At 50.0% G+C, this 240,036-nt stretch overlaps 14 protein-coding genes across 31 annotated transcripts; 8 read left to right on the forward strand and 6 right to left on the reverse strand.

Annotated features, from left to right (window-relative positions):
- Positions 1–237: 237 nt before the first annotated feature.
- On the forward strand, positions 238–13,655 carry CYP2S1 (cytochrome P450 family 2 subfamily S member 1). Its single transcript, XM_081031831.1, has 9 exons — positions 238–772; positions 1,919–2,084; positions 4,063–4,212; positions 4,741–4,901; positions 5,049–5,228; positions 6,853–6,994; positions 8,126–8,313; positions 10,185–10,326; positions 10,412–13,655. Exons 1-9 carry the CDS (start codon positions 599–601, stop codon positions 10,591–10,593), a joined length of 1,485 nt encoding a protein of 494 aa, XP_080887957.1. The 5' UTR covers positions 238–598; the 3' UTR covers positions 10,594–13,655.
- A 6,062-nt stretch (positions 13,656–19,717) lies between these two features.
- AXL (AXL receptor tyrosine kinase) lies at positions 19,718–45,405 on the forward strand. Of its 2 annotated transcripts, XM_081030585.1 has the most exons (20): positions 20,123–20,298; positions 21,461–21,683; positions 22,010–22,110; positions 22,632–22,808; positions 26,640–26,720; positions 26,858–26,973; positions 29,651–29,861; positions 30,163–30,302; positions 30,952–31,102; positions 31,318–31,344; positions 33,162–33,294; positions 33,586–33,677; positions 35,529–35,624; positions 35,789–35,866; positions 37,352–37,444; positions 37,807–37,928; positions 38,523–38,632; positions 41,208–41,367; positions 41,823–41,959; positions 43,586–45,405. In XM_081030585.1, the coding sequence occupies exons 1-20, from the start codon at positions 20,235–20,237 to the stop codon at positions 43,935–43,937; spliced, it is 2,664 nt and encodes an 887-aa protein (XP_080886711.1). In that variant the 5' UTR covers positions 20,123–20,234; the 3' UTR covers positions 43,938–45,405. The 2 variants fall into 2 exon arrangements, with proteins under 2 accessions (XP_080886710.1, XP_080886711.1); XM_081030584.1 differs by lacking the exon at positions 31,318–31,344 and having other exon boundaries at positions 19,718–20,298.
- A 2,222-nt stretch (positions 45,406–47,627) lies between these two features.
- On the forward strand, positions 47,628–80,323 carry HNRNPUL1 (heterogeneous nuclear ribonucleoprotein U like 1). 4 transcript variants are annotated; one of them, XM_081031985.1, is made up of 15 exons: positions 47,628–48,082; positions 51,468–51,590; positions 53,539–53,695; positions 55,631–55,704; positions 57,690–57,829; positions 59,423–59,522; positions 61,263–61,375; positions 65,724–65,990; positions 67,256–67,378; positions 67,485–67,613; positions 74,938–75,106; positions 75,755–76,039; positions 77,212–77,498; positions 78,605–78,796; positions 79,376–80,323. In XM_081031985.1, the coding sequence occupies exons 1-15, from the start codon at positions 47,788–47,790 to the stop codon at positions 79,490–79,492; spliced, it is 2,571 nt and encodes an 856-aa protein (XP_080888111.1). In that variant the 5' UTR covers positions 47,628–47,787; the 3' UTR covers positions 79,493–80,323. The 4 variants fall into 4 exon arrangements, with proteins under 4 accessions (XP_080888111.1, XP_080888113.1, XP_080888110.1 ...); XM_081031987.1 differs by having other exon boundaries at positions 47,636–47,976; XM_081031984.1 differs by having other exon boundaries at positions 47,669–48,082; positions 53,536–53,695.
- A 2,122-nt stretch (positions 80,324–82,445) lies between these two features.
- CCDC97 (coiled-coil domain containing 97) lies at positions 82,446–98,604 on the forward strand (the record flags this gene model as incomplete). Of its 2 annotated transcripts, XM_081031989.1 has the most annotated exons (6): positions 82,446–83,297; positions 86,161–86,610; positions 88,254–88,532; positions 89,008–89,137; positions 90,900–90,962; positions 98,517–98,604. In XM_081031989.1, exons 1-6 carry the CDS (start codon positions 83,252–83,254, stop codon positions 98,602–98,604), a joined length of 1,056 nt encoding a protein of 351 aa, XP_080888115.1. In that variant the 5' UTR covers positions 82,446–83,251. The 2 variants fall into 2 exon arrangements, with proteins under 2 accessions (XP_080888115.1, XP_080888116.1); XM_081031990.1 differs by lacking the exon at positions 98,517–98,604 and having other exon boundaries at positions 90,900–92,730.
- TGFB1 (transforming growth factor beta 1) lies at positions 96,805–111,174 on the reverse strand. The gene is made up of 7 exons (XM_081031988.1): positions 109,981–111,174; positions 106,781–106,941; positions 105,502–105,619; positions 103,859–103,936; positions 103,537–103,684; positions 98,571–98,724; positions 96,805–98,075 (listed from the first exon to the last, which is right to left on the reverse strand). The coding sequence occupies exons 1-7, from the start codon at positions 110,333–110,335 to the stop codon at positions 97,917–97,919; spliced, it is 1,173 nt and encodes a 390-aa protein (XP_080888114.1). The 5' UTR covers positions 110,336–111,174; the 3' UTR covers positions 96,805–97,916.
- On the forward strand, positions 108,479–130,438 carry TMEM91 (transmembrane protein 91; the record flags this gene model as incomplete). Of its 4 annotated transcripts, none has more annotated exons than XM_081031993.1 (4): positions 108,479–108,555; positions 126,831–127,057; positions 129,614–129,763; positions 130,280–130,438. In XM_081031993.1, the coding sequence occupies exons 1-4, from the start codon at positions 108,528–108,530 to the stop codon at positions 130,436–130,438; spliced, it is 564 nt and encodes a 187-aa protein (XP_080888119.1). In that variant the 5' UTR covers positions 108,479–108,527. The 4 variants fall into 4 exon arrangements, with proteins under 4 accessions (XP_080888119.1, XP_080888121.1, XP_080888118.1 ...); XM_081031995.1 differs by lacking the exon at positions 130,280–130,438 and adding an exon at positions 129,923–130,043; XM_081031992.1 differs by lacking the exon at positions 130,280–130,438 and having other exon boundaries at positions 129,614–129,946.
- B9D2 (B9 domain containing 2) lies at positions 111,814–118,691 on the reverse strand. Its single transcript, XM_081031996.1, has 4 exons — positions 118,550–118,691; positions 117,987–118,078; positions 114,733–114,858; positions 111,814–112,412 (listed from the first exon to the last, which is right to left on the reverse strand). The coding sequence occupies exons 2-4, from the start codon at positions 118,072–118,074 to the stop codon at positions 112,099–112,101; spliced, it is 528 nt and encodes a 175-aa protein (XP_080888122.1). The 5' UTR covers positions 118,075–118,078; positions 118,550–118,691; the 3' UTR covers positions 111,814–112,098.
- Positions 130,439–130,593: 155 nt separating the features above from the next.
- On the reverse strand, positions 130,594–141,110 carry EXOSC5 (exosome component 5). The gene is made up of 6 exons (XM_081031991.1): positions 140,907–141,110; positions 136,823–136,936; positions 136,185–136,306; positions 134,745–134,885; positions 133,511–133,600; positions 130,594–132,759 (listed from the first exon to the last, which is right to left on the reverse strand). The coding sequence occupies exons 1-6, from the start codon at positions 141,040–141,042 to the stop codon at positions 132,667–132,669; spliced, it is 696 nt and encodes a 231-aa protein (XP_080888117.1). The 5' UTR covers positions 141,043–141,110; the 3' UTR covers positions 130,594–132,666.
- A 208-nt stretch (positions 141,111–141,318) lies between these two features.
- On the forward strand, positions 141,319–161,396 carry BCKDHA (branched chain keto acid dehydrogenase E1 subunit alpha). Of its 4 annotated transcripts, none has more exons than XM_081032557.1 (10): positions 141,338–141,440; positions 150,348–150,484; positions 150,944–151,126; positions 151,231–151,317; positions 155,041–155,149; positions 157,333–157,494; positions 159,258–159,464; positions 159,653–159,794; positions 159,949–160,120; positions 160,849–161,396. In XM_081032557.1, the coding sequence occupies exons 3-10, from the start codon at positions 151,082–151,084 to the stop codon at positions 161,017–161,019; spliced, it is 1,095 nt and encodes a 364-aa protein (XP_080888683.1). In that variant the 5' UTR covers positions 141,338–141,440; positions 150,348–150,484; positions 150,944–151,081; the 3' UTR covers positions 161,020–161,396. The 4 variants fall into 4 exon arrangements, with proteins under 4 accessions (XP_080888680.1, XP_080888683.1, XP_080888681.1 ...); XM_081032556.1 differs by lacking the exon at positions 141,338–141,440 and adding an exon at positions 141,537–141,651; XM_081032554.1 differs by lacking the exon at positions 150,348–150,484 and having other exon boundaries at positions 141,319–141,651.
- Positions 159,897–163,720, reverse strand: B3GNT8 (UDP-GlcNAc:betaGal beta-1,3-N-acetylglucosaminyltransferase 8). 2 transcript variants are annotated; one of them, XM_081032558.1, is made up of 2 exons: positions 163,627–163,720; positions 159,897–163,245 (listed from the first exon to the last, which is right to left on the reverse strand). In XM_081032558.1, the coding sequence occupies exon 2, from the start codon at positions 163,211–163,213 to the stop codon at positions 162,014–162,016; it is 1,200 nt and encodes a 399-aa protein (XP_080888684.1). In that variant the 5' UTR covers positions 163,214–163,245; positions 163,627–163,720; the 3' UTR covers positions 159,897–162,013. The 2 variants fall into 2 exon arrangements, with proteins under 2 accessions (XP_080888684.1, XP_080888685.1); XM_081032559.1 differs by having other exon boundaries at positions 161,786–163,266; positions 163,627–163,703.
- Positions 163,721–166,462: 2,742 nt separating this feature from the next.
- On the reverse strand, positions 166,463–172,022 carry DMAC2 (distal membrane arm assembly component 2). Of its 5 annotated transcripts, none has more exons than XM_081032560.1 (6): positions 171,982–172,022; positions 170,446–170,642; positions 169,159–169,239; positions 168,282–168,418; positions 168,023–168,185; positions 166,463–167,619 (listed from the first exon to the last, which is right to left on the reverse strand). In XM_081032560.1, exons 1-6 carry the CDS (start codon positions 171,997–171,999, stop codon positions 167,442–167,444), a joined length of 774 nt encoding a protein of 257 aa, XP_080888686.1. In that variant the 5' UTR covers positions 172,000–172,022; the 3' UTR covers positions 166,463–167,441. The 5 variants fall into 5 exon arrangements, with proteins under 5 accessions (XP_080888686.1, XP_080888687.1, XP_080888689.1 ...); XM_081032561.1 differs by lacking the exon at positions 171,982–172,022 and adding an exon at positions 171,041–171,539; XM_081032563.1 differs by lacking the exon at positions 171,982–172,022 and adding an exon at positions 171,342–171,453.
- Positions 172,023–173,682: 1,660 nt separating this feature from the next.
- On the forward strand, positions 173,683–176,420 carry ERICH4 (glutamate rich 4). The gene is made up of 2 exons (XM_081032565.1): positions 173,683–174,006; positions 175,090–176,420. Exons 1-2 carry the CDS (start codon positions 173,833–173,835, stop codon positions 175,315–175,317), a joined length of 402 nt encoding a protein of 133 aa, XP_080888691.1. The 5' UTR covers positions 173,683–173,832; the 3' UTR covers positions 175,318–176,420.
- Positions 176,421–212,034: 35,614 nt separating this feature from the next.
- On the forward strand, positions 212,035–223,959 carry LOC308490194 (cell adhesion molecule CEACAM8-like). Of its 2 annotated transcripts, XM_081032113.1 has the most exons (9): positions 212,035–212,194; positions 213,054–213,413; positions 216,870–217,148; positions 217,554–217,808; positions 221,475–221,595; positions 222,588–222,640; positions 222,969–223,000; positions 223,323–223,364; positions 223,592–223,959. In XM_081032113.1, the coding sequence occupies exons 1-9, from the start codon at positions 212,131–212,133 to the stop codon at positions 223,655–223,657; spliced, it is 1,272 nt and encodes a 423-aa protein (XP_080888239.1). In that variant the 5' UTR covers positions 212,035–212,130; the 3' UTR covers positions 223,658–223,959. The 2 variants fall into 2 exon arrangements, with proteins under 2 accessions (XP_080888239.1, XP_080888240.1); XM_081032114.1 differs by lacking the exon at positions 222,588–222,640 and having other exon boundaries at positions 212,051–212,194.
- An 11,091-nt stretch (positions 223,960–235,050) lies between these two features.
- LYPD4 (LY6/PLAUR domain containing 4) lies at positions 235,051–236,638 on the reverse strand (the record flags this gene model as incomplete). The annotated part of the gene is made up of 4 exons (XM_081031512.1): positions 235,051–235,253; positions 235,520–235,846; positions 236,264–236,407; positions 236,572–236,638. The coding sequence occupies 4 exons, from the start codon at positions 236,636–236,638 to the stop codon at positions 235,051–235,053; spliced, it is 741 nt and encodes a 246-aa protein (XP_080887638.1).
- Positions 236,639–240,036: the final 3,398 nt, after the last annotated feature.

Consider the following 240,036-nt stretch of genomic DNA (forward strand, 5'->3'; position numbering starts at 1 on the left):
ATCCCAGCTCTGCCGCTTGTTAGCTTTGTGGCCCAGGACCAACAGATTTACCTCTCTGAACTTCAGATTCTTTGTTAAAGGTCAAGTCCCTCCTCTTAGTTCGTGGTGAATTTGTGAGATGCTGGAAGAAATTGTCTCAAAGACACCACACACGCACACACGCACGCACAGTTGAACGCGCACCCTGATTACAACGAAGAGGGAAGTAGGAACAGGGGAGGGCAGTTCGGAGTCAACGCGGGTGTGGGTGTGGCCTCCTGGAGGCTGCCAAAGTCTCGGGCTTCCAGGTTCTTCCAGTTTGCTCACGCCCTACCTGGGGCCGTAGGAGCTGTCTCCGCCCACCCGCACCCTCCGCAACCCCCAACCTGGGTGACTAAGGAAACTACCGTCCGAGAGTGCGTCCCGGACACCTGACCGAGGCTCGTGTCGTCTGGGACAAAGAGGTCCGTCGGCAGGTAGAGAGAATCCTGCCTGTAGGCAGGGGGAGGGACGAACTGCCCGGATTCCCTCCGCCTGATTTCGTTGCGGAGGGAGCCGCCGGGACTGGGCCAGCCGCGTGGAGCGCCGGGGAGCAAGGAGAAGGAGCCAACGTGCGGAGATGGAGGCGGTCAGCACCTGGGCGCTGCTGTTGGTGCTGCTGCTCCTGGTGATACCGCTGCTGCTGTCCTGGACCCGGACCCCAGGCCACCTGCCCCCGGGGCCCACGCCGCTGCCGCTGCTGGGGAACCTCCTGCAGCTCCGGCCCGGGGCGTTGTACTTGAAGCTCTTACGGGTGTGTAGCCGCTGGGACGCCCTGTCTAGGGCGGGGGTCCCCGTTCAGGAGAAGAAGGGGACTCCGGGGAGAGAAACGGGAGTACCCGGGCTGTGAGGCCCTCGGGTATCCTAGGGAGGAGGCAGGCACAGGGTCCCAGGGCAAAGGGGCTATGGGTGTCCTGCGGTGGAGAAGGAGCAGGGGTCCAGGGCTGAGAAGGGGTGGGGGTGCCTGGGGAGAGAGCACCGGGGTGGGGTTCACGGACTAGGAGGGGCAGAGACTTCGCCCAGGGATTCCTGGATGGGGAGTGAGAGCGGGGAAGGAGGATCAGTGGCCAGGGTCCCAGGGCAGAGGGGCCCTCAGAATCCTGGGAAAGTGGTGGGGGCCGGGGAGGAAAGCTGAGAGAGGCTGGAGTCCTCAAGGAGGAAAGAAGCTGATGGTGTGATGGTGGTGGGCTTGTTCCAGGGGAAGAGGTAGCTGGGAGATACAGGTGAGCTCTCCTGAGGAGGGCCAAGAAGAAAGAAGGAAGGGTTCCTGGGGGAAAGTGGAGGCAGAGGCTGGACGGTTCCAGAGGTCTATCTGCAGAGAATAGAGGTGTGGGGGATAGAGCTGGGTTAGGAGGGAGCTGGGAGCTCCTGGAACAGAGAAGGAAAAAGAGCAAGAAAGAAGGCTGAGGCAGTCTCACCCTTTCAGGGGGTGGAGGGAGTGGGAAGAGGCCACAGTTTCCCCATTCAAAAGGAGTCCGGGGGACTTCCAAGACATGATGAGGGGGTGGGGGTCTTGGGGAGAGATGGGGCAAGTGCTCAGCAACTGCTCCAGAATTTGAGCGTTTAGCAGTGATTGAAAGGGTGGCTAGTTTGGGGGTGGGGGACAGCTGAGAAATTATGGGAGACCAAAGCTGCATCTGCAGCCGCCCATTTTTGCTGCCACATGTCTCAGTTGGGAGGATGTAGATGGGTTCTGGGTTATCCCAGGGTCAGAAGTTGGGGCCCTGCAGGAAGCAAGGGGAGGGAGACTAGAGTATTGGGGGAAGGATCTGGGGAGCCTGGGGGGCGGTTACTCATTGGTAGCCCATCCAGTGACAAGGGGCTATGATGGAGACATCTAGACTGGAAGAGGCAGCGGCAGGTCTACAGCACCCGCCCCCTTCTCCCTTCCTGTCCCCAGCTGAGTAAGAAGTATGGACCAGTGTTCACTGTGCACCTGGGCCCTTGGCGGCGCGTGGTGGTCCTGACTGGACACAAGGCTGTGCAGGAGGCCCTGGGAGGTCAGGCTGAGGAATTCAGTGGACGGGGGATGTTGGCAACGCTGGATGGGACCTTTGACCACCATGGTAAGTCATGAGTGGAGCTGGAGGCTGCCACTCCTTCACTCAGAGCCTGCTACCAGTTACTGGTATGTGACCTTCACACGTGGCTTAGTGTCGCTGAGCCTCTGTTTTGTCGTCTATAAAGTGGAATAATGGCAGTGCCTGTACATCGAGTTGTAGCGAGGACTGAATGAGGATTGGACCTTGTACAAAGCAAACACTTGTTAGTCACCAATGTTGTCTCTGGTCCAGGTGAAACCCCCAGGGCTGGCCGGAAGGGGGCCAGCTTTCAAGGCACTGGGAATTAATTGACGTGCAAACACGAAATGTAGAAACTATTCTCTCTGTACTAAAACTGAAAGCAGGAGTCCTGTGCCACCGGTTGCTGCTGGCACTGCCAGGAGCATAGCAGTCACCACACAGCTCTGGTCCTGTTCTCTCAGAGTACCTCGGCTAGTGGGGAGACAGACCTGTCACCAGGCATTGACAGTCAGGAGAGGTCAGGGCCAGGATGGGGGATGACCTGGGACTCCAGGAATAGGAGGAGGTGCCTGACCCAGCCTGTTTGCTGGGCGATGTCCAGGAAGTCTTCTTGAAAGACGGGGTGTCTAGGCTGAGACTCAGAAGATGAATGGGAAGTCTGTTCCAGGCAGAGACCAGCAAGTGCAAAAGCATGAGATGAGAGAAGACACATTCATTCAGTCGTCATTATGCCTGGCCCTGCACTGGGTAATGGGGACACAGGTGACCCAGACAGATGTGGTGTCCTGTCTTACTGTGGGAGAGGTAGGCTTGCAATAAGACAATGGAGGGAGAGAATTGAATTCTAAAATGAGAGGTACAGCCTTGATAGTGGGATACAGGTTCCTGTACCGGCCTGGGGGCAGGGGAGGGGCAGAATGGGAATAACCTGAGAAGGCTTCTCAGAGGAGGTGACGTTTGAGATGAGACCTAAAGGAGGAATGGAGTTAGTTCAGCAAGGATGGAGTGGTGACTGATCCAGGCAAAGCGAAGAGCAGGGGCGAGGCCTAGAGGGGGGACCCCTGACACCTTGGAGGAAGTGACAGAAGACAGTGGGATTATAGCGGGATGAGTAATAAAGCTGGGGAAGTGAGCCAAGCCTGGTCATGCACAGCCTGAGTCACACCAGAGTGTTTAGGCTTTGGGTTTTCCTGTGAGCAGTAGATTTCAAGCAGGGAAAAGATATAGTCAGAGTTACAAAGATTCCCCTGGTTGCTGTGTGGGAGCCCAGGGAGGGGACTGGGCTGGACCCGGACTGGACCCTTGGGCTGGGACCTTGGGTTGTAATGGTGTGTAGTTGGGAGAGGAGTCCAGGGCTTGGGACAAGGCGTGTGGAGTGGGCTGAGACAGGGAGGAGGAGAGATGCTGAGGCTAGTTTGGGACACAGTGGACTGGTGGGAGGGGAGGATGAGGTGTCTAGGAGGCCATACGGGCCATCACTATACCTGCAGAGTGGGAACACTGAGCTCAGAGCAGGTTTCTTGGAAAAAGGAGGAAAACAGCGCTGCTGCATTCTCCTCCCTCCCTGTTCAATATCCAAACGATGTGGGACATGGGACCCAATAGCATTCCATAAATTATGGGGGTGAGTGAGTGGATGGATGGATGGATGGATGGATGGATGGATGAGAGAAAAATGGAGGAAGAGGAAGGAAGACTAAAAGGATGAGTAGGTGAAAAGAGGACTACAAAGAAGAAAGGAAGGAAGGAAGGGAGGAAATCTTCACTCACTCTGCTTAATCACAGAACAGAAGGAGCCTAAAATAATCCCAGTTACCAACTTCCCAGGAGAATGTCATTCTCTGACCCAAGGTTAGGTATTTATTAAGCACCTACTGAGTTCTCATCCCTGGGCTAGGCAGGTGTGGACTAAGGACAGGGCCTGAAGTGCCCCCTCAGGTCCCCTCACTGGGAGAAAGGGGGTCGTCCTAGGGTGTGGGGAGAGGGGCCGGCCCCTCCTTGAATCTAGCTTTCTATGCAGGGGTTTTCTTCTCCAATGGGGAGCGGTGGAAGCAGCTGAGGAAATTCACCACCATGGCTCTGCGGGACCTGGGCATGGGGAAGCAAGAAGGCGAACAGCTGATCCAGGCGGAGGTCCAGTGTCTGCTAGAGGCATTCCAGGGGACAGAAGGTCAGCAGGGCAGCCCAGGGTCCCTGGGGTCCTGTGTGAGTGTGGGGAGGACCTTCCCACGGAGCCTGGAAGTTGCCCCAGGCCGGCCCCAGGAGTGAGAGTGAGGGGAAGTGGTGTCTATGCACCTCCACCTCTATCTCCTCCTCCACCTGTCCCTGTCCTGCTGTCTCCCTGAAAGTCTCTGTTACCCTGATATTGTCACATCACCCTTTCTGCCTCTTTCTCTCGCCACTTCTCTGATTTTCTTTTCTGTAAGTCTGTCTCTGTCTTTTTCTGACTCTATGTCTCTCTCCTTGTCTGTCTGTCTCTCTGTCTATCTCTCTTTCCCAATTTGTCTCTCTGTCTATCTCTTTCCCTATCTGTCTGCCTCTCTCTGTCTCTGTGTCCGTCTCTCTGTCCCTATTTATGTCTGTCCCTGTCTCTCTGTCTCAGTCTCTGTGCCTATCTCTTTCTGGTCACATCTGGCCCCCATGGAGTGGGTCCACTCAGTCTCCATCACACCCCTTCTCCCTGTCCCCACCCCCCCAGGACAGCCATTTGACCCCTCCCTGCTGCTGGCCCAGGCCACCTCCAATGTCGCCTGCTCCCTCACCTTCGGCCTCCGTTTCCCCTATGACGACAAAGAGTTCCAGGCCGTGGTCCGGGCTGCTGGTGGCGTCCTGCTGGGCATTAGCTCCCCATGGGGCCAGGTAAGTGGGTGGGACTGCTCTCTGGCCACCTTTCCGAAAGGTTCCTGCCCACCTCTTCCAGGTAACCCCCAGAGCACCCCGTGTACCTGCCCCTGTGCCCTGATGCAGGGCCAGGTCCCCATGAGAACAGCTGCCTTCTCGCCACAGGCCTACGAGATGTTTTCTTGGCTCCTGTGGCCCCTTCCAGGCCCCCGCACACAGCTCCTCAGCCACGTGAGCACCCTGGCCTCCTTCGCCGTTGAGCAGGTGCAGCGGCACCGGGGGAGTCTGGACACTTCAGGCCCTGCACGTGATGTTGTGGATTCCTTCCTGCTGAAGATGGCAAAGGTTGGAGGTTAGGGGTGGGGGGAGGTGTGCTCCTGAATGGGAGGATGACCTAGCAGCCTCTCACCTGGGTGTGGCTAGGAATCTCTGTCAGGCCTCCCTCTCTCTCTCTGCACATGTCTCTCTCTGCATATCTCTCTCTCTCTCTCTCTCTCTCTCTCTCTCTCTCTCTCTCTCTCTCTCTCTCTCTCCCCCTCTCTCATGTCACTGTGAATTTGTGTCTGTGCATATGTGTGCATTTGTGCATGTCTCTTCTTTTTGGTGCATTGTTCTCTCTGCCTGTTCCCACACCCTACGTCATGCGTATCTGAGTCTCTTGCGTCTCTCCTCTTTCCCCTCCGTCCAACCTCAGCCCCATTAGACCCTATGCCCAGTGACCTGCCACCAGCATTCCCACCCCATCCCACTTCACCCCACCCCCTGCACCCCTACCCACACAGAAGGTTTCCTATAAATCATAATCATTTACTTATGAAACTTTGCAATAACCAATTATACTAATAAAGTCTACTTTATTCATTACATAAAGACAATTTATTATTATATGAGAAAATGAGAATTAAGGTGACTCCTTTGGAAATAACTAGTTTTGGATTGTATAAACTGTGGAATTATGGGAGATATTCAGGGCCACATCTTTTGAATAAATGCAGCCACCCTGTTCATGAAGAGAGAGATTTTTTTTTTCTTATCCTTATGGCCCCATTTCATTTCTCTTTTTCTTTTTTTAAATTAAAAAATAATAATTGCAGTAAAATACACATAACATAAAATTTACCATCTTAACTATATTTTAGTGTATATTTCAATAGTGTTACGTATATTCATATTATTGTACAACCAATCTCCAGAACTCTTTTCAACTTGCAAAGCTGAAATTCTATACTTTCTAAATAATTCCCCACCTTCCCTCCCCCCTGCCCCTGGGAATCGCCATTCTACTTTCTGTCTTTATGCATTTGCTTACTCTAGGACCTCTTATAAGGGGACCTGTACAGTGTTTGTCCTCTAGTAACTAGCTTATTTTACTCAGCATAATATCCTCAAGGTTTATCTATGTTATAGCATGCAACAAGATTTGCTTCCTTTTTAAAGCTGAATCATATTTCATTGTCTGTGTACAATGAAATAGGTATCCATTCATCCTTTCAGGTATCCATTCATCCTTTCCGCCGGTGGATACTTGGATGGCTCCCACCTTTTAGCTACTGTAAATAATACTGCTATGAACATGGGTATACAGCTATCGTTCCGAGACCCTACTTCCAATTCTTTTGGATGTATACCCAGAAGTGGGATTGCTGGATCTTATGATGATTCAATTTAAATTTTTTGAGGAACCGCCATACTGTTTTCACCCATAGTGACAGGGATTCCAATCTCCCCACAGCCTCACCTATACTTATCATTTTGTTTGTCTTTTATGGTGACCATTCACTTTCATTTTTAAGAATATTTCAACCAGAAAGAATTGATATCAAGTGCCCACTTCCCAAGTTTCTCAAACATTTATTTAAACTCCCTGACAAAGCTTGAACTTGCTGTGCTGCACCCCAAACCTGGCTGTACTGGGCATCTCCTCTCTGAAGCCTATGTTCTCTGAGCCCCTCTGTCTGGTTTCTCGCAGGAGGAACAAGACCCAAACACAGAATTCACTGACAAGAACTTGCTGATGACAGTCATTTATCTGCTGTTTGCTGGGACAGTGACAGTCAGTGCCACAGTCCGATATACCCTCCTGCTTCTGCTGAAATACCCTGAGGTCCAAGGTAAGAACCCTTTCCACTAAACAAGCCCTGGGAACAGAAGCAAGGCCTCGAGAGGAAGAATGTTCAGGAGAGTGGACAGCCTTGAGCCAGAGCCTGGAGATGACCATGAACCAGCATCTGGGGTACCTGGGGAATGAGAAGTGGGGGGACTGCTGGTTGTAGCTTGAGGAAGGTATAGTGAGAAATGAGGCAGGAGATATCTCAAGGTCTTGTCACCCAATCCTGAGCAATTGGGAGCCATGGAAGGATGTTGAGTAGAGAAGGGCAGGGTCAAGTTAGCCTTTTAGAAAACTCCTTTGAGCTGCCATAAGAAGATAGATTGTACAGGTGACAGACAATGCCAGGAGCCTAGGGAGAAGGACAGGTAGCAACCTGGGAGGGAGAGGACAGGGCTGGGCCAAGCTGTGGGGAGTGCGGAGGGGGCCGAGCAGGCATGCAGGTGGTAGAAGATGACGGGGAGGGAGGAATCCAGAGTCAGGGCCACGGCTCTGGCTAGGGGACTAGGGAACCGTGGGGCCACCCTGAGATAGGGACAGAAAAGATGAGGGACTGTTTCAGGGGAGACACTGAGGCCAGTTTGGGACACTTAAAGTGTGAGGGTCGTGGGGCCACCTGCGGCGAGGCGTCCAGGAGGGTCAGGACTGGAGATGAAAAACAAATTGGGGTCATCAGAGCACAGGCAGAACTGAATGGGATGGTGAGTGAGGGTGTGTGGGTAAGAGGCAGGGCTGATAACAAGCCCCAAAGAACTCCGGAATCTCAGCGTCAGACAACTGCGGTAAACACTGTCGAGCCAGTGGGGTGGGCTGACCTAGAGGATGGGACTCTTAGGATCTGGTAGCCTTGGTGGAACTGAGTCAGTTGTGACTTCAGCTCTCTGGGCCTCAGTTTCCTCATCTGCGAAATGGGAATAGATACTGGTACCTACCTCACAGGATTGCTGAGGGAGTTAAGAGAGATATAATGCCCATCACACAGGAGGTGGGGGACCCAGGCTCAGCGAGGTCTAGGGGACCCTTCCTTCCCGACCTCCAGCCTCACCCCTAACCACAGTTGCTCAAGAAGATGAGGCTTTGAAGGGGACGGCCCCACCCCACATCTGACTTCCAACCCTCCTCCTCTTGGGGTCAGAGCGTGTGCGGGAGGAGCTGACAAAAGAGCTGGGGGCTGGCCGGGCACCAGGTCTGGGGGACCGAGCCCGCCTCCCGTACACGGACGCGGTTCTGCATGAGGCGCAACGGCTGCTGGCACTGGTGCCCATGGGGATACCCCACGTCCTCACAAGGCCCACCTACTTCCGAGGGTACACCCTGCCCCAGGTGAGTCTGCGGGCCAGCCATGCCCAGTAGTATCTCTGCCTCGGGCCTAAGTCTGTTGCTATCTATCTGACTTTTTCTGGATCTTGGTGTCTCTCTCTCTCTCTCTGCATTTCTCTTACCCTTTGACTCTGTCTCTGGGCCTCAGTTTCTCCATATGTCCAATGGATAGCCTAATTCTACCTTGTTTCAAAATAGTTGGAACATCCACTTGGACCATCAGATGAAGAGACAGGCAGGGAAGCATTCTGAGAAACTGAGGGCTAACTGAGATACACACTCAAACCCCGCCTTTCAGTTCCTGCCCCTTCAATTAGAGCAACTCAGAACCAGTACCACCAGAGGGCGATGTCTCCCCAGAAACCAGAGGTGCCAAGATGCTCCCTCCTGAGTTTCGCTGTAGTAGAATTAAACCTGTGCCAATTAGAATCCAGTCCTGCTGTTTTTTGGTTGGGACCTTGGGCAAATCACTTCCTGTTCTGAACCTTCATCTACCCCTCTTCTAAACTGGGAACGATAATGGTATCAACTTGGGATTGTAGGAATCTACGAGATAAAGCTTGTAAAACACCAGTCTCTGTGATGGGGCGCTGTGTACGAAGCAGCAATGACTATTGCTAATGCAGTGGCTGTGCAATGAGAACTACTGATAGTGACAACAGTAATAACAAACTTCAGTGATTGAGGACCTGCTCTGTGCCAGCTATTTAATCTTCAGGACAATCCTACCCCATTATTGTGCCCATTTACAGATGAGGAAACTGAGGCCCTGAAAGGTTCGAAGACTTGCCAAGCTCACCCAGCCTACAAGCAGTCAGGGCAGGATTTGAACCCAGAGCCTATGCTTTAACCACTGCTATCTGCCTTTCTCTTATTTTAACAACAATAACACGATCCTGTCTTTTCCTGGAGCCCCCTCACTTTTCCAACTCCAAGCCATATTAGCCAGAGTCCCTAGCAATGGAGATCCCTCTCTCTCTCCTCACTCCCCACCTCCGTCACCCTCCACCAAAGCCCTGGGAACATGGTAACTCTGATCTCCGCTGAAGGGGCTGCCACACTCCCTGAACCTAGGCATGGGGAGCCTTCCTGGACAGCTCTCACCTACCCACCCTTGCCTTCACTTCTGGAAGACCAGAGAGGCAAAAAGCTGGACTCTGAGCCAGGTGGCTTAGGACAGAATCACAATGTACCCTTAAAGTTTAAAAACAGAATGTAAAAATAATGAGCTCTGCCAAGTCAAAAGTTGCCTTGGACAAGTTACTTAAGATTTCTGGGGCTCAGTTTTCCCATCTTTAAAAGAGGGAACATTAGTAATCACTTCCTAGGCTTGTTAAAATATTTAGTGAATAGGGCAGCCAGTTGGCTTAGTTGGTTAGTGTGATGCTCTTAACAACAAGGTTGTCGGTTCGATCCCCACATGGGCCACTGTGAGCTGCGCCCTCCACAACTAGATTGAAACAACTACTTGACTTAGAGCTGATGGGTCCTGGAAAAACACACTTAAAATAAACAAATAAACAAATAAAATAAACACATAAACAAAATATATGTATATTTAAACTTTATAAATATATATATTTGTATATTTAAATTTTTATTTACTTTAAGTGTATATATAAATATTTAGTGAATTTATGTGTAGCTGTGTGTGTACATATAGTGTACATATAAGACATGTACCTATTACATATAAGGTAATATGTATAAAATGCTTAATAAGTGCCTGGCCCGTAAGAAGCTTGATACATGTTGATGCTATTACCTTTTGTGAACTGGTTTCTCCAACACTCCAGACTTTTGTGCTCAGCAATTGGGAACAGAACAACTGGGCCGCGAGGGCTATTGTAGTTTTATTATTATTTTTCCCTCAGGGCACTGAGGTGTTCCCTCTCTTGGGTTCTGTCCTTCATGACCCGAAGGTCTTCGAGCAGCCAGAGGAGTTCAACCCAGGTCGATTCCTGGATGCAGAAGGAAGGTTCAAAAAACAGGAAGCGTTCCTGCCCTTCTCCTTAGGTACCTGCTGGGGCCTGTCCCTGCCCACCACTGGTCCTCCCTGAGGGTGAGGATTGGCCCAGCCCCATCTCCCTCTTTCCTCCAGGTAAGCGTGTCTGCCTTGGGGAGGGCCTGGCCCGAGCAGAGCTCTTCCTCCTGGTCACCGCCATTCTGCAGGCCTTCTCCCTGGAGAGTCCATGCCCACCAGGTGCCCTCAGCCTCCAGCCAGCTGTCAGTGGCCTTTTCAACATTCCCCCTGCCTTCCAGCTGCAAGTTCAGCCCCGCTGACCTCCACCCCACCCCACAGTGTGGACCAGATGAAGGAGAGGTCCTTGGGAGGTGGCAGCCTCAACCTTGGACATGGACAAGGCTGTTTCCAGAGCCACAAGTCTACACCTCAGGCAGCTACACTCACACACCTATAGTTGTTTTCTAGAGTTGGTCATACAGGTATTTAGCCTACTTCTTCACAGGGTCACGCTCATTGGTCCACGCAGCTGTCAGACACACAGCCACACACAAGAAGGCCATGAGGCCACACAAGCTTTCTACAGACATCGTCTGTTGGAATTACAACCACATGCTCAGATAACCTATTAACTCACACACAACACAACTCGCCTGGACTCGCAACCCACACGTGGGAGTTCAGCTGCCACCTTCACAAGCCACCAAAACAGCCACTGTGTTCAGAGTCCACACACCTTCTTCAGTCATCAAACTTACCAGTGCCACCATCTCTGGGAGCCTGGTGCATAGAACATGCCCCCTCCTGGGTCATGTCACCTCCCAGAGAGACTATCCCTGTCCTCAGCCCTCAAATGACCACACCCTGTCCAGGCACATGACCATCGCCATCCACACACCCCAAACCACTAAGCCACTCAGCCAGCCCACGAGTGACGTTGTCCTAGCTCCTGACTACCTTCCCACGGAGACACCCCACTCCCACTGAGTCATAGCCCGCTTCTGCACCTTCAGCCCTCAAGGACACCCTTTTCCAAATATCCTAACTCCAAATTCTCCCAAATACAAATATACCCCCAGAGTGCAGTGTGCACACAGGCCTGGGAACCAAGTAAACTTGGACACACAAGGACCCTCAGATCAGAGGAACCCTCCACGCAGTCCAGCTTATATAACCATGTTGAAAGCCTCCCTTGCCCCTTCTGCCCCCGCCCCCAATGCATACAGTGACCCACCAGCCCTACTCAAAGTCCCAATTAGACTCACTGAAAGGGGCTAGACAACCAAGTAGGGGCCAGATTTCAACTCCTTATGTCAGGGAAGAGGCCAGCTCTGCTGTCCTTGGACTGGAAGGTCCCTGTTTTGCAATAAAAGTTTGTTTCTGGCCCCTGGTCCAGCTCCGTGGCAGGGCCGTGTGTGTGTGTGTGTGTGTGTGTGTGTGTGTGTGTGTGTGTGTGTGTGAGAGAGAGAGAGAGAGAGAGAGAGAGAGACAGTGTCCATCATTGTAAGGGGTGGGGATGGAGGGTCCACCCCTCCCTCGAGGCTGGGCGGGAGCTGAAAAACATGGCCCCCGCCCACCCTGGCTGTTGACATCAGTACCAGATGTGAGGTTGGGGGAGGGGGGCCTGTACTGGACTCACTTCCGGTGAGGCAGATGGGGGAGGGCTGGGGGGGCAGGGAGAAGGTAACGGCAGAACTGCATGCCTGTGGGTGGGGGTGCCTCTGCCAGAGAAGCCTGAAAGTGATGTATCCACGCCCTGGGAACTCTCCCAATCTGAAAGCAGATGCTGAAATACAAACCCTAACCCTACGCCCGCCTCTTCCACTATCCTTTTTCTCCTGCCTTCTCGAAGAAAAGAAACCAGAAGCATCTTTTTATTTGTTAATTATCTATTAAGGAAGCTTTTAAACAAAAGTAGAGAGACTAATACAATGAACCCGTGTCCACCGCTGGCCTCATTTGGTAATCATCCCCTCTCTGCTGTTTTTATCTCCTTTTCTGCTAGTTTTATTTCATCCATCACTCTTGTAATTATTTTAAAATCATTGAATATGCATTTCTAATAGTAAAGAACATCCCCCCACAAAGTTTTATTACGTGAATTTTCAACCATGCAGCAAAGTTGGGGGAATTACACGAGGAACCCACCCACTCTTTCGTGTGCCACTGCCTGGATTTGGTTTGCTTTAGCTCATTTCTATCCACCTGTCCGTGCAGCTAACTTTGTTAGGCATTTCAAAGTAAAATGCAGATACCAGTGTATCTGCCCCTGAAGGCTTCATTCAGCAATGCATGTATCATTAAAGTCTTTTTTTCTAGTTTTTCACAATATTATCTCTTTATTTTATTTTATTTATCTATTTATTTATTTTTGGCTTAAGTTCTATAGAGGTAGCCCAGAACAGTGATATAGAGAATTGAAAGATGAGAGTAGGATCAGATCCTAACTTTGCCACTCTAAAGCTGATCACCCCTTGACTTAGAGTATAGCACCTAAAAGACTAAAATGTGAAAACTTCTGGGACTTAATCGGAACAAAATATAAGCTAAGTCCTTGGGTTTGCTATTATTACGGGTTTTTTATGCATCAATGTTGTGGACAAAAGGGCCACATACTAAACCTGACAAGTGTGGTGGGCCTTACAAACTCTGAGACTGAAAGTAACCACACAGGATGGTCTGAATATAAAAATTCCTAACTAAAAGGGACTCATGGCAGGTAGTCCCATCCTAGGCCTGTAGCTTCCTTAATACACGTCAGTCTTTGCCTTAAGAAGCCTGTCTTTTTGCATCTAACATAACATATCTTTGAAATGTCAGAGTAATCTCTTTTTCCAGACCCCTGGGCACAAGCACCAGCACCAGAGCTCGACATCACAGAACCCCTCTTGTTATCTTGTTCTCCACATACCATCTCTGTGTACTACAAATGTTAATTCTTAACTATCCTGTACTCGCCAATGTAAAAGGAGTATGTGTCTCTCCCTTTTACTTTTTATCCAATCCCAGAGATTTCCCTCTTTGCTTTCTCTCGTCCCCTTAATCTACCACCAGTGGATTCCATGTAACCCTCCTTACGTCTCCTTTGATTCTAATGTCTAAAAGAAGCTGCAAAACTCCATTCTCTGGAGTGTTTCTCAGTCCGTTGAGATTTTGCTTCCCAGTGATTGCCAGTTTGGCTCAAACTCTCAAAAGTTCTCTAGGGGTGGCTGGATAGCTCAGTTGATTAGAGCGCAGTGCTCTTAACAAGGGTTGCCGGTTCGATCCCCACATGGGCCACTGTGAGCTGCGCCCTCCACAACTAGATTGAAACAACTACTTGACTTGGAGCTGATGGGTCCTGGAAAGACACACTTAAATAAAGTTTTTTTAAAAAGTTCTCTACAGGTTTGGACATTTCTTAACGGTGACATGAGAAGGAATGAATGAGGTTTAAGGTTTTCTCTTTTTAAACTAAGCAATGACTTACTTTCCTTTTCACTCACAATTCACATTCAGGGAAATTTGGGATCAGAAATACAAGCAAACTCATTTATTTAAGAAAGGATGGATTTTGCACTGCGTCAATATGAAAGGTGACATGAGTTAGGCTGATTTCAGTTGCAAGCAAAACATAAACTCAAAATAGTTTAAGCAATAAAGTGTTATTGGACCCCAAAATAAAAGTATTTAGAATTTGTATAGTTTGTGTGTATGTGTGTGTGTGGTAAATATGCATAACCATAGTTATCATTTTAACCATAAGTGTACAATTCGGTGGCATTAAATACATTCCCTGCGTAACCATCACCACTATCTCTACTCTCAAATTTCATTATCCCCAAAAAAGACTCTTAATTTTTTCTTTTATTATTTTTTTTAGTTTCTTTTTTTCTATGACTCTTAATTTTTTAAAACACTAGCTTGCCCTTTATAAATTGCTTTTTAAAAGTCACAACCATACCCATTTTCACAGCTATCACACTGAGCAGTTCTGCCATCAGTGTTCTCAGATTCCTCACAGTCTCATGAGTGTAATTTATAATTGGGTTTGTTCAAACAAGGACCCAAGGCTCACCACATGTTGCCTTCGTTGAAATCATCTTAGGTCTTTTATATCTGCAACCATTCCCCAACCTTTTGAGTGCCCCTTATTTCTTGAAGAAACTGGCTCCTTTTTCCTGTACAATTTTTTTCACATCCCAGATTTGGCAGGGGACAGATTCTAACTTCCTGTGTTAAGGAAGAGGCATCTTTGCGATGCCACTCAAGCTGTCCTTCCATTCCCAGAAACTCCCGATAACCTGGGAATTAGATATGATTCGGGCTCATCTGGCAAGAGCTCCTCACTGGAGGTGCTGGTCCCTTTCTGGAGCATCACATCCTAATAATCAGTGGTACCGCGTAGTGCAGCTAGGTCCTGATTCCTCTGGTAGAAAGTGTCCTGTTAACTTTCCACTTACTGGCTTTAGCAGAGGGGCCCTTTAAAACCAAATCAAATCAGGTCTGCTCAGAGCCACCCAGTGGGGAAGCCTGGCGCACTGTTGGTGGGGATATAAATTGGTGCAGTCAAAAAAATCAGTGGCCATTTTTTAAAACAGCCATAAGGATAAAACTACCTTTGCTATAGGTGCGTGTGTAACTTTTGACTCCCCAAAAACTTAACTGCTAATAGCCTACTGTTAACTGGAAGCTTTACTGGTAATATAAACAGTTGATTAATGCATATGTTGTATGCTATATGTATTATATACTGCATTCTTACAATACAGTAAACTAGAAAAAATAAAAATGTCAAGAAAGTCATAAGGAAGTGAAACGACATCTATAGTATTTATTGAAAAAATCTGTGGGTGGCCGGATGGCTCAGTTGGTTAGAGCACAAGCTCTTAACAGCAAGGTTGCCAGTTTGATTCCCAGATGGGCCAGTGAACTGTGCCCTCCACAACTATGTCTTTCAACGTAGATTGAAAACAATGACTTGACATCCTGGAAAAATACACTATTCCCAAATATTCCCCAATTAAAAAAAAATCTGCATGTAACTGAGCCTGAACCTGTACAATTCAAACCTGTGTTGTTTGAGGGTCAGCTGAGTGTGTGTGTGTGTGTGTAATGTATAAAATGGAATATTATTCAACCATAAAAAGGAAATCCTACAACTTGTGACAATATGGATGGAACTTGAGGGTACTATGCTAAGTGAAATAAATCAGACAGAAAAACAAATATTAATACTCTATGATCTTAGGGTCTTACTCATACATGTAGAATCTAAAAAAGCTGTACTCATAGAAACAGAGACAGATGTAATGTACAGCATGATGACATAGTTAATAATATTGTACAATACAATAATACTGTATTGTATATTGGAAAGTTGCTAAGAGAGTAGATCCTAAAAGTTTCCATCACCAGAAACAAAACTTTTGTAACTATATATGGTGATGGATGTTAACTTGACTTACTGTGATAATCATTTTGCAGTAGATACGAATATTGAATTTTTATGTATTACACCTGTAACTAATGTAATGTTATGTCAATTATATCTCAATAAAAATTAATTAATTAATTACAAAGAAACAAGGAGCAGAATGGCGATGGCCAGGGGCTGGGGGATGAGGGATATGAGAAGATGTTGGTCAAGGGTACAAACAGCTATAAAAATGAGTAAGTTCAAGAATCTAATATATAATGTGATTACAGTTAATAATACTGTAGTGTATAATTGAAATTTACTAACAGAGTGGATCTGAAATGTTCTCACCACAGTTAATAATACTGTAGTGTATAATTGAAATTTACTAACAGAGTGGATCTGAAATGTTCTCACCACAAAAAAAATGGCAACTATGTGAGGTGATGGATGTGTTAACTAACTTTATTGTGGTAGTCATTTAAAAATATATACATATAGCTTTTCCATTCTGCTGCCATCGCTGAAGAACCAGCAGCCAAAATTCAACATTTTTGTGACTTCTGACCAGAGCAAGAACGGTAAAAGGCATTTCAATGTACCTTCCCATATTCACAGGAAGATTATGTCTTCTCTTTCCAAAAAGCTGAGACAGAAGTAAAATGTTCAATCCATGCCCATCCGAAAGGATGATAAAATTCAAGTTGTACGAGGATATTACAAAGGGCAGCAAATTGGCAAAGTAGTCCAGGGTTACAGAAAGAAATAAGTCATCTACATCGAGCCAGTGCAGTGGAAGAAGGCTAATGGCACAACTGTTCAGGGGGGCATTCACCCCAGCAAGGTGATTATCACTAGACCAAAGCTGGATGAAAACCGTAAAAAGACCCTTAAATGGAAAGCCAAATCTCGCTAAATAGGAAAGGAAAATGGCAAATATAAGGAAGAAACAATTGAGAAGATGCAGGTATAAAGTAATCTTATGTACGTACAGCTTTCATTAAAAACTGTTAAGATGAAAATACGAGTGTGTGTGTGTGTGTGTGTGTATTAAATCATGTTATACACTTTAAGTTTGTTCAATTTTGTTTGTCAATTATATCTCAATAAAGCCAGTGGGTTATGTCATTATTAAAATAGTCAAAGTTCTCACTAGGCCAAGGCCCTCCCTGACCTCACCTCCTCCCTGACTCCCATGCTTTTCAGCCACATGGGTCTCTTCCTTGAATTTCTGCACAGCCTACCTCCAGGCCTTTGCAGTGTCTGTTCTCTCTGCCTGGAATGCCCTTCCCTACGTGACTCACTTGCTAATTTACTTCAGATCTTGATCATAACCTCAGAGAGGCCCTCCTTGACCCCCTTCCCTAAAATGATGCTCCCACACTTTGCTATTCTCTCCCCTGCTTTATTTTTCTTCACAGCCCATGTTGCATTCTGATAAATGCTTATCTGGTTGTTGTCACACTTCCCCTAGGAATGTGAGCTCCATGAGGGCAGAGATTTGTCTTGCTCACTGTGGAATCTCCAGCCCATGGCACAGGGAACATTTCTATCCACCTCATTTTTAAAATGCATTTGACAGTAAATTGCAAAAATGAGGTCTGACCATTAAGTTCTTGAACTCATCCTAGAACTAGTGCTACATACCTCATTGTTGAATATCACTATGGTCACCTTCGAAATACTCCTCTTGGGAAGCTATGCACTGATGCCTGCACGTAGTCCATCCTTCAAAGCAATTTTGGAACTCTGTTTTTGGAATGGCCATCAGAGCTGTTGTTATGTTACCTTTGGTGTCTTCCTTTCAATATTTCCTTTATCTTCGGGTAAAGAAAGAAGTCATCGGGAGCCAGATCAGGTGAGTAGAGAGGGTGTTCCAACACAGTTATTTGTTTACTGGCTAAAACCTCCCTCATAGACAGTGCCGTGTGAGCTGGTGCATTGTCGTGATACAGGAGCCATGAATTGTTGGCCAAAAGTCCAGGTCATCTAACTTTTTCACGCAGTCTTTTCAGCACTTCCAAATAGTAAACTTGGTTAACTGTTTGTCCAGTTGGTACAAATTCACAATGACTAATTTCTCTGATATCAAAAAAGTTTAGCAACATTGTTTTGACTCTTGATTTGGACTGACAGAATGTTTTTGGTCGTGAATTGGCTGACTTCCATCGTGCACTTTGATGCTTTGTTTCAGGGTCGTGTTGGTATACCCATGTTTCATCACCAATGATAACATTGTCCAAAACATCATCTTGCCTCTTCCAAAGATCTTGGCAAACTTCTGCTCTCCTTTGTTTTTGTTCATCAGTGAGCTCCACCAGGACCATTTTTGCAAACACCTTTCTCATGCCAAGATTTTCAGTTAAGATTTTCCTAACTGGGGGTGAATGGGTGCCTCAGTTGGTTAGAGCGTGAGTTCTGGGCAACGGGGCTGCTAGTTCGATTCCCAAATGGGCTAGCGAGCTGCGCCCTCCGCAACTAGAATGAAGTCAATGAGTTGCCTCTCAGCTCCCGGGTGGCCAGATGGCTCAGTTGGTTGGAGCGTGGGCTTTCAACCACAATGTTGCGGATTGGACTCCTCGACTCCTCGACTCCCACAGGGATGGTGGGCTCTGCCTGCAACTAAGATTGAACACAGCACCTTGAGCTGAGCTGCCACTGAGCTCCCGGATGGCTCAGTTGCTTGGAGCGTGTCCTCTCAACCACAAGGGGTTGCCGGTTCGACTCCCACCAGGGATGGTGGGCTGCGCCCCCTGCATCCAACAATGGCAACTGGAGCTGAGCTGCGCCCTCCACAACTAAAATTGAAAGGACATCTTGACTTGGGTGGAGCTGATGAGTCCTGGGAAAAACACACTACTGTTCCCCAGTAAAAAGTCCTGGAAATACACACTGTTCCCCAATAAGGTCCTTTTCCCTTCCCCAATAAAATCTTTAAAAAAAAAAGATTTTCCTAACTATTTCTCTATCGATGTTTACTTGGTCTGCTATGCTTTTCACCATCAGCCGATGATTTTGATGCACAATTCGATGAATTTTTGCAATATTTTGGTCAGTTCTGCTCATTACTGGCTGCCCTGACCTCTCTTCGTCAGTAATGCATTCTCTCCCCTCAGAAAAACGTTTAATCCATTTATACACTGCTGTTTTCTTCATGACGTTATCCCCATAAACTTGGACTAACATGTCCCCGATTTCCCTTGCACTCTTGCCAAGTTTAACAAGACATTTAATGTTTGTTCGTTGCTCTAATTCAAACTCAGACATTCTCGTGACAGCCGAGACTCCCATGTACAAAACACATAGGGGCATGAAAATGGACACATAGCAGAACCAACACTCAGCCACTGGATCTGCAAGGAGCAGGATACACAATCCCACCAGAGGGAGACCCCAATGCAAGTACACAGAGACACACAGATGAGATGCAAAAAAAATCAAGGGCACCTTGTCAGCTGTTGTCACCACAGTCACCACGTGCAACGAACTGAATGTTCACTAACCCAGGACATCTTCCCTCTAGTCTAGTAAGTGGATTCTATTCTCATTCCCATCTTACAGATGGACAAACTGAGGTCCAGGGAGGCCAGTCACTTCCAAGGTCACATGGTTCCTGGTAGGGCTGGGTTCCCAGCCTGGGTCTTTAGGCACCCCCGTGGGTGGCTCCCACAGAACAAGCTGTGGTCCTGTTTCTGCACCCAGGTGTGTCTTTTTTGCGTGAAGCTCTGGTCTCCCAGGAGTACCCTGAGTATACCCCAGGGATGCCCACCTAGCAGGTGTTCTCCTGGTTCTGGTTTCTGAGGTTTCTCCAGGAATGGAGTTCCTGACCCAGCTTGTCTTCTGAATATGTCCTGTGGGCTGGCAGCGTGTCCCTGCGTGTCTTCTCCTGTCCCAGCCTCTGTGCTTCCATGACATCTGAGTGTGTGTGTGTGTGTGTGTGTGTGTGTGTGTGTGTCCTTGTCTGAGGAGGAGCTGTGAGTGCGAGGGGAGTGCCGGGCTGGGGCTGGGCTAGGGGTGGAGGCCCGGGAGGGGGGGCTCACACAGGCTGAGAGGGGAGTGGAGTTCTGGAGGAATGTTTACGGGACACCAAGAGAGCCCAGAGGGACAGCGCCCAGAGCCGGGTGGAGAGACGCACAGCCTCCCAGCCTCGCTGGCCCAGCTGGCCCAGACCTAGGGCGCAGCCACCAGGGCCCCTTCTCTTCCTCAGCCTCCCTTCGGGGCCCCTTTAAGACCGCTGGTCCTCTTCTCTCTAAGTTTAACCCCTCAAAGTCCAGGTGTCCCCTGGGCTCCAGGCCTGGTGGGCGGAGGCAGGGGGAACCGGGGGCGGGGGAGAAAAGGTTTGACGAGATCTGGGAGGGAGAGAAAAGGCCGAGGAGCAGGAAGGCAGCCACCAAGAGGAGCCGAGAGGCGTCCCTGCCTTGCCAGTCGGACAGTGCCAAAGCCGGGGAGCCTGGAGCTGGGGGGAGGGCCGGGGACAGCCCGGCCCTGCCCCCTCCCCCACGGTGTGCCCAACAACTTCTGAGAAAAGTTTGGCAGAGAAGCCAGGAGCGCGGTGCCAGGAGGATGGGCAGGGTCCCGCTGGCCCTGTGGTTGGCGCTGTGCTGCTGGGGGTGCGTGGTCCCCAAGGGTGAGTGATGGGGGCTTGTGGGGGAAGACCACCCGTGGAGGGGCTGAGGCAGAAGGGAGAGGAGGGGGTTGGATGGCAGGTGAGTCCTGCGCTGGCTCAGGGAAATTCCTTGGGACAACAGAGGGAAACAGGGAGACACAGACAAACCCAGAGAGACCAGGGGGACAGAAGGGGTTCCAAGAGAGGAACAGAGGGACAAGAAACAGAAACTAGGAAGGTCAGAGACGGGAAGAGATGGACCCACAGAAAGATAGACACACAGGAGAAGCTGAGGGCAGGGGTGGGAGCTGCACTTGAATGGGGGGCTTTGGGGAAAGAGTCTGAGATGGGGGCTGCGAGGGAAGGAATGTTCCAGAAAGGAGCACTCAGTCAGACAGTGAGGTGAGGAGGGCTTGAGAACCCTAGGGAAAATCCTGGTACAGTCACTCCTCCACTTGTTGCTGCCCCACCACTGTCTCTGTCTGCTCCATCTCTGCAGTGGGGTGCCTGGACCTGGCTCCAGCTCTGCCATCTCTTTCTCTGTCTCCCTGTCTCTGTCTTTATTTCTCCCCATTTTCTAGATGTCTCTATCAGTGTCTCTCTCAGTCTCTGTTTCCCTTTGTGTGTCTCTCTCCCCACTTTTTTCCTCTCTGGGGTGTCTCTCTCTTCAGCTCTCATTCCGCTCTCTCTCCGTGTCTCTCTGTCTCTGATTCCCAGTGGCCCCGACTTTCTCTGTCTCTCTGTCTCTTTGTCTCTCTGTCTCTGTCTCTGTGTCTCTGTCTCTGTCTCTGTCTCTCTCTCTCTCTCTCTCTCCCTTTTCTTCCCGCCATTCACCAGCCTGATTTGTCAAGCCTCTAGAGACCCTAAAAGAGGGCGGGGGGGGGCAAGGGCTGGCCCTGAAGGCAGTCTGGAGCGTGGGAGGCTGCCAGATCCCGGGCCTACTTCCCAACACTGAAGGATGGAGGCTGGACAAGGATGGAGGCCGGACCCCAGTCTCCTGGGAAGGCTCCCATCCTCCCCTCAAAACCTCCTCCCTCCACCCCCCCGTTGAGGTCACTCTACAACTATGTGGGCCTAAAGGCCTAGCAGGGTCCTGGCAGCCTTAGGCAGGCCAGGAGGGCTGGAACTGAGGAGTGGAGGGAAGTGGGGGCTCCTACGCTGACTCTTCCCCATCTCCCTGCAGGCTCACAGGCGGAGGTGGACCCCTTCGTAGGGAGCCCGGGGAACATCACTGGTGCCCGGGGACTCATGGGGGCCCTTCAGTGTGAGCTCCTGGTTCATGAGGATCCCCCTGAGGTGACCTGGCTTCGGGATGAACAGGTCCTAGAGCTGGTGGACAGCACCCAGATCCAAGTGCCCCTGGACGAAGATGGAGAGGATGACTGGAAAGTGATCAGCCAACTCAGGTGACCAATTTCTCCCTGACCAGTCATGCCCTACGTCCCCCCTGACCCCTGTGCCCCCACATCCATCATATGGTGGGTGAAAAGTCACCTGTAGGAGCTCCACCTGATTTAGAACCCGAGCCTGGCTACTCAATAGCTGTGTGGCTTTGAGCATGTGACGTAATGCTGGGTTTCGCTTTCCTCTTCTGTAAAATGAGTTAATTATAGTGCCCACTTCTTAGCTCTCATGAGTTTCCAGTCCAGGTCCCCCTCTTTCCATTCCGATGACCCCCTCCCAGTGTCCAGCTCTAACCTGAACCCTTCTGTCCCTCCTTTGTCCCTGTCAGAATCTCGTCCCTGCAGCTCTCGGACACGGGATGGTACCAGTGTGCGGTGGTCCTGGGAGGAAGGACCTTCGTGTCCCAGCCTGGCTATGTCGGGCTGGAGGGTGAGCCCTGGGCTCAGAGGTCATGGGAGGTCAGGAATCCCGAGAGGTCTGAAGGTGCTGGAGGATTCAGCATGTTCCCTGGGGACATCCAGCCTAGGAATCTCAGAGATCTTGGAGGGGCAGGGGGGCAGGGCTAGGTGGAATTATACGTCCTGGGGAAGAAGACATCTTGGGGGTTGTTGGATGTCCTGGGGTCAGCCATGGTTGGGGTAGGACATTCTAGAATCAGTTAAAGAGTCAGAGGCACGACAACCCTCTCCCTCACCCCCAGGGGCCTCCCTTCCTCGTTGGTAAAATTAGAAGTCAGACATTCTGGAAAAGAGACATGAAGGGATCACATATTTTGGGGATCCCACATTGGTGGGGGGAAGTCAGGTATTGGGATCATGTGTCCTGGGGACAGAGACCTGAGGGGACAGATATAGGGGTTAAAGACCCTACAGCCTCCAATAGCTTAGCAGTGAAACAGACACCCGTAGGGCTCAGAGGGATCCCGGTCTCTACCACCGCCCCCCACCCAGGCTTGCCCTACTTCCTGGAGGAGCCTGAGGACAGGACTGTGGCCGCCAACACCCCCTTTAACCTGAGCTGCCGGGCCCAGGGACCTCCAGAGCCCGTGGACCTACTCTGGCTCCAGGACGCTGTCCCTTTGACGCCGGCCACGGGCCACGGCCTCCAGCACGTACTGCATGTTCCAGGTGAGGCTGCAGATATGGCCAGGTCAGTGTAGAGGCCTGGGAAGGATGGAAGTGGGGAGCAAGGGAGCCCTTCATGCCTGTGTGCGTCTGTCTGTCCCTCTGTGGTTTGTCTCTGTCCCTTTGTGTCTCTTTGTCTCTGAGTCTGCCTCTGCATCTCTGCCCCCGTCTACCTCCTCTCTTCTCTCTGTATGCTTTCTCCATCTCTTTGTGTCTCTGTTCTCCATCTCTCTTGGTTTCTCTGTGTCTCTGCTCTTTTTCCCTCCATTTACCCCAGCCTCTCTCTGAATAGAATTCTTTGTCCTGGGTTTCCTCTGAGCTGTTCCGTGGCCCATACTGTCTGCGGGCCTAATGGTCCTTTGTCAGCCCTTGACCCCAAGCAGGGCACCGGAATCAACCATGCCTTCCTCTCTTCCATCTCCCCCAACCTGCCCACCTCTGTCACTGAAGGGCCCCACTGCTGGGACAGAGCCCGAAGCAAAGGGTGGGGAGAAAGTGGGAGACAGAGAACAACAGTTACAGAGAGAAAGAAAACCAGGGACACAAGAAGGGACAGACCTCAGGGGTAACCCAAGATGGAGAGACAGGACAGGAAGGTCTGCCACTCAGGGTAACCATCCCCAGGCAGGGTCACTCCAGCCTCAGGGTAACCATCTCCTTCCACACCACACAGATGAGGCAGGACCTAGCTTGGGGTCACACAGAGGTCAGAGGCAGTGCTAGGGGACTGAAGTAGCAGGGGTTCCCCCTCACTGAGGCAGGAGAGAGGGACATAGAAGGGTGAGGCTCAGTCAGTCAGAAGGAAATGGCTGGACTCCAAAGGGTATCAGCTTCCATCATCCCCAACCTGCTCTTCTATCTGCTGGGATGGGGAGGGGACTTCTGACCAAGGGTCTCCTGGGGTAGAGGGAGGTGCCCACATTCCCAGCATTCCAGGGGCCCTAAGTGTGCAAGGAAGCGGTGGTGAGCATGTCAACCCCCAGAAAGGTGACTCAGGGCCTTGGCTTTGGGGCCTGAGTCAGCCTGGTAGGATCCTGGAGTGGGGGTGGGGGAGGGGGCTGGTTCCCCCACACCATCCTAGGAAGGAGAACCGGGGGCTGGGGGGGCACCACAGGTACCACTGTGTGGTGGCGCTGTCTTGGTGTGTGTGTGGGGGGCGGGGGGAAGCCGTGTGTGTCCATGTCCCTCTCCGTGTGTCTCAGTGTCTGTTAGCATCAACCTCTTTGCATGAGGGTGTGTCTTAGAGAGGGTAGCTTCTGTGGTTGTTTCTGTGTGTGCACGTGTGTGAGTGTGTGTGTGTGATTAGGTATGTTTCTGTCAGTTTGGGTATCTGTCCCACTGTATCTGTTTTTATAGTATCTATCGTTATTGTATGTCTCTCTAAGTTTTTCAGGGCTGCCAGTGTGTGTGTGTGTGTGTGTGTGTGTGCGCGTGTGTGCGTGTGTGTGTGTGTGTGTGTGTGAGATTCACAGCGTGTAGTAACAGCACCCTTCGCCTTCTGTCTGGCCCTAGTGGCCTCTTGGTGGATGAACATGGGCGCTGAGCAGCCCGTGTGTAGGTGTGTGTCTGTGCCATCTGTGCGCACATGGCGGCATCTTCACACGTGTGTGTCTGCCGTAACCCTACGTGTGTGCTTTTGTATTAGTCGGCATGTCGGTGAATGTGTCTGAAGCACCCTGAGTCTGTCCAGCTGTGGTTTGAAGGCTGGGCTGTGCTGTGTGTCAGCAAACCCACATTAACTTCTTCGGGCCCTGGTGTGCAGCTGTTTGTCCACCTCAGCCTCAAGGTATGATTGTCGCCGGCTGTGTGCATTTCAATATGCGGGGAGGTGTGTTTGTCCGTCCGCAGCGGCCTAGGTGTGTACTATCTTGCGAGGTGTTTGTAGTCAATGTACACACCTTGGATCGTGTGTTTATGTTTGTGTCTCTTCCTGTATATGTGTCGCTGTCAGCCCGGGTGTATACATGTAAGTCACCGAGTGTCTATGTGTCACTATGTGTGAGAGCATCAGCCCTGCATGGAGCTTAGCGAGTGCTGCGTTTTCTGCTTTTGTGCCAATAACAGTCACTCTGTGTTAAGCGTGATTCATTAAGTGTGTGGGGGGGGGCTGTCTCCGGGAATTTCATCCGTTTGTGTGCGTCTGTTCCTCAGTCTGACTCAGTACATGCCCCCTTTCTCCTTCTATCCCTCTCATTCCATCGGAAAAAGCACCGGGTGGGGGGAGCAGCAGGAGCAGAGGGGAGCTGGACAGTGCATCTGGAAAGCGCATCTGCTCCAGTCATGAAGGGAGGGGAGGGGTCCCAGACCCCTTTGTCCCTGCTCTCTCTCTCTCTCTCTCTCTCTCTCTCTCTCTCTCTCTCTCCCTCAAGGTGCTGGGGCCTGGGGAGGGGGATCCTGGGCTGTGCCCCACAAGGCCAGCTGAAAGTGCGCAGGGAAGGGGGGGCTCCTGGTGACTCACTCATGCGGGGGCAGGAATGCTGCGGTTGGAACAGGACTGGGCTCCAGGACCCTCCTCCTGCCCAGGGCTCCTCTAGTGGGCAGAGGAAGCTCCCCTGCAGTGACCCTGCCGGGTCCCCACGTGCCAGGTGCCTGGACAAGACCCAGGCTCCCTGCCCCCGCGGGCTGTCAGCCTGCCCCGGGCTGTCATGTCCCTCCCCCGGGCAGCGGGGGTTGCGGGGGTTGCGGGCGGGCACCTGACCTTGGCTGGGAACTGGCGTCTGGGCAGAGGAGCTGAGGACCTTCCCTGCCCACCCCCTTCCGGCCTCTGCCGACTTTCCCTTCTTCCACTCCCTCTGCTGACTAAGAATAGGAAACTTTGTGTCTGCGGGTAGACGGTGGTGGTGGGAACACAGGCACACACGCGCAGAACAAGCACAAGAGACATACGCAAGCTCCCAATATCCACAGCCACACACAGACTTCAGACACACCGGCACAGAAATACCGACAGGCACAGAACTTCAGTCTCACATACAGACTTAAGACGTGGTCCTCCTTTCATCGGGTCACCCAGACAGCGAGTGTGTGTGTGTGTGTGTGTATGTGTGTGTGTGGCTAGAACTGAGCAGAGTGACCGAGTCGGTGAGGGGTGTGGGGTAGGAGCCGAGCTTATAAATGAATAAATACCTCTACTCTATATTTACACTCACCCCTGAGGGCCTATTTCTTAAGTGTCTGTTCAGTGTATATGCCTCTATGTTTGTCTTTGCGTGTGTGTGTCAATGTGTCTAGCCAGGAGCCTGTTTCTGTATGTGAGTATGTGTTTCTGTGTGTGTCTATGTGTCCAACTGTATATTAGTATATGTGTCCATATCTATGCGTACATGTGTTTCTGTGTGTGTGTGCCTACGTATAATTGTGTATCTGTGTGTGTCTATGTGGATACATATGAGTATGCGTGTCTTGGTGTGTGGGTGTGTTGCTAAGTGTGTGTATGGGTATGTATGAGTATGTAGTACGTGTGTCTCTATCTGTGCATAAGTGTGTATGTACATGTGTGTGTACCTGCGTATGTGTACGAGTATGTGTTTGTGAGTGAATTCATGTCTGTGTGCGCAGGTCTCTATTTGTGCGCGTGTGTGTGCCTGTGTGTGTGTGCATGTATGTGTGTCTATGTGGTGGGGCGTTAGGGCTGAGGCCCAGGCCTGTTGTTGTGTTTGGGATGGAAGCCTGTTCCCAACACATCGTCTCCCCATCCCACACTCTCCCTCCAAGCAGGTACCCCTGTGGGCTGGACCAACCCTTTCAAGCAGGGCATGGGCATGGTAGGGGGTGGCCCAGGAACTGCTCCTTCCCCTCTCTGACACTGAGCCACTCCCTCATATGACTCCCCAGGCCTGAACAAGACGTCTTCTTTCTCTTGTGAAGCCCATAATGCCAAGGGAATCACCACATCCCGCACAGCCACCATCACAGGTGACAGAAAAGGGATCTGGGAAACTGGGTGTCAGAGGGTGTGGCGCTTGGATCAAAGGTCAGAGCTGGGGGGAAGGGCAAGGTGGGGAACTTTGAATAAAGGTTCTCCAAGTCAGTCCCTCTCCTCATCTCCACAGTGCTCCCCCAGCGGCCCCGCGACCTCCACTTGGTTTCCAGCCGGCCCACAGAGCTGGAAGTGGCTTGGACCCCAGGTCTGAGTGGCATCTACCCCCTCACCCACTGCACCCTGCAGGTAAAACTCAGACTTTGCTTACCTCAATCTCAGCCCCCCTTCCAGCCACACCCACAAACTCCCAGCCTCTCTCTGGGAAACCACCCCTGCCCACCCGTTCATGTGTTAAGAGACAGTAGAGCCTTGGTTTAAATCAGATGTCCTGGGTTAAAATCCTGGCTCCACCAGCTGCTAGCTGCATGAGCTTAGGCAGGTGACTTAACCTCTCTGGGCCTCAGTTCTCTCATCTATAAAATGGGCATAATGGTAATACCTACCTGATAGGCTTGTTGTAAGAATTCAATGAATAAATGCAAGTTATAAACTTAAAATAGCATCTGAAACATAGGAAACGTGTAATAAACTATTAGCTGTTTTCATTTTTGTTTTTTAGGTATTAGTGATATCTACTCTAGACAGAATGGGAGCCCTGAGATAGCAGGGCCCAGAGCCATCTCTGTCACCTCTGGATACGCCCAGCCCTGTGCTTCTCCCATCCCAGCCCTGACCACTCTGGGTTGTCATTGTCTGGGGGGACGTCTGTCTCCCCACTGGACTCTGGGAGGGCTGGCCCAGGCTGTCTCAGTCATCAGAGGCTGTCTCAGTCATTGCCTAACTCAGAGCCAGACAGAGAAGGGAATTTTTGCTGAAACTACCTGACAGCTGAAATGGGCCAGACCCAATCTTCTGCACCTAAGTTGCTCCTCCTCTAGAGTGAGAAAAGCAAACACACACAGCTCTCTCAATACGAGGTCCAGTTCTGGCTTCAAGTTCTCTGTAATTTGGAAGTTGGAGTGAGGGTGGAATAGTGCCTATGATGGGAGATGACAATAACAATGGCCAACTTTCATTGACTGTCAACTGTGTGTTAGGCCTTGTGTTACGGCTTCATGCACTCCTCCTCGTGTGTTTGTGAAGTACAATCTATGTTTACACCCATTTTCCAGATGAAGAAATTAAGGCTCAGAGTAGTTAAGCAACTTGACCAAGGTCACAGCCAGGAAGTAGCACAGGCAGGATTCAAACCATTGGCTCTCCAGACCCAAACGGTGCTCCTTACCTTCTTAGAGACTGTTTAGAGCCAGTGCTTGATTAAATAGGAGCTGTCTTTCTTATAATTTCGTGCCCTGAACACAACCTCATTCACCTTAGGAAAGTAACCCTAGGAAGTAGTGGCTATCAATCTTACTATTTTCAAGGTAAGGAACCAAGGTCCAAGGGGGGAAAGTGACAAGCCTTCCTCGGTGACTAAAAAGGATGAAACCAATTCAATCCCAGAGGCTGGGCTGATTTGGGAGACCTCAAATCCCAGGTCAGGCATCAACTGTACCTCCACCCCACACCCATCCAGTGTCCGAGGAAAGCAGAAGTATGCCCTGTTCCCTTTGCAGATCTCACTTCCTGATGTGCATGGCCTGGGGCTGAAAGGTTCGAATTGGAGGGTCACAGGCATCCCAGGAAAAAGAGAAGTGGAAGTGGAAGTGGGCACAGGGAGACTGATTGTCTTCATCCTTGTCCCCTTTGTCCCAGCAGAGGTTCCTCTTCCCATCTGTCATGTGGGTTAGAGAGCAGGCATGGGACAGCCTCTCCCCCGCATCTTGCTACCCACCATCTACCCACCTTCTCCCCAGGCCTCAGGATGGTATCATCTCCACATGTGGGTGCTGTGTAACTTTGGGCAAGCGGCTGAACCTTTCTGGGCCTCAGTTTCCTCATCTGTAAAGTGGGAATGAAAAATGAAATTGGTGGTAAGAAGTCAATGAGTTCACCCAACAATGGGCTTACCAGAATGCTTGGCACATAGTTAGTACTCAAGAAATGTTAGCTGCTGATGTGATGTGCAAACCATTTCACATGCTGCACAGATGTATTCCCCAGCTGTGGCCCTGCCATCCTGATCATGCTGTTCCTGGGGACCAGATGGGTATGCCAGGCTGTGCCATGGTGCAGGATATGTGGAATTGGACACTTGTTGCCAGACAAACACACACACACACACACACACACACACACACACTCACACACACACAGAAAATACTAATAATGACAAACACTCGATATATATATATACAGGCACTCTTCTAAATGCTTAGAAGCATTGGGGGCAGCCAGATGGCTCAGCTGGTTAGAGCACGAGCTCTCAACAAGGTTGCCGGTTCAGTTCCCACATGGGATGGTGGGCTGCGCCCCCTGCAACTAAGATTGAAAACAGCGACTGGACTTGGAGCTGAGCTGCGCCCTCCACAACGAGATTGAAGGACAACGACTTGGAGCTGATGGGCCCTGGAGAAACACACTGGTCCCCAATATTCCCAAATACATACATACATACATACATACATACATATTTGCTTTAAAAATGCTTAGAAGCATCAATTCAGTCAATCCTATGAAGTAGGGAGTTATTGTTGTTACCCCATTTTACAGGTGAGGAAACTGAGGCTCATAAAGGGCCCATCTTGCCAGAGGTGGCTTTTGCAAGTTATGGCAGAGCCACGTCATGCAGCTGGGTGGTCTCCTTACTGCGAATGCAGATGCCCATGTGGCGCTAGCATGAAGCTGCAATGCACACACATGCACACACACACCTCCTTGCAAAGTTGTGCAGTCACACTAGGACCACCACCATGCAGCACTGTGTGACTGCCTCGTGTAATTGCGTTGCCATCCTGTCCTCATGCCCCTTTCCTCTCCCCAGGCTGTACTGTCAGATGACGGGGTGGGCATAAGGCTGGGAGAGCCAGACCCCCCAGAGGAGCCTCTAACCTTGCAAGCGTCTGTTCCCCCTCACCAACTTCGGCTGGGCAGCCTCCGTCCTCACACCCCTTATCACATCCGGGTGGAATGTGCCAGCAGCCAGGGCCCCTCATCGTGGACCCACTGGCTTCCCGTGGAGACGCCGGAGGGAGGTAAGAAGGGGTTGGTGGGGGGGAGACGGTTGCCCTCTGCCCTGCTGAATGTTGCTCACATCAGTGGCACTCCCAACATCTCCTCTCACCCATTTACCCCATGTGGCCTCCACCTGCTTCCCATCCAGTCCCCCACTCCTGGAAGCTCTCCTGAACCTCATCCCTATGCTTCCTCTCTTGGGAGGCCAGCACGAGTTGCCCACGCGCATGCCCTTTGCGCACCGCCCCCCACTTCCTGGGAACAGGGGCGGGGGTCAGGAAGAGGTAGGGGTGCCAGCTTCACCTCTTCCCTGTTCTCCAGTGCCCTTAGGTCCCCCTGCGAATGTTAGCGCGGTGCGGAATGGGAGCCAAGCCCTCGTGCGTTGGCAGGAGCCCATGGCACCCCTGCAGGGCACCCTGTTAGGGTACCGGCTCTCCTATCGAAGCCAGGACACCCCCGAGGTGGGTGTTGCCAGCTGGGGTGGGGACGAGGGAGGTGTGGAGGAGAAGTTGACAGGGCAGACATGGACAGTTGTGCAGATTGGGGAGTCCATGGTTGCACTATGCCTAGGAGAGCACATTGTGGGGAGCTTAAGGGGGTGCAGGGGAGGGTTAGGGAATGGGCTATTTACGAATCAATGAAAAAGTTGTTCCGTAGACATATGTACTTACTATGACGATTTTACAGCAGATAGTTGTATAGCATCTTGAGGAAGGGGTACTTTTGTCTAATTTGCACAAAGGTCCGGAGTGAACAGCCCCCTTGAGAGTGGAGAGATGGGTGGGTAAGAGGGTGGGAATTAGAAGGGGATCGGGAGATGAGGGTGAAAGGATGAGAATTCAGTTCTTCAACAAAAGTACTGAGCACCACACACTGTGCTGGACGTGAGGACACGGCAGTGCATGAGACAAAGTCTTTTCCTAGGGGGCACGGGGTTGGAGCACGGAGATGAAAGGAGGGGGATGTGAATGAAGGGTAGGAAGAGGTAGGGGAGGAGGGTTTGGAGATGAGGAGAGGGCTTTGAGAAAGATGGGGAGTTGAGGTCGGGGGTGAAGGCTTAAGAGTTAGGGGCCTGGGGCTCTACCCTGATGCCACATCTGGACGTCTTAGGTACTAATGGACATAGGGTTAAAGCAAGAGGTGACCCTGGAGCTGCGGGAGGACAGGACTGTGCCCAACCTGACGGTGTGTGTGGCAGCCTACACTGCCTCTGGGGATGGACCCTGGAGCTTCCCTGTGCCCTTGGAGCCCTGGCGCCCAGGTAACCACAAAGCCACGCTCAGCCCCCTTCAACCTCCTCACAAAGACCTTGTCTCTCCCAGAGGCCCCTGACTTGCCCTCTGCAACTGTCAGTGTTACCCCAATCTAGGCTCTGTTCCTTCTCTGGAACCTTACTGAGAGCCTCACTCCTTCACCCGCGTCACACCAGACTTGCTGTCCCTCAGCATGTCCTCCCTCTGTCTCTTCTCCTCACAGGGCAAAGACAGCCAGTGCACCAGCTGGGTAAGGGCTTTCGCAGCCCCTCTCCTCCCTCTCTTCATTCAACACCCAGTGAGGATGCCATCACCACACACATAATCTCTGAACATCTCTTTCCTGTTTCTCAAACTCATCACTCTAATCCTCTACTTCTTGAGTTTGTGTGGTCCTTGATGGAGGTGCCTGTACACTGTAGGTACTCAGCAGACGGTAGATGGGTGGGTGGATGGATGGATGGAAGGAATTGGATGGATGGATGGATGGATGGATGGATGGATGGATGGATGGATGGGTGTGTGGATGGACGGACAGATGGATGGATGGAATTGGATGGATGGATGGATGGATGGATGGATGGATGGATGGATGGAATTAGATGGATGGATGGATGGATGGATGGGTGGGTGGGTGGGTGGGTGGATGTGTGGATGGATGGATGGATGGATGGATGGACGGATGGACGGATGGATGGAATTGGATGGATGGATGGATGGGTGGGTGGATGGATGGATGGATGGATGGACCAACAGATGAGTTATCCCCTTCACTTTCATCCCTCTCAAATATTTCTCAACAATTTTCAAACCTTCCTCCAACACCCATTGTACCCTCCTAACACTATTGCAGCCCATCTCTTGTAACTCATTGTTACCCTTACATATTCCTCACATGCCTTCCTGCATTTCTTTGCATAAAGAAATGTTACCCATTCCACACTAACCCACCCTACTTTCATGGTCATCCCATGATAATCCTTTATTCCTCTCATATGCCTCCCAAACCCAATGCATGCCCAAACTTCTCATTCACAAACTCCACTTTTTACATACTCACCATCCACCCCACATTGCAAGCTCTGAAAACTTTTAGTCCACACTATTCCACACTCTACAACTCTCCTTGTGTACTCACCTGACACTCCTTACATGTTACTCCCTCACCCCTAGCCAATCCTACTCTCTCTGCATGCACCCCCACCCACCTCCTGACACTCAGCACATACCCATTCGCCATTCCTTACACACCCACTCCACCCTTTTTGCAAACCCTTTCCATTCATCCCCTGCTCCTCATCTGCCCTTCCCACATCTTTTACATTCTCATTGCACACTCTTCTCACACCAAAATTAATCCTTACAAATCACTGCTCACTCCTTGTATCTAAAACTCGTATACTCCTCATTCACGTGTCCCCAACTCCTCCCACCCTGCCACTCTGTACACGCTCCTTTTCACACCACACCCCTTTGCACATTTATTTCACTCTATTTCCCTGCTTTATGAAAACACTTCTATAGTCATCGCACACTCCTCAAACATACTCTTTGGTCATTTGTCCCAGGAGCCTCACAGTCCTGCGTATTCATTGTGCATGCCTCATGTACCCATCCTACACTGCATGCATTCTCTCCCCTACTCACTTGGTTTTTGACACCCAAGTTCTCCCTCCTTGTACAATCATCACATATATCGCACACTCCTATACTATTGGAGATTTACCCCCATCCATCCCATGCTCACCCATCCCTCCTTGCATACTCATAACCCATTACACATGAGTCCCTCACTCTCATCCCACACTCATCACACACTCCTCCAGTGTCCATCCATTCTTAACTCCCCTGACCCATCCTATCAGTTTCATGCTCTTACTTTAAATGCTCAGTCATATTCTTTGCATGCCCTGCCCAGCCCAGCCCAGTCTCCCCAGATATGTGAATGCACCTATCACAGGCCTCATCCAATATGTCCACATCTGCCTCCCTCCAACATCACCCCCTTGGGTCCCAAAGAGCTGGACAAGGACCTCAGCCATGACCTGTCCCCTGTGCCCCTGACAGTGAGTGAACCCCCAGCCCCTGCCTTCTCATGGCCCTGGTGGTATGTACTGCTGGGAGCCGTTGTGGCTGCTGCGTGTGTCTTCATCTTGACCCTGTTCCTTGTCCACCGGCGGAAGAAGGAGACTCGCTATGGGTGAGTTGGAACTCCATGGGTAGGGAGGCGAATGTGGACTGGGATGGCGAGGCCAGAGATGGGGAGACCATGAGGAGACTAGTGCAAGAGGAGAACACCAAGTACTGGAGTGAGGGCAAGGGTCTGGGGAATGAATGGGAGGCAGGAGGTTGTCCAAGACATGCTCAACAAACGTTAGAGGAGAGGGCAGACAGGGCTTAGGGTTGGGATGGTGCTTGCTTTCATTGCTAGTGGAAGGAGAGGGTTCCACACGGTTCTGCCCTGCCCTCACCTCCTCCCCATTTCCCTCAGAGAAGTGTTTGAACCAACAGTGGAGAGGGGCGAGCTGGTGGTCAGGTACCGTGTTCGCAAGTCCTACAGTCGCCGGACCACTGAAGCCACCTGTAAGTGAACTGAAAGCCTCCCTGCGCTGATTTTGGAATAATGAGTGTAGAGTTTGAGGCTTCTGTAGATGCATTGACCCAAAGTTTCTGAAGGCCTTGGAATGCTAAGGTGTTAGAACCACAGACCCTAAGAACAACAGAATTGGGGAACCACACAGCACCTTAGACTAATAGAATCTTAGACACAGTAAATCTTAGAAAACCAAACCTCAAAGCCGTAGGATCTTAGAACAATGTGATGGTGAGGATGATGACAATGAAGATTATGATGATGAGATGATTATGATGTTGATAATGACAGCCAATCCGAGTACTTCCATGTGACAGACACTCTTCTAAGCGCTCTACACATGTCACTTCATTTAATCCTCCCAATAACCCAGTAAGTTAGGTTATTCCCCCCACTTCAGAGATGAGGGCACTCTGACATATAGTGGCTAAGAAATTTGTTCAAGACCACACAACTTCTCAGTTGAAGACATGGGATTCGAATCCAGGCAGTTTCTCTTTGAAGTCCATCTTCTTAACTACCTCTTGGAATTATACACTGTTAGAAAGGTAGAATAGATCTTGGTCTAAAAATGTATAGGCTCAGTACTACAGAGATCCTTGGGAACTTGAAAATCATAGAATCTTAGAACTATAGGCTTTCTGTTAGAGGACTGCAGAATTATGGAGGGTCCCAGCCAAGGAGGGACCTCAGAGGCCACCCAGTCAAAGTTCTTCATCTTTTCAGTTGGTAAACTTAAATCCAGCAAAGGGACAGAGTTAGGTCTCTTGCTAACCCATAGTGAGAAGGCTTCCAGGCCCCAGGGAGATATTGGAAGGGACTGGAAAAGACATTTATTTAAGAGGAGAAGGAAGAAGAAACGAGGAGGTCATACTAACTTAATGGAATAGCATGCAGCAGCAATTCTCAAAGTGTGATCCAGTCCCTGGGGATCCCCGAGGCCTTTGCAGGGGGTCCATGAGGTCAAAGCTATTTTCATTAATACCAAGATGCTTTTTGCCCTTTTGCACTCTCATTCTCTCACAAGCATTCCATGGAGTTTTCCAGAAGCTTCCCAATGTATGATGAAGTCATCACTGTTGGTTGATGGAACATGTGCTTGTGTATTCTTGTGTTTTAAAAATCAATTCATTTTAGTTTTGAAAACAGAAAATATCCATATACATAACCCAAATAAATGAAAAGTTTTTGCAGTCCTCCATAATTTTAAGAATGTAAAGGGGTCCTGAGGCCAATAAGTTTGAGAACTGTTTCTATATAGCAATGAAAATGAATAAATTACGACACACAACTACATGACATGTCTCATAGACATCACATCGAGTGAAAGAAGCCAGACACAAAAGAGAACATAATATGTGATTCTATGTTTAAACATCCCCAAACAGAGAAGGCCAATCTGTGCAAAGAGAGGTCAGAAAGGTGGCCACCCCGAGAGGGCAGGTAACGGTCTCTTGTTGGTCTGGGTGGTAATTATACTGGTGTGTTTGGTTTGTGAAAATCCATTGAGCTGCTCACTTATGATTTGTGCAGGTTATATTTCAATAAAAAGTTAAGAAATATTTTTAACGACTGGTATGGCAGGCTGCTGACAAATCAGGATGTTCACTGGTGCAAGATTATGTGCCGATCTCTAACCCTTTAGTTGCTGCTCTGGGAAAAGGTTCAGGGAGTCTAGGGGAGGAGCTAGGGTGAGGGTAGAAGGGTGCCCAGGGCAGTAGCTATTTTTGAATGAGTGTAACAGTGTTTAAATATTTTAACAATGGGTATAATCCTTATGGCAAGTGTCATTTGAATGTCAGCCCAGCTCCATGGTTCTGTTCACCCTTCCCCCCATGCAGTAAACAGCTTGGGCATCAGCGAAGAGCTGAAGGAGAAGCTACGGGACGTGATGGTAGACCGGCATAAGGTGGCCCTGGGGAAGACCCTGGGAGAAGGTGAGTCTCCCCAGCACACACACACACACACACACACACACACACACATACCCTTGAACCATGAAGTCCTTCACTTCCTCACCTCCACCCAACCACAAGAAATGCAGTCCCTTTCCCACATCAGGGCCGCCCTGATGTCCACGTCTCCCTCTGATCCCCCATAGGAGAGTTTGGAGCTGTGGTGGAGGGCCAGCTCAACCAGGATGACTCCATCCTCAAAGTGGCTGTGAAAACAATGAAGAGTGAGTCTATGCACGCATGTGCACGCATATGGGACCCCCATCTCTGTACATACATGTGGAACCCCATCCCCTAGCCCCAGGCCTCTTCCTTATGCTTGTAAGGAAGGAGGCAGAAGAGCAGAAAAGTTACGAGCAAATTAGCCTTACCACAGAACCTCAGTGTTTGCAGCTAGGAAACGGAGTCCATGCCAGGTACTTCAACAGAAGGAATTTAATATGGGAAGATTAATACAAAAGCATAGGAAGAACTAAAGGAACACCTGGGAGAAGTGAGGCAATCTGGAGATTAGCTGGAGCAGTATGTCAGTTCCACCTCTAGGCGTGAAGGCAGAGGGAGGAAGTGGTGTTACCAGAGCCCACAGCCAGGGATATCTGGCAGGATTTAGGAATCACAGAGTTACAGGTAACCTTGTGGGAGCTTGAAACAAAGGAGACACAGCCACTGCCAAGGCAATACTGGAAGCAGAAATGGAGAGGGTGAAATGCCCTGGTTTCTCCCCTCCTCCTGCCCACCTGCCAATCTCCCATCAGTGCTTCCCATTGGCAAACTCCAACAGGAAACCAGTAGGAAGGGGAGCCTGGGAAATGCAGTTTTCAGGGGCCATCCCCCTGTGCTCTATAGCAGAGCAGGAAAGGTCTGGAATGAGATACACCTGCCTTCATCATTTATCAGCTGTGTGATCTCAGGCAAGTTATTATTCCTCTCCGAGCCTCCCATTCCTCATGTGGAAAAAAGGATCATAATGTGCCTGCTTCCTAGGGTGGTGTGAAACAGAGCACTTAATGCTGGGATGTCACATAGTACACGTAGTACATGAAGTTAATGTGAACTGCGACTATATTATTTACATCATCAGAGCATGTGGGAGCCAGTCCAGGGTCACACAACATAGGAAGTCCAGGGCAGGAAGTCCTGTCCACACAGGGAAGAGGCATAGAGGGTCAGACAGACTGGAGGTGAAGGAGGAGTGATCCTTTCTGAATCACAAGGACTAAAGTCTTGGAGTCACTCATTCATTCATTATTGAGCACGTCCTATTTATCAGGTTATGTTCTTGACCTGGGTTTGAATCCCAGCTGCACGGCCTTGAACAGGTCACTTTGCCTCTATGAGACAGTGTTCTGAGCAGTAAAACTGGGATAATCATAGAGCTCCCCAGGGCTGATGGAAATGTGTTGGGACATAGCCCAGCAGTGTACAAGGACCCAGACTGCCTGGTTTTGAAGTCTGCCTATTCCACTTGCAAGTTGTGTGTGCCCTCAGGCGGGGGTCTTCACTGTTTTGTGGTTTGGTTTCCCAATCTTTAAAACATCTTTAGCGCCTAAGAGGATTAAATGAGTTAATGTATGTAAAGTGCTGAGTACAGCACCTGGCACTTACTAATCACTTTTGAAGATGGAGCAAGAGAAGGTGGAGAGGGGGAGTCCTCCCTCCTCTCCTCTCCTCTCTCCCTCCTACTCACCCACCTTCCTCTCGCCCCCAAGTTGCTATCTGTACAAGGTCTGAGCTGGAGGATTTCCTGAGTGAAGCTGTCTGTATGAAGGAATTCGACCACCCCAACGTCATGAGGCTCATCGGTGAGGGAGGGCAGACTTAGGGGGTCTACAGGACTGTGGTGATCCCTCCCTCTGGCACTGGGAAGATCAAACCTCTGGGCTCCCTGTTCCCCCCTCCCTCAGAGTCAGCGAGCTACCCCCTCCTTCTCTCCCTCAGCTTGGAATGTGACCTCTGACCTTTCCCAGAAATAGCTGAGGTCCCCAGGAGGGCTGGGGAAACATCCCTGGGAACAGTGCTAGAAATGGCTTCTCTGAAGCTTGGTCCTTGCCACCCCCACAACAATTTGGAGGCTAGATTTGATGGGGAGGGAGAGACAGAGCAGGGAGAGGGGGTGGCTTCCCTTCTGTCCAAGTGGAGTGATAGGGCTGCCTGGGGGGCTCAGGTGTCTGTTTCCAGGGTTCCGAACGTGAAGGCTTCCCAGCACCTGTGGTCATCTTACCTTTCATGAAACATGGAGACCTACACAGCTTCCTTCTCTATTCCCGGCTCGGGGACCAGCCAGTGGTGAGGAGCATTTAATCGTTTAGTCTACAAATATTAACTGAGCACCTACTAGGTACCCAGCACTGCTCAGATACTGGGAAAACCATGGTGACCAAGAACTTGCTCTCATGGAGCTATCTGCCAGTGGGAGGACTAGGCAATAAACAAGTTAAATAAATAAGATAATTTGAATACTCGTGAGGAAATAGAGTAGGATGAATGATAGGAGGTCAGGCAATGAGTTTGGATGGACAAGGAGGTGACCTTGAATGAAGAGCTCCTTGGCGGGAGGTAGGGAGATCTGGGAGGAAGCAGTCCTGGCAGAGGGAACAACATAGGCAAAGGCTCAGAGGTGGGAACAAGCTTGGTCATTTGAAGATCAGAAAGGAAGCCCCTGGTTGGAGCGCATGTCAAGGGCAAGAACGGTAGGAGATCAAATTGGAGACCAAAGCAGGAGGGATTAAATAGGACCTTGCTGCAAAGGGGTGGGGTTTAATTATTGGACCCATGGAAAAGCGTTGCAGGGCAGAGCTAGGCGCGCACAGGAAAGGGAGGAGGAGGGATGGATCTCTGGGACTCTGCTGACCTCTACTCCCTCCTGCCCTGGCCCCCCAGTTCCTGCCCACTCAGATGCTGGTGAAGTTCATGGCAGACATTGCCAGTGGCATGGAGTATCTGAGTACCAAGAGATTCATACACCGGGACCTGGCTGCCAGGAACTGCATGTGAGTGTCGAGCCTTCCAGGGGACACCCCCCACCCCCCGCCCTTCCTTCAGGGAGTACCTTCCCTCCTTCCCAGGATGGAAGAAGGACCTGGACATACACATACAAACACACACACACACTCACGCCTCAGACAGGTCAGAACTCAGGACTGGGATAGAGAGGTCAGCAAGAGGCATGGGGAAGGTTTCCTGGAGAAGATGGGCCCTGAACTGAGATCCTAAAGCAGTATTTGGATGTGAGAGGTGTCAAGAGGGCAGGCTCAGTGGGCAGCATGAGGTATGCAAAAGGGCAAAGGCAACTGATGAGGGTGTGACATTTAAGTTTTATTTCTGTCTACCTCCATGCTGAGTCTTGCCTGGGGCTGCCCCTGGGGAGGAGCCACGTTAGATAAGGCGATCAAACCACTCTCCAATGGGCAAGCAGAAAATATGCCAGACCTGGGCTATGGTAAAGGGGTGTGTGTGTGTGTGTGTGTGTGTGTAAAAACACAGGTTTAGAATATTAGTCTCATTACAATGTTGGACTTATAGAAATGCGAGCTGGAGAACCAAAGAATCTTCTACACAATGTATAATGTTCACAACCCTTGGGAATGTGGGAATTTATTTATTCCCACAAATTTTTATTTAAAAAAATCCAATCCTACAGAAAAATTGAAAGAACTGTACAACCAAAACCCAAATACTCTCCTTGTTGAGATTTTGCCACATTTTTTCTCCCTTCTGTGTTTCTCTCTCTCCTCTCAACAATTTGAAAGTAAGTTGCCAAGATAGTGACACTTCACCCTTAAATTTTTAGTAGGTAACTCCTAAGAATAAGGAATTATGCCCAAATAATCATAATTCTGTTATCACACCTAAGAAAATGATTAACAGTAATTCTGTAATACAACCTAATATTCAATCCATATTCAAATTTTTCCAATTGCCCTCCAAAATGGTTTTTAGGAGAATTTTTTCCCTGAACCAAAATCTAGTCAAGGTCCCCATATTGCATTTAGTTGTTATACCCCTTTGGTCTCTATTAATCTGGAGTAGTCTCCCCCCAACCACCTTTTTATATTTTTATGGCGTATTCTTTTGGAAGAGACCAGACCAGTAGTCTTGTATATAAGGTGTGTCTCTTTCCTTATGGTGGCATTTGCCTTGTTCCTTTGTTCCCTGTATTTCTGATAATGGGAAAGTAGATCTAAAGGTTTGAATAAACTCAATCGAAATGGAAATTGCTTCACTTCTGTAATTTGGGCTCATCCTAGTCAAGCCCCCAATGTAACAATGACCCTGAAAATCAGAGTGGAAATCAATTGTTATGCGCCCGTTGCTTTCTTGTTAAGATACTGAAATACTTCCTTACCAAGGTGGCAAGTAACTGGCTGCAACTCCAAGACTCCCATGTGCTCCACAGCCACCAGCCTAGATGCATTACCCTTCTCTGCCCCATGCCATGATCCTCTGGGCATCCCCAGGACCCAGCAATTAAAGACTAACTCCTGGCCTATCAGGGGCCTCCAGGGTCTCTCCTGATTAGTCGTTGCCCACACCCATCATCCTGGCTAGAAATCATCAAGTCTTAAAAAATAGAATCCCAGAAACTCAGATGCAAGAATCAGGGAAACTTCTATTTCCGTAAAGCACAAAAACAAGCAAAAGTAATCATGCTTTTAGAAATAAAGATCACGGTTACCCTTGGAGGGCTAGTTACAGGAAGGGAGGGCTGGTGATGTGTTTCTTTTTCATACTTAAAAAAAAAATTGATGTACACAATTGAGTTGTTTGTAATGAATAAAGTTTACTTCTTTAAAAAAAATCGATGTATATTTCACATACACTAAAGTATGCACATCTTATGTGCGTAGCTCAATGAATGTTTACATATGTATAGACACATGTAAACAACCACCACTGGGTCCACAGGAACATTTCCGGGCCCGGGCCGGCTCACTATTGCCCTTCCCAGTTGCTGCCCCCAAGGGACACAAGGGATAACCACTCTCCTGGACTTCTGTCACAACAACTTCTGTCATCTGTTCTTAAATGTCATATAAATGAATCATGTACTTTGTACTCTTTTGTGTTCAGCTGCTTTCGCTCAGCATGACATTTCTTAGATTAGTCTATGTTGTGTGTGCATTGGTAGTTTGTTCTTTTTCTCTGCTGTGTGATATGTCTTGTTGGGTGTCCCACAAAGTTCAAGAAACGTCTTGATCTGGGTGCCGGTTCCAAGGGTGTGCTTCCTTAAGGTTTGTGCATGTTTCTGTATATATCGTCTACTTCAAGAAGTCAGATTTGGTTTTAAATCAGGGAATCAAAGCTAAGGAGCCTAGGAAAGACCTAGAATCTGGCAAAAAGCCAGAGCTGGGAAAGCCCTCAGTCGCCCTCTGTCCCGCCCTCATTATATGGAGGAAACAAGAAGTAACACAGCTCCCTCTGGACCTGGGGCAAGGAATGGAGACAGATCCCTACCCCCAAGCAGGACAGCCAGAGCCTGAAATGGAGATGTGTCTGAAAGTGAGGGCAGGCTTCCTGTGGAGGGGGCCGAAGCCGTGACCCTGTTCCTCTCCCCAATCCGGAAAGGCTGAACGAGAACATGTCCGTATGTGTGGCGGACTTTGGGCTCTCCAAGAAGATCTACAATGGGGACTACTACCGCCAGGGACGCATTGCCAAGATGCCAGTCAAGTGGATCGCCATCGAGAGCCTGGCTGACCGCGTCTACACCAGTAAAAGTGATGTGGTATGTGTGCCCCTCATAGGAGTGGGGAACAGAGGGAGGGTGTAGCCTACTCATCTCACACGGCCCCTGGGCACACAGTGGCCTGTCCACATGCATTCCCCATGTCTAGGGCTGTGGTGGGCAACTGAATGGTGGTGTGGACGTGCTGGGATGTGTACAGGCCCGTGTATGCGCGAAGGCACGTTCTACATGGGACGTGAGGACAGGCTGTAGAGGGTGACACATAAGACCATGTGTAAATGTATGCATGGGCAAGTGTGTCTGTGTGCGTACAAAAATTACCTCGAGTGTGTACCTGTGCCAAAAAGGTTCTGTGAATAGCTGCCATGCACCCACAAAGATAGCTATGTACACATGTGCACATAAGTGTGGGTATACCCATGAACCTGTGTGTTGGGGGTGTCTTTGTGCAGGAGAGACCCTCTAATTCTCTCTCCTCCATCCCCGCCCCACAGTGGTCCTTCGGAGTGACAATGTGGGAGATTGCCACACGGGGCCAAACCCCATATCCGGGGGTGGAGAACAGCGAGATTTACGACTACTTGCGCCAGGGGAACCGCCTGAAGCAGCCTGTGGACTGTCTGGATGGACTGTGAGGGCCCTGAGGACCCCACCCCCGCCCCATCCCAGATCTCACTCCGAAGCCCCGAGTACCCCACAAGGCCCTGACACATCCAGGACCCTCTCAAACCCGCACAGAATCCCTCCGACTGTTAAGGAGCCCACGGGCCGCCTCAACAGCACTCTACAGGACTACCGCTAGCCCATGGGGTGTCAGTTAGCAAAACGCTTCCTTTCCTCCTTTGCCTTCTACACGGACTGCAGGGGGGATCAGGTCCCTCGGCCACGTATCCGTGGCCAGTAAATCACTGCCCAACCTTATCTGGGGACTCTGCCTCGGAGACCCCCACTCCCAAAGAATTCTAATCCATCCCAGACTCCTGAGCACCCACACTTCCCCCTTCAACACCCAGGATCATCTGCAAAACCCTTCAGGTTGTTACATTGAGCTTCTCCAAACTCTCAGGTCTCCTCTGAGATGTTCTCAAGGCTCCTTCAGGACAGTACTTATGAAACTTTGTCATCTCTTGGCACGCAGACGAGCAGAATATTTATCCAGCATTTGGGGGGTAAAGAGAAGATGTTGCTTGGGTCAGGAGGAGGCAGCCAGAGGCTGCAGACTCCCTAGGTCCTCCTAGGGTGGTCCAAGAGCTTTGGGGAGTAAAAATAATAGCTAACGTTTCTACAGAACTTACTAGAAGGAACTGTTTTAGGTGCTTTGCATGTATTAACTCATTTGGTCTTTACCATGGCCATATGAGGTAGTTTGGTACCGTTATTATTCCCATCTGCAGGTGAGGAAACTGAGGCCCACAGAGAGGGTAAATCACTTACCAAAGGCTGCATAGCTGGTGCATTAGTTATCTATACTCCCAAATACAGCAGCTTAAAATAAGCATTTATTCACATAGTTCCTGACTATCAGGAGTCTGGGAACAGCTTAGCAGGGTGATTCTGAATCAGGGTCTCTAATGAGGTTACAGTCAAGATGGGGCTGCAGCCATCTGGAGATTGCGACTAGATTGCTTTCAAGGTAGTTTACTTGCATGGCCGTGGCAGGAGGCCTCAGTTCCTTGCTACGTGGACGCCACCATCGTGCTGCTTGAACCTCCTCACAACATGGAGACTGGCCTTCCGCAGATGAGCATTCCAAGAGAAAGAGCAAGGAGGAAGCCGCAGTGCCGTTTATACAGGCTAGTCTCAGAGGCCACGTCAGTCACAGATGCTGAGTCAGAATTGAGTCACGAAGTCCAGCCATAGTCAAGGGGAGGGAAATTAGACTCCATCTTTTGAAGGGAGAAATGTCAAAGAAGTTGAGCACATATTTTAAACCAATAGCTTGCAAGTCTTTGATACCAGAGTCTTTTTGGGGGGAGCCACCCTGGAAAGCTCTGTTCTAGCAAACCCTCACTAGAACATCACCCTATACCCAGAAAGGTTTCCCAAGACCCTTTCCAGTTCCTGAGTGTCCCAGGAATCCCTCAGAAACTCTTTAGAATCCCCCAATTCCCAGAGATGGCCCCAAATTGCTACAGTGCCCTCCAATCCCATGAAATGCCCCGGGTCCCGTGAGTGTCCTAAATTGCCCCCAAACTCCCAGAATGCTCTCCTTCAAAGCCCCTGCTCAATCCACCCCCTCCTCACTTTGCTGTCCTAGGTATGCCCTGATGTCCCGGTGCTGGGAGCTAAACCCCCAGGACCGACCAAGTTTTGCAGAGCTGCGGGAAGATCTGGAGAACACGCTGAAGGCCCTGCCCCCTGCCCAGGAACCTGATGAAATCCTCTATGTCAACATGGATGAGGGTGGGAGCCACGCTGAACCACTTGGAGCTGCTGGAGGAGCTGACCCCCCAACTCAGCCTGATCCTAAGGATTCCTGCAGCTGCCTCACCGCGGCTGAGGTCCATCCTGCTGGACGCTATGTCCTCTGCCCATCTACAGCCCCCGGCCCCACCCTGCCTGCTGACAGGGGCTCCCCAGCACCCCCAGGGCAGGAGGATGGAGCCTAAGACAACCCTCCCCATGAGACTCCCTCTCAGGACACAAGCTAGGCACTGCCACTAGGGGACTCCTCCTACTTCCCCATTCCAGGCCTTCCCCCCGACTGCAGCCCTCTCTTCCAACCTATTCCACTTCCATCCCACACAGATCCTCTCCCTTTGCTATACCTTAGTGTCCCCATGTGTAAAAGGAAGGGGTTGGACTGCAATCCCTAAGGGTCTTCCTAGGTCTAATATTCCAAGATTCTGGATTCTAAGGTTCAAAGAGTCTGGATTAAAAGAGTCTAGGTTTTAAAGATGCTATGAGTCTTTGGTTCTAAGGACCTGAAATCCCAAAGTCTCTAATTCAAAAGTGCTGAGGTTCTCGACATGGTAGTTCTAAGGCCTATATTCTAAAGCTCTGAGATTCAATGGCTCTAGATTTTTCTGGTTTTAAGATTCTTGATAAAGCCCTCAAGTTTTTAGGTTCCAAAGTTCTAAGATTCTAGGTCTAGGATCTAAGACTCTATGATTCTAGATTTTCTTTTCCTTAGGGTGTAAGATTCTAGATTCTAAAATTCTACACTTCTAAACATGGAGGCTTTAAGGCCTAATATTCTAAAATTCGATATTCTAAGCCTCTTAGAGTATAAATGCTCTGGCTCTAAGACTCTAGATCACAAAGCTTCAAGATTTTATCTTCTCAAGTTCTCAAATTCCAGTAATAGTCAATTATAGATTCTAAGGCATTTGAGCCTCAAAGCTCTTGTTAAGAGATTCTGGATCCTAAATGTCTAAGATTCTAGAATCTGCAATTCAAAACTTCTAAGAATTTACAAGTGGAGGTTCTAAGGTCTAATGTTCTAAGATGTGACTAAGACTTAGTCGAAGAACCTAAATTCTCTGTGTCTGTGCTTCAAGATTCCAGATTATTAAAGTGTCAGATTCCAGTGTTGTTCTGTTCCATGTTCCAAAGCACTCTAGATTCTATTGGTCCAAGATTCTGGATTCTCAGCATCTAAGGTGTAAGACGCTACAGCGGGGTGTGACTAACTATATACCAAAGTTCTAATCATTTCTAATGTTGTACACCTTTAGGTTCTACGCTGTATTCTGACTTTCTAAGACTTTGGTTAAGGGTCCAAGAATCCACAGTTCTAAATTTTAAGATGCTGGGCACTGTAGTTTCAAATGTTAAGATTCTAAAGGCCTAAACGTCTAGAATTCTAAGGTACAATTCCAAGGTTCTAACCTTAGAGTAGTCTTCTTCTGTGTGACCCTCTCCTTCTTAGCCACCTCTGCTTCCTCCTCCCTTCATGTGGGGGTGTGCCCCCTCAAACCTGTGCAATGCATTAGGGATTCCTCCTTTCTGCAGGGGACAATCTTCCTCCTTTTGGGCCATGCTGCCCCCCTGAGCCAGTCCCTCGTGCCCCCTGTACAGAGTGTAGACTCGGGTGCCTCCAGAGGGGCTCAGATCACATTAAACTTTGTAACCATGCTTCTGTCTCTTCTCTTTTTGCCTCCTCTCAGCAGTCATGTGGTCCCTTTCCCTGGCAACTCAGTTTCCCCATCCATAAAAAGAAGGGTTTGGTATGGTCTAGGCGTTCTCCCCTCACTAAAGAGGGTAGAAATGAACATATGCATAGACAACAAACATGCAAACAAAGAAATGCAGACTCTCTGAAACCCTTCGTGAGGAACAGGCACATAGGCACTCAGGGTCACATGGAGACACCCACCCACCAAGCTAACAGACACATGAATTAGTGGAGGTACTCAGGTACACCTGGTCACAAATACAGACACTGAAGTTTGGACACAGTAACAGAGACACATAAAACTACAGATACAAACACAGGTACAGGCAGATACTCACCAGGAAAAGAACAGAAAGAAATTAGAGTAACACAGACACAGAAAAGTGACACTAATACTCAGAGACAGAGAGAGTACTACAGATACTCACAGATCCAAACGTTCTGATTCACATAGAAACACAGGCACATCACACCGCCAATAATCACTGTCCCACAAAGGAACTCCTGCCAAGACAAGCCCTCTGTGTTTTGCACGCGCTGTGGGCACCCATTCCTGGGTGTGCCCCTGGGCAAATGGAAGAGCCCTTGGCAGCGCCCGGACGCCCCCCGGTGGCGGTTCTGGCGAACCGAGAACAGTTCAATCCGGGCCACAAACTTTTAAAGACTGAATCATTGTGAGAAGCTGGGAGGAGAAAGGAAGTCGGACGTGGGCGAGGGGCGGGGTGTCTGGACGGGAACCTCCGCGCCCACGTGAGTGTCTGTCCCGCTTCTGAGTGGGTCCTGCGTGTCTAGGTTGCCGTAGTGTAAGCTTGTGGTGTCACTGCCCTGTGTGTCTTTATCATTTGATGCCGCCTGCCTATGCGGACCTTAGTGGGCGCATCTACACTGAAGTATAGTGTATTGTCCCCTGAATGGATGCATCTGATCTGACCTCACGGTCATTTAGTTATCTGTGTCGTCTGTGCCTTTGTCTAAGTAGGGGTTGTATATAGCTTTTGTGGGCTTAAAGTAAGACTCCGTGGGCAGCCGGCGTTTGCATTGTGTATGTCGATGGTGTGTCTTACAGAAGTTTTGTGTCTTTGGAGGCGACAGGTGGTGCAGCGTTCGATACTGTAGTGAAACTGTAGCGTTTGCATTTATTAGCGTGAGGCTTAACTACGAACCTGTGTGTTTGGGCTCGTCACTACAGACGCCAAACAACAAGATCTATTGAAGAGCAATTTAGAGGATTAGGGATAGAGACCCGCGGACTTCTGGAGGTCTTCCTCAAGGGAAAGGCTCTATGGTGGCGTGCAGAGCGCCCGTTCCACTTGAAATACCAACCATAGAGACAGAAGACGGCCAAGCTACGTTCGTGGAAAGAGGCGCCCTGTGAGATGTACCATCAAGGGGAGAGGTTGCGATTTCCTTTACAACTTTTCTCCCGTTGTTAGTCTAGCCTCTGTTTTCAAACCTTCAGGACTCTCTGAAGTCAATGTGTCCCTTTTCAAAAAGGCAACTGAGTTCCTTCCAGGTCAAGAATAACTTATCTACTTACTCTCTATTTCGCATGCCTCCCTCTCTAGCGAAATTTGTGAGGCAGTCCGCTGAAGAATGGCCAATCTGGTTAGCTTTTCCTAAAGCGATCCAACTGTCATCTCTTTAGTGAGATAAAACAATAACTGCGATTGGTGGGCAGATTGTTTTGAAACCGCCCTAACGGCAAGGGGCGGGCCCTTCGTGAATTCGACTCTTTCCGGTTTCTTAAAGGCAATAGTGGAGGGGGGGGTGTCTGCCGACCATCCATTTAATTGGTTGTAGGGACCAGAGATCTAGACCAATTAGAATATGTGTTACAGAGGCACTAGTTTGATGAAAGGGCTGCACAGGAAAGGCCGTGGAGCGCGCTCATTCTGACATCTCATCGCTCATTGGCCTAAGTCCTTACTCCCTTCCCCTCATTTAACCCTACGGGAGCGAGCGCACGGTCGCTACCCAATCACCGTGCGCTCCGCCTCCCGTCTTTTCCCGCCCTCTGCTCGGGCCGGGGCAGCGACGTAGGCCAACGCTTCCTCCCCAGCAGCTACTGAGCCCTTTCGTTGCCGTTCTTTTGAAAGCCGCTCTCTGATTGGCTCAGACTCCGGGCCCGCGCCGGTTGCCCACACCGTGGCCAATTGGCACCTGTGTTGCATCGCATGAAACTACGGAAGAGGGGGAGGAGGTGGCGGCGGCCATTTTGAGCTGCCGCGGCCATTGGAGTAGCCCCCCCCTTTCCCCCTTCGCCTCCTGACAGGAAAGGTTTAAGGGGGACAGAGGCCTGGGAGGCAGGGCCGGGCTCGGGGGCCGCCCCGGGGGCCCGGGCCATGGATGTGCGCCGTCTGAAGGTGAACGAACTTCGTGAGGAGCTGCAGCGCCGCGGCCTGGACACTCGCGGCCTCAAGGCCGAGCTTGCTGAGCGGCTGCAGGCGGCGCTGGAGGCCGAGGAGCCCGACGACGAGCGGGAGCTCGAGGCCGACGACGAACCGGGTCGACCCGGGCACAACAACGAGGAGGTCGAGACCGAGGGGGGCTCCGAGCTGGAGGGGACCGCGCAGCCACCGCCGCCCGGGCTGCAGCCGCACCCGGAGCCTGGCGGCTACTCGGGGCCGGACGGACATTGTGAGATTGCGCGGGGCGGGGGCCGGGGAGCCCGGAGTCCGGGCCGAGGAAGGGCTGTGGGACGCGGGAGTCCGGCGCCTGAGGTCGGGGAGACAGTCTGAGCGTTGGGGGATCCCGCTGCCCTCCGCTGAGAAGAATCTCAGGAGAAGGGCCTCGGGACGCGCGGAGGGTGGGTCCCGGCCTTCGGCGCAGGGGAGATACCGGGAGGGGGGCATCTCGGCTTCGGAGATGAGAAAAGTCCGGGGGCATTTAGCGGATTCTCAGGCCCGGGGCTCGGAGACCGGAAGCGGTGGCTTCTGGAGCTGAGCGAGTCGGGCACACAGGAGCTTTTCTCTCCAGGAGCCCAGGAGGGCCACGGACAGGACGACCTTAGGGTTTGGCGCCGGGTGGGCTCGGAGGCTGTGTCAGCCCCGCTTGTGGGCCGGGCGTTGGGAGCCGTGTTTTCAGGGCGGGTGTTCCGGGCCGGGAGCGTTTTGGGGATGGAGGGTCCTGGAGTTTGCAGCGTGGTGGGGTAACGGGAAGTTTCACGTTTGCTACTAGGATGGGTCGGTGAGGTGCAAGCGCTGGTGTCTGGCCCGCGAGGGTGTGATGGACCGGGTGCTCTGGTGTCTGGCCGGTGGTCACTTAGGGCTCATGGGGAAGCGCCGTGGGATTGGACTGGGGGCAACCTCTTGTGGCTGAAGATGGCCCCAGGGGCTCCGAAAGCCAGGGCTGAAGGCCACCCCTGAGGCGGGGACATTGGGGCTGGGAAACGGGGGACCTGCTGGGTGACTGCAGAGGAGGTTAGGGAGCTTCGGTGCGGGAGGCTGGCGGGGGAGAGGGCGCTTCACTGCGCGGGGGCCTGACGGTCCAGAGCTGGCAAGGTTCTGGGCACAGGGAGCTGGAGGCCGAGGGGTCTGCGTTGGCGGTGAAGTCAGTGGAGTGTCTGGGGGACGGGACCCTTGTGTCCATGGGAATGTGTAGCTGGCCTAGCACCTATCGGGGAGGGGAGAGTGTGTGGGATGTGGAAGGAAAGAGAAAACCTGTTGACTTGGCTGGGGACCTCAGGGTGGAGTGGGGATAGTGTTTCTGGGGCTGAGAGGTCTCCTTGGCCCCCAAAACAGTTATTTGTGTGCCCAGGGGGTGGCGGGAGGAAACCTCTGCCTCACTCAGGGTGTGACTTAGGACGAGCGTGGTCGGGTCGACCTGTGATTATGTGAAGGAGGGCGACCTGGTACGGGGAGGGAGCGTACCTGGTGTTACAGGAGGGCGGCTTTCTAGCAGGACTGGGGAGTGGGGATCGGAGAGGATGAGGAGTAAGTAGGAAGGCCTCTGGCATCCAGGGCTTGTGGGGCCATGGGGCTAAGGGAATGAGGAGAACAGGGTCAGGAAAGACAAGATTTGGGGTTGGCATTGGGTGCCTACTTGTTCATGGGAGGTGGGACCTCCTAGCGGGGGACAAGTTGAATGTAGATTTGGAGTAGAGGGTGGCCTGGGGACCGTCTAGGACCCAGATGCTGGGAAGAGGACTTCCCATTGGGGACGCTGTGGAGGAAGGAGGAGTGGCCCAGTGTGCAGGTCTAGGGCAGGAGAGACCCTGGCAGGGGTGCTTCACAGAAGGGCCCATGGCCACTGGTGTCTCAGGAAAGCAAGCGAGGGGCTTCAGAGCACAGGCTCTACACTCAGATAGACTTGGTTTCACATGTGGCTGCACGACCGGGGCAAGTCACTTCACCTCTGTGAGCCCTGGTTTCCTTGTGTGTAAAATAAGGGTGATACTAGTGCCCTCCTGGGTTGTTATGAATGAGGTCACATGTGTAAGGGGCTTAGCACTGGAGAAGGACCCCAGAATCACAGGTTCTCTGGGCAAGGCTGCCTCTGTGGACGGAGGAGAGATTCCTGGGAACAGAGAAGTGAGGCTTTGTGGGGAGAGCACTGTGCTTGGAGTCTGGGAGAAACGGTGGTTTGAAAGGACCCCCTGTGTTCCCATTAAGGAGCTACTCCATTTCTTCTCTCTCCCCTACCCCTTACGATGAAATCTTTTGAGTCCCCTTCATGCTTGCCTCCAAGCCTTCCTTCAACTTTAGTAAAGAGACCTGTCCCAAAGCACGTGGTCTATGACTTTCCTCCCTTTGGGCTGCACCTGGTTTGTGCCCAGATGTATTTGTCCTCTGAGAAATACAGTCAGTGAGTGAGTTGCAGAATAGACTCTCCTTCCCTGTGGTTCTGCCTCGCTGGTCCTGGCACCATGGCTGGTAGGGCCCTAGAGGCTCCTAGCAGAGCTTGCCCCTGGGGTGGAGAACCTGCTTGTTGCTCATCCTAGGTTTCCAAACTTCTTTCTGGGTTTGGCTTCCAGATTCCTGAGGGTTTCATGTTTGGTGCTCTGCTTTTAGCCCCACCTTGGAGCTTTCACCATGTGTTAGCCCAACCCCAGGACTGTTTTCTCCATTCTTAGCACTTATCTGGGTCCCTGTCTTAGCTCCTGGTACTTCTTTGTAGCCCTAACACAATCATAATTAGTTTTGTGTGTGTGTTTAATGTAGATCTGTCTCAATAAACTGAATGCTTCAGTGGGGCAAGTTTGTCTCAGGTGTATCCCAGGGTCTGGTACACACTCCACAAGTAGTTAATATTATTATTCTTGCCGCCAGCTAAGCTCCTCCTGGACCCAGAAGACATCTTCCCAAAACCCTTCCCACCTAACTCCAAATATTTCAGGACTTATCCCTAAATGAGTCTGAAGGCCACTATGACCATGATTCCCATTTTCTTAACAATTCCTTTTCTTCCTCCCTCATTTTCCCCTCAGTGAGATGATGACCCCTTATCCTTGCAGCCATTGCAGGGTGGAAGAGAATCTTTAAGGGGGTTGGCTGTGCAGGTGGGAATAATGAATTGGGCTGGGCAGAGGATTGGTTTATGCTCTAAGCAATTTTAAAGGGGATGCCCCTAAGGCAGCTCCCTAAGCATTGTACCTTGTCAGAGAACAACTAGGCTGGCGGTTTTTTAACTGTGCTCCATGAAGTCCCAGGTGTTTATAGAGTTGCTCCCACCCTGGAAAGAGGACTTAGAGGGCGAGGTCATGCTGGACCCCTTGTTTGAGTCTCCTGTCTCCTCACTTCAACCAGAGCAGTGCTGCTTCGGTTGGTTTTATATAGTAGGATTCTCTAGAACCCAGTCACAGATAGATCTCCAACCTTCTGAGGGGCAAGAAGGTATGTCCCCAGGCAGCTGGAGCTGCTGACTGCCCAGATAGGTTTCCATCTGAAGGTGTCGCGGTACCTTTCAGCCTCTAGCAGACTGACTATGGCCGGGGGGATGATATTGTGTGGCCTGAAAAAGCCACCTCTAGTCCCAAGAAGGACCCTTCTGACTGGCCATTTTTCTGTTGTTGTTTTGTTTTAAGATGTCATGGACAATATTACCAGGCAGAACCAATTCTATGAGACCCAGGTCATCAAACAAGAGAACGAGTCAGGCTATGAGAAGAGACCTCTGGAAGTGGAGCAGCAGCAGGCCTATCACCCAGGTAGGAAAGCACATGCGGTACATCTCTTGAGGGAAGTAGAATCTATACGTGGCCCTTACCCTCTACCTAGAGCCTATCTTCTCAGAGAGATTTGGCGTCTTCCTCTTGGGCGGTTCATTTGGGCTTTGTCACTCTGGCAAGATTCTTTTGAAGGAAAGAACTTAGTCCCGCTCCCAGGTGTTGGGAGAGGGGCGTCTTCATAGTGTCTGTTTTCAGATGTTAGTGTCAGCGCCCTGAAGAGTTTGGGCCTGGAAGCCAATACCTGGGTCTTTTTTCGAATTTTAGAATGTGGAAGCCAGAATCTAAATCTAGTCCGGTATTTCCCGTGCTCTGAATATTGTTCTACGAGATGTTGTTAGGGATTTCTCAAAAAAGGGGTCTTTTGCCAGTCACATGGAAAATGCAGCATCTGCTATACCACCTCTGCAAGAGTCACTTTGCTCATTAGAACATTAAAAGCTCTGAGAAGTTCTGAATGGAAAAAATTCTGGGTCATATTGTTTAAACCCGGGATTTCCCAAACTTGTAAACATGTCTTTGCAAAACAAAATTCTTTGTAACTCCAGTTTGGGAAATAACAGATGTCAGCTCTCTCCCCATTTTATTGATTAGGGAGGTGGCTTGTGTGATGGCAGAGCTGGGTTAGAACCCAGGAGACTGGCTCCTGGGACACTGTATTCCTCACCATTTGTGTCCTGTTTGGAAAGCAGGGTCCCACTGTTGAGTCACGACAGAGCCAGGACTAACTCTTAGACTTGCGCTCCTTTCACTGTGTTGTGGCCCAAGTGCCATAGTGAATCCAGTTGATTCTACCTAATTCCATTCTGGTTCATCCAAAGTGAAATCCTCAGACATTTCTTATGGGTGGCTCAGGATTTTAATAAATGTAGGTTAAACGACAGATTTCTGTTAGGCTCTGTGAGACTTGTGGGGTCATGTGGCCCAAGGAGAGTATTTTCTATGCTGTTATCAGCAGACATTTATCAGGGCCTCCTGTGAGCCCCATGATGTGCTGGGGATCGGGAGGCCCTCTGCAGATGGGTGAGCAACATCCCAGTCCTGGAGAAGCAGGCGCCTTCTCAGAGCTGTTTGGTCTGCATGCCAAAGCTGGGAAGTGATCCCAGGTGGTCGTGGGGAGAATGCTGAAATGAGTAGATGTGAGTGATCCGCCGCTCAGGCGTAGGTGCGGGGGGAGAAGTGAGGCTAGGCCGAATCAGGGGTCGCTCTCAGTTAGACACTGACTCTGGGAGTCTGCCTAAGGTCGGGACGTTCCTGTGGTCCACAGGATGTTATCCCCTCCTGACTTCCGACTTGTGATGTGATTCAGTGAGACCCTCACACCTATGGGCTGGCTTACATGTGGACCTTGCCTTCTGGAGTGATTCTGGGCTGTGAGTTTTTAAAGCCAGTGGAATTAGCTGCAGCATCAGTACTCTGTTGAATTAACCTTCTCCTTTTGTCAAGACTGAAGAAGCTCTGTGAGAACTAAGGTGGAGAGAGTCTTTGGGAGGAGAAATTGAAGAATGTAGGCTCATGGAATCTCAGTTTAAAGGGATCTTAGAAGTCCTCTAGGGCTCCCTCCCACTGCGTGCAGTCCAAGGTAGATGCCTTTTGGTAGGCCCTTAGAGAGCTGTCCTTATTTGGTGCTGAAGTCCCCTCTCCCGCCCCGTGAAGGCTGAGAGTTATCTGACTGATATCTGTCACCCCATCACTTGCGAGTGCTGATGTGCCTGGTTGGCTGTCCCCAACCTCCCTTTTTCCTCACCCTGTTCTCCAGTCCAGCCTTGGCTCCCTCAGCAGGCTTCCATTGCACCCAGCAAGCTGCCTGTGCCCAACCTTTCATCACTGTAGTCAGGATCCTGCCAACATGTCCCGAGGTAGAGGGGACCAGAAAAGTGATAGCTGAGGAGTTTCCACGTGTCTTGACCATCTGTATTTGTCCCAGCAGTAGAAGTGAAGACAGAGATGAAGCAGGAAGCACCCACCAGCTTCCTCCCTCCTGAAGCATCTCAACTGAAGCCAGAAAGGCAGCAATTCCAGAGTCGCAAGAGGCCTTATGAAGAAAACCGGGGACGGGGGTACTTCGAGCACCGAGAGGATAGGCGGTGAGTGTGTGAGGCAGTAGTCACGCTTGTTCTAATCGGCATCTATGTCTGTAGTCCAGTGCCTGCTGGGACCTTTGCACTAACCAATAGGGGCAGGACAGAGCTCTCCCTGCCCTCGTCCTTCCTGCATTCACTATCAGATTCAGCTTTGCAAAACTTTTGGTCCTTCCCATTACCTGCAGGGTAAAGTCCACACACCTTAGCCTTTCACGTGTGAGATACCAGCAGTACTGCAGTGTCCTATTCTTAACTGCTGCTCAGTATTCCTCGATTGAAAAAAAGATGTTTCCTGGCCCTTCTCCCAAACACACTCCCTCCGTCCATCTACTCATTCATTCATTGTTAGCATAGTGCTTTCACCAGGTGCCCACCCTTGGGCTGGACACTGGGGACACAGATGATTTGGACAGTGGGTTTTGCTTTCTGTTGTTGCCAGTATAGGGACGGAGACAGACAAATACACAAGTAAGCCAGGGTGCGTGTGAGTGCCGTGCTCACAGGACGGAGTGGCCCCTGCCCTGGTCATTGCGTTTTCCCTTTCCTGACAGGCCCTCTTCCTCCCTTTCTCAGGTCCAGTCCTACCCCTCTTGCTTCCCTCCTTTAGCCCCTATATGAAGCCTTCTCTGGTTCAGAAAGTAGGAATGACCGTTTCTGTATTCATCTAGACTGGTCATCTGACACATTTTATTTCCTGGGGGAGTCCATGTAGTTGTGACTCCTTTAATACGGGGCCTGGGCCTCACAGGTGGATGACTAAGGATATGGAACCCAACTCTTCTGAGTTTCTCCCACCACCTCCACAGAGCAGAGGCCTAGAGCTACTTGCCGACGGAGAGCAGAGGAAGAGCGCTTGCTCCAACCCGGGCTGCAGGGAACACTTCCAGGAGCGATTCACTGTGTGATGAGCTTGTCCTTTGGATCAGGCTCTGTGCTAGCCCTGGACTGGCAGGGCCAGGGGGGCACTCCACCGGAGGGAAGCCTGCTGCCCAGCGTGTGCCAGCAGCCAGATGGGCGCGGGCTGCCTGATTTGGGCACACAGTGAACGAGGGTCATCCAGACTGTCCCGAGGCAGGAACCTGGGCATTAGATCCTACCCTCCTACCACTCCCCTTTATTCCTATATGTTGGAAACCAGCAGTATTTTAATATATTCCCTTTGTAGTAGGAAGTTTTGGTAGGAAGATGAATCTTTTTCATAATTTAGGACACTTTTGAAAGAAAGACTGAAAAAAATGGGTCATTCCCTATCCTTTCAAATGTGGAGTTTTAGGAAGCCTGGTATGTGGACAGGTTATAATTACTGAGGTTTATCTAAGCTTTCACACACTCCTCTTCTGGCCCAGTACCCTTTGGGCTACCACAGCCTCCCGTCAGTAACAGAGTTTAGTATGTCGAGGGTGCGTGGAGAGAAGAGTCATCTTTGAAAAAGTTCTCTAGGGACGGCCGGATAGCTCAGTTGGTTAGAGCACGAGCTCTCAACAACGAGGTTGCTGGTTCGATTCCACATGGGATGGTGGGCTGCGCCCCCTGCAACTAAGATTAAAAATGGCGATTGGACTTGGAGCTGAGCTGTGCCCTCCACAACTAGATTAAAGGACAACAACTTGGAGCTGATGGGCCCTGGAGAAACACACTTGTTCCCCAATAAAAAAAAAAGAAAAAAAGAAATTTAAATTTGTGTATTTAAAAAGAAAAAGTTCGCTAAATGATTCTAATGGCCCTCTTTAGAAGAGCATGCCCTCATCCCTATCCCCACTCTAGGAGTTAACAGTCACTGCTCTCGTTGCAAGGATGTAGGGTTGCAGAGTTCTTCCCTCTCTGGGAACAAATTGAAATCCAGGACGCAGTGTGGAGACCACTTGTAAATTCCAGTAGAACCTTCATTTCCCTTCCTGTGCCCATTCAGTCGTTCTCATGTGACTGTTTCTGACGCAGGGGCCGCTCTCCTCAGCCTCCTGCTGAAGAGGATGAAGATGACTTTGATGACACCCTTGTGGCCATCGACACATGTGAGTCCTTGTGTGCCTATCAGACTCTGCCTTCCCGTCAGTACTGGGACACTGCCTTGACTGCACAGAATCTATGCCTGGCACCAGCCAGGGCCAGTGTTAGTCCAGATAGGGTGCTGGGTTGGAGACAGAAGATCTGCTCCCAGTTCTATTTGTGGGATCCTGGGCAAGTCATTCTACTTCTCTGAGCTTCTCTTCAGGGAAGAGTGATCCTGCTCTAATATCTCAGAGGACTTTCAGTGACACTCAGTGGAGAATGGACACGAGAGCAATTTGGAAAACCCTGAACACCATGTACACACTGGGGGTTGTCATCTAATCAGGAAGGGAACCTGAGTGCTGCTGGGGAAACTTAACTCTTTGATGACCAGTTCCCCAGTTTCCATCAGCTGCTCACGTTCCTGGTGAAACCAATGCCGCTTTGTCCTCTGAGACAAACCATTAACCTGGCTCGCCCTGATCTCTGTCCTCCAGTTCAGTTTTCTTTCTACTGGATAAGTGGCTTTCCCCTTGACCGCACATCTAAACATTTGGAGGAATAATTATCGAGGTCCTGTCCTTGCTCAGACCTCCTAAGACAGGATCTAAGTGGTAGAGCCTGTGAATCAGAATTTTTAAATGCACCCAGAGTCCACTTAGGTCTCAGAACATTGTCCTTGACAACAGAGCAGAAAGTAAACAGCAGTGTATTCATGTATTTCATTACACGGCTGATGTTTATAGAGCAGTAGCTACATGCTTTTGGAAGCGATAAAGCCATCTCATACATAGTCTCTTCTATCACGAGATCTCAAAACACACAGTAAAGCTAAACGTTTTTTAAAATATTTAGAGTATTGGGTGGCAGTGGTCTTTGAAGCAGCATCTGATCAAATGCCAAATGTCCAGACATGGCACTCAGCCCTTAGAGAAAGGAGGCGGCCGACTAGATGAGATGGTCAGGAGAGACTTGGAGGCATGCCTGGCCCCGGAAGAGTGGGAAGAGTCGGCGCTGTAGCAGGAGAGTCCTAGGCCCACAAGAGGCCGAGTGGAGCTTGTGGCAGGTCTAGACCATGGTCAGATGTCTGTGCACCTGTGGCAGCAGGCATCTGGCTCCCAAACTGACTTAGCGAAGGGAGATGGTTGAAGCGAACGGCAGTGGGGATCAGCCCTTTGGTTATTTTTTGTCTAAAATCCTTTGAAACTGTTGAAGCTACGGATCCTCTTCCTAGCAAGTGTACAATCCCCATAAAAGTCATTTGTGTGCAATTTCTACGGTTCCCCCGATGGCCATTTTCAGACCCCAGCCAGGTGAAGAACCCCGGTTTCTATGTGAAATGGCTGCTTTGATTCTGTGCAGGCCAGTTTGCAGTAGTCCAGAGCCTTTCTCCTGAAAGGCAGAATGGCTAGGCAGTGTGGCGGGTTTCTCCTGAACCTGCCACCACGGTGTGTTGGCTTGTGTGCTCCTGGGTAACACTCGTGGGAAACTTACCTTTGTCTATGCTTGTTTTTCTCGTGGGAGCTTTAAAAAGAATCAGTCAGGGCTGGCTTCGTTGCTCAGGCGGTTGGAGCTCGGTGCTCCTAACTCCCAAGGCTGCCTGTTCGATTCCCACATGGGCCAGTGGGCTCCCAACCACAAGGTTGCCAGTTCGATTCCTCTACTCCTGCAAGGGATGGTGGGCTCTGCCCCCTGCATCTAAGATTGAACACGGCACCTTGAGCTGAGGTGCCGCTGAGCTCCCGGATGGCTCAGTTGGTTGGAGCGCGTCCTCTCAACCACAAGGTTGCTGGTTGGACTCCTGCAAGGGATGGTGGGCTGTGCCCCCTACAACTAACAATGGCTGAGCTGCGCCCTCCACAACTAAGACTGAAAGAACAATAACTTGATTTGGAAAAAGGCCTGGAAGTGCACACTGTTCCCCAATAAAGTCCTATTCCCCTTCCCCAATACAATCTTTAAAAAATAATAATAATAATGAGTCAACTCCAGGCTTTTTCCTCCACAGATAACTGCGACCTCCACTTCAAGGTGGCCCGAGACCGGAGTAGTGGCTACCCACTCACGATCGAGGGCTTTGCATACCTGTGGTCAGGAGCCCGTGCCAGCTATGGGGTCAGAAGGGGCCGTGTGTGCTTCGAGATGAAGGTGAGTGGGAACAACAGAGGGGACAGGGACAGAAAGCAGGTCCATCCTTTGGAATAGCCTGTCACCAGCCACCCTGGTCAGAGTCATGATTGCAAAAGAGATTTGATTGGGCATAAACTGTGTGTCCTCGCAAAACAAGTATAATGAACTTAAGAGAATTATACCATTGCTAAATGCTGTTTCAGGAAAGCAGGCCAACCATACATTGCTTCACCAAGCAGATTTTTCCTTGGTGAGATTTGACCCAGGTATTATACAGCCAACCATTCTAGGGGTGACGTGTTTGTAGAACTGGGAAAAGGAGTTCTTTGAAAGAAAAGTTAGCTAGGAAGAATGGTTTTGGGCATCACCAATTGAAGGGAGGCCAGGGGAAGAGCAGGGCAAAACAAGATTCTGCCATCAGGCCACCCTCTACCATCATCTCTCCACAGTTCCGTGTTATGTTTATGAAAATAACACATACTCGTGTTTCACAAAAGTTCAGATGGCGCAGGAGAGTATAAGGTGAAAAAGCAAAAGTTATGCTCACGTCCTCCCAGTCCCCTTCCTGTCCTCCAGGGATAACTTTTTAACAATTTCTTGTGTGTCCTTCTTTGTATAACAAAACATTTATTATAGCCAATATTTGTAGGACACTTTGTATTCACTAGATACGGTGTCAAGCTCTTTGCACAGGTATCTCCATTAATCCTTACAGTGCCATCATGAAATAGGAACTATTATCCCCATTTTTTCGATGTAGAAGCTGAGGCCCAGGGTTATCGTTTTTCACTATAAGATACTGTTGACTGTAAGTTATGCATTGTTTTGTGTGCTACTCATAGAGAAATCCTGCCGATGAAATTGACAGAGTGCTTTCTTATGACATCAATTGTAAGGTATATCTTGATTTTGGAGATGTTAAAATGTGAAAACCGTGCATCTGAAAATAAGTGAAATAGGCTAACTTTCCAGAAGCCACAAACTAATATAAATAGAGATGATTATTAGGCAGTCTAAACTCGAAGGTAACTGAAGGTTAAGTCACAAGGAGCTTTTTATCCTTTCTGCTTCTTTTATGTAATACTGTATCTTAGACATTTTTTCTGTGCCAGTTTATTAGCCCTGCCTCATTCGTTTTAAGTGTTGTATCGTATTCTATGGTGTGGATATGCCATGATGTGACCGCTGCTTTGTATACTGTCTTTTTCTGTATTTTTTTTTCTGGTAATATGAACAACGCCACATTAAATTGCTGGGTTATACAGCATGTGCATTTGCACTTTTAATACGGACTGCTAAATCGCCCTCCAAAACATTGCATCGATTTTATCCTTCTATGTCAAATATGAGGGTCTCTGTTTTCCCTGCAGCAGATGTTAGAACTAAAAAAGAACTTTTAAAATACCTATCTCTGTGGCTCTGCACTCTCCTGAGCCCTTCAGACGCACTGCTTTCAGTGCAACAGGCCCTTCAGAGCAGCTTAGATGCCTTTTCTCCAGCAACAAAAGCCATTGCTGTTTTTAAATGTCTTATGTGCTTCCTTCCTGTATTGTCTTATAACCCACCAGCCTCCAGAGAATCGGTTCTGAGCCCCTTGTTCTCTGTCCCCAGATCAATGAGGAAATCGCTGTGAAGCACCTTCCATCCACGGAGCCAGATCCGCATGTTGTCCGCATTGGCTGGTCCCTGGACTCCTGTAGCACCCAGCTAGGTAAGGAGGGCAGCCAAGCAGGCCAGAGGAGAATGATTGCCTCTATCCCTGCATTCTTGAGCTTCCTAATCTTTTCTTCCCAATGTCAGAGTAGGAATAGAACTAGCCTGGGGTGGAACAAGGATTTAGGTATATGCCACTGCCTAGCTTCAGGCAAACAAGATTCAGCTGGAGGGACCACAGTTATATAACAACTTCTCTACGAAAAATGTATCCATCTTTTAGGAGAGGATCCAAAGTGTTCTTTAGAAAACTGTTACCTTTCTTTAAAAATAATCAATCGTTTCCCATCCTCAAACTATGCCAAAAATAAAAATAAGTTCCTTAAGCCTATTAGTTCTATCTAGGATTTTCTATCCAAAGCCTAACCCAGAGTAAAAGGGGAAGCAGAAACCAGTGAAGGTAGGGCCTGCCCAGTGACAGGTTTTGAATTTTCACAGGACCCAAGCCTCAATGACCTTCTGTCCCCAAGTGACTGATTTCAGTGTCAAATCTCAGACCTGCCTTGGTCATATAAACATTCTGATTATGAAAATAGTGCTCCTTGTAAAAATTCAGGCCTTACAGAGAAGGGAAAAATAAATCTCCTAAAACCTCGAGATAACAACCAGTGTTAACATTTTCATCTACTGTCTTCTAAACAGTTCTTTTGTTCTTTGTATTATCTCAAACTGAGTCACACTACTCATACTATTTTGAAGCCTAATTTCTTTTTTCTACTTAATATATGATGGACATAGTTTAGTAAATAAGCATAGCTTTTTGACCACTGCATAATTTTCCACTTTGTAGTTGTATCAATTATTTATAAATGTTTTGTAGATTATTTAAATTGATGGCAATTGTTTGCTCCTAAACAGTTGAGCTATCCTTGTTTGTAATTGGTCTAACTGTTCACTTAAGGCTGATTTTTAAGAGTAGAAATGCTAGGTCAAGAGGAGTGTACAGTTTTCATTTCGACATATATTAGCATTTTTTATTTTAATAAGATTCGTGTCATCTCATTTTATCTTTGTCTCAGTTTTGAGATGTAAGTGTTGGGTAGTTGACATAGATGCAGATACAAAGCTTAGAATGGTCAAGCAGATGTCCAGGGTCACACAGCTGGTTCATAGAAGAACTGGGCCTGGAATTCATGCTTGTTGGCTCCTGCTTTTCTGGCAGGATGCTCCTTGGGTTCCTGGCCAAGGATCTCTATATAACCCAAGTGCCACGCAGGGCCCTTGGGATCTCAGTCAGATTGCTTCAACCGCCAGTTCTATAACCTGAGGAAATCTAATACCTTTCTTAGGGGTTAGACCTCTTGGTTTCCAGAAGCAAAACCCAGCCCCTTTATTGACTGCTGCCAAAAACCCACTGGCACCAAAAATTGATGCCATTAGTAGATCTGACTGGATATTGAGCGTCATGGGGAAGGATTACATCACTTCCACGGAACTTCCTCTATTCCAGCTCCTCTCTTCCCCTCCTCCCTTTCTTTCTAAATTCTCCCTTTCTATGCAGAGCAGTTTGGCTTCTACTCCAAGCTTAACACCTAAATCCATCAAGCCTTCAGGAGTTCTGCATAATGAAGGGCTTCCTTTTAAGGAACTTCCTCACCTTCCCCCCCACCCCTCCCAAAAGCATCTGATCAGTAAACTAGTAAAGAAAATTACTTTTTTCTTTAAAAGTGTGTGACAGCCATAAAGGCTGTTGTGACCATCGCAGGTTTAACCTGCCTTTGCCTATTTCTTCCATCAGGCGAAGAGCCTTTCTCCTATGGCTATGGAGGCACTGGGAAGAAGTCCACCAGTAGCCGGTTTGAAAACTACGGAGACAAGTTTGCAGAGAATGATGTGATTGGCTGCTTTGCGGTGAGTGCTGGCAGCCTGTGGGAGTTGGCAGAATCAAATGTTGGTCCTCTCAGGACTTCTTTTTCAGAATACCTCCATCCATTGTCTACCCGATGTCCAGCCACTCTCGCCATACCTCTTTGTCTCTTTGACAGACTGGAATGTTTGCTGTCATTTTGTGCAAAAATCTGCCATTCTATCCCCTCTGGTCTTCTGTGCAAAGCTGTCAGATGGCATCCTGAGGAGATCTGGGGTCATCAGGTGTGCACAGCCTTCTTCTGTTCCTAGAGACCAGAGTGACATTTTCTAAAGAAAGCCAAGAATTTCTTAATCTTTCTTTGCTACAGAATAGCCAGTCTGTTCTCAGTGGCAGTGGTGTTGGCTCTTGCCCCACTTTGACATCATCTCATACCTAAACTTCTCTCTTCCTTCACCTCACACTGGTTAAGCCAGGCTTCCTACAGTGCACTGCCTTGTAGGAGGGCGAGGGTGGGTACAACACAGAGCAAGATAGAGAGTGCCTGAGCTGCTGCCGAACGTCAGTCCCGGAGAGCAGTGACAACAGTGCTGTGGACTGTGGCTGTCTGCTCTGGGGCCAGACTCCTTAGACCCAGTCCCTGCTTTTCCATTCACAGCTCTGGGCAACTTACCCGCCCAGTATTTCAGTCTGCTCTGAATGAGAATCTTTGCGCCTACCTCTGAATTTCATGTAAGGTCATTACGTTAATCCATTAGAACTAGGAAGTAGTAAGTAAATCCCTACTTCCTACTGTTACCATTAGGAGTTAGTTATAGGTGTTTGCCAAATGTGCCATGAGGCCCTGCTAAGGAGTGGGCACCCAGGTGGATGCGTCCTCTTGGTCTTGTTCTCTCCCTCCCTCAGATCTGTACTCTTTTTTTTTTTTCCACTTTGAAATAATTGAAAACTTAAAAGCCCAAAGAACTCGCCTAGATCCTTGTTCAGATTCTAACATTTGCTTTACCGTTTTCTCACACACATACATGACTTTATCTGACCTATTTGAGAGTAGGTTGCCTACATCACGTCTTTATTCCGTAATACTTCAGCATGCATTTCTTAAGAATAAAGCTGTTCATCATCTTGACCACAGTCTGCTTATCAAATTTGATATTGGTGTAATGCTGTTATCTACTGCTTCTCATTCCACATTTGAATTTCGTCTGTTGTCTCCACAATATCCTTTGGAGCAGTTTCGTTTCTGGTTCAGGGTCACGTATTACATTCTCTTCTCATGTCTTTTCAGTGTGAAACGGTTTCTCAGTTCCTTTGTCTTTCATGACCTCATTGTCTTTTTAATAAAAAGCATGTTTCTTAAACAAAAATTAACCATGTTTGTACTCTATTCTAAACCTTGAAGTTTTTCCATTTGACAGTAAAGCTTGGCTGTTTCTCCCTGTCTGCACAGATAATAGATCTAACTCAATTAAAAATATTTTTGAATAGTTAATAAATTCACATGGTTACTAAAAACACCAAGAAATATGAAAAGTACACAGTTTAAAGTCTACAGACCTTCCTCCTCCACCCATTGTTCACATATACCTGTCCCCACACGTGGACCCACTGATACTCAGGACTTTTTTATCCAAATGCAAGAAAGATGATTGTTATTCTTCTTCTTGTACACAGAAAGTAGCTTATTATACATGTTATTCTGCATCTTTTTTGCTTAACATGTATCTTAGAGATCTTTTCATATCATCTGCCTAGAGGACTTCCTTTTTCTTTTATATTGTCTGTACTCAGTGTGTAGATCTACCAAGTTTATGTAATCAGCCCTCTGTCAGTGGGCATTTGGTTAGTTTCTACCTTTTTATTTAGTGGCTGCCTAGTATTCTGATGCAGGTGTCAATGTACCCTAGTTTAGCCAGTTTTCTGTTGGTAAACCTGAGAGTTATTTGCTGGAACAGTCAATGCTGTGGTGACAGCTTATCTTTTTCCCACTTACCAGAAATCTTAGAGATCTTTTTGTGTCCCCACACGTGGTCTCCTGTGTGATTTAGTCTCCCCCCCGTCCCCATTGGAGCACATTTAGTAGTGCTGGGGTGAGCAATTTGTACATTTTTACATTGTGGAACTATAGTTGTAGTATTTATTTCTAAAAGCGTTACTTCTTGGTCAGTGGTGAATTTTTGAATTTTCATAGCTACCACCAAGACTGCACTCCAGAGAGGCAGCAATTTAACATCTCATCAGCGTGTGACAGTGTTCCCCAAACTCGGTCCCACCTGAGCGTGAGGCTCTGCGAGTGTGTGACTCCAGGCCTTGACTCTCGTTTCCACCACCTCGTCTCTACTTCTGTTTTAAGATTCCATGCGCAATTTCTTCTGTTCAAAGGGTGCTGACTTTTAAAAAGGCTCAGGGTGAGAGGTTGGAGGAGGTGTGAAAATCGGTGACCTGAGGGAACCTGAAGGGAGGATACTTGTGTCACGGCTCCAGTTCTCAACATTTACAAAACAAAAAGGACAAACCCCTGCCAGATAGAACAGTGAAACTCATTTCAGCGATAATACGCGGAGCCTGGGAGATGAAATGAGAGTGAGGCTACAAAAATGGCCCACTGATGAATGCCAGGCTTAAGGACTTACGGTCGTTAGGCCCTAGACTGGCACCAGGAATTGTAGCAGGAGTGACAGGACTACACTTGCCTCTTGGACAGATGGCCCTGTCAGTGGTAGATTTGTCAGGAGAGGGTGCTGGTTTATGTCCAATGTGGGTAAATTCCTATAATAAAGCTGGTGGGTGGCCGCAAGGAAGGTAACAGCCATGATGTTCATTTCCAGGCTAGAGCAAAGGTGACCTGGACCACTCTCGCTCCCGTGAGAAGACATGGCAGGGCCCCTGGTGCAGAGATTGGGGCAGGATTCAGTCCGGCAGATGTTTGTGTCTGCCCTGTATGGGCTCGAGCTGTGTGGGTACTCAGAGACACAGATAGAAAGGACTGTGCAGAGCTGCATCCTGGGATGACCGAGGAGGGTGGTGAGGAAGCTCCTTGGGGGGAGGGGTTTGCACTGTTTTTTAAAGGGCAAGTCCCAAGGTGGTCTCCCCATTCAAGAGAGGAAGAATACCACACTTTGTACTTTAAATCAGGAACCCGACCTTGTGCTTTGCTTCAGTCTGCCATTTGATCAAATTTTGAGTCTCCCTTAATTGTAAACCTTTACCCTGCAGCCAAAATGATCTTTCTGAAACACAGTTTTGACCAGACCACGCCTTGTTTCAAAACAAGTCAGGGGGCTCTGCTCTGCCATCAGCACAAAGTCCAAACTCCCGAGGTGACAGGAGAGCCCCTCACATGCTGAGGGCAGGGGCCACGTCTCCTCCCCATACTTCAGCCCAACACAGTGTCTGGAGTCTTGAGCGAGAGCCCCCATTCGCTGTGTACTCACTGCAGAGTACGTGCACTAACCCCTCAAAACAACCCTGTGCACTGTACAATTCTGTAAGAAAACTGAAGGTGACATAACTGGCCCAAGGCCACACTGTTAGTAAATGGCAGAGCTGAAGCAGCCTGACTTCCAAAACAGGATCTTAACCGCTAAGCTTCAGCTGCTCAGTAGGAATTCAATAGGAATGGATAGTTGTTGAATGAGTGTATATGATCCCTGCCTGGCTCTCCTGCTGTACCTGAAATACTTCCCCTCATCCTTCATGCTTCAGCCAGTCTGACCCTATGTTCTCTCACTGCCAGAATTATACACAAACAGCACTTCTCTTTAGGGCTATCTCCTCCCACCCCAAACTTGGCTCACTTCCGTTTGTTCAGGACCTGGCTTACGGGTCCATCCGCCCTCCCCACCTCAGAGAATCTTGCTCCTGACTGCATTAGGATAGTGTCCTTGTCTGACTCCTCACCAGGCCCTGAGCTCTGTCGGGCCCAGGTCACCGTAGACATGTGCGCTAGGACAATCAGGAACTCAGGGAACAGGAGTGTTGAACAAACAAGTGACTGCATTTGTGGGGTTGGACTTGACTTAAAAGGCCCTGCTGTGGCTTTCTTTCCATCTGTAACAACCTTCACAGACTGCTCTTGCGGGGGTTGAGGATGGATAGGATTGCCTTTTCCTTCATCTTTGTCTCGGTCTAAGCATAAGACTCAAATACTTTGCCCTTCCTAAAATTACATGCTTGACATCCACCAGCCTTTGAGTCTTAGGCAAGGAGGGCTTTGGACTGCACATCTGGTGCTGCCCATTGTATCTGTATATTGGGGGCGGGGGTGGTTATACATACATCTGAGAAGCTGGCTATATTTCTACTCTTTGCATCTGTTCTCTCCAACTTGTGGTCCCAGTGCCTTCAGCTGAGCTTTGGCTCGAAATTATCTTCCTTTGGCTTTTTCTCTAGGACTTCGAATGTGGAAATGACGTGGAACTTTCCTTCACCAAGAACGGGAAGTGGATGGGTATTGCTTTCCGAATTCAGAAGGAAGCTTTGGGGGGTCAGGCCCTCTACCCTCATGTCCTGGTGAAGAATTGTGCAGTAGAGTTCAACTTTGGGCAGAGGGCAGAGCCCTACTGTTCTGTCCTGCCTGGCTTCACCTTCATCCAGCATCTTCCCCTGAGTGAGCGGATCCGGGGTACTGTCGGACCAAAGACCAAAGCAGAGTGTGAGGTGAGTGAGCCTGGAAGACTGAATTGGTGATGTCTCTCCTGGGCCATCTTACTGCCGAGGTAGAAGAGCAACACTTGGCAGCCACGTGTGGTAAAAGCAGCACCACCTTGCTGCATGAGTAACCTTAGAGAAAGGGCCCTCTTGCTCCTGGCTCCTCAGGGCTGGACTGAGCTGAAAGCTTCTGTGAGACTAAGATGAGAGTTGTGGGTGTGGCTTAGGCCAAAGAAGGAAGGGTTAAGGTGAGAGACCTGAATCTTAGAAAGGTTCCAAAGGAAGTTGCCGCACTTCTCCTTCCTGACTGCTCCTTGGATGAGGTCAGAATCTGGAATAAATAGGAGGCTTTCCTCCCAGCAGAAAAGGATATGAAGGCACATTTCCTTGTCAGTACGTTCTACAAGGAGGTTGTGCAGCTCCACACTCCCACCTAAGGCTGTCTAAGAACAAAAATGACAACTGGCCTTTGGGCTGATTTGGCTGTAGAGGCTGTACTGTGATCTTTGTTCTCAAAGTAATGTTTGGGGTTTTTCCTGGTATACAAGTGATTTTATATTCTAGAAAATACAAAGAAAGTTAGTTTCCTATAATTCCACCATTCACAAATAAGTTTACTTTAAAAGTTTTAGAGTTTCTCCTGTTCTTTTTGCTGTGCTGAGTGCTTGTTTCATGCACACACACACACTTTAATTAAGATTTATGGTATAAGCATTTTGATATCTTCCTATCCTTTTCCCTTAACATTATTTTGTGAGCTTTTTCCCACCACATGAATGCCTCTTTTTACACTCACGTTTAATAGTGTCACAAACTAACCATTCCCCTTATTGGACATTTAGGTTATGCCTAGTGTTCTAAATGTACTGATTAGATACAGTACTTGTCCTTATGCTTACAGCATATCCCCATGTCAGACTCCAGGCAAGTGGTATCACTTCCCGTGCCCAGTCCATCGGCCAGTCCTAGTGAAAGACCCTCCCTGGGTATTTCCCCATCAGAGGCCATTTAATCCTGCTAAACAAAAAGGGAAATGCTCACGATAACAGCACTTGATTTCATGCCCACGCCATGCCAGGCCCTCTGCTGAGGGTCTGACAAGCTTATCTCTGAATCCCAGCAGCAACACTGTGAAGTAGAAGCTGTTGATTCCATTTTCCAGAGGCAGCCGTGAGGTTCAGAGTCACCCTCATGGTCATCGGTGAGGGTGGTGTCAGGCAGCCGTGCCACACCCTGCTGCTGCTTCAGTGCCCCTTCCCGTCCCTTTCTTGTAGATTCTGATGATGGTGGGCCTGCCTGCTGCTGGTAAGACCACGTGGGCTATCAAACATGCAGCCTCCAACCCCTCCAAGAAGTACAATATCCTGGGTACAAATGCCATCATGGATAAGATGCGGGTAAGGACGGCCCCTGATCTCTCCTTAGCCACCTCCCACTCCCAGCCCTCGCTGAGTGCTGCCCTACAACCTGAACCACCCACCCTTCACCACCCCCTGCCCACAGGTGATGGGCCTACGCCGGCAGCGGAATTATGCTGGCCGCTGGGACGTCCTGATCCAGCAGGCCACCCAGTGCCTCAACCGCCTCATCCAGATTGCCGCCCGCAAAAAACGCAACTACATCCTAGACCAGGTACTTACTGGTGCCCCTCATGCCCCAGGAGAGGGAAGGGGACTATTGGGTGCCTGAGTATTCCCTTCTGATCCTTTTATTTCCCCATAATGCTCTGGAACTGCAGTACTGGTCAGGGGCTCAGCCACACATGACGGCACAATCCCAGACTCTTAACACAGCTCTCTGAGCCCCATCTTGCGTGGGGTCTGGGGCCATGGCCCAGGCATAACTCAGGCTCTCAGCAGCCCAAAAGAACATCGTTAGGTGAGAGCTATTTAGTGAAATGGAAAGAGAAGGGAATTGTGAGTCAGACAGACCTGGGCGTCAGTCCTGGCTCCGCCACTTCCTGGCTGCCTACCTGTGAGCAGCTGACTTCATCCTTCAAATTTCATTCTCCTGGTCTGTAAAGTGGAGATCATAATGGTGCCCATGTGCCTAACACAGGGCCTGGCACGTGGTAGTTGGAGATTATTGTTAATTACTCCACAGGAGAGGTATACCCAGGCTTCTCTTAGCATGTTTTTAATGACTGCCAGGTACATATCTAAGTCACATATTTTGTACCTGTATTTAAATTAAGAGGAGGGTTTTTCACGTCAGGCGACCTGAGAACCTTTGAAATTAAACACAATTTTGTATCCAGATGTCGATATATTCTTTTTAAAAAAAACTAGACAGTTTTGAGTTAGGATAGGAAGATCATCCGTGGCTTTCAACATTCTGAAAAGTACGAATGACCCAAACATGATTAAAGATTCCTGTCTCCGAGTAATGAGTTCCTCATGTTTATTGCCTATGAGACGTCATTCTTGACATTTGTCCTGAAGGTTTTCTCAAGTAGCAGATCCTGTGTGTGGGGATCTGTAAGTAAGCATCCGTTCCTCTCAGCCTTGCATTTGTGCTTTCTTAAAAACCTGTGAGTGTGCAAATATGTAAACTGAGTAGCACCCTTGCCCTGGCAGCTGTACTGGAGTGCCTTCCGTCCATGTCACCCCGGATACTTGGTTACCAGAAGTTCAGAGGGCTCCTGCTGAGGGTGGAGCTGGTGAGGGTGGTTGGCTCACCAGAACTGTGGTTGGAAACTCCAGGGAACCAAGTTGCCTGTGCGTGGGAGTGAGCATCTTATGTAAAATAATGGAGCGGGAGCTGCTGGGTTGTGAACACGTGGAACACCGTGCTCAGAGAGCATGGAAGCTCTGTACCCCTTCCCACATACTGTGCCCTGCGCACCTCTTTCATCTGGCTGGTCCTGAGTTATACCCTTTCGCGATAAACTAGTAATCTTGTATTTACAGTTGAAGAAATGACGCCTTGTATCCAACGTTTGAAAAGAGCACATAGTAAGAACTCAGTTCTTAAAGACAAAAAGAAGAAAAGGCTCTTGGCTGGTGATAGTTCTTGGTAGACAAATTAAATGATCTTGCCAAGTAGTTCAGTGTTGAGAGTGGAAATCTGTACTTTGCTGATGGAACAGCCATGCTAGGAAAACTAAAAGATGGCCAAGGCTAGGCCATACCCTGGCCCTCTTCTGTGATGGTGGAGATACGGACCTGCTCTGGGTTCTGCTTTTCTAGATGGTGGATGTGGAAAAGTTCTTTCATCCAGTGACCAATGCTACAACCATGGGGTTGAGCCCTGAAGACTCATACTTGTCAAGAAGACAGGACATGATCCCAGAATACTAAATTTTGATGAAAACAAATAATTGGACTAATGTTTAGAATAAATTTATTTCCGGGGGCGGGTGTGGCCTGTTGAGCACAGGGTAATCCAAGAGCCACCCAGGCTCCCTGCCCAGCGTAGCCCCACCAATATATGCACACAGCCCGCCTTCCTCCCTTTGAAGACTTTGTTTTTTAACCCTGGCCTCGCTTGGCCCCATTGTCTTGTCAGGGCATTTGGAATTGTAGTCCAGCTTGGCCCCAGTGGGGCTCAGTGTCCTGAAAGGGGGAGCAGTGACGATCTTGTCACACTCTGAGGATTCCTTTTCTGGATGCCCCAGCAAGTATCCCCTGCCTGTCATTTTTTTGTCGGTTTGCTGACACATCAGCTCTGAAACCCATTTCAAATCTGTGGCCCAGTGGAGAAGGATTAATCCTAGAGGTAGGTCATCTTAACATCACGTTCCAAAGTGGGCCCTCTCTGGATGTCAGGCCCCAGCACCTTAGCAGACACAGCACAGCTGAGCTCTGAGGATGCGCTGTTGGCCTTCTCAGCATGGGCTGCTTTGTTCAGGGACGGGGCCCAGGGCCGTACAGGTGCACCTGACAGTGTGGTGGGGGATACATGGGGGGTGTCCTCTGGTTAAGCACAGATTAGAGGATTGACTTAGGGCCTGAAGTTACAGGTTACTCAGGCCTGGGAAGAGGTCTACAACTAGTGGTTTAACCTGTTTGGGCTTAAATAAGATTCAGAGCAGCCCCTTCCTTTGCCCCCCCACCAGCTTTGGCAGGGACGCACAGCTGTCTCCTGAGCTAGATGGCAAGCCCAGTGGAGACCAGTACTCCAGGCAAAGTCCTTACAGTCCCAGTCTAAGCCCAGAGCAGTCTTTCCCTTCTCTGGTTCTTCCCGAATGTCTGACCTCCTGGCTCTCCTGGGTCTCCCGTTATGTAGGTTGGCCTCAGAAATGTCCATCCTTGAGAGGGAAGGAGAGCATGCCTACAGAAACCAGGACCGCAGCCCCTACCCCGAGATGTGTCTCGTTGGGCACAAGCTCTTGGGTTTTTGTGGGCTTTGACCTGCATTTTGTGGTGACCTGAGTATCCTCTTCGGGTCATATGGCTGTTACATCTCTGGAACGTCCAAGGAGAAAAAGGAAGGAGATGGACATGGACCACAGGGGAGGCTGAGGCCTCACAGAGCAAAGGAACCTATCCAAAGTTACGCTGTCGATTTACTGGTAGAACATGTCTGCTGACATCCCAGATGGCCACGGCCCCAAATGTTTAGGGCCGTGGTAGGAAGTTGGGAATGCTTTTTGGAGGTGGGGTACCTGGGCCAGGACATGGCGGATGTTGAAAAGAGGAGGTTTTGTCCTGAGGGCAGTAGGAAGCCATGGTCAAGTTTTCATTAGGATGGGATGTAGTTACATTTGCCTGGCTAGTAAAAGGCTGAAGAGAAAGGAGAAAAGGGAAGTAGGCCACATTGCTACAAGTGGCTCTTTGGGGTTCTCTGTTGCCAGTTGGAAAGCCTCTGGGTCGAGTTGCCGCCAGCCTGTCCCTTGCCTACCAAGGAGCCTCAAGACTGGGTGCAGAGCAGGAGCTGGCCCTCGGAGGCCGTAGAGTTGCCCTCCTGAGGCTTATGCGAAAGGCCTCTGCAGGGCCATGTGAGGGCCCCAAACCACCCCAGAACTGAGGGCTGTAGGCTAGGAGCTCCCTCGGGGCTCTAGCAGCCTAGAGCCAGTGATGAGATGCAGGGCTAGATGTGACATCACCAACCTCTTCTCAACCATCAGAATGTGAGGGTCTAGTCCGACTTCACAGCCCTTTTGACAGGTGCCACACCTTTGCCTGAAACAAACCCAGGGCTAGAGTAAGGCCCAACCACCTGTTGTTGGCAGTCATTGGTGAAGGGGATGTTTCTTTCCTTCACCCTCGTCATCCCCAGGGCCTCAGCCAGGTCCATTGTGACACTCCAGCCAATTCTCTCCTACACATGTGGTTCCTTCCACTGGGTTTACCTCACTGTGAGTCCAGAGCAAACTCTCATCACCAGCTTTAAGTTTGCTCCTCTGGGATCCAGCCAGGTTTCTCACTGCCAGCCTGACCCTGCTAAGCTGTGGCCGGGGGGACAAGTGAAAGTGGACATGGGACAGTGGGACTCGCACAGAACTTGGGCTGTGAGCAGCCTGCTATGTTCCTCTCCGCCTCGGGCTGTCACACACCAAAACTACCCACACAGCTTCCCTGAGAAACCCAACTCCTGTCTTTTGGCCTACATTGCTGGGTTTTGGGGGAAGCCAGGGGGCCAGGGAACAGCGACAAGCCTCAGACCTTCTCAGAGTCAGCATCTTCCAGCAGGGTGGGCCTGGGAGAAGCAGGAATTAGGCAGAGGGAGCCACACAGCTGGCAAAGCTGATCTAGCTGTTGTGCTGGTCTCTTAGCAGCAGCCCCCAGTGACCACAGCAGTGCTGGGCCAGCCCTGGGGCTCTGACCTCACTGTGTTTGCTGTGGCAACAGCCACTGGCAGCTAATTCACTTTCCTTCAGGAAGGACAAGTATTTACATTTCTGCTGGTGTGGTGTAGACGCTCCTCTTCCCTTCCCAAGCCAAGGAGTAGGAGTGGGAGGTGCAGTCTTGAAAATAGTCGCCTAGAGGGTTCTCCACACCTCAGTTCCAAAGTGTCTGAGGAGGCCTCCCTCAGAGTCTAGCCACTTCCCAGGACAGGGGCCAGCTCTCTATGAGTTCAGTCTGCTCTGCCCCTTCCTTCCCACCCTAGGATGAAGCTGCAGGGACTAGCCCTCTTGGCAGCGTTGCTTCTCTTCTCTGTGCCCTTCTCAGAACATTGACAGGGCAGGTCTGCCCCCATAGAAACCCTCCAAGAGGTGTTGATCCATGTTGTCGGGGTTCAGAGGAGTCAAAACTTCTTACGGGCAAACCATGGAATAGGTTGTCCGCAAGGCGGCCTGGGCCCACATTCTCCCTGGTACCCACCCACTCTGGCTTTGGTGCCAGGAGCAAACCTCATTATTTAGCTGGAGGAAGCCAAATTCTAGTTTCCTATGACCAGATGCCACCTTCTGCTTTGCTTTTAGGAAGAGTCCAGGAAGAACAGTGGAGAGAGGGACTTGACCTTAATCCGTGGAACCTGATGTGCTTTTTAACCATTTGTGGCCCAAGGCCTCCTTAGGCCAGTCAGTGCTCAAAGCCCAGATCACAGCACGCATGTGCCCATCGCACGCACCTCTCCCTCCTCCGTGAAGATTGGGACACTTACCCTGGGCAACAGTGAAGGCCATCTCTTTGCCTTGTGTGTATGTCAGGGCCCCAGGGTCTGGTTGGTTTAGCGAACAACTGCACCCACAGCCCAATCTCCCATCAGGTGTGCACTAGGTCACTGGCCTCGGGCAGACCCACAACCCAGCTCAATTCTTTGTGTCTTGGGAGAGGATGCCTTGTGCCTCGTCTTGTCCTCAAATTTATCTTTCCTAGGACAGTGTCAGTCCTGTTGGCTGTATTTTTAGATCCACCCTATATGTGTTGACTTCTTTCCCTGCTCCCTCCCTGCCACGTGCCCGACATTTTCACATCTGCAAATCCTCACCAGAGCCAGGGGAAAGACGATGTGATCCCTGTCTTTCAGGTGAAGAAATTTGAGACTCAGACTAATTAGGAAACTTGTCTCCAGCCTCACAAATAGTAGAGGGCACAGCTGGGATTTCATCCCTGAGCTTCTTCGCCAAAACTTGTGTTCTTTCCACCCTGTCTCACTGTACCTGCCTTCCCGATGGGAAGTCACTATAGCCTGACCTTCCCTTGGTCTGGGTTGCTTCAAGTCAACATTACAATAAGAATATCCACCGCAGCCCACCAGTGACAGCCATATCGGCAGTGGCTCCCATTTGTTGAGTGTTGGCTGAGAGCCAGGTACTGGGCTAAGCCAGAGCTTTCACTCACATGAACTTCTTCAGTCTTAATAGTGACCAGGTGACATTCCTACTGTTTTCCCAATCCAGGGCTTGCGACTCAGTAAATACGCAGTAAGTTCATTTACAGACAAGGAGGCCGAGGCTCTGAGAGGAAGTAGTTCACCCAGGGCCACACGGGTGTGATGTGGCCACGTCAACGTAGAGCCAGGGTACGCCGGGCCGTTCCCCCCGACTGCCTGCCCTGCCTTGGTCAAGGTGGCCCCCGCCCTGGAGGCTACTGGATAGGCCCCACTGAAGGAGTGCTCACACCACGTCAGTGCTTGGTGGTGCTCTTCCTGCTCAGTCCTCACCAGCCCAAGACGGACGGTTTTTGTCCCCATTTTATAGGTGAAACAACTATAGGGACTGGCTGGAGTAAGTTTGTGGTCACACCGGGACTTGACCCTGGCCTTTTTTGTTTCTGCCGGATGCGTCTTCAAAATACAACTTTTTTTGCCCATTTGTTAATGCCCCTTTTCTTTCCTCCCTGCGGCTTCCCTCTTGAGGCCCTGTCAGGCCACTAAAAACTATTTAAATGCAGGTATTCCTCATCACTCCGGTTCCGTTGAGTATCTTAGTTTAGAGATGACAGATACCCATATAGATTCCTGGGTACCACCTCCGGGGATTGGGACTCAGGGCGTCTCAGGGGGTGCTGGGCTGCTCGCATTTTCATTCGTGTCCAGGGGATTCAGATGCACGGGCTGAGTCTGGAGCCCTGAGGTTTTGCAGATCTGAGCCCCGGGCCCAAAAGGCCTGGCATACACGAGGTATTCAATAAATGGAAGCTGTTGTTGCTACTGCTCTCAGTCAGATGTGTCCCGGGGCATGGCTCTGCCAGCACCAGCCCAGGACGCACCTGCCCGTCACCTAGAGGAAGGGAGGCAATCATTAGCAAAACTGCACTTACGAAAAGCATGGACTAGTCTCCCTAGTTAGAAGCTTATAGGTAAGGCTTAATGTTTCAGAGGAGGACTGAGGGAATAAAAGAACCACAGTGTTGGTGAAAATTACACTACTGTCAAAAGGGGCTGCTTAATTATGGCACGCTTTCTATAAATAACGTATAGCCATTAAAAGAGAACAGTGGCATAGAAAAATAATGTTAGAGAAATGGTAAGAGAAAAAAGGCTTCAGAAGAGTTTGTAATACTCCATTCTTGTTAAAAATCACAGTGATACTTCTAGAAATACATAAATTCAATACAGGTTATGTCTGGGAAGTAGGACTGGCAGGAGGCAGACGACATTCTTCCTCTGAACTTTATACCTTATACTCAGAATTATTTACCGTACTGGTGTGTAACAGGCATTCCTTGGAGACATTGTGGATTCAGTTTCAGCCACTGCAATAAAGTGAGTCGTGAACTTTTTGCTGCTGGAGGGTCTTCCCTTCAATTTGTAAAAAAAAAAACAGAAAGAAAACAGAACAATACCCGTGAAGCACAATAAAGCGCAGTGCCAAGAAGAGGATTAAAATGCAAAGCCGAGCCATTTGGAGTCCCTTGTCCTGTGCCTGTCAGCAGTCATTTTGCCAAGTCAGTTCATTTTCTGAGGGTGGACTCGAGAATCTTAAAAGTGAAGAAGAGCGGTCTCCTGGGTTTCTCTGCTTAGAACTAGTGCCCTTTTCTCAGTCCCTGGCCTACATAACGTCCCGCAGAGGAGAAAACCATCCTGTAATGTACCATCTTTTGCCTCTTCTGTTACCTACTCCTAGACAAACGTTTATGGGTCAGCGCAGAGACGAAAAATGAGACCATTTGAAGGCTTCCAGCGCAAAGCTATTGTCATTTGTCCCACTGACGAGGACCTAAAAGACCGAACAATAAAGCGAACCGACGAGGAAGGGAAAGACGTCCCAGATCACGCGGTCTTGGAAATGAAAGGTAGGAGATGAGCAATTCCCAGAGGAACATCTCAATGGGGGCCTTAAAAAAACACCAAAAAAAAAGCTCCTTAAACAGTTTTTCCCTCCCTGGCTCTTGTGGTGTTTGTTTTTTTTTTTTTAAATCTCGTTCTTTATTTGCTTCTGCTTTGTCCCTTCCCTGTCTGGTGCAGCTGTGAATGGAAAAGTTGCCCATATCTTTCTTGTGGCAAGATTTTCAGACTAGATAGGGCTGAGGCAGGATGAGAGAGAGGATGTGGAAGTAAATGCTAGAGACCTGCACGGCCACCTGCCTCGGGCACCCGCTGGGTAGGCTGACTGCGCAAGCCTCAGTTTGCTCCTCTAAAAATCAGGTGATTCCCCCTGCCTGGCCTGCTCGCTGGGCTGAGGCTGAACGGAGCATTTATAAACACCGGTGTGGTGGGGCTAAAGCACCTCTTCAGGAAAGGGAGAAGAGGTCTTTGTTAGCCACTGGCTATTGTCAGAGAAGCCAAGGCGGGGATCCTGTCTCATCTCTGGCACTCGCTTCTCCAGTCCCCGCTGCCTTCTCCCATCGGGCAAGCCAGTGTCCCGGAGGTGGAGGGGACCAGACCTCAGAAGGCACTGACTCCTTCTCCTTGTTCCCTCTGCGGCCCTCCCTCCCTCCTAGCCAACTTCACGTTGCCAGACGCTGGGGACTTCCTGGACGAGGTGCTGTTCATTGAGCTGCAGAGGGAGGAAGCAGACAAGCTGGTGAGGCAGTACAACGAGGAAGGCCGCAAGGCTGGGCCACCCCCTGAAAAGCGTTTTGACAACCGAGGCAGCGGTGGCTTCCGGGGCCGTGGGGGTGGTGGCAGTTTCCAACGCTACGACAACCGAGGCCCCCCCGGGGGCAACCGAGGAGGCTTCCAGAACCGAGGGGGAGGCAGCGGTGGAGGAGGCAGCTACCGAGGAGGTGAGTCGTCTCGCACAGTTCTCACTTCTGGTTCCCTGGTCAGCTGTGGGCTTTGTGACTGCTCGTTCAGTCAGCAGGTCAGCAGATGAAGGTTCCCTAGCAGCAGCCCTGGCTGAGCTCTGGGAGAGAACTACGCTGAGGGAGACTCTGGGGCCTCAGGGAAACCATCTCAGCCGCCCTGCTCCCACTGGGCGCTGCTGCTGGAGCCCTTGTCCATTTACATGTCACATTGCTGTCATTTTTGTGAATCTTGTCCCCATCTGACCATAAGCTCCTTGAGAAGAGGGGCCAGACCAAGTTTGCTGCCAGTTCTGGGTCCCAGCTCAGGACCTGGTACAAGGCAAATGTTAGGACTGTTTTGATTTTTGGTTTTAAAACCAATGCAGAAAGGGGCTTAGCGAGGTTCATTTACCCAGCCTTTGCCCAGCGAAATCTAGAGCTAGGATCAAGTGACCCAAAGCGCAAGTTCTTAGTCACCAACTTCTGCTGTGTTGCAGAAAAGTGTATGATGTGATTTAACAAGCATACCCTACTGTGTTTTAGTCTTGTGCTGGATAATTCCTGTAATGACAGTCCAGAAGGATTCTGGGCTTACTGAGAAAGCCCAGGGGTATTATGAACTTGGGTGACACCTGAGCCATCCTGTGGGGGAGGGGAGCCCAGGAAAGTCCTCCTAAGATGCTGATGTCCAAGCCAAGGTCCAGAGGCCAGTAGGAGTTGGAAGGGGGAAGGGTTCTAGGCCCAAGAAACAAGTGCATAAAGGCTCAGGAAAGGCACCAGCCCCAGCCCCACCCCCACCCCCGTTTGACCAAGCCTGAGGGGACCATCCCCGGTGCTTGGCATCCCCTCTTCTAGAACATCTCTTCTGATTTGTGCAGCGGCTAGCGAGGTGCTGTGGACATGGTAGAAAGAAGATCACCCCAAAAGCGAGGTTCCAGGCCTGTAGTCCAGTGGGCAAGACAGACTTGTCAGTAGATGGTGATGACCGAGTGTTAGGCATGGGGGAGTGCGCACAGCCTTCTGGGAAGCTCACAGGAAGTGCGTTGTTGACATGATTGAGCTCCTGCTCTGTGCCTGGTCACGCTGGGGCCACAGCAGTCACCAAGACCACCCAGCTCCTGAGGGTCCCAAGTTGAGAATGATGGGCCTCTTGTCTGGTTTCTCCTATGTAGGTTTCAACCGCAGCGGAGGTGGTGGCTATAACCCGAACCGCTGGGGTAACAACAACCGGGATAACAACTCCAACAACAGAGGCAGCTACAGCCGCGCTCCCCAGCAGCAGCCACCCCCACAGCAGCCGCCACCGCCACAGCCGCCACCGCAGCAACCGCCGCCGCCGCCCAGCTACAGCCCTGCTCGGAACCCACCGGGGGCCGGCAGCTACAGCAAGAACAGCAACATCCCTGGCTCCTGCGCCAGCACCAGCACCCCCGCCGTCAGCAGCTACAGCCCTCCTCAGGTGAGAGGGCGTGGGGCCCGGGCACACCAACACCTGCTTCAGCCGCAGGTCTCCACTCCTACCTCCAGTCCTGCCCCTTTCTCCTGGGCAGTGCTTTTGGCAGGGAAGGACCCTAACCATCCCCAGGTCCCTGCCAGATCCTCAGGGGGCAATCTGTAAGCATTGGTCCCTCCAGCAAGTACATTTCTCTTGGCTGTGTCACTGGCTCACTGAATGCCCAAGGAAGCACTTGACTGAAGTTAACCCCTTGCCCAGGCCAGACCCCTTTGTCTGGGAGCAGCTGCCAGGAGACAGATGAATGGTTTCCAGTCCTGGTCTAACCAGAAAATTTCCTGGAACAGGAGTTGGGCAGGCACAAATTCAAGTCCCAGCCCTGTGACGTCCTGGTTTTGTGACCTTGTACAGAGCCTCGCCTCTCTGGACCTCGTTTTCCTCATAAGGACTAGAATTGTTACTAGAACTCACATCCAAGCTTTGTTGTGAGGGTTGGGGGAAGGCATTATAGCTTCATGCGTAAGGCTCTGGAACTAGGCAGACCTGGGGTCAAGTCCCAGCTCTGCCACTTTAGCTGTGTGACTTGAGCCCAGTGATTTCACCTGCCTGCGCCTCATCTCCCTGATCTATAAAATGAGGCTAATGGAACCACCACACAGAGCTGGTGGGGCGATTGGGTGAGTTAATAATGCCTCCTGGACATGGAAAGTTCTTAGGAAATTGCCACTACTGGTTTTCTCAGCAGCTCTTCCTGTAACGATTGCCACCATTTACTGTGTGCCCAATAGTTTTTGGACATAAAGGCAATCGAAGGGGTAGTTTTGTTGTAATTCTCATTTTACAGAAGAAAAAAAAAAAACAACCAACCTGGGATTTGAAGAAGTGCTATGTGCCTTGCTCCCCCAGGATCTCAGAGCTGGGATTAGAGTTCAGAACACAGCCTTATATCCTACCCTGTCCTGCCATGTCACAGAGACGACCCACCTCCCCCCTCAGCCCTCAGACAGTCTCCACCAGGGAAGTTCTTTTGTCGACCCACTGCTTCCGAAGGCCCTCCATCCCAGCTGAGCTGGCTATTTCACAGAGCCCTGCTTTTTCTCCCCACTTTCCAGCCGAGTTACAGCCAGCCACCCTACAACCAGGGAGGTTACAGCCAGGGCTATACAGCCCCACCACCTCCACCTCCACCTCCACCTGCCTACAACTATGGGAGCTATGGCGGCTACACCCCAGCACCCTACACCCCACCACCGCCCCCTACCGCACAGACCTACCCTCAGCCGAGCTATAACCAGTATCAGCAGGTAAGTGCCAGGAGGGGGGTGAGGGCTGGGGGGCGATGGAATGGAGAGACTTCCAGGGGCCCCACGTGGATGTGTATCCCCAGACTTGAGTTCCTGCTTATCCCTGAGAAGACAGGCAGCCTGCTGGCCCTGGCTGGCATTCATTTGTTAGAGCCATTCCATTTGGTGAACACTTCTGCACTGGCTGCTAAATAGCCAGTATTCTAGCCCCTCTCCCCAGTGCAGCAAGGAAAGGCTATGGCAGTGGCTTCTAGATGCTGCTTCAGCACCATGGCCAGTGACTGTTCTGCTAGGTTGGCGCTAGGTTGCCGTATCTGTGATTAAGTATTTTGAATGTGGTATCTAGCTATACCTGAAAGGACATTAAGTTAGCAAGCCAGGAGACCTGGGCTGCATTCCCTAACTGCCCGCCCATGTGGCATTAGGTCAGTCATTTGTCAAACCTAGGTGCTTTGATTCCTCTGTCAGGGGACCCATGTCGGCACTTATCACTGTACCCATCTCTACCCTGGGCGTGAGGAGAGGAGCCAAATGAGGGTTTAGATGAAGGTCAACTTGATGCTTTTGGTTTCTCCCCAGTATGCCCAGCAGTGGAACCAGTACTATCAGAACCAGGGCCAGTGGCCGCCATACTACGGGAACTATGACTACGGGAGCTACACCGGGAACACGCAGGGGGGCACGAGCACTCAGTAGCCAGTGTGCCCCGGAGGCCTCTGCCGCTTCCTCCACCAGCGTCCACCCTGACCCCTCATCTGCCCCCACCGGGTCCCGTGGTGCTGGGGAATGGGTCATCCCAGGGCTGCCTCCCCTCTGAGGGGCTTCTTCCCCCACACAGGGCTGGGCATTTTTCTCTGGATTCAAACAGGCAACAATAACCTTTTATTTTCTGTTTCTCCCCCCACCCCCCACCCCCTTCCTTCCTTTCCCCTCCTCTTTTTCCTCCTCCTCCTCCTCCTCTTCTTCTCTTCCTCCTTTTTGACTAAAGACCCCCTCCTTTCCCTTGGTCATACAGTGAGGCTGAGGGGAGGACCCCTTCCTATCCACTCATCCCAACCCTGCTCCAGCCCCTTGGCTTCCCGGACCCTCGGCTTCCCAGACCCTCATGCAGTTGGTTGTAAATTCTTCCAGAAGCTGTTTTACTGTCTACTTTTCAGGATTTAAAAAAAAAAAAAAAATCAAAAACTTTTTTAAAAAAAGTTTAAAAAGCAACATGTGGAGGGAGGAAGCAGTGACAGATTTTTTTTTTTGTAATTATGCTTTTTTTTAATTTTTAGAATTTGTCCGTTTTTACTGTGGGTCAGCTGTTGATATTTCATCAGGATAACCATTTCCTTGCTGAATTCAGGCAACCAAGGAAGAGCCACACCCTCAAAACAAAACAAACAAACAAACCACAGAATCATCTTTAATCTAACTTTTTATACAATGTCTCAGTTTCTCATAACTTTGCACACAAGCTTCTGTGTTGAGTTGTAACTGCTTTTTGTATTTGGAGAGAGTGTGACTATTGAACTTGAAACCTTTTATTCCGGGCGTCTTGGTAGTTTCTGGTGGGATTAAGTGGGCAAGAGGGGGAAAGGGGAGGAGGGGGGCTTCTTCCTTTCAGAACTCCCACTACCTCCTCTCCAGAGGTCTCCCAGGTGCCACACTTAAAGGTTTTATCCTACAGTGATCCTCTGATTATTTTTAACTTCCCCTTGACCCATATGTTTTAACAGGATTTTAACAAACTGCACTTATTAAGAAATGTGTTTGCCCTGTTCTATTTTGTTTTCTTTCAATAAATGGCATGGCACCTCCTAGCAGGAAGGAAGAGGGGTTAAAACCCTGAAGTGTTACTGCAGTGGCCTTTAATTGGGGTGGGGCCTTTCCAAGGGGACATTATTTACTCATTCATTAAACACTTTCTGAGGGATTTGTGTGCCTGGCCCCGTTTCTGGTGCTGGGGATACCCCCTTAAACCTGGGGCCCTCAGTTTAAAACCCACTAGTTCATTTTTAAAGTGGTTCTCTGGCCTCTGGCCTTTCCAGTCCCAAATCTCTACAGGAATAGAGGATTTGTGAGTAGACAGTGTGGAACCAGGTCCCTGTGTGGAGGGTGACAGGGTTGATGGGATGGAAACCAGGGCCGGCCTGTTGGGGCTTATCACTGGGTGTGGCTTCTACCTCAGGCTTGGCTTGTGAGCTGGACTTAGGACGGTTCCTGCCTGCACTCCTGGGTCCAGTCGAGTGGAGATTCCAGGAACCTCTCTTATCTAGCCAGTATGTTAGGTGCTTGCTGTTCCTCACAGTCTGGACAGCGCTGGGGACATGGCATTGCCAAGGCAGCCCTGGACCCTGCCCTCACAGGCCTCTGAGTCCAAGGGTAACACGGACCTGTCATCAAATGGGGACACCATTTGATGGTCAGCTGTGAGAGCCTGAGGTGGGGGCTGTGAAGTGAGGGCTTGCTAGAGAAAGGAGTATTTTTTTAAATAGCCCAGGGTAAAGGACTTTATGATTGCATCCCCACAGCCTGTTATCTTCCTTCCCTTGGAGGGACAATACTGGGGCGCAGGAGTAACCAGTCCCATCCCTGCCCTCACAGGAAGTATCTTGGAGCTTTGTGAAGCGGACACAAGCTACACAAAGGAGGAAGACCTACTCATTTTGAGCTCGGGTGGGACATCTAAACGTGAGAGGGAGCCAAGGTTGGCTAGTTGGGCTAAAAGGGAACCTTAGATCCCCACTCCCTCTTCAAGGAGAGTGGGCAGGGAAGGCCTCCAGTCTGGGCAGTCGCCTTGCGGACAGTTCCGTGTGTTGGGTAACAGCGCCCTCTGCTGGCCTTCTGGTGATACGTTTAAGTATAGTCCCCACCTTTCCTGAGTAGCAAATGGGCCACTTTCCTCCAGATCCCTTATCCTGTGAATACAAACTGCTCGTGGCCACACTAGATTACTGCATCAGCCTCCTCACAGATCTCCCTTATTTCCAGTCCCTTACCCTGATACCACCTGCCATATCCCCACAGGATATAAAGGAGTTCAGGCTACTTGACACAGCCTATGGGGGCAGCCACATGCCAGGCCCCTGATGATTTAACTAGCTTCATGTTTTGCTGCTCTTTTTTTTTTTTTTTTTTTTAAAGATTTTATTGGGTAAGGGGAACAGGACTATTGGGGAACAGTGTGTACTTCCAGGACTTTTCCAAGTCAAGTTGTCCTTTCAATCTTAGTTGTGGAAAGTGCCATTCAGCTTCAAGTTGTCCTTTCAGTCTTAATTGTGGAGGCCACAGCTCAGCTCCAGGTCCAGTTGCTGTTGTTAGTTGCAGGGGGCGCAGCCCACCACCCCTTGCGGGAGTTGAACTGGCAACCTTGTGGGTGAGAGCATGTGCTCCATCCAGCCAACTGAGCCATCTGGGAGCTTAGCAGCAGCTCAGCTCAAGATGTGTTCAATCTTAGTTGCAGGGGGCAGAGCCCACCATTCCTTGGGGGGAGTTGAAGAGTCAAACCGGCAACCTTGTGGTTGAGAGCCCCCTGTCCCACGTGGGAATCAAACCGGCAGCCTTCGGAGTTAGGGGCACAGAGCTCCAACCGCCTGCGCCGCGGGGCCAGCCCCTGCTGCTCCTCCTTTGAACTTAAGTTGTTTGTTCTGGGGGAGTCATTAAGTCCCTTGTAGAATCTATAAATGCCATGAACCAAATCCACATATACATGGAGTTTGCATAAAGATTTATGAGGTTCTCAAATCCTCTTCAGCCCAATTATGACCAAGTTAAAATTCTTTCTATTCCTTGGCCATACACTGAGTCCTTGCAGCAACCAGAACTATCCATGCTTGCCCTCCCCTCTGCGTCTTTGCCTCACACCTCCCTGTGCCAGCGCCCCTTATCCTAATTCATCCTTGGGGCAAAGCAGGGCCACGGTTTTCTCCCTCCACATCTGCAGATTCTCCAGGTCCTCACCACCCATCTCATGAGCCAGGGACTGGGTATGATGACAGAAGCAAGAGACGAGGCTTAGTAAATATTCTTTGAAGGGGTGAAGAAATAAGGGGACAGATTGGGGTCTAAACTAGAGCACAAACCCTTTGAGTCCCTGGAGGGTGCTTCATTCAACCATCCATCCTAACTAAAATCAATCATGCTGGGCTCTGAAGTCACAGCAGTGAACAAGTTGAACAATGGTTCAGATTCCTCCTGATAGTCCAAATTCGTAGCAGTTCAAATGGGCGGGGGACGGAAGGGCCTCTCTGACCCTGGCCCCCTTTTCCTTCCTGGCTTCGGAGTCGGGACCCGAGGAGGCACGCATGCGCACAGGGAGGTCCGCCTTCTGCCCGGAACTTCGGTTCTGGGCGCGGTGGCGCACCGGGCGGAACAGCGGGAAAGTGCTCAGCCGGAAGTGGCTGCTGAGAAGCCGGCGGCCGGGCTTAGTGTGCGGGTCCTGCCGCGCCAGTTAACAAGTAGAAAATCTGGATGGAGGCCGTGGCGACCGCGGCGGCTGGGAGGGAACCCAATGAAGGTGAGGTCCTGGCCACGCGGAGGTGGCGGGAGGGTGGGACTGCGGTGTCACTGGGAAATGAGTCCCCGTGAGCGCGAAGGAGAACTCTTTAAAGGAGGACACCTGTGCTCGGCCTTGCCTGTCCCCTTCACCACTTTGTCCAGGTTAACCTCCTTCACCCCATCCCTTCCCCCTAAATTAACCTCTTCCAAGTTCCAGGCCAGCCTTTTCCGAGTCCCAGGCTAACCCAGTTCCTTACCAGGCCAACCTGAGAAGGTTAACAAACCTCGCCCCGGCCCTGGGCTAACTCTCCCTTTGTCCCAGCCAACCCCGCTTCTCAAGTTACCTCCTTTTTGTCACACTGACTCTCCCCTTCGCCCAAAATTCACAGTCCCATCTGCTTCCTCGGGGTCCTTAATCCATTTCTGTGCTCCCCCGTTTCTTTCCGTTGCATTTTCAATCTCTATTCATACTGATGCCTTCCCATCAGTATCTTAAATGCTTTTGTTTTGCTCATCCTAAAATTCCACCCCACTGCTTCCGAGTAACCTCGTGTAGGATGAAGTGTGGTTGGGAGCACTGGTCATTGTTGAAGCTGGAGGGATATATTGGGGAGGGGGGATTGTACTCTCTACTTTTGTGCATGTTTGAAATTTTCCATAATAAAAATATTTTAACCTAAAAAAAATGTATTCCTTGATCCCGTGCTGCCTTCCAGAAACCATCTGTTTTCTCCAAAGAGTCATTCATACATGTCTCCATTTTCTCACCTCCCACCCATTGTAGTCTGACTGTTACCTTCAGAAACTGCTCTGATTAGGGTCTCCTAGAAATGATCGCCAGGTGTAGTCAAACTGAGTCACACCACCTTTTTTCTTACTAAACGACGTGGAGAATTCAATGCTGTGCAGCCCTCCGTCCTTGAAGGTTTTCCCTTGGTTTCTGTAACACCCCTTTCTGATTTCCTTAGTCTCAGGCTCCTCCTGCTTATTCTCTCTCTTCATTTCCTAGGGCTGTTGTCGCAAATTACCACAAACTGGGTGGCGTAAAACAACAGAAATGTATTCTCTGACGTGCTTGAGGCCAGAAGGCTGAAATCTAGGTGTCAGCAGGACTGTGGAGGTCTCCCCTCAGAGGCTCTAGGGAAAAACCCAGTCCTTGCCTCTTCCACCTCTGGAGGCTCCTGGCATTCCTTGGATTGTGACCACATCACTCTGATCTCTGCTTCCATCCGTCTTCACATTGTCATCTTCTGTGTGTGTCAAATCTTGGGCTCTCTTGTATAGGACACTGTGATGGTATTTAGGACCCACCCGGATAATGCAAGATAATCTCCCTGTCTCAAGATCCTGAACTTAATCACAGTTACAAAGACTCTTTTGTTGTTGTTGGCTATATAAGATGACACTCATAGGATCCAGGAAATAAGACATGGCTGTCTTTTGAGGGGCCTTTTTTTACCCTTTCACAGGCATATCTTCTCCCCTTCCAGTTAGGGCTCTTTCCTAGCCCCTCTTCTCATCCCTCTTCTCTTCACACACACACCCCTGCCCTCCCTATAACCTCTCATGTCCTTCAACTTTAGTCGTCTTGGCTCTGATGACCCCCACAACTCTGTCCCCAGCCTTGCACTTCTTTCCTGAGAAATCTCTAGTCCATGGACCAGTGGTCTCTTAGATGCCTCCCCTTGGGTGTCCCCTGGGCACATCATACCTTCCATGCTCCGAACTGACCTCAGCATCTTCCCCCAAACCTGCTCCTCCTCCATGTCTCTGTCTCAGTTTGACCAGTCCCCTGGTCAGAGCCCTGGATCTTAATTGGCTGCCCTGTCCTCCTTACCTCCCAGCCCTTCAGCCCCATGGCCTGACTACATGGCCTCCTGAGCATCTTTCTAACCACCACCCCTTTTATCCCCTCCTCCACAGCCCCTGCCCATCTCAGTCTTCTCTTGCCAGTAATGAAACCGCACCCCTAAAAGCCATGCACCTGTAACCATCACCTCCTTGCTCTTCCCCATCCCAGCCAAGCTACCTAAAGGAGTTGTCTATACTTTGTCTTGTTTGTCCAGCTTGGCTCCAGTTCCTACCACTTTTGAGAAGCGCCTCTCACCAAGGTTTGTCTAGCGCTCAGCTTTCCTGTTTCCAGCGCCTGCATTTTCTTTGATCTTGCCTGTAGACCCCCTCAGCTGGGTGCTCCCCAGCTGGATTGGGGAGCTGGATAGGAGGGGCTGGATTGGATCCCTCCCTTGGATTCTCAGCGTTGTCAGGCTCAGATTTACAGTTGTTGGACAGTGGTTGGTGAATTGTAAATGAGTAGGAGAGAATGAGTGAGTGAATATAATCATGGTTTAGTGAACAAATGAAAAGGTAGAAAATTGAGGGAATCAATAAATGAGGTGGTAAAGAACCAAGTACACTCTTGCCTCAGGACCTTTGTATTGGCTGTTCTCTCTGCCTGGAAGGAACTCTTTCCCCAGAAATCTCATGGCTCAGACCCTCATCACATCAGGTCTCTACCGAAATGTCACTTTTTTTGGCAAGGCCTTCTCTGTCTTAAAATTGCAGACCCTCCCCCCATCCCCTCCTCCTTCCCTCTTTACTTTTCTGCATAGCTCTTAGAACTACCTAACACACTGTATGCTTCCTAACACACCGTATTTTCAGTAATTATGGTTTTAATTGTCTGTGTCCCCACTAAAATGTCAGCTTCTTGCTTACTGTTACTGTGTTATCTCTAGGGCCTCGCATAGTGCCCAGAATATAGTAGGTGCACAATAAATGTGAAGTGAGTAAGGAATTGAACACCCAGTCCCCTCCACCCACTCCCTCTTCCCCATTCCCATCGCTGGATTAACAAATCTGCCTTCTCCCCACACTCTGCACAGAGCCCAGTCCTGGGCACTGGGGAGAGCTGAACTGGACGCCGGTCCCAACCAGACCCCTGGGCAAGGTGGAAGCAGCAGAGAGAGTGCCCCGGGCCCTGGACAGCGACCCCCCTGGGGCCAAGGAGACCGAGGCCGTGAGCGCTATGCTGCAGGCTGTGGCTGCCAGTCGCCTGCCAGTGTGCAGCCAGCAGCAGGGTGAGCCCGACCTGACCGAGCAGGAGAAGGTGGCCATCCTGGGCCTGCTGTACCATGAGAAGCCGCTGGTGTTCCTGGAGCGCTTTCGCACCAGCCTCCGTGAGGAGCACCTGGCCTGCTTTGGCCACTTGCGTGGTGACCACCGTGCAGACTTCTACTGTGCTGAGGTGGCCCGGCAGGGCGCTGCCCGGCCCCGTACTCTGCACACACGCCTGCGTAACCGGCGCTACGCTGCCCTGCGTGAGCTCATCCAAGGTGCGGAGCGATGGGCTGGGGGGGAAGGGTGGTGGCGGGGAATGAGGCAGGGGAGGTGGGAAACAAGGATTCAAGAGTAGAAACAGAGATCCTGGAAGATAAGTGCTGAGACAGAAGTGTGAAGTGACAGGGCAAGATACGTAGAGAAAGGGAAAGGCAACGGGAAGGTCAAAATTTAGGAGATGATAGAAATGCCATTTCAGATCGATGGGCTGAGGACATGGTACCCAGCACTGTGATAACTGGTTATCCCTTGGGAAAACTAGATCCCTCCTTCACACCAGACACAGGCATTGCCCGAAACCTAGGGCACTGTGTTGATGACCCTGGACGCAGAGGCCCTCTTGAACAAGACACATGGGAAAAGCATGAAGGAAAACATCAGTACTGTCTTGAGTGTGACGTAATGACAAGTGTCTTTATGACCAAAGATACTTAGCACTAAAGTTAAAAGATGAGAGCAAATGAAGCAGAGTGAGTTAAGTTTCTAGTTAGGGAGAAGGCACAGGCTTAGAGAGAGGGACATGGAAAGAGTGGGACACAATGACAGGAGCCAAATGAAGGCAGGAGGGAGGATGAATGAGGGGGGTTGGGTGACAAACTGAGAAAGCAGGAGAGACAGAGAGATGGGAGCAGAGGGAAAAACTGAGAGCCACAGAGAAGGGCTGACAGCCAGAGAGAAATTTGGTGGGAAACACCAGAAAGGTGTTGGGGGTAAGAGAGGCCAAGATGGAGGGCAGGACGGACTGTCACAGGCTGGGGCTCCAGAGGCCAGGCTTCCGGGCACATTCCAGCCCTTGCTAGCACTAACCGGTGGGAGGGGCCGGGACCAGTTTAACTGTCATCTGAGAGACAGAGCCTGTCCAGAAGGAACAGGCAGCCAGAAGAGATGCAAAGGACCCAGATTTGGGGGTTTGGGGAGCCAGGCTCACCTGAGGGGTGGCTGTAGGGAGGAACACTAGGGAGAGGTGAGATCTGCGGTCTGCAAGGCCCCCCCAGACCACCATATCTGGGCAGAGGCCCTGCCTTACGTGATCCCGAGCACACACATGCCAGCTCCACGCAGATGTACACGCACTTGCCAGCAGTGCAGGGCTCTCGGTGTGTGCGCCAGCAGCGGAGTGGAGCTCAGCAGACAGGCGTACACAGCCCACTGACTGCGCAGTACACCTGCCTGCAACTTCCTGCAACTCCAGACACACAGGTCCCCGTGGCCGTGTGCTGACACCTGGGAGAGTGTGTCCCTGTGTGGCCGAGCACATGCGCCAATACACAGGAGCTTGGGAATCCTGCCCAGGCACAGTTGTCTACGGGCCCCGGCCACCGGTGCTTCACGGCCTGGATGTCCATCGGCCTGACTGTGCACACACATGCTTAGACACGAGCACACGTGCAGACCCAGGCCTGGTCACACACGTATCCTCAGAGCATGTGTGAGGACTGGTGGCCACACGACCTCAGGCATCTGTGCATTGTTTCTTGCATGTTGGAATGTACCTGCACGCACGCACACGTGCATTCGTGTCTTCCTATGAGCATGGTCTCACACACACTGACACGTCTGTTCAGACACGCCCTACACGCAGCCCCTGGCCTCCCCTACAGGCCCCTGACCCCACGCCCGCCCTGTCTCCTGTGTGCAGGGGGCGAGTACTTCAGCGACGAGCAGATGCGGTTCCGGGCCCCGCTGCTGTACGAGCAGTACATCGGGCAGTACCTAACACAGGAGGAGCTCAGCGCCCGCACTGCAGCCCAACAGCCCCCCAAGCCCGGCTCCCCCGGCACGCCCGCCTGCTCGCTCTCCGACCTGCTGCTCCAGTCCTACCAGGAGCAGGAGCTGCAGCAGCGGCTGCTCCAGCAGCAGGAGGAGGAGGAGGCCTGCCTGGAGGAGGAGGAAGAGGAGGAAGACAGTGACGAGGAAGGTGAGGCCAGCAGCAGGGAGGCCTGGTGTCTAGACACCCCAGCCCTGGGCCTGCGTGTCTCCCCACTGCATGGCACCAGGCTGGGCCCCACCTGCAAGAGCAGACGTCGAGTCCGTCCCCCGCCGGGCCCACGCGCCCTGTGTGCCCTGGCCCTTCCCAGCCTCTCCAGCATCCGTGTCCACAGCCCTCAAAGGCACCAAGTGGTTCTCGCCTCCAGGCCTGTGCTCACGCCGTTCCCCCGGCCAGGAATGCCTTCCCGTCACCTGTCAGATGTCCGGTCCTGGCTCTATTCTGCAGCCCCCAGAGCACAGTATTGTCACGTGTTTGGTGTCACGTGTGCTCCGGGAGGACAGGGACCGGGGCCATCTTGGTCACTGCTATGTCCCCAGTGCCATCCAGCACAAAGGCGCTGTGTCCAGCGCCTGCCTGAGGGTGCCCCTCACGCCCCACCCACTGCGGGTGTCACCCCTTACAGATCAGAGCCCTGGCAAAGACTCGGAGGCCTGGGTGCCCGACTCTGAAGAGCGGCTGATCCTGCGGGACGAGTTCACCAGCAGGATGTACCAACGCTTCCTGGACGGCAAGGACGGGGGCTTCGACTACAGGTGCCCCCCGCCCCCGCCCAGGGCCGCCTAGCCCTCAGCTGCACGCAGGGACCTCCATGCAGGGCCGCCCTTCTCAGTGTCAGAGGCCCCAGAACACTTGCAGGTCATGGGCCTTGGGGTTTCAGATCACCCCAAGACCAGTGTGTGACCTTGGACTAGCTTTGTCCCTTTCGGAGCCTCAGTCCCCTCACCTGTAAGGAGGAAATGAGCAGGGCTGACAGCTTCGTATTGTTACATTGAAACATTTCTACTCGGGCAAGTGGGGTGGCCCGGCAGGATGCCGCTCCCCCAAGGCCTCCCAAGTATCCCCCAGGATGCAGACCTCCTACCTCCTCGTGCTAACGGAAGTCATCCCTGGGCAGGGCTCATGCATGGCGGGGAGGGGCTTGGGGGTGCCCCTGCAGGGCTGGTGGCTAATTTCTCCAGCATAATCCCAGGGACAACACACATGGGCCACCTGCTTTGAAAAAGATTTTGCCATTAGGGAGAAAGACACAGGAGCGTAAAGATAAATGGTTTTGTCAACTGAGGCAGTCTTGCCTTGTGGTCCTGAACACCCGTGTGGCAGCAGAGGGCCCCGGTTTCAAACCCAGCCCTGATGCCACGTGAACAAGCAGGCTCTTGGAGCACATCAGCGGAATGGGGATTGTGACTGCCACTGCCCCGTGACTGCATGGCTGGCCTGATCTGGAATCCTTTCAAGTCTGGCTGATCCACTTCCGGCTGGGGCGAGCCCCTCAGACTGAGTGCCCACAGAGCAGTGAGCAGGGTGCCTGGGCCATCGGGAAGCCCTCAAGGGCACTACTGCCGCCTACAGCCCACAAGGAAATCGGGCCTGGCTTGTGGAATGGGCAATGGTGCGGACTGAAGTCCCCTCTCCAGAGGGCGCTGCTGGGCAGCAGGGCCGAAAGGTCCCTCATCTGTGTCCAAGCTCTGGGAATGAAGCAGCGTTCGAGCTCTGGGAATGAAGCAGGGAACAAAACCCACGAGAGGGTTCCCTGCCCTGAAGGGGGTCCCACTGTGGGGCCTTCCACTGTGAGGAAGACAAGGGAACATCTGCCATCTAGTGGTGGTGGACCGGGAAGAAAAATGAAGTAGTGGAAGGGGGAGCAGAGCAGGGTAGCCAGGAGGGACTCGGAGCAGGTGACATTTGAGCAGAGAGCTGCAGGAAGCCAGGGGTAAGCAACATAAATACCTGGGGAAGAGCTTGCTGGCAGGAGGGCTGAGCAGTAGGAGGTCTCATCAGAGGGGCAGGCGGCCTGCAAAGGGCCTCCTGCACAGAAGTGAGCGTGAAGGGGTCAGGGCAGGGGTTCTGGGCCTCGGCACTGGGTCTCGGGTGGGTAGTTCCTGTGTGGCAGTGATCCTGCGGCCGCTGGATGCTGAGCAGTGTCCCTGGCCTCCACCCACTGGGTGCCGTAGCCGCCCTCCCAGTTATCACCAAATGTCCCCTGGGGGGCAGTGTTCTGGGCTGAGAACCACTGCCTTGGGAACGTGGGCCTGCATGTTACATCCAGAGAAAACAAGTTTTTATGTAAAATCTCTGATTTGAAAAATGTTGCCTTTTGTTTGAAGCTCTGAAGAGACCCAGCAGCCCCTTCCCAGGGTTAGCTGGGACTTACAGCTGCCAGCACAGGGCCCATAGGGCCTTTGGCCTCAGGGGGCCACAGCCATGTCCCCCGCTCTTCCAAAGGGTGAGGAGCAGGGAGGAGGGGGCTGGAGCCCCCAGGCTGAGCCCGCCCCTGACAGCCCCCTCTCCCTGCAGCACCGTGGACGACAATCCCGATTTCGACAACCTGGACATCGTGGCCCGGGATGAGGAGGAGAGGTACTTCGACGAAGAGGAGCCTGAGGACGCACCTAGCCCAGAGCTGGATGGGGACTGATGGCCCTGGCCCCCACCCTGGCCCCACCCAAACAAAGCAGCTGATCACATGCTGGCTCAGTGACTTTTTGCAGGGATCCCAATGTAGCCACCCACCCCACCAGCCTCACAGAGTCTGGTGCCATCTTAGACTGTCCTTCCCAACCCTGCCTCCCTCTCTTTCTTGCTATCCCTCTGGGCTTCTCTCTCTTTTTCCCCCTGCCTTTCTGTCTTCTTTGTGTTTCTCTCTCCCTCTCTCCACCTCACTTTTTCCTCGGTGCCTTTCTGTTTCTCCCCTTCTGTCGTGCCTTGGCCTCTGTCTCCATGACAGGGCCCAAGGTGAATTTCTTCCCCTTAAGCAAGGCCAGCGGGGCCCTTTGTAGCTAGAGCCAGCCAGGTTGACACCAGTGCCCAATTCAGGGTCCGTTTTGAGCTGTCAGTGCTAACCCCTGGGCCCCAGAGCAGCTCTCTGTCTCCCCTCCTGGGCCCTGCCTCTGTGGTCCTCCACCTGTCTGTTCTTTGTTGCTAGTTAGTTCTTGCTTCTGTTATGTTCCCTTCTCTCCTTTAGCCTTATGGGTGTGTGGTTCTTCCTGCTGGTTTTTTCCGTCTCTCAGCCTCTCTCTGTCTCTCAGCCTTTATTTCTGGGTTTCAATGTCATCTGACTGCTGAGTAGTACGGCCTCACTGCAGGGAGTGGGGAGACCCCAGGGGTGGCTGCAGCTGTCACCTCTCCCTCAGGACCCAGGCCTGGGAGGGGTGGGAAGGGGCAGCACTGGGGATCATGGGCCTGCCATCTTACATGTGGGGGAGGCGTACAAGGAGTGGGGACTCCCCTTCCAGCTCCACAGCCCCCCTCTGCCCAGCCACAATTTTCCCTTCCTTCACTTCCTCCACCTCCTTCTCCCTCTCCTGTTTACACTCCCCAAATATGCACAGGCTGTTATCATGGGTCCTGAGTCATCCCACACACACAGCCGGCCCCTAGTCTCTGCCCCCAGCCAGCCACAGGGCCCGCCCCAGAGCCCCCTGCCGCCCCAGGCTAATGGGAGCCAGATGGCCGCCTGGTGACTCAGCCACCGGCCTGTGGGAACCCAGGCGTCCCGCCTTCCCATGCCCCCACACCCAACTTATGCTCCCCCAGTAGACACATGGAGAAGGGCCGGCTGCTGGGGAAAGGTACGGCCAGGGGGCAGGGAGCAGGGGTCTGGGGACCTCTTAGTGCTCTGCGCCAGAGTGGTGGCATATTTCCATGGCCAAGCCTGAAGGACCCTCCAAGCCACCTCCTTGGGCATGTGGCCCAGAGTGAGGGTAGACCCCAGGGCCTGGGGCCTTGGCTCTTGACCCCAGGCCTCAGCTCTGCCCTCTGGGTCAACCAGAATTAAAGCCAGACACAGAAAGTGAGAACTGGACAGGGGCCAAGGGATGTCCAGGCTATTAAATGAGGCTATTAAAAAAGGAAAGTTCCGGTTTCTGAGAAGTTTTATCCTGTGCCAGGCCCGATGGAGATGCCTGACACTGCGCTGAATCCTCCAAACGTCCCTGTGAACTTGGGACTCAGGTCTGTTTCATAGACGGGTCAAGGGACGCCCACTCCAGGCTGCACAGTCATGAAAGGTGCACGTCTGGAACCTCAAGTCCTAGAGGCCACTCTGCCTCAGGCCCCCAGAGCAGGCAGACGCACAGATGTGGGAAGATGGGAGAAGAGTTAGCTGTTGAGGGTGACAGCAGCTAACGCTTTGGCTGCCCTTCCCATGTGCCAGGCACCATCTTCCACACAGGCATGACTGAACCATCACTGAGTGGCGCCTGTGTGCAGCGTGGAATCCGTGCTGATCATCTGGCCTCCAGAGGAGCCCAAGACAATCCAGCCTGCGAGGCTCAGAGCGTCCTGTGCTCGTGGCCTCAGCTTGGGAGCGCTCATGCATATACAGGCATCAGCCCTTAGTTACATTTTTTGCCAGTCTATCATTTCATCGTTAAATTTACACTTTGCCGTATATGTTTGTTATATAATTTTTAAAAATAAGAGACAACAGCAGTTGAGTCAGAATTAGGGTTAGTCAGATGGTGGAGACGGGAGCGTCTGTAGCTGAGAGACGGAAGTGGGACCGGTCAGACATCCCCTGGGTCACGGCCTCGGAGCTGCTGAGACCTGGAGTTGCCCGAGTGTCCTGCTCCACACTCCCAGGTCGGTTGGGGTGGGCGGAGAGGCTGAGTCAGGGCAGGAGGGCCGGTCTGGGGAGAGCCCCTCCGTGCACATCCGGCCCCCACCCCCGTGTCTCCTGTCTGTCCTGGCCCTGGCTGCCACCCCCAGCCCCCACGTCTGACATCTCCCTGCGTCCTGCCGGAGCTGACACTGACCCCTCCTCCGCTGCCTGCCTGCACTGGCCTTTCTCCCGCTCTCTCCTTTGCCCCCGCTCCGCCCCGCTTTCTGTCATCCTTTCATTCTGCCTCTGCATCTCTCACTGTCTTCCCCTCTCAGGCCCTTCTCTCTTCCTCCTCGTTCTTCCCGGACCTCTGCCTCCTCTCCTTTCCCTCCCTCCCTGTCATTCCCTCCACCCCAGGCTGGAGCTTCCCTTACTGTCTGTAACCCCATTTCCCCCTGCCTTTCTTTGTCAGGACCCTCCCGCTGTCACTCATGCTCCTCTTCTCCCTCATTTTTTCCTACCCCTCTCCTTGCTGTCTCTTGGCCCGCCCCCCTCGCCCCATCTCGGTCTGTCCCCTCTTCTCTGGCTCCCAGACCCTGGGAGTCCAGGTCAGATGTTCGCTGGTGGCCCCGGGAACCCAGAATGAGGGATCGCTCCTACCCACCCAGAGAGGGGGCGGGAAAGGGCAGCGAGGTTGCGGCCTGTCTGGCCAGAAGGAAGTGTCTGTGCTGTGGCCTGGTCACCCCCGCCCCCAGGACCTGCCGGCTGCCGCCACCCCGGGCTGGGGCCGAGTAAACACGGCCGCCGGCAGGCCAGGATATTTATACCGAGGGCCGGGCGCAGGTCCAGTGCCCACCGCAGCCCCTGCCCTGCCCTGCCCGCCACAGCCAGCCCCGAGCCAGCGTGGCACCAGCCGGCGAGGGAACACATCGCAGATGCAGCTTCCACTCAGCACAGAGGCCACTGGGCGCGTTGCCCAGGATGCCAGCGGCTTCACTGTGGAGGCATGATATGCCCCCCTCCCCGGGAAACACCAGCACAAAATGCCCATGAACGTAAACACACACACACCCCGCTGAGAACTCAAAACGCCCTTGAAGGCAATGCAAAATAGAAACTGCTCACACACTGCCCACACAACTGCTCACACACTGAGGTCACCAGCCCACGTGTGGGGACACACAATACAGACACCACCTGCTCAAAGACACCCACAGAGGCTGAAAACACCAGTCCCTGAGATGGACAGACACATACGCACACACACCGGGAGAAGGACAGCAAGCATGCTGGAAACACCCTGTGAACACACAAACATGCTCCAAACACCAGCGACATAAACACTGGGAACTGTCACACACACTGAGAACAGCTCGTGTAAGAAACACGAAACACTTCCTGGCGACACCTCACAGACCCATAAACACACACAAGACACTCACATTTCAAGTCAAATTCACACTACGGATACACAAACACACCTGGAGAAGAACAGGAAAGATGTTGACAAAATCCAGACAACACACCCCAGGTATATGACCCACTTGTACACACAGATTTGCCGAGTCACGTGTATCAGGACACAGAGCCCAGAGTGCACACCGACTTGGACAGCAGATACACACACCAGAAATGCAGCAGTCACCAACACGTGGAGGGGAATGCGTGCTGGGAACGTGCACATTGAAAATCCCCATCAACACCCAACACAGCCTGCAGGCACACAGCTGCTGAGTTAGAGACCCCCATGCTAGACACACACAATGGGGTCCCAAACATTCAAATTCACATTAGAAACAGAAGAGACACCAACATTCGATATCCAGAGATTTAGGGGGCAGGGGGCTTTCTCTTCCCCCCACCCTCTCTCCCGCTGACCGGGGTCCCAGGCCTGTCTGGGGCAGGGGGCAGGAAGGCCTCCCCCGGCCCTGCTTCCTGTCCCTTGGGGGCCGGATGAGAAGCTGGGGCTCCAACCGGAACCCAGGCTCCCCCCAGGACTTCCCTCCCTGCCGCGGCTGCGTGCAAAGGCTGGGGAGGGGAGCCAGGCACCCCCTACTCCAGGTCCTACCCCTGCGGTTGACTGGGGCCTGAGCTGCCTTGTCCTGACAGGGCCAGGCCACCCCAGAGACGTGGGTGTGGGGGGCAGGGCAGGGACAGCACTAATGGGGCGGGAAGGTGCTGAGCCCGCAAATTTCCTTCCGCAGTAGCGAGCAGGTGGGCGGGGTGTCACAAGGGAGTGGCCAGGGCTCAGCTCCGGCGACCGACTAGAAGCATGAATCCCCAGGTTGTAGCCAGGACTTGTTCTGAGGCCCAGGCACGAGCTGGGCTGGGCGTGTGAGGGCCACGATCCTGGGGGTGTGTCTGAGTGTGGGACTGCTCCGTCTGGGACCCGGGGTGTGACAGTGTGTCTGGCTATGACGGGTCAGCTGCCGTCTGCAGGGCTGTGTGGGACTCCCCAGGCCTGACTGAGTGGGCACAACCACCTGGCAGTCTGTGTGATCGTGACGTGTCAGGTCTCCGTGTGTGGTGTGTGTCTGGGTGGGACGGACGGGTCAGGCTGTGTCATGCGCACTGTGCCTGTTTGCGACCGTGCCCCCAGGGAGGATGTTTGTGTAACTGCTGGTGGGTCCCTGCCCAAGTCTCTGTTTCATTTCCTGATGGAGCTGTGATACAGAGAGGTGTGTGTCTATGTGTGGCACTGTCTCTGAATCTGCGTCCGGTGTGTAGTGGTTATATCTGTATGATTGTGTTTTGCTGTGTCCTTATTGAAGACTATGCTTGTGTGGGGTCCCAGTGAAGCTCCAAGGCTGGGTTGTGTGTGAGCTTGCATGCACGTGTGGGCTATGACTGCCGCCAGGGGTCCTGCAGGAGTTTGTGTGTCCACTGCGGCTCTGAGACGTGAATGTGCATGGCTGTGGAACTGTCCATATCTGAACCTCTGTATAAGTGTGAATGTGTGTTGCACATGTGCCAAATCAGGGGGCTGCAGTGAGTACAGTTCATGTCACTGTGTCCTTTCACAAGTGTCTCCATGAGGCTGGTGACTGGCTGTGGCGTGTCCTTGCATACAGAGTGAACTCTTCCTGCCCCCACCCCAACTCCGCCCTCTGTGGCTCCCAGACCCAGGGCAGGAGGAGTAACCACATTGCTAACCTGGGCTGGGCTGGGCTGGGAGAGCCCCAGGGCCCACTCACCCAGACCCAGTGCTACCCAAGGGCAAAGGAACATCGTACTCACACCATCCTCCCACAGGGCACCACTGGGGAAGGGAGCAGGTCAGGGTCCCTGGGAAGGGCAGGGGAGAGAGATGGGGGAACTGAAACCTGGGAGGTAGAGGGGAAACCCAGAAGGAAGCAGGAGAGAATTCACAAGCAAGACCACAGCAGATGGGAAGGAAGGCACAGAGAGAAACTTGCTGTAGCTCAGGGCACCACCATCTCTCACCTGGACAACTGGTCTCCCTGCAGTCACCTGTGTCCCCCCCCACCACCACCACCCCCATTCAGTCTACGCTCAACCAGCAGTCAGAGAGACCCTCTGAGCACCTAAGTCAAATCACGCCCCTCCTCTGTTCAGAACCTTGTCATGGCTCCCATCTTCCCCAGAGTACAAGTTCTCACAGGTTCCCACAGGCCTGATGTGGTCTGGGAAGCAGTACAAGTGCAGAAACTATGTGCAGAGACCCTTAACTCCCAACTGCCTGGGTTCAAGTCCCAGCTCTGCAGCTTGCTAGCTGTGTGACCTTAACAAATGGCATAACCTCTCTGTGCCTCAGTAGTCCCATCTGTAAAGTCTCTATAACAGAAATTAGTAACCTTTTTCTATAAAGGGTCAGATAGCAAATATATTTTATTGTGCATAGTTTCGCCTCAACTCTGCCCTTATAACAGTAAAACAGCCAGAGACAATCTGATTTGTGGCTGTGCTCCAATAAAACTTTATTTACAAAACAGGCAGTGTGTAAGAATTTGCCTGCAGGCCATAGATTGCCAACCGCTGCTCTGCTGAGCTGTGGGGCAAATGCAGTGAACTGGTAGATTCATACCTGGCATGGAGGATTGTTATTACTCTCTGGCCTGTGAGTGTTACCATCTGACTCAGCTCCCAACACCCTTCCCTTTGCCCCTCCCTTCCAACCACACTGGCCTTGTTCCTCCCTCCCTCACCCCAAGTTCATCCTTACTTGCAGTCTTTTTCTTTTGTTCTCCTATCAAGAACACTCCACTGCTGCCTTTAATTCCCGAATGACACCTCTTCCTAGAAGCCCTCCTTCCTCCCCAAAGCCATCTCTCACTCCATCCTGCTTTCCGGTCTCCGGGCCACTTACCACGTCTGTCTCCTCCCCAGAAAGTAGGTTCGTGGTGGGCAGGAACTACTCCCTTAACCTCTCTGGGCTTCAGTTTTGTCACCTAAATTGTTATGGTGATTAAATGAATTAAGGCACTTAGTACAGGCCCCAGGCGCTCAATAAATAAATCTAGTGTTTGCCTGGAGCACATGGAACAAAAGAAGTGCTCAGTAAGTTTTGTCTGAGGGGCAAATGAATGGTGGAGAGAGACAGGAAGAGACAGATGGAGTGGGAGTCTGCGAACGTCAGGAGGGAGACCCCGTCAGGCGCCCAACGACACACAAACCCCAGTCCTCTCTCCACCTTTAATAGGCTCCCAGGTGGGCTTGGCGGCCGGTGTCCTTAAATATAAGCCCAGCGAGGCGGGCGGGGGGGCGGGGCCGGGCCTGCCGTGGGGCGGGGCCTGCCGGCTCGGGGCGGGGCCTCAGCTGCACTTGCAGGAGCGTACGATCATGTTGGACAGCTGCTCCACCTTGGCCTTTCGGCCCACGTAGTACACGATGGGCAGAGGCTCCAGGGCCTGCGGCACGCAGCACGGCGCCGCCGATGCGCCGGGGTTGTGCTGGTTGTACAGGGCCAGGACCTGCGGGCGGGGTCAGGACCGGGGGTCACGGAGAGGGAACCCCACCCGCCAGCCCTCCCCACCTCGCTCCGCCTTATCTCACCACGTTAGGTCTCAATCTCCGCCTATCCCCACTTCCCACTCTTGGCTTATATCATAATTTTTCTCCTTCCACCTTCCTAACTCTGACTGTATCAGTCTGTGCACTCCTGCCTTTTTCTCTCTCATTCTGTCTCTGTTTCTCTCCTTTTCCTTCCATCTCCCTGCCTGTTCTCCGCCCCGCTCCCCCTTCCCCCCCTCAAGTTCCTCGGTCTCCGTGGGTCTCCCAAATCTCCATCTCCCTCTGCATCGTGTCTCGGGCTTGTCTCTAGCTTCTCGCATCTCTTTATCACCCGCTCCCCAATCTCCCTGTCTGTCTCCCCACTTCATCTCTGGTTTGACCTCTCTCTCTCCCCTCCTTAGGTCCCGGCTACCTCCAGCCCCGGGCGCGGGGGAGGGTGGAGGGACCAGGCGCACCTTGCTGTATTGCGTGTCCAGGCTCCAAATGTAGGGGCAGGGCCCCAGGCAGAAGTTGGCGTGGTAACCCTTGGGCTCGTGGATCCACTTCCAGCCCAGGTCCTTGCGGAAGTCGATGTAGAGCTGCCGCACGCAGCAGTTCTTCTCCGTGGAGCTGCGGGCAGGACCGGAGGAACCCGAGTCAGGACGACCAGCCGAGCCAGCGCACCGCCACCCCCTGCAAGGGCGGGCCATGCCCTTCCTCCCGGGGGGTGTGTCTCGGTATGTGTTTCACGCTGGTGGCCCCCCCCACACAGGCCCCCCACACACACCCGCACGGTCTCCATCTTGGTCTCCCTTGTATCCCCTGTGATAACAGTAACAACCGTCATAGTTAATGATAATTAACACTGATAAAGCACTTCCTCTAGTCAAGCACTGTGCTAACAGCAACATAATAAACAGTCTCATGCAGTGCTCAAAACAAGCCTGTAAGAAGCCAAGCGACCCTTCACAGGGATGGCTAAATAAATCATGGGACATCCACGCACTGGAACATAAAGAACATAGTGCAGCTCCACACGGCTGATGTGTTTTCTGTGTGCAACAAATGTTTATTGAACTGCTGCTGGGCTGGGATTGGGGCCTCGGTGCAAACAATATTGACAGAAATCCCTGCCCTCTGGGGCCACGTGCCAGAGATTGTCATGTTGCTCCTCTGCCCGGAACATGGCTCCAGTCTCCTTCTGGACAAATGCTGGAAGTCCTTACCATGAACCACAAGGCACTACTGGATCTGGCCAATCTCAACTCCCTCTCCACTCTCACTCTACTCCAGCTACACTAGCATCCTCAGTGTTCCTCAAACAGTCCTACACCAGGGCCTTTGCACTTGCTGTTCCTTCGGCCTGGCTTGCTATTCCCATACATATCCACTCTGGCTCATTTCTTCACTTCATTTAAATGTATGTTCAAGTGTCCTTCACTCACGGATCCTTAACTCCAAGAACTGCCTGGCATGCAGTAGGTACTCAATAAATCGTCAAATAAATGCAATGTCATCTCCTCAGAGTCCTTCCAAAACCTTCCTACCCAAAATACCAATCCAAATGATTGTTAATTTCACTCAGTGTAACAACAGCATTGCAGGTATGCAAGAAAATATGAAAATGTGATTTAAAGTGGGACAAAATCTTAATACCTGTGGAAGCTGGATGAGGAGAGTTCATGGGAGTTCAATATACTTTCCTGGTTTCTTTTATATACGTTTGAAAATTTCCATAATAAACAATTTTTTCAATCAGAATAAGAAAAACAGTCCCCACTATCTCTTTCTGTACCTTTCCTCTGATTTATTTTCCGTCTTAGAACTTATAGCCACTTGCTCTATCTATTAGAGATTGATTTGTTTATCTGTCTTCCTCTGAGGACAGGACTTTTTGTCCGTTTTGCCCCCTAATATATCCTCAATGCCTACAACAGTACCTAGTACACAGTAAGCACTCTGCAAATATTGGATGTATGAATTAATTGTTCAACATGTTAGGTTTTTAAAAAGCAAGTTGAAGAATAGTGGTATATAAGACGCTACTGGACTTATGAGCTCTGTCCCATCTCAGATCCAAAGGTCAGTCCTCCTGAGCTGGGGCCCAGGCTTCTGCTTATCTGCAAGGACCTGGGACATTTTATGTGCAGGCCCCTGGGGCCATGGCCGAGATGGGCAGGGAGCTTGGCTAAAAATCTTGACTCACGGGCAGTGAGAACACTTTATAATGCAGGTTCAAAACATGTGAAAGAAACACTATGCAAAGTACCGTGTGATCTGAATTCTGTTTTGCATAAAGCAACTGGAAGGAAATATATTAAAATGTTGACAGTGACGTTTTATATGTGATATGATGGGTAATATCTTTTATATTTGTATTTCTGTGACACTTATATTTAGTATGGTGGGTGAGCCTTCTGTATTTTCCAAATTCTCCACAGTAGATATGTGTTACTTTTAGAATCAGAAAAAACCTGAAAAGAAAGAAAATGCAACTCCTTCTTCCCCCCACACCGACCCCCAAATAAGACTCTAGCATTTGGAAAAAATAAAAATATATATGAATATGTATAAGTGTCTTGTGCAGAGACTCTCTGAAAGTTAGACACAAATATAATGAAAGTGGCTGCCTCTTTAGAGAGGGCTTAGGGGTCAGAGCTGGAGGGTCTCTGAGATCCTTTCTAGGTTTGGTACGTGTGCATTTATTTACCTATTCAGATAGTAATCAATGGAGAATTCATCAGTTAATTTCAAAATACTGCGAGGTAGGCATTATTATTATACCCATTTGAAGGTTCAAGAAACTGAGGCTCCGAGAAGAAGGATGTTGCCTGCTCATGTATAGCTTGTAAGAGGTGGAGCTCGGGGCCAGGTTCACAGCTGACTGTGTGTCACCACAGAGCATGTGACCGCCTCTGCCTAGCACAACCGTGTCAGTTCAAGCAGAGGGGAAAGAGGCGATGACACAGGATCTCTGGGAGCAAGACAAGGCCTTTCCAAGAGCCACAGAGCCCTGAGAAGGGAGTCAGGAAACTGAGATCCTTGAGCTCAGTTTCCTCCTCCATAGTCTGGTTCCTCCTCCATAGTCTGGTTAGGCCTCAGTTTCCCCATCCAAGATGCGGGGGATATTGGATCAAATAAGGTGCTGATAACCTGAGGGCCAAAGAGGCATCAGGAAGTCTATATATGGGCTCAGGGAGGGTCCAGAGCCCCCCAAACCAAATGCACATATGTGTGTATGTATGCACATATTTATATTTATAAAGGAAAAGGTTCCTGGCTTTTGGCTTCTCAAGGGGGTCCTAGACTCACAAAAATGGAAGAACCAGTGTCCAGAATAGTCTTTCATGTCCGGTCCTACTCTGGCTGGGGTTCTAAGGTCCTGCGATTTGAATAGTTTGTGATTCTATTACCAAACTCAGCAGTTCTCCATCTCCATGTGGGGCCCCGGGAGCAGCAGCAGCTTAGTCTGAGAACTTGTAGGGAATGCAGATACTTGGGCTCCACACCAGACCCCCTGAATCAGAAACTGGGGGTGGGGGTGGGGAACAGCAAGCCAGCTTTCACAAGGCCTCCTGGTGACCCTACACTACGATACACACAGTCTGCACCCTTGCAAAGCTCTTGGGAAGCTCCTCTGCCGTCCAGTCCGTCTGCACCCAACAGGGCCTGATGAGTAAAAGACACCCACCTGCGGCCCCAGGGCAGGCAAGGGGGCCTCGCATCCTCCTTGGATGCTGGGGCAGGGGTCAGAGAGGCTTCCCAGCGGAGACAGTTTTTGAGCTAAGATCAATTTCTTATTATGGAAAGCCTCAAACATACACAAAAGCAGAGAATATTGTATTGAACCCTCCTGTGTGCATGACACTCAGCAAGTCCCAGCCGACCTCACTGCATTCATCTGTACCCCGACCCACTTCCTCTCCCCCATATCATTTCACCCACAGACATTTCCATATGTATCTCCAAGAAATTCAAGACTATTTTAAAACATAACCACAATACCACATAAGAAAACTTAATAAGTCCTTGATATTGAGTATCTAGAGTTCACATTTCCCCAACTGTCTCATCTTTTTTTTAAAGAGTCTTTTTTAAAGAGACTCTTTTTTTAAAGAGTCTAAAAATAAAGATCCAACTAAGGTCTATACATTGCAGTGGGTTGGTATATATCTTATGATTCGTTTTAAAATCTACAGAAGCATCTCTTTGTCCTCTCTTTGCACTGTATTTGTTGAAGAAACCGAATCTGGTTTCCCACAGTCTAGGTGTTGCTGACGGCACGCTTGTGGTGGTGTTTAACATGGCCCACTATCCTGGTATTTCTAGAAAATTGGTAGTTGGATCTACCATCTTGATCAGCTTCAGGTTCGATTTTTTGGCAAGACTTCCTAGGTGATACTGTGTCCCTCTCCATGAAGGTTCCCGTGGCCGGCTGCCTCTTTTTAATTAGCTGTTGGCGGGCTGAGGGTAGGACCTGGTGGTGAAGGACCTTGGGAGCAGAGCTGACTTTCCAGCAGGGGAAGAGCATGTGACAAAGCCCAGAGGCACCACCAAAAACATTAAGCAAGGGAGGGACAGGGGCAGATTATCATTCTATATTCGCAACATTCTGATCTGAATTTCAAAATTCTAGAAATCCAACTTTTCAACTTTCTTAGACTGCATCTCAAGAGTCTAACACTCCAACAGCATTTCCAGCTTTCTAGGACTCCCACATTCCAACTGCCCAGGATCTCGGCATTCTTGAATTCCAATATCGCAATACGGCATTCCAACATTCCACAGCTCTGAGCCCATCATTCAAGAGGTGCAAGCTGCCACTTTCTAAGCTCCCAGCCTTCCAAGAATCTGACATTCCAGCCCTGAGCCCCAACACTCCAGGATACCAATATTCTGGCGTTCTCCATTAATGGGTTCAAATATTTAAATGCAGGATTCCACCATTCTAAGCCCAAGATTCGAGGACTCCAATCTGCCAGCATTGGAGACTCCAATCTATCAATGGTATAGGAACCAACATGAGCAACTTTCCAATTCTGAAATCCCAAATTCTAGGATCCCAACACTCCTTGAGTCCAACATTGTCAGATTTCAACAATTAACGCTGAATTCCATCATCCTAGAATCCCAACATTCTAGAACCCCAACCTGTCAACAATAGAGGAATCGAGCATGGCGACCTTCCAACACTGAATTCCCACATTCTTGGTGTGCAACATTCTGATAATCTCCGATTCCCACACACCAGCAAAAAAGTAACGAGATCTCAACCTTCAAGGACTTCCAGTTTGCACATCCCAGCATTCCAGAACCCGAACCTCATCCCCTGGGCCCCCGCCCCCCAGACCAAAGAGGACGCCAGCCCAAGCAAAGTACCAGCCAGGTGCCCAACCTTCAGCACCTGGCCAGGCCCCCAGGCTGGAAGGCCTCAGTCTTCACCTGAAGCAGTAGTTGGTGTCCAGGGCTCGGCGGTGCCGGGAGCTCTGCATTTTCTGGGCTCTCTCCAGCGGGGTGGCCATGAGGAGCAGGAAGGGCCGATTTATGCTATGGATGGTGGCTAGGTCACCCCGACGGCCAACACTGATTCCTGTTTTAGTTTGGGAGTCAGGAGGTGGGGGGAGACATATACACATACTCTCAGATGGATGAATGGGGGGATGGGCAGGGAGAGGGGGGTCACACACACAAACACACACACACACACACACACACACACACACACACACTGCACATGACCCTGGGACAGAGGGGTGCGCCTCACCGTTGATTTCCACCTGGAGCGTGTTATCTTTGCTGTCACAGGAGCAGTGGGCACTGAGGCGAAAGCCCAGGATTTCCCCTGTGGGAGTGAGAACATGGGAGCCCATGTGAGGGGGTGGCTGGCCCAGCCCCTTCCCCGGCCTGCCTTCCCTGCACCCTGTAGCTCCAGTTCTTGCTGCCTCCTCCACCTCTGCCTTCAGGCCTCAGCTTACATGTCACCTCCTCCAAGAGGCCCTCCACTGTCACACCATTTTCTTTTCTCCAGAGCACTGACCCTCTCCCACATCTGTATTTGGCTATTTATTTCCCTCATTGTTCTCAGTGGAGAGCGGGATGCATGGGCGCAGGGACCCTTGTTTTCTGTTCCCCGCAGGGCCTGGCCCCCAGTCATAAAAACAAACATCTACAGATTGCACACTGAGCTCCAGGCTTGTTCTAAATGCTCTGTGGGCATTATCTCCTTTAATCCTCACCAGAGCTCCCCGTTTTACAGATGAGAATGCCCAGGCACACAGAGAGGAGGTGACATGCCCAAAGTGGGAAAAGGCAGGGCTGGGGTGCACATGCACTCCCAGCTTCTTGCCCCCACAGCTGTGGGAGAAAGACTTCTAGAATGAATGAGTGATTTTCTATGTTCCTACTATGTGTTTGACCCTGTACCGGTGCTCTGCCCAAACAGGCCTTTGTCCAACAGCTTTGGAGACTCCTCCCATCTCCCACCTGCTCCTTAACCCCCATCCTTTCTTCTGGCCAAACCATCACGTATCCCATGATCCTCGACACAATCACCACCATCCAGAAAGCCCTCTCGGACCCCCACTCTAGATAGGTTTGGGTGTCTTCTCTGGGCTCCCCCATCCCGCCTCTGACCATTCTGGTCATCACACTGCCTGCTAAGGATTTGGCAAGACTTCCTAGGGGTCTAGAAAGGACTGTGGGCCCCATGAAGACAGGACCTAGAAGCCATCTTAATTACCGCTGTGTCCCCTGCACCACCGGCATAAGGCCAGGCACAGAGCAGGGACCTACTGGCATTTATTAAATGGTGGCATGAATGAAAGAGGGAGACTAGGAGGGAGAGTGGGCACTGTGGACTCAGCCAGGACAGACACCATCCTCTTCCGGACAGACCAGTTGTGTCAGACTGTCTCTGGAATCAGGACCTTTGCACAACCTGCCCCTCTGCCTCCAACAGTCTTGTCCTTCCTTCTTTCCTAGGCTGGTCCCACTTATCCCTCGTACATCAGCTTCAAAATCCCCTCTTCCAGGAAGCCCTCTTTGACCGCAGGCTAGGCAGGCACCTCCTCTGGGCTCCCCATCCCAGGCCTGCCCATTCTGGGTCATTACTATCTGGTTTACAGGTCTTTCATCCCCACACCCCAGCAATGAACCATGAGCAATGTGAAAGCAAGGATGGGGCTGTTTTGGTCACTGCTGTGTCCCCAGAATCACCCAGCCCAGAGCAGGTGCTCAGGAAATGAATCAATCCATTAATCATTCAGGTTTGAGTGTCTGGGAGGAGGGCCAGGTCTCAGCTCTTTGGCACCAACATAGGGTGGGGGATGCTGGGCAGGGTAGCCCCAGGACAAACAATGGGGTTGACCCCATTGCAAAAAAGGGGCGGGGCAGATAAGCAGTCCTCACCTTTGAGGCTTAGCCACTGCCGAATGACTCCAGTGACCTCAAAGGACAGCCACTCAGGCGTGTCGCTGGGGGCCAGCAGCTGGTTGCTGAGGTAGCGCCAGGAACTGTTGCTGTATTTCTGGGGGATGATGCATGGGAAGAGAGAGAGGGTGGGTAGATACTGCCAGATGCCCGCATGTTCACTGAATGCACACCCCACTCCACTACAGGCCCTTGGACAGTCCCCTCCCAGACATTCATGCTGTGGGGCCCAGAGAAAAGAGGAGGAGAGAGCTCTGGGCTGGGATCAAAGCAACTGGGCCACTCAGCTTTGGCCCAACCCCCTTCTGGGCCATGGAAATTCTTGGCCCCTTACAGCTTGGACAATCCACAGGGTTAAGATTCTCCTGCAGACATCTTGGGCTTCACTCAGCATACAGTTCTGCAAATTTGACACCCCGAATTCTGAGTCTATAACTTTCTAGGTGCTTCCGGTAGAAGTCATTGTATAACTCCAGGGTTTGACACCAACCCAACAATTACGCAGTCAATGAGCCTGAGAAGGTCTAAGAGACTCACGTTCCAGGAGTCTTTCAGGTCACAAACCCAGAAGCTGCAGACTGCTGACATCTGTATGGAATGACCCCCTGGGACTGGACAGAACATTCCAGGGGCTGGCAGCATAAAGCTGGATTTTCTAGACTCCAAGACGTTAACATCAGACAAAGTTCCCTTGTTGTAAGAGTCTAACATCTACCATCAAGTCTAAAGTTCCATGTGACATGGATTCGAGGTCACATGATATTCTAGAGACTCTAGCCTTCCCAGAGGCCCCATTCTCAATCTTCCTGAAGACTCCAGATCTTCTAGAACAGAGCTATCCAAGAGACCTCTCTGTGACGATGGAAATGTTTTTTATCTGTGGCGTCCAAAATAGCCATTAACCAAATGTGGCTATGGCTGCTTGAAATGTGGCCAGTGAAACTGAGGAATTGAATTTTTGCTTTTATTTAAATTTAAGCAACTTAAATGGCCATATGTGGCTAACGGCTACCATATAGGACAGAGCGGGTTGAGAACTCCCAACTTTTCTAAAGATTTCAATTTTCAAGAGTCTTGCATTCTAGAGTCCAATTACTAAGATTACAGCCATCTAAGCGGTTAACATTCTGGGGTGCTAGGAGTCTGAAGGTTTAAAGAGCCCTGTGATCCCACAGTCTGTACTCCATCCTTCATGGCCCGTCTGTGTGGACCCTGCAGCCACCTGCCGTCCTGTTGCCCCACCTGGCCAGTGCCCCACCTGGTACAGCTCCACGTGCTGCTCCACTCTCAATTTGTGCCTCTGCATACGCAGCTCTGCCCGGGAGAGCAACTCGGGTTTGGGCACTGCTTCCTGGAGCTCCGACGTGTTGAAAAACATGTATATGCTGTGTTTGTTATGCTTGAATGTCTCATAGATTTCTAGGCAGAAGGAGCGGAGAGGGGGCATGTCAGGAGTGTGGCAGGGGTGGGGCAGCCGGCACACTCCAGGTCTAAGAGCTGAGAGCCCTGGGGTGGAGTTCCACCCTGACACTTTTTAGCTATGTGACTGTGGGCAAGTGGCTTGGCCTCTCTGGGTTTGTTTCCTCCTCTGTAAAACAGGGTCCTAACCACCCTTCTCTCCCATCACCTGTAAAGGGCCCACTCAGTACAGACTGGCACCAAAGGTGTACTCCCCTGCTTGCGCAGGCCTCCCCAGCACTTGACGCCTCAAATGCAAGTTACATGACAGCGCACAGTCACAAGGGTATTCGGAGCAGCCCATGCTTCCACTGCCTTCCACTGCTGTGACCTTGGCAAGTCACATTCTCTCTTGAAGCCTCAGTTTCCTGCTATTCTTTGGGAAATGGCTTCCACATCAAGCTCCCTGCCTTCCAAACCAGGCTTTCCTAGCTGAAGTGCTATGCAACTTTGGGCAAATGAATTCCTCTCATTGTGCCAGATTCTCACCTGTAAAACAAGGAACGACTAACTGCAGGGTGAGAGTGTGACATAAGTGACACAATGCAGATGAAGCGGGTAGCACAGAGTCTGCACACAGTGGTCACTCTAATGTGCACGTTAAAGCACGCTCACTACTTGCCAGGCGATATTCAAAGCACTTCGCATTTAAACTTCACAACAACCCCAGGAGGAACACACTATTTATTATACCTGTTTTATAGAGGGGGAAACCGAGGCACAGGAGATTAAGAAATTTGCCCCAAGGTCACATAGCTAGGAAGCTGCAGAAAGGGATTCAAACTCAGGAAGTCTAGTTCCAGACTTCAACCGCTCTCAACTACTAGGGTACGCAGCCTCCCTGCTAATATGATATTTATTATTATTATTATTATTATTATTAATTGTTTCCTCCCTTAGCTGGTTAGAGAAGGCAAAGTTCATTTTAGGTAGGAATGGCTTAGTGGGGTTAGAAAATTAGGAAGAGTGTTTACTAGTTCAGGATAAGTTTGGGGTTGGGGTTGAGGGGGCAGGCCATGAACTCCTGGATCAACTGGGGCACCTGTTTTAGGCCTCTGTAGTGCGGGTGCGAAAATGGGAGACAGGATCTGATGAGAAAGGTAAAAGGAAACCCCTTCTGTGGGCCCCCTTTCCGTACTCCTCCCCCCTCTAGCCAGACCAGCCCCTCCCCACAATAAGCCCTATCTTGGCCCAGCGGTTACTCGGCAACCCCCAGAGGAAGGATAGAGCCGGGTGGGGAGACAGATAGGGAGGAAGAGTAACAGGAGGGGTAGGGAATGGCAGACGGGGGGGAGGGAGAGAACGCGAGACAGGGAAAGGAGAGGAGGAGGTGTGGAGGAGGAAGAGAAAGAGAGGGAAGAGATGAAGTGCCAGAAACTGGGAAACCCACAAACGGACAGAGAGACTAATGAAAACGCGCGAGAGATGGAAAAACAGAGATAGGAGACACAGAGACACACGGAGAGAGAGACAGAGGATTTGGGGACGAGATGGAGACGGTCTGTGAGGAGAGGATTGAAAGCATCAGTGTTAAAGAAATCTCTACAATGATGGTGAAGCAACCATGGAAAAAAGGTGAGATGAAGACAGGCGTGGAGATGGGCGTCATTTGACTTGGAGCCACAGTTGGGCGCACAAAGGGGCTGGGGACCCACAAGTCCACTGCCCAACAGGGAAAGTTAAAGGAGGGAGACCCCAAGCCTCTGGGCCACTTGGGACGCGGGGGTACCCGAGTGGGCGCCGACGGGGCTGGCCCAGCGGTAGCCCCGCCCGGAGCTGGGGTGAAGAGGGCCGGAGGCGCTGGCGCTGCGAGGGCGGGGACCGGACCTGCCTCGTCTCGCCCCAGGCCCCTCGCGCGATCCCCGCCCCCCAGGGCACGGGAAGGAAAGGGAAGGGAGGGCGGGAGAGGCGGCCGGAGGCTGGGGTTTCCCCAACCTCCCGGAGAGGAACTGGCACTTTGGGGTCCAGATTCTCAGCCTTTAGCGCTGCGGGGTCCTCCTCCTCCCCACTTCCGGACGCGCAGCTCCTCCCCACTCCCCCGCGCGTGGCACCCACGTGGGGCTTCCTCACCCCAATCTTGTAGAGTCGCACCCACCACCTCTCCCCCTGCGGCTGGACTCCTCGCTCAGCCCACTCCCTTCCATCCGCGATGTGGAGGGTTCGCTGCTCCCAGTAGGCCACCGTTTATCTCTCCTGCGCCCCTCTCCCGGTCCACCTTTCCCACGCGTCTCTCCTCTCTGTAAGCCCCTTCCCACGACCCAGTATTCTAGGTTTCCTAGGGGCTCGCTTCCTCAGCTGGGCTTCCTTCTCGCACGTCCACCTGTGAAGTACTCAGGGCACCTCCCCGGGCATCCCCCGTACCCCAGAGGTCTCCGCTTCTTTCCCGCTAGCTCCCCTCTTCCTACGAACTCGCGCCCACTTCTTCCCCGCATTTCTCACCCCCTCCCCTCTCTGCTCCACCCCCCGATCCCGCGTGTTCCTGGCGCCTGCTGTAACCTGGTCCACTTTTCCTGGCACCTCCGAGCTTCCTTTACCTAGCTTTTCTGTCCTTCTTGAATCTTCTCGCCTCACGACCCCTGAGCTCTGCGTCAGCTTTCCCCACTACTTCTCCTTGCTCAGCACTGGGGTCTTCGCTTCTCCCAAAGCGGGCACCCTGTCTTCAGCCCCTATCCCGCGACCCCCACACTCTAGTGCACCCAATAGCCCAAAGTCTTTTCTACCCCTCCCCCATTGCTTCTCTCCCTCTAGGGGACTCCCGCGCCTCGATCCTGCATGTTCCGGTCGCTCTCTAGAAGCTGTCCACTTCGTTCACTATCTCCTCTTCAAGACCAAACACCTGGGGGGGAGGGAGCTCTTTGAGACTCCCTCCCACGTTCCCAGCGCCCCCAGGGGTCCTCTCTCTCCAGTCAGTTTCCTCCGCTAGTTATTTCCTCCCCGACCCCAGCACGCCGGCGCCCGCTGGGGGCTCCCCTCCAAGGTCCCCTGCCCCTCCGAGCTCACTGTGGCTGTTTTCCACCGTTAGCACGCGGGTGACCTCCTTGGCGTAGTAGTCCGCCTCCGGCTCCGGCTCCGGCTCGGCGCTCTCTCCCGCCACCCGGTCGCGGGTACTGTTGTAAAGAGCCAGCACGGCCTCGGGCAGCGGGCCGGGCGGCACATCCCCCTGGCTCGGGGGGCTGGCGAGCCGCAGCTTGGACAGGATCTGGCCGCGGATGGCCTCGATGCGCTTCTTCTTCACCAGCTCCATGTCGATGGTCTTGCAGGTGGATAGTCCGGCGGCCGGCCGGCCCGGGGTGAGCACTAGTAGCCACAGCAGTGGCAGCAGCAGCGGCAGCAGCCGCAGCCCGGAGGGCGGCATGGGGGAGGCGGCGCCCCCGGCACTGCCGAGAGCGCTAGCGGGGCTGGGATGCGCAGAGGGAGGCCCCACCCCTACAGGGGCTGGGGGGGAGGTCTCCCGTGGAAAGGTAGGAGGGCCTGCGGGGAGGGGGAAGTTGAGGCCCTCGCGGAGGACGGAGGGGAAGCTCTAGCGGGTGGCTTCTCGGTATCCCACGGAAAAACCCGAGATGGGCGCGATCTGGTACCAGAGGTGGGTGGTCTCGAATAGGGGAGCTGAGGCAGGTCTGAGAGAGATCCCGTCTCCCAGACTCCGGAGAAGTGTCCTTGGATGCGCGGGGGCTCAGGAAAGGGGCGTGCGCCCGAGGTCTTGGGGTCAAGTCTTCGCGGGAGTCGGGTTTGTGGTTCCTGAGGGCTGGTCCGGAATGGGGGCGCCTGAGGGACGACGTGTAGGCACGGAGGGAGCAAGCGTCCGAGGCGGTGGGGGAGCAGTCTGCCGTTCCCAAGTGCTGCCTCCTCGCCTGGCAGCGCCTCGCCAAGCGGTCCCCGCGCCTCCGGCTCCCAACGGCAGCGGAAAAGTCTCAAAACTTTTTTCCCTCTTCTCCCTACCAGCTCGTCCCTCCTCCCGCTCCTCCTCCCCCTCCTCCCCGCAGTGGCGGCGGCGGGGGCGGCAGCGGCTCGTCTCAGACTCTGGGGCCTCGGGCTGCTCCTCGGCGGCTCCTTCCTCCGCTCCCGGCTGAGGCCGACCCGGCGGATGGCTCCGAGCCGGGGGGGTGCCCCGGAGGGGGCGTCCCCCCTGCCCCCGGCCGGGGGCCTAGCTGTCTGGCAGATCTGCGGCGGGAGGAGGGGGGTGGGACGGCCCGGGGCGCGAAGGGCGGCGGCGGTGGCGGGGACCGGCTGGGGCGGCGGGGGGTTTTGAAGCCGCCCCGGCCCCACCCAGGAAGCGCGCGGGGCGGGGGTGGCCCCCAGGGGTGAGGGCATGCGGGGGCCGGGCCACCGTTCTCAGCTCGCGTGGGCGGGCTCTGAGGGGGGTCCCTTAAGCCCCGGGGGAGGGGGCGGGCACCCCGGCCCCGCCCCACGAACAGGGTGCTGCCTCCTGGCGGCCGAGCGGGCGACCCGGATGCGTGTGCCTTTGAGGACTGTGTGTGTGGGGAGAGTGGGGGGGAGGCGGCTGGTCACCGGGAGGATGAAGACCTGGGGAGGAGCGCTCAATCAGTGGATGGGGACACAGTTGACAGGGAATCAGAAGAGGGGACGCAGAATAGAGAGTGGGAAGTTGGAGAGAGGGTCACCCAGATGGGGGACCTAGTGGGGAGAAGGGCACAGGAAGGGGAGCCCCAAGGAGAGGGGTCATAAGAGGGGCACCCAGAGTGGGGAGGAGATCAGAGTTTGAGAAGGATGGGGGAGGCAGGTCTGTCAGAAGGTGGGGGCCTGAGGAAGGAGGGTGTCAGTGGGAGGATTGGGCACAGGCCATCTGACAGGTCAGGAAGGCACCCACATCTGTCAGAACTGCTTTCCTTTATTGAACATTTCCATATGCAAGGCAGCCCCTTCTCTCCCAAACCCCTGGGACCCCACAGATGGCTGTCTCCATTTCACAGATAGGGAAACTAGGCCCCAGAGGGACAGCTACTGGGCTTCAGAGGTGCTAGCCAAGACAGAAGTCGCAGCGTGCCTTGGCTCCGGGCAGGGCTGAGGGTTTCCAGAGCCCAGACTTCTGACTATTGTGCCATCCTGCCCTTACTGGGTGTCCAGGTGTGGGGATGGGGGCCGGTGAGGCAGGGTCCCTCAGCATTCAACGCCATAGCGGTCAAAGTGACGCAGGAGCAGACCCAGCTCAAGGTGCACGGTGCCACCGGCGGCTGTGTGCAGGCGATAGCGGTCAGCCCCACTGTAGATGGTGTCCCCATGCAGCAGCTGAGGGCCACCACCCACGAAGGCCCGTGCCAGCTGCTCCCGCCAGCTGCCCAAGGGCCGCCACGTGGGGCAGTCCAGCTTGTGGGTGCCAGGACTGCTGGGTATATGGCAAAAGCCATAGCCTGCAAGCTGGCAGCGGCCAAAGCTGTCCTGGGACCAAACCTGGAGATGGAGCCGGGGCCAGCCTGCAGGAAAGGAGGGAGGGAAGAAGGGATGGGACAGCCGGGTCTCCAACTTGTGGATCCCCACTTCCTTGATCTCCACTGGGGACCTCAGGTAGTCCCTTCCCCCTGGGTTTCTTCCCCAGCCTCTTTGGACTCCCACCTCAACATGGCGGCCAGAGGGATGTTTCTGAATCCATGTTCCTCCCCTGTTTAAAACCCTTCCATGGCTCCCCAGTGCCCTTGGTATAAAGTCCACCTCAACATTCAAGGCCCTTTGGATCTGGCCTCTGCTGACTTCCCTCTCTGGTTTCCATCTCAGTGTGGCCCAGTCGCCAGATGAGTAAGTACCGTGGGCCTTGTCCTGGACACCGCCCTTCTTCCCACCCCCTCGCCCTCCCTGTCCTCTCTGGGCTCAGAGCCTTCTTTCTTGCCCCCTCCAATCCACCTTCCACCTGGCATCTGAAAGCATCTATCTCCCCCTCCATAAGTTTGCCACTGTCCTCAGAATACAGTTCAGCTCCTCAGCTTGGTGGACAAAGCCCTTGGAGATCCAGTCCCGTTTCACCCTCCTTTCTAAGCCCCTCTGTGCTAGTCCCTGTCCCAGAAGCTGGAGACACATGGGTGAACAGAACAGACAAAAATTCTTGCCCTTATGTAGCTGACATCCTAGACCACGAACATAGTAAATAAGCAAATTATAGGGTATGTCAGATGGTGATAACTGCTCTGGAAAAAAATAAAGGTGGGTAGGGTGGGGGTGGGGATGCAGTTTTAGAAAGGTGGGGATCAAGAAAAGCTTCACTGAGGTAACATTTGAGCAAATGCTTAAAGGAGAGAAGGACTGGGCCATGTGGACATCTAGGGAAGAGTGCTCCCAGCAGAGGGAACAGCTGGTACAAAAGGCCTGAGATGGGAGCTTCCAGGGAGGCCAGTGTGGCAGGAGGCCACTGAGAGAGGGAGAAGGGAGGAGGTGACAGCACTAGATCCAAGCCTTGTGATCCATGGTAAGGCTTTGGCTTTTATCCTGAGAGACATGGGACATAGAGGGTTCTTAGCACAGGAGGAATGTGACTTAGGGTTTTCCATGAGTTTAGGGTGGGAACACCACTGAAGAGGCTACTGTAATGGCCCAGGTGAGAGCTTCGGGTGGACAGACCAGGGTGCCAGGGGAAAGGGGGGAGAAGTGGTGAGGTTTAGCATGCATTCCAAAAGTAGAGCCAGTGGGATTTCCTGATGGACAGAATGGGGCAGGGGGAGGGGGGCATTCAGGAAAAGAGGAGGCAAGGATGATATGCCCACACGGGGGGGTCTGGGAGTCTGAAGAGTTAAAGGACAGTCGCCTGCCTCGCCCTCTAATCCATCACCCTTTAAAAGCAAAATCTGACTTCTTAGTCACCTGCTGTGGCTCCCTAGTGTCCAGGAGATGACCTCAGCTCTGCAGCCTGACATTCAAGGCCCTGCCACCTCACCCCTTGCAGTCCTCCAGTTTTACCTCCATCCTCCAAATGCCCTGGCTCACTTTACCCTTTGTGCCTTCTGCACACAGCTCTCTGCCTAGAAACCTCTTCCTTCCTTCTGCCTTAGTAGCCTACTGGATCTTCACAGCAAAGCTCAAACATCCCCTCCTCCAGGAAGCTTTCCCTGAACTCCCTGGCAGTCAGGAGCCTCTTCTTGGCTCCCACAGCTCTCTATAATCCCCCAATCCAGCCCTGCCCACTCTGGGCTGCCACTTTCTGGGGACAGCTCTGTCTCCCCCATGGGATGGTGAACCCTGTGAGGACAGGGCTGGGGGGCTGTCTCAATCACTGACATCTTCCTGACATCACCCACCATAGGACAGGTACTCAGTAAATATTATTTATATTGCTGAAATACATGGCGTATTTACCTAGGCTATTTCCTGGAATCCACTTCTCTCTAATGACCCAAATTTTCCATCAGAAAAGATTTTCTGATACCATTCCTCCCCCGCATACTCATTTCCACTCTGAACAGCTGAGGAGCTCTGCCTGAGAACAGCCACCAGCCCTGCCTCTCTCTTATAACCCCTCCCAGCTTCCTCCTGACTAAAAACTCTCTTGGTTTGTCTCTTTCAAAGCCACCTCCTCTCTCCCCCTGGTCCCCACCTTCCCCTTTCTCTCTCCACCCCTGGCCTCTGACACACTCTGGAGCCAGCCCAGAGAAGTCTCAGATCAGCCTCTCCAGGACCAAGCCTGGCCGGGAAAGGGACCCAAAGGGCATGGGAGCAGGGAAAGGACTTGGTGTTCCCAGTCCCAGCAGCATGGCGTGCTGCTAACCCTCCTCCCTTCAGCCAGGTCCAGAGCCCAGGCCAGGAACCCACCTTGGAGACCTTTGGTGGCGAAGTGCAGGTCGATGGGATGGGACCAGTAGGCCATGTCCCCTACTTGGGGGGTGTCCACCTGCGTTTGGCCCTCCCGTATGCCTGACAGGAGCTTCCATGCTGCCCCTGCAATGAGAGCCAGAACACCAATGGGGCAGGGAGAGGTCGGAGGCAGCCGTCATGAAGGGGATGTCATTGTGGCTGTAGGACCGTTTCTCCCTGGCACTGGGGGGCAGGGGTTACAAAATGTGGACTCTGGAGCCAAATGTCTGTGTTCAAATCCTGGGACTACTTCTTCCTGTCTGTGCACCCTTGGGCAAGTTACTTTTCCCTGCCTCAGTCTCCCTATCTGTTAAGTGGGTGTAATAATAATGCATTCCATGTTGTTTTGTGAGCAGATTAAATGAACTAATATGCACAAAGCACTTAGAACAGTGCCTGGGGCATGGTGAGTGCTGGATAAGTGTTGGGTATCATTTTGTTATTATTCTTACCCCACATTTAGAGGCCTAGTCCAAGGACTAAGATGGGGGCAAGGATGCCCTTCATGAAAAAGCCTGAGCACACACGAAAGGTACGTAATACCAGTCCTACTGAGGGTGATGATAATAGCGAAAATGCACCAAAGGCTTACCAAATGTCAGATGCTGTGCTATGCACTTTCATCATGAATTAGTTTAATCCACCCTCTGGACTCGTAATCCCCATAGCCCAAGAGGCCCTGCATGGCCTGGCCTGTACCCACATTCCTGAACTCATCTCCTATCACTCTCCCCATCTGTCCCCACCCTCTAGCTTCGCTGATCCTATTTTTGTTTCCCTCCCCAGGGCCTTTGCACTGGCTGTTCCCTCTGCCTAGAAAGCTCTGTTCCTGGATATCCCCATGTCTGGCTTTTTTTCATCCTTCAGGATCAGCTCAAGTTCCACTTTTACAGAGGGGTTCTCCCTCACCCTTCTATCCCAAACTAGGCCCTATCGTATTATCTTATCTCGTTTCTTTCCAGTACATACCACTGTCTGTAATCATTACACTCACTTCTTTATTTGATTATTGATTTGTCTCCCCCATCTTGTGAGCCCCTGAAGAGCAGGAAGCTTGTACACAGCTGGGTCCCCAGGACCTCAAACGCAGATCTTGGTACACAGAAGGTGCTCAATAAATGTCTGTTGGACCAATAAGTGAGCCTAGGAGGCAGGGACTAATACCGGGGATGCCAAAAAAATGTATACACATTTTCAGAGATGGTCAACGTTGCTCAAGCAGTAGGTCGCCGTAATCAGAAGTGTCTGGACACTGGACACTGATGGTAACCACTTTTAGCACCTCTTGTAATTGCAGAAGTCAAACGTGACTTGTATTCATCTTTTATTATTATTATTATTATTATTATTATTATTATTGGGGAATATTGAGGAACAGTGTGTTTTTCCAGGATGTCAAGTCATTGTTTTTTCAATCTAGTTGTGGAGTGCGCAGTTCACTGGCCCATGTGGGAATCAAACCGGCAACCTTGTTAAGAGCTCGCCCTCTTAACCAACTGAGCCATCTTGCCACCAACTGAGCCATCCAGCCGCCCCTGTATTCGTCTTTTGTAACTGGTATATATTATTACAATCTAATATTTTTTTCCTTTCTTAAAATGTGTACACATTTTTTCGGCACCCTCTGTATAATCCCCATTTTACAGGCAAAGAAACAGACTCTGAGAAGGAAAGTCAGTTGTCCCTTCATTCTATGCACATTTATTGAACACGTGCTGTGTGCCAAGCACTATTCTCCACAGCAGGACCGCAGCAGACCAAGGTCCCATGGTGTAGTGGGACTCAAACTGAGCTCTGTCTGACTGCAGAGCCCAAGCCCTTTATCCAATTGCCCCCAAGCTCTCTGCTGGATAAAATGCCCCCCACAACAGCTCCTTGAAATAACAAAAACTTTATGAGTTGTTGCTCCCTCTGGGCTAGGGGAGGAAAGCACCAGGCCTTGAGTCAGGCTTTTCACATATAATACTTCCCAACACCCCTGTGAGGGACAAATATCCCACTTCACAAATGAGGAAACTGAGGCTCCAAGAGGGGAAAGCACCTGCTCGGGGTCACAGAGCAGGTGAATGGTGGGACCCAGAATGGAAACCAAGTTTGACTCCAGAACCTGCCTCTTCATCAGCTCTGCTGAAGGAACACAGTTTCCCAGGGAATCTCAACCACCACCCTGGCCACCAGTGGAATTGCAAAGGACCCAGGGCCGGAAGAGATGATGATGACAACAGCCACATTCCTTTCATGGGCATTTATCTGTGCTGGGCAACATATCAAGGGCTTTACAAACAAGATTCCATCCAATTTTTACACAAGCCAGGCAGACACTGAGCACTTACTAGGCCAGGCCCTCTCCTAAGTGCCATTGTTATTCATTCAGTCCTTATAACCACCCCATAAGGTAGGTGGTTGTTATTCCCATGTACAGTCAGGGAAAGTGTCAAGGTCACAAAATTAATAAGCAACAGCTGGTTTTGAACCTAGGCAGTCTGTGCTCTTAACTTCAATACTATGCTGCCTCTCAGTTGCTATTAGCTTCACTTTCAGACAAGCAAACTGAGGCTTGGTCAAGTCCAAAGGCCCCCAATTAATAGGTGGCGGAGTTAGTATTTGAGCCCAGATCTGGAGGTCTTAACACAGGATACTATACCAGGCTCTACTGCCTCCCATGGGGAGGCATGAAAACTGGGCCCTTCGAGGTCCCTCCTGGGCCATGTGGATGAACTTGGATGACTGCCAGAATGGAGTTCCTACCTTCTCACAGAGAATTATGAACACAGGAGGGTAGTCTCTCTGTAAATTTAGGATGGAAATTTCCATTTTACAGTAACTCAATAAATGGAGACTGCTAAGCAAAGGCTTAAGAGCTAGGAGGGTCCCAAGGCACCCCTGAGACAGTGAATGAAGTAGGGTTGGGGCTGTCTGGTGTTCTGAGGATTGGATTGTGTGTGTGTGTGGTCTAGGCTATAGTCCCATATCCTTAAGGGCTATGTGTTCAGAGGTGGGAGCCAGAGCTTCCAGAGATGGGATGGAAAGGGTTAAGAAGGGAGCCCGAAATTCACATGTACACAGTGTAGTCAGGGTTAGGAGTGCTGAGAGCCGATGTAATACAAGGAGCAGCGTACAAGGAGCAGCGACAGGGCCAGTTGGTCAAGGAAAGAGGGTGGAATCTCTAGGCTGGGGGTCTTGGTGGGGAAATGAACCAGGCCCCGCAATACCTGTGTGCACGCCCCACTTGCAGAAGAGGCTATTTTCTGAGAAACCGGTGGCCCCCACGATCTGCCCAATCACGTGCGCCTCAGCCATGGCCCTGAGGGGAAAAATATAATCACAGCCCTGTTAAGGACACTATTTCCACCTGACAGATGGGAAAACCAAGGCTTTCCAAATAAGGGGCAGCACTAGGATTCCAAGCTAGTTTCGTCAAACCACTGAGGCTGGGGTCTGAACCATGATCCTAATTGCCTTTCCAGGAGAGTCTCGAAAAAAATGAGGGCTGGGCTGAGGAACTGGCGTCTAACTCAGCCGGCCCCTAAAATAAACTCTTCCTCTTAGTGCAGCGGAAAGCCCCGCCTCAAGGGTCAAGGCCCCGCCTACAAGCATAAAAGCTCCGCCTCCTAGTGTCGTAGGCTCCCCCCAGCTGCCTGAAGCGCATGCGTTTTAAGTGCAGGACCACCAAAGCCCCGCCTCTAAGCATACGCATGCGCTATTCCTATTTCAGAACACCTAACGGTTAGGAGGGGTGAAAGCGGCAGCGGTGGTAGGAGTTCATGGGCCTGACCTGTCCCTCTCTCCGCGGGCGCTGACTTCCCAGGCCTAGTTCGCGCCTCTCCCAGGACCTTCTGGACAGCAAGAGATCTGAGGTGCCGAGCCTTTCGCCGTCGCGCCCGCCTTCGGCCTCCCTGGTTGTTACTAGGGCAACAGCAACCTCCCTTCCTTGCCTTATTGGCCCTAGCTGTCCATGTGGGCGGGGCTAAAGTGTGATAGACGTTCTCTCCATTTTGGGAAAAGCGTCTCCCAGTCACAACGCAAGGTTCTGCCATTTGGGGCGTGGCCTGACAGCTGCCATCTTGAGTGTGGCTGAGGAAGTTGGAGCGCCAACTGTATTTCCCAGATAATTGTCTTAACAAAATAAACAAATCCGTCGATTCCCCGTACCCCTCCAAACTCCCCTCCAACGGGGACCACCAACCGGAGACTTGAGCCAGGGCCAAGGGGGACTCCCCCGCAGAAGAATGCACCCTTCTGCTTCATGACTGGGAAAAAAAATCCTTACTCAAGTTGGGGAGGGGGTTTTCCTTCCTTTTTTAAAGTTCCCCAGGGTCCAAGGGACTGATAATCCAACTTCCCTCTCAGAAATACTGCCCAGTTCTGTTAGTGCTGATTCTGAGCAAGGAGGGGGGTGTGGTGAAGGGGTGGAAATGAGGAACTGAGGCTCCTTTATCTGCAGAAAATGCGCTCTAGAAGACTGGTAATTTGTGTGACATTGCACAGCTCTAAGGTTTCAGTTTTCTCATCCCCGTAGTGGACACAAGGACAATGACTGAGCCAGAGGCTCTCATTCTGAATTCCTGAGCAGTGCCCTTCCCACTTTCTTAAATAGAGTTTAACCATAGTGCCTTATTCCCCCAGCCCAGACCAGGAGTCCAAAGGGAACCTACCCTCTTAGTCCCTTACTTTTTAGCAAAATGGGGCAACATTTCAATACGACAATATTTATATAAGGGGCTGGGCCGGTGGCTCAGGTGGTTAGAGCTCCGTGCTCCTAATGTCCGAAGGCTGTGGGCTCGATTCCCACATGGGCCAGTGGGCTCTCAACCACAAGGTTGCCAGGTTCAATTCCTGACTCCTGCAAGAGACGGTGGGCTCCGCCCCCTGCAACTAGCAATGGCAACTGGACTTGGAGCTGAGCTGCGCCCTCCACAACTAAGACTGAAAGGACAACCACTTGACTTGGAAAATGTCCTGGAAGTATACACTGTTCCCCAATAAAGTCCCCAATAAAATCTTTTTAAAAAATTTATATAAATAAAATTATTCAATGGGATAACATTTCACTATAGGCATTGAAAGCTACCATGTGTTGTTATTTCTTTGTGTCAGCCCCCCAAAACGAATCTTTTTGCATACACAATCTCCTTTAGTCGTCAGACATGTCGCTGGGTAAGTAATATTATCAGCTTAATTTAAGATGAAAAAAATAGAGCAAAATCATTCGCTTTAAGCCAAATTGATCATAATTCCATTTGACTCTGTCCCAAAACTTTGCTCTTAACCTCTCTGTTATCTTACCTCTCTTGGATACATGTCTCCCAGAATCAAAGGATTATGGGGTGTCATCCAGATGCTATCACTTCCCACATCCAATCAGTCATCAAGTCCTGTCAGTGCTCCTTAAATATTTTTTCTTTAATTGGTTTCTTCCCCACTGGCTGATATTAGTGATTAAGAAAATGCTTCCCAGGTCAACTGCCTGGATTTAAGTCTTGGCTCTGCCCCTTCTGTGTGACCTTTAGCCCTCAGTGCCTTATTTTCTTCATTTGTACCATGAGAATGAATGATGGTACCCACCTCAGACTATTGTCAAGATTTAATGAATGTATGAAGCTGTTTTAAAATATGTCCACAGATTTTTTGACATCCCTTCTTTCATTAGGTAGAACCTAATTCCTCTCCCCTTGAGTGTAGGCTGCACTTTCTAGCTAATAGAGTGTGGTAGAAGTGCTGTGTGACCTCCAAACCAGGCCATAAAAGGCATCGAGGTATCCTCCTCCATCTCTCTCGGATGGTTCACTTTGAGAGAGATCAGCCATCACGAGGTGACAACAGTACAGCAGTCAATGGAGAGACCCAAATGGGGAAGAACTGAGGCCTCCTGACAACAATTAGCACCATGTGAGTGACCAATCTTGGAAACAGATATTTCAGCCTCAGATCTTCAGATGACTATTGCACTTGACCAACATGCTAACTGTAGCTTCATGAGCCACCCTGCGCCAGAACCACCAGCTAAGCTGTCGCCAGATTCCTGACCTACAGAAACTATGTCAGTGATAAATATTTGTTGTTTTAAGCCACTGAGTATGGGGGGTAATTTGTCATGCAGCAATAATAGATAACTAATAAAATATGTAATGAATTCAGGATAGTGCCTGGCACATAGGAAGCACTGTAATGTTTGCTGTTATTACTGGGGTTTTTTATTGTTACTGAAATGAAATATTTTACATATTTTTCCAAGAAGCACAGTGAATATGTACTTTTTGCTTTTTATTTTTAACTTTTTAAAAATTTTGTTAAAATATACATAACATAAAATTTATATCTGAACCATTTAGTGGCATTAAGTACATGCACATGATTGTGCACCCAATCTCTAGAACTCTTTTTCATTTTGCAAAACTGAAACTCTGTACCCATGAAACAACAACTTCCCATCTTTCCCTTCCCCAGTCCCCGACAACCACCATTCTACTTAGTGTCTCTATGAATTTGACTGCTCTAGGTACCTTGTATAAGTAGAATCATTTAGTATTTGTTTGTCCTTTTATGATTGGCTAATTTCATTTAGCATAATATCCTCAAGGATCATCCATATTGTAGTGCATATCAGAATTTCCTTCCTTTTAAAGGCCGAATAATATTCAATTGTATATACACACCCCATTTTGTTTATCCATTCATCTGTTAGTGGACACTGGGTTGCTTCCACTTTTTGGGCTATTGTGAATAATGCTGCTATGAACATGGGTGTACAAATATCTCGTCAAGACCCTGCTTTCAGTTCTTTGGGGTGTATACCCAGAAGAGGAATTGCTAGGTCATATGGTAATTCTATTTTTAAGTTTTTGAGGAACTGCCATACTGCTTTCCATAGTGACTGTATATATTGTTTCACATCTTGCTTTTTTCACTCAGTGAAGCATCTTGGAAATTTATCCATGTCAGTATGTAAAGATCTAGCTTACTGTTTTTCAAAAATAACTGTTTTGAAGTATAATATATGTACAGAAAAGTGCACAAATCAAAAATAAGGAGCTAGGTCAAATTTCACGAACTGAACTCACATGGTAACTCAGCTCAAGAAAAGAACACAAGCAGCTCCCCAGGAAGCTTGTCATGTGTCTTCCAGGATGCCCCCAAGGGTAACCACTGGCTGGACTTTTAACAACATGCATTCATTTTGCCTGTTTTTGTACTTTATATAAATGAAATCACACAGTATGTATAGTTTTGTGTCTGCCGCCTTTTGCTCAGAGTTTTGTTTCCGAAATTCATTTATGCTTTTTCTTGGGGCTGTAGGTCTTGTTCATTCTCATTGCTTTATAAGTTTCCTGTGTGTGGAGATGCTACATTTATTTATCCATCTGTTGATGGGAATTTATCTTTTTGTTGGACATATGTTCACATCTAGTTGGAATGGAATTGTTGGGTCATAGGATATGTTCAGCTATAGTAGACATCGTCCAGCAGTTTTCCTGGTGGTTGGGCCAATTTGCAATGTATGAGAGTTCCTCTTTCTCCACATCCTTACCAACCCTTGGTGATGGAGTTCTTTTTCATTTTGGCCATTCTGGTGGGTGTGTATTGATATTGAATTATTTTAATTTGCATTTTCTTGATGACTAATTGAGTACTTTTATTAATGTCCATTGTTCTTTGTATTTCCTCTTTTGCGAAGTTTCTGTTCAATTATTTTGCATATAATTTTGTATATATATGTATATATATATATATATATATATATATATATATATATATATATTTCATAACTCATTATTTCCAACAGCAAATCCTCCTAAGAACAAGGGAGGATTCTCCTATATAATCATAATACCAATTAAACATTTTCCAAAGTATCAATTTAACATTGATACAAAACTATCATCTAATTTATTGTTTATATTCAAATTTCCCCCATTGTCCCAATAACATACTTTATCACCATCTGCTCTCCATCCAAGATCACACTTTGTATTTAGTTGTCATGTTTCCTTACTCACCTTTAATCTAGAACAGGCCTGCCAGGTTTTACATTTTTTGTTATTGTTTTGTTTTTCATGACAGGGACATTTTTGAGGGGCACAGGCCAGACACTTTATAGAGTGTCCCTCAGTTTGGCTTTGTCTCATGTTTTCTCGTGGTTAGATTCAGAGGATGGATTTTGAGCAAGAAAACCACAGACATGATGTTGTGTCCTTCTCAGTGCATGCCAGGGGGAATGAAGTCTATTTGTTCCATACTGGTAATGTCAACTTCTATACCTTAAAGTGATGTCTGCCAATCTTCTCCATTAATACTAATTTTTCCCCTTTGTAATAAATATAATAAGTCATCTGTGGGAAAATACTTTGAGACTAGATAAATATCCTGTTCCTTGTTGAACTTTCCTCAATGGTTTAAGCCTCCATTGATGATACTGGTTAGAAATTCATGTTTAGTATTCCAGGACCATCACAAACCCTAAAAGGCCTGGGTCTCTCGTGACCCCCTAAAAAGGGTGCATTTGTGGGGACTGTACAAGGTTGATGGTGGCCAGAGAGATCTAAATGGAAGTGAATGAATCTCAAGGGTGGCCTAGCGGGACGAAGGGACCCATGGAACTCGGAGATTCGGTAAAACATTGAGGTTGGTGGGAATTCATGCCCCCATCCCACTACTATGTGCTGAAGGCCTGCTTTGTGCTAGGCGCTGTTCTAGGCCCTGAGCCACCGCAGTGAACAAAACATCAAATCTCAGGCCCTCTGCAGGTGACACTGATTGAGAGGATTGAAACTACAAACAGAAACATATACAGTAGTCTCCGCCTCCTGCCTGGTTTGGCTTTCCACTGTTTCAGTTACTTGAGGTCAACCACAGTCTGAAAATATTAAATGGAAAGTTCCAGAAATAAACAATCCATGAGTTTTAAATGGTGTGCTATCCTCAATAGTATGATGAAACCTCATGCAGTCCCGCTCCATCCTGCTCAGGATGTGAATCATCCCTTTGTTCAACGAATCAATGTTATCTGCCCGTTAGTCACTATAGTAGCTTTCTTGGTTATCAGATTGACTGTTACCTTATCAAAGTGCTTATGTTCAAGTAACTTTTACCATCGGAAAATCAATAGTAGCTTAACACGGTATGTCACAATGCCTATGGCATTCACCTCTCTTCATCTCATCACATAGGTATTTTATCATCTCACGTCATCACAAGAAGGGTGAGTACAGGACAATAAGACATTCTGAGAGAGATACCACATTCACATAACTATACCAAGTTATAATTAGTCTATTTATTATTGTTAATCTTTTACTGTGCTTAATTTATAAATTAAACTTTATCATAGGTAGATATAGGGAAACATAGTAAATACAGAGATTGGTACTATCCAGGGCTTCAGGTCTCCTCCACTGGGGAGCTTGGAGAAAGGGGACGATTGTAATATGTTTCACAGTGATAAGCGATATGAAAAAGCAACCGGAGCAAGGTTAAAGATGTAGAGTAATAGGGTATCTCTCCCAGAGAAAACAATCCTGCTCCCACTTCCCTCTCATCTACCCTCCCGTGGGTCTCCCTACCTGCCCTCTGCCAGAAACTGTGGCTGATTCAAGTACACTTGCAGACGCCATCTGTTCTCCCCAGGAATGGGGCCTGTGCCAGCTCTAGAGTCTGGTCTCTTGGCACAGAGCCCTGGAGCGCTGGAGCGAGGGAACTCTGGCTGGCCCCACACCAGGCTGGGGAATCCTCTAGTTTGGCTGACTGGAACTGATGAGATGGAGGGCTTCTGGGAAGGGGAAGCCAGTGCAAGCTGGGTGGGCTCCCTGAAGGAGGTTGAGGCCAGTAGGTCAAGGAGAATCCCCTAATCAGATTAATGGAGATGGATATAAATAATAATATGTATAAACATCATCAAACATGTTCAGAGCCTACTTTGCCATGCTTTGGGCAAATGTTGGATATTTTTATCACACGTAATCAAAGTGGTTTATGTATATTATCACATCTAAGAGGCGGGAAATATTTACCCCATTTTACAGATGAAGAAATTGGGGTTCAGAGAGGTGACGCCATTATCCAGAGGTCACACAGCAAGTGCCTTGAAGAGCCTGGGAAGGAACTCAGGTCTGTGTTAGTCCAAACACTGACTCAACCACCACATGTACCACCTGATAACCAGCGCATCACCCCATTCTCCGTCTACTCCCACCTCAATCTCCTTTCCCTGGAAGCCCCCACCCCACCACCTTCTGCCTCTGCTTCCTCCCCCTCCCTGGGGACTACAGGGAACACAGCCCTCGGTTACAACTGCCGCCTAGTTTCAGTTAACCTTGGTCAAGTGAACACACATCTCTGAGCCTCAGTTTCTTGATCCGCAAAATAGGGATAGAGAAATAGAGCTATGGAGAGAAATCAATGCAGTGATGATGCGGGTGGTCTGCATCAGTGTGGTCTGCGCTCAGTGAACTGGTTAGCGGTGTGCTCTTAGGCAAATACCTAACCTCTCCAGACCTGTTTCCTTCTCTGTACTACAGGACAAGTGAGAGTGCCTCTTAGGTTGTTCTGAGGACTAAATGTTCTCGCGTATATGTAAAGCACTAAGAATCGGGCACACAGTTGGCCGAAGTTGCTATTGCTATTAATGGGCAGGGGGTGGTGGGGGGTAGGTGGAGGCTGGGCTAAGCCAGGAAGGCCCTGCATGATCAATTAGGATCGGGGACGGCCCCTCCTCCGCCCCGCAGCGCTTGGGCCTGGGCTCTGGGGATCAGGGCTTGCTGTTCTGGAGATCCCCGCCTGCTCCGTCACACCTGGGGTGGCAGGGGCTACTGTCAGGCGCTGAGGTCGGCCTTCAAGGCCCGCTCCCCTGCCGCGCGGAGGGCGGAGCCGGGAGGCCGCCGCCCCGCCCCCATTCCTGCCCCTGGTCGCTGCCCGCCGAGCGCGGAGAGGGGCGCCAAGCGGAGTGCGAGGACTCCGCTCCTCCAGGCCCAGGCCCCGGGGATCGCGGGGCTCACTGAGGTCCCCATCCCCCAGTGGCAGGGTCCTGGTGGGTTTCAGCGTAAGGGCCCAGGAGATCCTGGCATCAGGCCTTGGGCGGTGAGTGAGGGGCGCGGGTGGGGGGCACCGCCCCACCCTCGGGTCCTCGCATTGGGGTTGGGAAGGCAAACCTATGGCGAGAAAATCGACTCAAGCCAGGTTTAGAGTGAGAGCGAGTGGCTTGGAGGTCCCCAGGGTGATCCTGGGGCGAGAAGAATATTTGTGATTGAGTGTGTACAAGTGTGTGGTGGGTTGGGGGTATGGGAGGTGTGCCAAGGAGCATTCTGATAAAACAGGAGGTACCTGGGGAGCTGGTGGGTGTGCAGAGGGTTGTGTGGGAGCATGGATGTGGATGGAGTAAGCCAGGGGTGCGTGGACAGGGTGTTTGGGGCAGGTGTGCAAGGGAAGTGATGGGAAAAGGGGAGAGTATCTTTGTGGGAAGCCTGTGCGTATGTGTGCGAATGGGGGGATCTGATACTGGGGGGATTAGGAGTGTGCAAGGAGCCACTTGGATGAGTGTGTAAGAAGGGTGGGGTGTTTTCTGGGAGCCGATGTCGTCTGGGGCAAGTATGCAAGGAGTCCTTGGGAGGTGAAAGCATAGTTTTGAGGTGGGGGTTGGGCTTGTCTGAATGGGTTTGTGCTCAGGGACTTGGGTATTCAAGTGTTCAGGTTTGGGCACAGGGGGTGTGAACTAGAGTGAAGTGCAAAGCGTCACTGGGAAGGAGTGTGGGGGAAAGGGGTCATGTGTGATCCCAGAATGGGGCAAGTAAGTGTGTAAACATGGTTTGGAATAATGTGCAACAGGTATGTAGTTTTTGCCTGAGCAGAGAGAAGGCCAGAACTGAATGTCCAGACGCCTGAGTTCTCTTCATAACTTGGACCAGCCTCTTTTATTCTCTGGGCCTCAGCTTTGCCATCTGTAAAATGGGTCTGAGGATTGTTGAACTAACTAGTCTTTTCCTGGAGTCTCTCCAGAGCTGGGAGTCAGGAGAAGGATGAAGGTGAGTCTTTTACAACTTGTCTTTTTCTTTCTCCTACCCCAGGAGCCTCTCCCCCAGCCATGGATAGCCCCAGTCTCCGAGAGCTCCAACAGCCTCTGCTGGCAGGCGTAGACTGCAAGATCCCCATCCAGAAGCCTGGCGAGCCTGAGCTGGGGTCCCTCTTTGGAGAGACGGTCTTTGCTGAGTCTCTGAGGGGTTGGCAGTTCTTGCCACCACCTCTTCCCTCTGTGAGCCCTTACCTGGAGGAACCAGGGCCCGCTGACCTTGAGGTAGGAGCAGCAGGTCTTAGTGGGAGCTGGGGGAGGGAGCTGGAGGTGAACCCAGCTGTGTCTAACATCTGACAGGCTGGCGGCCAGGTTACCTGGCTTTAGCCTGAAGTCTCACTTTCCAGCTGTGTATGAGCTTTCTAGATTTCCAGCTGTAGTTTTCCTGTCCTCCCTCTCCCGTTTTCTTTAGCTGTTTTTCTGTGTTGTTTTTTGTTTGTTTGTTTTTTTTTAACCTGTCATTTTTGTTTCCTTGCTTTTGGCTCTCTGTCTGTCTTCCCTCTGATTTCTGAGTCCCCTGCTCTTTACCTGTCCATTTCTCTTCAGAGCCTATGCACCTCTGGCCTCTGTCATCCATGGCCTCTTTTTTTTCAAGTTAATGTCACTTTTATAATTTTTTATTCCTTGTACATAGTGTCAAGCTCATCTTTTATTAGTATTTCTTAAATATGGTTTCCCATTTACTATTGCTGTATAAGAAGTCACTGCAAAACTTAAGCTTGAAACAATAATCATTATCACTTGTGGTGTCTGTGGGTCAGGAATTTGGGAAGAATTTTGTTGGGTGTTTCTGCCTCAGAATCTTTCATGAGGTTGCAGTCAGCCAGCGGCTAAGATTTGGAACAGTCAGGGGCTGAAGTAGCTGGGGGCTGGCTGGGTATCTCTCTCTTCATGTAGTCTTGGGGTTTCTTCATGGGTCTCCCCCTGTGGGCTGGTTTGGGCTTCCTTCCATCATGACAGCTTCAGGGCAGTCAGACCTGTTAATGTGCCTCCAGCCTCCAGCGTGAGTGTCTCAGTAAAGCAGGAGCTGCCTCACATTTTCTAACATAGGAAGTCATGTGGCATTACTTCCACCAGATTCCATCAATTATGAGTGAGCCACATCCTGTCCAGACTCAAGGACAAGGGACACAGACTTCACGCTTGAAGGGAAGGTATCAGTCACACTGTAAGAAGAGCACCAGGATGGGAGAGAGGATTGTGGCCATTTTGGGAGACACAGTCTGCCACATTGTGGCAGCGAGTGTCACTGACATTGTACATGTCTGATCATTGCATTGTTTGAGGACTTTCAAGGCCTTATTATTTCTGTTCGCTCTATTCACAGTTCCTTATGTACTTGGTTATCTTTGACTCCATGCTGGTCATCTTATTTGCAAAATTATTATTAAGAAAAATTATTTTGCAGTCTAGGATGAAGGGACCTTCTTTCACAGAGGATTTGGTTTGCTTTGATCAGCTGCATAGGGGCACTACTAAAGACAATCTTTTTAAAAGATTTTATTGGGGAAGGGGAACAGGACTTTATTGGGGAACAGTGTGTACTTCCAGGACTTTTTCTTTCCAAGTCAAGTTGTCTTTTCAGTCTTAGTTGTGGAGGGTGCCGATCAGCTTCAAGTTGTTGTCCTTTCAATCTTAGTTGTGGAGGGCGCAGCTCAGCTCCAGGTCCAGTTGCTGTTGCTAGTTGCTGGGGGCGCAGCCCACCATCCCTTGTGGGAGTCAAATCGGCAACCTTGTAGTTGAGAGGATGCGCTCCAACCAACTGAGCCATCTGGGAGCTCAGCGGCAGCTCAGCTCAAGGTGCCGTGTTCAGTCTTAGTTGCAGGGGGCGCTGCCCACCATCCCTTGTGGGACTCGAGGAGTTGAACCAGCAACCTTGTGGTTGAGAGCCCACTGGCTCATGTGGGAATCGAACCGGCAGCCTTCTGAGTTAGGAGCACGGAGCTCTAACTGCCTGAGCCAACAGGCCGGCCCTAAAGATAATTTTTAATCTAGTTCAAGATTTGATTGAAAAGTCAATTTTTCTGGGATTGGCAAATGTCTGCAGGGCAAAAAGGCCTTTTCTGTTCATTTGACCTCTTTGTTAACTTTGATTTTCATTTCAGTTTTGGCCTTACAGTAGCTCCTTAAAGTACTGTGAGCTATTTGATGCAAGATTTAAAAAAAATAAATTCTTTATTTAGGTTATAAAATTTCAGCAGATACGTTTGAAACTAGTACCTTAGGCCACCAAAATGTCTCTCCTAATATCTATCTTTTTAAGGTTTCTATCCCTATCGATGTCTGTTTCTACTTCAGAGGCACTTAACTTTTTTTTTTTTAATTTTTTTTAAGTGTGTGTTTCCAGGATCCATCAGCTCCAAGTCAAATAGTTATTTCAATCTAGTTGTAGAGGGCGCAGTTTACAGTGGCCCATGTGGGGATTAAACAGGCAACCTTGTTGTTAAGAGCACCGCACTCTAACCAACTGAGCTAACTGGCCGCTCCACTTCACAGGCATTTAGCTCAGATATTACAAGCAGTTGTAGTATCCACAATTGGACATGTAAATTCAAAATTGAAATCAAAGCTTTGGTTGTGGGTGGGTTCTTCTCTGGAGATATGGTCCCCTCAAAGAGATCCAGGATGTAGAAAAGTCAAGAGCCTGTATCCTGGAACGTTTTTTCTGTCTTGATGTTTCTGGGGAGGCCCTGGTATTGATCTTTGGGGGCTATGGGGAGCAGAGCAGTGGGGCAGGGAAGGTGGGTAGAGAAGCCCACCCAGGCCCTCTCCTGCCCATAGGATGTGTCGTCCAGTGACAGTGACTCAGACTGGGATGGCAGCAACCTCCTTTCCCCGCTCCTACCCCATGACCATCTCGGCTTGGCTGTCTTCTCTATGCTGTGCTGTTTCTGGCCTGTGGGCATCGCCGCCTTCTGCCTGGCCCAGAAGGTCAGTGTGTGGGGCTGGGAGGGGACTGGATATAAAAGAAAAAAATGCATTCAAAATACAAAACAAAATAGAGGAGCTAGGCCTGGGGGGCGAAGGGGAGGGAAGGTGGAGAGAGTTTGCAGGCAAACATTCCAGGGTAACATGAGGTGTGTTTCACAGAGGGCTGCTGAGGGAAGAACCTGAACTCAAATCCTAAGTCTGCCACTCTCTGTGGGCAAGCCACTCAACTTCCCTGGGCCTCCTTTTCCTCATCAGTGAAATGGGAGTAATTCCTGCCTCAGGCTCATTATGAGCATCAAATGAGTTCGAATGGCGGCAAACAGTAATACATGTGTGTTTTTATTAGTCACCCAGTCTTCTCAGTGCCCAACTGTGCCTGACCCAGAGTGGTGCTCCGTGTTTGTTTTTGGAATATATGAATGAATGCATGGGTGTGTCCTGTGGGGAAGGGACTGGGGCTTCGGAAGCAGGGTGGAAAGAGGATGCCCAAGTCACCACTGCCCAACACCTCCACAGACCAACAAGGCTTGGGCCAAGGGGGACATCCAGGGGGCAGGGGCTGCCTCCCGCCGCGCCTTCCTGCTGGGGGTCCTGGCTGTCGGGCTGGGCGTGTGCACGTATGCAGCCGCCCTGGTGACCCTGGCCGCCTACCTGGCCTCCCGAGACCCACCCTAGCTGCTCTGCGGCTCCCACGGTGAACCAGAGGCCTGCAGCCCAGCACGTCCTCAGGCGGACTGGAGAATCCAGGTGCATGTGGGGGTGGCAGTGTCCAGCAATGGGACCAAGCTGGACGCCCCCTCCCCTTCCTGGCAGCTGCAGTGAGATTAAATACCAGACACTCTTGCAGCCAAACCTGTGTCAGTCTGTGTGTGCGGGAAGGTGGGGTGGGGGTGCCTGACAGGCTGTCCCCAGGGTGCTCCGGGAAACCTGAGCCAGAGAAGCGGGACACAGGGACCCAGGCTTTACAAGTTGCAGGATGAGGGTGGTCAGTAGAGAATTAGAACCAGGTGCCAAGTCCTTACTCCTCTGCACGTTAGCTGTGTGATCTCAGCCCAAGGGACTTCTCGTTGAGCCTCATTTTCTCATCTGCACAATGGGACTGTTTTCCACACCTGGGAGCGTTGGTGAGGACCAAATGTGTCACACATGTAAACGGCAGACTCCTGAGCTCTTTCAACAGCAAGTGGCAGAAACTCAACTCAGACTGCCTTACGCCACAAAGGGGATGAAAGTCGAGGTAGAACAGGATTCAGGGGCTCAAACCAAAGGAATGGTTTGGTCTTTATCCTCCTTTCCTCTCTTGGCTTCATTCCATGCAGGCTCCCCATTTCTGGGAGGAGAAAAATGGCCCTGGCAGCTCCAGTACCTGAGGTCCCCTTTCCCAGGGGCCCTCTCATTGGCCCACCTGGGTTGGGAGGCAGCCACAGTTGAATCAAATGGCCTGAGATTGGAGGGGTGCGGGGCAGAGCCTTAAGGTAACGGCAACGTGCTGGCACCCAGCAGGCAAAACAGATGTCTGCCCAGAGCACTTATCAGAGGCATATGGAAGTGCTCAGTAAATGGGGCCTGATATGACCAAGTAATGGAGTTGACAGGTAGTTCGTTTTCTCACTCTATTTAATGCCATTCCAGTGGAAGTTGCTAGAACACTCTTCCCCATTTGGCATTCCCGTGAGCATCTCGTGGAACATCATTTCAAGCTGGATACCTTCGCATTTCCTTCTTGGTTCCAGGTGACAAAAACAACACCCACTCAAAGGGGCAGTTGTGGGGAGTGTGAGCTAGTTCAAGCATGTGAAGCACGCAGCAGAGGGTCCATCACAAAACCCCAAACAGTGGCAACAGGAGCCAGAGACCACGTGGCTCAGCTGTGGTAGTTCTCTCTTACGGGATGCTTGCACGTTCGTGGTTCCTGCCCACTAAATAAAAGTGTGTGTGTGTATGTGTGGAACAGTCAAATGGTGACTCAAAATGCCCCCCCCAATATTCCCAGACACTCCTTTGGGGGTGCTGCCAGCCCTGATTAACCAACAGGCCTTGCTACTTCTGTGTACAGATGGGAAAACTGCAGTCCAGAGTGTGCTGGCCTCTCCCTGGATTTGTCTGAACAGTGAGGGCCTGGGATCAGGCTCTCAGTGGGACATGTGCTCCACTGACACTGCTGGTCAACTAACTGGCTTCTGAGCTTGTTTCCTCATCTTAAAATGGGGACTACAACAGCCTCCCACTTCACGGGGTTGTTGGGCTCAGAGCCAGATTCCCGTCCAAGCCCACTACCCATTCTCTTTGGACCATCTCTTCTCTCTTTGCCCTCGCTCTGCTCAAGCCACACAGGCAGCCTTGCCATCTTTGACCCTCCACAGGTCTCTGCCTGGGGCTTGGTTCCCCACGTCCATGAGTTTGCTCCTTGGCCTCCTCCTGGCTTTCCTCAGATGTCCCCATTTTGGTGAAGGCGTTCCTGACTGACGTATTAAATTTGCCATTTTCCTTTTTTTTTAAACAGCGTTTACCATCTGACAAAAACCAATTTTATTTGTCCATCACGCCACTGCTCCTTGAACCTGGGACCTGGGTCTATTGTTCACTGCTGGGTCCTCAGCACCTACCAGGGCCTGCACACAGTGGGTGCTCAACAAGTATTAGACTAGATGAATTCATTCAATAAATGTGCAATCCTAGTAGTGTTTTCCTGGTGGGGGTGACAGAAGCCTGCCCCCCCATCCCCCTGCCCAGAGGCTATAGCCTAGAGATCTCAGGTCCTTAGGTCAAGGGCTTCTGCAGCTACAGGCCCACAAGCTCACCAGGGCACACAAGGGCAGAGAGGCAATGCTGGGACGCCAGTTTATTTTGCACTGGAGGTAGTGGGTGGTGGCAGTGGGAGGGGTGCCGTGCCCCAGCTTGCCTCAGCTCTTGGAGTAACGCCTCTGCAGTGATTCCCGGTAGAAGCGGAAGACGTGCTGTGAGGCAGCCTGGGCTGCGGCCAGGCACTGCTGGAGCTGGGAAGGAAGAGACTGATCAGTGCGTGGTGGCCCATCCCTGATTCCCAGGGCCCCCAAATCTACCACCTCCCCCTTCATCTGGGCAGACCTCTCTGCCCCCAGGTGAGGCATGTGGGAAAGGGATATTTCCAAGTGCATTTCCTTCTCCCCCACTTAGAGAGGAAGAGGAAAAAAGAGAAGGTGGGGCTTCAGGGGTCCGCTTCTGGCAGCTCCAGGACCTCAAATCAACAAAATTAAGCATCCTGACAGCTAGGAGACCTGACCTCAGAGCTCCATACCTTAGAGCTCACGGTCACGGAATTGGAGAGATCCTGGAATTTTAGAGCCACAGGCCCTGTGACTCCAAATAGTCTTAAAAGCCATGGAACCTGAGACCCCAAATCTTTACTGCCACATATTCTTAGATTCACAGGAGGTCCAGGTTGGAAATGCTCTTGGAGACCATTTTGCCCAACAGTTTCCAAACTCTTCTTCAGGGTTGGAATTCAGGGTTGGAGGTACGGCTCTGAGCTGGAAGCTTCGTGTGCCCCCACCTTTTGATTTCAACCTGAGTTCTTTTCCTACCCCATAAATTAGGCTTCCCTTTTAAAATTCCCACAAAGGTTTAGGTGGCTAAAAGTTTGAAAACTCCTTCTTTACAGAAGAGACGCAAGGAAGGGGCTCTCCTGAAATCTCTCAGAATTGAGACACGATCTCACGTCAGGGGGAGGGAAGGATCTGGGGTTCACCCACATCCACATTCTGGTACCTCAGCATCAGAGTAGAGCCCCTTGGTGGTGGACATCAGCAGCTTCTGGTCCACACTGTCGAGTGCAAAGGTCAGGACTGCCCGGGCCTCCTACGGATGAGGGGTAGAAGGTGGAGGACCTGGACTCTCCCCTCAGACATGATCTCGGCTGGTCCCAAAGAGGGGACTCGCCTTTCCCACAGCCAGGAACTCCCGTGTCAAGTGTAGTTGTTTTGTCTACATAATCCCCCCACCACATGCTTTCCCAGCTAACGCTGACTTTCCTCTCAGAACCGCTCCCCACACCAGATTCTACCCACATTTCTGACAGGTTGCCAAACACAGTATTCTTGCCCTGTAGGGGTAGCCTGGTGCCTCCTAGCCTCCCTCTGTGCTCTGTACTGCTGGGGCCGGAAGCCGGCAAACTGCTACTTCCCAGAGTCCCTTACGAGCTAGGTTCCATCAGGAACCTGGTGGGAGACTGGAAGGAGACCAGTAGCCATGTGCTCACTCTGACAGGAGCAGGTGCTGTGGTTGTGGCAGTTGCCACAGCAGCCATGAAATGTGTTCCTGGTCATCAGCAGCCAGGGTGAAGCGGGACGTCTGTACATCCAGGATGGACCACAGCAAGGTTTCAACAGCACAGCAGAAGCTGGCTAGCGGCTGCTGATCTCTGGGCATCCCCCACTCTTCCTTTTGGCTCCTTCAGCTCTTCCCACACTGTTGTAACCAGTTCCTTGCATTATTCTCTCCATCGGAAATCCCCCAAGTCGTTTCTGCTTTCCTGACTGGATGTGATGGGGCAAATAACTCAAGAGTAACCACAACCCTAGGATACTGTCACCTTGAGCCAATGAGGAATGCTCTCTCCTTTGCTTTTGAGCCTCTTAAGATGGAAGCACAGAGCTTACAGGGCCAGCCACAGCCTCAGGACAGATGCTGGCCAGAGAATGGAGCCAATTCACAGAAAAGAGCAGGGACTGAGAAATAAAGCAAGGAAATCCTGATGGTGTTTGAGGCCCTGGCTCTAGTTAGACATCTGTTCTTTCTGAGTTTGGGACTGAATGTCACTAAATTTCCTTTTTGCTCAAGCAGCTTGAGTTGGGTTTCTAGCACATGCCCTGATGAACAAAGCGGAGCTTGCCAGTTGGGACCAAGGTGGTAGGAGCCAACTGTTGAGGAGAAGTGAGGCCTAAAGGATGAAGAGAGGGACAGGGTCTGCCACGGCCCTTCACCACCTGGCCGTGATACCTACCTTTTCTTGCTTGGCTGTGGGGTCCAACACGAGGGTACCATCAGAGTCCAGGGCACAGGTGACCCCACAGAAGAGGGCCCGCATGGGCACACCTGCGTCCACCAATGCGATGCAGGCGGCGTTCAGGCAACAGGCCAAGAGCTGAGTGCCACAGGGAGTGGTTAAGAAGTTTCTACTGCAGGGCAGGCCAGCAGGGTGTGTCCACGCCTCCATCCTCTCTGCCAACGCTTGAGGCATATCACTAACTGATCACAGGAAGGCAGTATGGCAGAGTAGTTTTAAGTGATTCTGAGATCAAGTAACCATTGTTTCCAGAACTGCCTTTGCCACCTCTCAACTGTGTGACCTTGAGCAAGTAACTTACTCTCTCTGAGCCTCAATCAGGGATCAAGATATTCAACAGACTGGCACGTGCTGAGCACCTTCAGGGAAACTGAGGGCAGAGAAGGGAAAAACCTTCCAAATCATATGGGAAGTATTGGCACAGCCAGGCCTGGAGCCTGGGAATCTGGCAGGCAGCTGCTACCACTGACAGACTGGCAGGTTGATGGAGGTAGGAGTCATTACTGCTGCCCTCAGGGAGCCCACAATCCAAGGGAGCAGTGCAGCTGCAGCACGGTGGAAGGCAAGCACAGGACTGAGTCAGACAGCTGGCCCAACCTCAAGTTTCCTTGTGTCTGCTCCCCAGGTCCAGCAGTGGATAAGGGCCCAACTTTAGAATCAATCAGTTCCACTTCTGCCACCTACTTTCTATTCCCTTCCTCTGAGCTTTGTGAAATGGGGTTACAACAGCCCTCCCCTCTTCCTGTCTATGAAGTGTCTGCACCAGAGAGGCCTTCTAGAAATGCCCATTTCTGACCCTCAGCCTCAACCTCTGTGGCCCAAACTATTACGGATCTTTCAAGACTGAGCTGCGGATCAAACTGATCTGCTTGGTCAGGGTTCCCCCAGTGTTGAGCCTCAAATCTAAGCTCAGGGTCAGAGTGGAGATGAATGACACAGGCTCTGCAGTCAAACAGGCCTGGGTGTGAGTTTTGTCTCTGCTGCCTTCAGCTGTTGACCTTGGACAAGTGACTTCCCCTCTCTGGGCCTCAAGTTTGCTCACCTGAAACATGGGAACATAAAAACACCCATCTGCCAGGGGCCTTGGGGCTCTAGAACCAGATGGCTTGGGCTCAAGTCCTGGCTCTGCCAATTACTAGATGTGAGTTGATCTTGCCGTGTGGGAAAAACGAGTTAACATGTGTAAAGCACTCAGAACAGTGCTTGACACACAGTAAACACTCAGGCTGTTTGTTATTCTTTTTCAACAAGTTGGTGCCTGTGAAACGTTTGGAGGTCTTCTGGCTAGTGGAGGGTGTGCACGTGGCCATCAGAAAGGGAAGCAATCAGGGAGATTCTGGAGGACTTCCTGGAGGAGACAGCCTGGGGAAAGGATACAGAGCCAGCATCACTGACGACCTGCAGCACGATGGTGATGGAGGTACGGGGGTGCAGTGTTCCCAGCACCACTGCTTCACACGTGTTCCTGATCAGCCTCTCCCGGCTCTTCTCTGCTACGCCTGGAGAAACCAAGGGGTGGGGTCAGGCTCTTCCCTTCCTCCATATGACCCACCCAAGCCTCTGGAAAGGGCCTGCAGTCTCAGCCCAGGGGCCTGCATGGACGACAGGATTCCCAGTGGGAAGGAGACATGGCCTGGCTGCCACCCATGCCACCTCTCAACTTCAGCAAGGGAGCCTCCCGGGAGAGGAAAACCCCAGAGTCCCCATGGCCCATGCTGCGATCCAGGCCCATCCCAGTGGGCCCAGCCCCCGGGAATGAGGGAGATGGGGTAAAAGGATGGAAAGAAGGGAGGAAGGGAAGACACAAAGAGACTGGAGACAAAGAGAAAAGTGACAGGAACAGACAGAGACTCAGAGGCAGAGTTGGAGGAAGAGACAGTCAATAGCTGAGGGGAAACAAGAGGGGACAGTGGGAACTGGGGGGAGCTGTGGGAGGAGTGGGAAGAGGGGGGAGCTGGGTGAGAGGTCCCAGCAGACTGGACACTTGGAGACCCAGCCTGGCCCGGCCCAGTTACCAGGTAACCCGATCTTCGGCCTCAGGATGACTTCCAGTGTGGCCTTATTGAAGATCTCTTTGCTGACCTTCACCTCAGCCGGCCCATACACGCCTGCCAGGATGGAGGTGTCCCCTGCGGGAAAGAGCATGGGGGCTTCACTCACGTCCACTCTGCCTCTGGGGCCCACTGTGCGACACTTAACAGGGTGGGCTCTGAGCCAGATGGCGAGGGTGCTCCACGTCACCCCCACTCCAGCCCACCATTTGTAGTCAGCGATTCTGAGCATTCGCTTCACTTGTCTCTGCTTTCTCATCTGTAAAATGGGGATAATAACAGCACCTCCCTTACGTGTCCTGAGGGATACATGAGATAATCCATAACACTCCCTGGTCCATGCTGAGTACGAAACAGACTGTAGCTAATATTATTAAACTGTAACAGGAAGTTCTTCCTGAGAGCTACCCTTCCACTATTACTACAGCTGGTCTCCACTTTTCCTTCCAAAGCTTCCCTAGCCCAGCTCTCTTCCCTCAGGCTCCCATCCCCAAACTCTGCAGCAGGCAGAACACCTGAGGAAAGGCTGAGCTTCTGAGCGTGGGTCCTGACACCTGCTTATTTCCCCAATGTGGGTATGAACCAGAAAAGGGGAGGCAAGACCTGGGAAATAAAAAGCCTGGCTTCTCATCCTGTCTTCCTCCTCCTGGCTCTATACCCTCAGTTGATTTTGCTCACTTCTCTGGGCCTGTTTTACCAACTGCAAAATAGAGAGACTGGACTGCAGCAGCGGCTTCCAAACTTTTCTGACCATAACTCCCAATAAGAAATACATTTTACAGTGGGACTCAAAACTCCCGCAAATCTCTGTGCATGTAAATGGAACAAACGCCTCACAAAACATCTCTTACCATTACTGCTTTGATACACTCTGATGTTTTCTACTCGATTCCAGCAAAAAGAACCACCAACCTATGCGGTGGTTCTCAGCCCTGGCAGCACACTGAAATCACCATGGAGCTTTAAGAGACACTGATGTCCAGGCCCCTCCCCCAGAGATCTTAATTCAGCTGCTCAAGGTGGGGCTCAGGCATTGGAAGTCAGAGCACCACACGCCATTCTGATGTGTGTGGGAAAGGGGGTACATCTGCAACCTGCAACATAGAGAAACAGAGCTTGCTCACAGCTTCAAAACACTGCCCTGCAATCGGAACGACTGAAATAGTTAATTCAAAGTGAAGAGGACCAGCCTTGGTAGGCATAGGGTGGGTTCTGGGGCTCTTCGTTTTAAGCTCACCAGAGATTCTGAGGCCAAAAGCACCTGGAACACACCTTTAAGGGTCTTCAAGGACTCCCCTTGCTCCAAGGTCCTGGGGCTTTGGGGTTTTAGAACAGGAAGGCGCTAACAAACTCCAGGCGTCTGATTTCAGCAAGACAGCTAAGCCTCGGGGTGGGACTGGGAAGGTCCCCTGTTGGGGCTGTTTTTCCTGAGGGAGGAAGAGCTGCCACACAACTGAGGGGTTCTCTGTGCTCCAAGAGAATCTACACTGAAGGGCGAAGTTACCCAAGAAGAACTAGATCCACGCTGGGTCTTTATTTCTGCTACTCCCGATGAGCGGTCTGCTGTCCCCTTGAGCACAGGAGTCCTTCCTCTCACCTTCTCGCTACATGGCTCCAGCAGTTCTCTAGAGCAATTCTCTCCTCTCCAGACCCACATCCATCTTCAATGCCTGCCCCATTAATCTGATCCTCTTACAGCCAAGCTCCTGAAGACTGTCTCCATTTGCTATCTCCTTTTCCTCTTTTCCTTGACCCCACCACTCCACTGGAATGACTCTTGACAGCATCACCAATCAACCCACAGGTCTGTTCCATCCTCATGTGATGCGACCACTCAGTAGGACAGATGTAGCTAGTCAGACCTTCACATCTCAAACGCCTTTTCTGGGCTCTAGGTCACCGCCCTCTTTTGGTTTTTTCCTGTCTTACTGGCTGCTCCTTCTCAATGTCTTCTGCTACCGTGTTACCCCCAAAATAAGACCTAGCAGGACAATCAGCTCTAATGCCTCTTTTGGAGCAAAAATTAATATAAGACCTGGTCTTATAGTAAAATAAGACTGGGTCTAATATACCATGATATAATATAATATCATATAATATAATACAATAATGGGTCTTCTATTAATTTTGCTTACATTATATATTATTATATATTAAGACCTGCATAGTAAAATAAGACTGAATCTTATGTTAATTTTGCTCCAAGAGATGCATTAGAGCTGATTGTCCGGCTAGGTCTTATTTTCGGGGAAACACAGTAGTTCCTCACAAGTGAGAAGACTCAGGGCTCAGTCTGGGGACCTCTTCTCTTTCCCATCTACACTCCACTTTTCTAGGTGATTTCATTCAATCAAGAGCTCAAAATACCATCGATAGCCAGAGGATTTCATACAGTATGTCCAGATTGGGTCCCTCCTCTGAATTCCAGACTTTTATGTCCAATGGCCCAGTCCAGATTGCCACTGTAGAATCCACTAGGCACCGCAAACTTCATGTTCCACACTGAGCTCCTCATCTTCCCCTAGCACAGCTGATCTGGACAAAAACCTTAGCATTATTCCTCTCGTCTCATACCCCGAAATCAAACCATCTGCAAATTTTGTCGGTTTTACCAACAAAATACATCCAGAATTTCACCACCTCCATTGCTTCCACTCTGGTCTAGGCCACCATCACCTCCCCCTTTCCCCATACCATCTCCAGGCAACACTGAATCCAGAGAGATTCTGTTAAAATGTATTCAGATCATGTCACTCCTCTGAGCAAAACTTCCAGTGGCTCCCACCTCATTCACTAGGCCATAAACTTGTACGATGGGCAAACTTCCGTAACTCTCTACAAAACCTCCTCTCACTCACGTCTCCAGCACACTGGTCTCACTTCCTCAAACACATCAGGCAAGTTCTTGCCTCAAGGCCTTTGCACCTGCTATTCCTCACACTCAGGATGCTTTTGCTCTTCGCTCCAGTTTATTTTCAGGGTTGGCTCCCTTACCTCTAGGTCTTTATTCAAATGTTACCATCTCATTAAGGCCTTTTCTGACCATCCTATTTAAGACTGCAACCCTCTCTGGCATACTCTACTCCTCTGTCCTACTATATTTTTCTCCATAGCATTTTACTTAGTTATTTACTGTCTGTCTTTTTTATTAGAGTGTAAGCTCCATTAGGTCAGGGATTTAAAATATTTTTATTGATATGTTCTCAGTGCCTGGAATGGTACTTGGCACAAATACATGTGTCCAATGAATGAAGAAATGAATGAAAGCAGGTTTGTAATTGAGAAGAAGGTAGTGCCCTAGGGAGAGGACTGAAGCAGCTATAGGGGTAATCCTTAGGCCCATCTCTAGAGGAATTATTTACCTGGGTCAGGGAGTTTGAGAGGTATTTAGCTAGAGGAAGGGGATACTTACCCAACAGGCAAGACCTGCTCCAGTGTTAGGGATATTTACTCACATGGAGAGATGTGTATCCCAGTCAAAGGGATATTTACCCAATTGGTGGGGTGGGGGTGGGGAAAATCTCCTACCAGGGTGCAGACATCACCTTTGATATGAAAAGTATTTACTTGGGTGAAAGATCTGCCATGGCAGGGAGTAAATTAAGCCGGTAATGGGGCATGTATGCAAATGGCAGGGTTGCCTTAGCCTGGGATGTAGGGACTCAGGGGTAGGTGTAGGGGTGTGTGTGTGTGTGTGTGTGTGTGTGTGTGGCGGAGGGGGAAATCAAATCAAGGGGGACATTTACCTTGGTGTGATTTTCCCTGTTCTGGAGTATTCACGCTTATGGGGAGGTCTGCACCTCTCTCATAATCATTTACCAGGGTGGAGATATCTTCTCCCTTCTGGTCGGGAGAGAGATTTGTATCCTAACGTACTGAGTAGTATCCACCAGAAAAAGACGTTCTGTACCAGTTCAGAAGCGACATTTATCTACTAGCATCAAAAGCGGTGGGCATTCTTTGCACGTTACACCTTTGGCGCCCCCTAAAACAAGTACGACCTGGATGACCGTGGCTGCGGCCGTATTTACCTGGCTTTAGTTCTCACCTTGCAGGAAAGAGGCAGAACCATCCGGCCGGGACAACAGGTTCTGTTCGCAGGCAAAGTGCCGGAGGCTGCAACCGGGGCTCTGAGGACCCGGCTCTGTCCCCCCGGCAGTGCGGCTCTTGGCGTCAGTCTGCATTGCCCACTCCGCGAGCCCAAACCCCGCGCGCCGTCGCTTCCGCCCAGAAGTGCGCGCCTGCGTACAGGCGGCGTGCCCAGTGCGCACGCGCCGCTCCCGGACAGCCCAGCGCTGGGGCCCGCACGTGGCTCCCCGTTTACTAACAATCTGGCCCCGCCCCCTCCCGCCTGGAAATTCTAGAAGGACCATTGGACAGTAGAGAAGGCGGGGCGGGCCTTGGCACGGGCTCGTCCTACCCGAGGCCCCCGGGCCTTAAAATCCTGAGGCTCGGGTCACGTTGCCCTTTGCTTTGCCTGTTACAGAAACAACTGTGATGAGGCGATGAGAGTAATTTTTGGGTAGCGAGGTTGTTTTATGCACCCGTCTATATGTCGCCGAGACCGCAGGCCTAGCAGCAGGTGGTGTCTTGGCAGGGTGGTGCGGGCATTTGAGTGAGGCTCCTGGAGGGGCAGCCCCCAGTCCCGCGGAGGAGAGGGGAGGATCGGGGAGGGGTTGTTCGTCAAGATGGCGGTGGCGGCTGGCGCGGCGCGGGTGTGGGGGCCGAGTAGAGGCTTGGGCTGCGTTGGCCTGCTCCTGCGGCGGCTGGGGGCTCGGGGGCTGGCTAGATCTGTGAGTACCTGGGGCACCGGGGAGTTTTCCCCAGGGGGGACTAGGGATGTCAACGCTGTCTTCAGAGTGTGGGGTCCCTGCAGGGAGGGAAGGAAGGGCTGTCACACAAGGGACAAGGGTAGGGAGAACCACTTGGCGAGGACACGCAAAGGAAGACCTTCCACTTCCTTAAGAGAGGAAAAGCGAGGCAGCTTCTTGGGGGGTCCTGAAGGAGGGATACAACTTGGAAAAAGAGGGGGGGTTCCTCATTAGTTGCCACCCCCCCCCCACGGGAGGGGTGGCCCCCTGGAGAGACCAGAGAAGGGGACGAGACCTTTGCCCACGGGGGGTGGAGAGTGAAACTGCCTTAGTGGGGGGAAGACCTTGTGTTCGGTCAAGAACCCCCCACCTTCAAAGAGGAGAAAAGCGATCACGTCCCCTGCTACCGGCTTTTGTAGTTAGTGCTCCGTATTTCTTTGCTCCTTTGCCACAATTCTGATTTTTAAATGAGTTGCGTGAAAAAGTCGTTTGGCCCTGGGCCGCCTCATCAAGTACCAGGACAGCGATCTTGTCTGTTTTGATCACTCTATTCAGGAGATGATCAGTAGATATTTGTTGAAGTAATGAGAGGAGAAAAGGAGGGAGAAACGTCCACAGGGCACTTTGTCCACATTTTTAAGAAACACATCTCACTGGAAGCCCCTGTGCGCTACAGCAGAACTATGAACTGAAGTTTCACAGTAAGAGAATAGTTGTTGAGAAGGTAGGTTATGAAGCAAGACCACCGTAGGTTTATATCCCAAATCTACCAGTTTACCGCTGTGTAGCCTTGGGCACGGGATTGCTGCTCCCTGGACCTAATTTCTTTCCCCGTCGGTAAAATGCTAACAGTGGCACTACATAGTATTGTGGTGAAAATTAAATATGTAGAATGCTAAGAACTGGACCTGGCATATGATAAGGACAACAGGCATGTTGGCCACTTTTGAAAGTGAGGCTGGAGGGAAGGGAGGGAGAAGAAAGGCGACCTGGGTAGGGCCTTGGAGAGAATTTGTCAGGATCTTGTGGTGTTGGGTCTGACCCTCTGACCCTCCAATCCAGAACGTAGGAAAGCTGGAAGCTGTGGGAAGGAGCTCTAAATAAGAGGAGAAACAAGGGAGGAGGGTGGAGAGGATCGGTGGAGAATGAGGGGAGGGATCCTTGGAAGGGCGTCTGGATTTTGGAAGGGCTGCTGGAGCAGGATGGGGGTAGGGCAGTCTCCTGCCTTTGGGTTTGTCTGTGCTGCTTTTTTTTTTTTTTTTTTTTTTTTAAGCAATAAATCCTCCAAAGCTGTTCTCAGTCACAGGAGCCCGTTGGCCAAGTCAGTGCGAGATGGGCAGGACTGGTGAAAGTGTAGGGAAGGGTCATTTGTGGTTGATTAAATATTCTTCCTCACCCCAATAAATTAAAAAATATATATATATATTCTTCCTTCTTGGCTCAGTCACCCTGCTGCCCTTCCCTCGTTCATTTCTTTTTTTTTTTTTTGGTGGGAGGAGTGCTCGACAGGAGGTCTTTTCAGAATCCCTACTTTCTATTTACATATATTTTTTAAGTATGTATATTTTTGGAGTCCCCGTTTTTTCTTCCCCTCTTTATTTCTTCCACTTGGTCTAAGATATAATATAACACTTTTTTTTTTTCTTGAGTGGAAGGAAGGAGGAGTAGCATTTAATCAAAGATTTTAGGCCAGGCTGTCAATAGAACTTTTTGCAATGATGGAAGTATTTTATATCTGCGCTGTTCAGTACAGTAGCCACTAACCACACATGGCTACTGAGCCACTGAGGGACTGAAGTTTTCACTTTACAGACAGTTGCCAACTTATGATGGTTCGACTTAAGATTTTTCAACTTTATGATGGTGGGAAAGCAATACACATTCAGTAGAAAACTTGTTTCAATTTTGAATTTCGATCCTTTCCTCAGCTGCGATATGATATGCAGTACGGTACTTCCTCGTGACGCCGGGCAGAGGCAGGGGGCTCCCAGTCAGCCGTACGCTCACGAGGGCGAACAACTAATACTCTACAGTGTACTGTGTTGCTAGGGCTTTTTGCATATTGTGTTTTCACATCCCTTCATGTCTACAAAACACGCATCTGTGTCTCCTGCTTCTGATGAGAGCAAAAAGGAAGGTAGTGACTCTTGAGACAAACTCAAAATAATCGCCCAGTTGTAGGCTAATGTAAGCATTCTGAGCTCGCTCAAGGTAGGTGAGGCTAAGCTCTGATGGTCAGGTGTTTTAAATGTGTTTTTTTAAAAGATTTTATTGGGGAAGGGGAACAGGACTTTATTGGGGAACAGTTGTACTTCCAGGATTTTTTCCAAGTTGTTGTCCTTTCCATCTTAGTTGTGGAGGGTGCCGTTCAGCTTCAGGTTGTTGTCCTTTCAATCTTAGTTGAGGAGGGTGCAGCTCAGCTCCAGGTCCAGTGGCCGTTGCTAGTTACAGGGGGCGCTGCCCACCATCCCTTGCGAGATCGGGGAATTGAACTGGCAACCTTGTGGTTGAGAGCCCACTGGCCCATGTGGGAATCAAACCAGCAGCTTTCAGAGTTAGGAGCACCGAGCTCCAACTGCCTGAGCTACCAGGCCGGCCCCTTAAAATGTATTTTTGATTTATGGTATTTTCAATTTATGCTGGGTTTATTGGGATTTAAACCATTGTAAGTCAAGGAGCATCTTACTTAATTTTAATGAATTTAAATAGCCATAAGTGGCTTCTGGCTGTCGTATTGGATGGTGCAATTTTAGCTGTTCAGAGTGGAGCCCGGAGATAGCGCCTTGGGGGGGGAAGGTTGGGAGGCACAGATCGTAGTGCACGGATTGGGTTGTTCTGGCAGGTTGGGTTGGGAGGACGGCTGGGGCTGCCTTATTTCTCTCTGCCTGTCTGCCCCTCCTTTCACCATGGGGGCATTTGCCTGATTCCGCCTCCCTCCCTCCCCCTCCAGTTGCTAGCAGATGTGTTAAAGCTCAGGGAGAAGAGGAGGAAGACTTGATTGTCACGGAGTCCTGAGTTAGTGTCTCAGCCACCACCCCAAGAAGCAAGTGGGACCTCGGCTAAGTCATTTCACTTCTCTTTGCTTAGCAAATGGGTAACTAGAGTTCCTGCCCTGTTGGAATTTCAGGGAGCACCTAGAGCTCCCTGTATAAATTAGCAGTGATCTTATTTCTCTGACCCAACTGATCAGATAGCCTGTCTGGGCTCTAGTACCCTCTGCAGTGTCTCCAAGTGGTCGGTGTCCTGTGTGTATTGTGCGATGCATGGAGATGGTCCTTACTGATCTCCTAATTGTATGGGTCCATCTCCCTCTTGGCTGTGTCTTAAGGAACCAGGCCTCTTTTTTTTTACAACTTTCATTTATATTAAGTTTGTTTTTCTAGGACCCATCAGCTCCAAGTCAAGTAGTTGTTTCAATCCAGTTGTGGAGGGTGCAGCTCACACTGGCCCATGTGGGGATCGAACTGGCAACCCTGGTGTTACGAGCATCGCGCTCTAACCAACTGAGCTGACTGGCTGCCCCACCAGGCCTCTTTCTTCCCATCATGAAGCACTTTATAATTCATGGTGCCAAGTCACACCCATTATTATGTTTAATGTAGCCACACTGCAACGTACATACTGGTAGTTTTCTCCTATTACAGGTGATAAAACTGAGACTCAGAGTGGTGAGGTCTGAACTTGGATCTATGGACTCCACAGCCTAGTTTCTTTTCATAGTACCAGGCGGCCAGGAGGAGAGCGACAGGACTGTAGTTCAGGTCTTGTGACATCCTGCTTAAGCCAGTCTTGGCGTTTATCACCAGCCTCTGCCCAGGCCAGCTGGTAGGAAGCTGGGTGACAGAGCCGGCCTCAGCCCCCTCCCTCCCTTACCTCAGGCCATTTTCCCTTCCTTGGATGAGCCCCTCCTATCCAGAGGCCTTTGTAGGGATATGATTCTTTAGATGTCTGCTGACAAGCCACTTCAGAGACGCTTTCCCGACCCCAACACCAGTCTCCATCTGAAAACAAGGAGTGCAGTAGTACCCCCCTCAGACCTATGGTGATGAGGAAAGGAAATGTGTTTTTTTTTTAACATTTTTAAAATTAATTAATTTTTTAACGTTTTTTTTATTAGTTTCAGGTGTACAAAACAATGTAACAGTTAAACATTTATCATTTATATCCCTCACACAGTGATAACCCCCCTCCCCCATCCACTACCCCTCTGACATCGCGCACAGCCATTACGTTTCCACTCTATTCCTAATGCTGTACTCTGCTTCTTGTAACTGTGTGTGTGTGTATATATATATATATATATACATTTTATATATATATATATGTATATATATATATATATATATATATATAAACTTGTAGTTGACATTCAAGGAAATGGTTCTTATGAAGCACTTACCACATATACCATGTGCTCAGTAAGGGCTTGAGAAATGGCTGCTCTGCTGTTTTTCTCCAGGTACAGTAAATCTGGGGTGGCCGTGACTGATGTCAGAAAGGATGGCCTCCCTCAGGGCTCCACACCTCCATGGTGTTGCTCAAACCCCAGGTCCCTGAGGCCAGAGAAAGCCTGATTAATCATACTTAACCGGCTCCCTAACCAGCCCTTCCGGGAGATGAGGCCGCTGATGAGCTTGCTGACATTTCTGAGCTGGAAGCAAAGCCAGGACTCAGCTCTTTGGGCTGTTTGAGGACAGAGTGCCTCAGACCCCAGGAGGGAGCGGGTTTGGGTGGCCATAGCTGTCCAGAGGACTCGGTTAACTGGTACCATCCACAAAGCCTTCCATCGCTGGATCCCACCTTTCTCTCCCACCTCCCCAGAGAGTAGTGGTCAGGCTACCTGGCTTTGTGTGCTGACACCACCATTCTTGATCTCTCTGGCTTGGACAAGTCACTTAACCCCTCTGAGTTGGCCTTGGGGCCACCTCTGTTTTATGGAGGTGTTATAATAGTGTCCACTTCACTTGACTGCTGGGCAGGGACAGTGAGCACATAGGCAAAAAGAAAGTGCATTGTGTCGCACACAGACACGTGGTTAGCTGTTGTCACTAACGTGCTGCAGCCGTACTGGTCTCCAGGGTGCCAGGGAGCCAGGCTCTCTTGCCTCAGAGCCTTTGTCATTCCCAGCCTTTGCCTGGCTCACCGCTGCGTGTCCAGCAGCCCTCGGCTTCACTCTCCCTTCTCCAGGGAGCTTTTCCTCCTGCTCCATCTGATGCTTGTTGTGAAAAGTTCCTAGAGCTAAGGCAGGCAGTTACTTTTTTAAAGACTTTTTTTTAATTGGGGAAGGGGTACAGGACTTTATTGGGGAACAGTGTGTACTTCCAGGACTTTTTTTTTCTTCCAAGTCAAGTTGTCCTTTCAATCTTAGTTGTGTCAATCTTAGTTGTGGAGGGTGCCGTTCAGCTTCAAGTTGTCCTTTCAGTCTTAGTTCTGAGGGCGCAGCTCAGCTCCAGGTCCAGTTGCCCGTTGCTAGTTGCTAGTTGCAGGGGGCACAGCCCACCATCCCTTGCGGGAGTTGAACCGGCAACCTTGTAGTTGAGAGGATGCGCTCCAACCAACTGGGCCATCTGGGAGTTCAGTGGCAGCTCAGCTCAAGGTGCTGTGTTCAATCTTAGTTGCAGGGGGCGCTGCCCACCATCCCTTGGGGTACTCGAGGAGTTGAACCGCCAACCTTGTGGTTGAGAGCCCACTGGCCCATGTGGGAATTGAACCAGCAGCCTTCGGAGTTAGGAGCACGGAGCTCCAACCGCCTGAGCCACCGGGCCAGCCCCGGGCAGGTCCTTTTTACCCACCTCACTACAAGCCTGTGAAGTAGCAATTCTTATTTTTTCCACAAGGGGACACAGGCTCAGGGAGACTGTCTCCTACCCAAGGTGACAGCTGGAAAGGGACAGGATTCAAAAAGGCAGTTGAGCTCTAGAGTCTTTCCCTCTCCCCTGCCTTACAATTAACCACTAAACTGACCTGCCTCCTCTGAGATTGCCCCTCTTGATCGAAACTTGAGTTTAGGGTTTGTCATGCGTCCTTCCCTGTCATGTCCAGCCCTCAGTCCAGGGCCCGACCTGGAAGAAAGTGTTCAGTGTCTACCTGTTTGATAACAGCTGGCGAATCTACTGGTCAGCAAGTCATATTTATTGAGCGTTGCTTCTCTGCCAGGCACTGGTCTATCCACATCGACGTGTTAATCCTCATGACCACCCGTGAGATAGGTACTCATACCGTCCTGTGTTTACACATGAGGAAACTGAGGCTCAGGGAGCTTTAGTTACACAGCCAGGGGGCAGGAGTCTGCTGGGAGTCCATGCCCTGAACCTTGGTGCTGTAGGGAGTAGCTCCATGAGGGGCCACCCAGTATTGACCTGGGCAGATCAGACCATCCAGAGCAGGCCTCCCTGTTTCTTGGGTGGTGGGAGAGGATGTGGTTTCAAGGCTTTATGTAAATCTGTGTAGCCTCTGCCATTGTAAGTCGCTGGCCACTGAGACAAACCCACCCCCTCACCAAAAACAGAAGGAAAAGTGGTTGGAGTCACATCCTTCCTCTGCTGGCATTTTACCGCCCACTCCATAGTGGAGCATTTCCTCAGGGCCAGGCACTGCCGAGTCCTTTGCGGAGCTCACTGAATCAGCACAGTAACCCTGAGGTGGCCCAGGACACAAGGGGCCCAACCCCAATGTGTGTGGTGTGGCAAGATACCCTGACGGTAGCCCTCCAGCCTCCGGAGGCGGAGAGGCCTGTCCCGACACGCTGGCTTGTTCTGAGCCCCTATCCTCCTGAGCCCTCGCCTACCTCTTCGAGCCTCTCCCCAGGCCACAGCCCTTGTTCCGTGTGCATCTCCCCTGTGCCTCAGTCTCCCAGGTGTGTGCTGGGACCACTGTCTGGCATTACAATCCAGTTTCAGGTGCAGCCAGTTCTCCCAACTCCTCTTTTCCCCATCTTCCTCCTGAGGTGCCAGCCATTTCCCTTTTTCCCATTTCCTAACATTCCTAGATTTTTTTCCCCTCCTAGCGATGTTTGAGCCCATATGAGTAGTATGTCCCATACCGGTGCTGAACACTTTGTGTGCCTTATCTTAGGAACTTGTCACAGCAGCCCTCTGCAGCCTTTGTACAGACGAGGAAATGCAAAGAGACGAGGTGTTTTGCAGAGGGCCACACAGTCAGCTAAGAAATTAGAGCCCAGGTCAGTGGGACTCCAGAGCCAGTGAGTGTAACCGCTCATTCACCCGTTTGTTCAGTAATTGCCTGTTGAGTGTCCACTCTGTAGCTGACCTGGACGTGATCCCTGCCTTCCTGGAGCTTGTGATGTGTGTGGGGGACAGACACACTACACCAGGGTGCTCTGGGGGGATAGAAAGGTCCGGCCATGTGAGCGCTCAGAGGGGGAGGCATGGTCTGCAGTTTGGCTGCTTCCCTCGCAGGCGGAGGGGAAGTCTGCAGTGATGTTGTCAGGCCCAGACCTGCTCTGCTGTTGGGAGTGTAATTTCCTCACAAACATAACTGCAGATAAACACACACATGTTCACGCTCCCCCCCGGAGCCTTGGACGGCATCTTTGCTGCAATTAAAGGAGAGGGAGGGAGGAACACATTCGACACCCATGTGTGAGATCCAGCTCATAGCAAACCCATTCATTCTTCTTTAGCTCCTGCTGGAATTGAAACCGCCATTTCTGAGCTAAGAGGAACCTGGAGACGAGAGGGAAGTAAAGATGTAAATGTATGGAAACCAGGCCAGCGATGGCAGTTGGGTTAGGAGCCTCGGTCTGGGGTCTGAATGTCAGCCCTGCCTGGGTTTAAAGCCCAGTCCTGACTTATTTGTTTAAATTGTTAAGTCCATGACCAGTGCTGGTTATTTTACCTCCCTGAAGCATAGTTTTCTCGTCTGCTCAAGGGCAATGGTAAGATTGTGTATACAGAGGTCAGCCTGGCACCCAGCAAATGCTTAATCACGGGGAGCTGTTGCCATACCGAGACCAGTTCAAGGTCAGCTCAAGAGCTAAGAAATCGAATCGGTTCACACCCTGTCACACATGGAGGCTTCTCACGGGCTTTCCCAGCCAGGCCTCTGATCCCAGCAGGTGTGACGCTCCCCACAGGACTCCTCCAGCCACTTGGAGCTCCTTCCAAGTTCCACAAGGGACACAGCACTCCTCACTTTTTGCCTTTTGCATGTTCTGTTCCCCTGGCTCAAATGCTCTTTTCCTGACCCCTAGATATCCTTCAGTCTCAGCTCTCATGGCACTTTCTCAGGTACGCCTGGCCCTCTGCCGTACAGAGCCCCATGGCTTCTTCCATGAGAATATGACGCACCCTCATTGGTACTTGTTCAGCATCTGTTGTCCATGCTGGGCAGGAGGGACAGATGTCTTGTGTCTCTTAGGTCGCCATAACCCAGCACAGGGCTTGGAACGAAGCAGGTGCTCAAATATTTGTTGAGTGAGTCAGGCTGGGCTTGTGAAGGGAGTTAGGACTGGCGTGGAGAGGGCACTGAAGCGCGTGGAGCAGTTTGCCAGGGGATGGGGGAAGAGGTAGTAAAGAGATGAGAGCAGAGATACGGTGGTAGAAACGACAACATTTTTTTTTGAGCATTTACTACATGACAGTACTCTGCTAACATTTTATACGCGTGATCTCATTTAAGCTTCGCAACATTTCCATAAGGTGTTCTCCATTTTACAGGTGAGAAAGGAGAGACTGAGGAGGGCAAGTCACTGTCCCGTGGTCACCCCGCAAGAGATGTAGACCTTGGCAGGCTGCCTCTTAAGAGCTCACAGGCTTAAGCTCCATGCTGGGTGGCCTCCCTGGGGAGCACACGGGTCAGTAAAGAGCCTATCTGGCTGACTTGAGGGCACAGTGCAAGGGTGTCTGCGTCTGCGGTAGCAGTGGGAGATTGAGAGAGGGGGTCTTTGTGGCCAGACTGGGGCGGCCTTGAATGCCAGGGCGACGAGTTTGGGCCTCTGATAATTATCATAGTGGCTGCCAGTTCTTGAGCTCCCTGCCACTTCACTGAGTCATTTAACTTTTACAACAACCCTGTGGGATGTTATTTTCACCCCAGTTTTACAGATGATTAACTGAGACACAAAGAAGTTCTAGTAACTCGCTCAAGGTTATTCAATGGGAAAGTTGTGGGGCTGGGATTCGCACCCTGTGCGCCAGGCCCCAGAGTCCACCGGAGCCTGACCACGAGGCCATACTGCCTGTCGCCGTGGGATTGAGCCAGTGGAACCTCAGTGCTGCTCCTGACTCAGGTGTCCCCCGCCCTCTCTCCCCAGCAGCCCCAGAGGCAGCAGCAGCAGCACTTCTCGTCCCTGGATGACAAGCCCCAGTTCCCAGGGGCCTCGGCGGAGTTCATAGACAAGCTAGAATTCATCCAGCCCAATGTCATCTCTGGGATCCCCATCTACCGCGTCATGGACCGGCAGGGCCAGATCATCAACCCCAGCGAGGACCCCCATGTGAGAGGCCACCTCCCCCACCCCCTGCCTCCCACACCCAGGCCCCTTGCCCATCTCCTCTCTGGTCCCAACGGGCCCACATCTCTGTGTGCCTCCATTTGCAGCTGCCGCAGGAGAAGGTGCTCAAGTTCTACAAGAGCATGACACTGCTCAACACCATGGACCGCATCCTCTACGAGTCCCAGCGGCAGGTGTGTGGGGACGGGTTGGGGAGGGGGCTTAGAATCACCTGTGTTTGGGCTGAAAGCTCCCAAGGAGGAGAGAGAGTGGAATGGAGAGCTTTCGTCTTGGGGTCCTTAGAGTTTTGGGGTTCTCTTGGGACTCTGAGGGAGAGTGTGGGAAGGGTCTTGCCCAGGGGCAGAAGGATGGACCAGACCACTATAACACCTACTGTGTGCCGGGTGGGTGGCTTCGCTGTGCTGGGAGAGGGCAGGCGGGAGATCTGAGGGTCCTTCCTCTCAGCGGCTCACAGTCCTGACAGACAGGGTGACGTGATGCTTCCTGGAGTACCTGTGTCAAATGTGCTGTGACTCAACACTGTGAGTATCAGCCAATGGAGACCCAGTGTCAAAACAGTGTCAACAAAGAGGGAATTGATTGACTCAAGTAACTGCAAGTCCAGATGGCCCTGTTTCTAGACACAGCTGGGTCCAGGGGCCTCAGAAGATGTCACCAGACCTGTTTCTCTCTGAGTGTCTTGTTTCCTCTTCTTTACCTTGGCTTTCTTCATTCTCAAGCACTGGTGGCCTCTGGAAGCTTCAGGCTCATGGGGAGGTGGCGGAAAAAGGGTTCAGGGTGCGATTGAAGTCCTCATTCTGCCACTGTCTAGCTTTGTAGACAGTGCTACAAAGCTTCACCTCTCAGTGCTTCAGTTTTTTCATCTGTACCTTCTTAATGGGGTTGTCGTGAGGATTGATGGTGGCATATGTAAAGGCCTTAGGAATAGTGAAACTGGCATTCAGTCAGCACATGATACATATTTGCTATTGTTAATCATGACCCTACCAGCCTTGCAATTACTAAACTTTCTACTTAGCTGTGGAAAGAAAATGTCTGGAACCTAATGTTCCAGCAGAAGGCCCAGGGCTGATGCCCGTTGGCCAGGCTTTGGTCACAGAGTCCTCCCTGAACCAACCCCAGTGACAGGCCAGTCTGGGGCCATGTGCCCATCCCCAGGAACCAAAGGAATAGGGGCATGGAGTCCATCCCTCCCAGGCCATGCAGGTAGAGCAAGGGTAAGGCGGTTCCTGTCAGAAAACGGGGAAGAATGTTGGGCAGGCAGGCCCTAAGATGTCACCACCCGCGGGTCAGGTGGGGGTGGGCTTGGAAATCTGCATTTGCATCAAGCCCCAGGTGACTGCAATGTGGACTAAAGCACGAGGCCCAGTACTGAGCAGATCGGGGCAGCCTACTCCTAGACTCTCCTACTCACAGGAACACTCCGTATGGGCTCTGCAAGTTAGAGTAGTGTGTCCATCCTGTCCAGAAACTTCCCTTGGCTCTCACTGTACACAGGATCACGTCCGGCCCTTTCTGCCCATCCTGTCTCCCATTCCACTATGGCCTTGGCTATCTGCTTCCCTCTCCCCAGCCTCAGCGCCAGGCCAGGCCAGGCCACTCCTCCCACCCTCTCACACATGCCTGGGCTCCTTCCTGCCCCTGCATTGGCTTCACAAATGGACTTTGGAATCTGATGGATGTGGTCCAATCACAACTGTGACTTTGGGCAGGCAATTTTTCTTGTTTTTGTCTGTTTCTTCAGTATATTAAAGAATGGGGATAACAAGAGAACCCATCCTGTAGGGTTGGGGTAGGAATTCTGTGAGACCCAGCACATAAGGCCCCTTGCCCATTGGCTGCACAGAGGAAGCCCTCACAGACATCAACTTGTCCATCAAGGTTCTTCCTGTTAGCTAGGATTACATTCAGCTGCAAGTAACAGATCCCCTCCAAAAAAATCCTAACAAAATCAAAGCAGTAGCTTCAACAGATTATAAGAGTTTTTTTCTCTTGCATAAAAGAAATCTGGAAACGGGTGGTCTGGGGCTGGTATAGTGACAATACAATGTCATTGGATACCCAGTGTTGGCTTCTTGCCTCAAGGGCCCCTCGTGAATCTAATAGCTGCTGGAGACCCCTCCATCACATCTTATTCAAGGCAGGAAGTAGAAGAAAGCTGGTAGGTGAGACATGGTACATTCCACCTATCTCCCCACACCCACCTTTATAGAACTTTCAGGTCGTCCTACCCAATAACATCTCACATTTCATTGGTCACTCCTAGCTATAAGGGAGACTGAGAAATGTAGTGTTTTAGTCTGGGCAGTTGCTGTCTATGATGGAATGAGAGCTCTGTAAGCAGAGAGTCAGAGGCATGGGATACTGGGCAGCAATCTCTGCCAGGAACCCGGTCCTGTCTCCTCGGGGGCCCCTCCCAGACTCCTCCCCATGACAGTCTCACAGCCTTGCCTGGCTGTAAGCACCCACCATCCACCCACTCACTTGGCTCTGGGAGGTCAATTAACTTTTAATTGGCTCCCCATTTAGAAGAAAGCATTATTCATCTGGTTCTCTACTGCAACAGAAAGCCAGGCCTGTGGAACACATGAGGACTAGGCCAAGGGCGTCCTGCGGTGCCAGCCCGGGCTGTCTCTGTTTCACTTTACACGCAGTCCTGGGGAGCTTCTTCCATCTCTGTGCCAGGGGCTCCCAGATCTCCAAACAGATCTGCTTGACTTCCACCCTGATGTTCCACGCCAAATTCAGCCCGTCCAAGCTTGACCTCTGCATCTTCCAGACCTGATCCTTTTCCTCCCTCGGGCCAGTTCTTGGTGAAGGGTGCCACCATCATCCATTTGCCCAAACTGAAGACCTACGTTTCATTTCTGCCCCCTCCGTCCCCCTCGCTATCATTCTCTCTCTCGGCATTCACTGTGTCCCTAGGTATTTAATTAGAAATCCATTCTACTGCTCAGTGGCGCCATGCGGAGCCCAGACTTCCTGTCTTTCTGCTTCACCATCCTGGGTAACTGGCTTTCATCCTATGCTTGTTGCCTGATGTTCACAAGATGGCTGCCACAGGTCCAGGCTTCATGGCTGTGTGAGGTGGGAAGAAGGGCTGGGGGAGACTGCTGGCACCAGTTGCAGTGGTTTTTTTTTTTTAAATCAGGAAATTGATTTTTTAAATCAGACTTGCACTTAAGTCTCTGGCTAGAGCTGTTTCCCATGGCCACCTCTGGCTGCAAGGGAGGCTGGGAACATAACATTTGGCTTTTCCAGGAGCTGAGGTTGGGCACCGGTGTAGCTACCCAAGAGGGTCTGCTGCTCCCTGGCACCACTGACTGCTTCTTAAGACTGTCATCCATGCACTCCTCTCCCTGCCTCCAGCCACAACCAGGCCAGGCCACCACCCCTGTCTCCTTGCTCACTGCACTCAGTCCTGTCTCCCATTTTCCATGTGGCAGACTGAGAGACATTTCTAGAGCATGCCCCCCGCGCCCAGGAGAACGCTCAGCAGGTTACCGTTCTCCCGGTGAAGTCCAGGTGTCTCATTGCCTGCACTACCTTGCCTCTCTTTCCCGCTCCCACTTCATGTCCCGCCCTTCCAGCCTGATGGCCTTTATTGTTCTCTCTGCCTGGAAGCCTCCACCCAGCCCCACTTTTGCTCAGCCTAGGCCTTTCTCCTGGTGCACCTCCGTGGTGGGGCTCGCATCACACAGCCCCCCCACTCGTGCTGTAACCTGTCTGGAAGTCCCTCCGTGAAGTCAGTAGCCCCCGTGTGGCCTGGCCCACAACAGCCTTTAGGAAGTATCTGTTGATCAGTGGAGTCCTAAAAGTGGGTCAGGATTTGGATGGTTTGCTGTCGTTGCCCCACATTGCTGAGCCCAGGCCTCCGGGCCCCCATCCATCCCCAGGGCCGGATCTCCTTCTACATGACCAACTATGGCGAGGAGGGGACCCACGTGGGGAGTGCAGCAGCCCTGGACAACACGGACCTGGTGTTTGGCCAGTACCGGGAGGCAGGTACGTCTGCCATGGCTTGGCCCTGTGGAGCACGTGCCAGAGGCGGGGCCTATGGTCCCTTTTGAGGCAGGTCAGGCCCAGTCCGTCCTGGTGTGAAGGTGAGGCCCACATTAGTTAGCCTATGTGTTCTTCCAGGAGCGGTATGGGGCCACGGAGCTAGAGGAAGAACTTTCGGAGCAAAAGAGCCAAGCCAGGGACAGGAGTTTGGAGGGGGTGGGTTTCCCCTCTGGGGGGGCCAGGCAGTGTGGGGTTAAGAGCCTGTGCTCCAACTCGTCCATGGTTACCAGTTGTCAGATTTGGGGCAAGTCACTTCCCTTCTCTGAGCGTCAGTTTTCTCATCTCCAAAATCAAGATGATGATGGTATTGCAGCCCCAGCATAGTGGGCGTGCTGGGAGCATGCAGTGAGGGCAGGCCTGGATGCGGCTGTGACACGTGCTGTGGGCCCCTGTCCACACAGCGCAGGCTCTGTTGGCCTCTCTCCAGGCACTGCAGCCTTTGGGGAGCAGAAGCAGATGGGAGGGCTAGCAGGTCCCAGCCAGGGAGCTGGCTCACTTCTAAATGAATGAGTGTGAGGAAGGAAGGATCAAAGACTAGGGCTGAAGAAAATCAGTGTGTGTGACAGAGTGACTGGGGGTGAAGGAGTTAGCCCAGGGAGCTGTGAGAGGAGGGTTCCAGAGTGGTGGTTGGTATGGGGGCCCTGCAAGGGAGCCACCCTGTAGGGATGTCAGGGAGGCAAATCTTGATCCTTCCTCTCAGGCACTGCATGACCATGGGCAGGTTGCTTACCTGTTCCATGCCTCAGTTTCCTCATCTGTAATGGCAGATGGTGAACCCCCTCAAGATGGTTGTTGAGGGGTTCATGGGGCAGATAATGCAAAGCTGTCAGCATAGGGCCTGACACAGGGTAAGCACTCAGTGTTGGATGTGATGTTGTGACTGGGACCTCTCGCCCTGGGACAGCTTTTCAGGGAGACGTCCTGGCCAGGCTGGCTGTGCAGAGCCCTCCCTGGACCCGCATGGCGTTGCAGTCTACTGTCAGACTGTCTCCTCCCCTGTCCGCTGCACCAGACCCCACCCCACATGCCCTGGACAGATGCCCTGTGATAGAGTCTGTGGTTCAGCACTGTTAGCAGGATTTCCCCAGACACTAGGCTGCAAGCCAGGCTCCTGCCAGTTCTGCTGAGTGCTTCCTGCCTGTTTTTGCTGAAAGGGTCTCTGGTGAGCGCTCCAAGCAGGGCTGAGTGAGGGCCCTGGACATCCCATTGGCAGCTGGACACTCTACACAGGGTGTTTGGGCCCTGGCTGCCCCTGCAGGAGGGAGCCCTCTGGCACCACAGGTCAGCAGAAGGCCCTGTGTCTGAGCAGCAGCTGAGGGCACTCTTGTGGGGTCAGGAGATGAGTCAGATCCCATGCCCCAGCCCTGACACTGTCTCCCCCTGCGGAGTGGGGAGAACAGGGTACTAAGAACAACAGCTCAGCACCCGCTGAGCTATTGAACACCGGGATGCTGTCCTCAGTGCTGGAAGCAGTGGAGGCTCTGTCTCACTTCACCTCGCAGCTGAGGTGAGGACCCACCCAAATGAGGGCCTGGCACTGTACTGCCTCAGGGCAGCCCCTCTCCCCGCCACATCACGGTTACCCGTCAGAGCCTGGTGATGGGGGTCCCTTTGACAGTAGATGGCCGTTTACCAGAGATTTTGTTTAAAGAAAGGCTTTTACTGCCATAAACAGGTTTGAATAGTCCCTCTAGTCCAGAAGTTGTGAGCTGGTGGCCTGTACTTTTATTTGGTTCATAGGATGATTTTTTAAAAAGTAATTGAATTAGTTGAAACATTTTAAAAAATCAGGTAGTTTCTCATTTAAAAAAAAAAAAAAAAGCCAAGCTAGATTTCTTCTTCTTTTGAAACACTGGATGATTTGGCCTCCCTGGGCAGCATCAGGTGGTCTGAACAGCCGCCTCCCTCTTGAGACAGGCCTGTGCCTTCTGGTCTGCCCACCTGGTTCCTGCACCTGCCTGGCCCCCTCAGCGTCAGACTTGCCTCCCCGGCGCTCATCCAGCTCCCTTACTGTACACAGAGGGAAACGGAAGCCTGGGCAGGAAGGGCCTTGCCTCTGGACCCCCACGGGCTCGGTCTGCTCCCTGTGACCCCCACCCCCACCCCGTTGCCCCCTCCCCACACAGGTGTGTTGATGTATCGGGACTACCCTCTGGAGCAGTTCATGGCCCAGTGCTACGGCAACGTGAATGACCTAGGCAAGGGGCGCCAGATGCCCGTCCACTACGGCTGCAAGGAGCGCCACTTCGTCACCATCTCCTCTCCGCTGGCCACACAGATCCCTCAGGGTGAGGAAGCACGCCCCGGGCCTGCTACCCCTGCTCAGGCCCCCGCCCTTCTCCACCACAGGGCGGCTTCCTGGCTGGTGACACGGTCAGAGCCCTGGTGGGACCGCCAGACTTTCTCAGCCCTTCTTGTCTGGGACCCTTCAGAGGAGGGCTGTGGTGGTGTCCTCGCCCATTTGGCAGGCTTGAGTTGGCATGACCACGCTCTTGATTTCTGAAACTTGTGCCTACCCCGTTTGTCTGCTCACAAACATAGCCAACTGTGCGTGACTGAGCATACACCAGGTTCCTTGTTAAAGGTCACCCAGCAGGTAGTGAGAAAAGCAGGGACTCAAATCATGGCCTGTGTGGCTCTAGAGCCTGGATTCTCGACCCTGACCCTGCTATGCCTCAGTTCTCGGAGTCCACCTCCGCTAAAGCTTACTCTGGAAGCCCAGCACTTAGAGTAGTTGGTTTGGCTTCTGTTTAAGACGACTGCTTGGAAGCAGACCCGCCCCAGTTGAGCCCGCTCCCGCAGTGTGGAGACTATGGAAGCGGAACCCCCCGCCCTGCCCTCTGGAGCCTGCCCTTGATCGAGGGTCAGTCTGGCCTTTGGCTGTCGCTGCTCCAGGCAGCCCAGATACATGAGTTGCTGTGCCTACAGGGTTAGCAGAGTGCCTGGCACGTCAGAAGACCCCACGCACGTTCACTCAGAGCGTTCTGTGTGGGAACCAGGAGCGGTTCATGCCTCTGAGGTGGGAGATGGGCATGGCAGCCTTCTGGGAGAAGGTGGCATTTTTGCCGGAGGTTGGTAGGATTTCCATAAGGTGAGGCCCTGGCCCTCACCTTCCATTTAGGTGCCATTATGTCACTCAGTTGGCAAATGTACAGAGTATCTGTTATGTTGGTGCCATTCTAGGCTCAGTGAACAAGAGACAGACAAACCCCTCAGCCCTCCTGGTGCTGACTGGGGGTAGGGAAGGTAACAGTAAACAAGATGAAGTGACCCACGGAGCATGTCAGGGGTGATAAGTCCTACAGGGAAAAATGAAGCTGGGAAGGAGTGCTGTGTAGTGGACAAGGTGGGGCGGCATCACTAGTGACATTTCTGTAGAGACTAGGTGAGGGGGTAGCCAGTGGGGATCTTGAGGTGGCTGCCTGCTCGATGTGTTTGAGGTACAGGGAGGAGCCCAGTGGGGCAGCGGTGGATGGGGGTGGGGGAGAGAGAAGTCAGAGGAACGGCAGGGGCCTCAGGGCCTTCAACTTTTACCCCGAGTGGAATGGGGAGTGTGGGGAGGGGAGGAGTTGCTGCTGTGGCCTGGCTCATAATTGAGGACTCTTCTGCTGCCCCGAGGATAATAAGTTGGTCCTAGGTGGGGCCGGTGAGGGGGGAGGTGACTGTGGTGTGATCTGGGCTCAGAGTCGGGCTCTGTTTTGAAGGTGGAGTAGGTGTGGGGATGACAGAAGGTTAGCAGTCAAAGATGGTGCTGATGTTTTAGGCCTGAGGAGTTGGAAGGATGGAGCTGCCATCAGCTAAGGGAAGAAGACTGGTGGAGCAGGTTCTGGGGGGACAGTCAGGACATCAGGTGTTTTCTTTCCCCTCTGAGCTTCAGAGCAAGCCTGAGCCCAGAAGCCTGAGGTTGGGGTGAGAGAGAGAGAGAGAGAGAGGAGAGAGAGAGAGAGAGAGAGAGAGAGAGAGAGTGTCAGAGAGAGAGAGAGAAGGAGAGAGAGAGAGATGAATGTGTTTGGGGCTCTGCTCCTGCTCACCACCCTCTCACTCCCTGCAGCTGTTGGGGCAGCCTATGCGGCCAAGCGGGCCAACACCAACAGGATCGTCATCTGTTACTTTGGTGAGGGGGCAGCCAGCGAGGGGGATGCCCATGCAGGCTTCAACTTTGCTGCCACCCTTGAGTGTCCTATCATCTTCTTCTGCCGGAACAACGGCTATGCCATCTCCACGCCCACCTCCGAGCAGTACCGCGGGGATGGCATTGGTATGGGCCTGTGTACTTTCTGCCCCTCTCCCCTCCTGCCACTCCCTGCCTTCCTCCTGCGATGTCTGGCACAAGGCACAAGGCACAAGGGAGGTCGCAGGAATCAGTGAATGGAGCGCTGCTCTGCTCTCTTCGCCTTTCTTTCCCTCTCCCATTTCCTGCTCATTGACTTGCCTCTGTCCCCACAGCGGCTCGAGGGCCAGGGTATGGCATCTTGTCGATCCGTGTGGATGGCAATGATGTGTTTGCCGTGTACAACGCCACCAAGGAGGCCCGGCGGCGTGCCGTGGCAGAGAACCAGCCCTTCCTCATTGAGGCCATGACCTACAGGTGCCTGCCTCCCCCACCTCCATCAGCCTTGCAGCAACCATCTTTAGCATATTGCCCACATCGATCACTGGGGTCCCCAAAGCCTGGCCCCATCAGCCATGTAGTGTCCCCTTCCTTGCCTTTATTCCATGTCTACTCCCCTCCCCCTGGGCAGGATTGGGCACCACAGCACCAGTGATGACAGCTCGGCATACCGCTCTGTGGACGAGGTCAATTACTGGGACAAGCAGGATCACCCCATCTCCCGGCTGAGGCAGTACATGCAGAACCATGGCTGGTGGGACGATGAACAGGAGAAGGCCTGGAGGAAGCAATCCCGCAAGAAGGTGAGGCGCCCCTCCCCCGAAACTGACATCCTGGGGGCGTGTTCCGGGGTGGTGCATCATGGAGAAGCCCCGAAGGCTGGAGAGGCTGGGACTTAGGGGACATTGAACTGGGAGACTTGGCGATTGACCCAGTGGTGTCTCTAAGTATGGCTGTGGAGCCAGGCTGCTGGGCACACGCACCTCTGCTGTGTCCTCGTCGCGATGTCTGCTCTCTGCTCCCTTATCTCTGAAGAGGGATTCTGGGGTACCCACTTCAGGTTATTTGAGGGTGACGTGACTTAATCTGAGTGTGGTGTCAGTGTCCTGCCCAGAGCCAGTCCGCTGCCCCCTGGCCCCGGTCATCAGGAGCCAGAGGCAGTGTAGGCCGGTGGTAAGGGCAGACCATGGAGTCAGGCAGCTTAGTGCAGCTGGCTCTGCCCCTTCGGTAATTGCATCATTGTGGGCAAGTTGGCCTCTCTTCTTAGAGGCCTGCTTCTTAGGCCTGCTGAGATGCTGAAACCATTCCGTACTCGTAGTCCAGTGTCTGGTCCTGTGAAGGATGGAGGTGTTGGGATTGGGGCTGTTGATGGGGGATGTCAGCTGTCACCACTATGATGGTGAGTGTCTCCGTTGTCCAGATGGGAACATTCAAGGCTCGAGGGAGTTAACCCCTCACCAGGGTCCCACAGGTAGGAGGCAGGACCTGGGTGGGAAGCTGGCTGCTTGCCCAACTGTTCCGTGTCCCCCAGGTGATGGAGGCCTTTGAGCAGGCTGAGCGGAAGCTGAAGCCCAACCCCAGCCTACTCTTCTCAGACGTGTATCAAGAGATGCCCTCCCAGCTCCGCAAGCAGCAGGAGTCCCTGGCCCGTCACCTCCAGACCTATGGTGAACACTATCCCCTGGACCACTTCGAGAAGTGAGGCCCGCTCGCCCCACCGCATCCACCTCAGCTACCCTGAGAGGCAGCTCCAAGCTGAGGGCAGAGGGAGCCAGCAGGACGCCAGGACGCCCTTCTCCAGCCAGCTCCCTCCAAGACACTCAGGAACCAGAGCAGTGCCTGAGGCGGTAAGGCAGGCCTTCCGCCTACCACCCTTGCTCCTCCAGGCTATTATATTGTGGGGGGCTCTGTCAGCCCCTACTTTGCCCGTGGCTACAGTGCCTTCTCCTAGGGGCTAAGCAAGGGCGCCTCCAGGACTGGAAGCCTCTCTGGGCTGGGGGCAGGCATGGGAGGTCAGCCTGTGAAACTTACTTAAAGTTAGAGGTGGTTAGCAGGCAGTGAATAAACTGTGTATCTACATTTGGCGCTCTGCCACTTCTGGTCTCTGACTCCTAGAGTTTTAGAGGTGGGAGGAGAGTCCTGCATGACTGGTTTGGGACCCTCCCCCCTTACATTAGATGAATAAGGGCAAGGCCGTTGAGTCCTCTACTTCCCCCGGAAACTTTCGCAAGCTGGAAGGCCAGCTTCCGCAGACAGGAGGGGGGTGAGGTCCTCCAGAGATGGGCTCCTGCTTTCCCATAGAATGAGGCAAGCCTGTCTTCAGCAAGGTGATGAGGAGGCCTCTGGCATTGGCTCTATCCAGTAAGCGTGGGGAGGATGTCTGGTATAAAGGTCAGGGTGTGGCTGAGCTCTGCTCTGTCAATGTCTCTGGGGACCCACAGCGTAAAGAGAACTCCAGGCCTCAGAGTAGGGAGTGCACATTTTTCAAAAATAAAAAGTAGACAAAAACAATCTTCTGCCTCCCGCTGCCCAGTCCCATAGCCTGGGCAGGCCCCGGAGGGGCTCAAACAGCCAGGATTCCAGGACCTCCTCCCTCACACCAAGGCCTAAAAGGAGAGGCTGTGCAAGGGGCAGGCACCGAGGTCCTGCCCAGGGCCCAGGCCAGGTCCACCCTCCCCTTAAGTCCCCACTGAGGCTCAGCAGTGGAGCTGAGGGTCTTGCAGATGTTTCCAGAGCCGAATGCTGTCCTGGGGACTGAGGGGCCGCACCAGCAGCAGGTCACGGAGAGCGCAGGGGTCAGCCGTGCGGTCTGCTGGCCAGGCTGTGAGGAAGCCTTTGTGGGCTCTGGGCACCAGGCCCAGGGCACGGAAGCACAGGCCGATGTAGACGTCATTGAAGGGGAACGGTGCCACACGGGCCACTGCCTGCAGCAGCCAGGGTACCAGGCGCCCAGCAATGACGTAGCCACCCCCACTGGCATAGGCCGGGTAGTCACCTTCGAAGAAGGACCTGGGCACGTAGAAGGGTCCTCCAGGCTTCCGGAGGGGCTTGGCCTGAGTGAAGACCTCACCCAGGTAGAGGCCTGGGGCCCAGCTGCGTGGCAGGGCCCGCAGGTATTGCAGCAGGGCAGGGGTATGCACAAAGGCGTCGTCCTGAGCTAGCAGGACAAAGCTCACAGCAGGACAGTGGTGGCCAAGCCAGGACAGCAGCAGCAGGTCCTTGAGCGTCTGGTTGAAGGGGACGTCGAGGAAGTCCCAGAGCAGCAGGTCACTGTAGCGATGGCTCTCCCAGGCCACGAGGGGGCGTAGGTCAGGGCCCCCCTCACCCACTGGGGACCCCAGCAGGAAGAGCAGCCTGATCCCAGGAGCCGGACCACCCCAGGTCTCCCTCACAGCCTGTCGTTCTGCAAAGCGCCCTGGTTCCGACTTGACAGCCAACAGCAGGTAGGGGACGTCGGTTTCCTCGCAGCTGGCCACTTGGCCATTGTCAACTCCAGGCAGCCACCGTGGGAAGCTCCTGCAGGCTGCTGACAGCAAGAAGCGGCGGAGGTCCTCAGGGTAGGAGGCGAAGTCAGGGATCTCAGCGGCGGCAGCAGCCCCCCACGCTCGGCAGCCCCCCACCTCCGTGCTGTTCCCATTGGGCAGGGCCCCCAGCCGCCACTGCTGCTGGTTCCAGTAAGCTGAGGGCAGTGGGGCAGTCTGGCCCAGACGGGCTGAGAGGTTAGCAGGCAGGGTGGGCTCGGGGCTGGCTGATGTGGGGCCTGGCAGGGTGCCGTGGGGTCCCAGGTAAGCTTTGTTCAGCCGAGACTCCGATGTCCACTCGATGTAAACTTTGAGGCCCAAGAGCGTAAGCAGTGCTGACAGGCAGAGAAGGCACTTGGGGCAGCGCATGACCATGACCCGGCCCAGGGAAGGGATGGCCGCGGGAGCTGCAAAGGAGCCACAGAGTCCTTTGGGGTACAGGGATGGGCCCTCAGTCACCACCAACCCCCCTAATGGCCTCTCTCAGTCCCAGATGCTAAACTGGCCATTAACCAAAGACCCAGCTCTTCCCTATTACTGGACCTGGAATCACTGCTCCAGTCCCATTCCAACACCCACTCTTTCCTCCTCAGCCCAACCCCTTCCACCAGCTTGGTCCCCCCCCCCATCCTCTTTCCCCTCCCAACCCCCCCCCATTCATCCCTCTCACCAGGAATCTGGATCACTGGGGGCAGCTCCTTCCACTGCCATAAATACCCAGCCTCCCTTGCCCCACGACTTCCCACCCTAGAGACTGGGGAGCCAGGGACCTGTTCCCTCCTCTTTACCTCTGGGTCGGGCTCCCGCCAGCTCCTGCGCCCTGGGCCTCTGGTCAGGCCCTCCCTGCTCCCTCCTGCCCTTGTCCTGCTGTGGCTCTGTCGTTGTTCTGCAGCCCAGCCTAGACCATCCAAAGGGGCGGGGCGGGGAGCAGAGCAGCGGCTGGGAGGGCCCCAGGGGCCGGGAGGGGCTAGGGCGGGGCTGAGCAGGAGTGGGAGAGAGGGAGGGCTGGAGGCCGACCTGAGAGATGGGGCTCTGGCGTGTTAGGGCTGGTTTTCTGGTGAGACAGCGGGAAAGGTGCAGGGGTGGCTGCAGAGACAGACGGGGCTCTGGGCGAGGCCTGGGAGGGGAGGATTAGGGGCCTGGGAGAGAGTTCCAGGGAGGGTGAGACTGAGGGCTGGGTAGTGTTGGAACGGCCCAGGGACAGCAGAGGGGCAAAGCTGGGAGGGGAGGGGCTAGCACCTGGTTGTACGAGGAGGTAGAGGAGAATGTGCAGAGGAATGGGTCAGCCTGCCAGAGGTGGGGGTGTTGTTGCCACCCAGAGCCGGGGGGTGGGTTGGGAAGGGGGCTGGTGAGGAGGAGAGCCAGCCAGGGAGACCTCAGGGACAGGCAGGGAGATGAGAGACGAGATGGAGACTCAGGGAGGCAAAGAGGAGAGCACTGGCAGGAGAGAGCGAGGATGAGGAAGGAGGCGGGAAATGGAGACAGGGAACGAGAGAGAAGGGGTGGCTGGGAAGCCCCCATGAGGGAGGAAGAGGGGAAGATTGAAAGGCAGGTGGAGGGACACGATGGGGTCTGAGAAGAGTCTGCAAACAGAGAGCCAGACCCAGGAGGAGGCGGGGAAGGGAGCCAGGGAGGAGCAGGAGAGGACCAGTGGGGAGAAGGGGTGGCTGGAAGGGGAACCAAACTAGAGGGCAATAGAGGGGTGGGTGCACTGGGAGCCCTCTAGTTCAGCCGGCTCTGTACCTCCTCCATCCCTGAGGCGCCTGGGATGCCAGACTAGCAGGGCGGGAACCCATTCCTACCCAGCCCCGCCCACAGCTGCACTGGGGCTAGGAACACTCACATCCGGCCCCCCAGGGACCGGAGAGGGTGTCTGCCTGTGTTTACAGTCCTACCCTCCCGAGGCTCCTGCTGTTGGGGCTCCGTTAGCTGTCTGGGGAGGCCGGCAGGTAGGGCCTTCTCGTCGGAGACCCAGAACCTGCGGTTGGACTAAGCCTGGCCTGACCCCCTTCACTCCACCCAGGGTTGGGAACACTGTCCGATAGTCTCAGGGACCCTGTCTGTAATCAGCAGCAGTTGATTATCCGTCTAGTGCTGATTTCCTCTCTGCAAGTTTGAATAATGGAGCCCATGGGACCAGTTGGAGGAAGAGAGCCAGGGAAGTGGGGAACATTAATGGAGTAAAAGCCAGAGTGGGAAATGACAGGCAGGGTCTGGGGCCAGGAACCTGGGCACCCTGGAGGGGGTCCAAGCCCTCCTTCGCTGGGGCCAGGAGAGAGGGGTCAAGGCCCCAGCTCTCTTGGCTCCTCTGGCTTCTCCCAGAGGGTGCAGAGGTTCTCCACAGCACAGGAGGTGGTGACACTGTCCCTCCTGGGGGTGTTCGGAAATCTCGGAGGGTACAGTTTTGGTTGCTATGTGCACCGGTCTGAGTCCAATCAGGAGAGAAAGCACACAGCAGTGGGAACAGGAAAAGTTGAATATCAAGAATGATTTAAGAGGTGCCTTCCTGTGGAAGAGTTGAGGGGTACATGTGCAGGTCAACCATGATCAAGCCAATCCAAAATCCTGGCCCCCCAAAGCCTCTAGATCCCTCTTCCAGATTATGCCAGGGCAGTTCTGGCTTCTCGCCTCATTAACTATAGGCCACTGTTGAGTCCAAGTTCCAGTCAGCCAACCAAGGAAGCTGTTAGAACCACCCCCAGCTACACAAACTAACCCACTAAATCTAGTCTCTAGCAAGTGCCTTGGACCAGTGAACCTGGCTAGTGTTACATCTACCCTCGCTGGTCTAACACCCTTAGAATCCATCCCTGCAGGGGTTCTCTGGATACCAGCTGTTTCCTCCTGGGTCAAACTGAACACAGGTCCCCTGGGGAACAGAGATTTGACCCTAGGTATTTATGGGTCTAGTGACAGCAGGGGTGCTTGTCATGAACCTTAAAAAGGATGGACATGGCCATTCAAGGCATCTGCCCCAGGTGAGGTCATCGCATCATGGGAATTTCAAGCACAGGTAGGCTGGTGGTCTTCTCAGACACTGTTAAAGGAGGCCCAGGGTGGCAGGGTTCAAGATCGTGTTTCCTTTGGGTCCAACTGGATGGCCACATTCCAAATTTCAGGATCCCACTATTTACCAGTCAGTGCCTTCACTTTCATAGGAGGAACCTGTCAAGACTGGGAATTCAACCATCATCAACCTGAAAACTTAAATGTGTTACATTTTCAGCCATATTAGCCCTGTGGTTACAAGTAAGAACTTTTGGGTGTGTCATGGAAGCACTCCAGTTCTCAGACTGTGACTCGAGCCAACGGACCTGAACTTGTCCTTGTCCATCTGTAACTCAAGGGCACTCCCAAGATAGGCTCCGTCCAGCGCCTATCTTTAGAACCGTCATTACTGCCACAACGGTCAAGCGCAGCAGCCAGAGGGGCTCCCACGGCATGTGCTTCAGCTGACACCTCGTGACAGTCAACTCCCGTGACAGCCTGATTGTGATGCCACTGTATGCCATGGATATCTGGCATTTCAAACCACATCCCATCTCTGTGAGCCTCTCTCCCGGAACATTCTGGACACCAATGCTGTATCAGTTTGAACCCAATCGGGAGAGACAAAAAGTAATTTGAACACGGGAAGTTTAATATGAAGAATTATTCACTAACAGTGAACTAAAGTGACAAGGGATTCATTGGTACAGGGTCTAGGAATTTACTGGAAATCCACTTCCTGGGGTGTGGTGGAATCCTTCACAGGAAGGTGTCTCAGTGGAGGCACTCCTCTATGAAATTGCTGGGGGCAGGGGGCGCCCCGGGAGCTGACTACCTGGGCTGGGGAAGCCACATGCCCTGCAGGAACCTGCGGAGCCAGCACAGCTGAACAGGAAGCAGGAAGCAAAACCCTTGCCTCCTACAGTGTCTCATAAGCGCCCTCTACTGACAAAGCTTATTATGCCAGCCAGCCAAGGAAAAACATTTCAAAGGCCCAAATCCGTTTTCACTGAGCAGACAAGAAAGTTGAATTTGGAGCGGACAGTCAACTCAATGAGCGGGGAGCCCATAGGATTTGGGGGGCTCCTGGCATTTAGTGAGTGTGGGCCAGGGATGCTGTACCCTGCGGTGAGTGACCTAGTCCCACATAGGGAGCAGCCATCCCTATGGAATGCCAGGAGCATATCCTGGCAGGAAACGGCGTGCACCTAAATGAGGACAATTTGAGAAGAGTCTCTTGACACAGTGGTGGGCAAGGTGGGGAGGCCACGAGGGGGAGTGCAGCTCCTTGGGGCTACTTGCAGCCAGGAACCCTTTACCTGCCCCAGGCCTGAAGAGGCGGAAGGGTTATTGGAACTGGAAGGAGAGAAATGTGTAGGAAGGGCTGCCTGACAGGATGACAGAAACTGTGTCCTTCAGCCCAGGGTGCAGCCAGCCAGGGCACCCCTAAGCGGGACCACATGCTCTCCTTCCCTCTGACCTGCCATTGTCATACCCCTCATCCTCCCCCACCCCCCACGATGAGTGAGCCCCACTGGAAGCCAGAAGTTTGGAGAACAGTCAGACACTCAACAGGGTGCCGCTGAGATTCAGCTTGATGGGGAGGAGTCATAGGCTAGGCAGGGATGGGGCTGGCTGTGTCCCGAGACTGCTTCTCTGGCTCCAACTTCAGGCCCTCTGTCCACTCAGCCCCTAGAACCTCGCAGTTGGGCAGCATCTCCTCCACCAAGATCCGAGTGAGGCCTGGACTGGACACGGCGGGGAGGTCTGAGATGTCCAGCCTGCGGAGCTTCCTGACAGGAGGCAAGACGGGGGAGGCCCACATGAGGACAGCACCCATGTGTGTGAGTGTACGGAGGGGGGGTGCCGGCCCCCATTCAACCCCTACCTTCCTAACTGTCCAAGAAATGTTAGAGCTGTCCTAGTCCATGAAATCCATTGTGTTAATGACAAATGGACTCCTCCGGCTGCTGTGGTTCTCAATGGTGTAGTATCATGGTGTTTTCGTTACAACCCAAAGGAAGAATAACGAGGAGTCCTTTCATTCCCCTAGAGACTCACTGCCACTGCTCATTGTGCTTACCCCCCACAAACACTCTAGGCTTGTCACGGAGGCAGGGAGACGGGGAACGGCCTGCCACTGCCCCCACCCCACTTTCCCGTATCTGAGTTGGGTGGGCTGAGCTGAGGTCTCACTGGAGGTGGTGGAGGCAGGCAAGGCCTCGTTCAGAGATTCGGGGGCAACCGGCCAGCGAGAGCTCCTGCAGTGAGTCGGCCAGCTGGTAGAGGCGGCTGAGACACCAGTCATCCACATGGGGACAGCGCTGCAGCGACAGGGACTGGAGCTCCTTCAGGGCCACTGCAGGGGGGAGAGGGCGATGGCACTGAGGGCCCTTCCTGAGCCCACTATGAGGGAAATGCAGAGTCTTGCTCATCCCTATTCCGCCCCACTCACAGAGGTTGTCCAGGCCTTGGTAATTGATGGCACAGTCACTGGCATCGACAGCCTCTACAGGTATCGCCTGGAAGTTCAGGAACTCGAGAGACCAGTGGCCGCGCCCATCTGACCGTATCCACTCCTTGCCCTGGAACCTGGGAGAGAGGGAGTGTCAGTGGGTACCCTACCCCTCCCCAGGCCTCCAACCTCTTGTGACTGTTCCCCAGCCCCGTACAGTACAATGATGGTAGTGCCTGTGCCCTTACTATATGTCAGGCCCTGTTCTAAGGGCTTTACATGTCCGGTCTCATTGGATCCCCTGGCAATCGCATGAAAGACGGAATGTTTGGCTAATGTTACATGCCTAGGAGCTGAGGGCTAGGGAGATTACTGATAACATAAAAGAGCTATAATACAGGAATCCTTGTAGACAGGCAAAGTGGAGGTGTCCTCAGACATGTACACTGTTTCTACGGTAGGTCCTGGAGAAGTGCTCAAACGAAGTAAAATTTTAACTTGAACAAAGATGAGATGTATGAAGTCTACATGAATTGTGTTTTTCAAAAAAAGAAGAAAAGGGGGGGAAACAAAGGGAAGAGGAGGAAGGGATAGAGAAAGGAAGGGGGAAGAAAAGAAACACCAACATTTATTGAGCACATGTGCTATGCCAGACCTCGTTACAAGTGTTGATAGCTAACTGTGTAGGTTAGATACAACTACCATCCCATTTTACAGATGACACAACTGAAGCTCAACCAAGCCCCAAGCCACACAGACAGTAGGGGGCAGAGATAGGGGGACCCATGGGGAAGCCTGTCTGACTGAAGAGCCTGGGGCTTAGAGAGATGCTCTCCCACCTCCCCCAACCCCCGTTTTGACACCTTTGCTGTCATACTTCACCGCGCCTCCCTGCTTCAGGATGAAATAGGCACCTGCGACGTATGGGCCATATTGCTCCTTGATGTAGGTGAAGGATCTGCCAAGAGAACAGTAGCTGAGGGTGAGGCCTGGGGAGCACTGGACCCATCTCCATATCCAGGTGCTGCTGAGAGGGTCGGAGTCCACACTACCAGGACTGATGGGCATAGACAGACAGACTGAGTCAGGCTGCAAATATTTATTGAGTGCCTATTAAGTACTGGGCACTGGTGACCCAGGCAGATAAATGTCCCTGCCTTGTGAACTTATTTTATAGGCAGAAACAAAACAAACCAGGAAGTAACAGAAAATTGCAGAGTATCAATTCCATGATGAAAATAAAATACTGGGACTGGCTAGGAGTGGCCAGTCAGGGTGGAGATGGAGGAGGTGGAGATGGAGGAGGCTACTTTAGTCTGCCTGTTAAGAAATGCTTCTTGGAGGAGGTAACACTTAACTTGTGTAGAGCTTTGAGTGGTGGGAAGGAGTGCAGAGGTCAAGGCAAGAGCCTGCCAGACCAAGGGAACAGCGAGTACAAGGCTCAGAGGCTCAAAATGGGATGTTTGAACAAATAGCAATAAGGTCGCCATATTACCAGGGGTGAGAGGAGTCCCTGGTAGGGGTCTCAAAGCTCAGTAGGGACCAGGTTTTAGGCTTTGGAGTTTGGCTTTCATTCTAGTTGTAATTGGAAACCATTTGAGGGTTTCAAACAGAATGGTAACGTTATCTATTTTAGTTTCTTAAAAGAGTCCTTTGATTGCTTTATAGCCTGTAAGAGACTGTAGGGGGCAAAAGGTGACCAGTTAGATTACTGCAGTAAACCAACGATAAAATGAAGGGGCTCAGAACAGGCTACAAACTGGAGGAGGTGACAACTGGTCAGATTTGGGATATTCTAGTACTTTATTGATAGATTGGATGTAGAAGGCAGAGAATAAAGAGAGGAATCAGGGATGACTCCTTAGCGTTTGGCCTGAACTGGGTAGGCAGTGGTGCTGTTTACTGGGATGGGGGAGGCTTAGGGGTGAGCAGACTTTTTTAGGGGGAAATCAAGCGTTTGTTCTTATCCATGTTAGAGTCACGGTGCCAGCTAAACCCCCAAGAGGAGATGGTCTGCAGCAGGCTGCCTGTAGGAACTGGAGTCTTTGGGAAGGGTGTGAGCTGGTACTGGAAGCCATAGGGCTGCCTGGGAGCAGCAAGGGCAGGCTCTGGGTTCTGACCAGTGAGGCCTGAGCAGCAGGTCTTGCAGGCCAGGGGTTCTCACCGATTTTTCTGGTGGATCTTTGACACCTGCTTTTGGAACAGGTACTCCCTCAGAGCCTCCACGTCATAGAAGCGGTCAGCCAGGAACTGGAGTAGCTTCCCCCACTTCCTTTGATTGCCTTCTGGGGCCACTGCACTGCTCATGCCACGGATGCCCCTGGCACTTCCATTCCATAACGGGGCCACCACGTGGAGGTACTGGGGAGAAGGAGAGAAGAGGAGGGGCTGAGCCTGGAGCCTCCTGTAAGACAGAGCTGGATGTCGGGTTCTTGGTCCATGAAACCCCTGCCCCCATGCTTCCTGGCTCACTAAATTCTCCTTTCAGAACTTCCAAATTCTGCCTTTGGGATTCCCAAATTTCCCCAAAGTTCTTAACCCTAAGTTCTCTCTTTGATTTAGCCATACATTTTTGGTTTTCCCAAATTCTCCCTATAATTTTCCCCCAAATTATTTCTCTCTCAAAACCTCCATTTTCTGACCTCTTAATTTCCTACAAATTCTCCCCTTAATTTCACCCAGTTCCCCCTGGGGTCTTCCTGAATAACCTATTTCTTTTCTGAAAATATAATCTTAATTTCTTTTCACCCTTAACTTACCTCTTAAAGTCTCCAAACTCTTCCTTCAGCTTGCATTCCAAGTTTTCTCTTAGCCAGTCCCAATTTCTCTTTTTGCTTTAACCAAATTCTCCCAATAACTTTGCCCAAATCCTTATTTTCTCTCAAAATTCCTCTTAAACTTCCAACCTTACTTTAATTTTCCCTAAATTCATTCTGATTTTACCCAGTTCTTCCCAAATTCTCTCCACAACTACCGCAAATTCTCCCCTTCATTCCCTTGGAACTCCATCAAAATTGGGTTTTCATCAAAATTCCTAACTTTCCCATGAGTTTCCTTCACCTGTATCCTTTTGTGTCCTACCCTTGGCCTTGGCCAATTCCCTCCATGCCCTCTTTCATTTCCAGGTCCAACTCTCGCCTGCCCTTCGACTCCTACCGTGTTTCCCTGAAAATAAGACCTAGCCGGACAATCAGCTCTAATGCATCTTTTGGAGCAAAAATTAATATAAGACCCGGTCTTATTTCACTATAAGACCGGATATAATATAATAATTAATATAACATAAATATCAGGTCTTATATAAGACCGGGTCTCATATTAAGTTTTGCTCCAAATGACGCATCAAAGCTGATTGTCCAGCTAGGTCTTATTTCCCGGGAACCGGGATAGCGCTTGCAGTGGTATCCCTCCCTCTGATTGGCTGGGTGCACCATTTCAGGACTGCACTCCCTGCTTCCGCATTGGTTTCTCTCCGCCAAGTCCCCGCCCCCTCTTCCTCTGAAGTTCCTCAGCAGCCTGCGACCCAGACCCGTCCTTCCCGGTCCCAACAGCCGCACGTCTACACTGTAAGCGCGATGCCTAGCGGGAGAGGCCGCCTGCTCCGCCACGATCCTTGATCCCTGGGCACCGACAGAGCCCCTGAAGGCAGAGGCAGCAGAGCGGACTTAATTTGGGGGTTCTAGGAACTGCAGTCACCTACCGCCCTGGGCGCCGCCATCTTGCTCGGATTACGTAACCGGAAGGGGCCAGTCCTTTCTTAACCCACCCACCTGGCTCCGTCCCGGACTTTATTTCTTATGGTCACGCCCTCTCCGTTTTCCAACCTGTCTCTTAAAGGCGCACGCACTTTCTTCTCTTTTTTGGGTTTCGGGATGGCTCAGAGCGCCCTCTCCGTGGGCCTTAACATGGGACTCTGTAGTCTTTCCCTAGGAGACGGTGGGCTGTCCTTCCTGTTCGAGTACCTTCCTTCCCTCTGTCCGCAGTCCCGCTGAGTTTCCGTTCTCCAGCTCACTCGCTATCTCCTTAACATAAGGAACAATGTGACTGAAAATCTGACCATCATTCTTTCAACCAGGGTCAGGGAAGGGAAAAAGGTCGAGTGGGTGGCTCGGGTAGACTTTAGGGTAATAGAGGTGAGATCTCAAGATTAGTATTGTGCTGTGTTTGCGATTTCAGTTTGGAGTTCAAGGCTAGACCTCAGCGTGAAGATTCAGTGTGAAGTCATGTGGATAGAATTATTCATTCATTCATTCCACGAATATTTACCGAGCATTTAACCACGTGGCAGGCACTGCTCTGGGTGCTAAGGTTACTTTGGTGAACAGGACAGATCCAGCCCTTCTCTCAGGGAGTCAACATGCCAGGCAGGGAGAGGATGGATAAGAAATTATTAGCAAGATAATTTTAGATAGTATTTGATAAGAGGCAAATAAAAACACGTAATATAATAGGGAGTGACTAGGGTGTAGGGCCATCAGCAAAAGCCTCTCTGCAGAGATGACATTTAAATGGAAGTGAAGGATAAGAAGGAATCAGCCATTCACAGATCTAGGGGGAAAGTGTTCCAGACAGAGGTAACAGCCAGTGTAAAGGCCCAGAGGTGGGAACCATCTTACAGAAAGAACTAGGAGATTGGGTCAGAGAGGTGGGCAAGGAGTTGACTCGGCAGGCCTGTTAGGATGTTATTACTTTCACAGGCGAGTGTCATCTGATTTACATTTTATGAATATCATTTCCTCCAGGTTGAGGGATTTACATTTTATGAAGATCATTTCCTCCAGGTTGAGGACAGGCTGTAGAGGCCAAGGAAGGAGGGGGGTGGGCCCAGCAAAGAGGCTACTATAATCCTCCAGATAGATGAATGGAGGCAGGAGCAGGGATGAGGCAATGAAAATGGTGAAAAGTGCTTGCCTTATGAGTCTTTTGAAGGTTGAGCAAATGGCTTGAGAAACCAAAAGGATAGAGATGCCACTCATAGAGATGGGGAAACAGGAGAAGTAGCAGGTTTGGAAGGCTGACTATGCCCCCTCAGGCACACATCAATCCATGTCCTGATCCTTGGAACCTGTGAATATGTTACTTTAAATGTAAAGGGAAGATGTGATTAAGTTGAAAATCTTTAGATGGGGAGATTATCCTGGATAATGGAGGTTGGCCCAGTGTAATCAATGAGGGTCCTATAAAATGGAGGCAGGAAGATGGGCAAGGAGGAGTGGTGGGAGGGTCCCAGGATGAGTTGAGGCCAGGCCTTAACAGACACTGAGCACAGTGAGGGGTCAGGCCTGAGAAGAGGTGGGGAGGGTGGAGTTTGACTTCCATCAGCTGGGCTGTGGTTGGACCCTTGTGAGCAGAGTTGAGGTTAGACTTCAGAAAGAAAAACACACACATGAGGCTGCTGAGTCTCACTGGAGAATGGACTTTGGGATATCATCCCAGACCCTCCCCGCCCCTTTCCACTGCCCTTTAATCCCCCCACCCCTTAGGTCCCCAGGGGGCTGGGTCACTCTAGACCTTGCTACTTCCTGCTCCTGGCAGCCACTGCTCAGAAACTATGGAGCTGTGGAGGCAGCTGAGGCAGGCTGGACTGGCGCCCCCTGGGCTGGGCCCACCACCCAGGGCCCTGAGGGGGATTCCCCCAGCAGGGGGAGCTGGCCAGAGCCTCATGTCCCCAGGGGCAGACACTAAAGGTGCCAGGGAGAGTCTGCTGTGGATCTGGGAGGAGCTGGTGAGTAGGGGTTTAGAGGGGGCAAGAGATAGGGTGGGGCGCGGGGGGAATGAATGGAAACAGAAAGGGCCAGAGATTGAAAGACAAGAATTGAGAGACAGGAATAGAGAAATAGAGGCAGATGTAGGTAGGTAGGTAGATGATAGATAGATAGATAGATAGATAGATAGATAGATAGATAGATAGATATAGATCCAAAGAGTGAGAGACAGGAATAGAGAGAGACAGACTCAAAAAGAGAGAGACAGAGATGATAAGCAGAGATTGAGAGCAACAACAGAGAGAGAAAAACAGTAAAACTGAGACAGATAGTCAAAGGCAGAGAAATAGAGACAGAAAGACAGGGATAGGGAAAGACACAGAGACAGAGACAGACAGGTAGCAAGAGAGGGAAGCATAAAAGACAAAGAGACTAAGACTCAGAGACACACAGAGAGGTAGACACAGTGAGGGACAATGAAATGGAGAGACAGAGACAGACAGATCAAGAGACACTGTGAGAAGCAGGATGGCAGGTAGGGTCCAGGGACACAGTGAGGATCTGCCCAGGTGCTGTGAGCTAGGACAGTTGAAGAAAAAAATATTATAACGTGTCACAGATAGTAAGGTGATGGGTGTAGGGACCACTGCGATCGGATTTTGCAGTGCAGGAGAGAGATTGGGCTCAACTCCGAATGGGCAAGTGGGAATTGTAGCCTGGGAGCAGGTGGGGGACAGTGAATGGAAAATTACTAAGAGGAAGCATCAGGGGGAAGGGGGAATTCTAGGTAAATTGACCCAGCAGGATTCCTGCTGAAAGCAGGCCAGGGTGATCAGACATCACCTGAGAGATGGTGAAGGGTGGAACCTGATTAAATAAGATATGGAAAGTGCTCAGGTGGGAGGATGGGAATTCTTGCTAAAATGGGATTTTATAAGGAGATGAACAGATGGGCCTAGGAGAAGGTTCTGGAGCCTAACAAAAGTTTGGTCAAGCCAAGAATTGTCAGGATTTGAGCTGCCACCTGCTCCCACCCACGTTGGGTGGGTGGGGGCCGTGCCCTCTGGGGTGGGATGCCCATGATGCCCCCTTTCCTCTGGCAGGGGAACCTCCGCAGAGTGGATGTCCAGCTGCTTGGCCAGCTGTGCAGCTTGGGGCTGGAGATAGGGGCGCTGCGGGAGGAACTGGTCGCCTTCCTGGAAGAGGAGGAGGAGATCATTGAGGAAGAGAAGGAAGATGAAGAGCTGGAGGGGACGCAGGAGGAAGGACACCTGGGGGGCTCCTGCCCAGCCCGAAGCCTCGGCCTCCCAGACTTTGAGATGACTATCTGAGGTCCTGCTAGTATACTTCCCATTGGCACACCAATGAGGTGCAAATGTATGCAAAGAAACCGGGCGTTTGCAGGTCAGATCAATTTGCAAATGTTGATTTGGAATCCACACGTGTTCTTGAGCAACTGCTTTCTCTGAAGTTGTCTGCGAGGAGGTTCAGGGCTTGGCCTGTGAGCTTTGGGTGTGTTTGAAGATGAAGTGGAAAGTTTGCAGAGAAACAAGGTGTGTGTGCGCGCGAATGAGCTACAGGAGTGTTGCAGGGGAGGTGTGGGTCTTTTCAAATGGAATGGAGCTGCTGGCAGATGAGGTTTTAGATCAAGGCCTCCAGTTGGCTGCACTGAGCACTTGAAATTGACTAGCGCTAATTGTGGTGCACTGTAAGTGTAACATACACGCTGAATGCTGAATTTCAAAGGCTTAGTACAGTAACAAGAATACAAAACACTTCAATAATCTCAAGAAATTAATTACATATTGAAATGATGATATTTTGAGTATATTGAGATACACAAAAATATTACTAAAATTCATTTCACTTGTTTATTTAAGATTGTTTTATTGTGGTAAAATATACCTAACATTAAAATTAACCACTTTAACTATTTTTTAAGTGTCCAGTTCAGTAGTGTTAATTAAGTACATTCACATTGTTGTGCAGCCATCACCACCATCCATCTCCCTAGCTCTCTTCATTTTGCAAAACTGAAACTGTCCCTATTAAACAACTCCCCATGCTCCAGTCTCCCAGCCCCTGGCAACCACCATTCTACTTTGTGTCTCTATGAATTTGACTATTGTAGGAACTGCATATAAGTGTGATCGTATAGTATTTGTCCTTTTGTGTCTGGCTTATTTCTCTTAGCACAATATTTCAAGGTTCATCCCTGTTGTGGCATGTGTCAGAACTTCCTTTTTTAGGCTGATAATAGCCCATCATGTGTACATTCCACATTTTGTTTATCTACTCATCTGTCCATGGACATTGGGTTTCCACTTTTTGTCTATTGTGAACAATGCTGCTATGAACATGGGTGTACAAGTATCGTTCAAGTCGCTGTTTTCAATTCTTTTGGGAATATATCCAGAAGTGGGATTGCTGGATCAGATGGTGATTCTATGTATGTCTTTTTTTTTTTTTTTTGGAACCACTAGAATATTTTCCACAGTGGCTGTAACATTTGACATCCCCACCAGCAGTGGACAAGGGTTCCAATTTCTCCTCATCCTTGCCAACACTTGTTATTTTCGGCCTTTTTTTTTTTTTTTAAAGATTTTATTGGGGAAGGAAAATGGGACTTTATTGGGGAACAGTGTGTACTTCTAGGACTTGTTTTTCCCAAGTCAAGTTGTTGTCCTTTCAATCTTAGTTGTAGAGGATGCTGTTCAGCTTCAAGTTGTCCTTTCAGTCTTAGTTGTGGGGGGCGCAGCTCAGCTCCAGGTCCAGTTGCCAGTTGCCAGTTGCAGGGGCACAGCCCAGGAGTTGAACTGGCAACCTTGTGGTTGAGAGCCCACTGGCCCATGTGGGAATCGAACCGGCAGCCTTCGGAGTTAGGAGCACGGAGCTCTAACTGCCTGAGCCACCGGGCCGGCCCCTTTGCAGTTAATTTTGAAGCTTGTTTTCATTAACTCATAAGCTCATTCCTGTCAACTCTATACCTGTCTCATCACTCCTGAGGATCCTAGTTTGCTCGTGGGTTTCCAACGTATTTGGGAGACCCACTCAAACACGCACACTTCTCTGAGGTTTCTGTTCCCTAATGGTACTGCAGTGCAATTCAATTCTGAAACAAACTATCCAGAGTGAGTGCAGATCACACTGAGTAAGAGCAAATTTCTTCATAAGGCCAGTCTCACATCAACACTAGCCTCACCTCTGGAGTTCCCTGGCCACCCCCACTTCTGACAAACAGCCTACAACTTTTGGTTCCCAAGACCCGCTTAGGTTGGGTATTTTGCTAAAAAAGACTCACAAAACACAGGAAAGCGCCATACTTATTATTATAGTTTTATTATAGCCAAATAATACAATTTGGAACCCACACAAAGGAGAGACGCAGAAGGTAGGACATTGAGAATTCCACAGGGAAAGCTCCCAATGTCTTCTCCCCATGGAGTCAGGACACATCAGCCTTAGCCACATCAACGTGTTCACCAACCAAAAGCTCATCTGGGTCCACAGTGTTTATTGCAGTTTCATGACATTGGTAGGTGTGATTGACAAGGGCCATTTTATTGAACCCAATCTCTACATCCACTTTGCTCCCTGGAAGACAAGTTGGCTCAAAGACCAACCTCTTAACTACACGCTTGGTTTTCTCAAGGGACCAGCCCCCACCCAGATCATACTGTTAGCATGAGTTCCAATGGGATGCAGAGTCCCAAATACAAACGGTTGGGAAATTTCCCTAGGGTTGAAAGTCTGAAAAAACAGAGTGACAACTCTAGCCTCACATCAAGCGTTTATTAAAGGCACATATGGGGGACATCCTGGGAGGTGGCAAGACAATGGGGATGTCCTCCAGACTGTGAGGCAGGACGTAAGGCGTCCTGGGGCAAGACCTGCCCAGATACGGGGAGAATGCTTTACATGCTTGCCCCAGGCCGGGTGATTGCATGTTCCAGGAACCAGCACGTCGTGGGCCATAGGGGAAGGATCAATCATACAGTCTCTGAGGGGATTTAAGGGAAGCAATCTTTCTTCGGCCTTTATTTATCTGGATCTAGCTCGTGGGTCCAGCAGTAGTCTTGTCAAGAGTCTCTCCTCCACACTCCACCCCTCATGACCGGCTCTTACAATCTCACGCGCCCCCTTCTTCCGCGAGGTGCCCTGAGTGGTCACTGAGGGGTTTCATCAGCAGGGAGGTAGGTTGCTTTGTCGCAAGTTGAGCGCATTGGAGACACAATCCACAGCAACAGTATAGATATATGAAAGAAAAAGGCAAATTAAAAGAAGAAATCCAAGTATTAGTAACAAGTTTTCCACCATGCCGTCCAGTATCTAACCCAGTGTGCTAATAGGTTGCCTAGGCTTGGAGCTGGAAAACTTATGGCATTTACTTATTTCTTCATATGTATGAACATAGAAGAAACATTAGCAGATTCATCTGGTACAAAAACACAACACTGATGGCACAGTGATGGCACAGACGCCCAGCCTGTAACTCGATACCACAGGAATAGCACAAAGCTATGGTTAGAAAGACAGATTTTCAGATGTTAATATAGCTGCAGCCTGGGGAATCTGGCTAAGCTGTGTAAACCATACATGCTCGCCAGGGAAGTGGTCCTTTCTGGTTTGAGGAGGTGAATAGGTGGAGAAATATGCCAGAGTAGGACCCCAACTATCTCCCCCCTTTCAGTGGTGCTGGTACCAGAGGGGACCAGCTTCATACCCTCATAACGGGCCAAGGGATTGCACTGAATGGAGTATAAAGGTTTGCAAATACCCCAGAATTCCCATAAAAGCCTGTACCTGTTTTATGTATTTTCATATTGGGTAAGCTTGTACTTTGTCTATGACAGAATTGGGAACAACACAATACTTATCTGACCATATGACTCCCCAAAACATTATTGCAGTGCCTGGACCTTGAATTTTCCTCAGATTCACTGCACGTCCTCTCTGTCGTAGGTGGTCCAGTAAAGCCCACAAAGGCTTTCTGTAGCAGAGGCAAATCCTCACAGGTTAACGTCATGTCATCAATATAATGAGCCCGTTTCACAGAGGTCATGAAGGAAAACAGTGATAGGTCCTGAGCCACCATCCTATGGCATATGGTGGGGCTATGTGAATACCCTTGAAGGAGCAGTCGGTAGGTAACTGCCAAGTGGGAAACACATTTTTTAACCGTTTCTTTGTCTACTGTGAGGGCATCTCCAACCCATCCAGACAACATACATACAACAACTAGTACATATTGATAACTCATACTAATACTAAGTGGTAATTGAATGAAGTCCAGCTTAATTGCACTATGGTGCATGAGGGAGTACAAATCCAAAATAACGGGCTCGCCATTAACAGGGAAGAACCAAGCTGCTGTCTTGGTATCCCCATAGCCTTGACTATTCGTTTGATTTACAGCCAGTGTTTACCCATACAATATACCCTAGAAGTTTATAATCGCTTATGTTTTTTTTTTATTGGGGAAGAGGAACAGGATTTTATTGGGGAACAGTGTGTACTTCCAGGCCTTTTTTCCAAGTCAAGTTGTTGTCCTTTCAATCTTAGTTGTGGAGGGCGCAGCTCAGCTCCAGGTCCAGTTGCCGTTTTCTAGTTGCAGGGGGCACAGCCCACCATCCCTTGGTGGGAGTCAAACCGGCAACCTTGTGGTTGAGAGGACGCGCTCCAACCAACTGAGCCATCTGGGAGTTCAGCGGCAGCTCAGCTCAATGTGCCGTGCTCAATCTTAGTTGCAGGGGGCGGAGCCCACCATCCCTTGCGGGAGTCGAGGAATTGAACTGGCAACCTTGTGGTTGAGAGCCCGAGCTCCAACCAACTGAGCCATTTGGGAGGCAGCTCAGCTCAAGGTGTCGTGTTCAATCTTAGTTACAGGGGGCGCTGTCCAACATCCCTTGTGGAAGACGAGGAATCGAACTGGCAACCTTGTGGTTGAGAGCCCGAGCTCCAACCAACTGAGCCATTCGGGAGGCAGCTCAGCTCAAGGTGTCGTGTTCAATCTTAGTTGCAGGGGGCGCAGCCCACCATCCCTTGTGGGAGTCGAGGAATTGAACTGGCAACCTTGTGGTTGAGAGCCCGCGCTCCAACCAACTGAGGCATTCGGGAGGCAGCTCAGCTCAAGGTGCCGTGTTCAATCTTAGTTGCAGGGGGCAGAGCCCGCCATCCCTTGTGGGACTCTAGGAGTTGAACTGGCAACTTTGTGGTTGAGAGCCCACTGGCCTATGTGGGAATCGAACCGGCAGCCTTCGGCATTAGGAGCATGGAGCTCCAACCGCCTGAGCCACCAGGCCGGACCCTATCATCGCTTATTTTACAATGCTTCCCAAGCAGTTTAACACACCAACTAAGCCTAATTAGTTTAATATCTTCTCAAGACTCTATTCAAAATTTGAATTCTGGGAAGCTTGTCAAAATATATCAAAAACGTGTGACATTTGACTAAATAGATCACAGATATCTATTTAACCAAAATGACAATAAAATATAGAAGATTCAGTTTTCTTAAGTAAGGAAAGACTTGATTAAGCTAACATAAACAAACAAAATTATTCTAATAAAACACCGAATCTCTGTGTTCCAGAAAGAAAACTTTTCACAATATCATACCGGGAGCAGACCAATAGTACAGGAAACTTTGAGAAGGGAGAGGGAGAACCAAACTAGTTTTGCATCGGCTTATTTTTGTCATTTAAAATCGTGTACTTAATTAAACTCACTGCAATCTTATTTAGAACTCACTCATCTGTGGTTAGTGATCCAACGGAGAAATAACATTTGGGGCCAGCTTCCTAGGGCCACTGCCGGTGTAGCTCATCTCAGGTCACGTTTCCTAGAAGAAGAGCATGAGATGGGATTCAAGAGGATTGTGGAGGGGTTGCTGAGGGAATCTGGGGAGTGCAGAGGAAGGAATCTAGCAGGGGTCAGGTCTGATGGGACCTGCTGCAGCCTGACCATGGGGCTCTGGAACATACGCTGCAGCCCCAAATCACTTCACTTTGGACTCTAGAGCAACGTGCCATGCAATCTCTGGCTGCTTACTCCCAAGGGGGTATAGCGCAACAGTCTTGGGAAGGGACTTTGGCCCAGCTGAGGGCACATATACACTGTGGACGGCATCGGTGGGGATGAAGGAGCTGTTTGGGCTATGCAAACTGAGCAGAGAACCAACGGCATTCAGCATATTCTGTAAGTAAAGAGAAATCAGGTATTGGGGAAAATTTCAGCTACATTGGAAATTCAGAAGAGGCAGTGAGGGGTGACAGGGAAGGATAGGGTTTGGGCAGAGGGGAGATGGGAGATTGTGAAGGTGCCAAAGCATAGTCAGGATTAAGGGGAATTATTAAGAAAAGGGAAGGACCCCACACCCACCCCATGATGGAAGTGGCTTTGAGGGAAATGATAAAGAGGGAGAGCCTTCTGGGCAGTGTGTATGTGCCAGTGTGTGTGTGTGTGTGTGTACATACACATATATATGTAATATATATACAGAATATATATATATACAGAATATACTTACAGAATATAGTGTGTGTGTGTGTGTATGTGTGATTACATGCATGAGTGTGTCACTGTATGTATCTGTCTGCATGTGTTGAGTCAGGCTAAGGGACACAGAAACACAAAATGAAGGGGCACAAGGGTTTACAGGTTAAGGGGTGAGGATGATGGACAGGTAGACATGGAACAGGGGGAAGGGAATAAGATGAAGAGGGAGATTCAATTCCAGATGTAACTGGAAATCCCGAGGGTGAGCAGGAACTGGAAGACGACATCGGGACCCTGGAGACAGAAGGCCTGGGCTGAGGGTATTGGCATGTTCAAAAATGGAAGGGAGTTCATTGAGGGGGTGTTGGCCAGAAGAAGGTGTCTGACCAGCTGGGGAAGGGCATTCAATGAAGGACAGGATTGGGATAAGGATAAGAAACATGAAATGCAGTATCCAGAGCCAGGCAAGGGTTTCCAGTGTCCAGCTCTCACCAGGCTAAGACGTGCACAGTTACTGTCAAGGCCGGGTCTGTGTTGGGTGGTTGTGGTATCTGCCATTGCAACATAGGAAAGCTAACGTCCACTTCAGAGCTTCAAGACAACCTTCTGCCAAGCTTTCATGTTAGCAAGACGCCACGCTTTGTGAGTAACTGAAACCAACTGAGGCCCCAGTTGGAAGCTGAAAAGGAGCCTGGTGCAGTGATTGGGCAGGGGCATGGACAGAGGGTGGGAGGACCTTGGAGTGTTCTAGAAGAATCTAGAAAACAGGGAGGGTTGTGAGGGAGGGGAAGGAGGGACAGGAAGTGTGGAAGAGGCAAGAAGAATGTAGAAAATGGAGGGGTAGGACGGGGAGGGTGTTGAGGGCCAGGATGAGCTTGGTGTATGCAGAGCCCAGAAGACTCTAGAAAGGGGGGACGGGAGGAGGGAAGAAGAAAGGTGTGAGGATGAAGAGAGGGCCACTACCCTGGGGAACTGGGGGTGAATCTGGAGGTGAGAAATAACTCTACAGGAATGGGGAATGTTTGCCTACACTTTCACTTTTTCATGCAAAAAAAAAAAAAAAAACACGGCCTCAATCTAACCCCACTGTGTAAACTGTAAGACAGCTCAGAGGCTTATTCAAGTCCACATCCAAGTTCCCATCCAAGTTTTCCAAATCTGTCTTTAAACTTCTGGGGGTTCCTCTGCAGCACAGAGGTCGCCTTCACTCTGTCTCGACCATATATTTTCCCTTGATGACTTCCTCCTCCAGTTGGCTGCTCTGGGCCCAATTCATTCCGCTGACTTCCTTATGATGGCCGTTGTACCCCGGCAGCCATTTCACCTCTGCGCCCATGTTCCTCCTCCCCCTACATCTGGAAGTGCTCTCTCCCGGCGCCAGCCTGTGTACTTAGGGCGCCTGCGCCTGCTCCTCACACAGAGGCAGAAATGTTCAAAGCCTCCTCAGACGAACTCCAGAATTTTACCTTTGAGACCTGCCCACCTCCTAAACCCCATCCAGGCTCATAGCCCTCAGCACCTCCTGCCCCAGGAAGGCGTCCTCCGGGCTCCTGTTGGGTTCTCTCCTGATGGGTTCTCTCCTGATGGGGACCCCTCCACTGCTCAGAGCCCAGGCCAGAGACTCACCCCAAAATGAGAAGGAAGTCACCACAGAACCAACCCAGAGACCACATTCTTGTTGGGCAGTCCTTCATTCTCGGTTTCAAGTTCCTCTTCTTGGTCAGGGAGGCGGAGTTAGCACGACGATGAAAGTAAAGTTCAGAATCAGCGTTTCGCTTCAGTGGTTGAGAAATCACTCCAGGCAGCCAAGGCAGGAATCTGTGTTTCTTCCTGACCATGATTATCGTAACGTACGGGATTTATATATAGTAATGAAGCCGAAATAACGTCTCATACAATTAATGTGTTTGGTTATCTCTTAAGAATTCTCGAAGATTCCGTAGATACTCTGCTCGATTCATAGGCAGAAATTAAGCCATAATCTCTTGTGCTGGTTGGCGATGCCTCAGGTGTCTGAAGAACTGTGTCATTTTGTTTATCAAACCTCTTGCGTCCAACCGGTTGTATGCAGCCAGACTTGTCTTCCTGAGTACAATTTTCAGTATCCAACTGATGAGAATATTAGCCAATGGATCTAAGACAGTGAGGGATTGCTCCAGTCCATATGTCATTAATGTAGCTCTTTGCAATTTCCTAATCTTGTCTGTGAGAAATTCAGCCCCCTTACTCACTGCATACTCTTTGGAATGTGAAATAAGCGATTCCAAGGAGAAACTCATAGTGAGGATTCCTCTTGCTGTCAGTCCCAGCTTTGATGTCACACGGATTGCATCCACTTGTATAGGGAGAAGTGCTCCTCCCCCACAGGGGCAAGTCTTGGCCAATGAGAGTGTAGCAAGATACCCAGGGCCAGTGTGATTCAAAATTACTTCCCGCCAACTGGATGGCTGACCAATAGTGCAAAAGCCATAGATGTTAAAAGGGAAGGGGACTTTCCTACAGTGTAGGAGGAGCATAGAGTAGTTCAAGTACAGGGCCAACTCTTCTCATATATGAGGAGTGAACATTTGCACTTGTTTTAATACGGTGGAAGGATAATATGGGTCCCCAAAGATCCAGTCTTTGTCCCCACCACCAGGGGTGCACCACTGCAGCAGCCCTAACAGCCAACATTGTTCTGATTCCACATACACGTTCACTTTGCCTTTGAGGAGACTCACACACACACACACACACACACACACTCACACGTTGAAAGATATTCTGTCAAGGCCGCGTCTGTGTTGGGTGGCTGTGGCATGTCTGGCTGCAACATAGGAAAGCTAACGTCCACTTCAGAGCTTCAAGACAACCTTCTGCCAAGCTTTCACGTTAGCAAGACGCCACGCTTTGTGAGTAACTGAAACCAACTGAGGCCCCAGTTGGAAGCTGAAAAGGAGCCTGGTGCAGTGATTGGGCAGGGGCATGGACAGAGGGTGGGAGGACCTTGGAGTGTTCTAGAAGAATCTAGAAAACAGGGAGGGTTGTGAGGGAGGAGAAGGAGGGACAGGAAGTGTGGGGGAGGCAAGAAGAATGTAGAAAATGGAGGGGTAGGACGGGGAGGGTGTTGAGGGCCAGGATGAGCTTGGTGTATGCAGAGCCCAGAAGACTCTAGAAAGGGGGGACGGGAGGAGGGACTTTGAGGATCTCACACACACACACACACACACACACACACACACACACTCACACATTGAAAGATATTCTGTCATAGAACCTGTCAGCTTGTTTACTGTTGTGTCTCCTTAAAAAAGCCATCGGCATTTGCCCTCTAGTGTCCTAAAGATCCTGCCTGCTGTAAGCTGTCCTGTAGTTCTCCCTACATGCTAATTCCCCAGTGCCCACTTGGTCTTTCAATTTAGGGCAGACACTTGTGTTCTCACCTAAGTGCTTTCTTTGTTTTTTTCACAAACTCAGTGTGCTTGTCTGAAAATGAGTTAACAACCAGGACGTGGGAGTTGAGAAATAGTTTCTACTGTGTAGGTTGCCTTAGTTGTGTGCCTGCTGTTTTCACTAGTGAGCATTGGGCTGAATCTTTGATAACCTACCTTTGATAACTTTTCAACACAGAGGTCGAGTGTTGAAATCCGAGGAGGGCAGCAGGGAATGACATGGAAGGATAGGCTCCTGTGCAGGGACAGGATGGGAAATTCTGAAGCCTGGGAAGGGGTTGAGATGTTGGATGTGATTTGCGATTAAAAGGATCTGCTGTTGCCATGGGGGAGGGCTTCGCCGGGTGGGGGCCTTGAGCTTGAGGTTGAGAACCCTATGTGCAGAAGGACCTACCATTTAAGAGAGTAGCAATTAAAATTTCTGCGATGAAGTTGAGGGTATTGTTCATCCAGACGGGGATGGGTTTCAGGATAGCAATACTGAGAATGGAGGAAAGGATAATGTTCTTGTAATTTCACATTGGTTCCTTGACATTGGGGACAAGAGGGAACACCAGACGTAAGGGCGGACAGGGGGCATGGGAGAGAAGCTAAGTGAGAGAGGAAGATGAGCCTCCAGTGAGGGGTTAGGCACGTAGAGAGCCATGAGAGATTGGAGGACTCAAACACATGAAAACGGATTTGCACTGAGGCCTTTGGGAATATGAGTCAGGAAGGGAGTTTGAGCGTGAGGTAGTCAGAGTAGAAAAGGGATGGGATTGCAGAGAATGCAAGATGGGACAAGTAAGTGGTTCCCATAGAGTTTCACACTGCCACCCTCACAGCAATTTGGCATGCGCAGCTTGCTTTAAAGTGTGGTCTGGAGTCAGATATTGTCAGCATCTCTTGGGAGCGCTGCAGAAAAGCAAAATGTCCCCTTCTCTTACCACATCCTCCACTAGTCTAGTCTACAGCGTAGCCATGTCCCAGAGATTTGTGCGTGGGTGTCTAAGGGTGTATAGGAGTTTGGACAGGCGGGAGAGTAGCACACGGGTTAAGGAATGAGGTGAAGAATAACTTTGGAGTGTGTGGAGCCTGTTTCTTCTCTGGTTCTTAGTCAGAGTGCACATTCCGTGAGTCCACAGGTGAGAGCTGTGTGACAGGTCACAGTGCTGGAGTGGTAGGTGCCATGGTCTTGTCCACCTGTCTCTGTACCACTTCCATTTATGATGTATGCTGTTCTCCCCCCCTGACCTTGTGTCAGGGGTGTGATGGAAACCAGGTCCTGAGGAGCAGTTCTGGTTACCCGGATGTGTTATCTCCGGAGTTCATACACTCTGTCTCTCCCAAGGCGTAGAATCAGGTCAGAAGCTGTTGTTCTATTGCTGTAGACGACATGGTCTTGCTTGAAATCAGTAGGTATCTGCATAGTAATTCTAATACGTCTTGCCAGAGACCTGACAAAGCACCTTGCTCCTTCTAACATGGATTATATGGAGGTACAAACAGTCACTTGTCCTTTTACCCTGGGGGTTATGTCCAACATGGCCCTGACTGTTGGAGCCATGAAACTTCACAGATGTAGCAGATTTTTGAGTGGTCACGGAGTTGGAAGGCCCGACAGCCCATGGACCTCTCACCCTTTGCTTAAATTGCTGCTCATTAGAACTGTTCCTGTCGGTGCATCATTCTTATCAATGGATGTCATTGTCCTCTCTGACGTTATCGTGGTTGATTGTCAGTAAGACACAGACCACACGTCTTACCCAGGCGTTCAGAGTACGCGCCACCTCTCGTTCAGCTGGTCTTACTAACTTGTTGTCATCAGTATAACGGCCCCATGTGATGTTCTGCAAAACGTCCAGAATCCTCTGGACTACACAGCCAGACAGTGAGAGTCCATGAACAGGTACCATTGCTGGTCCCATGTAAGTGCACACTGCTGCTGAGCCACTTTCTGATGAGTTTTGAATAGTGTATTTTGAGGTCAGCAGCTGCGTACCACATATACGAGACTGTTAGCAGCTGCTTTGTCAGAGCAACAACAATTTTGAATTAAACTAGGGTATATTTACAGTAATGCACTGCCATCTGCCATTATCCATCTGGTTCTTGAAGATACTAGACTGATGAATGGGGACGTGATGGAACCATAACCCCTGTATCCTTCAGTTTGATTCTAGCCTTGATGTCTGCCATTTGCCCTGGATTGTGATTTTACGGAATTGTCATTGGAGGGGACAGGTAGATTTAGAAGTGTCCACTGAACACCGTCTGTTTTTTCCTAACTGTAATAGCTTTTGCGTACAGGTCAAGTACCCAACTGTGAGAATTCCCTTAACTGTTCTATGTAGCAATTTTTATTATACATCTAGAGCTGTTGAAATCACCAGGTGTGTCCACAGACCCACCGAGTGTGCCCAGTGGAGAAAGATGTGGGCTACGTTTCAATCCTCTAATTTCCTGACTCCTTTATGCCAATATTCTAAACAGTACATATGGTGGTGCTTTGAGTCCTTGAATGTCATGCCAACCTGGGCTCCATGTGCAAGAGCTCTTGAACCATCTCTGTGTGCTTCTTGGCTGTACAGTTCCCCAAATAATGTCTGTAGGTCCCTTCTAAATGGACTGTGGAATCACAATGGTTTACTCTTGTCTTGGTGTTACAGGCACCCTCCTCATGGCCACTGGGCTTTTATCAGTCAGGAGTCAGGGTGTGAGGATTTCTCAGGTCGTAACTGGGCCTAGGATCGTCACTTGGTGTAGGGGCAGCTGACATCAGCTTTCTACTCCTCCGTTCTTCATCTCTTGATTATGTCTATTAAGTGACTACCTTGCTGGCCTTTCATATCCCTTGGCCCTAAGGACACCATATTCTTGGTGCCACCTCCTAGATCTCCGCAGCCAGGCTGCACTGATTGTGCTGCCTATTATGCAGTTATGCCTGCCTTGCTTCTGATGGCGACGTGCTGTCCTCCTCCATTCCCAGATCCTATCACCCTGTTGCTACTATGGAGCCCCACTCTGGAATAGCACCTCCTGCATTCAGCCCTGACCTCTGGAGGATGACCTCCACTGGCATCTCAGGGATGCTGGTGTCCCTTAACCAGTGCTGTTCTCACCAGCCCTCCTGAGGATTCCAGTTGGCTGGTGGCTTCTTGACTTATATTGGAAACCCATCCCAGCAAGTGTACTTCTCTGAAGGTTTGATCCCTGACCCCACTGCAATACTATGGTGTAATTCATTCTGACACTGACCATTCAGAGCAGTGCAGACTCCACTGCTTGAGGGCAAAGTCATCCACAAAACTATGCTCAAATCAGTAGCCCCGTGTTTGGAGTTCTCGGGGATTCCACCCTTGGAACCAACTTTGTTTGGCGTTCTCAGGATCCATTCAGATTGGATTTTTGGTAGAATGATTCATAGAACTCAGGTAAGTGCTGTACTTATGATTGCAATTTTTCTTACAGAAAAAGGGTGTAAGTTGATTTTTTAAAATACATTTTATTTGCAATTGCAGTTTATATATAATATTAGACTGATTTCTGGTGTATAACGTAATGATTAGACACTTACATAACTTACGAAGTGATCACTGCAATAAATCTAGTACCTACCTGACACCATAGTTATTGCAATATCTTGACTACATTCTTTATGCTGTAGTTTATATCCCCATGACTATTTTATACTACCAATTTGTATTTCTTAATCCTTTCCCCTTTTTCATACATTCCCCCCAAACTCCCTTCCGTCAACCATCAAAATATTCTCTGAACAAAATGAGATTCTTTGTTCATTTGTTTTGTTCTTTAGATTCCACGTATAAGTGAAATCATATAGTATTTGTATTTCTCTGACTGACTTACTCCACTCAGCACAGTACCCTCCAGGTTTATCCATGTTGTTGCAGATGGCAAGATTTCATTCATTTTTATGACCGAATGATATTCCAGTGTACATATATACCCTGTCTTCTGTATCCATTCATCCATTGATGACACCCAGGCTGCCTTCATAGCTTGGCCATTGTAAATAATACTGCAACGAACACGGGCATGCACATGTCCCTTAGCTGCAGTGTTCTCAGTTTTATTTTTAGATAAATACCCAGAAGTGGGATTACTGGGTCTTTCTTTGTCTCTTAATACAACCTTTGTTTTAAAGTCTATTTTGTCTAGTAGAAGTATTGCTACTCCCGGTGATATTTTTATTTCCCTTTTCATGTCATATCACTTTCCAACCCTTTCTTTTCAGTGTTTGTCTTTTGACCTGAAATGACTCCCTTATAGGCAGCATTTGGTAGGGGCTTCTTTTCTTATCCATTCAGCCACCCTATATCTTTTCATTGGGGGCATTTAATCCATTTATTTTTAAAGTGATTGTTTATAGATATGTTGTTATTGCCATTTTATTGTTCATATATTTCTTTTTCATAATTCAGCTTTCTATTTTATTCAGGATCCTTAAACTTATGTCTTCGTTTCTATGGGTAGCAACTAGTAACAAGGGTGGGCAGGAGAGTAAAGAGCTAACGCTGAGCACCTGCTCTGTTACAGGTACATATGCCACAGAAGGTCTCTACATTCATTGTCAAATGTAATGTCTAAAACAACCCTGGACATGAGTGTCTTGTCGTATCTTTTCTAGAGAAAACCCACACTCACAGGGATCCAGAAAGTTGCAGCAGAGCGGGATTGGAACCTCAGACCACCTGGCAGGTGAGCCCATGTTGTCTTTATTCCCATTTGACCAGTGCCAGGTACTTGTAATAAGGCAGAGTCACCCTGTTGGTTTCCACACAAAGCCCTCTTGGGACTGTTTCTAACTTGTCCTTTACTACGATTGCACTCTGTTCATTTCAGAGTCAAGGGCATGGACCAAAGTACATTCCTAATTACAGTATCTTGTTTTCATATAATTTACTAGTTAGCCCAATGCTAAGCAACAAATACTCCAAAATTAATCTTACAAATATTAATTAACATCCCTGGTGTTCAGTATATTTGGATTATCAAAGTCACTCATTCAGGTCACCAGTTTGCTTCTATACGGCTGGCACATGCTTCTTGGAAGACCACCCTTTTCTTTTCTTCCATCATGCTTTTGGATCTCTAAGCTTTACACTGTAACAGCGTTTTGAGATGACCGCCAAAGAGAGGCAACTCGTCCCCTAAGGAGAGACCATCATAAGCGTTACAAACGGTATAAAGTTTCTTGGGATTGCCAAGATCCTGGGTCTCTTCTGATTCTAGGTCACCTTGGGCAAGACTCTTCCTATTTCCTCATTGGTGAATCTGGGAGAAAAACTGTGACTCTGCAGGTAAGAGGAGACTGTTGTAATAGCTAAAGAAAAAGAGTGAAAAAGTCGCTGCTGGCGGGAAAGAGCACTCCTTATTTCTAGGCTCTGAGACCAGCACAGGCCTGAGGCAAAGCACAAAAAGCGCGGAGAGGGGACTGAGGATGGGTTTCTGCCGCCTCCTGCTTGTGCCTGGTCCCCAACGCCGTCCATCCCCCACCCCCGCGACACCTACTGGCCGGGGCTGCTCCTTCTCCCCCGCCCTCTCCCGCAGCTCACAGGACAGGGCTGGCCCGTGTATGGCCAAAGCTGCCTGGGTTCAAAGGAGCCGTCGCAGGGCTCGTGCATCCCCGAGTCTTTGTTTCTGAAGGCGGCCCCACCTCACGGCCCCCGCCGCAAACCCTATTACCCCATGTCATGGCAGACCCACCTTGGAGATGTCCAGTCTTGGGGCGTGCTGGGGCGGGCGTTAATAGAGGCAGCGAGGGGACCCCTAAGTTTGGGTATGGGGAGAAAGGGAAAGCAACGCGCCTGACTGGCCTCCCTTATTATGTAGCGCTCCCTGCAGATGTCTCCATAGGGCTTCGCAGGTTGAGGGTCTGTTCTTCTGCTCTGTGGGCCGGGGAGGCCACTCGATCCTGGGAACCGGAGAATGGGATCATCGCCACGCTCCAGAGCGCTGTTTTACCTTGGGCGCCCAGAATTGACGGCTGGGAGAGGCAGGGAAGGCTCAACACGACGCAACCGTTTCCTGGGTAGAGTACAGAGTGGAAAGTTGAGGGCAGGGAGGCGGGGCGCGGTTGCCAGGTGACTCACCCACGGGGACCACAGCCATGTGCTAAACAGGAAGCAGGAGAAGAGGGTGGGTGGGAACCTCTATTGTTGGACTGTAGCGAAGTGCAAGATAGGCCTCCCTGAGCATGGCAAGGGGGGAGGGGCACGGGTGTGCCCAGGGACACACGTCTGTTTTTTCTTGTTCCTAAAGAAGTCCCTGTAACCTTTTTTGTAATACTGGTTTAGAGGTGTTGAGCTCCTTTAGGTTTTTTTGTCTGGGAAGCTCTTTGTCCTTCAAGCCTAAAGGACAGCCTTGCTGGGTAGAGAGTAGTCTTCCTTGCAGGTCCTTGCTTTTCTTCACTTTGAATATTTCCTGCCTGCAAAGTTTCTGCTGAGAAATCAGCTGGCAGTCTTATGGGAGGGAGCTCGCTCGTAGGTAACTCACTGCTTTTTTTCTGCTGCTTTTCAGATTCTCTCTGTCTTCATCCTTTGGCATTTTAATGGTGTTGGGTCTTGGTGTATGCCTCTTGGGGTTCATCTTTTTTGGCTTACTGCCCTTCCTGGGCTGTATGTCTGTTTTCTTCACCAGGTTAGGGAAGGTTTCCATCATCACTTCTATAAACAGATTTTTAATTCCTTGTGCGCTTCTCCTTCTGGTAACCCTCTGATGTGAATGTGGGTACATTTGATATTGTCCCAGAGTCTCTTTAAGGTATCCTCATTTGTCACATGCAGTGACAAAGCCACACACATATTCAATATCCTATCGTCCTGGAGATCAGAGTTTTAAATGAGCCTCATGGGGCTAAAACCAAGGACTATGGTTCCGCTGAGGAAAAATCTATGCTGCAGAAGGTATCTGATTGGTTGAACTCACACCTCGGAGAAGGCGTCTGAGGTGGGCACCAACTAATTCTTCTAGAGATTAAATCCTCTTAAAGAAAAATGTCAGCTACGCTGGCTCTCAGAGCTTTTATATTTCATCAAGTGTAAGGTTTGCTTTAGCACCTGCTGATGTCCTCAAAGTTAAATTGGGAATCTCCAGTCCCTAAATAATATGTTTATGTCCCTAAGCAATGGACAACACACACGTTTGCCCTCAAAAAAACAAGAGAAAGCATTTCTTTTAACTCTTGATTATGAGAAATTTGAAATATACAAAGTATAACACACCACAGAAACATTTTCTTAATTTTTTGGTCGTATTTACCATCTATCTGTCTAATCTACCTATGTGTTTTTTAAATTCTCTATCTGTCTATTAGTGTTTTTGTGTGTGTGGGAACATTTACAAATTAATTACAGATATTCCAAACTCTGTCCTTACTACTTCCACCTGCTGGTCTCCAGAAGAGGAGCATGTTTGTGTATCACCACAACTCCATTAGTGCACCTAACAGTATTGTCAATCGTTAATGTCATCTAATACCAGTCCGTGTTCAAAGTTCTTCACTAGTTTGTGATAATTTGTAACAGCAGCAATCGGAAACCAATATACCCACCTTGCTGCAAGTCTATGTTAAAAATGTATCATAATAGCTTTATTGAGGTTTAATTCATGCATATAAAGTGTATAATTTAATCCTTTCTGTATACTCCGAGTTGTGGGACCATCACTACCATCAGATTAGAAAATTTTCGTAGTTTCCAAAGAAACTCCATTCCCATTATTAGTCACATCCCTGTCCTCACACCCTCCAATCCCTGGGCAGCCACTAACCTAAGCTGTTTCCTGGTTTTGCTTATTCTGGTCTTTTTATTAAATAAAATCACACAGTATGTGTCCTTTATGTTTGGCTTCTTTTACTTAGCATGATGTTTTCAAGGTTCCTCCACGTTGTAACATATATAGTTTTCCATTTTTTTAAATGAGATGGAATAATATTCCACTGTATGGACATACCATATTTTGGTTGTGCATTCATTATTTCATGGATATTGGGTTTGTTTGTTTAATGTTTTTGCTGTTATGAATAACATGCTATGTGCATGTTTTCGGGGACGTATGCTTTCCTTTATTTTGGGCATATGCCTGTGGGTGGAGTGGCTGGATCATGTGGTAACTCTGTTTAATAGTTTGAGGAAACCCCAGAACATTTTCCAAAGCAGCTCAGACAAGAAGTGTATGAAGATTTCCCATTATCTGTCCATGATTTTAGCCATGCAGAGGGTGTGCTATGTGGTATCTCATGGTAGTTGATATTAGCATTTTAGTTATGATAATGATATAGACCATCTTATTGGTCATCTCTGGGCATCTATTTTTATCCTTTGCAGATTTTTATTTTTATTTTTTATTTATTTATTTAGTTTTTTGTTGAGAGCTCACTGGCCCATGTGGAAATCGAACCGGCAGCCTTCGGAGTTAGGAGCATGGAGCTCTAACCACCTGCGCCACCAGGCCGGCCCCCAGATTTTTAAATTGAGATATTTTGGTATTTTTTTTGTTAGTTTCAGGTGTACAAAACAATGTAATAGTTAGACATTTATCATTTATATCCTTCACACAGTGACAATCCCCTTCCCCCATCCCCTATCCCTCTGACATCGCACACAGCCATTACATTTCCACTGTCTCTATTCCTAATGCTGTACTCCGCTTCTTGTAACTATATATATAATTATAGTTGACATTCATTATTGCTGAGCTTCAGCTTCAGGTGTATAGTGCAGGTATTTTTATTATTGACTTGAGCACGCTATTTACCATATATTCTAGATATAAGTCCCTTATCCAATATGTCGTTGGCAAAATTTTTTGCCCATTGTGTGAATTGTTTTGAGGTCCTTTAAAGGACTAAAGTTTTAAATTTTGCTGAGGTTTAGTTTATCTATTTTCACTTTTGTGATTGTCCCCAAATATATTTTATGACATTTTTCTAGCCAAGATCTAAGCAAGGATCTCACATTGCATGTGATATTACTCTAGAGGGCCTCCCCCTTTCTACAAGCCTGACTGTATGTGGGGCCCCGGCTGGTGGTCTTTGAGGGTCCACGTGTGGGTCTGTCTGGCAGTTTTCTTTTGGGGACTTTCTCTCTTGCTCCTCCTTGTCCTTCTGCTTCTATAAACTGAAGGTGAAGCCTAAACTCAGTGAGTGCTTATTGCAGAGTTTAGGGGGAGCCCGCATGGATATGCGGCTGTGTACATCACCCAAAACCCCACCAGGAACTGATTCAGAGAACAAGGCTGCTTGTAGAGGGTTGAGTGGGGGGCTCCCCCCCCCAAATATACCCACATCCTAACCCCTGGAACCTGTGAATGTGACCTTATTTGGGAAAAGGTTCTTCACTGAAATAATTGGTAAGGATCTCGAGATGAGATCACAGTGGGTTATCTGTGTGAGTCCTAAATCCAATGACAAGTTCCTTTGAAGACACAGAAGAGAAGACACTTAGAGGAGAAGGCCACATGAAGATGGGGGCAGAGTTGGCAGTGATGCAGCCACCAGCCTTCTTCTAACAAAAGATAGAAGATGAAATTAACGGAATCTCTCCTAGAGCCTCTGGAGGAAATGTGGTCCTGCCAACACTTGGAACATGGATTTCTGAGCTCCACAATGTCAGAGAAAAACTTTTTCTTGTTTGAAGGGACGAAGTTTGTGGTGATTTGTTATGGCAGCCCCAAGAAACTAATGCACTGTCCCCATCAAGAATGAGGAAACCGTCCCCCAGTACAGCTCTGTCTCGCAGTATTAGTTCTATAGCTCCTCAGATCTTGTGGGGCACTGAGGGGACACCTAAGTGCCTGTGGGTGTCACATCCCCAGTTCCATCCCCGTGACCACTACTGCATCCTTCTTCCTTTGCTGCTCTGAGCCCATTGTATCGGCCGGGTGCACAAGGAGAGTCACTGACTCTGGCCACTCCTGCATTCAGATGCAGGTACCTCGTGTGCAGAGGGCCTCCCCTCAATCCTGGACACTGGTCCCTGCTGGGAGGACAGGGGACAGGCTGGACGCTTGTCCTGGAAATCCCTACTTTTAGGGTGAGAGGTTACTTATTGTCACCTCCAATGGGGAAAGACAAGGGGATGCTTTTGCTATCTTTTATAGGATAATTATGTGGTTTTTATATGTATAATCAATATGTTTAATTCATTCTTCTTGATGCTAAAATCATCTCAGAGATTTTGTCAGGGGTTTATCCAAGCAGAATACCGGCCTAGTGATAATTGGAGGCCATAATGTGAAATTTTCGAAAGAAAGAAACCCTCCGACTGGGAAGCTAAAGCAGTCAGGGCTTACATTTCTATAGGTATTTTATGAATTGAGTTGATGTGGAATTCACATGGCGGATGAGCACATCCTTTTGCCCTGGCTTCATGGGCTGGCCATCTGTGCAGTCACACAGTCACTTAGAAGGGTCTATACTACGTTTAATGCTCTGCTTACATCATCTTGAAATTCTTAATGAGTTTTGAACAAGAAGCCCTGCATTCTCACTTTACATTTCTTCTTGCCTGCAATATGTCTAGCTGGATATGGCCCTACTATTGACCATGGGTCCATCGGCTGGCTCCCTTTGGAAAAGGAAAGATATGACGCCATCAGGTGCTGCAATATGATCTTCAGCCACCAGAGGGCGGCACCACACAGGGTAACCCGAAAGGCAGTGAACGCAGTCAGGCGTCCTCAGGGGACTATAACTGTCCTCCCCAAACCCCCAGCTCACAGCCAGAATATTCTCCAGCCCTGAGGTGCTTTGAAGGTGTAAATGTTTGACTCTACAATCCAAGGGGATTGGGGCAAAGCACAGCTGAAATGTGAATAGCATCAAATACTCGTAAGTCCACACTAAATATTGGTCTTGGGAAAATACTAGACAGACGGGATGGGGAGAATGTGTGTGTGTGCTGGTGATGAGAAGAAAGCAGCCGAGTCCTCATTTTCTATGAAGGAAGACCTTAGACAACACCTACTGTGAAAAAATCAGTAATTAGCCTCAAATCCTGTTCTTCAGAGATGACTGGTTGCACGCTGGTGCTGTTTAGGGCAGATGTCATCAGCGTGGCCAGATCAGAGAAGCCAAGACTTTCCTGTGATCATTCTGGATAGCACACACAGAAACCCTGGGTTTATCTTGGCCACGGTCAGTGTTGTCACAAATACAAGAGAGAGAACATCCAACAGGAGGGAGCCAGGAGCTGGTTTTACTCACTGTGTGAATATCAGGAACGAAATTATAATTTCTCTGTTCCAGCTGCAGTGGGCTGCACAAGAACTAGTTAAAATCTCTTTGGGATTGTAGGTGATCCACATCCAAACAAAATGCCTTCTCTGAGAAAACCTTATGCAATTGATTCACATACATCCAAGAAGCCCAAACTTGGGTGGGGGGTGGGAGCTAAGGGTAAGGGGGATCAAATATATGGTGATGGAAGGAGAACTGACTCTGGGTGGTGAACACACAATGGGATTTATAGATGGTGTCATAAAGAATTGTACACCTGAAATCTATGTAATTTTACTAACAATTGTCACCCCAATGAATTTAAAAAAAAAAAAGAGAAGCCCAAACTTCATGGGTCTTTGTCAGTATGACACATGATAGGGATTTACTTGTTCTCTCTGTTTTTTTCATCAGGGTCATGCAATTTAAAAATCTTAACCCTATTTCAATGAAATAAACACTTTCATGTTTATCACAGCATTATTCACAATAATGAAAGATATGAAAACAACTCAAATGCCCATCAACAAATGAATGGGTAGAAAAGATGTGGTACATATACACAATGAAATGTTATTCAGCCATAAGGAAGGAATATATCATCCTGTGACCACATGGGTGAACCTTGAGTACATTATACCACATGAGGTAAGTTAGAAAGACAAAGACAAGTACTTTAAGGTATCACTTACATGTGAAATCAAAAAAAAGTTAAACCTGTAAAACACAGTACAATGGTGGTTACCAGGGGTTATGTGGGGGAGGGGATAAGAGTGATGGTGTTTCAAAGTACAAACTTGTAGTGAGTAGTAAATAAGCCATAGAGATCTAATGCATATTATAATAAATATAGACAGTAATGTTGTTCTCTGATTATGTAATGTGAGAAATATCACTACATCGACAGTCGTATTACAATACGTAAGTGTATCAAAGTAGCACATTGTACCCCTTAAACCTACACGATGCTGCACATCAAATTCATTCAATTAAGTAATTTATAACTATTGGTAGAGACTGGTTCAATCCAGTCTATAAATGGTCTATCTTCCTTTTTTAGAGAAGTATTATTTATTGAACTTAATTTTTATTTTTACTTACATAGTTGGAAAACAAACACAAGTTGCAGCTTCCAGAAAGATCTCTAAGGGCTGGATTGGAGATACGGCTCAAAAAAAAAAAAAAAAAGCTGTTGCTATTTCCTGGATGAAGAAACTGGGAAATCGAGACCCTGCGTTGACCTTGGGCCACGGACTTCTGCGGCCTCTTGGTAACAATAGGCTGGGAAGCCACCAGCTCCGTGGCTCTGAGTGAGGAGAGAGGCACACCTACATCTCACAGGAGCCACATCCCTCTTCCAGACCTCACACTCATGCATCTGCTGTTAGCGATTCCAGGGACTGCTGTCTTTAGCTTCCAAGACTTTTGTATGTCTTTCAAGGGGGTTGGAAGAGAATGAGCTAAGTCAACCCGAGGTATCTATCCTAGACACTATTGGGCACTTCTAACATAACATGTCCACAAACAAGGTCTTTGAACAAGGCCACCTCCCAACCTGATCCTCCCAGCATCTCCCTCTTCTAGTCAAGGTCAAGTCCATCCTTCCAGATGCTCAGGTTGAAAAACTTGGGATTATCCTTGATGCCTCTCTTGCTCTTGCACTAAACTCTAATCCATCAGCAACTGTGTAGTCAGTCTACAAAATGTAAATAACCCAAACACTCAAGTTCCATCCACCATCACCCCTACCTGGGGTTGTTGTAGGATCTCCTAACTGTTCTTCCTGCTGCCTCCTTGACCCACCTTACCTTATATCAATCTCCCCACTGTAGGACCTCTGAAACCTCAGAAATGAATTCCTTAGAAACCCAAGTCTGGTCATCCCTTTTGTGCTCAAAGCCCTCCTGTCGCTCACATCTCAATCACACCAAAACCAGAGTCCACACCCCCACCCACCAGGCCCTACCTCAGGGCTGCTCAAAGTGCTGGTCGGCAATAAGACAAGGAGTGTCCACTAGTAGGTCAGCCACCTCAGTGCTTTGGTTAGAAAGTTTTGCCAGGAAGAAAAATCAGCTGTAAACAGGGCTCTGAGTGATGTGGTTGATCTAATTTCTGGCCCAAGATCTTTAGCTCCTTGCAGATCACGCTTTGGGTAGCACTGGGCTAAACAATCTGGTCCCTGCCTACACTTCTCAGGTCATTCTAGTCATCTCATGTGTTCCGGCCACAGTGACTTCTTGACTCTGAAACATGGCAAGCAAATTCCTGCCACAGGGCCTTCGCACAGGCTGTTCCCTCTCCCTGGAATAATCTTTCCAGAGACTTACATGAATCCTCCTTCTCTTCTTTTAGGTCTTGCTCAAAGTTCACATCATAATGAAGGATCTTCCCAACCATGTTATATAAAATAGAAAGTATGCCCGAATCCACCCACTCCCTAGCCCCTTGACCCCACTTTATTATCCCTTAGAGGACTTACTGCCTCCTGAAACCCTGTTTATTTCTTGATTGCCTCTCCATCTTCACTAGAATATCAGCTCCTTGAGGCAACGACTGTTAGGTGCACTTTTGTGTCCCTTACAACCACTATAAGCCTGTGCAGAGTGTGTGCTCATTGTCCAAAAAAGGAATTACTCACTTGCGAATGACTGCATGCTGAGAAGTGAGCACAGTCCCTTCCATTTCACTGTGTGTAAAATGGGAATTATTCCAGCCCTGCCTACATGCAGGAATCATGTAAGGATGGGCCTCGTTTGTGATACTCATTACAATGGAACAGAACACCCCAAACTTAAAATTGCTCCATGTCTGAAATGATGAGGGACCTGAAAATGAGAAACTCCAATGATGATGATAAATTATCAATTTTTGCACAAAATGCTGAAGAAACAAAATCTTGGGTGGAGTTCTCTGGAGAAGGAGCACTGGAGGTCCATTTGGAGGGGCTGCCCTCCTGGCTTTTCATGCCTTTCTTAACTTCATCTCTATAATGACCCTGAGAGAGCTGCACTGTTCTCATGATGTGTTACAGAGAAGAAACACAGACTGACACCATGTTGTCACTTAACCAAGCCACATGATTTAGTGAGACTCTTCTTCTCTGCCCTTATCTACACACACACACACACACACACACACACACACACACACACACGTATTAGAAACATTGGTTAGTGTTGTTTCTTTATCTGAACAAATTGTGTCTCTGAGATACATTCAAGTTGGCATGTATAGTCTTATTTCTCTCATTGTCATCATTACAAGATTTTTACTTGCCCACAAAAAATGAAACATTTATTAAAGGCAGCATCATTGACTGTCTACAGGCCATGATCTGCATAGTTTGAAAGGAAGAGTCTATACACTCTTAAAAGCGTGTTACACTTTTCAGAGGGCAATGTCTTAACAGTTAACAAGGAGACATTTTCTATAAGGATAAGCTCATTACTCTTTAAAAAAAACTGTATATCGCATTTTCAAATAAATGTGATTATTTTCTCTTTTGAAAGGACTGCAGAATCTTATTTTAGTAGACGACTTCATTAGTTATAAAGGGCAAGAATGTCTTTTATCAAAAATAGGTCACGATATTTTTGTAAAATATTATTCATATGAAAGACAAAGCAATTATATGTTTAAAGCCAAGATGATTATGAAAGAAAACCATGAACGCTACTTTATAAGCTACTTTATTTAGAAAGCATGAAAAAATTCATCCCATATACACATGAATTAAATATAATCAAGGTAACCCCTGGGTAAACACACAGGTTAGGAAATAGTTCCTTGCCAACATTCAAAAGCATCTCTGTGTACACTCCTGGCCCTAACGTCTGCCCTTGAATTTACAAGTGACAATTCCCTGAATTCATAGTCATTTCCATTATTTACTTCACAGTTTTCCCAACTACACTAAATTCAAAGATTGGGATTTAAGGTTTGTCTTTTCAAACTTCCGATAATATATATCCAACTCCAAGTACCACCTTATCTTGAATCTTTTACTCTCTATTACGTTGTAGGTGTGAAGCCCATTGCAGCAAGCAGGGGGTCATTCTTTTATTTCTAACTTCATTTTTTATTTATTTTTAATTGTAAAATACACATAAATAAAATTTGACTTTCTAATCATTTTTAAGTGCACAATTCATTGACATTAAGTACATTCACAATGTTGTGTAATCATGAGCACTATTTATTTCTAGTGTGTTTTATCTTTTAAGTATTTCAGGACAATCTGGTTGTGCAGACAATGTGCTCAATTGATAAGCAGTAATTTAACCACAGTCATTACTACCAGTTTACAATACATCACGTTAAAAAAAAAGATATCGTTTTTAAATGTTTCATGACCAATTGATTACATAGAATGGCAGCCATCTTGCCCACTACAAATATAGGTACCCTCTCCATCAGAAATGAGACGTCTGGTTTCAGAAGAGCATTGGTACTTCTCTGACCATATTATTAGTCTGTTAGGAATTAATCTCATCTCATCCATGAGAAATTCAGCCACTCTATCCACTACAACTTCCATGGCTTTGCCTTTTGCCTGTGAAATCGAATGCTTGAGAAACCCAATGATTGAATCTTCTTGCTTCAGTCCTGGTTAAGGCTTTGTTGCAGGAAAGAGGGCTCTTGGCTTCCCGCGGGAAAGAATTCAAGTGTGAGCCTCATCAAAGAACAAAAGAAGTTTACTCTGAGGAGATTCACTCCATAGGCAGAGTAGAGGCTTCCCTTAGGGAAGAGACAGCCCGACTCTCTCCTTATGGCTGTGGTTTTTTGTTAGTCAGCCTTTTAAATAAAGGGCATAAGGGAAAGGAATATTCTCATTAGTTCTTGGAAGGGGTGGGCTCTTCCAAGATTTGGGCTACACCCCTTTTTTTGTCCTTAAATGGTCCTCTGTGGAGGTGTCATGGCGCTGGTGGGAGGGTCCTTTAGCCTGGAGGACCATATAAAGTGGCTGGAGGTTACTTGGAGGTGATTCTCCTTGCCATCTTGGTCAAGACCGGTTCTAGCTGGTCTCTTTACCTTATCTTGATTTACTGGCTCGTTGTCTTTCACTAGCGGTTGTTGGTTTCCTTAGAGGGTCTGCCCACACCCTATTTCAACTTCATGCCTGGAGCGTTGGCCATGAAGCAAAGATATGACATCTGTTCTTCCCACACAGCAGAGGTGCTTCTGGACAATGAGCGCGTGCCATGGCACCCATGAGAGGCAATGTGAACTCTCCCACATGCAGAGGCTGCAAAAAGAGGTGCAAATAAGGGGACAACACTTTACCATAATCAAGTAATCAGGTTTTGAAAAGGATGGTGTTTGCACAGCCTTTTAATATAAATTTTAATAGCAATTCCCCTTCTGGTTGTTTATCTGAAAAATGTAAACACTAATTGAAACAGACATCTGCACCCCTGAATTCATTGCAGCATTAATAATAATAGCCCACACAGGGTAGCAAACGAAGTGTCCATCAATAGATGAATGGATAAAGAAGATGTGATATGGAATATTAGCCCTAGAAAAGAATGAAATCTGGCCATTTGTGACAAAATGGGTGGACCTGGAGGGCATTATGTCAAGTGAAATAAGTCTGAGACAGGAAGACAAATACTGTATGATTTCCCTTATATGTGGCATCCAAAAACAAAACAAATGAGCTAAGAAAACAAAACAGAAACAGGTTCCTAAATATGGAGAACTGGTGATTGCCAGAGCGACAGGGTGGGAGGATGGTAAAAATAGGTAAAGGGGATTAAGGGGTACAAGCGTCCAGTTATAAAATAAATAAGTCACTGGGATATAACAAACAGCATAGAGAATGTAGTCAAGTATTGCAATAACCCTTGTATGGTGACAGAAGGTAACTAGACATATCGTGGTGATCACTTTGTAATGTATCTAAATATCAAATTACTATGCTGTGCACCTGTAACTAATATAATATTGTAAGTCAATTATACTTCTATTTATAAAAGACTGTTAAAAATGCAATGTGATTCCATCTCACACCCACCAGGATGACTACTATCAAAAATCAGAAAATAATATCACTAGGACTGAAATCTAGGACTTTGTTTTTTGTTTGTTTTGATTTTGGTTTTGATTTTGTGATTTTTTTTAACAAAGTCAGGCCATAGAACACTTGTAACTTCAATCCCATATATATGCTACATGGATGAATCCCAGAGGGAATATGAAATAAATGCTTGATAAGAAACAAAATTCAGAAAATAACAAGTGTTGGCAAGAATGTGCAGAAATTGAAATGCTTGTGCACTGTTGGTGAAAATGCAAAATGGTACACCCTCTGTGGAAAACAGTATGGTGGTTTCTTACAAAGTTAAACATAGAATTACCATATAATCCAGCCATCCCACTTCTGAGTATATACTCAAATCAATTGAAAGCAGGATCTCCGATAGCTATTTCTACACCCAAGTTCATAGCAGATTTATTGACAATAGCTAAAATGTGAATGCAACCCAAGTGTCCATCGATGGATGAATGAATGGGTAAGCAAAATGTGGTATATTACAGACAACTGAATATCATTCAACCTTTAGAAGAAGGAAATTCTGAATATGCTACAACATGGATGAAGTTTGAGGACATTATGTTAAGTGAAATAAACCACTCACAAAAAGACAAATACTTTATGATTCCACTTACATGAGGTACTTAGAATCACAGAAACACAAAGTGTAATAGTGGTTTTCACTGATTGGGGGAGGGAAGAATGGGAATTTTTGGTGTTGTACAATAGGTAGTACTTCAGTTTTACAAGGTGAAAAGAGTTATGCAGATGGATGGTGGTGCTGAAATGTTTTAATACAACTGAACCATACCTTAAAAACTGTTGAAGATAGTAAATTTATGTTATGTGTATTTTAGCACCATAAAAGCAATAAAAAAGAAAAAAACCATCTCTGAATCTGAATGTCAATGGTACACGTGAATACAGAATGAACAATCCCATGTGTCCTCTCTCTTGGTGATACAGATGGTTGATTTTCTGAGAAGCAGTTGCTCTGGTTTCCTTTCCTGTGACTTTACAGCTCTCACACGTTTGTTCATGGGAGGAAGTTCATCAAGTGAGACATTGTTGTGCCCTTTGAAAATGTCCCTTTGCCTTAACATCCTATTAACGCCTTGAGTAACTCTCCTCTACTCTCCTCTTCTGCCATGGACTACTTGCTTCGTCAATAGGGCGCTAACTCAGTTTAATATTTTCAGAAAAGTTTCCTACATACAAGGGGAACTTCAATGGCCACACAGGGCAACGGACTTGGGAACTCCCCACCGCTGCTCACCCAAGATGTCTCCCTCCACATCATCCAGTCCTCATTAGTACTTTATATATATATATGTATACCTTAGACTCTCTGCTCTCTTGAATCCTTTGACCCGTCCACACATCCACACTCCTACCTCCTTTATCTCCTTGACCAGTCTTCACATCCCTGCCAGACATTTTCCCTCCCATCTTGGTCTCTCAACTCCTGAGAGTCATTGCAGCTTTGGGCCTCCTCCCCCATAATGGGCTCTCGAGGGGTTCAGAGACCCGAAGACTAACTTCCTGAGGCTGAAAAGGGTGACTGAAACAGGAAAGGAATCCACAAACCACACTGGTACTTATCATGCCCAGAACTACCCCTGTTGAGGCCAGATAGTCTCAAAGGCCTCAGGGTTCTTTACCCCAAATTTCTCCCTTTGAAACACAATCTTTATTTAATTGTACTAAAAATCACATAACATTAAATTTCCCATCATGGACCATTAGCCCGTGTACAGTTCAGTAGTGGTATATATATATTCTCTTACGCTACCCCTATAAGTGGAATCATACTGTACTCATCCTTTTGTGACTGGCTTGTTGCACTTAACATAATATCCAGAATTAACTTCTTTTCTAAGGCTGAATAATATTCCATACGTATACATATATGTATATATGTAAACTTTTTCTTTATCTATTCTTCTGTCTATGGACACATTTAGGTTGCTTCCACCACTCTGCTATTGGGAATAATGCTGCAATACAAGTGGATGTGCAAAGATCGCTTCAAAATCCTCCTTTCAATTCTTTTGGATATAAATCAGAAGTGAGCTTCCTGGATCAGATGGTAAGTCTATATCTTCTTTTTGGAGGAATCTCCGTACCCTTGTCTACAGCAGCTGCGTCATTTTACATTTCCACCTACAATGAGTCTGGGTTCTAATGTCTCCACATTTGTCAACAGGTTATTTTGGGTTGTTCATAATGACCATCCTACTGGGTGGGAAATGATATCCCATTGTCGTTTTGATTTGATTTCTCTAATGATTAGTGACGTTGAGCATCTGTTCATAAGCTTATTGGCCATTGGTATATCTTCTTTAGAGAAATGTCTATTCAAGTATTTTGACCATTTTTTTTTAAAGATTTTATTGGGGAAGGGAAACAGGACTTTATTAGGGAACAGTGTGTACTTCTGGGCCTTTTTTCCAAGTCAAGTTGTCGTCCTTTCAATCTTAGTTGTGGAGGGCGCAGCTCAGCTCCAGGTCAGTTGCCATTACTAGTTGCAGGGGGCGCTGCCCACCATCCCTTGCAGGAGTTGAGGAATTGAACTGGCAACCTTGTGGTTGAGAGCCCACTGGCCCATGTGGGAATCGAACCAGTAGCCTTCGGAGTTAGGAGCATGGAGCTCCAACCGCCTGAGCCACGGGGCCGGCTCAACCATTTTTTAATTAGGTACTTTGGGCTGTTTTGTTGTTGTTGAATTGTAGGGTTTCTTTATATAGCCTAGATAGTCACCGTGTTAATAGATATGTGACTTGAAAATACTTTTTCCATTCTATAGGTCCCCTTTTCACTTCTTATTTTGAAAACCAATAGTTTTTAAGCTTCATGTAGTCCCATTTTCTATTTTGCTTTTGTTACCTGAGATGCTGGTGTCATACTCAAGAAATCATTGCCAAATCCAATGTCATGAAGCTTTTCTTCTGAGTTTTACATTTAGATCAGTGTTAAAGTCTTATGTTTAGATCTTTAACCATCTCGAGTTAATTTTTGTATATGGTATAAGGTAAGGGTGCGTCTTCATAATTTTACATGTGGATATCCAGTTTTCCCAGCACCGTTTGTTTGTTGAAGAGTCTATACATTCCCCATTGAGTGTCGTGGCACCAAGGTCAAAGAATATTTGACTATATAAGGGGGAGTTATTACTGGTGTCTCACTTCTGTTCCATTGAATTATATGTCTGACTTTATGCCAGTCCCACCCTATTATTGCTTTACCTATGTAATGTGTTTTGAAATTCGGAACTGCAAGCCTCCTAATTTGCTCTTCTTCAAGATTCTTTTGGTTCAAAGGGGTCCCTTGAGATACCATATAAATGGGAGAAACATTTTTTTCCTCTTTCTTTTTTCAAAATGCCATTGGGATTATAATATGAATGACATGAACCTATGCAGCACTTTGGGGAGTACGGACCATTTAAAAATACTAAATCTTCAAACCCATGGGTTTGTTGCTAATGTGGATGCCTTTTCATAGAACCAGATGCTCTACTTCCCTATCCTGCCATTTCTTTGTACTCAACTCTCTTTTGGGGTTCACGCACCTCTCCCACATCACTGGGGCACTCCCTGAGGTGAGGACAGGTCCAGGGTTCCAAGGCTTCAGATCCGGGGACTGTGTGAAGAGATTAAGCAAGCTGACTCTTTCCTTGCTCTTGTCATTGTTTTCCTGACTGGTTTAACTTTTTGTTAATTCCATGGGTAATTCTCATTCTGTAGTCTATCCTCCTTTCTTCTGCCAACTCAAGCTCAACTGGAACAATCTTGCCCCATAGAAATACAAAACATCTTCAATAGAAGAGTGGACACCTGTTTTACGATGTTGGTGACTGGTTCATTGGCACGTCATTGATTTGTCAGAAACATCTGTAACTCAACCACAAGAAAGCTGATCGTTAGCAATTCTAAAGGTCTGCCTTTCATAAACAAAATAACTGACAATTTGTGACATACTGAGCATGTCTGTGAGCTTCAATCCCAGGAATGACGTCAACCCGGGGCCACTTACAGAGTCACAGTTCTGAGTTGAGCCACCTCACACCCAGAGGAATGTCTCGGCCTAGCAGCCTGTGCACCAGTGCCCAGCCCGTTTGTTTCAATGTCTCTAGAAATCAGAAGGTTCCAGATGATGTTTGTGCTCATCTTGGTTCACAGTGGAGGCTGGTTCCCTCTACACATGCACATTCTGGGGAGAAAGGGCCTGTGTGGGATGAAACCAGTGTCCCCTTTCAGGGTCACCGCCCACTAGTCTCCTCTCCAAGCCCTGCCCACCCTACAGGTTCCTGGGGTCCATGTTGAGGGCCAATCCTAGTCTCAGTCTGTTCCTTCCCACCCTGACCTATCACACTGTCTGGGCATCAGCACCCCCCCATGTGCTTGCTGAGCTCCTGACTGTGTACTGGGACCAGGGGTGGGACAGAAGTGGGGGCTGGGTGTGACCCTCTTGGTCCCTAAGTGTGCCTGTGGCAGAACTCAGAGTTCTTCCTCAGAAGGAAGGGCCCAGGAAGGGCTGACAAGCTTGACACAATGTGCTGATAGAACTTGAGCCTTCACTAGGACAGCCAGGCCCCAAAGGCTGGGAATCGCCCCACCCTAGGTTGTGGGCTCATGTCCAACCCAGGTTCCCGTCCACGTGCCTCTAACAACAAATGAATATCTCCCACCTTCATTACCTCTCCTTGCCATGTGTGTTGTTCAGTTTGGAGAAGCTCTGTGGCAGTTTTTAGCATGCCCCTCCTCTTTCCACAGCCACCAAAGACACTAGCCTCTAAAATCTTTGCTGGCTTACCCTTCCCTGAGACAGTACTGCCTCAAGTCTGGTGTGTTTGAGGAGACTAGGGTGACGTTGTTAGTCCTAGTTTAGGGTGAAGAGTAGTAGGAGGACTAGGGAGGGGAGAATTCTGCACTGAAAAGCTGAGGGATTGCTAGGGTGGGGGTGCGTGGACCCACCTGCTGCCTGGAGAGTCACTTTAGCCAGAGGTGGGAGTGAAGATGAAAGAGCCATTCTCCCAGACTTGGCTGTGGTCCTGAGAAGCTGATGGCTTTTTAGAGGAAGCAGTAGGTTCTTGAAGGCTCCGATGAGTGCCCTGGACACGGGGAATGAACACGTGATTTGGGGAGTCCATAGTGGGGTGATCACTCATATGAATGTGGGAGCAAAAAGAGAAAACTTGAAGAAAACGGAGGGAGCAGAGGACGTCCCTAAATGGATGTAGAGGCAGTGACACAGGCACTAATGCCCAGGGGCGGGGGTGGGGTAGAGGGCGTGGCTTAGGGCTGAGTGTGTAGCCACAGTGCAACCAGCTAACTGGGACCCTGGGAGAGGGAAGCAGGGTGAGAGGGAGATTAGTAGATGGTGATTGGCTGTGACTAGTTGGCCATCGGCTGTTACCGGTCAGCCATTAGCCACCGATGTAACTGCCGCAGCTAAACTAGCAAGGTGTGGCATGGTGGTGTAGTGCTGGCGTGTGGAGTGTGGATTACGGATTGCAGAGAGGCGGGTTGCAGCTAGCAAGAGAGGTTGCTCGGCAGGGACAAGTGGATGGCCGGTTGCAGATAGTGTGGCTCCTGCTTCCTGTGTCTCCCACCCAGCTGCCAGCAAGAATATAGTGGTATGACTCCCCCATCTATGGCTCCGTGGGTGTTCCTTCTTGGCCTCACCATGTCCTGCGTTCTCGTGTGGGGAGCGGGAGCTGAGACCCGCCTGACACCCTGTGTGACAAAACCTCTGTAGCATAATGTGCTCTTGGAAGTGTCCAACGTGCATGCGCATTATTGCCTCGTTTTCCTCAAAGCGCTGGTTTGATGTTCAACCAGTTAGGATTCAAGAATTGTGTATTGGAAGCAACATGCCCAGATCAGGTTCGTTTTCAAGGCTTTTCACCACGAGGAACATGTAGCTCAGGATTCTGCCAGCCACCAGAGAAGGCGCTGACAATACTTGAGGAAGGGGTGGGTCTGTTCCTCTGGGCCCAAAAAGATGGCATCAGGAAGGCTTTGCTTTGGAGGTTTTCTCTGCACCCCATTTATTCCCCCGTTTTAGCCTCTAGACTGTCATTTGTACTCGGGGTGTTTCCGTATCCCTTCCTCATGTCAAATCTTGTCCTCTCAAACTACCCAGAGTGTGGACTCCGACTCCCTGGAGATTCTCCTATGAGCAGGTGGTTCTCAAGGCCACTCAGGACTCAACTCTCCCAATTTTGCCTTTGGACCTGCCCTCCTCAGCTCTCTAAACCCATCCCCTTGAGATCTCCTCCTCACCCCCATCCCTGGACTCTGCCCCACCTTAGCCTTAGGTGCTTTAACACAGGCCTCACCACAGAAACAGGTCCGAGACTGCATTGTGTGGACCAATACTTTTATTGGGTTTCAAATTCATCTCTTTTTTCAGTTTTTTTATAATTTTATTTGGTGTGGTTTTCCAGGACTTGTTGCTTTCCATCTAGTTGTGGAGGGCACAACTCACCGGCTCATGTGGAGTCTAACCGGCCACGCTGGTTTCCCCAGCATTGCACTCTAACCAATTGAGCCACCCAGGCCACGCCTTCCAGTTAGTCTTCTTAGGGAATCAGATTCGATAAAATGATGAAAGCCCATGACTGATAAACCTTTTTTTTTTTTTGTAAGATTTTATTGGAGAATGGGAACAGGACTTTATTGGGAACAGTGTGTACTTCCAGGACTTTTTCCCAAGTCAAGTTGTTGTCCTTTCAATCTTAGTTGTGGAGGGTGCCGTTCAACATTCAGAAGGCACCTGCTGGGTCTGTTACAGTGTTGGGATGGATGAAGGACGGAAGTAGAGGTTGGTACTTTAAATATCACATCAGAGAGTGGGACAACAGATTCTGGCCAGAGTCTAGAGGTGGAGGGTGAATGGTGAGGACACTACAGAGAACCGCCTCCCCTCTTAATGAGGGAGCATCAAAGGCTCCTGTGGTTCAGAGAGGGGCCCTCCTCATGTCTATTTTGTGAGTGACGTATCCTCTTGGAAGTGGGGAGTGGCAGCTTGTGTCCTTCCTCTTCTCACAGAGACCTGACCTGGCACAAACTCTGAATTCTCAACTCTAGGTGGAGTCACCACCAGGGAAGAAGGGAGCCCACCTTGAACTAAAAGGGATCAATGGGCAACTCCCCATCCCCTGGTTCCCTGGTCTGTGGGTCACCCAACTGTGGTCCATGAAGACATATCACCAACCCAAGTCGTCCTGAGGAGTGAGGGTGATTTCCCATAGAGAAAGGGACAGGAGATTCCAGGATCTAGGGTTGCTTTCATCTCAGAGGGACTGAGGGTCCCACAGAGGCCTCCTCTCCCCTACAGAGGAACCCACAGGGTCCCCTGACTGAGTCTCCATGTGGAGCTGCTCCAGCTCCTGGGCCCTGGGGGGAGGCCTAGAGCAGACGACAGACAGGGACACAGATGACTTGGACGCAACACTCCCGTGTGTGATGAAGAACATATGAGCCATTCTGGGGATCAACCCCTCTGGCCAGTGCCCTCTCCTGAAAGCCCCAAAAGATCCCTTTCTGGGCTCTTCCTTTGAAACCTTGGGAACACAGAGTTCCTCCTGAAGCAGCACATTTCCCTGGGGGGACAGTTCTAATAACACTGAACCAGGAATCCTCAGGACAACGTCTGCCCTCTCCCCAGGCTCACCCAGCACAGGGATACAGTCAGGAGGCCTGGAACCCGCAGTGACAGGGTCAGAGCTAACTGGCCCCTCAGCCTGGAGGTCAGAGCCCACCTCTGGCTCTGGCTCAGGGTCAGCTCACACCCCTTGGAGCTTGGTCAGCATCCCTGGCTCAGCCCCTGACATTGACCGCAGGTTTCCTCGTGCCCTCCAGGGGGCGGCATTGAGACACACAGACAACACACGGGAAATTAACACAGGAACCTGGCTGTGGATAAGGTGGTGGAAAAGGAGACTGATTTCTTTCCTACAGACCTTTCTGAGCCCCTCCCATGTGCCTGCTCTGTTCCACCCTGTCCTTCTAGGGGCCTAGGAGCACCTGCTCTGTCTGGGGTCCCTCTGCTGCTCCCCACCCTCTGCCTGGTATCACCCATGAGGAAGGCGGGGTGAACACAGAAAAGTCCCCAGGCAGAGTACAGAGCCTGGCCCAATGGTCAGGGGGCACGTGGACAGGCTCTGAGTCACAGCTCAGCCTATAGACATGGAGAGGAGGGTCTCCCTGGAACCTTCCCCCGCGAGGCCCAAGGAGCCCGCAGGCACCCGACCTCCCACCACTGTCCTCTCTTCCCAGGACACACAGGACACCTTCCCCGTCACATATGGGAACTGCAGGTCCTTCTGAGACACCTGATCCTGGATCTCTGACCCAGGAAGCAGAGGCCAGGCTAGTGACACCAGGATATAGAAGGTGGGTCCCCTCACCAGTCATCATGTAGCTCACCCCTTTCTCATCCCCAGAGCCATCTCTGTGACCTTCCTGCTGGGAGGAAATCCAACCTTCCCAGAGCTTTGAAAACACGGGGAAGACCCTGTGCCCAACTGAGTTTCTGTGTCACAAATGGAACTAGTCACCAGGTTCGGGGGCCCCTGGGGCTCTGTGTGTCGGGCTGACAGATCCAAGACCAGGACACAACAGAGGTGTGGGACACAGCCCCAGAGAGCACTTTCCAGGCTCTTGGCCTCACGTGGAGGGGTGCTGGCTCGGGTAGGAGATGGCCATCGGCTGTAACCCTTGAGCCACTGGCCATTAATATAACTGCCGCGGCTGCGTTGCGGAGTCGAGTCGAGGAGAGTTGAGGAGAGTCGTTGGTTGGTTGGCAGAAAAGCGGACAGCAGGTCGCACGTCGTGTGAACCCAGCCTCCAATGAGACCATAGTGATATGACTCCCCTATCTATGGCTCCGTGGGTGTCCCTTTTTCGCCTCACCATATCCTGTGTTTTTATGTGGGGAGCGAGAGCAGAGACCCCACAGGCCACCCTGCATGACAAGAGGCCAACGCTGGGGTGGGTGGGTGAGTTGTCCTCTTAGGGGACAGAGGTCCCCATCAGCCTTGATACAAAAAGTGTGCTCCACAAGCCAGAGTGATTAGTGTCTCCGGAGAGCTTGTTAGAGGCAGACTGTTTGTCCACCACACACCTTGGAATCAGAGACTGATTTTCTTTTTTGTTGTTGTTTTTTAAACTTTTATTTATTTTAAGTGTGTTTTTCAGGGACCCATCAGTTCCAAGTCAAGTAGTTGTTTCAATCTTGTTGCGGAGGGCGCAGCTCACAGTGGCCCATGGAGGGATGGAACTGGCCACCTTGGTGTCAAGAGCACCGCGCTCTAACCAACTGAGCCATCTGGCCGCCCCCCAGAGTCTGATTTTTAACAGGATCTGCAGATCCTCCCTATGCACAGAAGGGGGGCTGCCCCAGCCCCACATCAGGGGCTCTCAGTCTGGCTGGCATGCAGGTTAGCTGGGCATCAGAATCTTCATCAGGTTTCACAAGCAAGGTGATGTACAGTGTGGGTAACTTCCCTGTAAGGACAGTTTCTGACGTGTCGCCCAGGCTCCTGCTCTGCAGGGAAAAGCCAGATGGGGATGGAAAAGGGCTGTGGGGGAGGCTACTGGGCACCTAAGGTAAAAACGGCCTGGACGTGGACAGTCCAGGCTTGTGCTTGTCCAAACAGGCTGTGTGTTTGTGTGAGTGTCTGTGCGAGTGTAGGGCGAGGGCTCATAACTGAACATGGCAGAGGAACATGCAGTTACAGGGAACAGAAGTGGACACGGAAGGTAACGGTCAGGAAGGGAGAGGGAGGGTCAGGGGCAGAGTCCCCGCCCCCAGACCACGTGACCAGAGAAGGCTCCTGCCCTGGGAGGACCGGCAGCAGGTCCCACACATCAAGACAGCGGTTCCTGTGAGCGTCTCTGGAGCCCAAGCTCTTCTCACAGAGGGAGGGACGGAAAAGACAGCAGACACCATGGAACACCCCTCAGTCACTGCCCACAGAGGGCTCGTCCACTGGCAGGGGTTCCTGCTGGCCGGTGAGAGGGGACACGAGGATGGGAGACAGGGAGTGGCTGGGGTCTCCTGGGTGACACAGGGCTCTGAGAGGAGTGGAAGGGCTTCTGTTTGGACCTGAAGGGAGAGGACACTGAAGTAGAGTAGAGTGGGGGAGGGGGATCGGTAACAAGCAAATCTTAGGATCTGGAAGTGGTGAGGGGCAGGAAAACCTCAATTACAGCATTACAAGTAATTAATCTCTGAGCAGTAATTTCTAAAAACATGATAATAATAACAATTTATGTCAGAGTGACACCAGAAAAGCTTAATCTGGGGATATAAATATTGTCCTTACCACCAACCTCAGAAATGGGCAAACACACAGCAGGAGGAGGAGGGCCCTGGGAACACCCATTCATTCACCCAGGGGTATTTGCAGCCCGTTCCAGGCACTGAGGGTACAAGACCGGACAAGCCCCTGCCTGCATGGAGCTCACATTCCATGGGGAGGAGACAGACAGGAAAGCTCTAGATGTGATGTCAGGTACCCACAATGCCATGAAGGGGACAGAGCAGGGAAAGGTCAGAAAGTGAAGATGGAAGGACATTAGAGGAGGTGCTCAGGGCAAGTGTCTCCCTAGGACGCCCCTGAGGATCAGCAGGGCTCTGAGGGCAGTGAGGGGTGAGCCGGGCAGACACCTGGGGAGGAGTATTTGAAACAGAGGAAACAACAGGTTCCGAGGTGCTGGAGTAGTGGTGGCCATGCTGCTGACCTTGACCATGGGACACACACACCCCACAGGGCTGAGAGATGAAGAGACCTGCTCAGGATCCAGGGCCTCATCTTTCCATCCCAATACATAAATCCAAATATTGATCAATTTCTCCCTTTCCTCCTAGCCTTACTCTTAACCTTCTGGAGCCCGCTCACCACTGCCCGACTCGCTCTTGAATTCATGCCGGCCAATACTACCAAAGGGAAGGATGTGCTTTTCCTTGTCCACAATCAGACGAATGATCTTATAGGCTATTCCTGGTACAAAGGGCAAACGTTGGATACCAACCGTCAAATAATATCCTATAGGACAGACACTCAGATCACTGTCAAAGGGCCAGCATACAGCGGACGAGAGACAATATACCCCAATGGATCCATGCTGTTCCAGAAGGTCACCCCGGAGGACACAGGATACTACACCCTACAAACCCTAGATGCATCTTTGCAGGGTGACCTAGTAACTGCACAGCTCCGTGTATTCCGTGAGTAATTCCTCTCTGACCTCGGGGTGTCGGGTGGGGTGAATTCTGCTTCACACACGCAGACTGACAGCCTGGACTCTGCCCCCGCCCCCTGCATTACGTCCCATGGGGCTTCAGTATTTAGTGCAGGACACACACAGTGGAGACAAGCTTCACAAGATCAGAGTTCCCTTCCCGGATTCCAGCCCCTGCAGACATTCACCCCAGAAAGAAGGACCAGTCGGATGGGAGCAACTCAGCAGAGGGAGACCAGTCTCAGTGCAGCCCCTGGGCCCCTCCCGTGACCATGACCCCGAGAAAGACCCTGCAGAGCTTGTCAGGGCCTGGCCTGAGTGGCCCCCTGGGATCCTCCTGGAGAGACTCAGCCCAGGCAGCCCCTCCCCTGTCCCCTGTCCCAGGGCTGCTGACACCAGGGACTCTGGGGATCGTGTCCCAGGTTGGGTTTGGCCTCCTGGGCAGGGCTGACCGGGAGCAACGATTTCCCAGGTGCCTGAGCCCCGAGGCTCCGGAGCTGGTCACCAGCCAGGGCTCAGCCCCAGGAGCCACATCTGGGCAGGGGCGGGACCTGGTCCTTCACCTGAGACTGTGTGGAGAGCAGAGACAGACAAGGTCGTCGGCCATTAGCCGACTCCCTGGGGGACTTAGGAGACCCCAGAGCAAGGTCAGCGTCCCCAGGGAGGGACAGCGGACAGGAGGTGCTCCTGGCAGCTCCTCGTCCACCAAGGATAGAACCAGGGAGCCCTCTCTCATGGATTAAATAATAACAGACGCTGTTACCTTGGGCAGCACTTCTATTCCAAGCTTTAGGTCAGGTAATTGTGAAAGAGTTAAGATTCACAGGCAACATAGCAAGCCATGTACCATTTATCCTGTTTCATTCAGGGGAAACTGAGTGACAGGGGGACACAGACTATGACTGGACAATCAGAGTCATGCCAACATCTGTCTGCAGTCACAGCTCTGTCCTCTCCTCCACCCGGGGCCTATTATGCAAATATAGACCCTGAAACCAGCTGTTGGTTCAGGTCCTTTCTTCTTAGGCGTCCCCAGTCCAGAGGGAGAGATTCTGGTCTGGGGAGTGAAAGCAAATGGAAAATTTTTTACTGTAGAACTAAATCACCTGTTTTTACTGTAGAACTAAATCACCTGCAGTAACCACCACAGTCAGTGCTGGGATGCCCAGGCCTCCCCCTCAGGTGGCCAAGCCCCTGCTCCCTGCACTGGCCTTGAAATCACTTGTTTCCTGATGTGTTGGTGTCACTCCCACTGGAGTATAAAGGAAAGGACTGTGCTTCTCACTCCACACTCCACACCTGCACAAGCTCAGGGACCAACATGTAACAAACACTCAATTGCTTTTGATCAAGGAGGGAGGAATTATGATGAGTGAATGAGTATGATTCATAATCTCCACTGATTCTGGAACCTAGATGCAGAATCCTAGGAGGTTTCGGCCACACCTGTTCCCTGTCCCTCCAGGGGCCGGGACCCACGTTCCACACTTCTGACCACCTGTCCCCAAAGCCCCCGCAGGAGCCAAGTCTCAAGGTGACAGTGGGGCTGCTTGCCGCGGGGGGTTTTCCTTCTCTGGACCAGCCATGGGCTCTTGGTCCCTGGGGACTCTGAAGTCACCTGTAATCCCCACTGCTCATCACCATGGGCAGTTCTGGCTCTCTGCTCCTTCCCTGTCCCTCGCCTGCCTCCTCCTTCATTCTAGCCACGCTGCCCTGCCCTGCTCTGCTTCCTCCACCTTGAAGCCTCCCGGGATTCTCCCACTAACACCTGTGGCCAGGCCCACCCTCCTGGGCAATAGGAAAGGACACAGAAATGAGTCGGAGCAGCAGCCCCTGGCTCCATCATGAGCCAGTTTCCCCGGTCACCAGGAGCACGAGCTTCCGCTGTGTCCCCGTCCAGGGCTCCTTCCCTCCCTGATGCCAACAAGAGGAACAGGCCACAGGACAGGGACTGTGACCCCTTGACCTGCTGTCTACGTGACTCAACCAGGGAGTCAAAGGCAGAGCACAGGTCTGTCCCCGAAAGCTCTCGGGCTCACTTCACCCGACTCGTGACACATCCTCGTCCTGGTGTGAGGCTCCCGTTCCTCCCAGTGGCTCCCGAGACCTTCCCAAGGTGGGCTGGTGACCCTGTGCCATCTGATGGCGTACTGCCTATTTCACACACGTGTGTCCTTGTGCTGACACCTTTACCACAGGGTGGGATCCTCGCAGACAGTGAGATCCACAGGCCACTGTCCCTTCTAGATGCTGTCCGATTTGGATGAATTTGCTCAAGATCTAGCTGTTTCCTGAGTTAGAGAGAAAGGGAAGAACGCATGCCACATGCCCATGTGGGGACCCCTCCCCATTTACCTGATCGTCCATAGAAGTTGGTGACAGGGACCTTCTTCCTAAATTTGCTAACATAACAGATATTGTTTCTTCTAATTTGGGCTCATTCCTCTCTTTATACAACAGAGAAACCTAGACTTCCCTTCTGATCACTTCTGTCTCTTAACAGGACTCACATTCTCTCTCTCCCTGGGGAGGCACTGATTTCAAACCCACTGTAGCATCTTCCTTTCACCACAATGTGACCCTGATTGGACTGCAGAACCTGATCTACGACATTCAGTGCTAGACAGAGATTCCTCCAGAAACTGGTCTTAGATCTTTGTGGCATTTATAATGATTTACACATATTCTTTCACAATTTAACTTCTACTCAAATTTCTATCTCATAACTGTCTGCAAATGGTCCACGAGGGTCAGATTTTTCAATAAGTTCATGCTCCCCCACTTTCCACAAGTCACCCCTTCTGTATTTGTTATTGTATAGCTGGCTTTCAGGAAGAATCGACATGGTCCTCACTGCCCTCAGCAGTGGGAGAAGAGACATCAAAGACCAAGGGCAGAGAGCATGGTCCTGCCAAAGCCAGCCAGCTCCCGCCGTGCCCTCACTCTTCTCTGATCATTTCTAGTCTTGAATATGCTCTCCCCTTAATGGGGTCACTATTCCATGTGAGTCACCTGAACAAACTGCCCCACCTTGTGGCTTTGCCATCTGAGTACTGAACTGACCTCTGGGCTTGCTCCTGGTCTTCCCATGTGTCATTTCTGCTCAAACGCCCAGTCCCCAGGCCAGGCAGTCAGCCGGTCAGTGAAGAACCAGGACAGGTGCCAGGTGGTCTCTGACTCTCAGTCCTATGTCTTTCCATGATAAAACTCTGATACTTAATTGACACTTGAGCAAGTCTGTGCTTTCTCCCAGACGTAGAGCTGGCAGCCTTATTATGTTTTCTGAATACTCAGAGCCTCATGCATTTGTCTTGTGATACACAGACCTGCCTTATTCTTTGAAGGACTCAGGTTGGCTGAGAGGTGCCAACTCTGATTGAAGATGCCTTTGGAGGAATCAAAGGTACCACACAGAGCAATGTTCTCTCTGTTATCTGCACAGCGGAGTTACCCAAACCCCACGTCACAAGCAACAACTCGGACCCCATGGAATACCAGGGCCCTGTAGTGTTCACGTGTGAACCTGAGATTCAGGACGTCACCTACCTGTGGTTGATCAACAGTCAGAGCGTCCAGAACAGTACCAGACTGGAGCTGTCCAAGGACAATAGGACCCTCACATTACTCAATGTCACAAGGAATGACACAGGACCCTATGAGTGTGACATCCGGAACCCAGTGAGTGCCATTCGCAGTGACCCATTCTACCTGAATGTTCTCTGTGAGTAACTTCTGTTCCTACCTGGCCCAGGCTGCCCGCCCTAATCCACACTGCGAGAGGCCAGGCTACATCCATCTCTCTCAGGTCCGAGTACACGGACCCTCACCCCTGGGCACCCATACTAGCCATCACTCCCTCGCCCAGGCAAATCCGGGCAGGCCCAGCTTTGAGGTGAGACTAGGAAGGGATGAGCTGCTCCTGTCTCGAATGGCTCAGGGTCAATAACCTCATGGGGGAAACTGGTTAATGTCTCAGACTCAGGCTCAGTGAACGCAGGGAGTTATGGTTGGGACTTTTTGAAAACTAGGTTGATCCAGCTCAAAAGGATAGTATGGCCTTTATACAGACAAGGAGTGTCCCTTTCCTCTGATTACATCACATGTGGCTTTGTTCTGTTTGCTCCAGATGGCCCGGATTCCCCCACCATTTCCCCCTCAGACACCCATTACCATTCCGGGGCAAACCTCAATCTCTCCTGCCACGCAGCCTCTAACCCGCCCGCACAGTATTCTTGGCTTATCAATGGGAGGCCCGAGCAATCCACACAGAAGCTCTTTATAACCAACATCACTCCGAATAATAATGGATCCTATACCTGCGTTGTCCATAACTCTGTCACTCGCCTCAATGGGACCGCAGTCAGAATTATCACAGTCTCTGGTAAGTTGCTCCCTGGACCACTGGCACCAGCTCTGGGGTGGAAGTGTGCCTGTTTTGCAGAAAAGAATCTGGAAGAAGTTATTTCCCACTTGCTAGTATTACAGGCAAATCTCAAATCTGTCCCTGAACCCTCCCATTACGTATCTGCAGACTTTCCCTCCCCTTGCTCTCGGATTTCTCATGGCAGATGTGGCTCCAGCCTGGAATGTGAGGAGGGTTTTCTCTCAGTCCCAGAAAGCCCCATGTAATGGAGGGAGCTCTGCAGCTGAAGAAGGAAGAAGGGTCCTCAAGGTCAAGTTCCTTTTGGTTGTTGTTGAATTGTAGATATGATTTGCAAATATTTACTCCCAATCTGTGGGCTGCCATCACTATTCATTTTGTCCTGTGATGCAGTTTTCCATTTTGATATAATCCAATGTATCTATTTTTGCTGTTGTCTATGATTTTGGTGCCATATCTAAGAAATCATTGACAAATCCAATTTCAGGAAGGTTTTCTCTGTTTTCTTCTACCACATGTATAGTTTGACTTGTTTGTGTATATCTTTGATCCATTTTCAGTTCATTTTTGTACAGGGTATAAGGGAAGGGACCACCTTCATTCTTTTGCATGTGGATATCCAGTTTTCCATTACCATTTTTTTACTAGAGTGTTTCCCCATTGAATGATCTTAGCAACCTTGTCAAAAATTATTTGACCATATAGGTAGGCTAGGGTTTGTTTCTGGGTTTTCTAATCTATCCGTTGGTCTGTATGTGCGTCATGAGTTATGTCAAACCCACACTCTTTTGGTTACTGCAGTTTTATAGTCAGTTTTGAAATCAGAAAGTATGAGTCCTCTAACTTTGTTCCTTTTCAAGATGATTTTGGGTGTTTGGGCTCCCTTGAGATTCCATGTGAGTTTTGGAAATTTTAACTTCTGAAAAATATTTCATTGGGATTTTGGTGGGGATTGCATTGCATCTGTGGGTCTTATTGAGTTGTATCATCGTCTTAACAATAGTAAGTCTTCAGATCCATGAGCATGGACGTCTTTCCATTTGTCTGTCTTCTTTAAATTCTTTCAGCAATGTTTGATAGTTTTCTGTATACAAGTCTATTGCGTCATTGGTTAAGTTTATTCCCAAATCATTTATTTTTTATGTTGTTATGAACAGAACTGTTTTCTTACTTCCCTTCTCTCATCGTTCATTGTTAATGTGTAGAAACACAACTGAGTTTGTGTATTGAGTTTGAATCCTGCAACTTTGCTGAATTTGTTTATTCTAACAGTTCTTTTTGTGTGTGTATGTGGAATCTTTAGGATTTTCTACATAGAAGCGTATGCCATCTGTGAACAGACATACTTGTACCCCTTCCTTTCCAATGTGGATGCATTGTATTTCATTTCCCTTGTCTGTTTGCTCTGGAGTGGACTTGTGTACTGTGGTGAACGGAGGCGGTGAAAGTGGCACCCTTGTCTTCTTTCTGGTCTTAGAGGAAAAGCTCTCAGTGTCTCACAGTTAAGTTTGAGGCTAGCTTTCATATAAGGCCTTTATTTGCTGCAGTAGTTTCCTTCTGTTCCTAAGAGTGCCAGTATTTTGTTAAATTGGTTGCCACTAATCTAAAGATTTCCTTCCTCATGATATTCAATCCACAGATTAAGAAGTAAAAGTCAGAGAGTGAACCCTTTACATTGGAAACTCTTCCATTCCTAAGGTTACAAGGACTGGGCCGAGCTGTCCTCATTCCCTAATAAACTATTTCCTTCACAGGGATATTCAATCCACAGACCAGGAACTAGTGTCCTATTCAGATTGAGAAATCCTTTAGATGGAACCTCTCCAGGCCTAAAGTCATGGAGACTGGGTTCTGCCATCTTTATTGCCTAACGAATTATTTAACAAGAGGTAAACGCCTTCCCATTTTCTGCAAAGTTCCCTTGGCTCCAGAGATGAATAAAGTTGGCAAGCCTTCCTTCCCCAACTTACATGGAAGTTTATATGAGGAGCAGGACCTGATCGTTTTTTAAGTCAAAGAAAGGTCTAGGAAAGGATCAGTAAAAGTTCATGAGAGAAAAATTCCACCTGAGGATGAGGATGCTGGACACGTGAGCTGAGAAGGGGTTCCCGGTGTTGATAGCACAGAGATGTCCAGGAGGACAGGTCAGGGGTCACCCTGAGGTGAGCTGGGGTCAGAGAGGAGGCGCAGCCCTCTCCTTACAGATTGTCACCTGAACAATGATGCTCGTATGTCTGCAGAGGTCAGGGCCATCCTCTGGTGACCTTTACAGAGCTCACAATGGACTGTGAGCGGCTGAGATCTCTGAGGAAGCAGCGTGGGCCCAGACCCACTCTCAGTCAGTCACCGCCTTTGTCCACAGAGCCTGTGAGAGAGCCCACCCTCCTAGCCAGCAAAGCCACAGTCACAGAACATAAGGACGCTGTGGTCCTGACCTGCCTCAAATGACACTGGCATCTCCGTCCAGTGATTCTTCTGTGCCCAGAGTGTGCAGCTCACGGAGAGGATGGAGCTGTCCCAGGACAGCAGCACCCTCACCACAGATAGACCCTGTCAGGAGTTGGGACACTGGAGATTATCAATATGACAATCCCCAATCCTATCAGTTCCAGCAAAAGTGCCCAGATCAACCTGGATGTGATCAGTGAGTGACCTCTCCCACTTCCTCACACATGTATATTTTATGGGCAGGAGGTGCGAGATGGATGAAAGCCTTGAGGAGGTGGAAACCTCCTTCTGAGCCTGGAGATCAGCAGGGGTAAGAACCCCAGAATAAGACTCATCTCGTTATTGTCTTGGTCCTAATGTGCACCAGCTAGCTGACCTCGGGCAAGACATTCAACCACCTGAGCCTCGGTTTCCTCATCTGTAAACTGGAATAAAACAGCAAGATCTTAGGGCTGTTGGGAGGGTGTTTATTAGGAGGTTAATGAGATTAAAGCCCTCACGGTCATGCAAAGTCAGGGCTCAGTCAATGCTATCAAGTAGTATTTTTATGAACATCATTAGCCGTAAAGTCAAGCGGAACTTGGTGAAAATGCTGTGACCTCCAGTGATTCATCAGGCACTTCACGTCCCAGATTCTGTTTGTGCACAGTGGGGATGACACCCCACCCCTCGTGGGGATGGAAGGATCAGATGACATGAACAGAAGGTATTTCCCGCCCTGTCTGGTATAGTAGACCACTGAACATAGTCAGACCACTGAAAACAGTCAAATAACATTTTTATTACTAATCAGCGTTGAGTTGACAGATAAGGGCCTGTCCTCTAAGACTGTCGATAACGAAGGAAAAGAAGAAACACGGGGGAGAGATATCATGTGAGAAGGAAAGAGGAGTTAAGAGGAAAATGAACAGAAGGTGGGACTGGTACATGTAGGAGAATGTGCAGAATTAGAACAAATACAATGTTTCAAATGTGAGGAACAGAAAATGGTGTAATCACCGGCAGTGGGGGTTTGGGAGGACTGTGTGATGACAACACTTACAAACCGCACAGACTTGGTGACAGTTTCTTCTCCCTGATGACAACACTCACAAACCGCACAGACTTGGTGACAGTTTCTTCTCCCTAACCAGGCCCTCACCCCCTGTAAACCCCCTCATAGTTACCCCTGAATGGACTTGGGCCTTCACCCTTCCCTGCTTTCTCTTGTCCTTTCAGCAGAAAAAACCAGCACAGGCAGCTCTCAGAAGACTGTTGTTGTCATCGTGATTGGGGTCCTGGCTGGGGTGGTGCTGGTGGCCGCCCTGGGGTGTTTCCTGTTCCTCAGGAGGACTAGAAGGTACGATGGCATTTCCTCCACCCTAATCCCATCTGACTCCAGTCCAGGAAGGAGGAGACCCTATCCTCAGCTCCTGGGCTGGCTCTCCACAGCCTCCCGACTTGCCCAGGGATGTTCTCCTCTCACTCCATCCAGCTCCTCCCTTACCTGGCCTGGGTGGTTTGCTCAACAGTTTCTTCATCTATCAATTAGGCACAATTAAGGAACCGTCCCCTCAGGATCGCCCTGGTTCACCCCACGAACCTACAGGCATGCTGGCAGGTAGTAAGTGCTTAGTAAACTGACACCTCCTGTTGTTTATTGAAGTCCCCCCACCCCTGTGAGGGGATCTGCTGCCTCCATATCTGAGGGTTGTCCTGGCCCAGATCACACCGCAGAGAGTGGAAGAGCCTGGACAGGCCGGTGGGGTTAAACACCTTTTAGTGGCTGGTTTGGTAACCACAGCCCCTCATGTGTGAGAGAAGAAACTGGGCCCAGCCAGGATAGCAGGTCCTATGGTGTCCTTTATGCCTCTTGTCCAGGCTGATGGAGACAGAAGGCAGGCCACTGTCACTTTTCAGTGCTAGTGGCCTGAGGGGCAGGTCTGGCCACAGCAGGGACACCGCATTCATCCAGATACAACATGTACGGGGCTCCCCAGTGTCCTGAACACACAGCTGGCTCTGCTTTCCCACTGAGGCCTGGACCCTTCCGCTCAGTCAGACTCTCGCTGTTTGATTCCTTTCCTGGGTCCTCAGTCCCTACTTTGGCAACTTCCTCTTGGACTCCCATCTGCCTGTGAGTCCTTCCCCTCTGAGCCCAGATCAGATATGGCTTCTTAAGCCCTTTCCTCAGTTCCCTTTTCCTGGGCCCTTCCCCCTCCTAAACAGCATTGGTGGAGAGCGGAGGTCTCCACAACCTGCTTGGAAAGGAGACCCTCCTTGTCCACTGTTCTGACACCAAATCTGTGACCTCTCCCTGCACCCCTCACAAATAAGCCTGACCTTTCCTAGGGCCAGTGGCCTGCATGACCCTGGAGAGCATTGGCCCCCAGGAGCCACCCCTGGTGAGTGTCTGTTCAGCCTGGGATCAGTCGGGAGCCCCTGGGCCTGCCCCACAGTGTCCATTCCTGCCTGTCACCTCCCAGGGCTCTTCTAGGGAGGTTCTTATCAATGACTCAACACAGGGGACTCCAACTCGCCAGTCATCCCTGACCTGTGGGGCTATGTCATGAGTATCATTCACCCTCACTGAACCCTAAAATGCCAGAGGGTCTCTCTCCAAGAGATGCTCCTTCTCCCGTTTCTCTGGGAGCTGAGGACCCTGACCCTTCCTGGGAGGATGGCACCAAGGTTCCTCACACCGTGGATGCTAACTCCAGTCTCTGTTCCCAGGCCATGGTCTCTCCGGCACCTCCGCCTCCTCGGTAAGCCCATCCCCTCCCCGTCCCTTCACCCAGTGTCCTGGCTGTTCAGTCCCACAGCACAGCACAAGACAAGGGGAGGACCACCCCACCCTGTCCTGAGTCTGCCCTGATCCCCTTGATTGGCCTTAAGTGAACCCTGGAGTCCAGCCAGGAGCAGAGTGGGTTCCGAGCTAACAAGGGTGAGGGGGGCACAGCATGGACCAGGATTGGGGTACAGAGCTACAGGTGTGGAGATGGCTGCTTGGGAGGCACTTCTCCTGTGGAGAAATGACCCTCCTCCTCCCTGACCCCTGACACCTGATCTCCCCCCTGCTCCGTACAGGCCCCTCTACCCGGCCCCAGGACAGTCGTTCCCATCTATGAGGTGAGTGTGGACGATGAACATTGTCTGGCAGGCCCAAGAGCTGCCCCCAGCTTGACCCTGGTTGTGTTTCCAGGTTCAGGAAATAGCAACGCAAAGGGGAAATCCAGTAGTGAGAGAGGGAGGGGCTAAGGGACAGATACCCCCAGCACAGTCAGGCCCCCATGGCCTGGGAGACGCTGCAGAAGTTCTAAGAGCGTTACAGGGCTCAGAGGCCTCTTCTTTTACAGGAATTACTACACCCCGACACAAACATTTACTGCCGGATTGACCGTAAAGCAGAAGTGGCTTCTTAGTTTCCTCTGAGACCTGCTTCTTCAGGACCTTGAAGAGGGGCCCAGCTGAGACCTCAGGCCCTGAATGGGGTCAAGAGCTGGAGCCTGAGCCACAGAACCAGATCTGACCCCTGAGGGTATTCAGGGACCTGGGCCCGAGGTTGGGGACCCTCCTGATTATTGAAGACCCCAACAAGGCCACCCTGAGCCCTAAATGAACCAGATCAAATGTTTCATCACCGTGGGGGCTCCAGGAAAAACGATCAGGCTTGTGACCCACTGTGGACAACCTGAATGATCTGAATAAAGAGGACCCTACCCTTATTTGTTCTTTTTCTGCAAATGGGAGCTTTTAGCAGAAAGTCACCTGAAATGCTGGGTCCTTTCTCTCCAGAATTACACAGGGAAAACATTATCTCTAAGTTACCCCAAGCCCCATCTCTGTTCTCTGTGAGAGAAGAGGGAGATGGGTGTGGAGATGGGAGGACTGTGCTAAAAGGAAAGGCAGAGATAAAAGCTGTGACTCAGCCAAGAGAGCACTCAGCTATCCTTACACTGCTCTGGGAACCAGGCCATGGACGATTTCCAGGGTTTGCCCCTTTGCACATGTGCACTGGGTCTCAGGAGCACAGAATAGAGGGCCATCTCGTGTCCACACAAAGATGTGCAAGGAATCTTCTTTGGGGTCATTGCCCACAGCCATGGGCAGGCCGCACATTCTGGGAGGGGCCCTTTCCCAGTCCCCCAGTGTCCTATACCCTTTGGCCCTCCTCACCCAGGTCCTTGTGGCCCTGACAGGTGCCCCTACAAATCAACTTGCTTGTCTCCAAATCCAGGATCCAGGGTTCTGAGCCCTGTCCAGGGGTTTCTACTCTGTTCCAAAGACCAGCCCTCAAGACATCTTTACCTCTGTGGCACACAGATAGAGACTGTCATGGTAATCCAGGTGGGGAGGACCCAGAATTCATGCCCTGAGCAAGGCCTTCCCTGGCACTGTCTGTGACTTCTAGCTCTCCACTTTCCATCAGTTTCTGTTGTTCTCCCTGACGTGGATTTCATTGAAACAGGCCTCCTCCCCACAAATGAGCATTCAGGTCAGAGGTAGAGGGCTCACCCCATCCCACCTAACTCTCTCCCAGGCTGTCATGGCAACAGGACAAAGTATCTCCTCCTCCACCTGGTCCATGGACCTTCTCCCACACACGTGCCTCACCTGCAGCCCCCTCCACACACCTGGGCCAGCAGTTCTCAGTCCTTCCCTGAGAGCCCCAGGATGAGTGCTGCTCCCACGTCAGTTCAGAGCCCACAGTTCACAAGGATATTCTGCCATAGCCCAAGTGTTGTTTGTCAATGAGATGAGAGATGGGTAAAAAACCTACAAAGTCTCATGTCACAATTTAGCTCTAACTTATTCCTAACCCCGCTGCACACAGGTTGGATTAGACAAGGTGACACCTCTCTTTAGTTTCCTACTGCGGCTGTAGCAAATTACCACTAATTTAGCAGAGTCAGACAACACAAATCGAGGTGTCAATGTGGCTGGTTCTTTCTGGAGGTTCTAGGGGACAGTTGTGTCTTTGCCTTTTCAAGAGTTTAGAGGCCACCTGCACTTCTTGGCTTGTGGCCCCTTCCTCCACCTTCAAAGCCAGCAGCATAGCATCTTGAAGTCTCCCTGTGCTCTGCTTCCATTATCACATTTTCTTCTCTGGCTCTGCCTCTCCTACATCTCTCTTTGTCTTATAAGGAAATGACATTTATGATTATAAAGGGGCCACCCAGACAAACCACTATAATCTCCCAACCACATGATCCTTAATTGAATCTGTAAGCTTCCTTTGGCAGTCGACAGATACACAGACTCTGGGGGTGAGGATGTGGACATCTTTGAGGGGCTCTTGTTCTGATGAATACCTTTCAAGACCATGTTCATCATCTTCCTTCGCGACAAACTGCACGAGGGCAGCCTGGAATTGGTCATGCTGACTGCGGAGTCAGTTCCTGCAGTGACAGCCACAACACCCTCACGCCCCTGAGCAATGGAGACAGACGCCGGTCCACATTCCCAGAAGCCCTTTCCACCTCCTTCTTGTTAGTGATTCTCAGTTGTTAGGAATGAAGAGAAAGCAGACACAACTCGAAGCTTAAAGATCGCAGCTCACAAACCCTTGGACAGCTGGGGGTCGTCAGCACCACGGACAGTGTCTCTGCGCCGCTCCTGCCAGGAGCTGCAGCAGGGAGGACTCATCCAGAAAGGACTGCTGGAAAGGACCCTCATTTCTATTCTACTTGAGAATGACACAATGAGGGAGAATGTTACTATAGGGGTAACCCAATCTGCTCTGATTTGTAAATCGTGAACCCATCACACGTGTCTGGACATTAATTGTTGGCACATCCATTACACTCCACACATGGCCTATTGCTGCACCCAGAGACTGACCTCTGGGAGGCTGAGCCTGCTCCGGCCTCTCAGGAAATCTCCCTGCCCCTGAGGGTCAGGCCATTGACTTGCCTACAACATGGAGGGGATGTTTCATGATTGACTTCTGACCCTGGGTGCCTGACCTTGGAAACATCTGCATTACCCAGCCTGGAGCACCCAAGCACAGTGTCCTGCTCCCTAAGCCCCAGCCGAGCCAACCTTCCCCACCCCTCCCCCCAGGCAGCAGGGCTGGGCTGACTACCTGGGCTACTCTCCTAGCTTCTCAGGTGTCAGAGACCTTCGTCCTCTGCCCATCTCTCACAGCAGAGGGAATGATCCTCCCTGGGACAATTGGGGCATGAAGATGAGTCTCCCAGGGTAGAACCCAACACCTAAGAGCTCCTCCATCTGCCTGTGACCCCCAGAACAAGCCAAAGGACTGGAGCCCTCAGAGTCACCCCCATTTTCCTCATTCCCATCCATGCCCCACCCACAGAAGCAACTTTGACCCTGCAGACTCAGCCCTGACCTTTCCAGGAGTTCAGGCTCCCCAGTGTAAGGTCAACCTGTGTGCTCTTATTTTTATCACTTATTTCCTTCTGCCTTGAGTTGGGTTCCTTTTGCTCACAGTTTTCTAGTTTCCTGTGGACAGACCTTAGATTATTGATTTGAGGTATTTCCTCTTTTCTAATGTAAGCATTTAATGCTATCAATTCCCCTCTCAGCACTGAATAAGCTGCATCCAACCAAGGGTGGGTTTGTTTGCTTTTTTCATTTTTATTTAGTGTATTTAATTCTGTATTTTTAAAAAATTTCCTCTGAGACTCCTCTTTGACCCATTGATCATTTAGAAATACTGTATGTTGTTTGCTTTCTAAATATTTTTAGAGATTTTCCTGTTGTCTGTTATTGATTTCTAGTTTGATTCTATTATTGTCTGAGAAAATACTCTGTTTGATTTCAGTTATTTTAAATTTGGTTAGATTTTAGACATGACACGAAGCATAAGTGACAAAAAAGGATGAATTGTATATTCCTTCCTTTGGCCATTCTTCAAGAGTACATCAGCTAGCAACAAATTCTCATAGTCTTCCTTCATCAGAGAATTTCCTTATTTCCCCTTCACTCCTGAAGGATAATTTTGCCAGATACAGAATTCATAGTCGACAGTTCTTTTCTCTCAGAACTTAGAAGATATTGTGCCACTTCCTTCTGGCCTCTATGTTCTCAGATTCAAAATCTACTATCATTTAAATTAGTGTTCCTTAATAGGTAATAGGTTATGTTTCTCTGGCGGTATTTAAATATTTTTTTTCCTTTGTCTTTAGTTTTCAGAAGTTTGCTATGTGTCTTAGTTGGATTTGTTTGTGTTTATCCTGTTTTGGGTTCACTCTGCTTCTTGAACCATTATTTCTTCAAATTCTTTTTCAGAGCATGTTTGTTTGTTTGTTTCATTCTACTTCTGGTATTCTGATGGTACAAATGTTAGCTCCTTTTTATATTGTCTCACAGATCACTGGGACTCTGTTCATATTCTTTCAGCCTATTTACTCTCTATTTTTCAGAAGGAGTAGATTCTATCGATCTGTCTTCAAGTTGATTGACTTTTTTAATGGGGGAATGGCACCTTAAGTTTCAGAAGTACACATCGAAGTGTTTACAAACAGTATCTTATGATTTCTGATATTTAACCCAATGGGTGGAGGAGAAGGGGGTAGATATAACAAGGTTTGTCAGGAGTTGATTATTTTGAAGCTGTAGATGGGTACATGGGGTTCACTATACCATTCTCTCTGGTATGATAAACTGGAGTTCATTTGTGTTTGTATACAAATTCTCTTTGTATGATGGGGGAACTGACCTAAAATGGTGGCCCAAGCAGAGAGAATTCCCCAGCCTAAGTCCCAGCCCACTTCCACATAACCCCCTCTAAGCCACACCCAGAGCCAATCACCAGATGACACCTACCCCTTCCCAACTCCAGGAAGTCCCCAACCCATAAAAACCTGCTCAAAACCTTGCTAGGGGCTCGGTATTTGGTAAAGATCCCACTGAGCCTGCAGGCGTAATAAAGCTGACCTTCCTAAATCTCTGAGTGCTGCTTGGGTTCTTTCGGATCCTGGTATCTGTAATATGTATGTGTTTGAAATTTTCCATATGTAAAGTTTTTAAAGGAAAAATACCCAGCCCAGAAGTTTTTATCAGTGAGCTCTACAAAACTTTCAAGAAAGACCATCTCAATCTTATACAAATTCTTCCATAGGATAGAAAAACAGGGAATATTCCTCAACTCATTCTGATGTTAATATTACCTTAATCTTGAAATCAAAACAAACCAAAAAAGAAGTTACAAAAGAGGAAAGTATCAGGCCAATCACACTCATGAACAGAGATACAAAAATCCTAAACAAAGTATTAGCAAATCAAATCCAGCAGTATAAAAAATGATGATGAACCATGACTAAGTTTTGTTTGTCCCAGAAAAGAAAGGTGATTTGACATTGGAAATCTATCGATGGAAGGGGGCAGGAGCTTCTAGGGTGCCAGCCATGTATCGTTTTTTTATGTAGCTTCTAGATACGTGGGTGTGTTCATTTTTCGAAAAGTCATTAAGCAATGCACTTATTATTTATATACCTTTGTATATGTAAGTAATACATCAATTTTAAAGTACTAAAAACTATACATTATTTGCTACTGTCGATGAAAAAACATCCAGCCTAAGAGAAAACTTGTAAGAATTTATTTGAGCCAAACTGACAATTGCTGAGAAGCAAAATCTCAATGGATTGAGAAAATACTCCCCAAAACAGCAGTTTGCAGGTTATTTTATACATAGAATCAAAGGAGGAGAGTTACATGAAATCTACTGGTGATAAGGGCATCGGAGAAAGCAAAATGGGGAAATCTCTGGAATTAGATAAAAGCAAATTGGAGAGACAAGTACTTCTTTTACATAGGTGGGTACAGGATAGTTCAATAGTTCACTTTTTATAGCACATAGAGATGGTAATCAGGAGACAAGAATAATAATGAGGGATTCTATAGTTTCCCTGTTCTGATCCAGAAAAAGGGATTACTGACATTCCAAGGATGTCACCTTAGGTGAAAAAAGAAAATAGACAGTCTCACTTAAGGTAAAGATTGATCTTATCAAGGAAGCTTCAGGCTAAAGATGTGACTTTCCACACTGGCCCACCTTAGTTAGGAATTTTTATGTTCATGCTATCTTTTGTGGTTATTTTCTGTCTCCTGAACTTGTCAGGTTTAACATGTGGCCCCTTTTCCATCACACTACATTAACACATTAAAGGGAAAACTGACGATCATCTCAAGATGATGGAGAAACTGACCTAAAATGGTGGCCCGAGTGGAGAGAGAATTCCCCAGCCTAAGCCCCAGCCCACTTCCGCATAACCCCCTCTAAGCCACACCTCGAGCCAATCACCAGATGACACCTACCCCTTCCCTGACTCAAGGAAGTCCCCAACCCATAAAAACCTGCTCAAAACCTTGCTAGGGGCTCAGTATTTGGGAAAGATCCTGCTGAGCCCGCCAGCATAATGAAGCTGATCTTCCAAACCCTCTGAGTGCCGGTTGGGTTCTTTCTGGTCCTGGTATCCATAACAAAGAGACAAAGTAAAATCATTTAATAACATCCACCATCCATTTATTATTTTAATGATTACACTAGGAATAGAAGGGAACTCCCTTAATCTGCTAAAGAACATCTACCAACATCTGCACATTCATGTGCACTGCAGCTTTATCCACAATAGCCAAGATAAGGAAACCTAAGTGTCCACCAACACATGAATGGAGAAAGAAGATGTGAGATATATAGATAGATAGATAGTAGGTTGGTGCAAAAGTAATTGCGGGTTTTGCAATTATTTTCAATTGCCATATATATATATATATATGATGGAATACTATTCAGCCATGAGAAGAAAAGGAAATCCTACCATTTGTGAAAACATGATTGGACCTTGAGGGCATTATGCTAAGTGAAATAAGTCAGAATAAGACAAATACTGGATAATATATAATATCATTTATATGTGGAATCAAAAAAAAGCAGAACTCAGAAACAGAGTAGAATGGTGGTTGCCAGGGACTGGGGAGTGGGGGAAATGGGGAGATGTTTGTCAAAGATACAAACTTCCAGGTATAAGATGAATAAGCTCTGGGAATCTAATGTACAGTGTGGCAACTACAGTTAATAATTTTGTATTGCATATTTGAAAGTTGCTAAGAGAGTAGATCTTAAATGATCTCATCGCAAAATGAAATGGTAATTATGTGATGTAATGGAGGTGTTAGCTAACTTTATGGTGGTAATCAGTTTGCAAAATATATGTGTATCAAATTATCACATTGTACAACTAAAATTTATATAACGTTATATGTCAACTGATGAGTGAGAAAAAGAGTTAATAAGAATGAGTCCGGCAAATAGCAGGAATACGCCTAAAGATTAACTAATGAGTCAGAGTTAATAAGAATGAGTCTGGGAGCTGACAGGAATAGGTTTAAAGATTAACCACTTAGCTCTGAGTCCCCAGCTAGCACTATACCTGCAGGCTGACAAACACCAGAACAATTTTCAGAAGAAGCCAACAGCGACATCAGTTCTTAGAAGAGGCCAGCAGCAATGGTACACAACTGCAAGATGACTAGCCCCCTGCATCCTGCATAGAGAAAAAACCCAGCTAAGCAGCAACCCACTGCAGTTATCTACTCTGAGACTCTGCCCCCGGCAATCTCCCCTAACAGGTTTCTCTCCTTACTACTTGGAGCAGCTGTCTTGTTTAGACATTGCCACGGGCTTTCTCTCTCTGCCCAACCTTTGATAAAACTTTGCCTGCTTTCCCATTTTCTGAGTCTTGTGAATGCTTTCACATTCTGCAAATGAATGACCAGGGATTAATTCTACACTAATACATTTTCTTGAGAATTTTTTCACATTCTTCGAATGACCAGAGGTTAATTCTATACCAACACATCAATAATTTCTCAATATCTTGAAAAAAATATAACAACTACCCCCTTTAAAAAAGCAAGCAAACAAATTTAAAAAATCAAACATCACTGTTAATAGAGAAACGGCAGCATTCCATTTAAAATCAAGACCAACCCAAAGATGCCCAGCAATGTCAATGTTATACTGGGATATCCCAGCCAGCACAGATCGACTGTCATTTTTCACAGCTAATTATTATATACACAGAAATCTTAAAAATCCTATAGATAAATTATTAGAAATAATAAGAGTCTAACAAGATGTCTGGCTATAAGATCAATATACCATATAAAAATCTATTGCAATTCTATACATTAGAAATAAATAGAAATGTAATTTTAAAAGTACATCATTTATAATAACAAACACCATAGGTTATTTGGGATAAATTAACAAAAGATGTGCAAGACTACAGAAAATAGAAAACTTTACCAAAAAATATTAAGGAAGATGTAAATAAACAGAAAGATATCACATGTTCATGGACAGAAATAAACTTAACTTCATCATACATAAATTCTTCCCTAAGTCAGCTATTATTCAATGAAATTCTTATCAAAATCTCAGCATGGTTTTCATAGAACTTTACAAGCTGATCCTAAATTTATATGGTAGTGCAAAAGCCCCAGAATAGTCAAGGTTCTCCTGAAGATGAAACAGTGGAAAGGGGAAGAATTTGCCTTGTAGGTATAAAGATTTATTATAAAGCTATAAAATAAGACAGTGTAGTATTGGCACATGAGTAGATAAACTGTTTAACAGAAAAAAACAGGGAGTCCAGAAATAGACTCATACAAATACGGAGCTTTGATATACAACCAAGATGCCATTGCAAATAAATGGGGGAAAAGGAATTTTCAGTAAAGAGGCTGGGCAACTAGTTATCCATATAAAAAAAATGAAAATAGATTCCTACTTCAAAGACACACAAAAATAAATTCTAGATAAATTAAGAACTTAAATGTAAAAAGCCAAACTTAATTTTTTGGAGGCAATAATGGAGAGCACCTTTGAAATATTTGGGTAAGAAGGATCAACCATAAAACTGAAAGACTGATAAATTCAACATTAATATTCTGTTCTTCAAAAGATACTCTAAGAAATGAAGACAAATCATCTGACAAAAGATTAGTGTATAATATTAAGTATACATGAGGAACTCCTACATATCAATGAGAAAACGATAAACAACCTTATAGAAAAAGAGACAAAAAGAAAAAACATAAATAGCCATTTTACAAAAGAAGCACAGCCAAGACACATATGACAATATATTCAGCCTACTTAGTAATCAGGGAGGTACAAATTCAGACCACAGAGAGATGCCCACCAGATTGGCAAAAATCAAAAAGTGTGAAAAATTGGAGGACATGTGGATCAAAAAGAATTCTTGACTTCCTCACCAATAATGTATAATTGTTACAACCACTTTGGAAAACAGTTTGGCATTGTCTCCCAAAGCTGAACAAACATACAGTCCAGCAATTCTGCTCCTAAGTATGAACCCAGGAGAAACTGTGACACACAAGTACAAGGGGACATGTACAAGAATATTCAAAGCAGCAAAGGCTGTAAGTATATATATATAAAAAAAACAACTGGGGGCTGAGGGAATGAAGCATAATTAACAAGAACTGTATTGTAATACAATGCAATGGGAGGTCATACATCAGTGAAAATGGAAGGCCAAACCATATACTGGAACATGGATGAATATTAGAAATATGATGAGTTTTGAAAAAGCAAGATCCAGAAAACTACATATACTATGATACCATTTTTGCATAGATCAAAAGCAAGCAAATCTAAACAACATTTATTGTTCAAACACATTATACATATGTGATCAAAGTACATAAAAACCCAAGCCAAGTGAAATGTGTGGTCGTTGTTACTTCATGGGAGGAGGCAAAGAGAAGAGCTGGGAAGAAACATATAGGGAAGGTGCAAGTTATTCCTGATACCTGTTTCTTACGTTGAGTGATATGTTTGTGGGGTTCGTTAAGTAACACTCCATATCCAATATTTTTGTTACATATAATCTTGTACATAGTAAATATGCCCTGTCTCCGATATCATGATTGGTGCCATCCACTTGGAACACCTAAGGATACCACCACCTGTGACTTTCTAATTCCCTTTGAAGGTTGTCATGCTGGGTCTCAGCTCCCGCTCCCCACATAAGAACGCAGGACATGGTGAGGCCAAAAAGGAACACCCATGGAGCCATAGGTAGGGGAGTCACACCACTATATTCTCGCTGGGGGCTGGGTTGGAGACACAGGAAGCAGGGGTCACACTATCCGTAACCTGCCATCCACTTCTCTGCCAACCAACCTCACTTGCTAACTGCAATCCACGCTTGCTAGCTCAGCCATGGCAATTATATCAGTGGCCAGTGGCTAACTGGTTATAGCTGATGGCCACCTACTACCCGAGCCAGCACCTTTCCACGTGAGGTCGAGAGCTTCGAAATTGCTCTCCTGGCTCTATCCCCACAAAGGTTATTGATGTCCTCACCACCTTGGCTAGTGGGATTAAGAGAAAGTAAGAGAAATATGCCTTGGCCCACCCAGGCCTGGGCTCAGCCCTCTAAAATTATCTAGTAGTACAACTGGTCAGAAATACAGGATGAGTGAAGCCCACTGAAAAACCTGGCGCACAAAACCTTCTCTCTGTGACCTAACAGCCTCTTGCCACAGGCTCTCTTGTCTCTACTCAGATCTAGTCCGTTTACCACGACCTTTGGTTTCCCAACCACCCTTTCAAAACCTGTCCATAGTAATCAAGGTCTTCATGCCAGTCCTACTTCTGAGGCCAGCTACAGGCACCTGTGCTTCAGGTCCCATTTGCACAAGATATTAGCAAAGGTGGGCTCTGGCGCCTCAGGCACAGCCTGTTTCTTTACCAGTAAAGTGGAAATACAGAAGTGACTATATTTAATAAGGGGTTGTCGTAAGCAAGAACGAGGTAATGCACAGAAAATACTTAACCTTCAGGAAAAATACCCTTAGTATATGTTTCCTCACTTCATAAGACAGTGGAGAGAAATAAACTGAGATCACACAAGTAAATGGCCTAGTGCTGAGACTCTCCCTTTTATATTCCCCACACTTAGATACACACACACACACACACACACACACAACTTGAAGGGGTTGAATTGCAAGGTAGTGTATCTGCTGCCCTCTTATGGCCAGAGAGAGGAATTACACTGTCCTCCTCTCCAGGAGGTTGGAACCCGAACTTTGGGTGGAAACGAACCATCCTCAGCAGTGCTCCTCTTTCCTCCTTATTTGCCAACTTACTGGACAAAGGAAATCAGCTCAGGTCTCCAAACTTCTCAATAAAATTTCCTCAGCAGAAACAGAGATCTGCAGGGAAGGCAAGAAGGATTCTACTCTGGACAAATAATTTAACTTCCTAAAGCCAGTTTCTTCCATGCAAAATAGGGATAAAACCTGTCTCACTGAGATCTCGTGAGGATTTAAATGATGTCCTAATACTAGTACAGTAAATGACACGTGCTGAGTAGACGCTTAATACGTGATCATATTTTAAAATCTCCCTCACCCAGCTCTAATGCACAAGGTCCTTCATTTTACAGGGATGGAACCTGAGAACCAGAAAAAGGGAACTATTTGGCCAGGCTCTCTAAGTCAGTGGCTGAACCCAGGCTAGCATTCAGGTCCCCAGAGAAAGTGGGAGGAGGAAAGGAGTGTTTGGTTTCCTCCTGGTTGCTGAGCATGACACTGTCACTTTGCCAATGATCCCCTCCTCCGTTCCTCTCCAGCACTGCCACGGCCTGCCCCTCTCTCCCCCTCCCCCTCCATAGACATGCTCGGCCCTCCTCATACCTCCCAAGTCTCCACAGCCCTCATGGAACACAAGACAAAATAGAAAGACAACTCTGTAACTTTATTTGGTTATGTGAAGGGGTCTGGGTGTTTGCCTGGTCCAGCTAGATTGTCAGGCCCTGAAGGCAAGCAGGAGCCCTGAGAGAATACCCCAAGCAGGCCCCCAACTGGAGGGCCCCGCGCCAGCAATCTTGGCCTTCTCTAAGATGTTGAGGACCTCAGTCACTCTGACGTTCCCAATATGGTGGACATGTGCTAACATTCTGTAATGGTCACGAGCACAGCCCATGAGGAGGAAGGTGGTGTTGAGAAGCCCTGTAAGGAGAGAGGGAGAAGTCAGGACACTCAAGACTCAAGTACCCCGTCCCTCCTCCCAGACACCCCTCACAAACCAGGACACCTCTGTCCCACCACAGAATTGGGCACCAGGCCCCTTCCTCCTTCTCCCTTGGAATTCATATGCCTGCTGCCCACAGCCCAAATCCCCTCTCTGGATCCCACCAGCCTCTCTCAAAGACGGGAAGGTACCAGATAGCACCTGGTATAGAGTAGGCAATTGATAAAAGCTTTTCTCCTCTCACCTGCCTGAAATTTTAAAGTGGAACTGTAACACTTAGAGGCGTCAGACGGGCAAGAATCGGTGGTGACAAAATGTGGGAGGCAATCCTTAGAGTGCTCGCCCACACAAGTCGGGCAACTCTGGGAAGAAAATGCTGTAGGCTTAGGAGTGTTCTCCTTGAGTTTCACAAAAGGATCCAAGTTGGTGAGGTTATTGCAGAGGTAGGTCCGGCAGACCCGACTGTAGGCGGCAATGGACAATCCAGGCGGTGAAACGAGGTAGGAGACTCGCTGAGGGTAAGATGGGGCTGGGCTGCAGCCTTTAAAACCCACAACTCCCCTTCTGGTCCCTGAAGAGCAGAGATTAGAGAGCTCTGATCGGTGTCCTTGGGCATACCCAGAGTCCACCCTCCACCCTGCCCGTGTCCACTCACGTCAGCTGCGCAGATGTCGGGGTCTCCCTCTGTCTCTCCTCACTCCTCTCCCCACGGGAGCCCCTCTGCTCCTCTTTCCCTGGTGTCCTATCCTTTTCTTCTCTCCCAGATTGCCAACTCCTCCTGGGATCTGCCCACCTTATTCTGCCCTCTTATCCAGCCCACACCACTACCAGCTGGGTCCTGCCCTCTCCTGCCAGTGCCTTGACATTATTCCGAAAGATATAATGGAGTAAATATCTGGAACTCAATTCCTGAGTCCCTGGGTGCTGGGAATGGAGCTAGATGTCAGAAGAACCAGGAAAAAACAATATCAAAGTCACTCCCCTTCACCTGTCTCGATGAGCACCAGCGTCTCCTCGCAGCCCTCACTCTGCTTACACACCATGCTCCTCATCAGAAACCATTTCCAGGTACGGAAAGTGACAGCTCTAAAACGTGAGGATGTTGCTTCATAGCACAAAAGAGCCCCAGCCCCTAAAGAGAGAATGCTCTTCCAGTCATCTGCCCTTCACACTGCCTTCTCCATCCCTGAACTACCAACCAAGAGCACAGCCTCCACAGAGTCTGTCCCCTGAAGAACCCAGATATCCAGCTCCCCACCCTCCGGGGGTCCCAGAGCATCCAGCACCAGGACATACAAGGCAGAGTGGAGATGGCCCCTAAGAGGCAGAGCAGTTGCACAGGTCTCAAATGTTGGGGTCCCATAGTCCTGTGTTGAGGTCCTGGATGCTAGAGATCAGTCTGGAACCAATTTCAGTCTAGGTCTCAAGGCTGGTTCTCGTCAGTCCCTGAGTTCTCGGTCCACCTGGCTCTGGGTCACTGTTTCTAGAGCAGAAAGTTGATTATCATTTTCTGTGACATAGGCTCCCTGAGATGTTCAAAGACACAGGTCTTCTTATCTCCATAGTCTCCCTTCTAATCTAACCGACCACAGTAGCTTCTCAAATTATGACTCTCACTCTCCTGCTTAGGTCCTTCCCATTGGACAGGTTGCAGAGCATAGTATGCTTTCAAAAGATCACTATTCTCCAGAGACAAGGAGATCAGAACAACAAATGAGTGTGTGGAAGTTAACTGACATATTACTAAGTAATCTTTGGATCGAAAATGAAATTAAAAAGTATTTAGAACTGAATAATACTGAACATGCTACATATCACACACACACACACACACGCACACGTGTATGTAAAATCTAGGGAAAACTGAATTAAGGGCTGTAGTCTAGTTAAGAGTATTATACCAATGTTAATTTCCTACTTGTATACTACAGTTATAGACTACACTTATATAAGATGTCCCTATTGGTAAGTGGGTTTAAGGGGACTCTTTATACAATTTTTGCAACTTCCTGTGAGCCAACAATCATTTCAAAATCAAAAGTTTTTTTTTAAAACTATACATCAAAATTTGGGACAAAACTAAAGCAGTATTTAGAAGTACTTTAAATACATTTATAAGGAAACAAGAAGCATTAAATAAATATATCCATGAATTAACTCATGAAGTTATATAAGGAGCACAAAGCACCCCCCAAACACAGTAAAAGGATAGAAATAATGGCAGAAATGAATGAAATAGAAAACAACAACAAATTATTACAAAAAACTAACATTCATTCTTTGAGAAGATTAATAAGAATTCTCCAGCAAATCTAATCAACAGAAAAAGAGGGTGCAAATAAAATGAAAAAAAGGAAGTAACAGAATCAGCTATTTTAAAAACAATAAAAGTATCATTAGCAACTCCACATTTATAAATTAAAAAACCCAAGTGAAATGGGTAAATTTCTAAAATAATACGAATTGCCAGAACTGGCATAAAAAAGAGTACATGCAATGTCTTAAATCAATGAGAATGGCCAAGAACCTCCGGCAAATTGACAAGAAAAGAGGAGCAACCTCAGTAGGAAAATGCGCCATGCATGTGAAGAGGCAATTCCCAGAAGAGCAAACCAGAAAGGCTAACAAACATGTGAAGAAACACTCGAACTCAACAGTAATGAGAGAAATGCAATCTATCAAACTGTACATCCATCAGAGTGGCAAAGGATGAGAAAGCTGGAAATAGACAAGCGTTGGCAGGCATGTGGGGATATGGAGAGCCCTGTGCACTGCTGCTCGTAGAGTGGTGAGGGGAGTGGAGGAATAGGGCCCTCTTCTGGACTCTGAATAGGTCCCTCTTCTGAGGGACAGAAGAGTCCTAATCAGTGTCTCAGGCCCAAAGCAGCATTGCAGGGAGAAATGTGGCGATATGTAGTTAAAGTAGGTTTACAAGGATGCATTTCTGGTATATTCTAGGTACCCATAACAGATATTTCCACCTTCATCTACAAAGGAACACGTAGGAGGATACAGCATTATTGTGGTGACAGAGAATTGAAAGCAATGTGGGCGTCCCTCCCTGAGACCTAGTGAACACTCGACACGCAGGGGATGCACACCAGGGAATATTACCATGCAGCAGTTAGAAGCAACTTAGATGTACACATAACGCGTACATGGATGGATTGCAAAAGCACAGTGCTATTTTAAATAGTAAAGAACACAATGTCACTTGTGTAAATTAAAACTTCAGGTACGTAAAACACTGCACATCTTGCAAGAACACGCAAACCAAAAGATATGCATTAGCCACCTGAAATACGTGCCTGTGGGAGGGTCAGGGAAGAAAAGTGGGGAATGGGGGTTACTGGAAGTAACTGAAACAACGTAGATGGTACAAAGTTCATAGGCTTGCGACTCAAAGGCAGACCAAGGATCGAATCTTTACCCTCCACTTTTTGTAGGACCTTCGGCAATTTGTTGAACTCATTTATACAATAGATTAATAATGCATCTCATAGGGTCACTGTTGAAAATTAGTTATTATTATAAAATGCCAGGCTAGTGCTAAGCTTTCCAAATGTTCTCTTCCCCCCCCCAAAGGATGAAGGTCATCCTCTTTCGCGGACATTCAAGCTTCCCCCAGCCAACCCCCCACCCCACCGCCCCTAGACTGGCCCCACACAACCTTTCCAACTTTCTCTAGTACAGCTGCCCTGCACGACAGTTCAGCTAGAGGTCACTTATGGCCACACTTTTCTGTCCAGAAAGCCTGACACACAGGCTCTGTACCCCAGAAATCTTGGCAAACAAAAAGGCTAAGACCCACGGAAAAGGGACACACGGCGGATCAAACAAAGGGATTGAGCTCGTCAGAGACGACGGCACATACCAGCCGGGAATGAAAACTGACAGGACCCAATAACCTGAGCACAAGCGAGAACACAACCAGAGAAGACTGGAATGAAACCCGCAAGGGAAAACAGATGGAGTAGTGGTCAGAGGGGGTGTCACTCCTATGAAAGAGAAACTGTAGAGAAGGAGGAGCAAACTGATGAAACGGAACCGTGCAGGGAGACAGAGGAGGACGAGCAGAGAGGGCACAGTCAGAGCTGCAGGAAAATGAGGCGTGAGGCACAAAGTCGGGGTCTCAGGGGAAAGAGGAGACCATCTTAGAGGGGGAGAGCAAAGGAGACAGGGCGGGACACACGAAGAAAGGGGGGCAAACAACACAGAGGGTTGGAGAGGGAAAACGCGAGATTCACAGAAAAGACGATGATTCCACAATGCAGCCCCCAAAATGGGGTGAAAGCCGGGAGGAAGACGCACACAGAGGGTAGAAAAAGCTGAAAAGACAGAAACACTACAGAGAAGTGAAGTCTAGGGAAGTGAAGGAGGTGGGGAAGGGGGCCCGGCTATTAGGGAATGAGGCACAGGGAGAAAGAGGGCCCGAAAATCAGCAGGATGGACAAGCAGAGACTCAGAACAGGAAAATCGAGGTCAGGAAAATCGGCGCCGACATGACACGGACAAGACGACACACAGCAAAGGGGCAAAGGGGAGCAATGAGAGACTCGGGAAGGAACCAGGGAAATCACAGGGTAGAGAACGCATAAAATGAGAAGGGTAGATTGGGAGTTAGGGAACCCGGAGAGAAGTGAGAGAAAACAGGGGCGTCCACACATGGAAGAGGTGCCACACGAGCAAGTCGAGGCCAAGAGCACAATGGCGCAGCGTCGCAGTGAAGCACAGAGGGTAAGACCACGTCTGCGCACGCGG

The sequence above is a fragment of the Rhinolophus hipposideros genome (genome assembly GCF_964194185.1).
Source record: "Rhinolophus hipposideros genome assembly, chromosome: 21".
Taxonomy (NCBI): Eukaryota; Metazoa; Chordata; class Mammalia; order Chiroptera; family Rhinolophidae; genus Rhinolophus; species Rhinolophus hipposideros.

What these genes read in the sequence shown, in the direction of transcription:
- CYP2S1 (XM_081031831.1), top strand. Translation starts at nt 599, where the DNA reads ATGGAGGCGGTCAGCACCTGGGCGCTGCTGTTGGTGCTGCTGCTCCTG. An exon ending in TGTACTTGAAGCTCTTACGG is followed by an intron (nt 773 to 1,918) that starts GTGTGTAGCCGC and finishes TCCTGTCCCCAG; the next exon opens with CTGAGTAAGAAGTATGGACC. An exon ending in TGGGACCTTTGACCACCATG is followed by an intron (nt 2,085 to 4,062) that starts GTAAGTCATGAG and finishes CTTTCTATGCAG; the next exon opens with GGGTTTTCTTCTCCAATGGG.
- AXL (XM_081030585.1), top strand. Translation starts at nt 20,235, where the DNA reads ATGGGCAGGGTCCCGCTGGCCCTGTGGTTGGCGCTGTGCTGCTGGGGG. An exon ending in TGGCTATGTCGGGCTGGAGG is followed by an intron (nt 22,111 to 22,631) that starts GTGAGCCCTGGG and finishes CCCCCCACCCAG; the next exon opens with GCTTGCCCTACTTCCTGGAG. An exon ending in TCACCCACTGCACCCTGCAG is followed by an intron (nt 26,974 to 29,650) that starts GTAAAACTCAGA and finishes TCCTCTCCCCAG; the next exon opens with GCTGTACTGTCAGATGACGG.
- HNRNPUL1 (XM_081031984.1), top strand. Translation starts at nt 47,788, where the DNA reads ATGGATGTGCGCCGTCTGAAGGTGAACGAACTTCGTGAGGAGCTGCAG. An exon ending in GCAACTACATCCTAGACCAG is followed by an intron (nt 67,614 to 74,937) that starts GTACTTACTGGT and finishes ACCTACTCCTAG; the next exon opens with ACAAACGTTTATGGGTCAGC. An exon ending in GCAGCTACAGCCCTCCTCAG is followed by an intron (nt 77,499 to 78,604) that starts GTGAGAGGGCGT and finishes CCCACTTTCCAG; the next exon opens with CCGAGTTACAGCCAGCCACC.
- TGFB1 (XM_081031988.1), bottom strand. Translation starts at nt 110,335, where the DNA reads ATGCCGCCCTCCGGGCTGCGGCTGCTGCCGCTGCTGCTGCCACTGCTG. An exon ending in GCAGTGGCTAAGCCTCAAAG is followed by an intron (nt 103,937 to 105,501) that starts GTGAGGACTGCT and finishes TCACTCCCACAG; the next exon opens with GGGAAATCCTGGGCTTTCGC. An exon ending in GCTCCAGGTGGAAATCAACG is followed by an intron (nt 103,685 to 103,858) that starts GTGAGGCGCACC and finishes AAACTAAAACAG; the next exon opens with GAATCAGTGTTGGCCGTCGG.
- B9D2 (XM_081031996.1), bottom strand. Translation starts at nt 118,074, where the DNA reads ATGGCTGAGGCGCACGTGATTGGGCAGATCGTGGGGGCCACCGGTTTC. An exon ending in CAAGTGGGGCGTGCACACAG is followed by an intron (nt 114,859 to 117,986) that starts GTATTGCGGGGC and finishes CTCTCATTGCAG; the next exon opens with GGGCAGCATGGAAGCTCCTG. An exon ending in CGCCACCAAAGGTCTCCAAG is followed by an intron (nt 112,413 to 114,732) that starts GTGGGTTCCTGG and finishes CCTTTCCTGCAG; the next exon opens with GCTGGCCCCGGCTCCATCTC.
- EXOSC5 (XM_081031991.1), bottom strand. Translation starts at nt 141,042, where the DNA reads ATGCAGACTGACGCCAAGAGCCGCACTGCCGGGGGGACAGAGCCGGGT. An exon ending in TTCTGCCTCTTTCCTGCAAG is followed by an intron (nt 136,937 to 140,906) that starts GTGAGAACTAAA and finishes TCTTTCCCGCAG; the next exon opens with GGGACACCTCCATCCTGGCA. An exon ending in TCGTCAGTGATGCTGGCTCT is followed by an intron (nt 134,886 to 136,184) that starts GTATCCTTTCCC and finishes TGTGGCACTCAG; the next exon opens with CTCTTGGCCTGTTGCCTGAA.
- BCKDHA (XM_081032554.1), top strand. Translation starts at nt 141,547, where the DNA reads ATGGCGGTGGCGGCTGGCGCGGCGCGGGTGTGGGGGCCGAGTAGAGGC. An exon ending in TGGCCAGTACCGGGAGGCAG is followed by an intron (nt 155,150 to 157,332) that starts GTACGTCTGCCA and finishes CTCCCCACACAG; the next exon opens with GTGTGTTGATGTATCGGGAC. An exon ending in GTACCGCGGGGATGGCATTG is followed by an intron (nt 159,465 to 159,652) that starts GTATGGGCCTGT and finishes CTGTCCCCACAG; the next exon opens with CGGCTCGAGGGCCAGGGTAT.
- B3GNT8 (XM_081032558.1), bottom strand. Translation starts at nt 163,213, where the DNA reads ATGGTCATGCGCTGCCCCAAGTGCCTTCTCTGCCTGTCAGCACTGCTT.
- DMAC2 (XM_081032560.1), bottom strand. An exon ending in AAGCAGGGAGGCGCGGTGAA is followed by an intron (nt 168,419 to 169,158) that starts GTATGACAGCAA and finishes CCTCTCTCCCAG; the next exon opens with GTTCCAGGGCAAGGAGTGGA. An exon ending in CCAAGGCCTGGACAACCTCT is followed by an intron (nt 168,186 to 168,281) that starts GTGAGTGGGGCG and finishes TCCCCCCTGCAG; the next exon opens with TGGCCCTGAAGGAGCTCCAG.
- ERICH4 (XM_081032565.1), top strand. Translation starts at nt 173,833, where the DNA reads ATGGAGCTGTGGAGGCAGCTGAGGCAGGCTGGACTGGCGCCCCCTGGG. An exon ending in TGTGGATCTGGGAGGAGCTG is followed by an intron (nt 174,007 to 175,089) that starts GTGAGTAGGGGT and finishes TTCCTCTGGCAG; the next exon opens with GGGAACCTCCGCAGAGTGGA.
- LOC308490194 (XM_081032113.1), top strand. Translation starts at nt 212,131, where the DNA reads ATGGAACACCCCTCAGTCACTGCCCACAGAGGGCTCGTCCACTGGCAG. An exon ending in TGCACAGCTCCGTGTATTCC is followed by an intron (nt 213,414 to 216,869) that starts GTGAGTAATTCC and finishes TTATCTGCACAG; the next exon opens with CGGAGTTACCCAAACCCCAC. An exon ending in CCGGCACCTCCGCCTCCTCG is followed by an intron (nt 223,001 to 223,322) that starts GTAAGCCCATCC and finishes TGCTCCGTACAG; the next exon opens with GCCCCTCTACCCGGCCCCAG.